The following is a 225,150-nucleotide window of genomic DNA, read 5'->3' on the forward strand; positions in this document are numbered from 1 at the left end:
GAATAAACCCATTAATGAAGGACAAAACAACACTATTACCAGATAAGGAATTATCCTGGCAAAGTAGCTACCACCTCTGAGTTTTCTGTGCTGATCCTCAAGGGAAGATGCGTGGAATGTCTTCCCAAAGGCAAATCTGTGAGTTGAATCCTTAATTCTGAACTTTAAAAAATACATGCTAGGCAGAAATTTGCTTTATGCTTCGTCCTGCTTTTTTCTCACACATCAAAACTTATTTGCCTTGCTCTTTCCTCTTAGGGCACAGGAAGTAAGAAAATTATATTCTTTCTCATCTGTCTCATTTCTTATCTGTTCCCCAGCTACCAACAGTGTGTTGTTGCAAGTGTTGTGATTATCTAGTTACAATTGGGGGAATCACTGCAAGCTGAGAATTGCTTCTGAAGTTTGCTCCTCCCGTTTCAGGCCTGAAGAAAGCCATAAGCACCCAAAAAGGTTTATCTGCTTCTTCCAGTGCATTAGTCTTAAATACTGATTTGAAAACTATGACTTGGGCCTTTGTATATTCTTGTATTGGTAAAGAAGATAAGCCAGCTGTAGTTTATCATATAACAATTAAGATTTGTAGTAGCAGGGGTTGGTTAGTCTTCATAAGATTGAAAGAAACTTTATTTAAAAGAACAACTAAGTGATTAAATCAATAGTGAAATTCTTCATACAGATATTTAGAAGAATAAACAAAATGCTAATCAACTTGCAAAATGAGAGTATTTGACATTTCAAGTAACTTGCTTCAGGCAAACAGTCTCTGAAGAATCTAAATCACCCACATATGTAAGAATACTTGATGTCAACTTATGGCCAACAAATTGCATTTATTAAGGAGTTGTAATCACCATACATAATGCACGTAACAAGATGAAGTGCATGAGGACTGTAATAAAAACTTAAGCAGTGCTTCTTAGATGACTTTGTGCCAGTAGTTCATGGAAGATGCCTGTATTTCTGAGTAGAAAATATGACTGTTACTCATGTTAATTTAAGGGTATTTCATTTTCACTGGGCTGAACTCAGGTCAGCAGGGCCCCAGTCACATACAGACTTGCAAAAGAAGAACTGAAGAAGCTGAATCAGTGGGTATGGAATATATACTTCTTAGTAGGAAGTGCAGAAGTTACTAGGACCTTCCTCAGGGCTTTCAAGAAGCCTATAAATGTGCATACTTCTGAACTTGAACTGTAAGGGGGGGGGGGGGGAAAGGAGCTGTTTAAAAAAAGCAAACCTTGTGTAGAGAGTTGATGTTGTAGCTTTGTTATCTAATTAAATGACATAAAGTTTGGTGGGACAGGTAATAATTGTGATTACTTGATGGCTTAGTAGAAGCTCAAAACTATGTACTGCTTAGTCAATTACAGACCATTGCCTACCACGGCAAACCCTGCCTTGTTCATGTAAATTACTTATGCTAGCCCCTTATTTGTGTTGGAGATCATCTGATTTTACCTGTCTTCCCTCCTAAGATAACTTTAATTGCTGAAGGAGCTATTAAATACTAACTATGAGCAGAATGTGCATGCTAACTGCAGAACAGAGCAGCGGAAGATGGGGTTACTACCCTTAAGAACACAAAAGTGGCACACGAGCAGCTGGAAGGCCCCCTATTCTCTCACTTGTCAGAAAGCAAAACAAGTTATTTTTAGACTTCAGGAAATACATAACTTCCTTTGCCGAGTTTTGTTAGTATCTCTGCTTTATTTGATGCATGCCATGGGCTTGAGACATTTGGACAGTCGTTGCAATTTTGCATCTTGCTGCCTCTTTCTTTCAAATGCTGTTACCTCTTAGGAGATCACGAGTCTGAAGGCTCGGGTGGTTTTGTTGTTTTGTTTTGTTTTTTTCTGGTGGGGTGAGCAATAGCTGTGTGTGGGAGCATCGCTGCCAAGCCCTGGGACAGCCCGAGGGCTCTTCCCCTGACGCCACGAACCGCTGCGGGGGCCGCTTGGGTGCGGAGCAGCATCCAGCCAGGCGTCCTCCCTTCCCTGCTCGGAAAACTTGGCTTCGGCCCCCGTCTTCACCTCACCCGGCTGCGAAAGGGGGTCGGGGCTGGAGAAGCGAGGGGTGCGGGGCGGAATCCCCTGCGCCCACCTGCCGGGGCGTGTCCCGACCCCCGCTGCCCCGGCACCGGGAAACCCCCCGCGGCGGCTCCGCGCCCTCGACCGGGCAGCGAGCGAGGGCGGGCGGGCAGGGAGGGCGGCAGGGAGGCCCCGCCCGGGCCCCGGCAGCCCCGCCGTCCCGTCCCGCCCCGTCCCGGCCCCCAGCCCCGCTGCCGGGCCGGGCGGCGGCAGAGGGAGCGCGGCAGGGAGCCATGTCTCACGGCGCCCGAGTGATCCGCACCGGCGTGAGCAGCGCGGGGCCCGCGGCCCCTCCGGCCGCCTCCTCCTCCGCGCCCTCCGAGGAGGAGCTGATGGACGGCGCCTATTTCCGCTCCTGCGCCGGCATGCTGAAGGTGGCCCAGATGGTAAGGGGCGAGCGGGGCGGGGGAGACCCTCGGGACCCTCCCCCCCGGCTGGGTGTTGCTTCTGGGGACGGGTCCGGAGGCGGCCGTCGGGGGGTGCGGGGGTCGCGGCTCCTCGCCGCTCGGGTCGCTGCGGTTTTACTCCTCAGCTCTCGCAGATCGCGGGAAGAAGCACAAGTCCCGGTTCCTCTGGCGAAGCGGAGCGTTGGGGTCTGTCAGAAGCTGCCTTTTCCTGCGGCAGGGATGCGCGCTTCTCGTCAGACGCTTCGCGTGCGAGCCCGGGGTGACACCTCTCGCTCGAAGTGCTGCCCGGTGTTAATGTGATGACCAAATGATCAGTATTAGCAGCTTATTTCCGTTAATAACGCTGGTGGCATCGTGAAGGAAAGGCACACCAGGCCCCAGTGGGACACCTCGTTCCTTGGCACGGGTCAGTTGTCGGGAGAGAGCAAGGCCGAGGGGCAGCACCAGCAGCGGGCTGCTAAGGGTGGGCACCAGGGCTGAGGCTGCTGCTCCAGCTGGCTCCGTGCCCCGGCTGACAGACCTCCAGGCACTGCCCCAGTGTCCCAGGGAGGGATCTGGGAGGCGTGTGGCTGAAAAGCAGAAGCTGAAAAGAAGTGGATAGCAGAGAGCTGCCAGGGGCAGAACTGGTGCCTTCACTTGGCTCAGAGCAAGAAATGTTGCTCCATCCAGACACAGAGAGGAAAAACAGATGGATAAACTATTTTTTATTTCTGTGGCACATAATTACTCTTAGTTCATGGAGTGATTTGTCAGCTTAATTCCAGTAATGGCAGTGAATAGTGACAGATGGCTCAGAAAGAGCATGGAAGACAGTATGTAGCAATACCTCTTCACATATAGCTTCATCCTGCAAAAAAATTTACTTTGACAACAGTTTATGGTGGAGTTGTTGCCTTCATTTTTGGTAATTCCCAATGACTTTCCCCCTCTCCCCTGCATTTATTTGTCTAGTAATTTTTTTTAAGCTCTGTAAGTTTCTAGCCTCTATGGAGTCCTAAATTGATACTAGAAATTAGGAATAGTTTTGTTCTTCGTTACAGTGGAGTAATATCAGATCCTAAAATTTCTATTTAAAAGACACTCAGTTTCCTCCAGTTCATTAATAGCCATCAGCTGCCTTTAGAACTGAGCATCAGTACTAAGAGACTTAATTGAATGTGACTGGGCATGGCTACCCATGCCTGCTGAGTGCCTGTACCGCACTTGTGAGACCTTAAGGTTGCCCCCTTAGTAAGAATTTTGTTCAGTAGGAATACAAACAGTTGTCTGCTGCCTCCTCTCTTGGCTTGGGTTGTTCCCAAACCATCACATGGGTCGGGAGTATCTTCTCAATAGACAAATGACACTGTTTTGAGCATTTGCCTACATTGCAAGTTAACCTGTAGTCCTAAAACAATATAGGCTTGTGCTTTGCTGATTAGCTAGAAGTCTGTTTATCCATTTGCTTCCACTGCTGTGGCAAGAACAGTTCCTTTTATGGAATAGAAATACCCAGTCCTCTCACTCTCCACCTGGCTGTGGTGTCACCACAGTTATGATGTGTGACTCTTACAGCTAGCACAGGTGTGCGTGCTTCTTTGTGCTGAAATTTCAGTTTTGGTGCACATGTAAAGTGTGTGTGTGTGATTTACGTATTTTTATGTAATGTATGTAAACCTATGTACTTTTATGTAGTATTTTATCTACTTAAGTATTTCATCAATGCTGCTCAATATCAAGTTCATCAGAATTTAAGCTAGTGATTTTCTGCAGTGACTTTAACAGAAGTTAAATGTAAATTAAGCTCTTTCAGCTTCACCTTCTTATATTTTTCTTCTTTCTGACTTGACTGTAAATAACATCAGTAAAAGTTACCTCAGGTATCCAAGGAACTTTGGGCAAAAGAACTTCTTTTAGTATGGTATCACAATAGTGTCTTCTTCTCAAGTAATTCCCTAAAAAACTCAAACGTTTGTGCTGCAGTGTGTAGAAATAACCAGGATAGGTTAGTAGGTTAGTTCTGGGTTAACTCCTGCACCAAATAAAATACAGAGAGCTAAATATTTTCATGGTCATCCTTGATCTCTTCTTGGACAGTATTTCCGTTTTATCTATGGATCCATTTGCATTCAGTTCTTCTAGTAAGAAGTGTTTGCGGTGTCCTTCTTTGGAAAGAATTCTTGATGCTAAATCTGTGAACATTCCTGCATTAGTGTTAATATGTCTGGTGGGATTAAGAAGGAGAAGCAGAGGACAAAGGTCTTTGGGGTTAGACATATATCACACTGAATTTTGTACTGTGCCTCTGAATCGTGGTTATGAAGAGGGAACATTACTGTTTCTGTTTTCTCTTCCTTCCTCAATCCCTTTTACCAAGAAGTAAATGGTATGAGAGAACGGAAAGGAAACTTTTCATGATTTGCTGCAAAGTTAAGGGCTGTTTGCAGTAGTTGCAAGCTAAAAAAATCCCAACTGATTGTACGTATATGTGTATGAGATAATTCTAGTAAATCACATCGGTAAACTATGGAAATTATACAAAGGAACTAGAATATAGTATTAGAGCTGTTATTCTGTGAGAAAGATTGTGACACAAGGACTAAAACTTTTCAGTCATGGACAAGATGAAGAGATTGTGCAGCAACCTGATGATTACTGAATTGTTGCTACTGTCTACATGTTACCAGTGCTTTCTCTTCAAATTCTAGGTGCTGTGGTATGCAGCACAGAATGAAATTAGAAAGTAAAAAACATGTTTCTCACCTGTAAACCTACATAAATTCCTTTGCTTTTTTTACTAGAGAATTTCTTTAACCTTACAGAGTGATTATAGCTTTGAAAGGGTAATGCATTTTGTGCATTGACTTCCCAACTTTCTAATACTTAGGGAACGGTTTGTAAATATTTTGAAAATAAAATGAAGAAAACATAGTTCTGTGACTTCTGTGTTTTACATGACAATAAGACAGTCCGAAAGCTGTTTTTCATGCATGAACATTACTAATGCTAGTGGGGGGGCTCCATTTTCAAAATCCAGTCTGAATCAATGCAGTCATTAACAGGAAGTTATGAAGTATCTACAACATCTGACTGACTTCAACTGGTTCAACTCAATAGTGATTAACACATCTTCTGCCTTTCCTTTTCCTTTCCTTTTCCTTTCCTTTTCCTTTCCTTTTCCTTTCCTTTTCCTTTCCTCTCCTCTCCTCTCCTCTCCTCTCCTCTCCTCTCCTCTCCTCTCCTCTCCTCTCCTCTCCTCTCCTCTCCTCTCCTCTCCTCTCCTCTCCTCTCCTCTCCTCTCCTCTCCTCTCCTCTCCTCTCCTCTCCTCTCCTCTCCTCTCCTTGTACTGGCAATATTCATGGGATACATGCAGGACCCCACATTGTGGCTACCTAGGTTCTGCAGTAGCAGTGTACTAAGTGTGTGAGTGTGTGTGCATCAGTGTGTACAACATACTTATACCAGAGAAGCTAATTAACTGGATTTTAGCCAGCTTGGCAAAATCATCACTTGTGGCAGGCTTCAATACACCACAGTAACTGTACTGATTTGTTCAAAACACATTTGCTCTGTGTCCATGCTACTGCTGGCTTGTTTTATTCTAAGACTGTCTAGGAACCTATGTAACTTAGCTTGGAGCGTTCTCAGCAGATGGACTCTTGGAAGAGTTTGAGGCATCCTGTGCCATTAGAGACAGTGGTATGAATTTACATCTGTATTGATTGTCACCAAGGTGGCTCAGGAGGCAGTGTTCATAGATTGAAATTCTGATTCAGCTGAATTTCTTCTGGAGCCTTAATGAGCCTTTTGTATTTTTACAGCTGAAATCTGGAGGATGCCATAAACACTGTATTGAACCAGGTCTTGCTTTCAGCACAGCCCATGCTTGACGGTGGAGCCTATTTAGGTATCACACCATCTTAGGCAGTTGACTGGTGGGAATGGCTGTGATTCTATCACCTGTGCAAAGTGTCTGATGCAGAGATTTGCAAAAATGTGACCAGGACCAACTGAAGAGAGAAGGAAGAGTTAAGATCTCATGTGCAGAAGAGACCCATCATGGCGCAGCACATACTTGTGTAGGTCTCTCAGGTTTCTCAACCTGTTCTCAAACTGTTCCTTGCTTCTGGACTCTGAGAGGTGCAGAGGTAGCCTTTCTTTCATCTCTTTCAGATTTAAGGACAGTTCAGATTGAAGGCGATTGTTCCCACAATAATGCTGTTGTTACTGATCAGACAACAGTTCTGGCACTCTAAGCACAGCCGTGGTATACAGGATGCTTTAAGCTAAAAACAGTGCTGATTCTTTCAGCTGAATCTGAAAGAACAGTTTCATCAGACAGAAAAGAAGAAAACCAACATTGTCTTCTCAAGGCTGAGGAGAGAATCTGTCAACAGTTGCAAGGTGGAAAGGATAAACTAAATAAAAGGTGACTTAACACCAGCATTTTAATCTGTTAAAAATGGCAAGGTGATAGTTAAAGCTTTTCTGTGTGTCTTGACAAAATTTCCAAAGTGTGTCTTGAGAAAAGCAGTTATGTCCCTGACATGTGAATGGGAAACAAGACAATCTGTAATTCTGAGTAACTTCAAAATGTAGTGAAACCTCTCTGGGTTATTTATATACCACCATACAGTTCAGTAATAGCATTCAAGAGAATATGAATATGTCTAATGCTGGAAGCTAGAATACATTTGGTAGTTAGGTTGCTGGAGTCAAGATCAACTTCTGAATGTGTTGGGTAGTATCGGACAAATTTACTGGGGAGCTAAATTCAGAAGTTAAAATATTAAAAGAAAGTAAAATCTATTACTGGAAGAAAGCAATTCCTAATCAAATGCATTGATACAGGAACAGGAAAATCACAGAAGCAAATTATGCTTGAAATTATTTGAGAGCCACTCAATCTTCTAACTTGATCGTGAGCCTCATGGAAGTGATTGAATTAAAATATCTAATTCTTTGCAGCATTGTCAGTGATGTATGATTTTGCCTGTATGGTAATAGAGCTGCTCAGGCAGGCGAGAGGGATTCTGGTAATATGCAGAGGCATTGTGAGCCTGTTTCTGGGTCCTGTGAAGACTGTACATTAAACTTTTCCCTACTGTCACTCTGTCTGTAGTTCTTCCAAAGGAAGATAATGGCCAGAACTAACAAGCTTGGTGAAAATTGTTGGATGCTAACCTATAAAGCTGAGATTCAAACTGTTCTGTCTTCTGCTTGACTTTTCATCTGTCTCGTAAGAGCAAACATGACAAATACTGTAATAGCTATCAGTGATGTCAGGGCATATTATACAAAAAGTCTTATTTTGATGCATGCAAGAGGCATTTTGTATGTACAAATAAATTAATTGAGGAAAATTAAGCCCAAGAATGTGCAGGTTTCTTCAGTCTGCAACTATGTGATAAACTACTAGTAAAGCAACAAGAAATGGGACGTGTTTTTAGCAGCAAAGTTTTTCTTTTCAGGCCAAGGTCAGAGCTATGTGTTGTTGCTGCTAATTATTTTTGTTGTACTGCTAGAAGCTGCAGCAAAAGGGCCTTCCTTGGCATGCTGGGCAAAGAGAGGAAAAAAACTATCTAAGTCTTAGGTGGCTCCAAAGTAAGCAGGAGCACTTGAGTGAGGAATGTCCAAGCCTAGTAATTAAAACCAATAGGTCTAGGATGTCTTGTTATTTCCACTCTGAGATCACTGAGTCAGGCTGGCTTGGCCAGTTGTATTTTTTCCATGCCTCTGCTCTGGGTGGCCATTTTATAATTTCTGCCCAGGTATTTGTGTAAGAGCTGGGAGCAAACAGTGTGTTCTCTGTATATTAACCAAGGAATGCTTGGTGGTGTGGTTGGCTGACAGAGTTTTATTTGTTGAGACAAAACTTCCCAAGCAACACAGGTTTAAGGAATTTTCCCTATCTGTCTCACCTCCATGCAGCCATTCTCAGCTGCAGTGATGCAGCTGTACACAAGGTTACACAGTAAACTGAGCCAGGGAACTAATGTAGCTTTACTTCAGCTCTCTTTTGGTTTTCTTTTTTCTGTAGGGCTTTTTAGAGAACAGTGCAGCTGTAGAGACTACTGTCAGCAAGAGCAAGTGTCTGGCATATAAGGACAGGAACTGCATAAGCCTGAAGTTGTTCCATGCGGTTCAGACCACATGCTGAGAATGTTGAACTTTTTCTTTCTGTCTTGGGCAGAGGAAGGTTTTATACCATCTGTTTTCATTTCTATCTTTTTCAGCAAGAAAGCAACTAGTAATTTTTCTGTTGTTGGAACTGCTCTAGAAGGCTAAAAAAATGAACTCCAGTATGTTTTGTAAAAAAGGCAATTATAGTCATTGTTAAATACTAGGGAATCTCCATTCTGAATGTGTCAGTGAATGTTTTATTTCTGTCCTAAAAGAAGCTTCCTAAAAACACGAAGTTGGAGCTACTTTTCATTAGTCATTTGACCTGTTCAGTAGGATTTGTTGCAATACATTAATTAGCAACCTGAATGCATGTAGTGCTCTTTGTATAGAGGCGGCTGAAGGAGGGTTAGCAAAGACATTTTCTGAAACAAAAAAAAAAAAGTAAATGAAGCCTAGAAACTTACCACATCACCTGAAACATGTTTAGTATGCTTGAAAGAGCAGAGTGAAGTATTGGCAGTGGTTTCCTGGCACATTTGTTTTACAGGAAATTAGATTTGGAAATGTCATTTAAAATCTTAATCAAGTGTACATGGTGTCCATGGATAATAAGATGTGGTGAAAAACATGGATTCCTACTGCTCTGTGACTTTCCTTTAAGATGTGCAAGTGCAGTGTATTCCCTCTCTTCACTTCCTTTGCACATGGTGCTCCCTTGAACATCACCCTGTCCTGCCACAGAGGAACAGGAAACAGGGGCTCAGTTCTTTCCAACTGAGATCTCCATCAGCTCGGAGCCTATAAATGGTAAAGAACATCTTGCCAAGCATCCTTCACTGGGTTCCAGGGCTGTGGATGCTGGAACAATTCATTGTGGCTCGTTGTGATCCAGTAAAGCTGCGGCCATACTGCTGTGAGGGCTGTACACCTGACTGTGAGGCTCTGTTGGGTACCTGCTCTGCATTACTGGGGTGATGAAGTATTGTCCCTCAAAACCAGACAGTGTTTGCTTACTATGAGTAAGTGTTTCCTCCACTCCCCTCCCTGGGGAGTCCTTGGGAGGTATTCGCTCAGTGCTGCGGCCAAGTTGTCTCTGCCTTGTTCTGTTGTCACACCGTGTGTGCTGTGGCCTTGTCCTCCTGTTTTGTGGTGAGGTGTAAAGTATACAGCAGCCAGAAATGGCTACATTGTGTGCAGGTAGACCAAACTCTTAAGATGGCTGTGATTTCCTCTTGCCCACCCGTTGGCTTCCTCTTTTTTGCATAACTCGGATTCTTCAGGGAGCATCATGGCTGGAACAACTCCCTGCACTGCGATGCTCAGAATTTAATGAGTGTAATGGTGAGTACAGATGTGTCTGACCAGTCAAAGCCAGGTGACTGCCACCTTCAAAGCCAGAGCAATTTTGGCTGCTGTTCTTGCAACAGTAGCAGCAGCTGCCACACCAAGGGCTTCCTCTCCTGCTCCCAGCTTCCCTCAAGGAAAATGGAAACGTGATAATGACAAGACTGAGAAGCTGCTTCAAGGGGGAATGTTATTAAAATATTTTTGGTGGTTTGTTTGTTCATGTTTGTTTGGTTGTATTTTTTTTTTAAATGCCATAGTGTTGCGGGATTTTTTTAAAATGCCATAGTGGGTTCAAGAAACAAGTACTGCCTGTTGGGGGAGAAGTATGTTGTTAACCTGAGGTGAGCAGCAGCAGCTGCAGAGCTACAGGAAGACTTACCATACTTCCCTGCAAGTCTGTAATCGCACTCTGGGAAAGCCACTTAATAGCTCTCTCATCTGGTTGGGAAAAACACGGTCTCCGTTTTACTGCTTGTCACCTGCTGGCTAACTGGGCCTGTTGTAGATTGCTGGAGTGAAGCTTCCTAGTGGAGACACAGGAGTGCTGTACCAGCGTGTTTGAGGGGCCTGCCAGTCTCCGGGCAGTCACCGAAGGCTGTCAGCTGCCACTGGGGATTCTCATCTCTTCTCATTTCCTCCCCACACACACTCTTTCATCGCCCTTCACTTCTCTGGCACCTTGCCAAGCATCAAGTGTTTGCACTTAGAAAAGGTTGTTCTTTTGTGCACTAAGGCCTGGTCTGATCCAGCAGCCAGGTTGTGATGATGCCAGCTGGTCCAGAAAATGTCATGATGTTAGCATTTTCAGGAACTCTCACCTGTTTTTTTTCCTGATACAAATTCTGATATGCCAGCACAGCCAACAACGTGGACTTTGGTGATGTCAACAAGTCCCCCTCTTATTCAAGGGACCTTGCTCAAGGATGCGTTGCCCTGGCTAATGAAGCCTTTGCTGGAGATGACAGATATGAACTTTTCAGCTGCTGTCTGTGAGACTGCCAGGTGTCAGTGTGGTGTTCTCTGGGGCAGGCAGAGATATGACAGGTGTTAACTGAATATTTGAATCAGTCAAGCAATAAATGCCTCAGACAACGAGAATGGGTTGTGCTGTAAGCAGCATCTGTAAGGGCAAGTGATGAACAGATTGCTGGCTGAGGCTTAGCAGGCAGAGGCATTGAGACTTCACTGAGCAGTTTGCAACATATTCCTTATCTCAGTTACTGCTTTCAGGAAGATGAGACTGCATATGCTTTTTATTTTTCACTAATCTAGTTTGATAGCTTACTAGGTTGTTGCCATGAGGTACTGGCTTTGCTTTTTATGTTTCTATTTTAGTTTAAAGTAGCTGTATGCTGTTAGGTATGTATTGGATATCCCGGTCAAGGGGGAAACTTTGCAGCCTGCTGTGTAGAGTTTGTGGGTGTTTGTTAATAATAAACACTGTGTACCCTGGGCTTCAAACAGCCAGCCTGTCTGAGCCAGGCTTGGCTGGTCAGCCAACATGGGCTCCTACTTTGTAGGTGGTATTGCCATGCATGGTTGGTATATCCATTTTTAGACAACCATGAACTTTATGTACAAGAGCTCTATAGCTCACAAGTAAGGATTAAGCACTTTCTGTATTGTATATTACTGACAATATGGGACTTATTATCAAAGGGCAAACAATACAAACAACCCAAACAATATATGCTGAGAACGGTTGAGAGTTGTGGTATCAGAGGTGCCAGGGAGATGATCTTCCCAGCCAACTAAAAGTTGTATGTAAACCAAGTATGGCAGGTGAAGTGGGCAATCTCCTGCCCCCAAGGAGGGCTCCCTCTCTGGACCCAGGTTTGGTGAACTCTGTTGCTGGTTTTGCACCAACAGCCTCAAAGGACAAAGTTCTCCAGCAATGTTTACATACCTTAGGTGCCTTTATACCTCCACAAGCATGTATATTCTTGTACATCATTGTTGGATTGGTTTTCTGCCATCAAGAACCACTTTTCTGCCACTCTGTCTGAAGACAGCTCAAACCTCTTAATTTTTAGGTTCTACCAAACCCACTTTTGCTGGCTTACCATTCTCTTTTCCTTCCAGTCCCTTTCTTTTTCTTGCCTTGGATGCGCCTTGTGTGTAGTGCCTTTAGTCATTGCAGGTGTCTAAGAAGACATGAGCACCTCTTTGAGAGTTAGAGGGAAAGTAGCTGTGTCTCCTAGAGTTAAAATCCTGCTAGGGGATTTGCTGAATTTAAAATTCTGTTCCTGTCCTTTGCAGACAAGATAAAAATCAGCTGTACCATTAATATTATTTTGCAATGAGTTTTCTATGTTTTGGGAATTGTTTGTGACTTGAATATGGCACTTGTGTATTCTTACTCAATCATCACTTACATTGCTGCACTATTTGGAGTGTTGTGTGGGCATCTTTTATGTAGTTTGGGAGAACTTACTGATAATGCTTTTACAGTTGAAATGTTTAAAATTTTACTTGAATTTTAAAACAAATCTCTAAATTGGAGAGAAAAGAAGTAAAATTATGAGATTGCTGTTGGTAAGAAACTTGTGGTGTTTGGGTTTGTTTGTTTTTTTAATTTAGTGCTCTGCCCGATGAGAATATAGTATATGCTTTGCCATATAACTGTGAAGCCCTCAGCTTTAAGTTAATAACATACAGGATTGTATGATGTCTTTCAGGGTGGTGCAGTGGTGATGCAGGCAGCTGTGGAGTTTGAGGCAGGGAGCCATTTACACGGGCAGTGGTGGGATTGAAGGATTGCATGCACTGTGATCAGTGGTAGGCAGGACTTAATTGTAGCTAGTCATTACAAAGAATTGCCCTTTGAATGATCATGGCTAACAACCTTTAGCAAGGGTCTTGAATAACGTCATTCACATGCTGATTCTGTGATTACCCCAGATTCCTTTCTACCACTGAGGCCTGTGCCTGAGCAGATAGATAACTTCTCACTAATAGATAAAGATACCACTTGCTTGTCCTTAGAATTGTCCTTTTACTGAGTCACAGAAGGTCCGAATAAGATTATTTCACCTTTTCTCACACTGCCACTGTTTTTATCTTTGAGAAACAGCCTGTGGATGGTGGTGCACAAGATAGGCCAGGCAACCTCCTTATTTTAGCAAAGCAGCCAGACAAGAAGGAAATCTACCCAGACACAGGGGCTGAGAGATTATTGTGCAACCAAAGATTGACTGCTTCACAGCACCATGCACTTGAAGACAGCTGATTTCAGCTGTCATTAGTGAAGTTTTAAATGGACTGGTTTTTTTGTCTTCTTTTTCTAGTAGGGGTTTGGCTGTTACAGCTCACATTTCCAGCACAGCCCGGGAAGAAGGAAGTCTCGATTACAGCAACAGTCAACTTTGTTGCTTAAATTAGCTGAACCAGTCTTGCATCAACTACAGTTGTAACCTTGGCCTGCGTTTTGCTCATCTTTCTGTTTCGGGAAGCTGTTAAAAAAAATTGTTTTATTCTGTCCAGAAATACATACTTAATAATATATGGGTGTTGCTTCACTGTGTTGAGGGCAAACATTTGGAAATGTACAGCTGTGGTCAGTGATATTTCTCCAGGGCATGGCTATCCTGATTGGCTTGCTTAGAGATGGAAAATTCCACTTACTATCTTGGCTGGTGTCACAAGCTGGAAACTTTGACATTTTTATTCAAATACAAAAGACATTTAGCTCTTATTAGATTTTTTAATTATTTTTTTTCTTTTAAAAGGCTGTCATTAAACTGAGTATGGCTCAGTGCTGTCCCTTGCTCCAAATCTGTAGATGGACAGTTTCTGTACTTTTGCTTACACTAGAACTTGGGTAAGTTTTAAGAGAGTGGAGATCAACCAGTTTTTATCAGTTTAATTTATAGTTCTCAGGCTCATCCTCTTTTCAGATTCAGAAGCAGGGATGTTAAAGCAGTACAAGGATTCATCAGTGCTCCAGGAACCACAATGGAGAAGCTCTCCTCTCGGTGCTGTTTTACAGCATCCAAGGGGGAGGTGAGGGGGATCCTGTTTTGGTCTTCTAGAGGGTTCAATTGTCAGAGAAAAATGGAAAGGAAAAGCACTTTCAGGTGTTGCCAACTATGAAATGGAGACAAATAAACCAGAGCTGCTGCCTGCAGTCTTTGTTCAACTAGAAAACTATGCTGAGTCCTGTCCCCTGACCTTTTTCCCCAAATGGTGCTAATTTTTAGGTAGTTAATTGCAATGCCTGTCCTAACACAAGGGAATGGGGAAGATAGATAGGAGACATTAAAAGAGGGAATTGTGGTGCATTCACATCTATGGAGGGAAATTTGGATGGGAGAGAATTAGAGATATAAAGGACAAGAAAGATCAAGTATAATGTAGGGGAAGAAGAGGAAAAGGGGAATGAAGAGCAGAAAAAAAAAGGAAAGGAAACACTGAGACAAAAAGTCATAGCACAACTTCCTATGGGAGAGTGTAGCAGAGGGGAGTACAGTCAAGAAAGATAAGAAAATATTCTGAGAAAAGCAAGAATGTGGTTGTACATGGCATGGCAAAACAATTAAGTGAAAAGGTAATGCAGTGCTGGGTAGAATGTACTTGACAATGATGTGTCACAGTATCATGGTAGAACTTTGAGATAAGAGATATAGTGTTTCTCTAGAACTGGGCTTGAGGCAATTTTTCTTCTTATTGACATTATCTTTCTTCCCTGCAGTTTAACTGGCACTTCGCTTCTTATTTCTGTATAGAAAAAAACAATATTCTCTGTAGTGAAAAGTTACGCAGTAAGACAGCAGTTTCAGTTTGTCAGTTCAGGATATCATCTTGGGATTTGCAAAAACCCCATTCAGTTCCTTTCTGCAGTGAAGATTTTTCATATCCTTCTTTGTACTATGGTAGCAGCCAGAAATCCCAGGGAAGGAGTAGGTGATCTACAGCAGGTTAACCCCAGCCAGCAGCCAGACACCCACCAACCTCTCACTCAGTTCCCTCTCCTGCAGGATAGGGACAAAACAGAAGGAAGGCCAGAAGACACCTGGATGAAGTTAAGGAAAGCAAAAGCTGTACACAAAAGCAAAGCAAAAAGAGGAATTAATTCACTACTCCCCATGGGCAGGCAGGTGCTTGGCCACTTCCTGGAAAGCAGGACCTCAGCATGTGCAGTGGTTGCTTGGGAAGACAAATGCCATAGCCTTTAATGTTTCCCCTTATACCTTTGTTTTGTGAGGTTTTATCACTGAACATGACATCAGATGGTCTGGAATAACCCTTTGGTCATTTGGAGCCAGCTGTCCTGGCTGTGTCCCTTCCCATTGTCTCGCCCACCTGCAAGCCTGCTTGCTTTGGGGTGGGGAGAGGGAGAAGAGAGAAAGCAAGCCTTGCTGCGGTGCAAGCACTGCTCAGCAGCAGCCAAAAGATCGGTGGGTTATCAACAGTGTTCTAACCACAAATGCAAAGCGCAGCACCCTAGGAGGCAGCCCCATCCACCCCAGCCACATGCCGCTCGTCACCGCTGCACGGGGTGCTGCACAGGCACCCTGGGGATGGGTAACCCTTGCTCCACAGTCATTAATGGCATTGGGAAAGAACAGCTGGATACAGGTGAGTGATAATGCGTGGTACAGAACAGTCAGGAATGGGAATAGTCAGGAATGGATGAATAGTCATGTAGCCTCAGCATTCAAGATTGCTCTTCCAGTTAGGAAATGGTTTATTTGCTATGTCTTGTGCATGATGGGGTTTTTTTTGGTGACACATGATAACAAAGTGTATTGTAAGTAAGTAAATGACAGTCAGGAAATAAATAATAATTCCCATTTCACAGTGAGCTAGAACTCACATTTTTATTCATCTTGCTCAATGGCAACAAACCAACCAGAAAGCAACTCCTCAAAGACCATCTGTTTCCTACTGTTTTACGTATTCTGTGGCTCCCTCCTTGGATGTTTTTGGGTAATTCTCACACATATTTTCACCCATGCTTGTCTGTCTGTTACATCTGTAACCTGTTGATTGTTGATTTGGTTTTGTTGTGAGTTTTTTCTGAAGGGGAGGGGCAGAGGGTGTTGTGGTTTTGTTGTTGGGCATCTATTCTCATTTACACTATAAAGGAAAACAGTCACCTTGATCTCGTTAGCAATGCTCAACTTTTTTTGTCTTATTTTATGTCTCTAAAGAGTTATGAAGGTGAAAACCTTTGGCACAATGCATGTGAACTCTGTATTAGCCCTCATTGGCAAATGGGGCAGCTGAAGCAGCAAAATACATGATTCACTGAGGTTCAGACAGTGAGATGGTTACAAAACTGGGGTCAGAATTCAAGAGCCAGTGACATTCTCTTCCTTCCTTGTGTCAGTGTTTGTGGAAATATGTCTCTAATGCTCAGAACCTTAGGCTTTCCTAGGTTCTTGTCAGTATTGGAGATCATGCTGAATTTACGTTTGTGCAGGTAGCTGTGTCTAAAGAAAATTTAGTTCTCTCCAAATTTTAGAAAATAATTAAGTATTGGTAATAAAGCCAGAGCTTTATTTATTACATCCATTAAAGAAGGACTGCAGAAAAAGATGATACAAAGCACTTACACAGATTGATTCCCAGGTAATAAAATTGTTCTGTGGTCAGACGAACTACAGTCTTCTACAAACATTATCACAAAATCCTTAGTGGTGCCAGCTAGCCTGTGGGTACATGGAGGTCAAAACAAGTCTTTTCTTAGGTGATGGTTCCTTTGTTACCCTCAGGGTACTAGTGAGGAAGATTGCATCTGTAATCTCTTCTGCCTGCCCCTTCCTGGGAGCTGGTGATTCTCTATTAAGTTGCTTTGAACTTGGCTTGTTCCAGGTTCTTCCGTCTTTGCTGACACATTCCAGCATGATTGTGTTATTCAAGGTGAGTCCAGCTTATTAGTCCTCAGGTGTGGGCAGCTCTTGGGCAGTTTCATGGTGGCAAATGTGCCTGGTGACAGGACTGGGAACCACAGGAGGGTCTATTTACCAGGAGGCTGAGGAATGTGGTGCTGATTTGTTCTCGGTCCCGGCATCATATCCAGTCCACTCCTCTGAAGTTAGGATGTTTAGAGCTGATCTTCCTCTGTAATCTAACTGCATCTAGGGTGCTACAGCAAGCCAAGAGTAAGTGCAGGGAGTTAGGTGGAATTCAAACCATCTGAGGTTGGTAGTACAATGGCTTCTGGGCTTAGTGCCATGGACCTTTTCTCCAGTGTGCATTTGCCTTAGGAGTAACTGGAAGTTGGATCCTCCTCCTCTCTATACACTCTTCATAATACAAAGGAATGATTCCTCTCCTTAAGAAGCAGTGGAAGATTGACTTCATTGTAATCTTGATATACATTTTCCTTTTTTTTTTACTGAGTGTAATCAATGACCATTGGATTCAAGGTGCTTGTTCCTTGACAGGAAAAAGAAGAAACAGGGAGGAAAGCAGTAGAATTTTAAAAAGGAACAATAAAAGCCTTAACTGCTTTCTGTAATGAGGTGAGTAGCTTGGGGGACAAGGGCAGAGTGGTGGATGTAGTTTTCTGTGATCTTGGTGGACAATAAGCTGACCATGAAGCAGCAATGCACTCTTGTGGAAAAGAAGGCCAACAGCATACTGGGCTGCATTAGTAAGAGTGTTGCCAGCAGGTCAAGATCCTTCCATCTGCTTGGCAGAAGTGAGGCCTCATCTGTAGTGTTGTGTGCAGTTCTTGGCTTCCCAGTGACAGCGAGACATGAACTTACTGGAGTGAGTCCAGCACAGATCAACAGTAAAAATGATGGTTCTCAAACATTTTTCACATGAGAAGAGGCTGAGGGAGCTGGGACTGTTCATACTGGAAGAAGGTTCAGGGAAGCACACCAACAGGTGTAAGTACCTGACAGGAGGGACCAAAGAACAGGGAGCCCGGGGTCTCCTCAGTGGTGGCCAGTGACAGAAGAGGCAATGGGCACATGAAAGTCAATCTGAACATTAGAAAATGCTTTTTTCACTGTAAGGGTGGTCAAACACTGGCAGAGTTTGCCTAGAGAGGTTGTGGAGTCTCCATCCCTGTCTGGGACACAGTCCTGGGCAAGCAAGGCTTAGTGTCCCTGCTTGAGTAGGGAGGGAGGCTGGCCAAGATTATCACCAGAGGCCCTTTCCAACCTCAACCGTTCTCTGATTTGGTGATCCTTGCTGTGAGCACTAAGCACATAACTAGATCATACCCTACTGTTCCTGCATGGCTGGGACATGCACTGTGCTGCTGCAGCTTCTCTCTCTCCCCCCAGACCTGAATGGGGCTGGTTAGTCTGGCACATGGCTGGCACATTGAGCAAATTGTGTCATAGCACAGGAGAAAAAGGGTCCTGAGCCTTGCTTTCATCACATAGAGGCAGCAGCAGCTTAGCAGCTGGCCCATCTTTGATGAGAAGATCAGGTCTTCCTGCCCATGTCCCACCTCGCATTAACATCCTTGAAAGATCTGAGCTTTTTCACCCTTTTTCAGTAGCCATGGGTTGGCTTTTGAAGGGAGACCATATCAGGAAAGAGCAAATTATGTTTCATTTTTGGTAGAACTGTGCTCACTTCAAATCAGAATGGAGTTTAGGCTTGGGAGCTTATGTCAGTGCTATTCAAGAGCTAACATTTTCCACAGCCATGTTGCAAAGGGCGTGGTTGCCTCATCTCTAGCTCAAAATGGAGAAGAGAATGCAGACTCTTACCATCTCTCTTTTATGATATCTGTTTTGTTTGGTAGGGTGTTGAGTGCCTCCTGGCACTTGCTGACTGCCTTTGGCTCTGGTTGTCTTCACTGTGAGATAGTCCTTGATATATACCAGTGTTCCTAAACACACTTCACGACTCGCTTCAAATATCTGGTCCAATGGGAGTTCAAGAGGTGGATTAGTTTAAGCTGATCAACTTCTATGAAGCAGAGTAAATACAGAACTTTATTTAAATCCAAAAATCCCTCCTTGGAATCGATTGATGCATATGTTCTTTGCTTTGCTTTTCAAAAACCAGAAGGGACTTACACAGTAGTGTCCTGCAGTGTGTCCCCCACCCCTTTTCTGTAACAGCTCTGAAGCCTGGATATATTTGGTGGAGCACATTGTAATCTTCAAATGAGTCTGATCACCATTTGACCTGTTTGTCTGGTCTGACTGGCTTGCTGGCTATGTGCTGCTTCTCTGCTACTCTCAAAATCTGCAAAATACTATATTGAAATGGAAATGGCAGTGCCCTAATTCTTTTTGTGCCTTTAGTTTTTATTTTCAAGATGTATTAACCTGCTCCCCTGAGCACAGATGCAAAAAGAACACTTGTACATTTGATTTCTACAATTGACTTGTACAATTCCTTTGCCATTCATTTATCTCTTGGTGCCAGAAACTGACTTCTAAGATATACATTGAACTGTATCCCAGACAGTTACATATCAATCATTTTATTACTCAATTTCAAGTTTGCTGGCAACAGGAATTCCAGAGGGGAAAAAAAATGCAGTCATCACCCAGTATATCATGATAAACCAATATTTGGTGAAGGAACTTTGGTATTTGTCACTTTTAAAGGACAAGTAATATTATGTGGCTCCATTTCCTACATTTGTTAGTACTCTTGTTCAACAGGTGAGTTTTAAACTCTGACTGTACCTGCTAGCCATGCAGGCAGTATAGTGTGGCAGACACGGCATAGCTTTGTATAACGTTGTTGATATGGTCCCCTTTGCACCTGTCCTGTGAGACAGGGCCTCCCATCGGAGAACCCTCTTTAGAAACTGCATGTAAATCCCATGTTGTGAGATCACTTGCCTCACAGTGATTTCTTCCTGCTTTTGTGCTGAGGCACATCTAAAATCAAAGAAGGGAGAATCTTTCTTATTTTTTTTTAAATTGTTTTAATTTTGAAGTGCACCTGAAATGAAAGCATGTTTCTTCAAATCCACAATTTTACTTGTTCTTAGGAGTTGAGCAGTTTCTTCATTGCATGTTTGGTACCTTATATCTTTTTATTTCTAAGGAATAGAACATCTCAGATTAATTTCCTGATCCTGTCCTTGGATGGCTCACATTCTTCTTTATCCTGCTTCTCAAATTGTTTTATCTTCTACACTGAGAAAAAAAAGAAAATACTGTTACGCTTCCATGAAGTTGAAAGAACTAGTTCTGATTTGAACTAAGGTTTATTTACCAGTGCGTCTTATTCTTTGGATGGTGGTTATACTTCAAGGATCCAGTCCTTCTTATCCTTCTTACACTGTTAAAAAGTAGGAAAAGGCAATGGTTCAAGCATGAAATGAGTCAATAGGCAGGTTTAATATTTCTGTGAATTAGCCCTTCCTTCTTGATTTGTACAGTGTACTTGAAACTGAGAGCTGATTGTGAAGGCACTTGAATAAAGGAGACCCCTTTTAGCCTTTGGTGGTTAAAGAAGTGTTGTCCTCATCCCACCTTTACCCAAGAGCAAGATTCAATGCTTGTTGTGACTTCTTGAGTCTTCCTATAGAATGAAATCTAATTAAATTTAGTTTTTTATTTTCTCATGAAAACAATAGTTGTGTGTCTTGAATCACTTCAAGAGGGTAAATGTCCTGCTGATCTCCTTCTGACTGTTCAAGTAATTCAATAGCTAAATCAGACAACTCTTCACTTAACTGACGTTAAGATTCAAGGAGCTGAGATGGATGTTCTGCAGCAGTCTGAGCTAGCATGGTTACTGACTGCTGCCATCCTGCCTGCTCAGGCCTTCCAGTCCTTTCCCTTGGAGTCCTAGCTTCTCCCTCACACTCCCTTGCTCACCTCACCCTGCCTCGTGTGAAAGGCAGAGGCAGAGGAAAGCTATTTGCTTTTTTTAGTAATTCACTTTTCTGCTAGCTTCATGCACTGAGATGGCTCAGCACAATGTGGAGTGGAGGAGCCAGTGAGTGACAGGGAGTGAAATCAGGGTGGGAAGGAGAAGTTGACAAAGGCCATGGCCCCTCATGAATCCACAGCTTAGTGTGGACATGGTGTATGTAGACATAGACTGGACAAAGCTTTATTAAAATTATCTCAGAATTGAAGAACTGGGCCAGAAATACATAAATGCTGAATTGTGGAGAGCATTGCTTTATTGTCTTCTAAGAGGTGTAGCATCTCAGAAAGCTCTGCCATGCACGAGATGCAAGCCTTTGTGCATTTGGGTTCCTCCAGAGGCGAAGCTGTGAGACCCAGAGAGCAGGCATGGTACAGACAGAAGTGCTAAATATGCAGGGTGCTGCCACAGCATTACTCTCCTAAACCAGAGGGCAGGAATGTATCTGGGGAGAAAGCAATTAGGCAATACCATCATCTTCAAACACATATTCAACCTCCATTTTTGAGAAGCACTGAGCATGATCTAGCCCTGCACCTCAAAGTCCTGTCTTCTCTACCCCATGTCTGTTTCAAAGGTAGGAGGAGATGCAGTCTTACTCTAGCATAGGAGCTTGGCTTGGACTAAGCAACCTTTGCAATGCTAATATCAACTACTTGGACTACCACAGTAAAAATAATGGAGCTGGACCAGATCTAACAAAATTCCAGCCACTTGTGTGGGAAAGGATCCCAGAGCACTGACTTTTCTCTTTGGAGAGACGCCTTTTTGAGGTGGCTCACTGTTGCAACATTGATGTGGTCGTCTGGATGGAGTTGGGCCAAGGTGGCAAGTTTTTGTGAAGTGCTTGTGAAGTTCTTATGTGTGTATAGAGCTTTTGATTACACTTGAGGATGTTTAGCTTGTCTGTTTAGAATTGAATAGGTGAAGCTCAGTTAAAACGACAGCAAGAAAGAATCTAAGGTATGTTGTTTGGGTGTTGTTTGCTTGTTTTCACCTTGTAATCTGAAAGAAATTATTCCAGCAAAGGATGCAGTTGGTTAGGAGCTTGGAAGAGGAGTGTGCAGTCTCAAAGTGCTGGCTTCCTCAGTTTTTTTGATGTTTTGGAGAAACATTTAAAGTGTGAATCATTACTGCTTCTGGCTGATTTGGGATGAACCAAAAATTATAGTGGCTGAAAGCATGCATTGACAAAGTCTGTAATAAGAAAGCATTGGAGTATATCCTATGTAGATTTTTATCACCTAGACTAGCCAGGCTGGTAGAGACAGTGAGATTAATATAATAAACAAGTAGGTTTAGATTTAAAAAAAACCAATATAGCTTTTGTCCTTTGCAAGCCTGCAACTGAAAGTTGTACAATAATACTTTATAGTTTTATGTGACAACGTCAACTTATTAAAGCTTTATAACTATTGTATTTGGGATGTGGTGGATTAATCCATTCCTCCAAATGTTCATATGATTTGCTATGATACTACCTTATAGTCTGCTAATGCTCCTCCTCTGTAGATGGTAAAAAAGGAAGGATAAAACTCAAATGCTGCTCAGGTGCAGCCAGATCCTCCGATTTTGCATGTGAGAACTCTTGCTAAATGGATGTAAAGGTGGATGTGTTCATGGGCACCTTCATTTTTACAGCTCTCAGTGATTTCCTTCTGAAAGTCTGTGGGGTTTAGATGCTTCAGTTGCTGGTGCCACTCCAGGCATTCAATGCCTTTTCTCTATTTGACATCTCTTGTATTGTACATAGAGACTTCTTCAGGTTGGATTCTTGAGACTGGAGCTGCTGCTTTCCTTCTAGCAGCTGGCTCTTCCCCTACTCTTACTAGTTGTTTTAGCTTATTTAACAGAAAATTTTAAAACCTTATTGCCATGCTCATCACTTCGTCCTCCATTTTATTGGGGCCATCCAATTTACAGTAGATATTTGTCTTCTAAGTGCCATTTTGTTGTGTTTAAAATAATCTCCACAATCCTCTGAGCACCATCGTAAACATCTTTAATGTGCCTTTTGTCTTTCAGATCTCATTGCTGGTTGGATTCATCAGTGTAAATAATTCTCCATGGACAGATTACAGTGCATACAGCTACTTTCAGATTGTCACCATGTGCGACTTGGTTATGATTTTGTTCTTCTACATTATCCACATTTTCAGATTCTACAGGAAGCTCACTTGTGTTAGCTGGCCACTTGCGGTAAGTCTGGGCTCCTTGCCTCTCTTGTAGGTTGGTGTCTCAATTACTTAGTCCATTTTCTTGTGCTTGCACATAATGATAGGCTGTCCTTCATGTAATTATTTTTTGCCTTGTATACATTTTGTTGCTTTCATTATTAGCATTCCGTTCAGCAGATGCTGCAATTTTAAGTTTTTTAGCTGATTTGGATCTGATCCTGTCCTTCTTTATACAGCTAGAAACCCAGATTTTCTCCAGGGAAGGCAATAGTGTTATTCTGAGACAATTCAAAATAAGCTTCTGATTATCAAGCCTTCAGCAGATGGGTCCTAGCTCAGGTCATTTATAGCAGCTAAGGGCTTGCTAGAGTACCACATCATAGCATTAGAAGTCATATACTACATCCTGTCCCAAAATAAAGTCTGTGAGTGCTATTTAAGCCACTGTGTCTCTTTTTGGTATGGTTCTGGGTAACTTAAACAATAGCAAAAAATAGGAGCTTCAGCCTGATTGCCATAGCCTGACCATTCCATGGATATCCTGCAGGATGTTTCTGCCTCATTCCCACATTTCCCCTGCACATCCATCTCTCATGTCCTAGCAGAGAACTAACAAGCAACACAGAAACTGTGAGACCTGAACTTCCTCATAGTGTTGGGTCAGGTCAGCTAACAGAAGAATCCTGTGTCCCTGTGTAGGAAGACGATTTTAACAACCTCATAGAACATGTCTCCCTTATTCATGTTAGTTCCACAGAGGAAGGACCAAAAGGGACAGGGAAAGCCAACAGGATAAATACAGGGATTTTAAAATCTGAGAAGTGGTTGGATGGCATTTAATGGAAGCTGTGTAAGCAGTTTACGGATCTAAGTAAAGTTTGTCCATCCATCCACTTCTAACCAGAGAGAAAAATTTAATTTTCTTTTTCTTTTTAGCTTAAAAATATGGTTAGAATTGTACCTTTTTTTTTTCTTCCTTTTTTTCTTTTTTTTCTTTTTATTTTTTTTTTTTTTATGTGTACCATCACTATCAGTCTCTAGAAAGTACTCTGTCTAGAGATAATTCAGATGCTGGGGTTGAAATAAGCTAATAAATGAGAGTGTTGCAAAGCAGCATTTAGTGTGTGCATTGCTGTAGCAGGACTGTGCCTTTCTGACCCTTGCATAGGCTGCTTTTATTCTTATTTTCTGTTTAATCATCCCTAAATGTTCCAGAGACACTAGTGAGTTTAAGGCACTGCTGGTTGTGGTTGCTCAGCTTTATGGGAGGTGATGCTTAACCACTGCTGCTCTTTTACAACCAACCTCCTTTTCAGTCACATATTTAAGTATCTTTAGAACAGAATAGGAAGGCCTGAAAGAGACTTTGGAAACCACAGCTAGTGTTTGGCTGAGTTTCTTGGCATGAACTCTACATTGCAATCACGGTGTGATTTGCAGTCAGTAAAGTTGCAGTGGTTCAAGGGGTTGTTCAGTGCTGACACCTTTTAAAGCTGGGAAATATTTATCCAGAAGAGCCCTGCCAGGGGCTGGTTGTGCACCTAATTTAGCCTTTGAGAATTATTTTGCACTTTTTCCATCCCGTAGATTCCTCTAAAGTAGTGGCATGTGTACACTGCTTTATTTGGCTAATTTGCCTGCTGCATTATGAACTAGCCAGAGAAGCCTCTTTACAGAAATCACTATAGCAAAAGCAGGGGTTGAGATGTTCATTACCTGAAACAAGGTTCTGAATGACAAAAGAAAACTGCAGTCTCAGAGCCTACTTTATGGCAAAGATCCTCCTCAGCTGATACAAACACTTGAGCAGAGGGAAACAGTGGTACAGTATGACAGACTATTCTATCTTCTGGGATTTCCTTAAACAATTTCCTTTTGGGACTATATTCTTTCTTCTTTGGTTTGAGATGGAATCTCTCCTCTCCCTTATACATGGCATTTGCTTGGCTCATGCTGATTGTGCACTGCACATAAAGTAAGCAGAGACTCACCTGTCTACCACACCGTGCAAAAGAAACAACCCATGTTCAGCTTGCAAACACCCGTGTTGGTCGCCATAAGCTTTGTGAGGATTCAAAATCTAAATCCACAGATAACCCCTTGCTTACAACAAGGTAAAATTGACTCCTGGACTGATACTCATCACACTAGAGAAGAGCTCAAATGTGGTAACTCAATGTTCTGTCAGAAAAAAACCCATGGCTTCATGTATTACTGCAGGGTAGCTGCAGTAAAACCCTCACAGAATTAGGAGCCTGGATGTTGGTGACAAGTGTCTGTATAGCTGTGCTTCTTGTGGCATCCCTCCTGCTTCCAGTCTTGGCTGATGTCAATTGTTAGTTAATCCAGGAGTAGATCCACTGCCTAATTTCTGAGCCTAACAAAAGTAGGAGGGTTTGGTTTTCCACTTAGGTTATCTACTGCCATTTATTGTCATTTGATATAGGCCAGTGAAATATGCCCTTAAGGCTTCTTGCTGACTCCAGAACTGTCTCTTTAAATTGCACACTTGATGCAATAAAGATACACATTTCACCCTCAGTAACATATGGTGTTGATTTGAAAGGATTGTGTAAGTAGGTCTTCTACCCAGTACGTAGATCTTATTCCAGTGACAGTTGTAGACTTGAAGACTGCTCCTCTCTCCCAGTTGGAAAAGAAAGCCTGGTATGGTGCAAAACCCATTCACAAGGTGGGGTTTTTTTCTTTTCTTTTAGGTTTTTGGTGTACAGGTTTTTTGAGTGGTGTTTTGATCTCTGGCTTTGAGTAACCTCTGCCAACATGTTTTCATTCTGAAGCATATTGAAATGCTTTCCTGGTATGATTCCCTTCTGATGCAGGCAGTGCTTGTCTTTACAGGAGTTCCTTCATTATTTAATCGGTACGATTCTGCTTCTCATTGCATCGATTGTGGCAGCATCCAAGAGTTACAATTTGGTTGGACTTGTGGCTGGAGCGGTAAGACTGTGTTTATTCATCCTGCCACTTTTAAAATTGCAATATATATTAAGTAGGGCATTGGAAATCTGTTACTTGTAATTTTATTTTATTACAGACTTGCCTTGCTTGTGTCTTGGTTGGGTGAACTACCTTCTAGCTCATGTCAGGAAATGTTCTGTACCACAATGCTAAGGAAAATATTTTGTTGTGAGACTCCAGACTCACCACTAAAGTGGGTGTGTGTCCTGTCAGAGACCTGAAATCAAAGGCTTCTGCTTTAACTCACAGGAACTGATGTGTTTAGGAGAAGAATTAAGATAATTCAGTTTTGACAAATGACTGTCATAGTGGCTAGAAGCTACCTGAAAGATTTCACCCCTATTTTCAGCTTTTGATGACTCCTGCTTCTGAACAGAGCCCTCTTCAAGATAATTTATCCTGAGGTAAAACCCGCTGGGGTCCCAGGCTGACTTACTGAAAGATACTCTCTGCCTCTGCTGGCTGGAAGGCTTTAAAGAGAGAAACATTAATTCTAAGTGTGGGCTACAGCATTTTCACAGCAGCAGGTCCTGAAATACAACTCCTCCAGAATAAATAATTGCTTTCAGAAAATTAGTCCTGATTATGCAAACAGACTTGTTTATTTGGCAGATGGCAGGGAAAGACTTGTTTAAATGGGGCAGTAAAAGAGCAGTAATCAGAGGTGATGGAAAAGTCTGTTCTTTGTTGCAGAATCCTAGAAAGAAGTCTAGAAGGTGAGACTGTGCTGCTGTCCAGCTTTTTCTCTCTCCTTGTATACAACTCTCAACTGCTTTGACAAGACATAAGATGCTATTAGGCTATGGAAACTTTGTTTTTAGTATATTGGCAGAATGGAGTAAAGAATAACTTTTTTAGGTTTGTTAATGTCATGAAACATGTAACTGGATATACAAGAGCGTCCATATATTCATGGAATATGTGTCATCTAATGGTCTGTAAGTATCTATGGTGTGTCTGTTTTCTCATCCAGACTTTCGGGTTCCTAGCTACCATCCTTTGTGTTTTAAGCATGTGGTCATCCTACAAGGTTTCGTGCATCACGCAGTCCACAAGTAAGTATCATGCTTAGTGACTGCCAGAATGCTTCCCAAAATGAATATTTATATTTTCTGCCACAGGGCAGTGTCTGCTTGGTAGGCTATATTAACCTCCTGTTCCTTGTTACTCAAAACTACTTGCAAAGCAGTAATTCCTGATTTTCTGTCAACACAACTTTTGATGGCTGTTAACAACTACTAGAGCAAAATAATTTGCTTCTAGCAAGCAATGAATGTATCAGTGCTTTCTCTTCTCTCTCCCCCCCACCCTCTACCACAACAAGGTTTCCTGTGTGTTCCTTAATCAAGTATACAAATTTGTTTGTGGCAACACAAGTGACAATTGTCTTCCTTTTCAAAGATGCATCTGTATGACTCCTTCACCTCCACAAGATGTCTGCCTTACAAAACAGGATACCAAAGAGGAGTATTCACTACCGAGGAGAGAGCATGGGTATTTTGTTACTAGCCTGGACAACCAGTAGCTTTTGAAGATCTACTTGAATGCCTATGCAAAACCATGTTGTGAACCAAAGTTTTATTCTCCCCACACCTCCCCCTCCCTCAAAGAAGTTTATAATGGAGAACCTGCTTTTTTGAGCTTTACAGAGAAAGACAACTTCTGACTCAAAGGCTGGGCTGTGGTTATTTCCAGCTATTTGCAGTAAGTGCATTTAAAACTCATCTGGAGAGTCACTTGGTTCTCCTTTCAGTGGGATGGAAAAATTGCTTCTGATTTCCTCCATCTGTTTGCAGAAGGGAAATCCTGCAAATTCCTACCTGATTCTTAACTTCCAAGGATGATTTGTTTAACAGAGGAACTCTTACAAACTGATTTGTGCCTGGATAAGCTGACTCAAGTATTTGTTACCTCTTCCTATGAGAACTGTGGACTTTTTCTAACATCAGCTCAGCCAGCGTCAAAAATTATGAACTGCAGCTTGAATACATCACTGCAAACAGACCTTCCTAGTCCCAACAATACATAATGAAGTGGTTTTCTCTCCATGAATTTTTACAAGTTATTAAAAACCAAAGATTATTCTTTAAAAACTTCCCTCTGCCAAATATAGGAAAATACATACCCAAGCATATGTGATTAAAGTTTTGTGGGATCTTTTTTTTCCTTATCACTGCTACTTATTTGTAAATTGGGTGTTTGTGGGACTTGTTCTGTAGAAAAATTCTGTTACTTATACATTATTCTCTCTGGAGCCTAACAGTGTTTATGGAAATCCCATCGTGGGTGGGAGCAATGTGCTTCTTTCTCTCTCACACATGTGGTTTGTCCCTTCCTCTGCCTCTGCTGGGGTCCCTGCTTTCAGAGACTCTGCACAGAGTCTGGATAGGCAGAACAGTTCAGTTTTGTCCAGCCTCATCATCAAGTTCTGTGCAACTTCAAGGCTCAGACAATGCCTTCTTGGCACTTCTGTCTTTCTGTCCTTTTGCAGTCCATCTCTGGTGAGCTGGAAATCCTTTGCAGGAAAAAGGGAAGTGCAGGCCCCTCTTCCTTGGTGCTGTCCCCTTTCATGTCTGGCTGTGAAGTAGAACTTGTACTTAGAAGCTGGTCTCTTCTGTCAGGACAACTGCATGATGGTGCAGCACATTTCTGCAAAAAGTAAGATTTATGCAGCTTACCAGACCCACTCTGGAGGAAAAAAAAAAAAACAAACAAAACCAAAACATTTTCTGGCCTGCTGTGCATTTTTCTGTTTGTCTGAAATTCTACATCAATACTGCTAAGTAATTTAGTGGTCTTCTCAGAAATTCCTCTTTGTGCCTAATTGCAGGTCATCATACATCACCATTTGTTGCCACTTTATTTTTTTTCTCTCATCCTAATATATGTGCCTTTGATTTATATTGCTTTTATTCTTTGACAAGAAAATGGCCAGATGCTAAGGTGTCAAAAAAATTGAGTAAGTAAATGAAAATAACTGGACAGATAACCTGGAAGGGTAGAAATCCCCCTCCTCACGGTGCATGGATTCTTCTTGCTTTTCCTTTTCATTAAGTGCCCCATTTATAGCAACACAGAGCTGGAAACAATGTAGCAGTACAGAAGTCTGCTGTTTGTGGTAGAAGATATGCATGTTCTTTCCAAGATAAACTGCTTTGACATTAATATAGAAGATTATTCAAATACAACAAATAATAGACAGTTAAATTGTCATTAATTTCATAGTGACTATTTGTTATTTATTTATAATATCCAACTTTGGCCTGCTTTTCTGCCCCACACCTTTAGATGATACATTTTGTGTTTGGTCAGAAATTGATCACTTTTTTCTTGTTAACAGCCTGAATTGAGCATGCCTCAAATGTTTTCTGGCTTAAAAGACCAGACAACCTTCTCAGCTAGAAATCCTCTGTCAGCTGGGTCAGGGATGATTCAAGCTTCTTAGCCCTGCCAGCACAGGACCTGTCCAAAGCATGTACACCACATGGGACTTAATTCTGGGTACCTTGAGTGAAAATACCTGCAGAGGAAGGTGCACACACACATATCTATATATGCATTTTTTTGCAACAAGGGTGCTTGATCATTAGTGCTGCCAAGACTGACTTAACCTCAGTTGTTGGAAACCAGCACCCTGACTTTAATTTGGACTGACATGGTAGATATTTAAGGATATAGCCTCTTCTGTTTCTCTGGAGGAAAGAAAAGTGCTCAATTTCTGTTGGTGTCTCCTTCGTCTCCTGAGGTATCACTTCAGATACATTCTTTAACTCCTCTTGGCAATCCTGTGGGAAACCCACGATGTCCTGCTGCACAGAGCATGAGTGCAGCTGAGCCCTCAGTGCTGTGGTGGCCATGGGGAGAAGCACCTGCCGAGGACTGGGGCTGGAGCCTGAGCTAGCTCTGAAGAAAAGGCTGTTTCCACTCTCCGCTGGAATTGTACCCCCTCTCCTGGCACTATACTAGCATCTTTTTTTCAGCCTCCCACGTCACTCTGTCACTTGCCACCATGTGGAGACAAAAAAAAAACCCAACTCAAAACACCTTAGGGAGAATTTAACTCAGTCTGACAATCAAAGACTTTCTGAGCTGTGCTCTGTGATCATCCAAAGAACATGTTTTGATGCAAGTGCGCTTGTCTATACTGGACCAAGAGAAGTAAATTACAAGTTCCCTTTTGTTTTTTGTGCCTGTTGACAGGTTTAAGGTATGACTGCAGCTTTTGCTGTTCTGACTGTGCTGGGTACATAGACTCACCAGATGCTCCAAGTGCAGGATCCTTTCAGGCTGGAAAACTTACATGTCTGCTGCCAAAGCTTCTTCATTTCCCCCAAATCCTCCTTGTCAAACATGTCTACCAAGAAAAGCACAGGTTTTGCTCATGTCGCCAGCTCTGCTGGGGCTGTTTGAATGACAGCTCTGTCTGGCAGGCACTTTGGCACCTCACCACTGTAACTCTGCCAGAAAAAGTGTTTTAAGTTTCCTTCAGTGTCAACCTGGTTTTGAAAGCTCCATCTGTCTGCAACTTTGTCAAATATGGGATCCAGCTGTTTTAAAAATAAACTAGGCTCGCTGTTTGGATGATGTAACAGCTTTGAGAATCAGATTGTTGTTTTGCTCATTTTTTTTCCTTCCTCTATTAAAACTGTGACTTTCTCTCTGGGGAGTGTCAGAATACATCCTGTAGCTGGAGGAACAAGAGGTAGGAGCCACAGAAAAAAAAAAAAAAAAAAAGTTCCCCTGTCTTTGTGTGTGGGTGTTCTGGTTTCTGACAATCCCACCCAAAACTTGTACATCTTCTTAAAATATAAATGTTGGGAGAAGAAAATAGGTAGTACAACCTGTTTCATACTGCCAAAAAGACACCTTGGGGAGTCTGAAATAAGTTAGAGAGTGAGTAGTGCTTTTGTCAGGTAGAAACTGGGAAGATGAGAAAGGGAAATGAAACTTTTTTTAAAAAGAGGAAAGGTGGCTTTGAAAAGCTTGAGGACCACAGCGCTGGATGAAGGTACTGCAGGTTATGTGATGGCTTGCACACTTTTTCTGTTGCTCTGAAATGGTTGTGTTTTGTGTTGTATGAACTGTGAAGGGATGGGTTTTTTGCTCCTAAAAAGCTCTGGGGACAAATCACCATGTAGAGTATGGAGGGGATGGCAGGACACTAGGATAAGGATAACTTAGTTATCATTAACTAAGAGGGGATGGCGGGGGAGGGGTAGGGCTGGGGCACTGAGTAATGCTGCAGGGAAGAGAAACAGGAGCTTATTAGGACACGAAGGAACAGGGCACAAGGAAGAGCAGGTGCAAATGCTAGTAGAAAGCTTATGAGGGGAGGAACTAATATGAGTATATTGTGCACTCATAGGAATGCTGGCAGATATCAACAGTTTCTGGTGGTGTCAGTACTTAATGGGCAAATGTGCCTGGAGTGATAGAAAAATCTCTCTTTTCTGCTTGGCTGCTATGTACACTTCAAACCCTGCATCTAGGATTTTCATGTTCCTATAAAGCTGCAGGAAGATGCACTAAACCTGACCCAGAGCCTGCAGAACACAGCATCAAGTTGCCACATGTTATGCCCTGTTTAACTTAAAATTGCTTGGGGCTCCACTGTTCTTAGAGACAGCATGGAGCAAAATGCTGCTGCTGAGCATGAGAGGCTGTGTGCTGGCCAGGGGCCTTGGCCATCCCTCTGGCTAGGAGCAAAAGCATAGATCTGCTTTTAGACTGAGTGTCAGCAGGAAGCCAAGGAAAGCCAGAGCTATGTGTTGCTGGGCCTGACAGGTGAGCACTGGGCAGGCATCTGGGAGGTGCTGCTGGTTGTGTGAGCTGGGGAGAAGCAGGTACCAGAGAAAAGGTCTTTGGGAGGCCTGTGTCCTGTTCCTTCTGCCTGCAGGGATTTACACCCAGGTGGCAGGAGAGAGCCCTCACCACAAAGCTCTGGGGTGTTGTTAAGCACCCGGCCTGTTGAGGCCCTTTCAATTTTCAGACTGGAGCACAGGTGCAGGCAGGGGGCCCTTGGCTTAGCTTTTGCTCCTCTGCAGATGCACAGGGCTGCACACTTGCAAGGCCATCCCACTGGGAACAGGTAGCTCTTGATTTCTGTCCCTGGTCCCAGGGCTTGTTTAACCCTGCTACATGGAAACAAGCTGGGAAGTTGCACTGGTGCTTGTCATCTTCCTCTCCTGGAGAAGGATAAACTTTTTTCCAGCACAACAGCAGCTGGAAAATAGGAACAGCAGTAAGTGCTGTAGGCTACTGGTCCCTATGCCTGTCCCTTCCAGAGGTCATGGATTACCCACAGCTGGCTACTCCAGAGTTTGTTTCCGTACTGCCTGTCCCAGAGCCCAGAGAGTTCATCAAACTCAGCTAGTTCCCTGGATCAGCACTCTGGTTTTACATAGCCAGTATGGTATGTACACTCTGTTGTTTATTACTAGGGACTGACCAGCATACAGTGGGTTCCCACCTTCCAGGAGCTTGCATTAATGTCTTGCCTATTTATTAAATATCAAACCAGCTCTCATCACCTGCCCGGACCAGCCCCTCTGCCCTGGGGCAGTTGGCAAAAAAAATAAATAAATCTGTCTGCTTTTTGCCTTCTACCAAACTTCTGTCTGAGCTGCTCTGACAGTGAAATTGAAGCTTTCTGGCCATGCCCAGCAGCAGCACTTCACACAGGTAGAAAGCTTGAAAGTTAAAATAAAAAATTGAAAGAAAAAAGGAAAAAAACTGTTGCAGCACCACAGGAGTTTCCTGCCTCAAGGCTGAGGTGGCTGCCAGAATAAGCTTTCAGTTTTGCAGAGGCAGAATTTAGATATCAAAATCTTTGGCATTGTTCTGGCTTAGTGCTGTGGAAGCTTGGCTGTAAGAAGACAGTGTTGAGCAGCCAAAGGCACGATATTGTGGCTGCTTAGTATGTGCCGGGGAGACAGTAGTATCATAGGACAGGTTCAGAGCAAGGAGGCTGAGAGGTACCTTGCTTTTGGGCCAGGAAGGGCAAGAAGAAGGGCAGAGGCAGAAAATGCAGATGAAGAAGCTAAAACCAAGGGGCCACTGCAGAGGGGGGGCACAAGGTGACATTTCCTGAGCGAGCAGCTCAGAACAGTGCTGTTGCTCAGGTTTATGTTTTTGTATCGCTTCCTGAACACGATATGACACCCAGCATCACCTTTTTTTTGCATATTGCTGGATTACAGCTGTACAGAAAGGCACACAAAATACATATTTTCAAAAACAGTTTTGTCACTGGGTAAGTGCTAACCGGCCCTCAGGTGAGACTTGTATTTGAGCTGAGTATGTCCTTCAGAGCACCAGCCAGCCATGAAGGCCAGAGCTTTTGAAGCAGAAGATAGGATTAGGAGGTAGATAAAATTACTTCAATTAAAAAAGCATTTTTGTGGATCCTGGGTTGAACCGAGTTAAATTCAAAATGCCCAGTGTGGTGTAGATTTCATATATTGCTCTTCAGATGCTTACAGACCCAGAATAACAGCAGTGCACAAAGCAACCATTTGGAAGGAATAAACTGCAACCTCTAAAGCAGAAGAGCAGCAGTCCTGCCCTCCTCACTGTGACAGCAATTCAGCCAGCACTGGGAAGTAACACAAGAAGGTACAGGTGTCCTGGTGCCAACGTTTGGTGCTACAAAGCCCCCAGGTTACCCTGACTGGCCCTAAAATAATTTCAGGCCCATCCTGGTGCACAGAGGCACTGCCACATATGTCACCTTCAGAGACTGTCTCACCTGTGACTCCAGAGAGGTGTGCCCACAGGCTGGGACCAGGCAAAGGTAGACAGGCAGCTGTGCAGCAAACCAAGCCCCTGAGGGAAAGAGGGGATAGCACAGAAGAAAAGGAACAGACTGAGTGCCCAGCCATGTCTTAGTTCCATCACTTGCATCTCAGCACTTAACAGAGCTAAGGCAATAGTTGGGTGGGTGGGAAGAGCCCTGGCTAGGAGGTGTGTATCACCTCAAAGCCTGTAGCTAGCCAAAAGCATCCATTTGCAGCTTCCTTTTCATTACATCTGCTAGCCAGCTATGATGGTAGTGTACAATTTCCCCCCCAGTAGAGCCCTGCCAGCACACACAATTACATGAACACAGCTTTCTTTTATTGAGATTATTGGGGGCTGTAGGAGGTGGACCAGTGCTGGTGGCTTTGTACCATAAGTAGGAATCACAGCCCTGCTGGTATAATAGCTCCTTTTAAATCAGAAGTGCTTTGTCCATCTAGCATGGTCTACTGTTATTTCTATATCTGTAAATCACTCTTAACATAAAACTTAATGATCCACATCCCCCTTTTTCATGAACCCCAGCCAAACAAGTGCACAATGCTGCAGCTGGAGCTATTAAGCTATAGTGGCAGCAAAGCACTCCATTAGTACCTCATGCTCAGCAGTTTGTGATGCATGAGAGCTGAATAATTATGCCCTTGTTACCCTTAAATGAGAGGCACAATTGCCAGAAACAAGCGTTTAGAATTAAAAAAAATGTATCAAGTCAAGGACACCATTTGTTCATTCATAAAACAAGCCTTTCTGAGCAAGAGGACTATGAAGCAGAGAACAGACAGGCTTACGTTAACAAGACAGTTGTTTCTAGAGTTCTACTGTACCCCCTCAGATAAATATCCATGGCCACTTCATCCCAGCTGTTTTGAGAAACCAGCAGGCAGAGCTTTAGCAAAAGCTTTTGTAGCTATGAATTGCATTGCCAGGGAGGTTTCGTTTGGACTTGAGGGACAGGAGCAGGAAGCAGGGCTTGAGCAATGTGAGTACCAATAACTGGTGATCTGCAGCCTTTGAAACAGAGCAGGCAGCCATAGGAGACTGAAAACGGGTGTTAATAATAAAAATAGAGTGGTGAGAGTCTGTCCTCCCTTCTAAGGTGCCTTGTTATGCTCTCCGTGAATACAAGTGAGGACCAAAAAGAGGGTTCTGAAGAACACCCCAAACTCAGCACTGCAGAATACTACATGCTTTCATGCAGCACCTCTAGCGACAGATACCAGACTGGATATTTGCTGTCCTCTTCTGGCTGCACATCAGTTATACAACAGAAGAATGTGCTTATGCTGTCACCTCCTTGTGAAGCTCTGACTCTCACCTCAGGACTTGCCAACTTCAAAGCAGCCAAGACTGTTTTATTTTCCCGTTCCTCTTCTAGTATTTAGCCAAGAGATAATAGGTCATAAGAAACAAACTCAATGAGTGATTAGGACATGAGGGCTGGTCAAAGCAAGTTTCACTGAAGTGCCTGGAGAGGACCAAAATGGCAGGAAGCCCCACCTGGCATGTATTACAGCTGTATTTGCCAACACTTCTGTTGGTGGCTGCTGAATTTTTTCCAGCATGCATGATTTGCATTTTTCTGATGATGAGGTTCTCTCATTAAGCTTCCCGAGAGCCTAGGAAATGCTCAGGTACTCCCCATTCCTTTCTTCTCATTCACGTTCCTGTCATTGAAAACCACAGCGTCGCACAGACTACAAGAATCTTCCAAGCTGCAGCACAGTGTTTGAGGTGCAGGCGTAGTCACACAGCTGAAGCTTGACTTTGTGATAAAAATAAATTTTAAAGAGCATTTCTTGAAAGGTTACAAGACAAAAGGAAAACTCTTTCAAACTGCTTAGGTAAGGTAGCTCCTTGAGACAGTATTGATCTGATTATCCTATCAAAAAAACCCTCAGGCTGCATTGTGAGAAATAAGCAAATGATTTGAAGCAGTATCACTAAAATGCACAGCTCAGCTGATAGCCACACTGAGAAAAGAGGGCAGGGGGCCTTCAACTGCAGTGAAAAATACAGGTGGGAGGATGGCGAACTCCTCCAGATCAAGTAATTTCAATCACAGGACCATCTTTGCCCTCTTGTGGGCAAACTTCTCTCCTGCAGCTTCTCAGCGGGTTTCTGTGCAAACAACTGCACTGTGCAGGCGGCACAACCAGAATCTAAAACACATCCCTAGCCCTCCTTGCACTTCCATTAGCAGGCAGAGAATAGCTATTCTGAATTCAAAGAGAAGTCAAACCCAAACCCCAGCCAAGTAGTTAACTTTGCTTGCTTGGTTCGTGCTAGGCAGCACAAAGGAGGCTGTGTGATAAAGCAGGTGGGTGCTCGTGCAGGAGCTGTGAGGAAAAGGCCCACCCAAAAGCATGTCTTGAACAAGGGATGCAAAGGCAGCAGCGACCGGATGGTGCCTGTGTGCTCACAAAGGAAAGCTGTGGAGTAGCAGCCTGGACTCTGACCTGCTGCTAGTACTGTTCTGAGAATTCACAGCTAACTAACCTGGATTATGCTCCTGAGAAAGGAGCTGTCATGACTCTAGAAACAACAGGGCTTAAACTGTGTGGTCATGCTTCAAAATACTAATTTTTTCTTAGGACTTCTGAGTTATTTTCCCATGCTGTGTAAATCCACCCCTGACGGGCCCTTTTAATATAATATTTTGCCTCAATTGTTTGCTTGCATCTAGCTTTCAAATTTAATTAAAAACATTAGAGACCTTTTCCCTTATGAATCCTTACAGTTACACTCACCTCTGGCAACTTTGTCAGTCAAAACGTCACCTTCAACGTTACGATTGAGGAAAAATATACCATGGAATTCCAGTTTCAGTGCTGAGGATGAAGAAAGTGCTGTTCTCCTCCTGTATCACGAAACAGAAAAGCTACCCTGACAAAAAGCATGCAGGTAGATTTCCATGCCCCTGTCACTGACAATCAGACAAAAAAATTTAAAGGATGCAGCAGCTCCCCCTCAACCAAGTAATTCAGTCACCTGCATTTTTCTAGACCAGAAGAATTATTTGTTCTTCACACTTTTTGCTAGTTTGTGCTTCTTCCTTTAACAAGTCTGCCACTCTATAATTTTTTTTGGCTCCAAGTAATCAAGACAAGAGGAAAGCAGCACTTTAAATATGCTTGTCACAGTAAGCTATACACCATGGTAGGTGTCACATCTATTGCCAGCTACTTCAGTTGGACCCCTGGGGTGTGAGACAATACTGACCTTATAGGACCTTTCCTCCTGGAAACTGTCAGTGAGAATATCCAGCTTTGCAAGTTGGACCCTCTTCCCCAGTAACAGGCAAACACAATGCAAGCTCTTTCCTCCAAACCAGGAACAATAAATGATGTTATTTCCTACGGGTGGCTCTGGGAGAACTACACAGCGACGCCAAATCACAGCAGCAGAAATGAGAAACACTTGAGTTATTTACTAATATTTTATTTTTTTAATTATTACAAAATATTTTAGAAAGTTCTTAAGACCAAAAAAGCATAATACATTAAAAAAGACCACAGGTTTAAAATGGAAAAAAAATAATAATATTTAAGCATTTCAGAATTATTTAAATGAAAATTCAAGGCAACACTGGTAACAAAACTGTATACAATTTTAATCTTACATGTATATATAAAATGGCTGTATTATTATCCTGATTTAATAATCAATAAAAGTCATTTAAATTATCAAAGGTATTAAAAGTGACAGATAGTTCTTAACAGCATAAAATTTAATATCTAGAGAACTACTTACTTTTACAGCAATAGACGAAAACAAAGATGAATTTCCATCTTAAAGGCACTACCAGCATCTTGATTTGTTACAATCTTATCTAATCTCCCAAAAATTTCACAAAGTATTTCCTTTCAGAGTAGAAAGCTTGGTATTTTTACTGCACCAGTTTGAATGAGGATCACCATGATGGCCATTATGCAAAAACATTTTGTACAGAGTGCTGAGCGTTGGCTGAGATCGGTCACTGCTTTTCAAGTTGGAGGGTGCAAAGGTAGAACTCAGTTGTAACAGAGCACAACCCTTCCCTGTTATTTTTAGGCGAAGAGTGCAAGTAGTAAGGCATCATTCTTTCACATATTTGGAACCCAAAGGGCACTGGTAGCTTTGTGATTTTAATGCGGGCTGAACACCAAACACAAAAATTAACATTCACAATCCACACAATGTACATGCACATTTTCAGAGCAGAAACTCAGTCTGGCCACTTAACAAGCCCCCACTTGTCCTGGAGAATCATCTGCACTGTTCTCAAGGCGCTGTAAACAAAGCCTGAAGTGGATACAGAACCTTTAAATATTTTTTGGATGGGCTCAGGTGAAACGACAAAAGGTTTTACGTGTCTGAGCAGGTGTACAACACTACTGCCACCCCCTGTGGTGAAGAAGGGAGAAGACAATCCCCAGGTAGATTTACTGGGCCAGTTGCTTCTTTCCACAAGTTTTACTACAAGTTAAGATTGTACAGAGATGGTTACTTTGCCATAACAGAAAAAACTTAAGACAGCTGCTTGTTACAGCAGTTCTACCAGAGCTCCCACCACTTCCCTGAACAATCCTTAATCCACTTCACTCAGAATCAGTCACCTTAATGTAAGTAATGTAAACAGCTGATTCAAGTAAAGCAGGCTGATTTCATCAGGCAGGAAAACAAGCAGACCACTTTGCTGACAGAGCACGGGAGAGGTAAGAGACATCCAGCCACATGCACAGAGCTCCTGCAGAAACAGATGTTTAATCCAGCTCCAACACCATTCTGTGGAATCAGTCTAATTAAAGGACAGACACTCAAAGCCTGGATCTGGCACCAGAAGCATACAAGGGGGGATGTCAAGACTACGGGAGACCAGTCTGCTCACCCATTCCAGCAAGGAAGTCTCTCCCCTACCTAGTCTGTGAGGGCAGAAGAGCTAGGAGATAGCATTATCTTCAGAAGCTGATAAAGCAGTTAAGGGAAGGAATGACCTTGCAGAGGCAGAGAACAGCATGCACACTAGCAAACCTGCTTATCAACTATTTTAAAACAGAACAAAAGGAACACCTCATACTTACAAGCCTAGGGTGAATAGTACTGCCATGTAGAAACTGCTTTCTTAGCCAACAAAGGGTTGAGAAGCAACAATTTAGCAGTTGCCTTGAACCCATAACCAATATGTGTCTCATCTGCTGTGACAGACTAATGCCAGCTGTACAGTATCTGGGATGGAGCACTACATTGTGAAGAATAGCAGGACTCTATTAGTAAACTCCTGAGACATACGGGAAAACAACTAACTAACTAGTTTCCCAAAGACTACTGTTAGTAGCTTTCATTTGCTGATGGCAAATGCTTGCATCTCTTTCAGTCAGAGATGCAGTCTGATCCTCAGATCTCTGCATGGATCAGTCAGTTGGTGAGAGAACCAGTATAAACAACCTACTTGTAACAGCTAAAATTAAAACAAAACCCATGCCAGAACCGCCTCACTATGCCAACCCAAAACACTCTGGGGATGCCAGCATGGACGTAGTAGGAGAATCCATCAAACCAGTCTGCAAAGGATAACAGACCTCCCATGAGCAGACTGTTGGCCTTTTGTTTCAAAAGGCCTAATGGTCAGCTCATGGGATTCAGGAGACCTTGGTGAGAGCCACCTTCTTCTGACATCAACTCCTTGTGGCACCTTCTCATAACAATAACTTGCTCTGTATTTCAGTTTCTCTCTGTAGTAGGCATCATAAATAGGGAGGCCAAAGCAGAGAGATGACTTTACAGATCCCTTTCAGTACCTGTATCTCCATTTCAGAACTTTACACCAGTAACAACGCACTTGGAGGAAGGGAAGGGGAGAATTCTATAGAAAAAGCAACCAAAACCCAGAACTACATTCACCTATTTTCAATCTAAGAAAAATTACAGGCAAAATTACCTCAAGATAAATGGTGCTGCACTGCTTAATAAATAGCAGCAGCACAGTGTTACCCTCACACTATATTTACTGCTTTTAATTAGAGATCGAGATTTTGAGACTACAGACATTTTTATGTGAAAATAAACTCAGTAGAAAACTGGGCAGTAAAAAATAAAACCCCTTAGAATATTAATCACAGATATGGACACAATCCCCAAAGCAAGACACTGCAAATCATAGCAGAGACAGTTCTCATTGTGGGACGTTTCGTATCACCAGTAACACTGCTTGTAAACAAAACATCTCTGATCTACCCAGTTTTCAGATACAGTTACAACAAGCTCTGTACAACTAGACTGAGATTAAGCTCTAGTGCAAATGGACACTAATAAATACGGGGTAGGGGTGGGGAAAGCTAGTCCCAAGAGAATTTCTTCTTCACAAAGCAGGGAATTTTTTGAGGGACAGTATGTCTTTTTTGCATGACTCTAAAACCAAACTATACAGCTTAAACTTGGTGCTTCACACCACCTGTCAAAATTTTACATTCTCCAAGCAAAGTGTAGTGTTAGGCTTGAGTCTGAGACCTCAGAGAAAGAGCATCACAGAAAATGGCAACACTGGAAAAACTTTGACCTTCTTTCATAGTCCTTTATCTTACAACAGCTTCCTCACCCGTTTCCAAATACAGCTTGCTCAGCCAATTTCTGGAGGGCTCGGTCTCACTGCTGCCGCAACAGGTTACAGGACTATAAATCTGTCAGACTAAGGTATTGATGAAATGGAGTTAATGCCTGGAGGACACGGAAAATGTCACGAGCACTCCCAACAAGAAACGTTTTTGCATAATCAGCTTTTTCTCATTTGCTTTGGTATTTCGGAACATCTCCTGGCTTACAGCAATTTGCCCTAGTTTTGAAGGCTTTCCTCTGAAGTGAGGTCTAGCAGTCTTTTTTCTACCTCAGACATCTGAAAAATGCCTTTTCACCACTTGATTTCTTCTACAGACATCAACAGCTCCTCTGGTATGTCCATCACTCATCTGATAAATGTTGCATCAGTAGTGTTTCTTGCACTCCTACAGCCTGTCACATTTAATTCACATCAAAGGTACAGGTGCTTATTTACCTGTTTAGCAACTGACTTAGTCAGCAGCAAGAAGTCTCAAGCTGGTGACATTTTAAAAAACAAATAAAATGGTGGGGTTTGTAACCATTCTGGCAAAACTCACCATTTACTATGCATAAACAAGCTGCATATGGTATTAACCTTCCAAGTAATATTCACCAGGATAGTACCAACATGCTGTAACATTTTTCCCATTTATGTTTTCAGATTGCCACTCTTCGGGCTACTCCACAAAAATACTTATGCTTCCATCTTTTCCCTCTCACAGCTGGGTTTTCAAGTTTCTTCCTGCAACTTTTACAGCTTTCAAACCAATCTGAAAGAAGATTCTGGCATAAAAGTCCAAACTTTGAGTATCATGGGGTGCAAAACTGTCTCCTTAACACACCTTTACATTACCCTTTCCATAAAACCCTTACACTCACTATCCCATTAAAATGATTTCCACAGACTGAACTGAGACATATGAATAGTCAAAACAAAAGTCCTTACATAAGGGTAGGCATTCTGGAAGGGTCTGATTCTATGTCCCTTTTACACTCACAGTTTGACCAGTAAGTACAAGAATGAATTCTGCTGTACTAATTTTAACTTGTAACAGAAGTATCTGGTCCATTTATACAGAAAATATCTTTAGCTTTTAGGTCAGAATTTATGCATTGCACATTAACCATTATTAGTCATCTTTGCCAAATTCAAATCAGCAGGCTGTTGACCTTCAGTTATTCCAATTAGACATGAGGTTTTTTAGTGTATGGTACCTGGACAGGTGGCAGGACCAGTTATTAAGCAGGACCAGTTACCTTATAACATGATGCTCAAGATGCCATTACCGGACCTAAAGATCTACAAAAATTTGCAATGAGCAATGCATACAAAATTCATTAGAAAGAAGAGACATAAGTTGTTACCTACAGTGCACTGAAAGTTCATTTTAGTTTGCTCCATTTAAAAAAAAAAAAAAAAAAAAAGGAAATCATTCCAGAAAGTTAACTTTGTTTATTCAGTGGCTGATTTTCTGTGGCACTCTGAGGGTTACCAGGATTTTCAGTGCGTTCGTCAATGTTTTGTTTCCGACCGTGAAAATACTCTATAATAATTTCAGCTAAAAATGCAACACTTGCAAAAAATCCAAGCACCTGTGAAAGTGAAAGGAACATATTATTTTAAAATGTACAAACTTTAACAGTATTCTAACATTGTTTGGAGAGATTTGCTGGACTGTTTGCATATGTTAATAATGCTCATATATTAAGATCACAGTTCCTCCTTAAATCATTGGTTCCATTTAAATTAGAAGCAAATCAGAAATAATAATTCTAGCACATTTAAGGCAAAACTTTTTACAGTTCTCATTCTCTTAATCAAGCCTGAACCATCCAATATGTTCTAAACAGCCCTTAATAGTAAAAATATATTAATTTTACTAGAAAGACAGGCTGAGAGAGCTGGGTTTGTTCAACCTGGAGAAGAGAAGGCTCTTCTGAGACCTTATAGTGGCCTTCCAGTACCTGAAGGGTCTACAGGAAAGCTGGGGAGGGGCTTATTTCACCAGAGAGGGCAGTGATAGGATGAGGGGTAATGGTTTTAAACTGAAAGAGGTTAGACATCAGGGAGAAATTCTTCACCATGAGGGTAGTAAGGCACTGGAGTACATTGCCTAGTGAGGTTGTTGATGCCCTCTCTCTAGAGCTGTTCAAGGACAGGCTGGATGAGGCTTGTGCAGCCTGGTCTAGGGTGAGGTGTCCCTGCCCATAGCAGGGAGGTTGGAACCTGATGATCCTTAAGCTCCCTTCCTACCTTAACCATTCTATGATTCTATGAAAAAGCAGTTATTAAAGAAGCATGGCAATGGTGGTATAGCAAAGTATTTATCCAAGAGATGCCTGCTGTTCAAGGGACTAAGGGAAGAAGAGTAACACATGGAAGATGAAGGAAGATAAGATCTGCAGAGCCTAAGCAAGTCCTTACCGGGTCAGCAAGGGTGGGATGAAATTACAGTTACTGACATTTCGTTATTAGTCATGGCAAGATAGCAATAAGGAGAAGGTTGGTTTTAGCAGTTTCTTTCAAACAAAGCAACACATGCACTATTCTAACTTCTACCTAAATTTTACACAACTGGTTTGCCCCAAAGCAATTTGACAATAGTAAGTCTTAAATCAAAATAATTTTTGTTTTTCCAGCACCAGAAAAAAAGAACCTGAAAAACTTTCTACTCAAACCATTATGTTTGAATGTATCAACGTCACAGAAGACAACTACACAAAAGCATGTCTCTCTAACAGCTTGTGCTGCCTTTGGTACAGAATTGTTTTGCTTTCTTTTCTAACTTATTTTTTGCCATTCAATAATAAAATCAAAATTTCATCTTTTAAACACACATATTCACAATTTCAAGGTTATTCTAAAGAAGTGCCAAACGAGTGAGGAATTATGACATCCACAGCATCCCAAACTCTCTTCAGTGCCTTGCTTGGAGCCTTTTTATTGTTCCCTGAGAGATGCATGCCCTGTTCCTCTTCTAAGTATTTCTGTCACTGAGGAAACTGCTGCTCTTATTGCAGCCTTTGCCAGTCAGCATTCTCCATATATGCTTTATAATGCCTGGCAAAAGACGTGGTTTCTTGCTGACTTTGTGAGGGGGAGGCATTATGAAAGGACAATTGAGGAAAAAAGTAGGCATTTCAGAGACAGGGTATCAGAGAACGGGGGAAGCTGTGAGAGGAGTCAAAGTCAAAACAGTGACAGATGACAGGGAATAAATAATATGGAGCCTAGGCAGTGAAGTCTGAGGGACCCAGAAGCAAGCCACAACTGCTGGAGAGCTTCAAATGCACACAGAGATTTCCAATCCTGAGGAATGCCTGCTCTTTGGATTTCTTGAATTCCTCAAGGCCTGAAATAGCTAATTCCTCCTGAAACATCTCAATGCACTTAATCCTGTTCCCTGCCCAACCTCATCCCTGCAAATTGAGTGAGGTTTAGAGGTTAGAGAAATTAACGTGCACAATAAATACAAAGTAAAATATGCAATTTTAAGACTTACATAGGCAGCATTTTCAGCAGCAGACCCAGAACTGGTCACAGCAAGCACTATTGACGCTATCAGAAAAAAGAAACTTATGGCTAGCATGGCCCAAAAATTCTGCAAATATAAAAAATTAAAAAAGAAAGTTATAGAATTGTAGATCTACTATCTGAAAAAGAACAAGCATCATAACAGCAGCTGAGTTAGTCTGCCAGTGAATTTATGCTTTGAAACTTTGATGCTAATGGGAGCTTCAGCAAATATATTTTACAGCTATATTCCAAAAACATTCAACATTATCAGCTATTTAAAAGACTCTGCATTGTGCATTTCCCTGTTTTTGTCTTCTTTAAGTATTTAATTCTTTTTTGTCTAACTTCTTTCACAATCAAATTCAGGCTCAGGTGAACCATGCTAGCATGTAAGACATTTAGGAAGCCAGAAACCTGTAAGGAAACGTGCTCATTCAAATCTCTTGCTACACTCCCTTATCTGTACCTTCACATAAAAAAACCCTCTTGTTTGTTCTGAAGGCAATAGGAAGGGTCACTCATAAGCCACAATAATACTCTTACTGACTTTACAGAGCAACTTTGTGCCACTCCTTTATCTTCTGAAATATAAAAGCACAACTGTAACAAGTGAGATTATTACAAAAAATTACATAGGCTACACCCAGTAGGAAAACACACTAGGTAAACAGGCAATTCACAAGTTATCACACTGGCAGTAAACTGTGTTCCATATACATACATACATTCACATACATAATACATACATTCAATGACTGTGCAGCAGTGCTAGTCTGCATGAAAGACTTTCACCAAGTCCTAAAAACCTGCAGGCAACCAACATGACAATTTTGGAAAAGCTGTCAATATAAAAGGCACTCCCAAAGCTGAGTCATTTTTAAACTATAAACTACTTTAATCTAGCCTTTAAATAGAAAAGGAAATTTCATCCTGTGTAGCCTTTTTCTCCACAGTAGTCTTTAAGCACTTACAAGAAATTATTTGTTTAAAATAAAAAAGAATTTCCTCACCACTCTCTGTATTTTCTCTTCCCCAAATGTTTCATATACATCAGTGCAATACACAAACAGGATCAGGAGGCTCAAAAGAAAGGCACTGCAGCTTGTGAATTCAAAGAAGTAAAGTCCACTACAGTTGATACAATGTGCCACAATTTCTTCACAAATAACAGCCAGAAGAGAGAGAATCTGCAAACAAATAACATGCTTGAGTTGGATCAAGTCTCTAATCTTCAGCAAATAGACATCTCTGACATGAACATTAATAAACACAGCTGTAAGGAAAACCCTCAGTCTCCAATGGATCCAGTAAAATTCTGCATCACTTTTTAACAGACAGACATAATCACACAGTGACACCTAGTAGCTGGTCCATAAACTACACTCAGGTAAGCTGAGCACACACTGCTGAATGCAGGCTTCTGGAGGAAGATTCTCCCTTCGCGGTGCTGCGCGGTGGCCGGTTGGAAGCAGATGGGGCAGCGTCCCGAGCACACTGTGCGAGTGAAAACCCTGTTGCTTACAACTGCACTTCATGTTAAACGCCTTCGGGTTCAGGTCGGAGGGGGCAATGGGATGTCACCGACACAGCCAGCCACCTCCCTGAAAATTCACAGCCAACATTACCTCCCTTGATAAACTTCAGGAGACAGTGCACGCAGCTAATAACTCATAGGCTTACGACCCAGTAATGACAGAAGCCCAGCTGTACTTGTGTTCTGGTTCTTTATCTCTCTCTCCTGGCTGGCTCGCAATTAAATGTTGTGGTCTGGGCCGAACACAACAACAAAGAGCAGCCCCATGGCTGCTGGCTCAACTGTCCCCCCCACACACACACTGGGATGAGGAGCACAAAGCTCATGGGTCGAGACAAAGGACAAGGAGGGTTCTTCACCGATTTAGATCCTGGGCAAAACAGACTCAGTTTGGGGAAAAAAATAATAGTTTAATTTCACACTAATCACACCCAGGACACAGACAAGACAAAGAGCAGGGCTTACATATGTTACCCCACCCCTCCCTTCTTCCCAGGCCCAAATCCCTTTGTTCCCGGTTTCTCTCCCTCCTTCCCCCCAACGGCACAGGGGGACAGGGGATGGGGTTTAGAGTCAGTTCACAGGCTGGTGGTTCCTGCTGCTCCTTCCTCCTCAGGAAGAAGGATTCCTTACAGTCCTCCCCTGCTTCCCCACGGGGTCCCTCCCATGGGAGAGTCCTCCATGAACCTCTCCTTCATGAGTCCTTCCCAGGAGGTCCGGAGCTGCTCCAGCCTGGGCTTCCCACAGAGTCACGGGCTCCTTCAGGAACAGCCAACAACCCTGGCACTGGGGTCTTCCAAAGCTGCATGATCAGAATCCACTGGCATCAAATCCACTGGCTACAAAATCCAAGTCCACTGGCCAAGTTCACCCCTCCTGGCACATTCAGGGCATGTTCCACCACATTCCTCCACGAGGGGGGGTCAGCTCCTCCAGGGGGACAGCTGCCATCTCACCATGGGTTGCAGGGAGACTTCTGCTTGGGCACCTTCTTCCCCTTCTTCCTCACCAACCACCAGCACCACTCTCCTTCCCCAGCACAGCTCTTCTCCTTTAAGCGCTTCTCTGCTCAGATGTTATAGCTGTTCTTTTGTATGTTAATCGCTGAGACGCATCTATTGTCCCTCTAATGACTCCTTGGCTGAGTTCGGAGCAGGGGGAGCTTCTCAGCATCTTACCAGAACCACTCCTGGGGCCCTTCCCCTGCTACCAAAAAAACCACCAAACCAAACCAGAACAACTTGTAGTTCACCTTCCTGCCACAGTATGCATTGAGGAAAACACGAGTTAAATCCTGTACAGTAAACACAGATCTTCTGTGCATTTTCTGCTATTTTATTGTACAAGAAAAAAATATTGCTTTATTTAAATGCTCTGTCATTGTGGCCACTTCTTGCTAGTTTCCTTCACCCCATAAAGTTGACACAGATCCTTGCAGCAAGGAGTTCACCACACTGAAACAAAACCATTAGTAGGAATCAGACTTGGTCATAAAATGGAGACCGATATAAGGATGAAGACCCTGTTTTTCATGACAGCATTTGGGCACTAATGAGGTTGACATGTTCTCTAAAAAAAAGTAAAAAAAAAATAATCTAAAATTCAGAGCTGTTATTTTCTCAGTTATTAGAAACTGCAGATGTTTCATCAACACCTTATTGTTTGGTTTCAGTTTTCTGACAGTAAACATAAGAACAGCAATTTAGCACGTGGGAAAACTTCCCCTGCTATGCCAGATCTCAGAAAGGCATTTCAAAGCATCGTGTTTTGAAAATCCTGCAATCATATAAAGTAAACAGGATCTCAGAAAGGGAAAGAACTCAAGCTGGGAAACTGCAGTATTACTATCAGGCTTCCACATAACTTCCCTTCTCTCCCCCAGCAGCTGGCAAGGCAAACTTCTCAGCAGCCCCCGCACCTAAAACAGTGACTACAGTGGCTGTCTGAGGAATGTTTTGAACTCTGAGTTTCCAGTTTTGAAGGTTTGGTATTGGGTTTTGTTTGGGATTTTTTGCATTTCAAAATATGGGCTTACAGTTGCGTCCAATGACTTTCAATGTCACATTTTTGGAAGAAAAACGCCATGCACCAGTACAGGTTGGGGGCTGACCTGCTGGAGAGCAGTGTAGGTGAAAGGGACCTGGGGGTCATGGTAGACAGGAGGATGACCATGAGTCAGCAGTGTGCCCTTGTGGCTAAGAAGGCCAATGGCATCCTGGGGTGTATTAGAAAGGGTGTGGTTAGTAGGTCAAGAGAGGTTCTCCTCCCCCTCTATTCTGCATTGGTGAGGCCACATCTGGAATATTGTGTCCAGTTCTGGGCCCCTCAGTTCAACAAGGACAGGGAAGTGCTTGAAAGAGTCCAGCGCAGAGCCACAAGGATGATTAAGGGAGTGGAACATCTCCCTTATGAGGAAAGGCTGAGGGAGCTGGGTCTCTTTAGTTTGGAGAAAAGGAGACTGAGGGGGGACCTCATCAATGTTTACAAATATGTAAAGGGTGAGTGTCAAGACGATGGAGTTAAGCTTTTTTCAGTGAAGACCAGTGATAGGACAAGGGGTAATGGATACAAGTTGGAGCATAGGAGGTTTAAGATGAATATCAGGAAAAATTTTTTTACTGTAAGAGTGACAGAGCACTGGAACAGGCTGCCCAGAGAGGTTGTGGAGTCTCCTTCGCTGGAGACATTCAAAACCCGCCTGGATGCCTTCCTGTGTGATGTACTCTAGGTGACCCTGCTCTGGCAGGGGGGTTGGACTAGATGATCTTTCGAGGTCCCTTCCAACCCCTAGGATTCTATGATTCTATGATTCTATGATTTTTCACAAGGTCAGCTAAAGCGCGAGATACGTTTTCATGTGTAGTTCTAGCTCTTTTTATCAGTGCTGAAGACTGAATGCCATCGCATCGCCGGGGATGAAACTGAAGAGAAAGGAAATAAACCTACCCTTAAAAGAATTTATAAGCCCAAATAACCACAGTGATTTAAATAACTGAAGAAATCCTCTCCACTGCAGGTACAAACAAGGAGGAAAAAAAAATCCCACTCAAAGAGTAGCTATAAAGGGTTCAGTGTCAATTGAATGAGATTTACCAAGGGGAGACCTATGTGACACTCGTCCAAGTCAATATTCAGTTCTTTATTAATAAGCTGAATAACAAAGTCAAGTACACAATTAAAAAAAGTGTTGGCTTGAACGATGTTAATTAGTGTATCTGCAGCACATTTATAAGCTGCCACGGAGATCTGCTTGGGTTTCTTAACTTGTTTCTTGGTATCACTATAAGAAACAAAAGGGATTGCTCTGTCGTAGTACTACAAAAAAAAAAAAAAAAGAATAGTTTTCAATACCACTAAAAGAGTAGTTCCTAACTTCAGTTAATATAGTTACAGCTATATAATACAGCAAGAACTTCTTTCTACTATTTTCCAGAAGATTATAATATTTCTAATTCACTTGCACTTCAGTAACTTCCCACTATTAGGTACAGTATAAATCCATGAACTATTTTAAACAAGCCAGGAGATCCCACATTTTGTTCAGTTTTCCAAGAACTGTTTTGCTGGAGATCCACCTTCATCCATCAGTGTTAGTCCTGGGATGACTACAGACCTCTACAGACTTACATGAAGCAGCCAAAGCTCCTTCTGTTTTGTTTTTACATCTGCCTCCTCCACACCAACCCCATAGAGAATCCCTAGCAGCCCATGCCCAGAATATCACTACTGCTTTTTTTTGAACCATCAACAGCAATTGGAGGGGGGCAGCTCTGTAGTTCCTCGTTTTCTTGAGAGCTAAACCTTCCAGGCAGGTTATCTCTTCACCCAAAGCCCAGGATAACACCTGAAGACAAAAGCAGGCAGCCACCACCACCTTCCTTCCCTCTCACCCAGAGCCCTACACCACTGGAGATGCGGTGCCAGCGCTGGTGGGGAGGCAGAGGTCACCCAGCAGGTAGGTCAAGGAATGGTTGAGACCATGCACGGGCTGCAGAGAGGTGCACGGGGACACAAATAGGTTGGCACCAGGCTCACTGGTTCCTGCAGGAAAATCCACGCCTTGCTATATGCATGCACTGCTAGCTTTCGTGCACCTTATAAAGGGAAAAGTGTCACTGGAGATGCAATTTCCAACTTAAAAAAAAAAATTAAAATATTAGTCCTATCTGTCTGTATGCACAATAGAAATTAAACTTCTTCATCTGTCCCTGTTGTGGGTTAACCCCAGCAACCAAATAAGCACAACAAAGCTATCTGCTCACCCTGGTGGGATGGAGGAGAGAATCAAAAGAGTAAAAGTGAGAAAAGTCCTGGGTTGAGATAAAGACAGTTTTATAGGTAAGGCAAAAGCTATGTGCACAAACAAAGCAAAACAAAGAACTAAATCACTCTTTCCCATCGGCAGGCAGGTGTTCAGCCAAGCTGGGCTCCATCACGCGTAACGGTTACTTGGAAAGACAAACACCATCACTCCAAACATCCCCCCTTCCTCCTTTTCCCCCCAGATTTACATGGCTGAGCATGACATCCTATGGTATGGAATATCCCTTGGGTCAGCTGGGATCAGCTGTCCCAGCTGTGTCCCCTCCCAACCCCTTGTGCACCCCCAGCTTACTTGCTGGTGGGTAGTGTGAGGAGCAGAAAAGGGTTTGGGCTCTGTGTGAGCACTGCTCAGCAGTAATTAAAGCATCTCTGCATTATCAACACTTTTCAGCACAAATCCAAAACACGGCCTTCCCCCATGCTAGCTACTATGGAAAAAATAACTGTCCCCATCAAATCCAGCACATTCTCTTACCAGCAAGAAGTTACTCATTGATACCGACATTACTGTTACAAGTTCCTACAGAAGTGTCACATTTCTAAAGTAGATTTAATAAGTGAAAGGCTACAAAAGAATGCCATGAAAACAGAGCAGATCAATGAACTTTCTAACAGGCCTGTAAAGATGCTGAGCAGTGGTATTCCCAGTACAAAATCTTCTAAAACAGATGGATGCACATATTAGCTCTGTAAGTCTCCACAATCAGAGCTACTACAGGAAGTGAACAGCTCAGAAAATGAGCAGAGGTTTAAGACTGAATTACAACTTTCCTTTCCAGTTGGAGCATTCGGGTTGAAGTCAAGCAATAGTTGATGACAAGTATTTCTGCTTGAGAATTCATTTCTACCTCAGTCTTGGCACAACATGTGGTATGCCATTTACCTTTGTGCAGAATTTCAACAACAAAAACATTCCATCTACGTATTAAATATATATACATATAAACACGTGCAATAAGCATGCCCCCCAGCATCCTTTTAGCAGTTACATTTTCATTATTTGCCTAAAAAACTTTAAGAAATAGACTAAGATCAGAGTGTATGCCATTATTCCGCAGACAAAAAGCATTTCTAAGGTCTGCAAATCAGTTTTCTGAATGTGACTTCACAGTATGTTGTCAAATACTTGATCACTTCTGTAATGAAGACGGCTGATTTCTGAGCACAATACCCTGTTCAGCAGCTCACATGTTTATAGATGGGTAATCTCAGTAACAACCACTATTGTAACACATGGATAATAGATGTTAATGATCATCACCATCACTGACATTGCCAAAAATCAATGCTTCCCAAATCAGGGACAATTTTCTTACTGCAGATACTGAGGCTTCCACCTTCAGGAGTTTCTAGGACTTGTTTAAAACATTTTGACCAATAACTCAAAGATCTGTGCATTTTGATAAAGGGATACAAAAAGGGAGGGCATAAATCTTGGAAACTAAGAGAGTAAATGACTAACTCTTGCTGAAGGAAAGGTACAGGCCATAAACTACTAATTCTTTAGAAGAGTATCAAGCGGCTATCCATCCTGTTCAAGATAATAATAGTTTTCCTTTTTACACCTAGAAAGCCTTTAAATGAAAGCTTCTGTTCAGATACACAGTGTAAGACTTTGATACACTGGTAAATTTGCATATGTACTAGTTTATTTGAGTTGGTGAACTGACTTATATAAATGATCTGCTTGTCTGGGAGCAAGAGCCAGTGGATCTAGATTTATTGATCTCCAGTAGATGAAGTAGAAATTGGTGTCCTATCACATTTATTTATTTAAAGCATTCTTGGGTGTGACTTTTTAAAACACTCTTAGAAAACATTACTTTTGGCAGCTTTGCCTTTACCAGCACTCAAGGATCTTATGTTTCTTGTTGAGGGTTTTAACTGCGTGGGACAAAGTTTAAAAACCAATGTTCTCTTTCTGAAAGGGTGAAGTAATGAGAAAGGGCTGGAAATCACCTACGATTCCTGTAAGCATGAGATATCTGCCAAAAAGGCCACTCTGCTGGCTGCAAAAAGTACCCTGACACACATTTACAGTCAGCTGCCCTTTCCCACTGTCGGTTTCACTACTTCCCTGCCAGTACTTCAGAATGATGCTCCTCATGTCCTTATCAGCCCAGTCACACTGGCACAGTTTGGAAGAGCCCACAGCTGCACGCAGAACAAACTGGAGTCTGAAACGGGTGCCCAACAACTGAAAGCATTCAGGAATGACATTACGTGTCACAAAAAGCAAGCAGAAGATAAGCCTTTTATTTCCTGGTGAGCACAGGACTGCTCAACACAGAGTGTTGGCGATACCTCACGTACTAGGTCACCACCAACACCGCACTTTTCTGATGCAATTTTCTACCACAAGTCACGGGAGAAATGAGTCCCTCATTATAGCACTGGCAGTGCAGCGCGATCAGCTTAGAAATGGGCTGCAGGGGCGGCAGGAGAGGGAGCTCCAGATCTGATGCCCCAGCAAACCCTTCTCAGTTCTACTGCCCTACCCTGAGGTTCAACCAAAGGCTTTTACTCTCCTGCTTTCATCCAACACGGCCCTCAATACTAAGTTTCCTGTGAGGTTTCCCTCTGGTATTAAACAGTAAGGACAGCAGGCAGCTGAAGCGCAGCGGCCAGAGCCCCGAGCCTCGTTCCGCGCCGCGCACACAACCCTCAGGTCTCGGCACCGCTCCTGTAGCTAGAACCAGAAAACAGAACAAGGCTGTTACCTCCCCACCACAAAGATGACCCACATCTGCGGAGACGACGGCATTGTTAGACACCTTTCCAGCTGAGGTACAACTCTGGGCTGCTTTAGTCACCTACAGCAAAGCCGGGCGTTGCTACGCCTGAGGCCGGGCTCCCTGACCGGCAGCAGGAACTCCCCCGAAAGCCCCTGTGCCACCACCTCCCCCAGCCCGCGCTTTGCCAGAGCGGAGAGTTCCATCTCCAAGCGGCGGAGGGAGGGTTGCCCACCCTAGAGCCCGAGGTCCCCGGAACAGGCTGACGCCTGTACCGGAGCTGCCCTCCTGGAAGCCAGGAGCCCGGCGCAGCAGCTGCGGACACGTCGGGCAGGGTCCGGCCGGAGCCGCCGCCCCCCCGGGGCTCTGTCCCGGGCACCCGGGCGCGGCCACCGCGGGGAAACTTCCAGCTTCTCCTCGCCTCCCCAGGCAGCCGTCCTGCCCGCGGGTGCTCGCTCCGGACCGCGGCCCCGGCGGCGGCAGGGACAGGGCCCTGGCTGGGGCTGAGGGCGGGCGGGAGGTCGGACAGACAGACAGACAGACAGACAGACGGACGGACGGACGGGAGGGACTCACGGCCTGCAGCGCCTTGGCCGGCAGCCGCCAGCCGCGCAGGTGCCGCAGGGAGCAGCCCCAGGGGCGGCGGGGCGGCTTGGCCTGCGGCTCGGTGGTCGGGTTGTAGACGGCGCCGTTCTCCATGGCCGCGCCGGCTGCCGGCTGGGGGAAAGCGAAAGCAAAAGGGGCGGAGGAGGCGAGGCAGGCGGGGAAGGCGAAGGGGAAGGCGAAGGCATCGGAACGCCCGGCCCAGGCGGGACAAAGGCCCCTCCTGCAGGGAGAGTTGTCACCCCAAAGCCCCTGCCGGCTGCCGAGAGGGGTGGGGAGGGGCTGGGGCAGCGAGGGGCTGGGGCAGCGAGGGGCTGGGGCGGCGAGGGGCTGGGGCGGCGAGGGGCTGCGCCGGGGTGGCCTCAGGCATGAGTCTGTGCTCAGTTTTGTGAGGGGTGCCCCCATTACGAAGAGTTTACGAGGTTATTTACTTTCCCGTTGTCACACCAGATGATGATATCGGAATTATTTTTTAAGCCGAAGGTTTCCCTGCTTACATTTCTTGTTACTGAGAGGAAACGCTCCTGTCCCCCAGTCTCTACTAATACCTTTGCCCAGATCGACTTTTAAAAGAAGGTACAGCTTTGGGTGCCTGTCTAAGAGTAGATCGAGCCCCTTGTATGTAAGCAAAGGTGTGTCACATTCACTTTTATATTAGTAGTGAGTTGTCCACAGAACTGTTATGGCCCTTCATAGTCAAGTTCACACATACTTCACCTATTTAAACTCAGATACAATCTACTGGTAGAAAAGACGGCAATTTGCTTCCTTAACCTTAGCTCTCCATGCTGCAGGACTAGCAGCAGGCCATAAGCATCACCTCTCCCAGCAAGAAAACATAAGCCAGGGTCCCCAGACAGGATGGTACAGACTTGCCTGTGCCATAAAGAATGTTCAGCGGCAGGAAGGCAAATGAGTAGGGCAAGCCCCGCAATTCCCAAGGCATGGGAGTTCCCGCTAAAGTAAGGTATCTGGGTGCGCCCCAGCTTCTGCCTGGGGCTGGGATGAGACTGACAGGGACGGCTCTGCTGGCAGCATCCCAGACTGCAGGACTGAGCAGGTAGGTGCAGCCAGTAACATTTACTGTTGCCACTTGTGAGTGCATTTGTAACTTTTTTTTTTTTTTTTTTTTGCATGAATACATTATAAATAAGATTGCATTACAGAGGCTGGCATCTCTCTTCTGAAGGTAATTCCCTTTTTGTTTACTTTTCTTCCTTGGTAGTATCTCAAAACTGGCTGAATTACTCCAAAGCCACTAAGTGTGTGACTAGGGTTGGAGTGAGACAGGACTTAGCAGAGAGAGAACCAAGTCAGTTCTCCTTTTAAGGTGTTCAGTAGCACCTAAGGCTATTTTGTAGTTGTTCCCTTTTGAATCTTCACCCATGACTTAATGCAGTATTGCTGGATTATAAACACAGGTGTTAGTATTGAAGACAACAGTCTTGAAGAGAGACTGCTTTTCAAGGAGTCACAGAAACACAAAACAAGACTACAAAAGATAAAACATACTGCAACGTTTTTCTAGTTACTGCTGTCCCTAAGAGTTGTTTTTCCTGTTCTGGCCTTCTAGAAATACATGGCAATGATGCATGAATTATAAAGGCTAACTTCCAATTAAAGCTTAACTTATTTAGGCCACTTTATTTCTTTATTTATAAGTGCATGAAAAGCAAAACAACAGCCAAGCCACAGGAAATGTAAGATTATGTGACACAGAAGGAATGAAAACTGGACAACAGCATAGGACCTGATAGCTTAAAAATACTTCAGGCATTACGTTAAAACATACATATGCTGTTATTCACACAAACTGCAGCTGTTCTTTACCTTTTCATCAGAAGTGTCTTTCAAGTACAGTATCTTACCTTTAAAGAGAGAATGCAAATCAAAACAACAGTTATAGTAAATAACAAGCCTGTTTAATGCAAATAACTGTAATTAGTTGGCTGTGATGTAATGGAAATCTGATCCCAGACGTACATCTTTTTCTTTCCTTCTGTTTATGTGCTACACCTGACAGTTTTCCAAAAAAGAGAAGTCTTTTATTACCCACCCATGCAGCCTCTGCTGGAATGGCAGGACCAGAGCTAAAGGCAAAGAATCGTAAAATGCCAGGTTTGAAGGGACCTCAAGGATTATTACCTTTCTAGGCAATAATATAGCTTAAACGAGATGGCCCAGCACCCCGTGTCAAGCTGAGTCTTAAAACTGTCCAATGTAGGGAAGCAGCAGCCCTGCAGTTGGATGCTGAGCTACGGTAACATCTCCAGTCAGCCAGGCAGAGAGTGGGAGATGGGTGGCAGCAGATTAGTGATGAGTGACCTAGTTTTCTCCCTCATTACATCTTCTCCAAAGATACCCACCATAGTGACCAGAAGGCAATACCAATTGAGAAAGCCACCTCATTAGGGGAGATTACAGTGTACACAGTATAGCTGTATGGCACAGTTACCACTCCTTGCCACTGATGTTGAAATAATTTACAAAGAAGTGTGACTGGAGCTCCTTCAAGCAGTTGAGTAAATGCCAGCCACTGGAATAAGGTGGATACAGGCCAGGGCTGCATCAGGGTTTTCATACAGTGATGTCCTGGTGACTCCTTGGCACTAGGTTTGTGCTGCGCTACAGTGTGATGCTAAAGCCTAAATCCCTCATGCTCAGAGTCAGCAGCTAGGTGCTACTGAGCTGACTTGTCCCTCATGAATATCCTCCCTTTCCCATGGTCATAAATGCAGTTGTCGAGTTTTTTGCTTTTCTTCTCGGAGGGTGAAGGAGAAGGAAGTAGAATAATTGGAAAGCAGCTTTAAAAGCCCAAACCACTGAAGGCGTTTGACTTGGTTTCATTTGAAGGGTGGTGAGGTTTATTGCTACTACACTTTGGGGAGCTCCACTGAAATCTGCCAGTCCAAGGCACAGCTCACTCTCTGTGTTCTGGTGTTCCCACATGGGCATCTCCACAGCTTTTGTTCATTACTCTAGCCCTGTGTATTAAATGAAAAATACAGGACGACTAGCCACCAAATGGAATATATACCAAGTACTGCAACAAAGACCTCAGAAAATACTTGAATGTGTTGCCTCTTCAGCTCTTGAGGCTCTATTTTTGGGTGCAGTATTTCAACTGAACTTCACAAACCCCAACCACCATACTAATGTGCTAGAAGGTGTGATTTTTGAACAGCTGAAAAAGAAGAATTAGCATTTTTTAACAGCTATTTCTGAGTATCCCTTATGGCACAAGAAAAAAAAACAAACCCTCAATCCTCCACATTTCCCAAATGTGGGGTCAGGCCAGCTCTTGTCAGTGGTTCTCTGCATGCCTCTGCATGGCACAGAGGAGCAGAGCTATGAGGTATTCGATGGGCAACAGTTCTGCAGCTGCAGGTATCCTACTGCAAATAAAGTTTGCTCCCCAAGAAAAATCTGCAGCCCAACAGGGTGGTACTTGCACTTCAGATGTATCACTAGAAATTTGTTAGTTACAGTAGCTATAACTTAAGACCACATAACCTAAGTCACATTCACATTTCCAAGACTGCCATTTTCCACTGAAAAATATGAACTGTCTGGAAATAACGTGGCCACTTACTCAAAAATTTCAAGCTTAAATTCTGCAGAACAGCTTTATTACAACCAGTATACTCAAAAGAACTGACATAAGAACATGGTAGAGAGGAGGAAGAGGTTTGTAAAATTCCCCCCAAACAATTTAGTTTGAAGCTAATGAGTTCCTTGTCTACACAGAACTAACCCTGGAAGTCCAAACAAATTTATTTTGTTTACTTATTTTGTAGTGGTTTTGCAGTATTCATACTGAAAAGCATTTCACAAGTATTGTTTTTTATAAAAAATCATCACCTGTAGCTCTTGCTTCACCTCTTTGCTTTCTGCATCTTGTGTGCTAGATAAACTTAGTACCAAATGACAGTAAGGTATTAAAAGCACATGAGACTTATTAGAAGCAAAATTACAAGTTAATAATGCTGTTATTCTTTTAAAAATTGGAGTAATTACAAATCTCTACAGTTTAAGGCATTATGCAGAAGTATTCTTGCCAAATTAGCTTAATTGTTTTACCCAACTGATTTCTTATTTATTTTTAGGACCTGATTTGATGGCGAAGGAAGGAGAACAGGGAGAAGGTTTTACTGGCACTACATTTTGTGAAAAGGGCCTTCTGTCACAGAAACTCATTTTGCATGATAGTTCTGGTAAATCCCTCCTTAATAGTGTACTCTCACCAAAGTCTCACCAATAGTCTACTCTCAGGGGAATTGCAATTCAAGAGGGCAAAGCAACTAGCCCAGTAGTCATGGTTTCAGAGGGGAAGAAGCAGCCAAACCTATCAGGTTACACAGAAACACATTCTCAGATGTGCTGCTTTTGTGGTAAAGGTACCTTAAAGTCTTAATTTTCCCAAAAACATATGAGCAGGCTGTAGATAGGTAATGGCAGCAATGTTAAGAGGATTTGAATTTTAAGGAGGGAAGCAAGCTATGTTAGTCTTATGGGATGAAAAGGCATAGTAGAGAGAGACACCAAGTTCTTCCTTAGCATTTTTGTAAATAATAATTTGCAAGTAAAACATAAAAAACAACAACTCCAAACCCAGTCATCAGGGCTTAGGGAAGAAATACATTTAGAAGCTTTAAACATGCTGAAGCGATGTTTTGCCAACTTAGTTTTAAGAAGTGAAATTACAATAAGGGTTTCCCCTGTCCCAGCCTCCACAAGAAAAGGGCACCAAGTGCAGTAACTCTTAATATATGTCTAGTTTTCCAGTTTTGGAAAGGATATTATGCTTTGACAGATGGTCAGGTGAACTAAATTAAAGATTCAAGGAGGGAATTTTTTGTTTCAAACTAATTGCTAATGTCCAGGTTTTTGAGATGTTGCCCTAAACCCCAGAGTTTCACCCTATCAACACACAGCACTGCAATTGTACAAGGAAATGTCCTGGTGATGGTACAATCAGGACCCATTCCCTCAAGCACATTTCACATTCTGTTTCAGGAAGTTTACATAGAACTGTTCTGATACTGATGCATGCCATGCATCCGTGAGTGGAAGCTTTGTTATTTTGGTTTTTTTTCTTAAAGACATTATTTCTTCTCTACAGTTGTTCATGAGCAGGTCATGCATTTCTCCATGTGCCACTTTTACTGAATCACTGCCATAAGGAAAAATTTAAGAACTCCAGTTTGAGCAACTGATCCATAGTTAAGAATCTCTACTGAAACTCATCAGTCCACAATTCAATATTCTGAGTCAATTTTAACGAGTATGTTAACTTGAGGGATTCAACATGCATCAACATACATGTTGTTCTTAAGTAAGTTTAGTTATTTTGAAAATACAAAGGCAATTCACGAGAACCACTAAAGAATTCAGGAACTGGAACAGAGAATACCATCATGCTCAACATAAAATGGAGTTACCACCTCTTCCTCAGTGTTTTGGGAGTTTTGTGAACAGTCAGAGAAATTAGCATAATCCTTGCTGATTTAAAAAAAAAAAATCATTAAGTCAGTCTCTTGGCAATCATTTGATTAGGATATACTTTTTGCAATGACCATTCTGTGGCTATCAGCAGAAAGTGACCACGAACTTAGAACACTAAAGTGATGCTCAACTTAAGTCCTAACCTTGGTCAACTACCTCTTAGACATTAATACTGGAGTAATCAGCAGAATCCTTACACATTACAGCAGCAACCTCCCATGTCAGATGAGCTAGTTTTACTCCTGGCAACAAACACTGCAGATTTATCCACTTCCTTCCAGAAATGATGTTTTAAGGAAGTTTAAATATCTAGCAGTGATACCATTCGCAGAGCAGTAAAATATAGAAGCGCGTTTAAAGACGTTTTACAACACATCCTTAGATTGTACTGTAAACAAACAAGAAAACCATGGCTTCAATGAAAGTTCCTTAAATTTGAATGCAGAGAATACTTTATTAACTGATTACAGTTTTGATGACCAATTTTAAACCGTAACTGATGTGGAAAACATAGTGGGGGACATTAAGGCTGAGCCATATATATATAGACAAATCTGGATACTGATAACCTGTACATTTAACCTCTGCTTTTTCTTTATACATCTTTTATTCAGTGTCTGAAATTAATCAAAGAGAAAAAAAACTGGCCACTAATTTAGTCTTATATCTGGAATTCATTTTTGCATGGGTTTCTGAATGCAGTGTAAATCTCAGAGGAGATGAAAGAAATTTTCTTTAACCTTATCCAAATGTTCAAGAGTAACTGGAGTGTGTTGTTGTTATAGTTTTGTGCAATTAATCTTCTGTTCCAAAAAAAGCTGTTCTCTCCTGTAGAGCTTGATCTATTTAAAGTGGTATTAAAACCTAACTAACAGGTTGGGAAATCAATATAAATTAAGTGCCTGTGGTGTGTATCAGTTTTCCTGCTCTAAGCAATCCCTACCACTTCAGTGGACACACTTGCAATTTTACAGAATTACACTGACTTTTCAGCAAAACCCAGAAAAAAACCCAACACCTTAATTTACTATTCTTGCACTGTGAACAGTACTCCTACATGATGTGATAATCGTTTTCCACCTGTACAGCTCCCTTTTGTAAAACTGGGCAACTCATATGAAAGAAAGACAGACATCAACTGTTTGTGTTCTGAAAGATATTTCAGTTCTTTAGTTCCAGTCACTGAAGGAAGAGGCAGAGGCAAGTTTGAATTATCCCAGAAAACTGAACAATTGGTTTTATTTGGTGTCTTCAAGATGCTTCACCTTCTGCTGGAGATGTAGGTGTTGTAGGAGAGACCATTTCAGGTTTTCGTGAAATTCTGTCCAATTCTGCCTGCACATCTGTTAAAACTGCCTTCTGACCTACAAAAAAAGTGTATACAATTCAGTCATGTTTACAAAACAGTTTTGGGAAAGCCTACAGTATCTTTAATTTTCAAGAATATAAAAAAGCAAAAACTGGAAAACCATACATTTTGCGTAGGACAAATCCTAAAAATTCTTACTGCATGCTTGGAGTGCAGAGTAAAGGCATAAGGCCAAAACCCAAAAGCAACTGAAAGGTATGAGTACAGAGAAAGTCACAAATAATTTATCATTATTTATTCTCAAATAAACTTCCATAATTATATATTAATTGTCAACATAGAATCATAGAATCACTTTGGTTGGAAAAGACCTTTAAGATCATCAAGTCCAACCATTAAATCATTTCCCTTCTTTACACATGATGGTTTTTAAACTTTTAGCCCTTTTGATTTTCCTCTTCCTTCTGGATTCTCACTAATTTTCACACATTTTTATTAACATGTGTCCCTCAAGGCTTAAAGAGTTAATGTAAAATACAAAATAAAAAATGCCTATTTAAGGATAGCAGTTATAGAATCATAGACTCACAGAATGGTTTGGGTTGGAAGGGACCTTAAAGATCATGGATACTTCTACACAGTTTTCTTAATCACATCTATTTGGAATAATTCTGAATGTAAATCAGGGGTTTTACCACAGACCAGTGGAGTCAGCTCTACACACCTGGTCAGCATAAAGCTGACACCACTGCTTATGGGTGCATGCAGACCTGCGCATGGCAAATCCCTTTCTCTCCTTACCCACTTGCCTCCTCCCTAGCTTGGAATAGCACAAACATTTGTGCAGTCACACCTGATACAAGCTTAAACCACAGCTTTTTGCCCATCGTTTTACTCCTCTTACTCCTTTGTCTAGGCTTCCATCATGCCATGTTCTGTCATAAGAATGGAGAAGAAAATATAGGAAAAGGCACTGCAGAACTTTGAAGTCTAGGCCATGACAAGTGTGCATAGTATCTCAGGCTGTGAAGGAAAATTCCAACACACGTGTAGTTTTAGCTACATGCCAGCGTCCTTTCTGAAGACACAAATTAACAGGAACTATCCACAAAGCTAGTTTTGCCAGATGTAATGTCCTGCTCTTCAAATCATTTAAAGCAAGCTGGTCTGGTATCCAAATCAAAGCAACTAACATTGCAACTAATAAGCAGAAGAATTTTCCATAGCTGCCATGGGGAAAAGTAATTCTCAAATCCCAAGCTAACGTCTTAAGAGCCAATTTTCAGATTTGAAAAGTAAGCATTATAGATAACACTAAACAGAAGACAGGAAATACTGAGGAAGGTGAAGAGGACACTTCTAAGCCAAACATTTTTATTCATGGTAATTCCTTGAAAACCTAGTCCTTCACCACATTAAACTGGCTACACCCTAACCCTTCATTTGTTGCATAGCAGGAAGTTTCTGAGAACATTTTTTCTCCTTAGTAGCTTTATTCTGTTCCTGAAGCTTCTGCCAGGGCCTCAGACACAGTCTGCCTGGCATCACCCAAACCCGCTGGCGACCTCTCCCCACAGGATTTTTAAGTGGGTGCTCTGTGCAACTCACACTGTGTCAGCTGTATTTGCTTGAACAACCTCCATAAACTGCTCAAACTCTGCAGCAGATTAGGAAGTACTCGTAAACTTTGCTCAGTCAACTGAGCTTTGCATTTAAAACAGGGAAGTGCACACATGTAAAAATAAATGTCAGGGTCAGTCTACACAAAATGTTAGCGGGAAGTGAGTGTTTCGTTGTTGGGGTTTTTTTACCTCTTACTACATAGTGTCTTACTACTAGTGTCAAGTACCAATGAAACATCAGCATTCTCACTTAAGCTCAGCATTACTCACCTCTGAAGAAGTGGGGAGGGAAGATGACTGTGTAGGGATGTTCTTAAGTAGAATCACAGAATGGTTTGGGTTGGAAATGACCTAAAGATGATTTACTTCCAACCCCCCTGCCATGGGCAGGGGCACCTCCCACTAATACAGAATACCAGTGATTACCTCCCAGTAATACTGAAACATTTTAATCTGGAATAGCAAGAAGCACCAGAGTAGTCTTGCATCTAGATTTAGAGCAGTCACTATTAGACATTTTTATATGAATAATAATGATTAATCACATCAGATGAAAAAGGCCATCAACAGAAAATACATAAGTAATTTTATAGACTGTTACCAAACTCAATGAAGCCAAACCTTTATCACATCAGAGCTAGATCATTAGCAAAAGAAAATGTAAAGTTTATTTTAACACTGACAGTATTTTTTTTTTTTTAAAGAACAACCTGAAATTAAGTCTAAATGTATCTGAATAATATTAAAAATGGCTTATAGCATCAGCCATTTACTGGGATGGAGGGGAACAAAGGAAAAATTAAGAACTCGTGTGGACACAACTCATGCTTAGACAGCCACATGAGAAATTTTTCTTTGATCCTCTGAGAGCCATTAAAAAGTAACACTAGACTGCTGTGAAAACAAAAGCAAAAACCATATCCCATAAAACATTCAGTTAAATATAGGGGTGTTCATACTTCTGATAAGCTACACTAACAGGAATGATCCACTACTCACAATTTAGACTGAGTTTATCATTAACCATACCTGACTTTTTTGCTGATGGTGGTAAGTTGCTGCCAGCACCTCCAGTGCCACCTCCTCCTGGACTGCCACCAACACCACCAGGGCCACCAGGAGAACCTGTTTTCTTGCTCAGAAGACTATTGAAGAAGTTAGCCAGGACTCCTTCACTAGTAGCTCCAGCTACAAGGGGAGGGAGGAAAAAAACCAAACACAATAGCACAAAATGAAAACCAAAACATTTTCTAAGTAAATACTGATTTTGTGTGTTAGTCAATCAAAATAAGCATACTAAAGAAAGCAGGCAAAGCAGTTATTTTACATCCCTAACTGTATTTGTGCTCTTGTAAGAAAAGGTACCTTTCATATTTGGATCGATTTTTTTTGAACCAGTAGGGATAGGTGAAACACTGGCAACGTTTGATGTTACAGATCTATTTGGTGTCCTAGGAGATCCTCCAGGAACTCTTGGAGAGGCATCCTATGCAACAAAATAATAAAAAAAAAATCTGAACCTGGACTAGTCAACCTTCTACAGAATTAAATAATGCAGTGTAAAAGTACATGAAACAAAGCATTTTGTTCTTGCAGCTCCTAATTTTGTTTAGGGTTTTGGTTTTTTGGTTTGGTTTGTTTTTTTTCAATAATGGAGTATCACATACAACTGAAATGACAAAATTAGATTTTGATTATTGTGTACAAGTTTTTTTTACACTTGTGTAACATTCTTACAAACATTATGTTTAGTGCAACTATAGCAGCAGTGAAGCTTTCCATTTTATGTCAATAAGAAACTTGAAAATCCTCTTGTTCCTTAGTAATACCTCTGACCATAATGAAAATGGCACTGATTAGATCACAGAGGAACTACACAATTTCTTGGAAAGACACAAGATGCCACCAATACTGTGGAAAGGACTAGATGTAGTCCAAGAGAAAAAGCATCATTCATTACTTAAAGGATAAATCATATTTCTGCAGAATTGTCATCCAAAGAGGTAAAACTACCTTTATAAGATCACAGGCTCCCCATTAAACTTGCTACCTTTTATTTTATTTATTTTTAAATGCAGGTGATGTCATAGTTTTAATTTGACCTTAACTTTATGCCAGAGTTCTTATTATTCCTAGAGATACACTGCTAAATGTAGGATATAAAACTCATGAAGTTTCAGCCAACATAGTTTGCTCCCTGCCATGCTCTTGAAACAGAAAGGGGGGTCAACTAACTGCTTAAATGCATTCTAACATATGAAAAGTAAACTCATGACATTTAGCCCTCGCTGTCAATACAAGTTATCATGACTAGTTGTGAAGAAGTGTCATCATTTTAGAGCAGTACACACTGTAGATTTTAAACACTATCTAGTTTAAAAACATTAGATAAAAGAATATTTGATAGTGCAAACAAAGCAAACAACCCTCTCAATATATTAAAATGAATCATTTGATATTTAAAATGTTTCTTACTAACCACTGGCCTTCCTGCAGCAGTAGGTGGTTGTTTCGCCAACTGTGACTGCAAAAAACAAACAAACCCATGTAGTGTTTTATAATACAGTAAGCAAGAATACAAACCCAAACCCATATTGAGAATGTTGTTAAATAGAACACTGGCTGCTTTAGAGACAGAAAATTACCTGCTGCTTCATAAGAAACACTTGGTCATCTTCTGCTACAATTTCTTTTTCATGAACAAACTGCAATACAAGAACATAAAATTATTTTGGCTATAAGAAATATATTTCCTTTTATACTTCCCTGTTGAATGACCAAGGCATTCAACAATGAAGTAAATGGGTAAAGTACATTGTACAGAAGTACTACGTTTATTTCAGACCCCATTTTCTATTTGAAGACTGCTACCTCGTTATTCCATTTAAGCTAAATGAATTGGAAGTTAAATCTATCTCCAGATCTGTAAGAAATGTTCACAGATGTACACACTCTGCAGCACACTCATGTCTCTTAACTTATTGAGGCCCAACCTTGGTATTATTTTAAAGATAACTACAGTAAAAGTGACTCTGAAGCTGTGTTGCATCAGACTTGTGAACACAGACACCTTAGATCCCACATCTATGCATGAAATCACAAACACCTCCCTCCGAATAAGCTCACCACAAATCTTTGGTAAAACAAGCATGGCAAACACCAATATCAAAGTTTATAAATTGAGACCTGAAGTTTACAAACATTAAAAAAAAAAAAAATCAGTTACAGTTTCCTTGGACTCTTAATGATTTATTATACTATTACATATGTCTTAAGTCTTTCAGGAAAGACTGCAGGAAGGACAGAGGATTAGTTTTCTCAGCTAAAGTAATTCACACTTGGAGGTAAGAACAGTCCCAAACTCTTAGCCTTGTTAGAAAAAGCCATAGAAACATTTGCCTTCAATAACCTCTGTATGCATGGGGCCCACTGCTGCTGCTGACACTTTGTTCAATAGTTCCAAATGTATTTTTAGGTAGTTCTGTCAAAGCCTTTTGTTAAATGGTATGAGAGAGGAAATATACTGAATATATGCAGAACCTGTGTTCACATGTTTGTTCATGACTCTATACTGTCTCAAGCTTTCTTAGTTTAAACACCCCAACAGAAACAGAAAGCACTATGAAGTCATGAGCAACTTGGTGCAAAATGGAGTGCTTTTAAAAATACTAACTCAACCTGACCAACAGGAATATGAAGCAGACTTTTCAGTACCAAATATGTATTAAAAGCAAAATAATTATTTTTGAACAATACAGCAGCAGCAGAAAAAAAACCCAATAGTGTAAGCTGGAGAAGAACAAAATAAAAAGACAAAATAAGAAAAAAAAACACTGTTTATCACACTCTTATGATGAACTGGAAGCAAAGTCTCAAAGAAAGAGAAACAATCAAAGAAATTACAGGTGTATAAATAGATAAGAAGTTGAACGACAAAACATCTAATTTACCTTTCTGACTGGTGGTTTTGTTATGGTATCTTCAAAACTGTCTTCTGCTTTTAGTGTCTGAAAGTTCTCGTGCAATATTCCTATCTTCTTGTCATTATCCCAACCTGCAGGACTAGAAAAAGGATTATTTGGCTTTAAATTCTATTGCTACTTCAAGTTATATTCTTGTATGCAATCAAACTGCTCAGAACTGAAAGCCAGGAAAGTCACCATAGCTCACATTGTCCTGTGCAAGCTAGTTATTGACTAGTACAACTATTTAAAAGATTGGTTCACCATAACAGAGAAGAGCAAAATCTCTGGGTTTCATGTTTCTCTTTGAAGAAGAAAGTATTTGTAATCTCAATCCGCTGGTGCTCACAAACTCCAACTCATTATAATGTAAAATGGAACTTTAAAAAGCATTTTAAAAGGCTCTAAATGCTGTTAAGGGTCTTGCACAAATACATTTTATAGTCACATATACATAATGCAGATAACTTACATAAATACTGCATCTTTTTCCACAACAACAGCTGGAACATTGAAAGGAAATCCATACAACTTCTGGACTATATATTTATATACTAAATCAATGTTTTTGTTCTCCTTTACTGAAGTGTAAATAAGTGCTGCCCCATCTGAATCAACTTGTTAAAGAAAATTCAGTTTAATGGTTAGTGACAGATACCACAGCAACCCTTTTTTGTTAAATTTTATCTGTTTTGTAGAACTTAGAGGGGGAATACAAAAATCAAACAGGTCAAACAACTTCCAAAACTTGATTTTTAATTAAGCTATTTAGTAATTTAAATCTTTCTATCTGCATTTGTTTTAGGCTAACACAGCTACTGCTTTTAGAGTAAAGTACAGGCTCTTCTCACTTTCAAAGCCCACAACACCAACGGTTTCACTACGATGCATTCAAAACTGTCTTCTGCTTTTAGTGAACAAAAATTGTTCATGCTATATCCTTATGTCTTGACTTTATCCCATCCTGCAACACAGACACCACAGCATTAACACTAGTAGCCTCAAAAGTACCAAAGATCTTCCACTTCCCCAGCAGGGTTTTTAAATTAGGGGAGCAAATTCTTGCATTGTACAGTGATCTGCTTTTGAAGGAAATAAAGGCAAACGAGTGGTGCTGTGTATCAGTTACTAAGAGACAAAAGAGAGTGCTTAGTATTTCAGAATGGTTCAGTATAAAATCAACACAGCTTATGCAGAGAATTTATAAAAACAGCCAAGAAAGTTTTGAGTAATTTTTACTTTGGGATTATAAAAGTGCCAAACTCTCTAATTTATTTCTATATGCATGCAATTCAAATTCCAGAAGAAAATTATATAACAGGAACTGATTCCCATTCAATGATGTTCAGGCTAGAATTCCAAGTTGTACATGGCATATACAATCACAGAAGTTAATTTCTACTAATTCTCCCTCCATCCACAAGACTTATTACAATTATCTGTAGTTCTGTTTTGAAAAATTACATCTTGGAAGCCCTTTGAAGCAAGTACCACCTTGGTCCTCAACTGAGGTCTTGGTTTTTTAAATTAATTTTTCCACCTGTTAACTGTTGTCTCTCCAATAGCATTTAAACTTCCCTTTACCACAGCAAAAATGATGACGACACAACGTAGGCATGTTAGTAGCCTCTAAAATATAGATCTCAGCATGTCTAGTGGACTACACAACACGAAACAGTATTTTATATATTATTAAACCGATGAAGTTTAAAAATAATAGCACAGCAACAGTTCATGTGCACTGTCTCTGTTCCAACACAAGAGAAGAGGGTGGATCTTTCCTACAGCAATTCATACTTCTTTCCTTCCCTCATCACCTCATCCTGTGGAATTACTGAACACTGAAGAGACTGCGTATCTGGGTCAAAAAAGAACATGTCTTGTGACCATCTAAACAAGATCATACTGAAATGAATTATCTTCTTGTTATTATTTTAAAGACCTTGTCAGCTAAGATGTGTTGATTTGCAAAATGACTCCTGAATATGGAAGTGAAGGCAAGTAAATAAATTCATGGTAAGGGGACATGCTAGACTCCTGCAGCTCTGGAATAAAAGAAAAAAGGACAAAAAAAGTTTTATTCAACAGTGCCTGCAGGGGGAGCTGAAGCAGACTGTCAGCTACTGTAAAGGAGCTGTATCCTACTTTGATACAGATGCAAATATTCTTGTATATTTGTGTTCTTTTATATTTATATTACAAGATTTAATTGAGTTATTATAACCTTTATGATATTTTAAAGGATACATTGTAAGCAAAACCGTCTGATATGTGACTGAATGAAGTCGAAGTGTTCATCTCTGTAGTCATGCTCTTTTTCCAGAACACTGATAGCATCACACTGTCAAAAAAACCACAGAATTAATAAACCACTTCCAGTTATCTGTTGAAATAGCAGTGCTGCTACACATGCAGTTCACAACTGGGCTAGGGGGATAGAGTGGGGTGGGTGGTGCAGAGAAAACCAAACACCTTCTAAGATAGTTTAGAAGCATAATTGAACCGTTATTAATTTTTAATAATATATAACTTGATGTGCATGTCCTGTGGTCAACACTAACGTGGGAGTTGAAGTGACTGACATTTTTCTTTCACTCCCCCTCCCCACCCCCAATGCAGTAGCTCCAAGTCTCTGCTGAAGACTGACCCACTGAGGGTCACCACCATTTTTTGCCTAGTGTATTTTTACACACTGTAGTATTACAGCACAGTCTTTTTTATCCAGTTTATCCAAACTAGCCCTTTGCAAAGGGAGGTAAAAGCAAGAAATGTGGAAGCAGGAAAAAACCCTAACATGGTAGGGGGTGGGAGGGGAGAGAGGAATAATAGCCAGCAAGTGAGGAAAGAAGAGCTTTTCAATCAAGATCAGCCCTCCAGTGAAGGAACAGCATATGCATCAAAAGGTTTATTCTTTTTCCCTGTGGGCCAGCAGAAGCTGCAGATGCAGTATGCTCAATGCCAATGAGAACTGCAGAGGCAGGGTAAAAGAAAAAAAAAAACAACACAACAACAAACCAAAACAAAAAACAAGCCACAAGAGAAGCACACTATTTTTTTTCTTTAGACTAAGAATATGGTTACATATCCAACAGAAACCAAAACATATCACAGAAACATCCTAAGAAACTGGGAAAGTTAACAGGGCAGCACTTTACTAACTAGAACCCTCGACTATATTTATCTTTATAAAAAGAGCAGAAAAATTGAAAAAACTACTACTAAAACACTATTTGAGGAATAAGGAGGACTGTGGACATTGAAGGGAATTCCAATTGCTTACTTTACTAGCTTACTTCTGTGAGCAAAATCAGATCTGAGGTATTCCTCAATTCCTTGAAAACTGGTAGAACTAAAGGAAAAACTAATCCCAAAACAATATGCAATAAGGGCTTCCAGAAGATAACCAACCTTCAACATTAAACATTTTAAAAGAATTATTATGCACAGTATTCAGAATGACTTAAGAAACATGTGCTTCCCACCCCAAATGCACAATTGACAGTTGCTTGAATAAAATATGCAAAAAACCTAAAATGTGAAACAAACCTTTGTACAAACTACTACTACTGGAATGCCTAAGTTACATGTTAGTGTATCTGCACCCAGGGGTAAAATCACACTGTCATCTTTGTCTTCCTGTAATGAAGTATTTCTTCTCTGTGGAGAAGCTGGAAAATCCTCGCCTGGTTCTACATATTCCTGGAAGTCTCTTACCACTGAAAGTAAAAAAAAATACATTAAAAGATCAGCTACTTAGTTATTTCAACAATGATTTCCACTGCCATTGATCTCTAGCACTGTTGATTATCTAGTACTTCTGCTTCTTTATGTTGAAAAAATTCAGCATGCACCAAATGCTGACTATTTGCTTGCTCTGTGCAGCACAAGAGAGAACTAGTACATTTGAGATCTGGTTTATCAGCAGCCAGAACATGAGCAGATGAAACTGTCCATAAGGACAGGATTAACCCATTTTATTTTATCATTGTGGACCCATTAGGCAGTTGCTATTAACTATTATTGCTTAATATGTTTCCTAAAGGATTAATATTTCCCTGTGTTCTTCTTGGCAAAATTAATGGAACAGTTTGTTAGAATAAGTAGAATTACACCTTACAGATACTGCTTAGCTGCTACTGTATACCATGTTTTATCTAAAACCCCTTTCTCCACCTTTTTCTCTCTATATACAGTGACTCTGCAGTAGTAATAAGCAAAAATAATAGATTAGTTATTAACCAGTTTGAAAATTAATTAAATAACATTTAATATTTGGTATGCTTTTACAATAGATCAGATACTACTATAAAATGTATCAAGGAGGGTAAGTCAGAATATAACAAAGGTTGCCAGGTTCTGATGCATATACCTAAACTTCTAATTATATAGTCACTTACTATTCCTACAGTCAGGGATACAATTTGGGACAAAACATCTCTACCTTTCACATCAGGTTCTGTTTCACAGAGAAGAAACAGTATTCCACCAAACCCCACCACTGATTACTTCTCCATGAGTAACACATCCTGATGCAGCCAAAAAAATCAGGCAGCAAGACAATTTAGCTGAATCATGCACACTTGCAGCTAACTATTCCAGTATATTCTCACTGCTTTGTCCTGATTTATGTTAATCCACCCCTACTTTCACTAAACTGACTGAAGCCCTCTGAGTTTACACCTAGAAAAGCACTAGTTGAATTAACAGAGCAAGACTTATTTCAACATCCCTGAGAAAACAATGCATTAGGCCAAGATGATTCAATTTTTCTGCAGATCTTGGAGGTCACAACAAAAAGCACATGCACAGACTCTACTTGAACAGTCAACTCAGGCTCTTACTCAGGGAATGCTACTACTTCAGTCTGATCTGAGAGCTTTCAAGAGCGTTCCAAATTGACTGTGTTTTAAACTGTCTTCTCACCTAGATATGCCAGACAGTCAAGGGAGTCTTTCCTACACAATATCTTCTTTGTTCTGGGATAAATGCATGCTAAAATAAAAGTTGCATTACTCCAGTGGATTTCTAAAATTCCCACTGTAGATCAAAACATACTAATTTTTATAGAAGAACAGAAAACAGTAAAAAGGAGGATTGGTGTAGTGTATCACAGCTCAAAGACTGTGGAATACAATTCTAGTGTCTTCCTTTAAGAAACAATTGAAATGATCAGACCACAAGGCTTCATTACCAGCTGAACACAGTAACAGGAGGAGTTATTCTAACCCTTCACAAACAGCTGCTCTGTATCTCCTAATTGCCTTCTCATACTAGTTTTTGTCTGCACAGGGTCTGTCTTTGAGTGGAGGTAAGTTGCTAGAACTGGAAGACAAACTCAGCAGCACACCTCCAGAAAATTACACACAAAAACCCTCAGTAGATTTCAGTACTGTTAGCAAGTTAAATCAGCCTGCAGGAGCCTCTCAGGAGCACTGAGTAAGACACAGAGCACCGACCCAAGAATAAAGCAGGACCATGTAGCCAAAAGTTAGGCAAGCAAGACTCCTCCCTCCTCCTTTTGGCAGTCTGAAGCTGCTGCCTGCCTAGCAATGCATGAAGCCACACCACAAGAGGTTCAAAACAAGAACAGCTTCCAGTAATATCTGGATTGTATCCAGAGCTTCTAATATACTCAACACAGAGACCATCAATATAAAAAAGAATTGGACCAGATAATAAAAGAACAAGAGAGCAGACAAAACTTCTAATGACTAGCTGCTTTTCTTGAGTCACTTCATCACTTAAATTTTCTGGATTTTGTAGAGTTTCATTATCTCTTCACTCAGTAAAGAAGCAAAACTATCAGCCTACACATTTGTAGTAACAGAGATATTTTGTCCTTACTTTCATCTTGTAAAATCCTATCTGAAACTGTTGGAGGGGGGGATGTTTCATACACACACACACACACCCCTACCTCGGAAATCAAAACCAAAACAACCACACCCAAAAAAGCTCAGCTCCTCCCTCCTAAACAAGTTCTTGTAGAAGTTACCATTCTCAAGGATACTTCCTTACAAGAATCACTCTTCAAAGAAAAAAATGAAACAACCAACACCCTCCACCCCCATCCCATTCTAGAGTATCTACAACTGTCACGTTATTGGCTACTTCATTGCAACACGGCTACAACCTGCATTTCTGAGGAAAAAGCTCTTCAGCAATCTGGCAGTCTGTCACTTAAGAAAATACCAGTTCCGGAGAGCAACTTCAGACTTACATACAAATTTTAATCATGCTATTTGATCTTAACACACAGCTTTCTCAAATGCTCCTTCCTGTAGTAATTAACTTAGAGATGAATGGGAAAGACTATTGTTTTAGTACCCAAAGGGAAATACAATGGCTAGCTACCCAAAAGTAATACAGAGGTATGATGTTAGTGAATTCAGTCAGATAATTTAAGGAATCCTGAAAAATATTTCTGTTCTCCACATTTAAAACTAAAGAGACAAGACACTGACAGAGCTATATCATATCCATGCCAAAACAAACATATAGGTGCATTAATGTCAGTAATAATTGTAAAACTCGTCAAGTAGAAAGGGCCCAGACATTAATAGGCTGCCATGAATCCTTTCAACATTTATACTTTTGGTAGGTAGGGAACAGGTCCCAAATTTGCTAGACAGATTAATTACAGGAACAGTTAAGAAGTCAATGCTCTGATTTGCCTTTACGATAAAAAAAATAAATAGAGAGCTAAGAAGTTTTTTTCTCCTAGAGAATCTTACCTTGAAAAATCTGTAAGAATCAAGATTGTAAATTCAACCCAGCTGTTCTCATTCTGAAACCCTTTCCCCACTAAGTTAAGATACTTCTAACGGAAAGCAATACCAGTATTGTTCATATAGCTACTTTGAGACTTATGTGAAGCTCGACTTGCTTGATAACTCCTAATTTTAAGTAACATTTCCAAGAATGAAAAAGACTGCAACAGAGAGATTAAATGGTGCAGAAAGTATTAAGCATATTTGATTTAAATTGATTCCTACATATTTGCAGAATACTCACACTTTTGCTCCATTTCTTTCATTTCTTCAGGAGGAATTTTTAACTTGTCAATATGTTCTCTTACAACACTTGCCCATTTTTGTAAAGAATCCAGTGCAGTCCAAGGTCTAGACATGTCTACTACCAACATAATTAGAGTGTCCTTTAGAGAGCTTGCCTCCATCGCAAATTTAAGAAGACCTTTGTGATACAGGTCACCATCCAAAATCCATACATTACATCTTGTTTGGTCTACAAAGAAAGGAAAAACACTGAGACTTACATGAAACAGTCCACTATGTAATGACAATTAAATCTTCTTTAGATATGTAAAATACAATGAAGAAAGCACATTACATGTTTTATCAGTTAATTGAACATACATAACAACACACGACCCTCTCTCTCCCTCTTCCAAACTATGATATTTAGCAGCTGGTAACTGAAGATCTTAATTACATCATCTGAAAGTGAGAATCCAGAGATGGCATTCAACAATTCCAAAACTAATGCTGACCATTTTAGAAAAGGTTTGCTTCAAGACACAACTCAGAAGAGGGGAACTGGGTGAATTCAGCAATCCCTTCTCAGTCCTTGGTCTGCTTAGCTCTCAAGGACTGCCATCTCCCTTTCAAAACTCCAATGTGATATGCCTATATAACTCTTAAAATACAGAATGTACCTTGGCCCTTCAGAAAAATGGAGCTGAACTGCAAGTTTTCAAATGTTTTAGATGGACTTAGCAAGCAAGCAAGTTATTATTCAGCTTTGCAAAAGAGCAATCACCATACGAACAGACCATCCCACTTCTTTTTTCCCCCAAAAAAATACCATACTTGAATATTCAGAGACACTTCTGAAGAGCTGGAGATTCAAAATTAGATAGCTAAATATAATTACATTTTGCCTTCAGGGAAGTTTCTATTACTTGTTACAGAAGTTCTAAGGAAGACATGTAGATCCAATTCACAATCTTCTTAACTCTGGTCAAGTCACTTTTGAGACCAACAGCCAGACACGAAAGTCAGGAAAGCAGGTGTTTTGTTTTTTTTTTTAATAAAAAGGAACAAAAAAAACCCAAGAAATGTAGAGGGGTCAACTTCTTCTGGTTTTCTACTATATTTGTTCTTATAGTATGGACAAGAGTTCCCATTTTTCCCCAGAGCTCCCAGTATGTCCTTATTCACACATCACTCCCCTCTAAGTATTGCCTCTAGAGAATTCATTTGACCTCTACAGTGCCCAGTCATATTCCTTCTCCTGTTCCCCCACATATAAGCATCAGTTATCCATTCTATAAATGCAGGTGCTTGGGGTCTGGATCTCAAACATCTTTTTTACCTTCTGGCCAGAAGCCAAATCAAGCCAGTTGAAACACAGTTCTCCTTCCTCCAAATTTTTGGGTTGGTGGTTTGGGTTTTCTGTTGGTGTTTGTGCATTTAAAATTCAGCATTGTGGATGTTTTCATACCCATCAAATACATCATATGCAGTCTTACAGATTCTGATACCACCAAGACAAAGGTTTATCTGCTATGTCCAAGCAAATACTTGCTACAATAACTGACATGCAAGGTAAGAGCCTAGGCACCTTCTCCTCTAGGCCTGAGGAACCCACTTATGCCTCCCATACATTCAGAATGTTGCAGTTAAGACTGCTTTCCCTGGTCTTTTCGGCCTTTTCTTTTGATTGGTTCCACTCCTCCCCTACCACTTAAGTGGTCATTCATAGTACCTACTAAAGGAATTACACTGAGAAAGTTCCTCATTAAGCAAACTGCTCATGGTTTAAGCTGGACTCCTGCAAATTATCAGGAAAGAAAAACATTCCATTGTCATTCCAAATATCACACTACTGAGCCATAGCTTTCAGAGTAGTTTAAGATAGTATTAGAAATACAAACTTACCGTCTCGATCTTCATCATGCACATTTAAATACAAATACTCCATTCCTCTTCCTTTTTTGTATTCCTCTATTCCTTGAATTTTTCCTATTAAGCTAGTTTTACCTGCTCCATCTTCACCTGAAGAGACACAAGTTGGATACTTCTCAATCTTTAATCACAGTTACGTATTTAAAACCACTTGGGGCAAGAAGGAAACTCAATAGTAACAGGGTGACTGAACTCAGTAAAGTTTTGAAATATAGTGGGCTTTGTCCAACTCATCCATCCATTCACAGTAAATACCTCAGCTTCAAATCGTACTTCTAATTATTGAGAAATGCAATTATGCCACTAACTATGCAATCTGAAATAGGCTCGTACACCTCTCTCTAAAAAGTTACCTTAAGGAACAGTTATCAATACCTCAAAGAATTTCAGTCTTGCAATTGGTACCAAAGTGGTAATAAAGTCTTTCTAAAGTAGAGTTCAAGTCACAGTAAGCTCATCTTACTATCAGAAGAATATGATTTAGAACTCTCTCGCATCAAGCAGCACGCATCACCAGGCTCAGTAAGGCAAATCTGTTTCCTTAAGCTTTTAGTTTTTGGTTTCTTTGAATCTTCTCAGTTACAGGTCTAAAGAAACCTTGAAAAGAGGTGACAAAGAATAAGCCCACTGCTGTACAATGCATGTGTATTTGGGTACACTGGCAGTGACAAGCCTGCAAGCCAGATCCATTCATTCCTACTCTCTCCCCTCCAAAGGGAGCTCAGGAAACCAGTGAATCTTACAACTCAAGCACAGTGTGAACACCTCAACTATTGCCAAGGACTCTTACTCAAAACCTTCTATTTCTAACCATATAGTGTCAAAGCTAGACAATTCCACGTGCAGTTTTTTCAGTTTGAAAGAGTAACCAAGCTGAATCTGGACACGAAGAAGGGTTTAGTCACTCCAACATCAGAAAATTCTCAGAACTCACTCATAGGTTATAAAATTAGTATCAAAATCAGGTTCCTAAAAAGTACCTTATAGGTTTTGTGGTGAACGTAACATCTTTCCAAGCCTCTCCTAATATAGTGAGAGTATAAACACTTTTAACTACATAACAAAGAGTTCAACGACAGTAATTTTCACTGCTAAACACAATTAAGTTTTCCCTTTAATAGGAACTGACAAGATTTTGGCTACATTAAAAAGGCTACAGATATAACCACAGAAAAGAAGAGAAAAGTCATACTTTGATAGACTAACTTTTAATTTACTCAATTTATCATTCCTAAGGTTACTGCAGGAAGACTTCCGTTTGGAGTTCAGCTTTATTTTCAGATTTCTGTAATACTCAAGAAGCTACCAGAAAGCATAAGACTTGCTTACTCTAAATATCTCAGGTAATTTTACTCAACAAAATTAAAAGGTATTAAAAAAAGATCAGAAATTAAGATCTGGTTAAGTACAGAGGAGTTAAAATGAACTTGTATCAGTTTAACATTTTCAACATTTATTTTGCTAGGTCCTTAACTATTTTGAATCAAGACTCGCTTAAGAAAACAATTGCAGCTAAGTTTACATAAATTATGGGAAGTACAGCTATTTTCTATTCTTACATCAAGCTTTTCCTCTTTTTGTGAGAACAGTCTTTTAAATAAAAATTATGTCCAAGAAGTGCAATCTTTGTCACCGGGATTAATTACAATTCCACCTTTGCCCTCACTCAAGTACTCATCCAAGCTTCTTAAATTTGCCATCTGTAAATAACTGGGAAGACTTCATTAAGAGCTGCTGTACTGACATGTTAGGCTGCTGAAGTTCCTATTACTTTTGCCAACAATTTCGGTATGATTCATTCTGTTATTTCACCTATTTGAACATGCAGTTTCAATTAATTTGTCACCAGAAGGCTCAAAGGTAAGAGAAAACAAAATTTGTTATTCCTTTTAAGAGGGGTGGCACTTAACAGCTTTTTTTAAATCTCAGAACAGCTGAGAAATTCCAGCTAAGTTCTCCTGCATACTAGTTTGTTTCACATAGTGGCAATAAAGATTACAATTTGCTTGCACTGAGGAAGTTTTAGCATCTTCTGCAAAGTACCTCTGCCAGTTCTTAACAAAAGCAGCTGCCACTTAAGTCTAAGAAACATCTGTGGTTACAAAAAGCTCTAAACATGACAAAAGATACACTTAAACAGTTTAAACTAAAACATATCAACAGCAGCATCTATGCAACTTTGTTTGAAAATGCTCATGCTAAATAATATAGGCAAACTTGAAATAGAAGTTCCACAAAACCCTTACTTACAGCTGTGTGCTGTGTCATTTCCTCCCCACTCCTTGTATTTCCAAGTGCCTGAAGTAAACTTAAGTTCAGTAGTGTTAATATCTTATGTCAAAATAAGAGCTGTGATTCTACTTTTCCCCTCCAGTTTTCCAGTACCTATCTTCAGACCATACACAGGAAGAAATTTTATAAGTATAGCATAAGGCAGATTGATTTGATATAAAATTAGTACCTTTGGACAGATACACACGCACAGTAGTCATTTCAGCTTTCTATCTTAGAATTACTTAACCTGTTCTGTGAAGAAGATTCTCTATTCCCTTCTCCTTAGCAAATATCCACCCATTTCAAAAGAACAAGATCAGGTAGATGGATCACGGACATACATAACTGTATAATACAAGTTACTGCATGCAGAGAGCAGTGTTCATCATTCACTGGAAGGCCAGAATGATGCATCAGTGAAGTTTGAAGGGACTGGTACTACTTTAATTAATTACTCAGGTAAATGAAGAGAACAGTACAGTCTGCAGATCATATAAGAGAAACCAAGGTATCTGTGAGAAAAGGATGAGAAGCAACACTGACCAGTGGTCCAAAATAAGTTAGCAATGCAGAAGCCAACTAATCTACAAATAGAACAATTTGCTTGCAAGAGTGCAAGATAGCAGCCTAGCCAGATGTGCCCTGTTCCACAGTAGATCCAGAGTCCTCAACAGACTTAAGCCAAATTAGAGTCAACACTATGAAAAAAGCTGTAAGAGAGTACAATCAGGATGACCATATATGACATAAGGATTTCCTCCTTTTTGCTCACACAGTTCATCATAAAAAGTTAGGAAAAGGCGACTGCCTTGACCCAGAAAACATGCTAAGACTTGAGGCTTCATCTGCCTCTACTTTCTATTTTTAGTATGCTGCATATACCTTTTAAAATTGTGACAGCTGCAAATGTGTTTGTATACTTGTTATTCATTTAATTTTTCCAAACAAAAGTCTTCAATGTACCACACCTGAAAAGTCAACACATTGAATTTATTGAGTTACACTGGGAAAGAGCAACTTTTGCTTTGTAGTTACTCTTTAGCAAGAGTATCAAAATACAAATAAATCTTAAACCAGTGCTTATCCAAATCTCCCAAAGTTATTACAAATCTCATTAGCAAATTAATTCTAAGTGCATGCCTTTAAAAACTTCTCAAAACTCAAACACTTTATTATAATGCCTTTAGTAGGTATAGAAGCTTCTCTCCATCAGAGGAAGGAATAAATATTTGTGAGGAACTCGGAGTCTATTAGCTATTTTAGGTTTGATGGATAAAGCTAATTACATTACTATGCTGCGTTATGTATTACCAGGGACTCAAAAAAAGTATACATGCTTTACAAAATAATTTCTTAATAAGAATACATACACACATACACACAATTTGGCATTTGAATTACAAATCCTAAGACAGTTAAGCACATTTTTCTTTTTTGTTGTCTCTGGACATCTCCAAAGTATAAGAAAAAGTGATGCTGCTTAGTTTCAGACAAAAGGAAAATTTCATATTCCTCAGACTTAAACACGATTGCATATCTATATTATGAAACAGATATTTTTAAGTGCTACTGAAGCAATATCTAAAACAGAGCCTCATGCACCTTCAAAAAGAGTCATCATCATACTATTCACTCCAAAATTTTTAAAGAAAAAATCCTTCTTTATTTCTAACTGTATGATAAGTTAACAACTGACTTCTGTATGTAAACTCGGAGAGCAAAACATTTCTGACACACAATTCTCAATATAGAATTGCAAGGTAGACTAAAAATAGATTGCTGCAAACATAAGGTTTAGCATCATTTTTTTTGCAAGTAACATTAAAGGTCCTCCTTTTCCAGAGTAAATCCTAAAGAACTAAAATTCTCCATTACACCAAACTACACTTACACATTCACACGACAGTGAGGAAACAGAAGTGATGCCTCCAGCAAGAAGTGCCATACACCAAAGCTGAACACAAGCAAAAGAGGGACAACAGATTTAATTTTGCAGAAGAGTCAGGCTAGGACACAGTTGAAACAAAGCCAAACCAATCTGCTTACACACAGTATTTCTGCATCTTGTTAACAAAATGAAAAGTCTTATACTCAACAAAACAAAAGCTGTTTCGTTTTTATCCCTACATTGCTACATTCCACCCTTCTGATGAGCTCCTCAAGTTGGGGGTTGTGCTCGTCAAAGCTGCCCTGTCCAAGGTGCTATTCCAAGGTCTATGAAAGGAGTTTGAAGACATCCTTCTTTCTGCTCTCAAAGATATAGAAAGCCACAATACAAAACCCTAGCCAGCCTCTGCCATTCTCACTACTCCAGGCAAAAAGTATGTTTACTCAGCAGAAAATGCAGTATCAATAAGTGTTCTGCTACAAGACAGAATTTAGTAGAATGATGACCCATGGATGGGAAGGATTGACAATGAGGTGACTGAATCACCTTCTGTGAATGCAGGCAAGCAGGCACTTATCTACAAATAGCTACTTAAATGTTCAACCATAAACTATCACATTAGAGACAACTTTGACTCTCTATTGCAGAGCTTCTCTAAACTTTCAGTTAAATATATTAAAATTAAGAATATTTACTACTTATGAAATTTCTGCATTTCTTTCAGTTTAGAACAAGAACACAGAAGTAGATTTTCACTCATCTTAAAACATGACATTTCTTACATCTCACTGAAATTTGTACATGGAAGAACAATGAATGCATTATTTCCAGGACAAACATGAGTCTTGACTTTTTATTTAAATTGTTTCTCTACTGTGAAGTGTCAAGTGTGTTTAAAATATGGTGAAGCAAAGCAGCAAGAGCATGTTTCTTTTGTGTCATCAGTATTGTTGGCCTTCCCCCCTTCCATCTGGGGCTCACATTTCTTTTTCCAACAGCTCTTTGAAAAGCCCTGGAGGGACTTAATTGTGTGTAATCAATAATCCTACTGGTTCCTTGATGGAGCTTTTTTGTTTGCTTTTAAAAAACATCAGTTAAAATTCAGCTTGGTATGGGAATTATAAAACTAATCTCTAAAAAAATATGATAAAGCAATGCCAAGAAAAACTTGAAATAATGTTCCCTTCTGCCTCCCCCAAAAGGCATATTTTTGTGAACTAGGTTTTACACTTTTTACAAAACAAAGATGGCTTCTGGGTAGAACAATTCACAACATTTATTTCTAACATAAATATATTGAATATGCATATTAATAGAAAAAAACCCAACTCACTTAAATATGATAGAACAAAGTAATGAAACCCAAACCTAAATTATGAAACAGGGCAAAGATGCCTTCCCAGAATCACAGTGCAATCTCTATTCCACACCTCGTGGAATGTCTGAATCCTAATACAGAGGAGACATAACAGTCTTCTTTCTACTAGAATCGAGCACATGTGTTCTATTTTCAAGATAAAATACTTCTCACAAGCCAATAACTGCCTTTTCCACAACCACCTATTAGTGAAACAGACTTGTTTACTAACTGAAGCATGCCTGAAGACCAAAATAATCAGAGTAAACCAAATTTAGGTTGCTTTCAGAGAACTGAAGAACAAAATTAATCATGCTGATGAGATCCTTCTCTAAAATCCCTCAAAATAACATGAAAGTTCACAATAAGTAGGTTAAATTAAGTCTTCAAATAACTTGCCACTAAATTACGATTTACTTATTGGACAAAAAACTTCTCCTCTAAATTTGTTTTACTCCACCAGGTAAGTCTTTCCCCTCACATATGATTCATTTGGTATCTTTACGGCAGTGACAAATAAAGTAACTTTCCTGAGAAGCACCTTAATTGCACTTTTGTGCTACAACATGATAGAAAGCAGACTGTATAAAACTGTTACAAGACGCCTTTTGTCAAGTCCAGCACCACAAGAATAAGAGGTCTACTGTGGAAACAAGAGCAGTAACAATGTTTACTTATGTTTGGAGAAATCCACAGTCAGAGAAAAGCTGAATATTGCAGAGTATTCTATAGTAAATAGGAATAGCACACATCTTTAACGCAACCCTTCTCCTTTAACACAGCAGTAAGCTATCTAGTGTATTTCAAGCAGGTTCACTACCAAAACAGTATAATCCTATGTTACTACCAAAGGGATATCATTATTGGTACTCCCTGCCACTGACCTGCCTGGAGAACACAGAAGCACAATTCCTTTTATTGCTCCTCACCTTTGGAGCTATTTCAGAGATAGATCCGATAACCAGCGGCACCTTGGCAAACCAGAGACAAATTAAAATAAATGCCATTCAAGAATTTCAGAACTTCCCATGCTGTTTTAAGTAAGCTTTACTACACAGCATCCATGTAATTCTGTTTTTTTTTAAAAAAGTATAGTGTCCTTCCTACTAGAATAAGTACTACTTAGTTCTAACAAGTGATTAGAATTTTATCTAGGTCAATGTCCCATCAAAACAATTGACACTTTAGAAGCGTAACTTTGCTAATCAAAACAAAACTTGGCTACATTTGGAAGGCTTTCATCACCTGTAGAAGGTGAAGGAGTTGCAAGAAGAGAAGGAAAATAAAGCATCTGACTTAACTTCTGCAGTACTAGAGAAATAAAAGCATTTGAGATGAACAATAAGGATGGTATCAACAAGCAGTACTTCATCAGCTGTAATGACAAAATGATCACAGCAAAACCTTCAGCTATTCAAATAGGAAAAAATAAAGTGGAAAAGTAATTTTTATAGTGTTGAGTACAAGTAAGCAGATTTTATATTGAATTTTTAATACTCTCGTGACAATTTGAGGTATCAGACATTAATTTTGAAGTTCACTATATTTCATGGGTCCACTAAAATAAAGTAGTAAGATAAAACTGCTCTTCAGGATGTACCATTTTCTACAATAACAGCCATTGCCAATACATGTACACACAGAGAAGTGTACCTGTAAATTAACTGTAGACAGGGGAAACTTCTCAAGCATCCTGACAGTCACTGGACAGGAGCAGAGGTCAAAGATTCAAACAAACAGGCCTGGCCCTGAAAAGTGAGATATCTGGGGTAAAGAGAAAATGTGGACACAAGGCAGTTGAACACTTGCTGCCCACTAAACTCAAAGCCTTTATCATCAAGTGGGGAAAAAAAATGCATAAAGAAAACGAAAACTCTAGTGATTCAGCGGAAGTGTCAGTATGCAATACGGACACTTGGAGTCAGGCATACGTGTGTTGCCGGATGGTTTGACATCACCAGAATAGCAGGCAGAGAACCTACTGTGCTTCAGAAACAAGGGAATGTATGAAACACAAAGGTAGAAAGCAGCTATTCAGTTCACTTGCAAGGTGGGAGCCTGTCTTCTTGTACATCCTCAGATGACTTTGAACATCACTGCTTGAACACATCCTGCAGTTTATTGGATAAATTATTACTCTGAGCCCCTGAATTCAAGCGTTCACACATTCTATAGCACTACGGCTTCCATCCTTAACCGGCAATGGGGACTTCTTAACTGCTCCCCTATTCCACTCGCTGGTTAGGATATGATTATATCAGGAAGGAAACGAACAAGAGAGCTCATAGAAGAGAGTCCAGGAGGAAAAAAAAACCAACACAACAAAACACAAAACCAACAAATCCAGAAACAACAAAAAGCTGCTCCTTTGGCTATCTGCAACATGTAACTAGAAATGTCACTGAGAGCACCCAACTTCCATAAGGAAGCAGGGACACCTTACATTTTCTACTGATGAAGTTTGCTAAATGAGGTAGCTATGATCACTATGACAGAACTGCTGAGGAATCAGAACACACTTGCCTCACAGAAACTTTTAAGAAAGCTTGAATTCTTATTATTTATTAATACAAGAACAGATAAATGCTTTCATGCTACATGTGGTGCCAATCAGAGTTTCAAGTCTACACAGAAAAATAGTTACTGAAAAAAAATCTGTAAGTGAAACAATTTTGAAGAAGAAAAACCATAAGTTAATAAAACTTTTTACTGATTTTGAGCAGAGAGTTACCAGTATTATACGTTTACCTTCACTTCACAAAACCATGTCCCATATCTAGAGATTAGCATATGGCACTCCAGTTTCCTTTAGTTAATTCTGTGATGTCTTGAACTGCTTTCCAGGTTCTTAAGAATGAGTTGTTAACATAGCTAAAAATAAATACTGAAATAGCAGAATTAGCATGCCAGACATAGCCAGGTTCCCAGAAAACCAAAGTGTTTGAAAAATATAAATGCTGCAGGCAAATTAGAAAACTTGCCCTAGCAAACTAAAGAACACAAAGTAGTGTTTTTTTCTGGTTTCTTTGGGTGTTTTTTTGGTGTGGTTTGGAGACTAAGAGGATTATTTTATCTTTTTTTAATGCAGTTTGTATGGAAAATAAGCATTCATTTGTCACGACATACCAAGTTTTGACCAAGATACTGTCTATATGGCAAATATTCACCTATCACAAAATGAGCGAAAATCATCAAGACCCTCGTCAGCTTTAAAACTCTTGCTTAAAAGTATTTGAAGAGTGATGAAATGAAAATAGTCATGGTAAGAAGTGATCAGTATTAACAACAACAGCTAGTAAAAAACTATTTAAAGGAGCAAAGCTTAAAAATAGAAGAAATGTCAGTAAACAGGGAAATTGCAAACACACAGCTTGAGAACCAGGACAGAACTTCACATACTGAATCTGTCCAATATAGGATACATAAAACTTCTCCTTTTCCTGTGCCAGTGTGCTTCAGGAGCAGCATCATGACTTGCAAGTGAACAGCAAAGTGTAATACATGCATTAGGTATTATCACAAAGACGACAGCCACGGTCCTCACTGGCCAGTCCTCAGATCTGACGCCCTTTTCCTAAATACATGCCAAACCTTTTCTTCCTTGGACAATGGCCTTCTAGAAAACACAATTCCTAAGAAAGAACTAGAATGTCTTCTACAAATCTGCACATCTTTTAAAAAAATGCATCAGTCCAAAAAAGGAAAAAATATTATTTAATTAAGTCATTCTGTAAGAACTACTTAACAGGTAAAAAGAAAATTTCTATACAACAGATTAAATATGACAAACTAAAGGAGCATTTGGAAACATTTTAAGGTACCCTCTCTAGTTCTGAAGGAAGGATAGTCTCCAGCTATTGAGTACTAAGGGTTGCCTGACTACAAAGAGAGAAGAAAAACAAGAGTGTAATCCTCTTGACAAGGATCACAGGTTGAAGAAGAATCTTCCAACTTTAACACGGACAAGTCACCCAATTCAGTTTCAAAATACCACATCAAAAAACTAATATCAATAGAATTTCCAATTTTAATATCCTACTTAATTCCATAACATACAAAGCAACACATTAAAGATCTTGTAACAGGTTCAGTAGACTATCCCACCATCCTTGCACATCCTTCTCCTTCATAGTCTGTTTTAAGTCACCACTCAGCTACCAAAACAGGAAGAAAAGAGTGACAGTGATTGCTTTGGGATTATGGAGGGGAAAAAAACTAACTTGAAAAAGCTCAAGAGTACAAACCACAAGACTACATAGAATCATAGAGTGCATAGAACCCACACGAATATCTGTACTGGGTTTTAACCATGTTTCCAGATACTAACACACAATTCTTTCTGGGGACAGGGAGGTTAGCAAAGAAGAGAAGAAGCAGCTAGTTAACAAATCCATCCACTAGGCATCATTACATTGTCTACTAGCAATGGTATTTAATAGTCTCTCAGTAAAAAACCCCGAACAAACCCAACGCTAATAACAATACAAACACACACATTTGAGAGCATCCATTTCTCCCCCCTCCCCCATGAAGTTTTTAATTTTGCTCGACATAATTTTTCCTCTCTCCTTCAACACCGAGTAGCAGCCACGTCTCCCATTATCGCCCTACCAAAGTCCCATCCTGCAACTCCTACCCCTTGCCAAACGCAAGGCTGGACTAATGCACTGGGTGGAGATAGCAGAACACAATGAAAGCCAGCAGCAGTAAACGATGCCACTGCTGCTGCAACAACTTGCTGATGATATTGCTGCTGACAAGCTCGGTGCATGTGGGCAGGAGGAGGGAGCCAACACGCCCAGACAGCCTACCCCGCCCTCCGGCCAACACGGAGCCGCCGTCATTGATACCGTCCGGGCCACGGAAGCAATTTCTCTGCTGGGATGACACACCATAAGGACCAGCAACCAGCCCTGGCTGCACCAATGAGGCAGACAAGGCTGCAGGACCCGCACGCGCCCCTAAGTCAACATTCATCGGGGGGGGAAAAGCCATCTCTGCCTAAGGAACTCGGGTGGGGGAAGGACAGTAAGGGTATTATGGCGAGGCACCCGAGATGAGTGGGCTATTTGAAGCATCTCTGGATATTGGCTATCCAGAACGAAGCAAAAGCATGCAAGGGAAGAAGCGAGAGGGCTAAGCCAGCACCTTGCCATCATCACCCCGCCACACACACACTCCCTTCGGGCACTCGGCACGGGGAGCTCCCTCCAGACGCCCGGGAGAGGCTTAAGGAGCAAGCCCGGCATGCGGCAGGGACAGGGAAAGGGGCCAGAAGGCTTTTCTCACCCAGCAGGAGGACGTTCTTCCCCGAAGGTAGCTTAGAGCGGGAGCGTGTGGACACCTCACTGAGGATGCAGGACCTGGCGTGGAGAAACGACAGCGCCTGAAGAGAGGGATCCCGCTTCCTCCCGGCCCCCAGCCTCGCCACCTCCCGTGCGTGCGCGGGGGGAGGCAGGAACGGGGGTAGGGCAGGAGCTGCCACCGCCCGAGGGAGGAGCCCCCCCCGCGCCCCCAGCCCTCCGACCGAGGCAGAGCGCCAGGGTGGGGGGATGAGCCGGCCCTCCCCACCACCCGCCTCCCCCGCGGGGCACGGAGCCGCCGCGAGGGCGGTAACGGCCGCCCCGGTGCCGGGCGGCGGGGTGGGGCGGGCGGTTACCAGAGGTTCTGCCCATCGTCCTCATCGCCGCCTGCCCGCAGCTCGACGTTGTTGTTGTTGTTGTTGGCCGGGGCCGTGGCGGCAGCCGAAGGAGAGGGAAAACCGGCCGCCGAAGCGAGGCCGGACGAAGAGGCGCCGAAAGCGCCGGCTCTCCCCGCCGCCGCCGCCATCTTCGCCGCCTCCTCCCTGCCCCGCCGCCTCCCTGGGACGCGGAGCGGGCGGCGGCGCCGCGGCGGCTGCCAGGAACCCGGATGTTGGGCGGGGGGCGGGGCCCGGGGCGGCCCCGGGGGCTCCGTGCGCGGCTGCTCCCGGGGGAGCGCCCGCCCCTCGCTTCCCGGGGCCGGGGGGCTCCCGCCGCCCCCCCGGGGCTGCGCCGGCCGCCCTGGGAGGGGAGAGGGAGGCGGGCACCGCGCGTGGCCGCGGGGAGGGAGCGGAGAGCGAGGGCCTTTGGCTGCGGCCGCCTGCGGTGCGGGTCGGGCCCCGGTGAGGCGGGGCAGGCGGCCTCGGTGCCGGTTGTTGCGGCGCGGTGTTGCCGGGAGCTGCTGCTGCTGCTGCTGCTGCTGCTGTGTGCCCAGTGCTGTGTGCCCCCTCCGGGCAGCCGCAGCCCTGGAGGAAGCGCCTCGCACCCGAGACAAGTGAGTGCGGTTGGGGGTGAGACCCGTCTTTTTTGGGGGTTGTTTTTGGTGTTATTTTTTTTTTTTGTGGGGGGGGAGCTTGGTGGTCTTATGTTCGCTGACAGGCCTAGTCGGTACTTGTTCTTCTCTCGAAAGCATCGCTGTAGGTTTGGAAAAAACAAATACGTGGATCGAATCATCATCGTTTTCACAACTGGGCACTTGCTGGGGGTCCCAGAAGGAGCAGGCGTGGCAGCTCTGTTCCCTCAGCTGACAGAGGGAACGCGTTTGCTAGGGCAGCACATAACTGGCTTTACATTCTATAAAAACCACAATGGGTGAGTTTTGTCCCTACAATTCAGGGAAAACCCAATACAGGATAGTTTTGCTTGTGTGTCCTTGTCAAACAAAGGGTGCACGTTCCCAGATTCCCTCGACGTACAGAAAGGCAGTGACAGTATTAGCAGCTTATGTGTGGCAGCAGTTTGTACTGAAGTTTCTTCCTGTTGTGTTCATTTTTTTTTTTTCCTCCAGGAGAGACTGCTTTTTTAAGTAGCATTTTAAAACTGGGGGGGTGGGGGGAGAGTGTGTGGTAAATTTTTTTAATCCCTATGTTTCTTTCCATTACTTTCTGTTGCTTTGCAGCACAGACTGTGGACATTCCTTTCACATGTTGCTTTAGTAGAGATCAGGTGTTGGAACTGGTAGGTCACCATTCATGACAGTAAATTTTAATAGGGTCCTTTAGGTATAAAATAGTTGAAACAATGGTAGCCATATACTGAATTACAGGTACTTGCCATAACAGATGCACAGTTATTGGCCATAAGTATTTTGTTGTGGACAGAATGCAGAAAACTGGCAAATTTTTGGTGGAGATGTGTCATCTAGTAAACAGTGACCACTAAATACAGGAATGCTGCTGAAAAGCCACCAAGAAAAAACACTTGCTGCATGACCCCAAGTTTTCCCAAGACAGTAGAGCAAATTAGCTTCCTGCAATTGAAAGAGGGAGTTTCTGCTCCCTTCACTTCCCCTCTCTCCATGTGGTCTTCTATGAATTCCCTTCTTCTGTTGTCTCTGGTTTTCATCACTGTTGGATCAACCAGTTTAAACCACTAGAATAGCAGGAAATTGATTACTAGAATGGCAGAACTCTTCCAATGTAGTGACTTGAATCAGCCTGTGGAAAGGGTTTGATGAGTGGCAGAGGCTGAACAAAGGCTGGAGAACAAAATTGACCAGAGAGTAAAGAGAGGAGGAGCAGAAGGAAGACGGAGTTCCAATTTGGAAAGTGATGGGACAGGAATGCCCTTTCACTGACAGTGAATGGTTAGGTCAGATCAACTGCAAGTCAAGTTGCAGTCCTAAGAGAATGGAAAAAAACCCCATCGGGTTCTACAATGCATTTCCTAACTGAAACAACTTCCAAGAGTCCAAACTTTTAACAATCTGCTTCAGTCCAAAGGGATAACATTGGTTTTAACGCAATTTGACAAATAAGTTTGCTGTTTATCCTGGTATGTGGTCTTGAGAGTTTTGTGAAGCTGTTAGTGAAAAGTATGAAATCTCTAAAATTCACTGAAGTAGTTTTTAGGGCCTCACAAAGGCACTGAAATTCATGAGTGTTAAACTACTTCATGTTGCTCATTACTTCACATGGTATTCCATCTCATACTGTTCACATGTGAACTATGTTAAATTGGTGTGTGTAAATGATATTCCTCTAGGACTTCTTTGAAACTAGAATGTGTATGACAGGAAGTAATATTTAAATATGTGAAAGGAGTAGAAAATAAAAGGCTACGCTGAAGAATGATAATAAAAGCACACTGCTTTGTGCTGAATAAGGAACATACTGCTGTCAAGAAAAGACAGTGCAGTTTTCCTGCTCCTCTGCTTTTACAGAGTTTAATGTTGCTAGCTGGAAAAAGAAAGATATCTGGTGATTGTAAATCTACCAAAGATTATTCATGGTGAAAGAGCAAGCACCTCTTTTCTTTCTCCTCTCCTGCTTCCTCTGACATCCTTTCACTCTGGAGTCTTTTTAAGGTGGCTTTCACTGTCTCATCCCCTTGTAATGGAGGGTTTTGCTCTTTGAAAGAGGTGTGTACAATCAATATTCTCTGAGGATTCGCATACCAGATTGTTACACCTGACATCTCTGATGAGGGTTGTGTGGTGTATTTGCTACCTTTACCAGAAGCAATCCCTTCCTCCTGCCTCCTCTCCATTTTATTTCTCTCTCAGGAGCTGCAGAGGAAAAGGTGAAAGAGGAAATGCTTGGTCATCATGCTCTCAGGTTAGGGTAAAAAAAATCAAGATGGAAATTAAAATGTTGGGATAATGAAGTCTTCGTTAACTGTGCAGTATGCTGGTACAGTATCTTAATTAAATTATTCATAGAGTTAGCTATACAGCATGATAGGAAGAGGAAATTTAGGAAAAGCCTGTAATGAAGGTGAAGCAAACATAGAAAAGGGCGGGGGGGGGGGGGGGGGGGGGGGCGGAATCAGTAAGGCAATATTTCCTTTTCTCTCCTGTAAAATAAGTTTTGCTCTGGCAAAATGATCTTGTGAATGTATAGGAACAACTGTTCATGCAGCCTTTTCAAAGAGGTAACTGTGAACAGGAGCTGATTGTTAATGATGCCAGCAAACATAAAAGTCTTATTTTCTCCTACCCCAACCTTTAGCTATTTATCCAGGTGCATTAATCTAAGGCCTTCTGCAACTATCAAATTGTAAGTTTTAAATTACAAGTTTAAAGTAAGTTTTCTTTAAATCACCATTCTGATTTGATAGTATCTTATACCCCGTCACCGTTACACCTGCAGAGGTAGGTACGACTATATAAGACAAACAAAGGTAATGAAGAATCTGGTTCAATGACTATTATGAGAAATAACATTGTTTCAGGTGTTCTTGTTAGCAACAGTTTTAACTTGAAATACATTGCCAATGGCATAAGGACATGCGTATGTAAGGAAAACTACGACAACTTTTCATTGGCAAAATAATGTCATTTCCTAGCACAGGCAAGATCTGCATCCCTCTGTGAACTGCCCTTGGGTGATGCCCAAGTGTAGACCCTGAGAGGGAGTCAGTTGTGTAGCTGTGAGCTATGCCATGCTGACCCAGGAGGGACCAACAGGAGAAGACCCCCCCTGTGCACAGCTGGTTAGCAATTGCAGCAACTGGAGTGTCAGTTTCTCTCAAGTTCTGTGCCTTTTCACTTCCTGATATGCTTTGATTATTCTGTACCCCTCTGCTTGTTCTTAACATAGGTCTCCTTGGCTGTCTCCATGGAAAAAAACTTTTGACTGAGTTAGTGTTATATGAAATCCAAAAAGTAATGGGCCATCTTCTCTGTCTGCATGTATTGTCAGTGGCCAAATACTATAAAATTGGTTGTGAATTTAGAGGGCATTTTTTTCATAAGCCTATGGAAATGAATTTTTATAGTTCAATTACATTTAAAAGATCCATTTTAGGTTGTTAGAGAGATTTTGCCTTTAGCTTTGACCTTGTTGTTGAAAGCAAAATCATAAAGGTCACAGTGCTCAATACATACTAGTAGTTCACTGTGCAGAAAGCGTCTCTTTGAAAAGGCAACAATGAAAAAGCAGAATACATAGAATTTCCAACAAGATGTCTTGTTGCCTTTGGCTGTAGTTTATTAAAAAGTACAAAAGTAAGCCTTAAAAAGAGACAAGTATGATTTTCCATTATTTGTTGATCTGAGTTTGTGTGCAATTAATATTCAGAAAGCATTTATGAAGATGGTAATGATTTTTGAAACTATCTTTTTAATAGTATTAACAGCTAGTCAGCTGAAACTTAATCTTGGAAGTGAACTACTGATTATTTTCTTGTTTACCATGCTCAAGTTATTCTGTCAGAAAATGAAAAAATATTGTGTGACTTAGTTCAATAGTTGACAATACACAAATTGCAAATAGTTAATGTCGACACAGAATTAGTATTTCAATCAGTATGCTAAAATTTGTTAATATAAACTGTATGGATAATACTTCGGAATAACAAACAAGTCTCGGGGAAAATTAATGGGATGAACCCAGAAGAAATATTAGACTATGACCAGTTTTGTGTATCACATTTTTGTTTTTAATTTGGACAAGTGTAAGAAGTCTTGTTACTCATCCAATGAAGTCTTTTTCTGGTTGGTAATATATGCTCTGCAGACCATACAGCAATGTATCACTTCTAAATTTATTTTCTACATACTGCACTGTAAATTGTTAAGGATGTGCAGAGCTAACTAATTTTATGGAGCAGAGTATGATGGCCTGCTGAAAAGGAGATGAGGACTTTTATTTCACAGATAAAATGTTTTATTCCTTTCAATTTATTAACCTTGTGCAGCAGAGCAATTTAGACATACGTTTAACTAGACCTTTAGATTTGCTTGGAATCAACAGGATTTAAAATGTGCTTTATGTCTTGCTGGTGATTAAAAATATGTGTTTGCTATGCATTTATAGAAGACAACTATGCAGGATCTGGTCAGCCAAGAACTGAATGCCCTTACTTTTCATTAGGATACCAGGTATAGTCTCTCTCAAGGCACATTCAGCTCTTGAAGGGCCACACAGCAGAATTATGATTGTTCCTTTGTTCTGAGCAGGATAATTTCTTCGAAGAGAGAAATGCCTTAGTTAATTAATTTTTTTTTAATGTGTTACTGTTTATTCAGGCAGAAATACATACAGATTAATAATTTCTCCATGTACTGTAGAGACAGTCAGCAGCAGGCACTTACTCGTACATTCTTTACAATTCTGCTCCTTTAGTCAATTCTCTACCTCAGGGAGCTGAGTAACTGCTTACCAAGTAGCTGCTTTGCTGTGTATTGGTTTCTTGGTTGTCAGGTGCCATGGCTAGTTGGATAGCTTACCTAAAACAAGGAAGGATCTGTGTTTGTGGTGTGGTAGCTACTTCATGCACGTTACTTCAAGTTATCTGTCAAGAAATTTGTGTTTGTCTTTAGTGAGAATAAGGTAAGATACCTTCCACTTACTGTAAAGTGAGAATGTTCGTAGAGACAACTACTGCAGAGTTGCAAAAAAAGTGTAAACCTGTACTCAGGTTAGCTTGCAGTAATTTATGTAAACATGCTCTTCTAAGCAGAGGTTACTGAGTAATGAGTGGAGAAAACCAGATCTCAGCACCGGCAATTTGTAGCTGTCCTTGAGATAAAGAGTAATGGGACAGGCCCTTGCCTGACAAACCAAAAATAAACACTGTACACAATTCATATGCATCTCTCTCTTTAATGTGTGGGAAGAAAATGCACACAGGAACAGATGCTCTGCTATTGCCCCTTTCAAAGCACCCTCCCAGGTTGCTATCCCTGCCCCTCACTCAGTGAAGCTGCACTCATGTGAGAGCTCTCTTTAATTCTTAATCCATCTGTGATGGAAGCTGGTCTATGGATGTAGCTGAAGATGAACTGATTCTTTAAAAGAATGTTAATTTTATCTATGTTTTAAAGTATGTGACTCAGACTTTTATACAAATAAAGCCCGGAATATTTTGTAGATTTATTTACTCACAATAAAGGAATAAATCTTGCACCTTATGGCTAATAAAAACACTTTCTTATTACAATCTTGCTGCTGTAAATAAAAAGGATAAAATCTTAATTTCCAGGAAGTACCATGGTATGAAACTGTTTTACAGCAACAATACCTGAGAGAGTAGAAGTACCAAAGAAGATAAAGAAAAAATATTCTGGTTTTATTTAACATAGCTTATTTTATAAAAAATTTGGGGGAGAGGGAGCTTGGTCAAAAGATTGTGTATTTATAGTTGTCCAGCATTCTGTTTCTCACTAGGATTTGCTGAGTTTTTTTTATTTTTATATTTTTTTCCCTCCAAATTCTTTGTAAGCTGCCAGTTTAGCATCTCTCTTTAAAATTATGATCTATAGTAGAAGCTTGCTGAGCCTTGACTGTAGGAATACAGAGAAGTATTTTAGCTAGATACTCTGAAGGTTTTGAATTGAGTACTGATGTTTATTAATGAAACATTCCGTATTTTGGAAGGGATTAATAGTGGCACTTCAGGTGAAAAAATTATCTGGTTCACATCACATCACATTCAGATTGCACCTGAAATCTTTCATTGCTTTGGTTTGCCTTTGGACAGATATTAAAAATGTTCTTTGGGAACATTAAGGCTTGTTGCATAGGTACAGGGGTTCTGTGGTGGTGAGGCACATTGTGGGGTTGTTTCTCTCCTTGACTTGAACTAAATCCAGTGAAACCTCTCTTAAGCAACACAAAACGAGTGTGGAAGGATAGTCAAGCACAGAAACTTTGTGCAGGCTGTTTCCTTTTACTCATTCGTGTCTTCAAAATGTGAGGAACACAGAAGCCAGGTACACTGCCAGTAGGAGGTGGATCATGATGGCAAAAAGGGAATGCGGAAGAACCACTTCCCTGCTTCCTCTGCTAAGCTAGTACAGTTATCTCTCTAATTACACAGTCTGATTTCAGGTGTGTTATAGATTTCTAAAATACATGTTAAAGGCTGCAAGTTGTAACCATTATAAATTACTTGAAAGTAAATATTTTGTGGTTTTGAATTGTAGTAAATACATATAGTCTGTATGTTCAACTTTCCTAAGTTTGCCTTGCTTTCAGTAGAATAGATATGCAATACAGCTATTATTATGTGACTATATTAAATAACTAAATTTAAATTTGTGCAGAAGACTACTAATTTTTTTTTAAGTCTCCCTTTAAAATGTTTTTCTATATATCCTTTCTTTTAATCCACTGTGTCTTTTTCCTCTCACCATTTCTGATTAATCTATAAAACATGAATGGTTCTCATCCTCTTGTCCACAAGTCACTCTGTGCCATCAGGGTCCTGGAACTTCTCATATTTTTGCTTGTGATAAAGCTTTTCCTACATCCCTGTGCTTCGGAGCCCTTTTCTGCCCTCAAATCCTTTTTTTAAGATTTATGTTGAACTTTGCATTTGTCTTCACTTCATGCTTGTGTCAGGATAGAGTACCCTGTCCAAGCAATTGCTCTCATTCCCACTCCTAGATCCCTACCCTTCCTCATTTCAAATGGAAGTGCTAACTCATATGACAGTGTTCAGTCAGATAAGTGATAGACTTCCTGAAACTGTGTTCTCTGTGTAGTGCCTCTTGATCAGAGTGACTTGCAGTAACAAATCTGCAGTGTGGAGCAGAGCCAGAGGAGCTATGAAGAATGAAGGATGTCCAGGCTAGGTAAGGAAATTGGATTGTGTAGGGGAAGAACTGAAACGTGTGAGGAATTAAGATATATTGTTCTTAAAAAGAAAAAATAAATATGGAGCCATTGTCAAGTGTCCTGTCCATCTTAATTTACTGCTGTTTCTAGGAGCTCTGTGATGATGATATCAGTCATCTGCCACTACTATATTAAGGAGATGTTTGTTTCAAGATGATAGGAAGTGTTGTCATTCTCAGGGTCATCACTAAGCTTCAGAGTCATTGTGCTGAATCCTAGGGCTAAGCATTCCAGCAAAAATATTGGTACGAACTCTGGAATTCTTTATCAGTTTCCATGTCAAAGATTATCATAGACTTAGATGTGTATGAAAAAAAATTAGAGTATGTTCAATGGAAATTCTGCATTCCAGAAAGGCAAATTGTACAGTCAGTGAATAGAAGGACAGTATAGTGATCCATGGGATTAGAAGTGCACAGTGTGAGACTGGGAGCATTATTACACTACACAATGAAGTATGGTATAGAAATAATTTATTTAACCACCACTGAACTATTTCCAGAAGTGAATTAGTACAGCTACATTAGTTTGGCATTAAATACACATTGAGGAAGACTGGCTGTCTTGGTGACAGGGCACATTGGCTTGAAGGGAATGTGCTAACATATCTATACAGCCCTTGGAACACGAGGCATGAAGGTATAGGGTGTCTGCAGTGACTGATGTGGTGTACCAGTTGGCTTGAACCTCTTCACATTGCATACTACGTCGTTAGAGAGAGGCGCTGTGGGAGAGCTTGACTTGATTAGCCAGGTATAATGAGTATAAACAGAAGATATGGTTTCTTTCTCTGAATGTACCTTCAGAGAGGTAAAAGCACTGTTTAAACTGAGGGACAGGATTAGCAGAAGAGTGTAAGTCATTGGCTAGCTAGGCATACACTGAGTCTAAAAACTAAAAAGAATTTTCTGCTGGGGCACAGATGCTTTGGGACTGCCATCTGATCGAGTAGTTATAAATGGGGATTGGGTTGGTTTCTGAAAGGAATTAATTGATATGGCTGCAAGCATCAGCATGGATCATTTGCAGTAAATCAGGAGTTCCCTTCTAGTCCTGTGTTCCTTTATGTCTCACAGTTCTGTTCAAGGTCAGAGTCAACAGTAATTCCACTATTGAATAATCTGAATTGCTAATGACAACATTATGGAGTAATAATCTGATCTTTGTACATATATTTAAACTATTCTTCATATAAATATTTTAGTTAACAGGGTTGAGGAGTGAAAGCAGTGAGTTCTCTGGTACCCAGAGTATGTAATCTTGAAAATGTGTAGCTGTACAGTTAATGAAACAATGTTAAATAACAGTGGGAGAACCAGGGAGATCCTGGTCAAATTTCCTGTAAAAATATGGCAAAAATTATACATGGTGATTTCAGTAATTTTTCTCATGAGGACTTTGAGAACTGCCAAATTCAGCCATATGAAAAGTCCACCTAACCTAGTATCCTATCTCAGTAAGTAAATATTTATGGAAAAACTGCATGGAGGCACTCATGCTTATAGTGATTTTTTCATGGTGCCCTTCTAGCCTTCAGTGGCTAGAAGACTCTTGTTTAATAGTTAGTGCTGATCTACTGTACAGAACTGCTGAATTCATGAAGTTGTGATTATTTGTTTTTTATCCATGTACAGTCTGGGACTCAAAGTATTGAATGAAAATTAGTTAATTACCAAAAAAAGTGCTTGCATTTTGAAATTTATATTGTGAAAACTAGTGAATAACTGTTTCCAGTTCACTTTTTCCATAAAATTAATTACTTAACATGTCTCTATCTTATCCTTGTCCAGATATTTTTTCAAATTCTTATGGAACCTTTTTGACAATGGAATGACTTGAAGTGCATATAGTATTTGTAATGTGTCTATGGCCTGCATGTACACAGGGCAGACTTTTTGTGTAGTTTCTGTTTGCTTCTTTAAGTACCAGATGTTTTCAGATGTCTCTCCTGGTGATAATGAGTAGCAACCCATGTAGATGTGTATTTTCTTCCTCTCTTGATGAGCATTATGCTTACTGCCACTGAATAGCCTCTGGCATTTTATCATCCATTCAGTATTGAACCATCCTCTGAACCTTTTCATAGCCAGCTTTCGATTTCTTCAGACTAATAGTTTTGTGTCATCTGAGTTTTTTATTTGTCTTATTATGTATGTACTTTTCCACATAATTTTTTAATATATTGAGGGACCCAGATGTCACAGTCATGCCTATGTCAGTGAATCCTGAATCCTGTGCATATTTCTTTAAGAATAAAAGAATACAAGCAATACAAAACCTGACCTATAAAAAAAAAAATCCATCATCCTTTTTTTCTTCTTTCTAAAATTTTTACTCATTTAGTTTCATTGTATATTTATTGCATAAGTAGGTGCATTTTTAATTGATTTTCAGGATGCAGTTCTGCTTTTCAAAGGATTTGTAGGATAATGGGAAAACAAGGCAACCATTGGATGAAATAGTTATCACACATGTAGAGTTTAATGGGTCTACTCAATATTTTTATTTCTTTGGTGTATGGATTCTAGCACATACTGTGTGTTACTGTCAGAAAAAAGTATATAATAGAAACTGTTATTTTTATTTTATATGCTAGCATGTAAAGGTTCTTGTTGTCTACAGTCCTCTATTGGCTTAATCCACTATGCTTACTTATTAAGCTATGAATACCTGCAAATCCTTTAAAGGATTAAGTGTATCTGCCTGTTAAGCTTTCCAAGACAGTTAAAAATAACTGCAGGCTGTTTCTACTGACACACTAAAAATTGGACCTACTCTACATTTTAGGTTGCATTTGCTTCTGCTTTGACAGATGGAATACAGGCTGGAGGTACTTAAACCTTTTATGAAGATTCAGGTTGACCAAGTGCTCGAGAAACCCCCATTATAACTAGCAGCTGTTTTCCCTTACAGACCATGAAGAATCAGAATTTGCTTTTTCTTGTGAAAAATGCCAGTGACCAAGGGCATGTAAGGGGAAAAAGAATTTCAGCTTAAACCAATGCATGAAATAAAGGTATCCTTCCCTTTAGAAAAGGCCTCAACTTCCACAAGATGGTCTGACCAGTTCCTGCAGCGTAGTCCTTTATGTGTGATACGGTTTTTGCTTGCTGCAGTCATTGACTTCAGAAAATGTGGATCTTTTCCACATTTACAGAGTTATTGCTATATTCTAATACAGAATGAGCATGTATGCTGTTAGGTATTACTAGCAAGGGAGTGAAATAGATGAGATTCACTATAGTGGAAACCTTACAAGGAATGCACAATTCCTCTTGGTGCTCCAGAGAGTGCATGACACAGCAGTCAATTAAAATGTGTACTGACTGCCTCTATGCTCTGTTATTCCTTCTGGCTGTCAGGGAAGAAGAGTTGACCTTCACCTTCTTCCTTAGTCATAGAAGTTAAATTGCTCTCTACAACTACCTGAAAGGAGGTTGTAGGAAGGTGGGAGCTGGCCTCTTCTCTCAAGTGAATAATGAGAGAAAATGGCCTGAAGCTGCACCAGGGGAGGCTGGATATTAGGAAGAATTTCTTTACCAAAAGAGTGGTTGGACAGTGGAACAGGCTGCCCAGGGAGGTGGTGGAGTCACCATCCCTGAAATTGTTTAAAAGAAGTGTAGATATAGTGCTTAGTGACATGATTTAAGCACTGAACAGGTAGATCAGGTTATGGTAGGTGGGTTTAGGTTACAGTTGGACTTGATGATCTTCAAGGTCCCTTCCAACCAGGATTATTTTCCTGGTATTTTCTCTCTGTCTTGTACTGGTACAACAGAAATTTGGGGTTGCAAAAGGGTATTGTACATATATGGTATGTTTTTGTTGGCAAGGGACAAAATACCTGATGTGGATCCTTCTTTGCTACAGTGATTCCTACCTTCCTTAAAAGATTCTTTAAGTTCCTGAAAAAAGCAGAAGTCAGAGTGTACATAACAGTTGAAACTGGTTCTAGCCATTTTAAGAGCTGAAGGAACACAACATGGCATAAAGCTTCTTTGCTCCCAAGTTAAAGGCCTCAGGCTAAATAATACTTACATGAGTGCATGAATCCTGCATTCATTCTGAAGTGATGGAGGAATATTGTAAACCAAATGCAGTGAGATGCAGGTGCTCACGGGGGCAACTCTGTCATCATTCCTTATCATGAGCTCCTGACCGCAAAGCAGTGGGTACTTGTGTCATGGCTTGACACCCACTTGGTCATGGGTTCAGCCTTCAGTCCTAAAATAATAGTTTACAAAGAAAGGCTGTGGAACTTCTTTAGAGTTTATCTAATCCAAGATCTAAGTAGTTGTTACTTAATTATTATGCTGTTTGGCAATGGAAGGACAGCTGGTTTTCCTGATTTTCTGAGTATGCAAGCAAACTTACACAGTCCAAGCTGAAGGATCTAGCTCAGATACAATAAGCAACATAACTCCATTAACATTAATATATGCTACTTCATGTCTAAAATACTTTTGGAGGTGTATTAAAGTTTGTGCTGAGATAACTTCATACTGATCTAAATCAGGAGATCACATACTTTTTACTAATTCTATCTAGGAGAAGTCAACAAAAGTCTGGGAGAATTATAAACATTTTCAACCATTTTTATAGTCAGTGTCTGCCTGTGCATGGCCCTGGCCTACCTGAGGAAATGCTACAGTTAAGCAGATACATGTGATATTTCAGCAATGTCTCTTAGAACTAGTTGCAGAATTTATACAATGCATTGTATTGCATTATGCAGGTAATAGATTGCATGGACTTACCAGGTAGATTATATGGTTCTACTTATTTCAGTGCTTTTTTTTTTTTTCTTTTTTTTTTTGCTAGTTAGGCTTATGTGTTTTTATCTGAACTTGATGAAAAACTGTCAGGGTAAATTTTACTTGGCGTATATTTTAGAGTGAGAAAATGAACTTTTTCAAAATGCACTTCCTAATATAAATTATTTAGTAATTTTGTATGAATACAAACTGGCATTTTTATGTTTTAAATAAGAAATCTTGTGGAATCCAAGCTTGTCAGATTTTTGCCAGGAACTTGCTGATTCCCTGTCAGCTCATCTTCCCATCCACTTGGCAGATTGCCCAGCCTTCCAAAAGCTGCAGCTGCCTCTGCGTCAAGGATGGCAGCACTTCCAGGGCTGCAGGCTCCAGAGCCGGTGGCCAGATGGACTTCCTCTCGGGTTCCTCCTAGAGGGTGGCCAGATGGACTTCCTCTCGGGTTCCTCCTAGAGGGTGGCCAGATGGACTTCCTCTCGGGTTCTTCCTAGAGGGTGGCCAGATGGACTTCCTCTTGGGTTCCACCTAAAGGGTCCCCATTGTCGTGAGGTGATGTGTTGTACGGACGGTCTCCTGGCAGAGTTGTAGGTTAAGGAGCCTTCAAGTCTGGACATTTTATCTTGTGGCAGCTTTTATTAGTTTTCTAATAAATTGTTTTATAAGTGGACTTCCTATTCCTGTCACTGAGGAAGACCTTGTATCTAAAAAAAAAAAGGGGGGGCATGGATGCATTTTACACATCACTTTATTACAGTGCTGCTTCCAAGGTTCATGTAGAAAGGACACAAAATGTCAACAGCATGGCTAGAGGGATGTTCTGGTTTGAGTTGAAATTTGGCTTCTGAGTAGTAGGTTTTGTTTCGGGATTTGGGTTTTCATCTTAACAGACTTTCTCATTTCTCATGCAAATCTCTAGTCATATTTTAGATTCAACCAGACCTCAGCCATATCTTGTGAACTAACGTGCAGTTTTTAATCAGGTAGATGTTAATGGTAGTTGATACATCCTTTGTATTAATAACATATTATAGAAGGACTATAATAATAAATAAAAGCTAATAAGCTTTATGATTATGTGTAAATGGTCGTTAACTGGAATGGTTTTTCTCCTATCATTTTAGTGCTGAGAACAGTATAATTTTAATAGCACAGAGCAATGCTAGTGAAGTTTTGGGGATTGTAACTCCACATGTTTGCATAAAAGTAAGTGCTAACCATTATTTGAACAGGTTAATAAATAATAAAATCACAAAAAGAAATTTTGCTTTCTTTTTCTGATTATTCTCTAATAGTTCCCTGTATTTTATGTAGCTTGTTATAAAACTTATCAATTGTATTGTGAAATCAATTTCACAGTAGTAGACATGGTTGGAGAAGAACTATTTTTTCTGCTCCACCTGTTGCTTGTAGGTTGCTAGTAGATATAAATAAACAGATGTATACTGAAACTAAATAATGATATTAAAAAGAACATGTAACAAAGCAGTTGTGATACACCAAATATTTTATAAACTATTGCCTGGAGTTGCTACTTTTTTTTTTTTTCATTACCCTGAAGGACATTTAATGAAGAATTTTTAATTAATACACTAGAGCGTAAGATAATGCTTCTTTAATTTGTCAAATATAAACAATTATATTATTTAAAAAGTGACATTCTGGTAGATTTTCTCCAGCTTAATAACTTCTTCAGCAACTTTAGTTAGTAACTTTACTTCACACCTTATCCCACTAAAGTTAATAAGTCCATTACTGAAGTTCCTAGTCAGGTAGAATAATAGTTTCAGAATCTAGATAGATAATCTCATTATTTATACAGTGTTATTGAGCAGTATAAGAACTGAAGAACCAAATGTTGCCTTCTTTGATTGGAACAATGACTCATCAAAATCAATATGAAGGATGGAAGCACTATAATTACGAAACAACCAAAACATATTTTTCCCCTGTTTCTTAACTAATACACTGTTTTGAGGTGGAGGTGCTTGACATTGAGCATTTAGCAATGAGCAATCCAAAATGAAACCAAGCTCAATTAATTTGCCACTGCACTACTCCAGCTCTGTGTGTATTGAAATAATTGGAGCTATGCTAATAATAAAATTGGAAGGAAACAGAGATACATCATGCACACTGTTTCTTGCTGAAATGACAATTAGTTTCTTTGATTTTATTCTTCTTTTGCACCAGTCAATATAAAAACTTTGCTAACATGTTTGTCACAACATTTACAGATTGAAAGTAGTTGCTTAACTCCATTTCTGCTTACAAACTTTGAAACAACACGCTTATATAAAATAGACTATGGTGGTCATACCTTCAGCTACATGCTGGCATAGCTTCAACTGCGTAGCTGTTGGCTTCGTGAGGATTTAGATACAAACTTAAAGTTAAGCCGATGATTAACTGCTTTCTCAATCTGTCTCTCTCTGCCTCTCTCGTTGCTCTTAATATCTTAGAAAATCAATTAAATTTAGCTCATGCTTAATGAGCTAGATGAATATTCAGATATTTCAATATGTTCTTTGTACCCCAAAAGTGTGGTTGATAGACTCTTGTTCCAAGCCTGAAGAAAAGGCTGGTATAATGACTTACTGTATCCACTGTGACTTCCAAAGTTGTATGCTCTGGGTGTGAGTGTGTTTGTGTATCTAACCTCAAAGTTGATATATGGGCCTCTTGTCCAGTCACAACTTCTGTAATCAGATAGACTGCGTTTCAGAATAAATCCTTTCTGATGAAACTGCTCCCATACTCATGCTTTTTGCAGCAGATATAAATGAAGTCCTCTTCATTTGTGGCTTTTGATTTAAATCACTTAATGTTTATCATAGTTACTGATACCTGGTTTTCATTGTATTTTTAAATGTTTACAGCAAAATATTACATTAGTAATAGTACCAAAGATTTAGAAAGTGGATTGCATAAGAGCTGTTATATAGTCTGAGACTGTTATCTCATACAAAAGATAAAAGTTATTACACAAAGGAAAGTGAAATGAAATTATGGCTGTAGGCAGTGGCTTTAATAATCAGTATAGGTTTTTCTAATACTTAATAAACTAAGATATTTTATTGGAAGTGTAACCTCATATTTATGTGATTTATGTGCATTCTTCCCTAAAATAGCATTCATCTACAGTAAGATTTAGTTGGGCATTTATGCTTGACCTAACTAATGAGTGTGATATTGGACTGTTTGGAGAGCTGTGGGTATATTTAAATTAAAATAATTTAAAGTGCACTCATTATCTTGACACAACAGGACCTAAGTGACGATATTGGCATAAATTAGAATAAAAACATGTATTTTAAACACATATTTCCTTACATTTCAGTTCCTAAAATGTTGACAGCATGTCCATGTATCTCTTAATATATTTTTAGTATTTGCTTAGATGTACTGTAGTTTTCCTTGGCATGTGTGTCCTGTAAGGCAAGGGACAACAGAATCAAGAAATAAACATCTGACCATGTCATAAATCCAGTTAACTTCGACAAGGCTAGTAACGGCAAGTGAATAACAAAGCAATGCTGTCTGGAAGCAGCTTTGTATTTTAGGTTATACTGCAGATGGTAGGACACCAGCCAGACAAAGCAAAAATACTCTGGGCAGCTGAATTTTCTGCATCCACTAAGACTATCCTGTACTCTGATGAGGTCACAGCACTATAGCATTTTCAAGTGTCAGATCTCATCTCTTCACAGTTTCTTAGCAGCAGAGGAGGAGGGAAGTGTTCCCCTCACAGAATGTAAAATATGTGCTAATGTCATTACAAGGTAATGCAGTGAAGCAGAAACTGCAGTTAACATCACATAGCCTCTCCTCAACCACCACCAGGTTTGGTTATGATAATAACCCTCAACTGATAACAGTGCAACAATCCTCGGCAGAAATTTGGTGATTGTCTAATCCCAGGACCTATGCATGTTAAAAGTAGCTTTTCTCTTTCTAGCTCTTGACACATGTAGTTATCCTGTGTCCCATTTACTGAAACTCAAATGATTGCTTCACTGTTCTGCTGCATTCATTCATACTTGAGACTCAAAAATGTGGGTGAATTTTCCATCTTAAGTATAGCAGTGTCAATCTAGTGACACTTTTAGCAAAGTTATTTTGCATTTATCTTGAGAGAAGCTTCCATCCCTTCACCTTCTGACTAGGAATTTAAATTCGTCACCATGTGTTTCTGCATAGAAAGGAAGTACATACTCCATTTAAGTTATCTATGAGACTCAGACAACACTGTATTACACTTGGAAGTTCTACAGCTTTGTCTCTTTTCTGACTCAAACCTATTTCACAATCATGCAGTACCCTCAAGTAAAATGCTCACGTTTCATTAACACTTGACTAATGGAAGACATTTTAGACCCATCAAGTATTACACAACATTCACTATTATTAGTTGTTGATATTATTTCTGGCTCACGATAACCTACTTTTCTAGTTGCCAGAGTAGTCAAACATATAGTTTAGCAGCTCCAATATGGCACTTAGAACTGTAACAAACATCTATTCTCAACTTTGGGATGGAGGAAGGAATGTTTCTTGGGAAACATGAGAGTTTGAGTTAGCTTGTATCTCACAGCTAGTTTGCAGCTGATTAGTGTTGGAAATTTCTCTTGTATTTCTATTTGATTGAAACTAAAGTTGTATTAACTTCAGCAAAATTTTCCAAAGGGAGATTTCGCAGATTTAGAATGGGATTTCTGGTCTAGAAACCAGAAAAAAATATATACAATAACTCAGTGGTTAGGTTGTTAAATTGTTAGATCTGGAGGAGGGAGTTGAAACTTTCCACTCTCTGAATCCCACATTTGCATGCACCGCACCTTTTGAATCTTATCTTTTCCTCCTGCAACTTGAAGAGATTGGAGTTTTATTCTCGCATAGAGGCCAAAAATAGTCCAAACTTCAGAAAGTCTGTAGTGCCTGTTTTGTAGTTAATCTTGGTGTTGGTCCCATCTTCCCTGACAGAACTTAATATAAGATAGGATGGGCAAATCTATTTTAATTGTTAGGATGGTCTCAGAGGTCAGGGAAAGAGGAAGGAACAAATAACGTGCCAGATTGCTTCTGCAGAGAATTCAAAATGAAACATATCACCATGCTTTTACATTTTTCTAACTGCATTGGAACTTGATCTTTTTGCTACAACTTTGGACACAAATAGAATTTAGCAAATGGATCCATGCAGCACGGGCATACGCTGACATGCAATTACCATATGTCAGTCCACAGAGATTCTCTAGCTCCTGAGACATGTTTTGTTCTTTAAATAGCTTTCCATTTTCCATCTTTTTAACATTTTGGAACATGTAACTATTTTCATTATGATTTTTTTCCTCTTTCCTTTGAAGCCACGTTGATTTACAACTGACTTAGATTAGGTAGAAGGGACTGATAAAAAGAAGCTAAAATAGCTTTCAGAGATTACTACTACAGCCAAATATATTAGAAACCAGAAGAGTCAACATGAAATATTGAAACAAAGTAAAACCTACATTGATCTTTTTAAGTAAGAAAAACATTGTATGGATTGGAATTTTTGTCCTGGATTCATCTAGGATGATATATAATGTCTTATTCCTGGTAGGTAACATAGCAAATTAAAGTTTAATAGGAAAAGATAAAAACTTCATATTTAATCCTGTATCATTAAACACTGAGGTTTCGACTTGGAACTTGAGACTGCCTGAGTCAGGACCTTACAGTCTCACACAGAGAACATTGGTGGCTCCCAATTTGGTAATTCCTGTTGGTTTTCACAACAAAGTAAAATTTGATATCTTCATATGGTCTGCAGATGTGCGCTATGAAGGCATTTAGATGCAAGTTTTACAGAAGCTTACTATTTTAGGAAAATAAAATATTAAAAAAACTCCTGTCTCTTAAGAAAGTAACTTCATCAGAGTAATCTTAACATCTTTCAGCAAATTCTATGACACAAAAAATACACTCAATCTCATGTTCTTAAGTTCCTAAAAGTTTTGGAGAAAAAAATACTTTACAGTGACTTAAATGCCTGAAAGAACTTTTTAAAAAAGGAAGCATAATGAGAACATACACAAAAATTTTACTGCTCTGTGTGAACGTAGAAAAGCTGTGCTGAACACATTCATTCAGCTTTGCAATATCTCATATAGACTTTATCAGCAAAATACTGAATTTGTATCTTTAGTGGAAAAAAGAGTGGGTTTAAACTTCTCAAAAGAGAAACCATCTCCTTTGGAGTGTCTGGAGAAACTGAGAATAAACAAGCCATTAGTAAGAATGTAGGTAAATTTCCATTTCTGATTTATAGACTATTCCTGCTTGAAAACAATTTTTCAGTAAACTCCAGCTTCCTGACTGTTGCAATACCAAGGTCATCAAGCATTAGACTTCCCTACAACATGTAGGTATCAGCTTAGGCTGGCACAGGAAGACCAGATTGCAAGAACTAGTGTTTACTCAAAGCCACTGATTTGACACAGGTATATTCACTTTCTATTTCTCCATCTCAGAAAGGGTCGAAGTGCTCTGCAGTGTACAAGGTCATGAAGTCGTGCTTGAGGGGTTGGACAGAAATACATATGTCATGCAGACATCCTACTGTTACAGATAGATCAGTTCCTGCTTGTGCTAAAAGGCACTGATGTAATCACAAAGTGGTTTAGAGACCTGATGCTTTTGCCCTTAACTGTGCAACATTGGAAATTTTACCCCTCTGAAAACTAAGGATTGGGTCTTCGTAGACTTCTGTTGAAATAAAGTTTTTTCTGACAATTTGAGCATTTAAGTGGAAACCAATATTCCAAAAGATTTAGGTGAGCCTTTTCGACAGGAAAGCGAACAACCCAAAATGTATGGTGATGTGTGTATAGTTTTCCTTTCACAACTACCTTGGTTTACAGTGTAACTGTGGCTGTGTGCACAGATTTCTTCTGGATGACACCAGAAGGGAAAAATTACAAAGATGATGTAAAATAATTATTTTGTTCCTTATCCTAAGAAAGCCATAAAACAGAGCACAATTTGGGTGATCCCTGGACTTAAACCCCATTAACAGAAAAAGATAATGGAGGCAACATGAGAGCCAAATGGAGAGAAAATACATAACAATACCATATAAAAGCAAAATCAGAGCAGATATAGAATGAGGAAAGGGGGAGGCATGTGATGTCGTGAGGGAGTTATTTATCAGGTAGTAGGATGTCAGGAAAAGACAAGCACCTCCTTTCAAAAGGGGAATCAGAAATTTTTTGAGGATATCGTGGTATCATTCCTCCAACTCAATTATGCTCCGTTGTTCTCTCTGTTTCTCAGTGGCACCCTCTGTACCCAGAAGTTTTGCACCAGTTTCTTCTCTTTCCACATCCCAGTGATGATGAAGTCCTGCCTGTCTGCTTGTCTCCCAGGCTCAGCATCTGGGTTTGACTGTGAGCAAAGCCATCACAGCGTCACAGCATTGCCAGAAAGATTTTCTGCCTCGCTTTTTTTGTCTGAGAAGGGCTCACTCAAGGTATTGCCCTGGCACTGCTACTGTGGCTGCAGGGTGAAGGCTAATGTTCCTCCCTTCCACCACCAAGCAATGCATGTTCCAGAATCTCAGTGGAAAACAAGATCAGAAACAAGTAAAACATTGACACTCAGAAACTGTAGGAGTGAGAAAAATTAGAGGGTTCCTTCTGCCTGTGAAGTTTTTATGTAGCCAGTGGAGGCAGGTGTGGAACGTCTCTCTGTGAGACAGGTGAAAGGGGAAGATGCTGCTTCCTAGGAGTCCTGTGGTTGATGAAGTTTTGAAAGAGCACTTTACTTCAGGGAGTTTCAGAATGTGTAATGGAGATGTGTGATACTGGGGTACCACAGGTGGTATAACCTGATGCAAAATAACCTCTGTGTGAGAATACACTGGAGATGTTGAGGAACATTAGCACCAGCCGTTTACAGCTGTAAACTGCTGCTGCTCCAAGTGAATTGCTAAAGTAAACACAGCCTATGTTGGTTTATTCTCTGTTCACAGAGGGAACAAAAACTGTAATAGTTTGTGATGCACCATAATTTTCCAGGAAAATATATTGCATAGCACTCGGAAAGCAAAAATACTGTATTTAAATGAGATTCACAGCAGTAATTCTTACTGACTTAGAGAGACAGATTCAGAAAAAGGATTGCCAAGCTGAGACTAATAGCTGCATTCAACATATTCAAATTTACACTAGTTTACATTTTAAATAAGAACTGCAGCTGTAGGGGGGAAATAGTATTTAAACACACCTTACTTTATTAGATAGTGCCACCTACGGGTTAAAAGCTTTTGAACTTTACAGTGACAGAGGACAGGAAGCCCTATTAGTAACAGATAAAGTATTTCTTGCGTTAAACCATTTGTATTTTGGAATTTGCAAGGTAAACGGAATGTTGCTGAGATTTCCATACTGTTATACCTGGCAAAAGAATGGTGACTTCCACAGTTCCCTTCGGAGGTGGCCATACTCTGCTCTCTCTTCTATAGTCTGGCACTGATTGGCAAAGTCACAAATCCTGATTTTCTTCTCTACTAAACAGGTCTTGCTTGGTATGATCAGTGGAAAGGTTATCTACATCTACTCCTGCAGGGCCGGGTAGGAGGTTGCTATCTTGCTGTGTTTGAGTCTGCAGGAACTTAAAACAGAGCCTTGAGAAGTTTGCCTTTTTAGCCCAAAATCAGAGACGAGAAACCCTGGCCTACTTCTTATGAATATAGTCTGCTCAAGGACGTATTGTACAAGGGAGGAATGAGATGCGGGGACTGCTCCCTGTCTGTGGGCAGATATGCTTTATTCCTCCTGAAACTCACCTCTCCTCCGCCCCCCCCTTGCACATTCCACCTTATAGTTGAGTCCTGTTGCGTCCTTTTGATGTAGCCTAGAAACAGGCAAAGAAGCCTGGAAAAATCTGCCCATCTCTGTACCATGTTTGTTGTTTTGAACTGCATTTTGGGCTAAAAGCCTGAGTTATGCTCATTTCTCTCCTGAAAAACCAAAACTCCAGGAGAGGTAATATTTTAGGAGAAGTGTTTTATTCATACACTTTTAAAGTTCTCTCCAATGGTATCTGACTTTGTTCTGTGTCTTCCACAGCAGATGGCGTACCTGCCTGACTGAGACCAGAGACTCTTCCTGTGATCTGCTCACTTGGCAAGAACTACTGTATCTCAGGCAGAATGCAAATTATGCACACATGTAGTCAAGAAACTGCCTCCTCTGCCTTTAGATGTAGTGATGCTATCACAATATTTTTCAAGGAGAAGTGTCAATAACATTTTTGATTGCATGACTGTATGCTTGAATTGTAGTGCTAATGAAGGGCATGTGTCTTTTCCCTTCCTTAATTACTCTCTACACACTCAAGCAACAGAAGATGTTATTATTAATTAGAGGGGGAATAGAGGGGGAAGACCTAATTTTATTTGTGTTAAGTTCCTTTTTTAAATCATCCATACTGAAAAAAGAAAAAAGCCGGATGACAAAAATAGCTCTGTGCCTGAGAAACGGGGAAAAAAAATATTTATTTTGGAATTCAAGCCACAAATATGGCAAAATGGTGCTGGAAAATATACCAGAGTTTGCTGTAAGTACCCCTCAGGTAGACAAGCCCTGTGGTAAAATCAGAGCATGAGGGATCAAGCAAACTCTTACGACTGTCTTCTAGATGTCGTGAGGTAGAAGAGATGAGAAGCTGGATACCAGGACTGCCATGCTTGAAGCTGAATGAGGTTTGACAAGGTTGTCAAAGAAAAGCTGCAGTAGGGGAACAGTAAATTCCTTCTGGTGCCCATCCTGATGTGTCATGCTCTGCAGCAAACAGACTGCTGCTTTGATTCTGGCAATAAACACTGGACCAAACCTGGGGGAGATGAACATTCTGATCAGGTCCACCTTAGGCAGTCTTGCTCTGTCACTCTGGGTGGATTTTTAGTGACTTTCTTGTTTTGATGAAAGGCAGTGAGAATATGCAGTTACACAAGTAGTAGAGTGTTTTTGCCTTTATAGGTTCTATTGTTTATGTGTATATAAATATGCATAGAACTAAAGAATAAGTAAAATGTCACCATAAATAGTGACATTAGTAAATATGTACATATTAAGAGTGCTTGGTATTATGGCCTTATTGGCAGATACTCTCTAACAAAAATACAGCCTAATAGTCTGGGCCAGCATCTGTTTCTTGTAAAAGAAGATACAACAAATTCAGAGACTTGGGATAAGATACTTAGAAATAAGGACTTCAGGATTCTTTCATGTACATGTATGTCTAAAACAAAGTCTGAAGATGAGTGTTTAGTGAAGAGGAATTGGAGAAGTGGTGATGAATAAAATTCATTAAGCATAATTTGGAATACTCAGAATTTCAGTTGCAAAGTGAAAAAATCCTTGTGCTCTTGAAACTCCTGAAATAATGTTTTCAAAATCTTTCATTTTCCAGGGCCTGTTTCAATAGAAGCTGTGATGGTTTAAAGGTGTTCAGAGCTGGTGTGTCTAGATGCCTGTTTCTTTCTTTCCAAATGTATCCCCCTGTTAAACCAAGTATCACCTTTCCACGCAAACCTGACTTCCCTGAGGTACCTGACAGTAGAGTCAGGGAAAACATTGTAGCTGGAGGCCTACTGCCAGAAGACTGGGGAGGAGAAATCCTCCTGCCGCTAAATCACTTTTGCCATCGGCTTCCCCGAGGACAAATTTCATCCTCAAATCAGGTCTTTCTTGACAGATATTGTCCCCCTGGCAACAAGGTCAAAATCACGCAATGAAGACGCTGTTAATCAGGATCGGGTCTGTCCACACTTCGTGTCACTAGGAGGAAAACAAGTCGATGTTTAACAGGAAAGAATAAGGAAAGGGGGGTGAAGTCTTGGAGAACCATGTCTGGAGAGGTATTGGAAGAAGGTGTTCCCGTAGGAACAGATGACAACATTATGGAAGCTGCGCCTTGGGGGGGCCCCGCTGTGGCTCGGGGGAAGGGCAGGGAGAGCACGGGGGCGGAAACTGGCATTCACGGAACGGCAGTGAAGGGCGCCTCGCCCTGGGGTTTTGATTCCGAGGGACCGGAATCTCGGGGAGCCTTGTAGCCCCTGCCATCGCAGGGGGCTCAAACACCTATTCAGAAAGGCATTTAGGAGACAAGGCCGCCTTAGCTGCCCTCATTGCTGTGACGACAGACACCTTAACAGCACGTAAAATAAAAACCCGTTCCGGGCGGCGGCCGACGCCTGCCCGTCAGCCCGGGACGCACCCGCGGAGGAAAGGCCCGGCCCCCCAGCCCCGCCCGCCCGCCCGCCCGCCGCGGGAAGATGGCGGCGGGGGCGGGAGGTGCCGCGCACGCGCATCCGGGGCGGCGCCGCGGCGTCCTGACGTCACGCGCGCCGGTGCCCGGCAACGGGCGGACGTCGGGGGGGCGGCGGGGAACCCGGAAGCGGCGCGCGAGTCGGGGCGGGCGCGGCGCGCGGGGGGCGGCCGCGGCGGTAAAGTAGTCCCGGAGGGCAGCGGCCGGTGGGTGGGGGGGTGGTGCGGTCGGTGCCCGGCGCAGCAGCGCGGGGAGTCTCGGCCCTCTCGGCGTGCTCGGACTGCGAGGCCGCACGGCGCTGCGGGGGAGATGGCAGCGGACAAGGCTGCGGGTGAGTGCGGGGGCGGCCGCCGGGGCCGCCTCGGGCCTGCGCCGCCGGTGCGGAGCGATACCCTGCCGCGCGGGGGGCGGGGAGTGCCGCCGCGGTTCGGGCGGAAGGAGAAGGGTCCGCGGCGGCGGTTTCTTCTTCCGCCGAGGAAGTAGTGCCCCCGTGGGGCTGAGGGGCCGGCCGGGGGCATCCCCTGGCCGAGCTGCCGCTGGGCCTGGGCCCGGGGACATCCCCTGGCCGAGCCCCGCGCAACGGGAGGGCGGCGGAGCTGTTGGCAGCCTCTTGGCCTGGGCGGGCTCGGTGGGGGTGGGCTGCAGAAGTTGAGCTTCTGGGTTAATTTGTTAAAACTGGCGTGTTCGGGTGGCGCTGGGGAGGTTTGAGCCGCTTCGTGTTGCCTCCTGATCCCCGGAGCTCAGCCTGGTTCCCTCTGAACTGCCGCTTTGGTTCTAGCGGTAAGCGGGTCTGCCCCAAAGCTCAGGCCTGAACAGACCCTGTAGAGAGAAGTCACCGAGATTAATAAATAAATCATCTTCTGGTAAACACTCGGAATGAGTCTCAAGTGCAGCCGCTGGGTAGCTCCTTAGCGTTGGCAAGCTACTGCTCGTCCGTCTCGGTGAAGACCACCCTTCATGCTACAAGTCTTGGTTGTGGAGAAAGCCCCTTCCCTCGGATGGCAGCTCAGTGGGGACGGGGAAGAGGGCGATGTGGAGAAAAGCTAAAGGGATCTACTTTGTTTTTTCGGTTGGTTTTATGTGGTGGGACCCTTATTTTAAAAAGCCTCAAGCATGCTTTTCTCTGCGTGCTAAATACGAAACTCCTCACCGTCTGAAAAAGACTGTGGGGAAAAATGAGTACACTGTACTGAATTATGTGCAGCAAACTATCCAAAGTCTTGAAGGTCCTTTTTCCTTGTACTTGCTTAAAAGGAAAGTACATGCCCAAATTAATCAAAGACGTGAGCTGTGGCAAGGTGTTCTACATACTGCATTGCTCAGAGCAGTGAGTTACAAATGACTTCCCGCTGAGAAGTGTGTGGGTTTGAAGTGGTCTATTACATTTATACTAGTAGTGCAGTGCTTCATAAAAAAATGTAATACTGGCACCCAAACTTGTTATTTTCTTAAAAAGGCTGAACGTTCTGGCTGGTCTTCATGCCCTTCAAATACTTTCAGAGCAGGAGTCATGTGACAGATTCCTTCACTTACGAGGAACGGATTATTATCCCCCTGCCTGTAGAGTTTGGAAATTAAAAAAAATAATAATTCCAGAGATGCTCTGCTATTCAACAGCACAGTTCACGCAGGATGTAATTTAGAGGGCTGAGGAGCAAGAGGGCTCAGGAGCCACAGGCCTTGGAGGTATGGATAAGGGGTGTGAGAAGGTTTGCAGTTTGCAGTGATTGCAGTCACTCTCCAGGTGTCTGGGTATGTGTATGTGGGAGGTGTGGCTTCTCATTGCTTTTATGTTGTTGTGGCAGAAGCTGATAAGGTGAGCAATCTCCCTTTTCAGGTGGCAGTCTAATGCTTTTGCTTGTTCTTCTGTCCTGAAGACAGTTTTCCCAAAGGTCTGCTGTCCACCCTGATGTAACTTTCTGGTAGGAGCAACTGCCTGCTTGTGTAAAGCAAACAAGCCTCTGTGACACAATGTTTCTGCTTCTCAGCCCCAGGCTTGCTAACTGGGAAGAGAATTCCCTGACTTCCTTGTTTAACTTAAAACTCAGCGTAGCAGCTTTCCTCAGATCAAAATCCGAGCAGCTGAATTTTTCATCTATTTTCAGGTTGCGTATTTTACCCCTATCACAAGCCTGACGTGTATTAGTTTTAGGGTTGTTTTGTACTGGTGAAAGTTAGAGAAAATGAAAAGTTAAACAAGTCCACGTGTAAATACAATTTGCGGAGATAGATCGAGTCCTGTAATTTGTAAAGCAGAGAATCTGTGCTGTTTCAGATATTTCAACTGATAATCGCAGCTACTGTGTGGATAGGACCTGCCGTGCTGTGTGTCACCCAGAGCATATGCTTCAACAAGAGTGCCAAGGATCAGTAGATGATCACAGTGGCATGCTGCATGTTTTGCCAGGGTACAGTGCACCTACCTGTTTCATTTTCCAGTGCCTCAAGAAATATGGAAATAATAGTTTTATTTGCAAGCTCTTAATAGCCATTTGCAGCCAAGAGAGCAAGGGTACTTTTTTTTTCCTCCCCCTGTTTAAGTGGAGATGCAGGGGGTTTTTGGTATCTTGGGCCAGCTAGCTTTTGGGTGACTCCTGCCTATGAGGTCTTTTGATAATAATGATTAACTGAAGCAGCAGATCCTGGTCTAAATAAGAGTGGCACAATTACAGTAGCTTAGAATGGCCTTTAGGTCTTTAACAGGTTTCAAGTGTATTTGGGCAAAAAGGGTAGAGAGTAGCCAAAGTATTGTTTGGTGGTTGTGTTGTTTTTTCCAAAGGAAAGAGCTGTGCTGAAAGCTACATCAGCTGGACTTCAGTTCTGTTCTTTCTCCATAAGCTTTCAGTTCAGGTTTTGCAAACTTGCTTTGTTTACTGAGTCATAATAGGTGCAGTTAATCAGATTTCAGCCATAAAACTGACTATAGGAGAGGGGACAGCTCTGGTTTTGCTTGAAGCAGTCCCTAGGTGTGGTGTTTTTGTTTTGGTTTGGTTTTTTACCTACCAGCAGACCTAGAGACAGTAAAATCTGCAGACCTGCCCTGATTTTTCCCTAGGAAATACACAAAACAGCTATATGAGTGGTATTTTTATGATACAACTTAGACAATGATCTCATTGGTTTATTTTTCACTTAACTGAAGACGTTTTACTGTAGGATTCAGACTTCCATAAGCCCAGCTTCAGCTGAGATGCTTGTTTTACAAACTCGAATACAGTGGCACTAATCGGTAATGCCCTCTGCAGTTGATGGCACTCTGCTAGCCTCTTGATCAGACTGAGTGTTATGAGCTTCAAAAGTTTGAGAGTCTTTGCACTGGGGTTACTTTTACTAGCAGAATCTGAAAGACATGCTGAGCAAGTGAAGCAGGTAATGCTAACAGTTAGCATGAAAGGATGAGGGGATCCATAGAGAGTGATAGCTTTCTGTTCAGTTGTATAACCACAAGATTTAGAGCAGAAATCAGATCTATATTTAGCTTGAAGGACAGATACTTCTTGTTCCTTTCCTCATTTGCTGCAGAAAACCTGGGCACATCTGAGCTTTTTTTTATGTTTTAACTTTGTCTCCTGCCTTTCCCTTTCAAGGAAAAGGTAGTGCAAGCATGTTGATCAATGCCTTACACACAGTCAGATTTTATAGCAGGTGCATGCAGTTCTGTATCCCCTGAGAATCCATCCCAACAGAGTACTGAAATTGCTGAATCCTTAATTTTGTCACAGTGGGTTACTTTGTAATTTGTGGGTGTGAGATTGTTGATATTTTAAAATCCTAACTTCATTAGCATCTTGATGATCCAAATTTGTTGGTGGTGATGGGGAATGGATTTTGCAGTGAAGCTCACAGGTAAGTGTTTTCATTTGTTCAAAGTGAAAACAAAATTAGCTGAGTTTTCATTACATCTGCAAATTCTGGGAAAGAGAAAGAAGACATTGAATTTACAAAGCCTACCTAATATATTAAGATAGCAAAAGGTAGGTTAGAGCAAAGCTTCCTCTGTGAAATTCAAGAAATAATTTTCTGCAAAAATGTAAACCATTGCTGGTTTATGAAATCTCTGTTTTAAAAAACATTTAATTATTTCTGTATGTTCCAGCACACAACTGAGTGCTTCTAGAAATAAGCTGTCTGGTGTGGTGCTTTTGGCTGTTGTGGTTTTTTTAATTTCTGGTAGTTTGTGTTCAGTACAAGGAAGGGTTTGGTGGGGTTTTTTTCAGCTTCTTGGACATGGAATGTCTGTATTGTGGTTTTTAATGCAACTTCACTAAATTCTTAATTATATAATTATAAATGGGTTCAGTAGACTCCTTTCTGGAAAATGTGCTCAGCAGTGACTGAAAGGTAAAATGTTAGGAATAGTATGTAAAATAAAGTGAAGACTATTAAAACCTGGTTATATTGCTTTATGAATGCTCAAAGGGGTCACCCTCATAATTGCTACGTGCTGTTCTTGTTGTCTTCATCTGGAAAAGGATATAATAGAACTGGAGAAGATTCTGGGACAAAGCATGTGAGGAAGATGCAGAAAAAAACTGTGCTGCTTACCTCTGAAGAGAGAAGATTGAAAGATTTGTCAGACTGGGAGTGAGGCTGAAGAAGTGAATAGGTAGCATTTGCTCAGGTCTTGCAGTATAATCACTAGACAGCATTTGATATGGTATATTGAAGAGTATAAAAGTGTAAAGAGTTTTTAAAAAATAAATCATGTCTGTCAGTGGTTCTTAACAATGATGGTTTATCTGCAGCCTCTTCTTTATAGGGAGACTTGGTCTTCCAAAGCAGGGAGCTGTGTGGAAGTTTCGGTGTTTGCTGGTTTTTATGCTGTTCCCTAAATCTTTCCTTGCTTGTTTAGGCTGCAGCATAGAGGATGTATGGGTTTTTCATCTAACCCAACTTTATGTTGTGTGGCCTTTGCTGATAATTTTTGTGCAAATAAAGGTAATCTTAGTGTGTGGTTGCAGCTTCAAAGAGAAATCTAAAATGTGTGCATTCTCAGTTAACTTGCAGGACTTGGGTTATTGATTGAGAAGAGAAATTTAGCTAGGATTATTATGTTTACATTTTTTGCAGAGGAGTTCCCTAGGAGTTTAGGATAACTTCAGTTGTTTTAGTGTGGCAGGGAAGCAATATTACTTTTACTGGCAGGAGGATCCTGAGAACTGGAAGGAGCAAAATGTTTAAACTGAACAGCTGTCCTGATGTTTGCAAACTTTCTTGTAATCTTCTGTCCACTTTACAGATCAAGGTACTGAGAAACATGAAGGAGCGAGTACTTCTGGGATTACTGATCAGGAAAAGGAATTGTCGAGCAGCGCGTTACAAGCTTTTCTGGTAAGACAAAGCCAAACTCGGAGACTTCTGATTTACCACGTAACTGCTACATGGTCTTATATAATTATCTTTCCTGTTTTCTCAGCACTGTTGCAAATGTATTAACGGGATATTGTGTCAAAAGTAGCACTAGTTGTGTTATAAAGGCAGCACGTACATTTTCTGTCTGCTCTGATGGAGAAAACTGATGGGGATACTTGAATGAAGTGTGCAAGAGCACATTTAATCTTGATTCTCAAAACTTAGTAGTCTTAAAAGCTGTTTAATGAATTACTTAGAAGAAGCAGGCTGCTGTTCTCTATCAGTGTTGGAGATGCATGATCTCTCTGAAAATTCAATCACTTTAAGCTAAAAATGTTGTGTTAAAGGGTTTAAAAGAACCTTTTTCTTTTTAGCATCTGGCACAGTTTGACTCAAGTTCAGACAACAATGCTCTCAATCCCCTCCCACCCAGGTAGGGAAGGGGAGAGAGACTCTCTGGATTGAAAAATAAACTAGACAGCTTTAATTAAACACTAATGATAAAAGGAAATATGTACAATTATATACAAATGTGTTCAGGAATGTGCAAAACTCCTATTACCTCCTCCCACCCCCAGCAACTCCCACAGCATCTCCTGAGCTGTGAGCAGTCCCGAAAAGTCCCGGAGCTGCTGCTGGAGAAAGTGGAGAGTGATGAGGGTCAGGAGAGCTCAAGCCTGGGGGTTGATGGTGATGGATGGACAGAGTCCTCCCCGGACACCAGCCATGGATGGAAGAGAAGGGAAGAAGAAGCAGGAAGGAAGTTGTCTTCTGTGATCTCTGACCTTCCTCTGAGCTTACATAGATACATGGAATGGAATATCTCTGGCCAATTTTGTTTTCTGTCTAATTCAGCCTCCTACAGGGGGGTCATAAATCTGGTAGTGCCTGAGCTGGCAGGGCAAAGATGTGACCTTGGAGTCCCAGCAGTAACATAAACATTCCAGTGTTATCAGACCTAGCTGAAACACTTACTGCTAGTTAAGAGAGCTTACTGAAGGAAAAAAAAAATCAGTAAAAGGAAAAGCGGCTTCATCCTGGCTCAAACCAGGACAGCATCTTGCTGTATTCTTTTACAGAAAGCACTGTTTTGTCACTTTACACTAAGATACATTCTTCAACACACAACACCAATGAGCAGTGTTTACTACCTGTTTTGTGTTTCTTGGAATATTTGGGTTTGCATGTGTTAAAAATCAGGTACCAGGTGTTTTGGTTTACTCCTTTATTTGTATAGTCTCCTAATTTTATTTCATATAGCAAGTGACAGGAATTATGACTGCTTTTCCTTTCAATTGCTATATCTGTATCTCCACAATGTTTTGCATAATTCAGTTCTGGATGTGTTAAATAGATAGGGGGGGAATCAAAATACTGTCTTTTTAGATTGCTGCTTGTATGTTTCACTCATTACTTTTAGTTTGTCTGGAATGTTGTTACATCAAGTACATGGAGTTGGTCCTTAAACTGACTACAGCTGATGTTCACTGAGGTCTTCTTGAATGCTTTCTAGCTCAGTTACTCTTTTCCAAGAACGTTTTGCTCATTGTCATTTGGTTCTGAGGGTGGAAAGCACAGGAAAGAATTGTCTTTTTTTCACCTTGTCCACAGATCTACATGCCCAAAATACTTTCAATCTGCTGAGGACTTAATCTTTAGTTTTACACTGGTCCAGCATATCTTGTTTATCTCGTTATTTTTTTCTTTAAGAACTCATTAAGTTCATGAAGTTGTGAGGTGATGACAGATATCAGAGTTAGTCTGGTGCCTTGTTTGCCAATTTTGCTTGCTATTGAGTTGCTGTAAATAGCTTTGTGGGATGCCATGAATACTGCTTTATCATATTTCACTTCTAATTTCAGTCTTGATAGAATTACTAGAATAGTGTATTATGTTCTAGATCCTGTCTAGTGAAGTAAAGGACCATTGGCTGAGGAAAAACATCACAAAATGTCCTTGTTTGAGCTAAGACAGAAACATTTTTCATAATTTTATTTTTCAGTAAGTTGAGAATTTAAGGGTTCAAGGTTTTTAGTCCACCTCTGGTGAGAAGTCTTGTGCTGTGATCTGAAAGCTGTTCCTGTTGAAGAGAAGCTCTGAGTGTGAATACATAAAGAAAATAATTGGGAGATGAACTGTCTCAATTAAAGAGCATGCCAGCCGTTGAGTTTCAAGTCCCTGTGTTTATGCACATGATCACTAGGCAACCCATGCTGTAAATACTCAGGGTTGTGGAAATACTGAGTGTCATTCCATGTCCTGCTACACCTCCCTGTAAATTGTGTAACTTTCACAGGAGACTTGCAGGAACTGGGATGGCTCTGTTGAGAGTAGTGACAGAAAGACAGCTTTTCTGGGGAAAAGCAGAAGGACCACAGGGCCCTTCTCTGTTGTAATTTTTCACGTAACAGAGGTAATTAGGCATGAGCCCAGGAGAAGTTCTGTGGAACAACACTTTACAGAGTAGGAGGAAGTACAGAGTGGTTGTGGTACTCAAGAGCATAGTTTTTGATTGTGAAGCACTGAGAGAGATTGAAACAAATCTGCATATCTGATTGACCAGATTGGAAGTAATCCTGATAGGAAAGATGTGTCGTTGATTATCATGTACAGGAATTAAACAGTGGAGTGTGAAGGATCATTTAGGCTTAATAATGTTGAAAGAGCCTAGAGTTGTTTCATTCCCCAATGCTGCTAAAATCCTCCTGCACAAATACAGAACAGACTAAAACAGAAAGCAGAAAGAGGTGAGCCATCTGAAGTCCTTGCCTATTCCTGAGGTCAAAGAGGGATTTCTTGATTAATTCACACCTTGGAGGAGCATCATGCTTGGGTCCTAGTTTCTGTTTAGACATGCCTAGGTGATCAAATACTTCATTCAACAGCTAATACTTGTAAAAATATTATTTAAACCTGTACTGGGAAAGTAACACCCTCTTTTTCCAACCTGTCTAAAGCTGACTTCCACAGACTAAGTCATAATTCACAGGCTCTGCAGATGAACAATGGACATAAAATGATGGGCTGGGACTTACATAAGCAACTGCAGCTGCTTGATGTACGTGTTATTGGGAAAGATTATGAAAACTGAGGAAATAATCTTGAAATTCAAAATAATATGATGAAGAGAAATCAGAAAAACACTTTTTGTGGAAACATCTCTTTATATTAATTGACTACTCCATTTGTCCTCCCTCCACAAAATTATTCTTGAAGTTTGGATGTCACTTCAATTTTAAGGCTTACTTCTTATGCATATTAATCTGTATAAATGATGAAGTATGTGTGTAGACATTAGTTTGCTTCACTTGCCTTGATGAGGAAAATACTATGTTGCTCTCTAAACTTACAAAGGATACTTTCATTAAAACTTATACTAGTGCGTTAGTTTAAACTTTGTATCTTCTAATGCATGTTTCTGACATATATGCTCTTTCCAGGCTGGAAACTATGATGCCTGTTTACAACACCTAAATACCCTTCAAGACATCAACAAAGATGACTACAAAATAACTTTGAATACTGCTGTTGCAGAGTTCTGTAGAAGCAACCAGACTACAACAGACAATTTAAGACAAACCCTTAACCAGCTGAAGAACCAGGTAATGCAAACATATTGACAAAGTACTTGATTTTGAATACTGTTATTTATGCTTACATCCTCCAGTGAAATAGGAAAAAAAAAACTTCTGCCCCTTGTCTCCTATATTTGATAAAGGAGTAAGAAAGTAACATTTACTTTTAAACTTCTGAATCTGTTTGTCATTTAGGACTCTGCTTTTATAGATACGTTTCTAGTTGTTATTGAAATTGATCCTAAGGTTAAACTTTCCAGGGATTATAATTGTAGAAAGACCTGCTACGTTGTTTCAATAGAAAGTTCCTTAACCGGAAATAGTTTGAAGTAATTTAATATAAAATGCAAAGTGAAAAAGATACTTTACTGGTCAACTGACAGCTTCTATTTAATTGTTGATTTTTTTTTTTTACTGGCTCGATGTTGATCAACAATAAGGTTTATTGCCTTTTTATTTTTACTGACCTATTTTTAGATGGCTTAATTTTGTAAAATATTTGATGCTTTTTAAGATCATAGGTATTGAAAGTGGTGACACGAGGTGGGTTTGGTGGGGTTTTTTTTCAGGTTCACTCTGCTGTTGAAGAGATGGATGGTTTAGATGATGTTGAAAATAGTATGCTGTACTACAATCAAGCTGTTATTTTGTATCATCTGCGTCAATATACTGAAGCAATATCAGTTGGGGAGAAGCTGTACCAGTTTATAGAACCTTTTGGTATGTAAATGGAAAGACTAATTTCATTCAATAACTAAAGATCATTCAGGCTTTCTCACTATCAGACAAGTGCTTTCTGAATTGCCCAATAGGGTTGTAAAAAATTAGACAGGTTTTGGAATGAAGAATATGTTTTACTTATATAATGGCCAACAATTGAATTTTGAGGGAAGGTACTTCAGACACATGCAGCAGATATATCTATTTAATGAAACTGAAATATTTTTTTTACAACTTTAAAAGGTATTTATGCAAATAATATGTACAAGCTAATTACATTATTTAAAATCTATTATTTTGAGTAATCATACAACTTCACAGGTGGGTCTGTATTTGTCAGGGTACTTACAAACTTAAAAATCTGCCTTCCATAACTGTATCTGCTCCAGCTTTTATAAGCTGTGGAATTGCCATAAGTGTACCAAGTAACATAATAATCCTTGTTGAATTTTAGAGGTGACAAGGCTGAAGGGGTGTGTGTGTCTCAATAAATTAAGTAAACACTACTGTGTTTCTCCTTCAATTCCTCCCCACTTTCAATATGCCTATTTGGGAATTACTCTGTGAAGCCAGCCAAGCAGAGATCTGTTTGTATGGAATCCTTTCAAGTTCTATGGGATTCTATGTATGCACACGGCTCTATCTGTCTATTTAGACACTGGATCTTTGGTGCTGATCTGCTTAGACCAATTCTCAAAATCAATAAACATGAAATATGTGTTAAGCTGTCTTTAGTCTGTGGTTTTATGCTGATGCCATTTAAATTAATTTTTTTTTTCCACTGTATGTGTTTGTCTACATTGTGTAGATGTCTGCATTTTTTTTCTTATTTATTTTTCTCATAATGTTGCATAGATGCACTTTATAGTAATTTTTTTTAATTCAGTCATGTTTTGAGGGATTGTTTTTAGAGCTGTAAAATCATTTTTACTTCTTTGCTTTCTGCAGAGGAGAAATTTGCCCAGGCTGTGTGCTTCTTACTTGTAGACTTATACCTGCTAACTTACCAAGCTGAGAAGGCCTTACATCTACTTGCTGTTCTGGAAAAAATGATTTCACAGGGCAACAATAACAGCAAGAATGGAAAAAATGAGGTAACTTTAAAATTGTATTAATGCCATTGTCTTTCCTAGAAGTATGCAATAACTCAATCCAATATTACTTTTTAAAATACTTTGAAATTATAAAACTGTTAGATCACCTGTAACTTCAGACAGCAATTTATATGTGTTAGTAACTGAGTTAACTGTATGCAACAGCTGTTTATTCCTGCTCTTCCACCCTTCTCTCTTATGCCCTAGGAGCTGAGAATTGGTTTTTATGTCAGAAACTGGTATTGGAAAGACAGTTGTCTTCAGGGTCAAATATACATATTTTTGCTTGTTTGTCTTGGATTATGACCATATGAGAGCCTAAGTTTGAAAGAGAAGTCAGTATCAGAGAGGAATTGCAATTCTGTAGAGTATGGGAGATCAAGCAGCTTTTTTACTTAGTATATCTAAAAGTGTGAGGCATACTTTCAAATGAAATCTTTTGTCTGTGTCTTTTGGGAGAAAATCATTAGAATAAGTAGTGGCTTGGAATGAAAAAGAGGACAGTTTTGTCTTCTTCTGTTGATGGAACGTCCCACTTAAGAAAACATTTTATCTTAAAGTACACAGTAATTTTATTTAATAAAATATTAAATAGAGGCTCCAGAATGTGCATATCATCCTTCTGGCTAAAAGAATTCTTAAAATATCTCAACAGCAGAGCAATATAGCATAACACTAATGTTACTGTAGAATTCTGCTCTTCATAGGCTGGTGGGGTTTTTCTGGATTTTCATTTTTAAGCTCCAAGTTACGGTATTTACTGGCATGTGTATTTCTGGCTATTAAATGCTTATTTTACTTCATGTGAGATTGATAAAAATAGCTTATGAAATAATCTGTAAATTGAATTTAAAACATTACTATTAGTAACACTTCCCTTTTTTTGTTTTGTTTGACCCTCAGTCAGGTAATAATGCAAATAAAGACTCCTCGAATCAAAAAGCTGAAAGTGGAGCTTTAATAGAAGTTGCTAAATCTAAGATACATCAGGTAAGTATCTGCTTATGATTAATACAAGAACATAAGTTTGAGTTTTTCTTAAAACTGAGTGCCAGCTGCTTCAAATCTGGTTCAGCATGAATTGTGATACTCTCTCTCTCTTTGAATTTGATGCTGTAAAACAAAAGAATTAATTGACTTAACTCAGCCTTTTTGTAAGATCCATGTACAGGAAAAACTGACCTAAGACAAAAAAATCCCTAATTTCAATCCTTGCAGTTTATTATATTATTTTTTTTAAACTGCAGTTAGCTGCACTGACTTTGTATTTGTTAGATGTCCATCAGTCTAAATCAGCTAAGGTTTTATTTCACTGTATGGTTCTGTGGGGAAAAAAAAAAGTGAAGAAGCAAAATGTTTCTCTTTCAGCTTTTACTTATTGGTGTTTTCAGTTTAGTAGGTAAATATCTGGATTAAGAGGTTACGTTAGTTTAATTAGTTTGTCGTCGTAAGTGCTAGTATCTGATTTGGAATATAGAATAACTGTTCAGCACTGAACAAAATGTGCATCTGCTTACTGTAAATATGAAGCCTATGAATTTGTTGTTGCAAGTTTGAATAGAATTTCATTTTCAGGAAGGCTTTTTGAACAGCTTTTTATTGCCTATTTTTAAGATGTATATAAAATATTCTGTAATAAATTTATACATATGTTTCATCTTGCAAACCCTGCACAAGTTACTAGTTTTTATTTAACACATTTTTTTAACAGTATAAGGTGAGAGCCTATATCCAGATGAAGTCACTGAAAGCATGCAAGAGGGAGATCAAATCTGTTATGAATACAGCTGGGAATGTAAGTATTAAGTCTATTGTTTTTCTAATTTTGATCTGAACTGAAGTTGCTAACTGTCTTTACAAAGAATGGTCTTACTGAGGATGGATGTCTGAAATAATGCTTTATGTAGGCAGCTGGGTTTGTTAGCTCTTTTCAGCAAGTGTAATTAGTGTAGAATTCTCTTATTTGCACTGTTTAGAGTTGTTAAGAAAAATGCACTTTATTAATGATGTCAAAATAACAACCAAACACTATATACAAAACCAGTTCAGTTTGGTTTATAAATTAAGCAGTGCAAAACATGTTTCAGTTTACTATAAATGTTAAGAGTATTACAAACTGATGTAATTGGTGGTTTAAACCAGTTCATGAAAGATTAATCTTGGGTTATGCAGTTTTTTGGGTTTTTCTTTTTGTTGACAATTTTTGGAGGCTTACCTCTTGCTAGAAAGCAGTTTCTTCTTTTATATAGGAGGTCTCAACTCAGAATTGCGTCCACCATCCCAGATAAATTCTACATTAACTGAGGAGCAGGGAATGGGAGGAGAGCACTTCCCTTTTGTTGCCAGTCTCAACAGCTGCTAGTTTGACAGAAATCCTTCTGGATCATGAGGTCTCTGTTGGCAGACCAGGAAGATCACAGCCCAGGAGGAAGTTGTTGAACTCCGCAGGGAGGGAAGCATGGGGAGGAGTGTACTAGAAGGCAGGTTGGATAAAGATCCTCTTAAACAAAAAGATCCTCTGCATTTAGCCATTGCCGTGACAGAATTCTCTAGAATAATGTTGGGGTGTAGAGCAGTAACAAAAGGTATGCATAGTTTTGTAGTTTGGAGGAGGTGAGGGTTAATTACATGCTCAACAAAGAAATGCCACTTCATGAAGTGTCAAGGCCTAAGCCCATGTATTTTATAAATGGCAGCAGGGGTAAGCTGTTTGTGGAGTGATTTAACACTAGCAGTAGAAATCATAAAACAAGAGTTTAATTAACTGTTGTTTTCTCCTTCACAGTCAGCTCCTTCTCTCTTTCTTAAAAGTAATTTTGAATATTTGAGGGGCAATTATCGTAAAGCAGTGAAACTTCTAAACAGTGCAAACATTGCTGAACATCCAGGCTTCATGAAAACAGGTAAAATAGAAAGCCTTTATCCTGCAAGTATGTACATCTGTAGTGTGATTGGACTACTAATTGATGTTAATTTTAAGCATATTAATAATTACTTAAGGGCCTGGAATGTCACAGGTTTCTATGCTAGATGTGTTTTTCATCTTTCACCTAACATTGTTGTGTTTTTCATGTAACATCTTTCTGGAAAATGCAGTGGATGTCTAAGAGAATGTATTTGTGAAGGTGCAAATGTAGTATTTGCAAGGCTTGTATTTGGGTCTCTAAATCAAGACATGAAAAAAAAAGGCAACATACTAGATCTAGAAATGAGGTTTCATTTTGTACTTGAGAGGAGGTGATAGCAGTTGTATTGATTATCTGGGGAAAAACAAATGTTTTATGGAGTGTTAAGGTTTGACTTCTATTGTAGATCATTTGAAGTTACTTTTATATCTAGAAGGTATGTGTGTATACACATGCACAGAGATAAAACAGTACATGAATGTGTATACTTTTTTAGATATGAAAGTTAGCTATATACTCTAAATACATACGCTGTGCATATATGCACTCACTGTATGTGATATTATTTAAATATATTTGAGGTTTTAGTTGACTGTTTAAACATCAATTGAAAAATCCAGAGATAAAGCTGGCATCTGTCAGCAGAGAATTTGTATTTCAAAAAAGACTTGCATCTTGCATACTGCATTTCTCTACTGCTTTGTTCAGCGATGTTCTTGTGATAGTGATCTTAATTTCTAGTGCTTTAAAATCTTCTATCTAGTAGATATTGCTGCATAGATTTCAATTAGACCATAGAAGTCCCAGAGTTGACCCTGGGAATTACAAGACTGAGTGTATTTCGTAAACTTCTGTATTTACGAATATATTTAATGGTAAACAGTAAAAATATTTGCCAAAATGCCTATTCTGGCTTATTTTGATGCTTCTTTTAGAATTTACTGTAACTTATATTTTTGACAGATTTTATGTTTTTATGTTTGAAGTTCTTTTTATAACTTAAGATTTTCTGAAATTCTCATACAAGTTCAACATTTTCATATAACTTTTTCACTAGCTTTTTTTGCACAATACCATGTTCACTTAATAGTCTTCCTAGGTTATGATCAAAATAATGTCTGGTCAACATGTTAATGGTCTGCTTCTTTGGAATTTTAGGGTGTGTTGTGGTTTGTTTTTTGGTTTTTTTTTTCTTGTTCTTTTTTTATCATGGTAACCCTGTAAAACTTCAATTACTGGCAGATACATCAAAAGTTTAATTTTCTGTCCTTTATTGTTTAGAAGAAGCTTCTTACAGTGTTACCTGAACATGATGTATTTAGGAAGGAAGGTGCATTTCCTGCTTGTATGGTTAGGTTGATATATTTGTTTATTTTATAAAACTTCAACATATAATTTCAGAACTTCCACTTTTACCAGAGCCATTTGTTGAAAAAGTGACATGCTTGCATGCTAAATGCTATTAAAATGTCCAGGAGAATTGATGTCAACTTGCAGGCTGACAATTTGGCCTGGTACCTGGCTCTTCTGGAGTATCATGCATAAGATCTGGAAATCTATGGCTGCTTATATATAGTTCATTTCAGGTTAACTGTCTAAGAGAACTAGAGTGGTATACAGATGTACAGGTTATGAAAATGCTTGTGAGTCAGGGATGTAACTACATAATCCATTAATGTCTTGCTGAAGAACATTTTTAATACATTACCGTAATATGCTAACCCATGAGAGAGTGGTGGGAACATTTTGTGGGCTCAATGACACTTTTCACTTTAAGAAAATGGTCTTTTGTTTTTCTCTCAGGTGAATGCTTAAGGTGTATGTTCTGGAACAATCTTGGCTGTATCCACTTTGCAATGGGAAAGCACAATTTAGGAATTTTTTACTTTAAAAAAGCTTTGCAAGAAAATGATAATGTGTGTGCACAGCTAGGAACAGGTAGCTCAGATCCAGGTGAGTATTATTACTTCAATAGTATTATATTACGTTTACCCTAAGTGACAATGAACATATCTGTTTAGCATTTAATGTACTTCAACCTTTATTAAGAATACATTTAATTTGTCTTTGTTACCAGCTTTGATGTGGAAGGAATGTAGTTCCAGAGGGAGGCTAGTGAATTTCTGTGATGAAAGGCAGTTTTTGGGTGTTTCCCACAGCTTCCCTCCTTTTCCTTGAGTTTTGTTTTCAGCTCTCCTGACCTGTCCATCCAATAAATATTGTGTTATCCTTTTTTTGCAGGTAAAAAATTTTCAGGGAGACCCATGTGCACGCTACTGACTAACAAACGGTATGAGTTACTCTACAATTGTGGCATTCAGCTCTTGCATATTGGGAGACCCTTAGCTGCCTTTGAATGCCTCATTGAGGCAGTCCAGGTTTATCACTCAAACCCTCGTCTTTGGCTGAGAATAGCAGAATGCTGCATTGCTGCAAATAAGGGGGTAAGTAGACTTGCAAATTCCTTCTTTTGATCGTAGTCATGGAATACATTTGATATCAGAAAGGAAGAAGTAATATCTTGGGTTAAACAATGCATTTTAAAGGCCTGACACTGCAACACCTCTCTAAGTCCAGATTAATTCTACATATATGTGTTGCTGTTTAATCTGAAGCTGCAACAGGTGGAGGAAAACTACTGTAGAAGCAGTGTCTTGAGACCCAATCTTTAACTGACTTTTCTAAAACCAGAAGAATTTGAGTAAGCTTTTCAAAAGATTGACATGAGAAAGCAGTCAAGTGGCTGTTATAGCTCTACTATAAGTTACAAGTTTTTGTTGGAAGTGCTGTTTAAATGTGATTTTGTTTTGGCAATTTACCATCACATCCATTTGGAATCCCAACTCATAATCTGAATGGGTATTCCAGAATTCATTTGGAGTACTTTAGCTTTTGCGAAGACATCTGATAGTTTACCTTACTTTGTCTTGAAATAGTTTTAGAAATAAACATTAAAATATTATTTGGAAAGAAATCAGTATCTAATGAGGTATCACTTACCCAAGAAAAATGTTCCTTTTGTAGTGAATGCTTTCTATTTAAAATGTACTAACATTAACAGTTTTACCTGCTATTTATGGATATTTCATGATGCCTCAGCTTTCCACACTTATTGGCAGAAAAATATTTTGAGTTGATTTATTATATATATGGATATACATATGTGGTATATATTAAAGCCAAACAAACAAAAAAACTCCACAGGTAATTCTGTCTCTCTTGTGTGAACAGAGGAATTAAACTTGCGCAAGGTCTTTTCTATGTACTGTGTTCTGTACTTCTAAGGTTTTCCATTCCTGGATTTCAGAAATGGCAATTAAGAAAGGAGTTGGTGACCCATTATAGTATCTAAGGAATGAAAATTTTAATGGCTGCTCTTTGGTACTTAACGTTAGCATTGAGGCTTGATGCACAGAAACAAGTGTGATAGCTTTTGTTGCTGATGGTTTGAGGAGGAAGGTGGTGTTTTTCTTTTTGGGGGGATGATTTTTAACTGAAAATTCTTGGATTTTTATGTTTAGACTCTAGGAGTTGCATTGCAGCCACTGAAATGATGAGACTATATCTTAAGTTTTAGCTGGAGTAGTAGGAGAAAACACAACTATCCAGTAGACATCCTTTGTCTCTCCTTTAAGGCTAGATACTGGTGTGTAAAAGATATGACTGAAAATGTGTCATTACTGTTTTAGCAGACAGTAAGGTTAGGTTTTTTGTTTTCACAAATATGGTGATTGGATCAGACTGACTAATAATCTTGTTAGAAGCAAAATATAGCACTATGTCCTAGAACTTTATTGGAAGATGCAAAGGCTCTTGTAGAGGACTACTGAAAGTATTTGGTTAAAGAGAATCTTACTTCTTGGGATGTTCTTAATTGATTATTAATAGTTTTCTTGATGTAGAAGTAATATAAACTCCTTAAGCACTTCTTTTTTAATTCTGTCTGCTGCAAATCCACTATCCTAATTCAGAGTGGTCTTAATTTAAAGGACTACGGTGGATGTAGGTAACAACAAAATGTGCCCTGGTTGCTACCGAAGTCTTGGCATGTGTTCTTCCTTCTTTTCAGCCACCCAAAACCCGAGACGCTGGGACAGGTTGCCCAGGGAAGTTGAGGGTGTTCTGGCCTGGAGATGTTCAAACCCAGGATGGATGGGGGCTTTGAGCAACCTGGTCTAGTGGGAGGTGGCCCTGCCCATGTGGGGAGGTTGGAACTAGATGATCTTTAAGGTCCCCTCCAACCCAAACCATTCTATGAGTCTGTAGTCACTCTACGTTTCCTTGCTCTGAATTCTGATTTCCCTCCCTGGGCGGCCTCTGCACCATTATAAACTATGCACTATCCAAATCCTTCCAAATACAAAATTTGTAACTCTTCTGCTGTCTCTATTTCAGCATATTTCAGAAAGATATTAACAGCTTTACAGCTTCACAGGGGGGAGGTTTGCTTAAATCCCCACTTTACAGGCACAGCATTGAAGCTTCAGGAGTGTTGGGTCAAAAATGGCACTGGCTTTGACTGTGTATGTGCTAGCTGTTGTCAGATAGTTCTGCGTACTTAGTTTTATAAAGCATGACAAGTGCAGGAAGAACAGCTTTCTTCATTCTAATTTTGCTACTTTCTGTGTCTATCCTGCTGGTTACAAGTCAAACGCAGATAAAGAAGACACAGCTGATCACCTCTAGAGGAAAGCTGGATATGGGAGACTGGATTAGCATAGGTTTTGTGGCAAAAGACAAAGCTGGGATTCTGTTTACGAGAACAGCGTTTAACAGTCTGGATGAGGGAAATACAGACCCTTGTGGGACACGTCTTTATTTACGGCAGACTGGCTGAAGCAGTAGATCATGCCAGACTCCTGAAGCCTAACTTTCTCCCTCCTACAGTTGTGATGTTGTGTGGTATAGCAGAGAGCTTGAGTTTGTGACACAAAAAAACCCAACTTGCTGCTTCCTAAATTTGTAATCCTTACAAGAAAAATATGTAATTTGAATGATCTTAATATTAAAGGGGAAGTGTCTTTAAATTCTGAGATAATTTGCAACATGATAAGTGAGGCCCTAAAATCAATAGTGTATTTAATTTGACCTTGTAACTCAATTTGCAATACTATTCCTTGATATCTAACTATGGGTACATATTTATGCTCAGAACACCAGAAAAGTGTAGCTAACTTTCACTTGCTGTAGTATTTTAGTTTATAAAATATAGATGGAAGATCATTCCCTTCTGCACTTTTTAAAATGCATTTTTTAAAATGTGTTCTTCATACCCAAACTAACCATCTGTGTTTGTTTGTTTCTGTTTGACAGTAAATGCCACTATAATGTCAGTATATCACAGATTCGGATAAATTTTCTGAAAAGTGATAGATTTTTCAAATACAGGTCTAGGACAAATCTTTCCTTACAACTCTCCACCACTTATTCTACTTACCAACAAAGTTGTTGAGATGGCTCATAGTAAAACAAAGAAACAAACCCTAGTAAATATGGTGTAAAGAGAATTTTCGGGACTGACAATTAGGTTGCTTTAAGTTTGTTTGACCCCCAGAATGTCTGCATACTCAAAAATCTGTTTAACATATTAATTTAATCTAACTTTGCATATTTTGTAATTCAGCATCATGCTCCCCATGGAACAGTTTGAGAGCAGCTTTTTTCAGAGTGTGTTCTGAGTGCTGTGGAAGCAGGGAGAGGAGGTGGCAAGCATTACAGTGCCAATTCTGAATATCATTTAGCTGATCATATGATTTCTTTTTAGATTTCCTAGCAGCTCTTTTAACACTACTTGGTTCATTGTTCTTTTGTTTTCAAAGCACAGGGGAAACTAGGTCAGTGGGCTATCAGACAAGCTGTCGTAACTAATCTGTGGTTGCAGTGTGTGCAGTAAAATCTTTGTGCAACACAAAGACAATAGAAGGTCCCTGATCCTTCATGGTACTTATGATTTAAAACTGTGTCCATATAAACTACTAATTCTTACATTTTAGCAGGGCTCGAAGTCATCTTCCAGCTTTCACATATTTTGTTAAGCTCTCATTCAACATCTGTTACATTTTAGTCCTCCTTTTATTTTTCTTGTTTTCCTTTCAGACATCAGAACAAGAAACTAAAGGTCTTCCCAGCAAAAAGGGAATTGTGCAATCTATAGTAGGTCAAGGCTACCACCGTAAGATAGTCCTGGCATCCCAGTCAATACAGAACGTTGTTTATAAGTAAGTATGTTTTCCATGGGCTCTTTATTTTGGTTTCATAGCGTTGTAAATATCTGTTTATCAGGATTTTAAACAGCTATTCTGTGACAGTTTTTAAATTGTGGAATTATTAATTCCACAATTAATTCCACAATTAATTCCACAAAGAAGAGAGAGTGGCATGCTAAAATGCTTGATGAGTCCTGAAGATAATTTGGCTGTCTTATCTATGATGGCCAGCAGAGGGCTTAACTGTGTATTCATTGTAACTGAAAAGGCCATTGAAGCTTAAAATCGATTTATCTGAAATTTGTATTTTGTTAGCTACATCTGTCCTCTTTTTTTCTCACTTAAAATATATTTTTTTCAGTAATCCATTTTTCTAAAGTGCAGGAAGAATCTATGCTCTATCATAAAACTTCAGGAAGTCAAGAAAAACAAGAAAACTTCTTAATGTGATTGCAGCTGCTCACTCTATTTGGGCATTGTGCTGTACTTTCCACATATAAGAATAGCAAGATACATACTTTTCATAAATTAATGTGTTATATTAAAACATGATTTAACTTTTTTAGGGTAAAGTTTTCTCTGCACTCGGATCTTTCTGGAGCTCTGCTTTTATATTTTAATTTAGTAGGATTGCTACTCACTAGCTAACTTCTGTGTCTCTTTAAGTGATGGGCAGTCCTCAGCAATACCTGTAGCAAGTATGGAATTTGCAGCCATTTGTCTACGAAATGCCTTGCTGCTACTGCCAGAAGATCAGCAGGAGCCAAAGCAGGAAAATGGATCTAAAACTAGTAATCAGCTGGGGGGAAATACAGAAAACAGTGAAAGCAGCGAAGCATGCAGGTAAACAGAATTGCATAAAAACCTTGCTTTTAGTCCAGAGTAACTCGGGGCTGACAGTCTGTCTCTGCTACCTATCTTATTTGGCCAGCAGAAAAAATAATTTGTTGGTAAATTCTCTTAGCACTGTTTGGATATCCAAGGAAATTGTTTAGCTGCTCCTTCTTTTGACTGCTGGTATGCTTAAAAATAAAATACCGAGCTGATTTCTTCCATTCCTAACAACTTTAATAAGTTAAACAGTGACATTCTTTTTTTCATTGGCCATCTTATTTTCTGTGCTGCAAATGTTATGTTTTCCCACACCCTCCTGCAGTGCATATTCATATATCTCTTAATTGTAAGTGAAGTTTCACACGTTACAGTGATTTTTTTATTTGTGTGAGTGCACGTGCACCAAGTACTTGATTCAATATAGAAATGTCTAGTAGCTTAGTTGTAAACATTTCCCCATGATCAGATTTAACATTCATCAGCCCTGATACTCTTTGTTGTGTTTGTTTTAGACTAGAAATGGGAAACTAGATTTAGAAGATATGTAGAAAAGCCACATATGAAGCTATTGCTTCATTAAAAAAAAATATATATATATATAAGGGAAATCTGAGGGAAGTCTTTTATATATTCCAGTGGTCACTGCCAATTTCAAAATATCCAGCAACAAAGCAGGCTGTTCTTGAATTTGTGCCTCGTATTCTGAAAGGTTCTCCAACGATTTTTTTCTTCTGACAAAGGACCCTCTGCAAGAGAACAGTAAAAGAGATAAAGCATTTTAAGAAAATCACACTAATTGAACAGGATGGTTTTGAAGCAAATCCCACTAATTGATTGGGCTGAGACTGATTCATATTCTTCTGTTATTTGCCAGAAAACAGAGAATACTTTCAGTGGTTAAGGATATTTCTTTAATTTAATTTTTGGTAAAAGCATACACTAAACAGAGTTGAGTACAGGTTTTCTTGGAGTCGGTTGCTATCTGTTTTGAAGGTCTAAGTTAGAGTTAACTTACTTCTTTGTAATAAATAGTTGTGAAGCTACATCCACAAAGAGTTCTTGTTAAGTAGATAGACTCAGTTTTAATTCCAGTTTTTAATCTGTAGTTTCTAAACCTTAGTGTGTGTCTTTGCCAAGGTGTAGCTGTTAACCCTCTCTTCGATTCTTATTCCAGAAGGAGATTGTCTTTCAGCTTATTGGAGAACAAAATTGCATGCTTTTTAAATAGAGCAAAAAAAGCCAAACGTCACTGATAAAGTGGAATTTTATTTCTTTTTTTAGAGAAATTTAAAAATAATAATAATAAAGATAAAAGGCAGCTAGAAGTCTAAAGGAAGCTGTAGCACTTTGTGGTTTGTTTTTCTAGAATATTTATGTAATTAGCTTTTAAGATTCCTAGGGAAAGGACTATTTTAATTATTTTCTTACAGGCTAAATAAGAGAGGCTACAATTGCAGCAAGTACTGCATCTCTCCAATTTAAAGTTCTTGTCCTACACTGAACCTCAAAATTATCTCCAGGCTTTGGAGAATGGTCTGGGTTGTTTGGTCTGTCAGTCAAATCCTTCTCAGCAAATGTCCCGCTTCTTACTTCCCAAATACAACAGTTAGGATAAAAGCATGTGCCTTGATTTTTGCATAACTTCATTTCCCTCTTTTTAGCTATAGAATTTTGCTGTCCTTTTAAACAAAGTGAATAAATTTCAATGCTTATTACACTGGGATTTTAAAAAATGTCTTATTTATAGTCACTCCCTATAATTAATACATTGTTTTTATTTTAGCAGTAAAAGTCATGAAGGGGATAAATTCATTGCAGCTCCACCTTCTTCACCTTTGAAGAAACAGGAATTAGAAAATTTAAGGCAAGTAAATATTATCAAATATTCACTGCTAAATGAGCCCCCTGTGATTCTGGGGTCATTATTAGCTTTTTTTTTTTTTAGACGTTTACAACATTTGATAGTAACTGTTAATCTAATCTTTCTTCAAATGCATGTGCTTCCTTTTCTCTGTGCTTTGAGTCTGAACAAATAGAAACCCTTCCAGAATTTCAGTTCAGAAGGTAGAGTGCTCTGTTTGATCTCACTGTTACAGGCTTGTCATTATATATTGAGCAAAGCATAAATGGCAAAGCTAAAAAACTTACAGTGATTATTGTGATGGGTGGAAGGGGTGGAAATTGCTGTATGGTGCCTTTTCCCTTTAAGGCCTTGATAAGGCTAGTTGGGAACTTGGGCCCCACAACATTATGTGCTTGTTGGCTGGAAAAAAAATAGGAAAGTGATAAAAGTAGCTATGCTGCATTCAAATGGGAACTAGGCTCCTTTCAGCAGGAGTAAACCCATAATTTACATAAAATAGGATGAAAAATGGCCTCTGTCCAGGCAATTGATTTCCTCACTGTGAAAGAACATAGGTAAAAATTGACTGTAGACTTCTTTTGTGTTTGCAAAGATCCTTAAACTACTTGCTCAGCAGTCTGAGTGTGCTCCAAACAGAATGACTTCCATGTGTCTAAGTAAGTTTCATGTTATCTGAAGCCCCTTTATTTTTCCCCCAACAAGATTATAATTTGCTGGCAATGTTAATTATTTCAGGTGGCTGCCAGCCCCTTGAAAATCTCTCTTACTATGAAGCTTGCACCTGCTAAGATAAAATAAATCTGTTTTAAGTTTCCATTACAGACAAAGCATACAGTAATTTCCCACTTAAACTCTTGGGTAAACACTCTGTTCCAACCTAACCCCAGGTAACCTGTGTTTTATAATGACCAGCTTAACTTTTACTTTGCTCCACTATGTGTAGCAAATCTACTTGTATTCATTTAAAAGCATTTAGCAGGAATCTGTGAGGAGACATTACTGAGACCTTGATTATTTAATCTGAAGTGGTACCAAAGTGTGCTACTGGAAATAGAAAGCAGTGGATTAAAACAGTTATATGGGTTGGTTGTGGTTGTTTTGGGATTTTTGCCTTCAGATTGTTGAAAATGTGGTTGCCACATGTCAAAATTACATTGTGATTTTTTTTTTTTTAAAGACATAGTCTTTTCTTTCACAAACAGGTGTTATCTACTGATGAAACCTGACAACATGTCAGGAAAAACTTGTCAGTTTAGCAAGAATGACACTGCTTCTGGTAAAGAACATCATATTAGTAAAGGAAAATAATTAATTTTTATTTTTTTTTGCAGTGCTTGCTTTGGTGGTTAAATCCAGAGGATGAGACAGCACTAGACTGATTCTGTTAAAACTGTCTCTAGGTTTCTGCAGATAGCTGTGCCAGGCAAAATACATTGCACTCAAATGTTAGTATATTCCTGTAGTCTTGCTCACTAACTTAAGTGAGAGAATTAAAATTCTTGTCTAATCAGGGAAAAGTAAGAGAATACTGAATGTTGGCAAGGATTATCCTGAGGAATAGGTATCAAGTTTAGGTTTTCCCTGTTAAGTAACTGGACTAAAAAGCCTTTATTGCTTCTAGAACTGAAATGGGGAACTTAATGGTTTTTTATATGCTACTTTGTACAGTTGCATGCCCAAATAAGATTTTTAAATGACTGGTTGACTTTACCACTAAATAGTTTGTAAAAATTTAAAATTCCATCTAGAAAAGGCTTATGTGCAGTATGTATTGTTTGGTACTTTTGTAAAAATCAGGTGAACGGACTATTCTCGTAATAAGGAGTAACTCAATTGCAAGGTTTTAAAAGCAACAGGCAGAGGGGTCTGAGGATACCAAACATTGTGAAGGATTTGTGCATAGGAGGTAGGGACTCTAGATTTTTTCTTCCGAGTTTCTTCTAAACAATTCTACTTGCTTCTTCTCATCCTCTGAGAAGCCAATTCCCCTGCTCTGCTCTCTACCTGTGGTATGTTTCACTGCATCAGAACAACCCAACACTGCTATGGTACATGAAGAGTAAAGGAGTTCTGGTAGACCACAGTGCTGCATTTGGAAAATGTTGTGGATTTTACTGTAAAAGCTGAGATGGATAGCACCAGGCCTTGTTGTAGCCTTCTTCTCCCTAGATAGAACAACATTGTGTGAAAATGTTAATCTTCCCCTTCAAAGCAGCATCAGATAAAGGAACAGTTTGATGAACTGCTTTGTCCTGAATAGATTTGGAGTGCTAGAAGACATGTGATCCATTTTTGCCATATTTTCTTTCTTTTGACTTTCCATTGGCCCCATCTGGTCCATCATGCTTTATTTTATTTACTTAAATATTTTTGAAGTGTTTGTATGGTAGTATTTCCAAGAGCATCACTGACACTGCTAATAAATTCACAGGTAATACTTTAAGGACCACTACTGCCCACCAATATACCTTGTCTCTTTTCCATACCTACCTAGTATTGCCTCATTTGCACATTTAAATATTGCAGTGGTCTGTTTGACCCTGTCACAATACTGCAAACTTAAAATTATTGTCACTTGTCACTGTTCCACTCTTCTTCCTCACTGTCAGTCAGTGCATTGTCCTCCTGTATCTCCCCTTTGCTGCTGCTGAATTTTCCCACTGAGGGAGCACAATCTGCAGTCTGTTTTTCTTAATATTTGAGATTGTTTTGTCTGCATTGGAACATAAAAGGTAGACAGCTTATACTCACTATTGTGCTTAGTTAGCTATTTTAAATTATTTCAGATTGGTTCTCTAAATGGTTTAGAAGTGCTGGTTTTGGTGCCTTGATAGTAAGTTTTGAACAACTGGATTTGCACTGGCTCACCCTTTGCCTGAGGAATAAGCCAAGTCAGATGTGGAGTTTGTGATCTGTAAACTTGCAGTCAGTGTGGGCTGACAAATCCTGTTGCCTAGACCTACACAACAGGCTGTTTGACATAATCTGGCAGTTAAAAAAAACATTTTTCTTTTTCCTAGTGCAAAGGCAGTTTTATTTAGGGCGTGCAGAGGCTCAGTGATGCTGGAAGTCTGCGGTGCTCAAAGGCGACCTGTGGAGTTTTGTCAGAATCCTGACCGGGGTGAAAAACTAGTTTGTCTTTTCCCTTGTGGTGCAATTCTTCTGCTCCGATTAGCTGTCAGGTCCCCTGAGTGTTTGGTTTAGCTGGCTCAACAATGGATCTGAGTGCGCAAGAACAGTCCTGCCAGGGAGAAAGTATTTTCCTCTGCTCTAGATGGCTCTTGCTGAAGAATCTTGCCAGCTCTTATGTGACTCAGCAGTGACTAGACCTTAGGGCAGAGGAGTTAAGTTTCAGTTCTGCTGGACTTACCTTTTGCATCATTTGAGTGTGCATTATGTTTGAATTTACACTTTGTGAAATAAAAATAAGCTTTGAAAAGTGGGAGAAATAGAAGACGCAGTGATGAAAAGGGCAGTACCAACCAACTCTGCAGCCTTGACTTGTGTCTTAGGGTATTTAGCTGGCCACGTGTAGCATCTCTGCTGGTTTTAAAAGCTGTGCTTCCTTGAGGCAGAGACAAAAAGAGGCTAGTTAGAAGCAGGCTGTTATTACAAAGACTTTCTTCCCCATTCCCTCCCCTTCCCCAGTTGCAACCTTTCAGAAATATTTTAGGTTTGGGACTTGAGCTGGGGAAGCTGTCCTCTCCCTCTCTCAGGCTTTTGTATGTGTTCAGATTTGATGTGACATCTGGGCACAGTGCAGAGGAAGTGGGGGGCAGGGAGAAACACTGGAGAAGTTGCTTATCCTCCTTGTGCATAATTAAGGAGCATGCCTCCTGGGAAAGGGGAATAAAGGCACCCCAGGTCCTGCCACGAATTACATGACTTAGCGCTGGACCAAAAGTGGGCTTGACAGTTGCCAGAAGGTTGGCGTGGTAATAGCCCACCAGCCAGCAGGAGAGCCAAGGGCTCTTCTCCCATCACTCCTAACATGAGACCCTGCTAAGAGGATCCATTCTTCCTCCTTGGAGAAGGACTGAGTCCATGCTTACAGCAAGGCATTACAGCCTGTGGTGGGCAGAGGCTTGAGGACAAGGCAGCCTGTGCTGAATGATGTCTTACGAAGTGGGAAATATCCCAAAGTGCTGTGTTTGGGGAGATGGAGGTTGGAGTTATTACAAAGTGTGAAGCTTGGCCTAATGATGGCATCCTGACGTGAGGTTATTGTTTGAAGGTGGAAAATTCAAGTAGTTCAGATTGCGTTGCAGGAGCTGTCACAGATTCTGTGGGTTTGGAAGGATAAGGAAGTCAGTGACGGCAACAAAATGCCACGTATCAGTCAGAGTCCTGGCAGCAGGTTACAGCTCTCAGTTGAACGCAAAGCTGGAAACACCAAATTCTCCAGTGTTTACTGTCACCCTGTGTGCAAACATTGTACAATACAAGTATGAAATATGTTACAACCTAATTGATCGCTACAATGTGTCAGTAGATTGTGCATCTTAAAGCTGCATTTGGAGTCACAGAATTTTTCATTTAACATGCTGGTTTTGTCCCTCTCCCCCCCACCCCCCCTTTTTTTTTTTTAATATTTTTTTTCTTTTTCCTTCCAGGTGCTCAATACTTGCATGTAGTGCTTATGTGGCTCTGGCTTTGGGTGATAACCTCATGGCATTGAATCACGCAGATAAACTTCTTCAGCAACCAAAGCTGTCAGGGTCTCTTAAGTAAGTCTGATACGGCCATTTCTTTCTCAGCCCTGCTTTTTGCTGAGGAGTTGTGAGTTGAAGCTTCCAGTGTCTGTAGCTGCTTGCCAATTCTGTACCAAATAATTGCTTGGCCTGCTCCTATTCTTGTTGAAGCACTAACTAAATGTTCATTGACACACAGGAACGTGAGTCCCTTCCTTTGTGTATGAATCCCATCTAATTTGGAATCTATCTCTGCTCTTGTTGGTATTTGTTAATCTCCAGCCATGGGTGTCGTGCAGTGACAGGACTGTCAGGTCTCTGTCCTGTTTTGCTGTGGGGCTGCACGTGCTGGTGTTGGCACAGCACAGGTGGCAGGAATGCACAGCTGGGCCTAAGCCAGCATGCTGCTGAAACTGTAGCCTCTGAGGGGAAGGTTTGCTCAGTCAGTAGGGTACCAGATCTTGGCTGTGCAGGACTGTCACTTCACCTGCTGCTATTGTTTATATCGGTTCCATTCCTCAGTTTCTCTTTTTCAGTTCTCATTTGGCATTGTATTTTTTGGGAAAATGTTCAAAGCTCATTCTGTTTCTATGTACCAGTTCTCATTCATCACTGCAAATTCAAAAAAGGCAGCTTTCGCCTCATCCTTCTGACCTTGTTTGTGCCTTTAATTCTTATGGTATAAACAGGATAAAACACAGCAGAGCTCTTTATGGTAGTAGTAGTATTTTCAAGATTGGTAAGGTAGTTGTGGAAAGCAAGCTAACTTGTGCTTTTTATATGCTGGCAGCATACGCTAAAATGGTCCATGTCAATTAAAATTCTTTGGTTCCCATGCTTCAGAGTACTGCAGAAGCTCATCTTTTTGCACGGTCATTGTATATGCAAGAATTTAGAGGAGTTTGTAAGGTAACACATAATTTTGTAGAAGGCAGTGTGACTATTATGTAGTGCAAGAAATGTTAGATCAGTTTTTTTCAAAGACAAAGAACATGTATCTTGGTCCCAGGAAACGAGAATTTTGTGCAGATTGGGAATATTGAACTGCTCTGTTTTCTTAAGAAAGTTCCTTAAGAAAATAAATTGCATGTAGAAAGTTATGTTTACTGTATCAGATCTAAATGACATAAATTATTTTGGATGATTGATATTTTACCTGATGTTCTGTAATTCGTTACAACCAACTATACAGTCAGTCTGAAGTGTACTGTATACAGCTGCATGGAACAAGCATGAACTTTTTTTGCTCAGTTTCTGTTTGATTAAGTATTTGCAAACCAACCACTCTCTTGTTCGACACAATTCTTTCTATTCCGAAGTTGAAAAGGAAAGCTTCTGATTGCCTCAGCTGAACTACAAGTGTGAAACATCAGATTTGCTTAATCCTTTTGCAAAACCTGCAGTTGGAAAGGTGTTTGTACCCTATGGACAGGCCTGTATAGTTGATATTCTGAAAAATGCAGCTATCTTACATAATTACTTTGATTTTTATTGAATGTAAAGTCACTCAACACCTCAAATTATACATCTGTGGATGGATAATGTGGGGCTTGTTACACTGACATTTGTGCCTAACCCTTTGCTGTTGTAGATTTCTTGGGCATTTGTATGCAGCAGAAGCTCTCATCTCTCTAGACAGAATATCTGATGCCATCACTCACTTGAACCCTGAGAACGTCACTGATGTTTCCCTTGGGATCTCTTCAAATGAGCAGGATCAAGGTTAATTAATCCACACTTCTTTAGAACTCGTTATGCTTTCAGCTGCCTTCCTGCTGTAACTTTCTATATACAAATATAATGATGATTAAGACATCTTGTTTTAAGACCATAGGTCATTTGGGTTTTTTTGTTTGTGCTTTTGTTGTTGTGCTTTTGTTTTCCTGGCTTTGGTTCCTACTTTGTGTTTGGTTTGTCTTTTGCATGTTTGTCATTCCTTTGAAATGGCTAATTCTGTAGCAGAAACACATCTGCATATTATAACATTCTGGCTTGTCTGAAGGCAACTTTTGAAAGCTGCTTTTGTTAAAGGTGTAATTATGGTTAAGTTTGGGCTTCATACCTTCCCTTCCAGCTTTTTAGTCTCTAAACCAGGGTTTGGAGTACCAGTGTAGTCTATTTATTGCATTTAGTGAGAGAGGAGTAGGGAGAACTTAATCTGCATCTTAGGCTTCTTGCAGTGCTTCCACTTGGAAGTGTGTGTTCTGTACACATCTGCAGATGTAGAAGCAAAACACTAAAGACAGGAAATCTTAAATGGCATAATCTCTGGAGCAAACTATATGTTTTCCTTCTTTAATGTCAGACCATGAAGAAAGAAGCAAATTTGTATCTTTGTTATTTTTGTAATAAGCTTTAAAAAAGCTCATGGAACATGAACATTTTTGTGGGGTTTTCTTCTTTGCAGGGTCTGACAAAGGAGAGAATGAAGCGATGGAATCTTGTAAGTACCAACCACTGTATTCAGTAGAGTGCAGGAACTTCCTTGGCCAGTTCAGAACAAAAGTGTAAGGGAAAAAAGAACGTTTGTATTTTTTTCTTTATTGCAGCTGGCAAGCAGACCCCACAGTGTTACCCCAGTTCGGTCACATCTGCGCGAACAATGATGTTATTTAACCTTGGAAGTGCTTACTGTCTGAGGAGTGAATATGACAAAGCTCGCAAGTGTCTTCATCAGGTATGAGAAACAAATCTTAAGACAGCTTTAGGGTCAAACGTCCTGCCTTCCAAGCACCTTTCAGATCACAGCAAATCCTGGTGATTTCATAGCCTGGGTTTGCTTGCAGACTTTGCTGAGATGAGGCTCTCTTCTGTCTTTATGAACCAATCTATATTAGTAACATAAAGGGTTACGAAGTTCTTACTTGTGTAAAATAGTTCAGTACCACTATGGGAAACTTTTTTTTCCTCAATTTTGTCAAAACAGTGGAATATTACTAGGAAGCCTTTTCACTCTTTCTAGGTTTTGGGCTTTATTTTTAATGGTCCAATAGTAGTTTTTAAATCTGAGGAGAAAGTTCTTGGAGGCCTTGAGTTTACTTAGAATCATAGAATGACAGAATATTAGGGGTTGGAAGGGACCTCTGGAGATCATCTAGTCCAACCTCCCTGCCAGAGCAGGTTTACCTATGGAAGGCCACACAGGAACACATTCAGATGGATTTTGAAAGTCTCTAGAGAAGGAGACTCTACAACCTCTCTGGGCAGCCTGTTCCAGTGCTCCATCACCCTCACAGTAAAGAAGTTTCTCCTCATGTTGAGGTGGAACTTCCTATGTTCTAGCTTATATCCACTGTTCTTGTCCTGTTACTGGGCACCACAAAAAGGAGACTGGCCCCTGTCTGTCAGGAAGACTACTCAAATGCATTGTTGAGCTGGAGACTGAAACAGCAGTCTTCCAAATTTCTACTTAGTAGTTGTGCAGGTGAACAGGTTCAAATGTTGTGAATTTTTCAACAGCTTAAGGCAGTTGTCTTGTTCTTTTTCCTCCCAAGGCTTCCTAGGTTTTGGTAGGAGTCTGTGCTTGAGCTCTGTAGCACATGTATAAAGCCCAAAGGAGTGTAAGGCCATCTGTGGATATGAAGTATAGAAGGTCTGTGTGTTTGCAATAAATTAATTGACTTCATAGCTGAAAAATATTTGTATATGGAAAGCTCATGAACAATCCTTGTTAACTTTGTGTTCTGAACTTTGGAGCAGTGGATGTTACCTTCTTCACCTGTCACCTCACCGTGAAATCACAGTAGATTGGCCCAAGAATTACAGACACTTATGTTAAGTATACAGCAGATGGTGCTGCTAATTAGTGTGACACAATCTTGCAAGGCAGATAGTCTTTGTCTCTCCTTGCATGCATAAACCTGAGTGTATTAATTTGAAAAATCTAATCTTAGCTTGCAAATTGTTTTTTGGTTTTGTTAGCTAAGATTATGGTACCAGTCTTGTCAAGGGATGCTTGCTTTGAGCTGGACACTTCATCTTTCCAATCCCCTCTTCTTTTTCAATAAGGCTGCTTCACTGATCCACCCCAAAGAGATCCCTCCAGAGGCTATTCTGCTGGCTGTATATCTTGAATTACAGAATGGTAAGGAATTGACTTTTGTTGCCAACAGTAAACCCCTTAATTTTACATGTAAGCTGCAATGTTGACTCTTTTTGACACTTTTTTTTCCTTGACATTTACAGCTAACCCCCATAGGCAAATAATAGAACAAGTTCTTAAGTTTGTAAATGTCTTGTCCACCTAGATTTGGGATACAAGGGGAGAAGAAGGGTGGTGGTCATCATTCCTAGGCTTTATATTGTGCCACTATTTGGAATGACAACCTCTAGGCTCTGTCTCCATTCTACATTGCTATGGATTTATGTATTCACACCTTAATTTCCATTGTTTATTGCCATCCTGTTCTTACATACACCTGACTTCCTAAACATTCATCTTCCTAGCTGAAGACTTATACTTTGTCCAAAAATCAGCAGTCTTGGATAGACTCAGTGAAACTCTCAATGAGGTTTATAGTATAAAGAGAGCTTGAAAGGCTTTTCATTAAAAGACAACTGCAATTCAGGTTTCCCATAGCTGCCCTGTCAAGGCTTATGTAGCAAATACTGTAACAAAGCTTGTGATATTGATAACTCTCTCTTCCAAAGTCCTTAATTTTGAAGGTTCACTGTGTTTGCACAGGCAAAGAAAACCTCCACCTAAAGGGAAACTGGTAAGATTGCACTTGAATTCTGCAGTGTGAGCAGAATGGTGCAGCTGCTCCACTGAGGCTGTTGTGGTGTCAGACCTGTGCCCCTTTCAGCCTCAATACCCCAGCGTGTGCAGTCTGGTGTGCTGCTTCTCCTTCAGTTGTCTTGCACTGCAGGCAGGCAGAGGCTTGAGAATTTGTAGACAAATTGAGACTTCTACAAAGCTTTTCTGAGGAAGATGTTTCAAAGTTAGAATTCTGAAAACCCTTCTTTCTGCAACAAAATAGTAGGGAGCAGAAGAGAGCAGAAAGTGGGATTTATGTTTCTCACCTCCTTCTAAGTATATAACCAAAAGGAGCTACAAACAGTTTTCAGCTGGCAACAAAATGGAACTTTTCTTCTGGCACTAAAACTTTAGTGAAAGTATTTGGTAAGAAGGAGAAATGTTCTATTCAGATCTTAGCAGGTTTTCTCCTACAATTTTATAGGTTTAATTTCTAACAAAGAATAATTTTCCTGTTTACAGTGGTATTTTTGATGGGCCAGGCCTACAGGTGAAAATGACTTCTTGTTTTAAATATACACTTTATATATAAAGGCTTGACACTTGCATTGCTGTCTGTAATGTCACATTTTCAGGCCATTTTGTGTGAGAGCTAGAGTCTCACTGCAGAGGGGAGAGAGAAGAGGTGCTCTTCTGGTATTCTGGCATTATGGAGGTTCAAGCTTGATGTCTTCAGCTAAGAATAGATAGAATCAAACCATACTGGAGTTTCAAATTTACTTACATCTAATACTCTTCACATCCACATCAGCATTTTACTGAATGGGAAGACCACTAGTGTATGTGGCCTGGGGCTAGGGCTGGCTTGTTAGCTCTGTTCTGAGAACAGCAACTCCCAAGTCATACAAAAGTGGTTTTTTTTAAATTCCAAAATGGTCTTGTAGGTAACACACAGCTGGCACTGCAGATCATCAAGAGAAACCAGCTTCTCCCTTCTGTGAAGACACTCTCCGACATGCGGAAGAAGCCAGTGTTCCAGCCAGTCCACTCAATCCAGCCCATCCAGATGCCAGCTTTCACCACTGTTCAAAGGAAGTGAGGTCATGCTTTGCCTGGCTGCTGCCCTGCCCTTGGGGGCTTGGGATTTTGTATATTTTTTTTAACCTAGGACACCTGCATACCCCAATTGCTGGAGTGTGTTCATTTATGTAAATTTTTAATAAAACATGTAAACAAAAAGATGTACTTGGAGGTGTTTGTGAGGGTAATTTCATAAAGGAAAAGAGATTGGTATCTGTTTTCAATGTGTATAAGTATAGGCATATACAGGTACATGGCCTTAGTTAGAAGGGAAAGAGCTTTATGCCTGCAGGTCCTAGCCAAAGGTGAAATATTCCCCTGCCTCACCTGAGCTTCCTCTGGTTAGCAGTGTCTTCCAAATCTTTCTCTCCTGCTGCTGACCTGAAAGGATCTAAAAGGTTGTGATGTAAGGACATTGCTCTGCAGCACCTTGCTATGCAGCAGTGACAATTAATTGTCATTAATTCATATATATGAATTAATACAATTCACCCTTGCACAAAAGCCAGTCTCTGCCCCTTTTGATTTTGTGTTGGCAAGAAGGCAGAGTCTGAGTGAGAAAGGGAGTGAGCTGGGGCTGTTGCTCACAACCAGCGAGCATCTGTTGTCTTGTAATAGGCTACACCAGAGTGGGGATGGCGGAAGTTGGGAAGTGGCCCTTGCTCCTGGTTGTAGGCTGCAGTGCTGCTCCACCATAAACTCAAGGGGCTCTGCCTGTTTCTCCTGCCTCAAGAGTTCAATGCAAAAACAACCCACACCAAAAAAACAAACACTGATTATTTTTTTGTGAGCACAGGAGATGATCCATCCCCCTCTCCTCAGATCTCCTTCCTATCTGTTTCATGCCCTTTCAGCTGTTTAGATACCCTCTAGTCTCAGCTCCTGTCCTTGTGTCCCTGGCACTGTACTTTGCCTCCAGCCACGAGGAAGGTCACACTTCTAAGTGGCCATCTGGGATGCAGACCCTACAGGTTCTGCTCTCAGTAACTTGAGCATTGCAGAGAGGAGGCAGCCAACAGGACAGGCCTGGGTTTGCACTCAGGAACATGAACAAACAAGCCACGACTAATAGAAGAGCTTATTAGCCCATGTGCAAGGTGTAGAATGAGTCTGTGTCCCCTCAGTTAGCCATCATGAAACAGGACAACAGAAAGCTTGAGACCTGCTTCTAAGTCTCATATGTTAGGTAGCTGGTTTCTCTGCTTTTTAAAGCTTTCAGCATAATGAGCAAGCAGATGACTTTTTCAGTATTTTCTCTAGTGCTACAGGAGGCAGCTTCAGCTCTGTCTTCAGGTAGGGGCAAAGAGTTTAGGAATTAAAAATAAAAAAACCCACCGGAAAAAATGCATGGAGATCACCTTTCTGAACAAAGAGAGAAAGGGAGTTGATATATCAATCAAGTCAAAGTAGATTGACTGATTAAATACAAAAAGGTTAAGGATGCTTGCTGTGTGGTCCTGGGCTCTGAATAGAGAAGATTCTTCTCTGCCCTTCCCCACCCCCCCAGGAATGTGGGGCATTCACATGCAAAAGATGCAAACAGGCCGGGCCCAGCTCCCCCCAGCGCTCCCCTCGAGGCTCCATGAAGGATGCAGTTGTTATTCCCAGATACAGCACATCTTATCGCAGCTCCATTTGCATGTGCTTAGGAGCTTTCAGCTCTGCCCTCACACTGGCTGCTCTCCTGCCTTCAGGCACCCACAGCGACCATGGCAGCTCGGGTTGTTTTTTTTTTGCTCTGCCTGTGTCCCTGCTACTTGAAGAGAGGGATGGTGGTGATAACTTTCAGCTCCTGGGTTGCATAGTTAACAGAGAGGGAAAATAAGTATCAAAACACCTCTAGCAAGAGGGCAGTCAAGGACCTATCTCTACCTGTGGCAGTGCCCCCAAGTCCACTGTAAAACGAAGCAGTGAAGGTCAAGGACAACTGCAAGCTGTCCTGTTGTAAAAGCAGTAGGAGCAGGAGCCAGTAAACTCAAGAATAATTGTTATGTTGGGTTTGGGTCACTTCTGAAGGAAAGGCTACCTGTCCCTCTCCTGCTCGCCTCCACAATCCCAGCCAGCCTAGATTTCACCCCCACTACAGGTATGCACTGGCTACTATCTCCACAAGTGGAGAAAGGGGGCTGCAGTTGCACTTCCCTTGCCCCCAAGCACAGGTGCAGGTAACCCCTGTTGGTATCCCAGCCTCCCTGCCAACATGCTGGCATAGATTCAGAGCTAAAGGTTTTGGCAACAAAGAAGATGACAGAGAGAGAAGGATGTGCCATGGTACAAGAACCATGCAACACTTGCTCAGCAGCATCCAGAGCCATCTCATGGTGCTCAATGAACTTCCAGGGGCTAGTCTTCCTCAGGGAGAGAGCACAGGGAAGCCAAGATAATACTGATGAATACCACACAAATCTGGCCAAGTTAGTCTTCAAACTCAAAACCTGAGCAGCCTTCCCCCCTCCTTCATAGCATCATCTTTTTAACTGAAACTGATCTCTGTGCTGACATATTGCCAGCTGCTCCAGCAGCAAGAAAGAATCATGGTCTGGTCAAAGATTTTCATGGATAGAGCACAGTAGTGCTGGGCAGTCAGTTTTACACAGCTGAGGCTTTGGAGTTCCAGCACAATTAGCACTTTTGGAAACGAGAAGCCACCTCCATTTCTTCTCATGCTGGGAATTCAGTCACCAGCCTTAATTCTCAAAATGTACTTGAGGAGCATCTTCCCCTGCTCACCATTTATTTTCAAACCTTTTCCAAAGCAGTAAGGGAAAAGAACACCTCTTCTGCTTACCTCACTTACACTGCCGGTGTTTTGGTGGCTTTGCTTCACCACTCAGAAAAAGCGTTACTTTCACAGTTGCAAAGGTGAAGAAACAGAAACCTAGAAATGGACCTAGTAAGGTTAAAACCAGGAACTTCCTGGTAAAATACTTGAAAATTGCATGGAGTACAGGTGGTGAGTCCAGTATCAAAGCTTTTTTCCTCCAGTCATGACAGTGAGGCTGTTTTTTAACGGAGCAGCCAGGGAGGAGTGCAACGCTGCATCAAAACCACTCCTTAAAAAGAAACAAATGCAACACACCAAAAAAACCACAAAAACACTTCTCTCTGTAGCACCCCAACATTTCTTCTCTACCCTTTCAAAGCAGGTGCCCCTGGTTAAAGGTTTCAGTAGCCATCATCAGAGGCAGCCAGGTTCAAACTCAGGCAAATGCTTTCTTTTTTTGGATCCTGACAGAAGAGAAACCTTTGGCTGGGCAATACAGACACATACACAGATTTGCCATGAAAAAACCTCACATTTATTTGATTAAACAAAAATAAAATAAACTGCATAGGAACATTTTTAAAGTCCAGAGAGACACTGACTTTGTTTTAAGGCTGCCAGTAGCTGATACATCATCTCCTTGCTACATCCTTCAGCCTTCCCTATGGACCACAAAGATACATTCAGAAGCCTCCATTAAACACAAGGGTTCAAACATTTTGCTCACTTCTTCTACGTTAAAGTTTGCACATAACCTGTCATGCTTTCTTCTCTGCACTACTCAATATCTGACATCTAAAAGCATCATCTTTTTTTTGGTCAAGTAGAAATGTGATGCCCTTTTTGAAGCATGAAAATTCTTGTCACAGCCTGTTTCATTAATAATTAGATACAAAAGCTCTGAGCAGCTCATTAAAAGCAGAGCACTGTCTGTCCTGCTGAGACATTTTTATTATTATGAGGAGAGCAACATGATTAATCACCAAAGTAGAAAAGAAACAACTGCATTAGACAATAAACCCTACAAAACCCAAATTACTCAAGATGTCTCATGTCCAAGGACTGACAAAATCTTTCTGAATCCTGATGCAAACCTGCACCGAGGCAACACTACTTAAGCTTAATTAACAGCATGTGAGGCAGGCCCATACCTCTACAGTCAACTACATTAGAAAAATGCACATTTGTGACATTGGTTTCATGTGGATGACCTCCATTTTGTTCAAGGCTTCCAATTTCTACTTGCCTTAAATTGCAGGCATGTGTTCCAACACCCTCACTACTCCAATGAATCGTGCACAAACCAAGCAGCGCATGACAGGTAATGCACAGTACAAACAAGAGTCACATACAGTAAGAAACCCCCACCAACTCAGGTGACTAAGCACACCTTACAAACTAGTTAAAACCTTTTTAATCATTTTAGAAAAGAAACTAAAAACAAAACCCAGAAAGACCTCTCTCCCTCTGAAGGAAAAACTACGTTGTCTGAAAAGTACTCTACAAACCTATAAAAGGACTTTTTTTTTAAACTAGTCTGGTAGTTCAAAAGGAAGTTACTTAACTACAGCACTACACAGACACTTAACATTCAGTCAGTAAGGCTCTATGAAAAGAGCTTTAAAAATTATCTACCTGAGTTTGTAAGTTGATACAATCATTAATAGAAGGTCTAAGACCATGCAGGTACACAAAGATTTTTAGAACCATTATTGGTTAAACAATGATGGAAAAAGATGCCAGTCTGGCTCACTAACCCGTAAGATCACTTGAGACATCAATGTACATTTTCCACCATAACATTTACCAAAACCAACGCAGCCTATGGTTACTAGGGGTCGCCTGTACCCACTTCTATCACCCCCTAATATGAGCAGGGGAGGAAAAAAGATTTTGCAAATATAGTATCTGAAAATGTGCTTCTGCAACTTTACTCCACAGTTAAAACAAGGGGCATGTTGCATGTCACGATCAAAGTTGCATAAAACTCCAACATACTGGTTTTAAACTGCCTCTTCTGAGAATGAAACTAAACTGCCCTCCAGGAATAGGAACTTGGTCGCTTTGTCATGGTGGAAAAAATTCCATTGAGTCATGAAAGCTACTAGTACAATCACCAAGTCAAAAAATATCAGGATCTTATTCCCTTCAAGCATTTGGTATAGCATTGTGTTTACAGCAATCATAACATCAGTCTTTCCAAACAGGACATATCTGTAGGCATGCATAAAAGTTTCTCTTGTAGAGAGAAGACCTAAAGGTCTTATGGACATAAGAACACTGCAAATGAACATTAAGGATGTCATGTCAACTAGTAGTGTCATAATACTGAAAAAAGGTTACATTTCCATACTCATAGTGAAAACAGAACAAACTCAAGTGTTTCAGGTATCTCCCTCCAGTTTGCCCAAGCATATGAACATTTGGTTTCATTTACAGGTTCTCTAGCAAGGGCAACTTAGTATCTCCACGGGCAGGCAGCAAAAAAAAAAAGGCAAGCAAAAGCAAGAAGTCACCACATTGTACACACTTAGTATCTCTGTTTAAATTAAAATGCTTGTCCAACAGGCAGGATTAATCCTTCTCCCAGGCAGATTCCCAATTATTTCTCAAACCTGTTTGATGCTAAATTGAGGTAGATGATTTACTTCTGCAAAGTGAGGTAGAGCTTCAGGAAAAAAATAGTGGCATCTCTAGTTGTGCATTTTGTACCACAGCAAACTGGGTTTCAAACTCCCAAGGACTCAAAGACCAAAGGTACAATATTTGTCTAAGTACCAGTGTTCATTTTTTATACAGCTCCAAACTGTTTGTCTAAATATCTCTATCTTTAAATACCCTATTACCTTTTGGCACCATTTGGCTTACACTCCTTAAAAAAAACCCCCACAACAAACCCAAAACAAAAATAAGAAAAAACCCAACAAAACCAAAACACTTTGGCACTTTTTTTTTAATACCAGAACTGAACAAAGAAATCATATGATCAAAGGTATGGCAAGACAAGCCTATAAACCTGCTCTCTTTAGAATTTAATTTTCGTTTAACTGCATCATAGCAAACTGAGCCCATTCTCTTGCAATTCCAAGGGAATGTTGCATCCAAATGCCCTGTTCTTCTTTCTCCCAACTCGGTTACATCCATCCCAAATATATGCATTGATTTTTCAGGTGTTGTCCTTCATCCCTTGCTTTCTTTACAAGTTTTAAGGTTTATGAGCTTCCTTAAAAAAGTCATACTTATACTAACTAAATAAAAAGGAGTGAATTATCTCAAGGACATGCATTATCAAGTCTGCTTCAGTTTGCTATTAAAGCTCCTGCTTAAACAATTCTGAAAAAGGACAAGATGGCTTCATAGGCTGAATCCTTCACTGCCATAGTGACTGCTGATCACATTTTGTCAAGCAAAAAAGTTTACTGAGAGCCACTGGTTTAACCTGGCATAGTGAAATTCCTTTGGGAGTTCTAGTAGACAGGTCTGTCACCCATATCTGTTGTTCCCCAACATCAGAGCTAAGAGAAAGAGGCACAAGCTCACCTTGCCCTTCTCTACGCCATTTCCACTAACTAGTTCAGAAGATTACCCTGAATTCTTGCGCAGTTTACAATCCAGCTTCAAAGCCTTGTTTTTCTCTTTGCACACTTTCACTACATATATGATTCTGGGGCATTAACCTGAGAACATGCACAGCCTGAGAACACATATGGAAAAACAGAGCTAGGTTTGAATCTCTGAAGTGTTACTTTTTCAAAGCCCCTATGGGGCATCTGATGTTGGCATTGTATATTATCACTACTTACTTTTGTTGCATATAAACCACTCCATTTTATAAGCTACACTACCACTTTTCAATGAGACCAAGTGTGCTTAGCACTATCTATGACAAAGATAAGGAATTATTTTGGGTAGCTAAATTGTAGTGTTTTTAAAACGAAAAAGCTCCCCAACATATGAGGTCAAACATTTGAGGTTTGGTTTGTAAGCAAATCCCACTGAATTAAATAGACAGCAACTTAGAAAGAGTTAATGTCATTCCTCTTCCTTGACAGAGCTGGGCTAGGGTTTTGTGCAATGGCTCCATACAAAATAGCAAAGAGCAACTTCAGTGTCCCTCACCTACTACAAGGTGCAGCCTGGAGGGGGGGGCAAAAAGCTTTCTGCAGTTCCAACACAATCCTGAATGCACACTTTTTTATAATGCCTGGAAAATAACTCCTCTCTAGCCCCAGAGAAGAGCAGAACCCAACAGGCATTAAAGCATGAGAGCTTTTCTAGCATAGTCCAACACTGTCAGCCACTCCAGTCAAGGTATTAACAGACCTGGCATTTTTATTATAGCATGATAGGAGAAATGCAAGGACACTGCAAACTAAACATTAAAGCTTTTAAAACCAGTTTTCTTTGGTATCTAGATCTTGCAGGCTATTAGTTTTCACAGCCCAAGTTGCAAATAATTCTTGGACTGAGTAGTACAAGACAAGCACAGACATCTGTCACAACTACAGGCCACCCCTAAGAAGGGAGGCATAAACACAAGCAAAACTTGAAGAAGTTGAAGGTAAACTAGCTTTCTCTCATACCCACATTTTGAGTAGCGACACAAATTTAATGACAGACATCTATATAAAAGATTATCCTTTAAAGACTATTTTTAAACCATGCTATCCTAAGGTTAAGCCTAACTGAAACATACTTCTTTGAAGAGTTTGCTTCCTTGAGGCTTTAGCTGAAAGGCAGCACAGTTATTTTATCTTATTTAGTTTAGGTATTTTTCTTCACTCTTCTTTCAAGAGGTTTTGCCACCTCACAGATCAGTCCTTCTGGCCCTTTAGTTTAAGCCTCCTCTTATGTGGCAGCTATCTGCACACAACATCATTATTTCTAGAAAACCCAGAAAGTTAACACTCCTTGGAGGGGAAAAGCAGCAAGAAGGAAAGTGCACCTTGTAATTTCTCACTAACTTTTAAAGACCCTTTCAATCTCATGTCACTTTTGTGCATGGTGGCTGGCAAAGAGATGAACCCTTTCCTTGGAGGATGGTTAAGGCTCTTCAGACTTTTTGGTAACAACCTTATGTTTCAGAGATCTTCTCTTGCAAACAGTAAGGTAAATCCCATGGCATTTACGGATAAATACTTTCCATTGCAGAGAGACAGAAGTAGTCCTCTGTTCCCTACAATAACCACTCTTTTTGCCACCAAAGGCCTTCTCCAGAGGGTAGAACAGCTCCACAGAGGTGGTATCTGCATTAACAGCTAAACTGGAATGCAAGAAATTGAAGTATAAAACCTAGTATTTCCAGGGACTCATGAGTCACATTGTGCTCAAGAGATCTCCTGTTCTCCTAATATGTTTCTGCTCTCCGTAAAGCTGTTTTTATATCCCCAAAAGGTCTAACTTTCCCCAGCCTCCAAGCTTTTAAGAATCATATATCTATTTATCTGTTTTACACAGAATTCTTTGGTACTGCCCTGAAAAGAAGCAGCAAAGTTTCATCTTGATGCAGTTTTCCTTATGCTGGTACTGGTAACTCGTCACTTAGATCTAGACCAAGAGATACATGAAACTACAGGCCCACCCCACCCTAAAAGCTACAGCAGACCTTCCTGAATTTTTCAGTCCAGCTCTTTGGGGAATCCAGAAAGTGAAAAAAAAAATTGTCTGAAAGTTATTGCAATCCTCTTTAAACACAAAAAAACCTGTTGGCTTATCCAAAATGCACCCTGAATCTCCAAAGCTGTGCTTATTTCTTACTTTTGGAAAGAGGTACCATTTCTGCTCTAACAAATCAAAATGTTATTCCCTTGAAGTCTCTCTATGGGGAGGGGCAAAAAAAAGCTAGTAACTTCACAAGAAAGTAAAACAAAAGGGTTTGGTTTTTCCCTGTCTCAATGTTCCTTGTAGCCTCTTCTGTTATCCAAGTCAGGTGCACTGATAAAAGTAACAGCAACTTTTATAAAACTAATTAGGTTTCAGGTGAAAAGGTAAAAAGAAATACTCAATGACAGGATACATTAAAGGAAGCCTTGCTTTTTATCTAAACTTTACAACGACTGCACTAAGCCACTTAAATGAACAATTTGGTTTAAACTTAAAGAATTTGTGCATTTTCATCAGCTTCGCTTTGTGCTGTTGGATTACTGTGTTTCAGAAAAAAAACACACAGAAATGCCAAAAAGATGCAAACTTAACTCTTCCCAGCGAGTGAATCCCACTCACTTTCACAAAAGGTTCAGAGTTGTCTGGGAACAAGACGCTGTGCTCACCAGTAAATCAAACACACTGAGGTATAAAAAGGAGAACAGGAAAAAGTTCTCTGCTGCAGCAGCAATTCAAAAAAAACAAAAGTCCCCCCTCCCATAGTCCCAACCCACAGAACTGCAGTATGGTCAAGAACACAAACTCTCTACTAACACCTACTACCCATTTTCTCCATTAAAAAAGTTACATAGAGCCTTTCTTGGCTTAGTCTACAGAATGCACCACACAAACCACTTAATGTGCAGCACAGCAACACTTGTTTGTGCATGAAACCCCATGGTGGGGGGGGAGAGGTAAAACGTTCTGAACTGTAAGTGTGTGGGGATGGGAAGGGGGAGATAAACCAGGGAGGGAAGGGAGGACAATGAGGTAGATAGAATTTAACTTTACAGGCTCACTCCCTGCACAAAAGATAAGTACATTCATCTGTAAAAAAATTAAAGATGAGGTAGGTTTGAATCAACGTTGTATTTTTTTTTTTTCATTTTCTCTTAGAAGAATTTCCCTGAGACAGTTTCTTCCTAATTCAAACACAGATTAGAAGACGAGAATTCGATTGTTTCCGAAGTCGACCACAACAATCATGCCATCAGGGGTGACGGCTATCCCTGAAGGACGGTCCATCTGACCAAAGCCGCTTCCCTGAGTGCCGAACTTGCATAAGAAGCTCCCGTTTGACTCGAAGATCTGCACTCGGTGGTTCCTGGAATCGGCCACGATGATGCGCCCCTCCTGATCCACCGCCACGCCCTGCGGGCGCAGGAACTGCCCGTTCCCCGTGCCCTCCGAGCCCAGAAAGCGCGCTGACTGGCAGTCTGGATGGATGACCAGCAGGCGATGGTTGTTGAAGTCTGTCACGACCAAGTGGCCCTCGTGATTGAAAGTCACACCTCTGGGGGAATCAAAGTGCTTCCAGAGCGCCCCTTCAAAGCCGTACTTGTTAAGAAACACTCCGTCGGGCCCGAACAGCTGAACGCGATGGTTCCTCGTGTCAGAGACCAGGATCTTGCCCTCTGCGTTGACGGCCACGTCCCATGGGTAATTGAATTGCCCGTTCTTTGTTCCTTTCTCCCCGAACTTCAGGATGAACTGCCCCTCAAACGTGAAGATCTGGATGCGATGATTGTCCTTGTCGGCCACAACGATCCTGCGCGAGACGTCACAGGCCACGCCGGCAGGCCGGTCAAACTGGCCTGGCCGCGAGCCCAGCGTGCCAAACTTGTGATGGAAGGTCCCGCATGGCTTGAACACCTGGATGCGGTTGTTACTGCGGTCAGCAACGATGATGTAGCCTTCTTTGTCTACGCTAACCCCCCAGGGGCGGCAGAGCTTGCCGTCGCTGTCTCCCTCGCTGCCGAAGGAGAGCCCCGGCAGCCCGATGCCGATGTAGCTGCGCCCGGACTTCACCACAACCTTGAAGGGGCTGTTCTCAATGTGCTGGTTGCACATCATCACAGATATCAGGTGTTCTCCCTCCAGCTGTGGGCGGTAACTGACCAGGTAGGTCCCGTTCTGCTGATCACTGACGTCTGCCCCAAAAAGGTTTCCATCCGGGCCCATCACCACGGCGGAGATCATGTCGCCTCCTGACAGGCGAGGCTCACCGTCGTGGTCATACCCTATCACTGTGAAAGAGGCCACTTTGCCCTGCAGTGCACGCTTAAGGCCTTCCCCAGTGGCTTTAGTCAGCGGAGCAAAAGCCCCACTGCTGACAAAACCCATTGATTTAATGGCCATGTACAACGCCTGGTCGGGGGGAGTGAACATGATCCTGTCATCTTCCTGCGGCTGGAGAAGGCCTCTCACGTTCTTCAGCTCCTGCACCTGAGCCAGCATGCGGTCCCGAGCCAGAAGAATGTCCATGGTGCGACCCTCCTCCAGGACCTGCTGAACAGCACTAATTGTGTTGTCCAGCTTATTTAGGTTCTGACGTAACTTTTCAACTTGCAAGTAGAGTGACTTAGCCTTGACTTGACGAATCTTTTCCACCTTGGAGGGGGGAACAGGGAGGAGAGAAAAGCAGGTTTACATCAGGAAAAAGACAACCCAATACACACACTTCATAATGTCACTCTTCGAAACACAGAATCATTTAGGTTGGAAAAGACCTTTAAGATCATCAAGTCTAACCATTAATCTAGCTCTACCATGTCCACCGCGACACCACATCCCTAGTTGTGCCACTGTTGCCAGCACATTGTCATGGAACTGCAGAACAAGCCTCAAAAAAAACATGTAAAGAAACAAATGAGGAAAAGTAACTACTTATCCAAACTCAGGATTTTTTTTTCTCTCCCACCCTCCAGCCAAAATCATACATTCTTACTCTGCAGAGCTGCTACTTCAGAGTACTATTTGAAAAGAAGAGTCACTTGCTTACTAATAACTTGCTTCCTCAAATGCTATTCTGTTTTTTCTCTAGTTGCAAGGTACTTGACAGATCATCCAAAGGGACTCTGCCTTATTGAGATGCCAGGGAGGACAAATGTTACTACAAGCTCTCAAAAAAGAGCAGAGGTTGAGGCTTCTCTAACCAGAACTTTGACCAACTTCAGAAGTTAGGCTGTTACCACACATAGCTGATGCTAGGAGTCAGCATCAGCTAAATAAAGCACATGGGCTCCTGTCATTCCCCTGCCTGCCAGAACTGTTTTCAACTGGCTGGGTAATACTAGATATCTAATCTCCAGGAATTTTTAGGGTCCAATTATTTTAATATTTTCTTGCAAATGCTGGCAGTCATGCTGAGCTAGTGTTTTACAACAGGATGCTTTATAATGTAACTTCAAATGACACAGAAGGCACTGCTGCCAGTCCCTTCATGCCAGGTTGAAGCCCAAGCAAAAATGGTAACTATTTTATGTAAGTGTGTGTTTATCTTTACTCATGAACAACCACTTTAGACCATCTGGCAAAGACACCTGCCTTGTAAAACTAATGAAACATGTAACTGCTTTATTGTTGCAAGAAATACATTTCCTTATGTCTGAATAACCTGCTTGGCTGTAGAACAATACCAGTAATGTATTTTAATGAGGGACAACTCTGCCTGATGACTCCTTACTTCTACACTGATTAAGTAACAGATGTACTAACATGCTATTTAAAGTTACAACATGCAGGTTTTACCAGACTTAAAAAAAAAAAAAGAACTTGGGAGATACTTCCTCCAAATTTCCAAAAGAAATGAGCAATCGTAGGTCTCCACTTAATGCCTGACCCTCAGCTTTGGTGCCCAAAATTATTTACTAACATTCTTCATGTGAGGACTTGATACTCTTCAGCTTTTTCTGCTGTAATTATTTACAACCACCACCTTTTTAAGATGTTTTATAACCTGAAGAGACCTTGCACTTAAGTCCAGACATTCAGACAAAATGCATTTACAAATAACTTAGGGGCAGCGCTTACTTCTCCTGTACTAGGTATGCCTCAAAAACAGAAGGCTGCAAAGCTCCTTGGGGAAATCTAACAGTGGAAAGTGAACTCATCTCCCTTAATCCAAATACCTCAGAAAAAGCAACATTAGAAGTACAGTAACTGTATCAAGTACATTCTTAATCTTACCACTGACACTTCTAGAAGAACTACAGAAAACCAAACTTGTCTTTGGGGGATTACTCTTACTGTAGCTTAAGTAGTTCCCTACAATAAAGTTTTACCAGAGTGGTCATTTTGCTGGCAATAGATATTAAACCAGAAAATTATTGTTCCAGTCACTGTAGATGAGGAGGAGGAAGAGCATAAGTACTTCAGCACGACAGCACTGCTCCTTGGCAGCATATGCCTGGCCAACCATGTGTACAGACCATTCTGCCCAGCTCTGATAGTACAGGCAGCAGCCACAGCAGCAGGTTTCCTGCCATGCTTTATCTGGTGTGACTGCAGATCATAGGAGCATTTCCAATCTGCTCCTGAACTTTTCCCATCTTGACCATGTATTTTTGCCCCCCTATACCAGTACTAGCAACCACATGGTCATAGTCAGTTTGACTCGCTGATCTAAAAGACCTAATCCAACAGCAGACCGAGTCTGTTTGATTCTACAAGCAAGTCTCAAAGGTCCAATCCAAACTAATCTGCATTAAACAAGCAGAGAAGAGAGCCATGACCACCAAGTCACCTCTCTGCAATAAGAAATGCTGCTGCTACTTCCCTTCCTCTACTCAAAACATCACACATGCACTGTGGCTGACTTGAATGCAGGAGCTTGAGATTGTGGAGATACTCTTCCTGGAGAGTATGCCTTTACTTCCAACAGTAGTAACAAAAAATCAGAGGGATACTACCTTGATTGAGAGTAAAGTTTAGGTGTGGGGATAAAGTTAATCTTGCAGAATTCCTCCTAGTCTTTCTAGAGTAAGATACAGCATATAAAGATTTACCTCTTTTTTTTTTAGTGAAAAGTGGATCATACCCTATTCTAAAGCGACATATGAAAGAGGCTTTAGAGACAATTGTTCAACACTGTGTTTCAAGGAGAAACATGAGGCACAGCTGCAGAGCTGGCAAAGGGGAGCACCCACCCTACCTGTGGGGCTAAGCTCATGTGTAGGTACTCTGGTCCCTGCAAAAACCCAACCAGTTCCTCAAATTATGGTAGAATGGTTTGGGTTGGAAGGGGCCTTAAAAAGCTCATCTAGTTCCAACTGCTCTGCATGGGCAGGGACACCTTCCATTAGACCAAGCTGCTCAAAGCCCCGGTCCAACCTGGCCTTGAACACTTCCAGGCAAGGAGACTAAGAGGTACCTTCAGCACAAAACCAACCTGGGCCAGAATCCAGCATCCTGCCACCAACAAAAAAAGTGAGTTCACAGTAAACTGTAGTGTTTCAATTCTGTTTTCCTTGGCAATATACAAAAAACTGGCCACATACTAGTTAAAAAGTGTATTTTCACTTTGAAGAGGCACTTGCCAGCAGTTCAAACCACATATCTAAGGGGCATACCTTCCAGAGCAGCTCACACTCCCGCTCTTCCAAGGCCTTCTTATGTCTAGTAGTCACTGCTTTGACTTCAGACTGTACCACCTTTGCTTTCATCTCAACCTGCTCCGCCACAGCCTGGGCTTGTTCAATGCTCAGCTGGGGAATAAAAAAAAAAAGAGACAACACACTTAGGACTCAACCAAACCAATTAGAAATGCATCAGAAGATCACTGCCTATATTTCACAACGCCTTCAAGTGAAGGCATGAAGTCATAACTCTTGCTTTTTTCACCAAGCCTTCAGCCATTTCATACATCAGGGCTGAAAACTGACTTTTTCTTAACATCTATTACATGGAACGTATGGCTTCACTGTACCATCCACCAACACCACAGGATTAAATTCCCTGTGCAATTCCAGCAAGTAGCTAGTATGAACTCAAACTAGAGATTCATACAAATTCACACTCTTGTTTTCCAACATGTAGAGAAGCTAAAGCTTGTCTTGTCCTTGAATATGGTTCAGACTGTTGTTGTGTGATGCTTCTGTATGCATCTGAGCTGCACAGCAATACCCCTAGCAGAATGGGAAGTGAATAAATTTTAAAAGAAAAAACCAAATATTAGATGATTATAATTAAAAAGCATTCATCTAGTTATTGACACAGTGGATAGAGACCAAATTCCTTCCAATATAATCCTGCAATGCTAGTATTTTTAAAAACATTCTGCAGTAGTATTCTGCAAATACAAAGAATGCATCTGGAAGGAACATGTAAAACATCTAAACCTCTTTTCTCCCCTCAAAAAACTTAAGTTTCCTTCAAAAATCCTTCCCAAACTGCTTAGTTACACAAAATATTACACAAAAAGGCACAAAACCAAACAAGATGAAGAGCAAGCAAATCTGATCACAGCTCAATTGAAAAGGTTCAACCACAGTTATATGAATTTTTTCAACACCTTTGTCATACACAGTGAACCAGCATCAACATGCAGATAAGTTTGTGAACCTGTACGTGGTTCAAAATCATAGTATGTGAAAGTATTTAGCTTAGAAAAGAAGGGGAACTTAGCAATGCAAATAAATACCTGAATGGAGAGCACAGAGAGCAAGAGCCAGGCACTTTCCAGCAGTGTCCCTGACAGCAGCAGAGGCAATAGGCACCAACACAGGAGGCTGCCTCTGTATATCAGGAAAACACTTTTCACTGACAGTCCACAGAGGCTGTGGAGTCTCCATCTTTGAGGGTATTCAAAAGCTGCCCAGACATGGTCCTGGGGAACTGGCTCTAATTGGTCCTGCTTAAGCTTGGGGGTTGAACAAGATGTCCAGAGGCACCCTTCCAATCTCAGCCATCCTGTGATTCTGTGACTGTACCATCAAGCATATTTTTTTCTCTTTTCATAAACTTTGCAATCAATTATTTCTAGAATATTAATACTAAGCAACACACTCAAGCCATCTAACCTGCTACCAACACACTACACATCACTGTAGCAGCTGACAAGCAAAAATATAAGTTGTTTACAGCTAAGAATGTAACTGAAACTCACTTTGATTTTCCACATTACAAACTAAAAGCCATGGAAATAGCCATGAGTTTTTGTTTTTAAATACTCATTTAAATTTTTAATTTATTAAAAAAAATTATTTAAGGCTTTACTGTACATTCAGAGCCTTATGAAAAATATCTTCAGTTTAATTCTGTGTATGAGGATGTACCAATCTAAGAACAAACTGATGCAACAATCTTCAAACTACTCAGTGTGATCCAGCTTTGCCTAGAAAGTCAGGGTGGGCTTTTTTGTTATCTTTTATGGAATTAGTTGCTAGTATTTTGCAAGTCTGATCTAGCAAGTCCAATGGCATCTAGTTTATGCCAACAACAGCAATGCTAAAGCAAAGCCAGAAGCATACTGTTAATTGGACATATCATTCCAGGCAGTTACTTTAAGACATCTAGTTTGAGTTAGATTTATTCTTCCAGTCACATAGGAGTAGAAAACTGAAAGGAAAAGGAACATTAACTTGGTCAGGTTCTTAGTCTCCAGAGACAAGATGAAGACAACCTTGAGAAAGTAAGACAAGGCAGTATTTCTGATCTTGCATCTCAAGAAGTCTCTTGCAAACAGACAGAGAAAAATAGGAGTGCTACTTGACAGCCCCTCTTGCAGGACAGGGCTCAGCAAGAAGAGCATGCCTTCCAGCTGTTCCTCCTCTTCGTGTAACTCTTGGGTCACAGTCACCTTTCATTTTTAACAGGAAATGTCTTCAGATTCATGAACAGCCTCAATATCCCAGTCCCTCTGGAGGAAGACCTGACCTGCCTTCACATGTTCTGGCAGACAAATTTGACTCAACACTTCCCAAGTTGAGAGAAAATGAAAAGCCCATTACAACAATTTGCAAAGCAGACATGAAGTCACAACTGGTCACAGATTCAGGCTTCATAAAAGCCCGTAACTCTTAGTTCTAGCTAGTAGAGTCCACACTAAATTTTGTGCCTTTATCATTTTTACTTTGCCATTCAATTACAGAAGCAGCTTCCAGTGCACAGAAAAGAGACCTGGATTCTTGTCAAATACAGTAAAACAGCCTCCCTCTCTTGTAATGAGAAACAGAAATGTCCTTGGAAATGCTAGGGAAGACATGCTATCCACTCATATTCCAATTCTAGCAAGCATGCCTGTGAGAGCAGGACAATCTTGGTTACTTGTTTGAGCTTTTTTTTGTACAGCAGTGTTCACTGAGACCATGATCCATGTGTATTCTTTTCTCCCACCTTATGGCTAAGAGCCATCTCAAATTCCTTCACAATTCTTCAGTAAAACCACAATCTGCCTTTCAAGAACTCCATCATAGCAGGAGAGGTATAAATTCCTTGTGGATGCTACGACCTTTCATCTGCAGGAGTCAGTTACGGTAGGGCAAACCACTACGCTCAACAGCACAGTGTCCAATGAGTCATGTCATAATCTAGATTTATTTTCACTTGTCCGAGTCCAAGCAGCTCAGATTAGTGAAGGATGCCCAAAACACTAAGGCTCTTATTCTGCAGGATATTGACAAAGTTTTAGTAAAATTCACATGATCTTGCACACTGCCAAAACAGGCTAGAACAGTCTAAGAAGGCTGACCAGCATCAAACACACAGCAGCAGGCAGCAGCATGGCAGGGGGGAACACCAGTAGGCCAGCTATTTATCTGAAGCAAAAGCCAAAAGCTTTCAGTACAACTTATGAGAGCCTTCTTTTACATGGAAATCCCTTGTTCTCTTTGATTACTATACGATATCACAGCTCTGCCATGATAACTCTCTCCAGCTGCTCTGCAGGCATTTCCTGTGCAGAACTTGTCTCAGAGAGGTCAGCTTTTTAGGAAACACACTGAGCAACAGCATTTCTTGCTCTGGTCAGACACCACACAATCTTTTGAACAACAAATCCTTTTGAAGGAAAGCAGCTTTTATGATGCACTCTCTTCATGGCATGCCATACTTATTCCAGTGCTAGTGAAAGAGATGGTCAGCCAGCTCACATGCTTAGGAAACAGAAGAAAATGCCCATGTTTATAGCAAAGAAGCATGTTGGATCATTGAATTTCAACAGGAGAACAGCTATTTTGCTTCCTGCTGCTGGTCAATACAGTATGTTACCTATTTATAGCTGTGCCTATTCACTTGAGACCTCTCAGGGAACCAAAGATGGTCAGTAACATTCCCCATTCTATTGGAGGTGTCACCAGTGCCCTGTGTGGAAAAAATAAACCCAAGGACTTTGCAATCTATCTTGTAAACTTTAGGGCTGAAACTGGTACTTCCAATTCTTCAGAGTAATACTTAATAACAGTGTTTGTGCAGGTGCTATGTTCCAGAGGGCCACAACAAAAGGAAACCTTGCACATTGAGCTTCCAGTGGGGCAGATAAGCATGAAGGAAAGCAATGCAGTAGCTATTGCTACCAGCACATTTCAGAATTTCTTGCTCTTCTCGAGAAACCCACCCAAATAGCAACAAACAACATTCAAAATACACATTTTAGCAGAAGAGGACAACAGCGTGCAGTATCACATGCACTTCAAACATTTCAAATAATTTAATTATTAAATGTACAGGTCCCAATTTTTATTCTCCGGATATTTTCTACAAACAGAAATGGCTACTTTGTTAACACCTTAGGGTAGTTAACACCTCCTACAATTCACACAGCATTTTACATCTCACAGCTTGGCATTGACATGTCCCTATGTAAAGTGCTACAGTACCTAACTACAACACGCAAAACCATACATGCCCTTCCAGGACAAGGCAGCAGACCCAGGCATGCCTAGCCAGTTCCTACATGCTCCAGCCAGTTTTGAGTAAAAGGTGAAGAGCAAAGTTGTATTGGATCCCAAGTGTCCTTTGCAAGCCCCCCTTTAGGTGGGCACCTCACCACTATGAGCTCCTCTTTTAACCACTTAGGAGGGGAAAAATACTAATGAGCTTGTTACACTGGCTCTGACATGGCAACTGCCTCTACAACACAAAGCTATGACAAAAAACAATGGAAAGGGTAAGAAGTAGCCAAGTAATACCATAGAACTTGGCTGCACTTCTGGGTATCTGGGCTGACTGACTACAGGGGTGGCCCAAATCAGGATTTGCCATTTTGTGGACTGGCAGCTTTCAGCCATTTTTAACACTTCCCGTCTTCTGTTGGACATTAGGAGCTGCAGCCTCAACAAACAAAAAGCTTTCTACATCTTTAGTTAAGTATTCCTATAGAATACTTAAATGTAGTGTTCTAGAAATATCACAAGTGATTTTTCATTGGTGCTGCTTTTTTAAATGAAAAATTATGAAGCATACAACACTCCAGGAAAAAAAAAAAAATCACAAAGTACATGCTCTGACAGAAACAAGAAATTCAGAGCTAATTTCTAAGTTTTTCAATGAAGGTGCAAACCTCTGGACAGAAAGTTTAAAGCTGAAAGCAAACTGTTCTCTTCTTCAGAGGAATCGTCCAGCATCAAGAACTGGCTATAAACTCCCTAATGTACTATTGGTGCAGGCATAGCACAAATCACAGTAATTGGACCAATTTGAAGGTTTCAGCCTAGAAAGTGTAAAGCACTAGAAGCAGCCTCACTTGAAAGAAAAATTTTCAGAGTTTTAAAAGAGGCATTTATGGAAGAGCTAGAGGCCAAGTTAACTCATGCCAGAAACTGAAGAACTATCACTTTGGCTTGTAATGAAAGAACAGACTTAGTCTAGAAGTTTTAGGCAGAACAGTAGTAGTTTGGACTGTGACACGTCACAGCCCTCTTCCCTGATAACCATCTGCTCATATATAACACTAAGGAACTCAGGAAAACAACACAAAACAATAACTAGAAGCACAAAGACATTTGGCATCTATCGATTTACATCCTAGACTTAGAGAAGCACAATTGACTCCATTTTGTTTACAAAGCTTCACTTCAGATTCTTAAACCTGCAAGCCTGACTTCAAAGCCACACACAAGGGTGCCTGAGCTAACTTGATGTGACAACCTCAGAACGATCCCTTGCAGCACAGCAGTGCCATCCTTCTCAGGTATCGACCTCCCGGCAGCACAGATCCATATGGCAACCCACAGGGAAGCTTCCACTGAAGGGCAGAGGCTCAAGGCAACAGATCACCTTCCTCCTCTGAGCTGGCCGAGTTCCTTATGGCACCTCCTTCCCCCTTTCCCTAGAGTAAAAGTGCTAATCTGCTTCATACCACCTCCTCCACAAGTTGAGAGAGAAGAGGCATTCATTGCCTTAATGGCTGACCTGCCTTAGCACCAACTCCTAAACTTTTCATGCTGATAAAGAGGGGGTCACTGTGTTACCCGTCTCACTGCATTAAGTTAAATGTTGAAGCCTGCACTGTCAAACATCCCAGCAAAAACAACTACAGGTTCAGCTAGGTAAGAATCTGTTTTCCTAAACCACTGCATTTTAGACAACTGACACAAACAGATCAAGTTGTATTTTACCAAGTTCACCTGGAAATTGACTCTAAATGGGAATAAGCACTCAAGGCTTTACTGTTACGCAAGTGCATTAGATTACACGCACACATACATACATATATACAGTTACACATGTATAGATGTATTTTAAGAACATGACATTTTGAAGAAGTCATTTATCTTTCATCGTAACAGATTTACGTCCAGTTTGTAGCCCAGTCCTTGGAAAAAATTCTGAAAGAAGACAGCTAAGTGTGCACTTTCGTGAGGTAAAACAAGGCAGCAGGGCAAGCTCCCCCATATAGAATAGCAACAGGCCCACCCCTCCCCACCCCATTAATCCAATGTCAGCTTTGACTTCCCTATCATCTGTGAATCAGTTTGAGTCTCCGAATAGGGTAGAAAAGTATCCCAGCAAGCAGGATAGCTTTCCACTGAGACAAGAAATGGGTCCTACGGGCAACAGCATTGGGTGTTTCCACTCCATTCCCTGGTACCATCAACAGTCCTTGTAGCACCACAGTGACCCAGCCAAAAAGTAATCCTATAGAAAGGTAACCCTTTCAGAGGCATCAGCTCACCACTCAGACACACTCACAAGTTCTTGTGTTAGGAACAGGCCTAGAAACCCATGATCCAGGCCAGGACTAGCACAGCACAGCGAAGCAGGAGAAGCTTTCCATTGCTGCAGAACCTAGGAAAAACGCGAGCCTCCCGCTGCTAGGCTTACTGTTTCTGACAGAGGACTGCAACTTCTTTGAAAAGTGAGGTTTGGACTTGTCATGAGTGACAGACTAGATCAGGCTTCCGTGGATCAAGAGACTGAAATGTATCCCAACTCACAGCATATTTTTTTCAGGGTCTGAAAAACAATCTTTTCTCCAAAGCTGCAGGAAGAGTTTAAATAAACATTTCTTCCTAAAAGCCTTCAACTTTGGTTAACCAGATACTCTCCAGCCAGTTGACTCAATGCTTGATTTCCTCTCTCTCCTGCAATGACCTTCAAATTCCACTTCTTCCCCTTTCAGCTACCCCTCCTCAACAGGTCATGTCAGAAAGCTATCATTTTCAGAGCCTATTAAGAATTACCAGTAGAGCAGTATGAACCAGTCCTACTGAGGTGTGTTACTACACAGTACTACTTTTCAAGCCTTAGAGCTCCAGTATATGTTAATGATATTGCAGCTCATACTGACATTTAATTCTATTCTCTATTCCAAAACTTTAAGAAAAGCACTCAAGCCTATTTATTTTATATCAGAGTCTAGTCACTTAAAAGTTTGTTTTAAATGCATGCTGACATGCTTCCTTCTCCCTAGGATAAATATCTAACTTTGCAGCCCTGTTGTTCAAGAGCAACAAAAGCTCTGCTCCATGAAAGCTCTCTCATGCAGCAGGCTCAACCTTTGAGTCAGGCACCTGTCCTGGTTTGAGCCAAGATGAAGCCAATTTTCTTTTTACTGCTTTTTTTTTTCTTCAGTGAACTCTTAAAAGCAGCACACTTGCTGCTTATAAGCAGCAGCGAGTGTTCCAGCCAGGGGACTGATAATGCTGAAATGTTCACAGTTACTGCCAAGACATCAAGGATACTTTGCTCTGTTTGTTGTATTTACTGCTTCAGACACTAAAGAAGCAGAAGGATCATATCTGCAACCCTCCCATAGGGAAGTGTGGACTAGACAGACAGCAAAATTTGCCAGAGATATTCCATATATATATTTATGTGGCTCTCAGTATAAATTCAGGGGTCACAGAAGTCAACTCCTTTCTTATTTTCCTTTTATTCCTTCCATTCATGGCCAGTGTCCAGGGAGGACTCCGTCCATCCATTCCAAGGCCCGAGCATTCCTGACCCTCATAACTCTCCCGTCAGCTCCTGGCTGCTCTGCTGCTCTCTCCTGCAGTGCTCCAGGACATTTCATAAATGCTCACAGCTCCGGAGATGCTGTGGGAGTTGCTGGGGGTGGGGAGAGGTGACAGAAGCTTTGCACATTCCTGCACATATTTGCATATATTTGTACATTTTTTTAAATCCTTAGTATTTAATTAAAGCTGTCTAGTTTAGTTTTCAATCTGGAAAGCCTCATTTTCTCTCTCCTTTCCTTACCTGAGTGGGAAGGAGAGGGGATCGAGAGCATTATTGTCACTTGTTTAATTGTCAATTTTGAGTTAAACCTTGACAGCACCTCTGCTTTTAAGTGCATCACACGCTCTTCTAGTTGTTGCTGTGGCTCAGGTAGCAGTCACCTTCAGTTAGTCTTCCCACTCCTGCATGTGCACACACACATTGCCACCTCCTGAACTTCATCACTCATCTGCTCCCTCTGCCGTTCTTTTTGTACGGCAGCCCAGATTAAAAAGCCCACTAAAGTAATAAAACAACTCAGTTCTTGAAAGGCATGGTTCATTTTACAGAATCTTTACACAAGCTGACCACCTAACACTTCCAAGATAGCCTCTTAACCTGAATGGACTGTAGCTAGACCAGGGCACAAGTGCATAAAGTTCAGTTGAGATGCTTGTTCACATGTGCACAGCCAGTACCACCCACCCTTCCCCATATCATCATAAAGTAGTCAGCCCACTACAACAGCAGGAGCCTTAAACATATAAGCTAGAAGAAAGCAGAGTGGAATGAACCAAGCAAACCCAATAGGAAGCAAGCAGGCACAAAAGCATTTATGCAATAGTAGCAGAGTGGTACTCAGTGATACTCTGCTAGTTCCGACTCCCAGAGACAATCCCTTCTTAGATTATTTGTCCACACCAGTTAGATGATTAAGATGTCAAAAACAGTAATTTAATTACTAGCAGACAGGCCCTTGCCTAGGACAGCCTGGAGAAATTCAGAACACTGCACCAGTGAGGTTCTTCAAATTAGCATAATCCCTTCCTTCTTGCTCATTTTGGAGACATGCAAAATGTTTCAATGTGGATACTGCTGAAGAGCCTTATGATTCAATTTTAAACAAATCTTGGAAGAAGCTACAGTTTGCAGGAAGCTGTCTTAAGAGTTCTGGAACAGCCATCCAGCTGATAAAAAACCTGTTTGCTGTTCTGTTGTTACAAGTTAACATCACAAGCTAAAGGGAGACATCAACAACAGTTGTGTGTTTATACCACTGTACTATTTATTCTTTCTTCCACAGGTGCAAGGACTTTGAGAGAAAAGTTAGCTGCTCTTGTCGCACTGAACATTAGCTTCAAAAGAACGAAAGACACACAAGCCCTACATCTAACTAAGTTGCCCAGAGTACACAGTAATTCTGTAGCACTGCAGCAAAGTAAGACAGAAGAGACTGAGGGAGTGTTCACTGCCAACAGCAATATAAGAAGAGATGTAACAGATTTAATTTAGTAAGAAAATTTAACAAACCCACTCAAACCCTCATCTCTTAGAAACAAGCAGTGATGGGTGGACAACAGATTTGGGGGATTTTTTGCGTTTGTGTTGGTTTTTTAAAATTTATCCTTGTTTGCAATATGCACATGCTAAGAAAGCACATCCAATTCAGAAAGTAAATTTAACTTTCTATACATGCCATTCTACCAACATTTTTTCAAAAAAAATCTTATTCTTTAAATCATGCAGAAGTGTTGAATATCAGAATATCCAGCTCAAATCTAGAGCATTTTAGACTAACAAAACTAGAAGGTAGTAATATGGGGTGTAGCTTCCCACTATGCTTTCCCCATACAAAGTCTCTTAACCCAGACAGAAAGTACTGCTAATATAATGTAATAGTTACTACTAGATGTTATCCAGCAAAAGTAGCTATCTACATCTTTGTAGGTTAACTCCCTATGTAAATTCTTTTTGCATTTTGAAGCACTGTACTACCTTCCTTCCACTCCTTGCCCAGTGTTTATGTTCGCATTACAAAACATAGCTGAGGTAGGATGCAGTAACAGGCAGTTACAGAATATCTGTGTATGCAGTTGAATCCTGGTATGGAGATAGCTCCAGATTCTCTGCACAGGCTGGTCAGAAGTTTCACACTAATCCAACAGCTGATTAGTCTTTTATATTTGGTGGCAACACTAAAGACATAACTAGAATCATAGGTAGTTACAGAGCTAGATACTGTACTGGCATGAAAGACAGCTGAAAGTAAGTCTCAGTTGTAAAAACAAAGCCAGGCTTAGCACTGCTGTACAAGATCAGAACTTCCTTCAAAATGCTTCATGCTCAAGTGTGTTTGTAAAGAGCTTCATATATATTGTGATTTACATGCCAGAATTATGCTGCAAGAATGCAAAATTCACCTAACAGCACTTTGTTTTCAGTTCCACAGCCACTTCTGTCAAAGATCTGAGAACAGAAGGGGTGAGAAGACTGACAGCAGAAGCAGAGAGCTTTATGCCTTGACACCTTGCCCTGTAACAGACAAGCTGTGTGGGGGAAGAAGGAGGGGGAAATAAAGTACTCAAGCTGGGAGTATCTTACTTGAATAGCCTGTCGTCCTTGCTGAGCATCTGCCAGGAGCTGAATGGTAAGAGTCCTGGAATCCTGGAGGGCATCTTGGAGGTAGATAAAGCTGTGACCCACATGTCGTCCCATGGTACATTCCCGACATATGGGGACAGAACAGGTATCACAGTAGAAATGCAGTACCTAGAAGGAAAATAAAAAAGTCTGTATCACTATCTAGTGAAGAATTAATGTGAAAACAGTTCCAGGGTGAAAAGAAAAAATAATCCAACAGCTCAACTACAAAGGAGGTAGTTAGAAGCAGTAGCAATAGGCAAAGACTTCACAATAGTTTCTCCACAGAGGAAGAGCTATCCCTCCCAGTAAGCTCCAAATCATACTCTAACAGTTAGATGGAAGTGTCAGTGTTTTCTTTGCAATACAATACTAGGAAGAGTGTCCACATCAGCTCCCCACAAGAGCGGAAGCCATCTGCCAACACTTGCAGATTGGAGATGTCATCTGTGGCAAGTTTCAGGTAGAGACTTTTCCTGCATATACAAACACCACATTCTGTTAGGTGGGTCATTTAATAACCACTGCACTGGAGAACTGCAGCACCACCACACTCACCTCCCAGTATGCATGTCAAGAACTACCTGCTATTTTTTCTTCTTCAAAATATGTGAATACCTTATGCTTAAGGGTAGTGAAAACACTAGGCAAGACTCCCTCTTAGCAAACAGCAGAGCAAAACACCTTTGCTGTGACATGTTTCCATGCTAGTGATACTAGCCGATACTGATGCTTCAGTTGGAGCAGTACAAAACTGGGACATCAGCATGCCTATCAGAGCATTGGAATGCTGCAGTGAACTGTGGGTAACCACTAACACCTCATTCTACTCACAAGGCACTTAAAAACTTGTATTCAAATAACAAATTCAATTCCTAGGCTGGACAAGATACCAGCCTAGGAATCGGGATCCGTCCATCAGTTCCCATTTTACCCAGTAGAGGGAAGCAGCACATAGAAATAGCGTCTTCTATAGAAGCCTGTTTTCTTAACAGGCAGGCAGAAATCAGCTGTTTTGTTTTCAAAGATGCAAGTGAAGGAGTAGACTAACAGAAAAAAGTTCTATATTCAAGGTCTTGCTCTAGATCCACTATTTTTGTGAAGAGTGTAATGTTAGAAAATTCTAGATTACTATGGAAGTCAAAAATCCACTGTACAATAGCAAACAAGGTTCTATACTACAAGCAATTTTCCCATCACCAGCTATTTGAAATTTACCTCAGAAATGAGCAAGAGCAGAAGAAAGATCAGACAAGTGTTTGATATGCCCATCTTCTCACAGCTGTCACCCAGCCACTCCCAATTCCAGCTAACAGTCTGTGGTATGGTTCATAACATCCCCCTTTCCCTTCTTCCTCTAAAGAAGGGGGGAGGACAGGACAGGTGATTCCCTCAGATTGCCTGTGCTGAAGTGACATTTTAAGCTCCTATAAGCACAACAGCTGAAGTTTTACATGGATTAATTTCTCAAAGGGGTATGTGTGTTTGCGCACACATGTCAGATTTTACTAAAAACCTCAGTGTTTGGTTTTCGTGTGGGTTTTGTTGGGGACATTTTAAGTTGATTTTTGCTGTAGGGAAACTGGAACAGACTTATGTTTTGCTTCTGATCAAATACCAGACCCTGAAGCAGTATCTCCGATCCTCCAACTTTTGTATAGATGTAAAAAGCTGCCATGGCTCTGAAACACGTCATTCAAACGTATCATCTTCCTCAACTAGAGGGTTCCTTGTCTTTATGCGGTGGTTGTCTAAATCTGTATACAGTGTTCACTTGCTCTTGCAGTTCTGTAATTTTGCTGTTGAGATTACAGGGAATGTTTATTACATGTTGCTGAATGACTCCACTTAACTGAGAAGTTGAGAGAGAAAGAAAACCAAGACAGGGTATCAAGTTAAGTCATATGAATCTGATATACTTTAAGAACATACAGCAGGGATTTGGGGCCTCAATCAAAAGGAGCAGCTGAAAGGAAAATGGTGACCATATGAACACAAGTCCAGAAGCAAGTTCAATCTGTTATTAGTCCTCCAAAATAGTGAACACCAGAAGCGAAAGCTTGGTAAAATGCCACATATTAGTCCTGTTATGCAGGCAATCCTGCTGCAAGGTTAATCCAGCAGTAGAGAATATTCTAGCCATTCAAACCAAAGAAACTCAATTTAAGCAGTTCAGTTGCGTTCAGTCACCCACCAAAATGTGGTGGAAAACATCACTCCAGAATTTAGAATTAATAGAGACAAGAGGCATAATCTCACTTCAGAAATATGCACAGGATATGGCAGGAGATGTCTTCTGGGTAAACACAACAAAGCCATTGATAAAACCTTTTGTTTCTTAGTAAACAAAATTGTGAAAGCAACCTAGATTTAAAATCTGATAGTTAACAGGCTTGGCTGAAGTGGAGGATGTAGACAATGATGGAATAATCTCAATCATTACACTGTTATTTAATAAAACAGTGACATTAAAACACACACAGGAGAAAGCACAAATGCATAATCCCAACTTCTCTCAGTGTGAAAGAGAGCTAGTGATCAGAAGTTAACTAGAGAGTCAGCCAGCTTAAAGATGAACTAGGAACCCTCCAGAAACTCCTTTGTGGACACAAGGACTACAGCAGAAACCCCAACTTGGCAGAGGTACAAGAACAGGAATTCTCATCCCATGGTCAACCTGACATGCTCACTAGCAGGAGCACCCAACAGGCTGAACATCAGGTCCACCAAGCAGCATGACTGCACTCCCAGGTAATTAAATAGGAAAGTACCCAGGGTGGGTGCAACAACCAGGGGGGCTGTCTGTGCCAGCCAGGCTCAGGGAGCTTGGAGCAGAGCATACAGCTTGCCTGTGCTTGCAACCACAACCAGGCATTTATTGTTCCACTCAGGCCTGCTCTCATCCCAGTCCCCAGGTCACGGTCACAAAGGTCACGTACTGCTAGATTAAGTTTCTGTGCCTGTTTCTAACTAGAAGGGGGAGAAAATAAGCAAAAAAACCCCATAACATCTCCAAAACAAGCAATCCCCTGCAGAAATCTCATACCAACAACTGAAACAGGACAATAGGAGAGTGTTTTCTTAATTCAGATTTGATGCACTTGTAGCCTACCTAAAAGCTTGTCAGAGCCTCCCCCTTCCAGTCTCAGCAATGTGAAAAAGCCACCCAAACTTCAGTTGCACTGAAATATATATATATGTAGCAACATACTGCTCCTTCTACACCCATTATATGGCAAATAACAAGACTGGTCTTGAAATATGGATAGGCAGAAGTAGTGGGAAGAAAGGGATATTAAATCTTCTATAATCGAGATCAGCTTCTGATGCTTAGCCTAAAAAACCCACAAAAAAACAAACAAACAAAAAACACACTACCAAAACAAAGTACTTAAGAGGGTAGTCCTAAAACTTGCCTGTTCCCACCTTATATGAAGAGGCAGAGATTATACAGTCAAAAGATCCATCAAGCTGTAAATTAAGCATTGTTCTGTTAATTTTACTGCTTCACCAAATGTATGAAGAAGTTTTGTAAGCTAAAACTTTCAAACATGCTGCTTTCCAAATCACACATTTTTGAAAGGCAGCAAGAAATAAAGAAGAAATGGATTTCTCCTTTCAAATAAATTCAGAACTGTATAAATTCCATGTGATGAACTGTTTCTTTCTGTAATTATTTAGTAATTGAGTAAAATTACAACTGTTTGACTAAAACTACAATTGTTTCAAGATAAAAACCACTGCCTTTCCATCACCCTTTTTGGTAACTATCTAGAAAAGGTAAAAAGATTGGTAAGCCAGTTTAGGTTTTGTTTAAAAAAAAACCTTCTTCACTACACTAATTAGTACTTTAGAATTTCCACAAAAATTAAACAAAGTCAGAAACAAGAGAGGAATAGTTTCAGAGATAGTTAGAAGTGATTTATTTTAAAATAAATCAGCTATGGGTTGATTATTTCCCAAACAGGAAATATTTCCTGAATTGGTGGCACACAATTTTAGACACAAAACAATAAAGGGAGCCTACTTCAATTTAAACAGAATCAGTGAACCATATTACAGGGCTATTCATCTTTTACAGCCACAGCAGCCCAAGAAATACAACAGCAAGGCCATAAATGTGATTGCTTCAGGAAAGGCTGTACAGTGCACCGTAAAAACATTTTACAACAGCAGGAATTCCTGGGTGTCGCTCTCCCCATTTTTTGGTCCATCTGCTTTCAAAGGGGGCAGGGGGATGGGAGGAGATGTTGTTAAACGTCCCCTGGGACTGCACAGCAATCAATCATCATCTGATGAATGGCCACTAAAGTTAAACCCTGACCCCACTCCACAATTCCCACACCAGCGCTCCTCTCCTTACTGCTGACCAGCTTCCAGCATGCACCCCACCCTCCCCACCCCCCACCTCCAGCCCTCACCAAAATTTCCCAAATACCAAGCCCAGACAAAAGCAATGGAATGTAGTAGGCACCATGACAGAGGAAAATTCAGCAAACGGCAGTTGGGGAGGCTTATCCTAAATTTGTTTAAATAGATGTTCCTTCAGCTATGTTCACAGTACCGTTCTCCTCCCAGCTTGCAAACACTTGATTTCTTATTTCAGAGTATCCAAAAAGCATGTGGAATCTAACCATGTTTAAGCATTTGTTCCGTCTTGACGTTTCAATGTCTTGCAATGATTATTATTAAAGCTTGCAGTAGGAAGAATTTGTACAAGGAAGCAACACCTGAGGTCACATTATTTGAAAATACAAACCTGATCCTCTAAAAGCTGCCTTGTAATCTTAACCAACAATTCAAAAAACTAGACAAAACAGTAGCCTCTTGGTTTCTGCTTTTGGAAAAGTTTCAGTATGTCATTTGTAAGGTAACTTAGTTTGAGTTTATGACCAAAAATATCATAATTACCATAGTCAGTCTAAAGTTTTCCATTACTAAAGGTGTTTTATTATCTAGTTCCCTTGACAATAACTCAAACACCGGTGGCTTTGTTGGGCAGTGTGTAAGGCTTACAAGACTACGAATTTAGTATAAGCTATTCATTTTGCAACGAATTTTGGTCCTACTCCCTCAGCACCATGTTTTACTTGGGGGGGTTCAGTTGGGTCAGGTTCCTTCCCCCCACCACCACTCCCCTACTGAAGAAAAAGCTGCTTCCCTGACTCATGCCTGCAGCAATTATTTAAACAAGCAGCAAACAAACCAGCATATAAACACACCAGTCAGGGTGACTGGTTTAGAATTTGGTGCAGGTAATTTTTGCTAGTTAAAGTGGAAAGAGGTAATATTTTTGCTCTGTAGAAAGCTGGCCCTTAATTTTCATTTTTTATAGCAATTAATGAGAATTAACTTACTTTACAGCACAATCAGAGAAGCATTTTAGGAACCTTAATTTCTGCACTCCTGACATTTAAATACTAACTATAAAGACTGAAGATATAAGCCAGCCATGTGATACACATGAAAACTACAGGTTGTTTTTCCCAGTATTATTTTCCAGAGATACTTAAAAACTTTGTTTCTATTTAACAGTTAATGATCAAATTACTCTTAGTATCTGGATTTTGACTTCATGCTCTGGTGTAGAAGAGACTGGACTTAACACCAAATTTTCCTTCCTGCATCTGTGGTAATGGGAAATGGTATCCCAACTCCAGAAGGTCTCCACAGCAGAAAACAACCACTTAATTCCCTAATTCAGGTCAGCATTCTAATAACATTTTTACAGGAATATGGGCACCCTGAAGCATTATAGCCCTACACTACACAGGACATGCAGTATGCAAATAAAATTATAATATTACCTTTTGCCACTTGGATGAACAGAGATGGGTTTGGGTCTCTTTATAAGTTCATCACATGCAAGAGGCTCATGCATCCCTTTTGTTAAAATTCAGCTTGATTTCTTCACCCTACTTGGAGTAATAAAACCCCAGCTAACAGACAGCTTTACACCTTGTGCAAGTCTGTTTCAATGAAATAAAGCTGTAATTCCACAAGCATTTTTTCCAGCACTGGTGTTAATACCCTTCCTTCCCAAGACATTCCAGTAGGTACTCTTCCATGATCCAGTTTTTCAGCCACACAGGTATCTCTTGGCCTAGCACAGGAGAGGGAAGGAAGCTTACCAATAAAAACCCCAATCTAACCAGCAATGCTGCCAATGTGAAACCACATGCAGCTCTAGGCTCCCATTTCTCTCTGCCATGAAGCTGACAGCCAGCTTTATGTGGAAGCCCTACACCTCCTGCCTTCTTCCTTTCCTTTTCCTGCCCTCCTCCCTCACAGCTCCTCCAATCCCAGTGAAGAGATTTAGGGATCTTTACAAACAGCAGAAAATAATTGTAAAGAGTTTATTCAAGCAACTGACCCAAAAGAATAGCAGTAGGGACAGCACAGGGGGGGAGATAGAACCCAGCAGTAAGGACATGGAGACATCTGATAACAACAATCTATTAAGTATCAGCTGAGCTACAGTACTAAGCTACATGGCTTAGCTCTGGTACTTAACCAGCATCACAGGTGGAAACCTTCAAATCGATAGTGCTAATCTGAAGTACTAACTAGAGGAACAGCATCTAACCCAGTTGAGTCTCATAAGCTGAACAGGCTGTTAAACCAAACAGAATAGCATACTCTTAAAATTACTAATGATTATCTTTTTCAATTCTGCTGTGATGTCTTGAAGCCAGTAAAAACAACTGTGTATTTTAAAGAGCAGTGACATGGCAACATTGGGTCAAATCATCTACATTATAAGCAGTTTTTTTGGGAGGTGCATAGTTCCATTAATCAAGTTTAGAAAGCCCCGTGGCTATTAACAGTCAGCTGAGAGCAGAACAAAGACCAACAGCACTTGCAGATTCAACAGAACTTGGTTCCTTCCACTTCCCTCTTAAGGCCAAATCATCACTGTAATGATGTGACAAGCTGAAAATGGGCTAGAAGACAGGAATTCACACATTTGATAAAGTTGGTTTAAGTTATGCTGGCTTCAGCATACCATAAAATTACATGCTGTGTGTTTTAAGATCTTTTATAAACCTTCATGCTATGACTGTAGCTCCTGGTTATAGCCACACACCTGAAGCCCTGGAACTGCAGCATCTCAAGCATTTCTCACAGCAGCACTTCTGCCAGCTGCAGTAACCCCCCTTGTTCATTCCCTCAAAATATGCAGGGAACACTGCATATATTCCAGTCACCTGGAATTTGTCCAGCATTCCAAGATTAATGTCTCATCAGCTAGCTTTCTAAAAGCTCTTGGGTGCGAGGTAACTTGGCAAATTGATCTATATATTACCTCAAGAGATTTCAGTTATTGATGGAATAGAAAGAACATCTCCCACTCATCACTCCAATTCTTCCTAAATAGGGATATGGAAGGCTTAATATTCTTCTCATGTTAATACGGAGGCAGCACAGACAATCTCACCATGAGATACCATTTAGTTATTGCATACAAGTAAGTCTACATTCCTAAATCTTAAAGAAACTGTGGTAGTAAAATCTGTATTTCTTCTGTTTTAAAAGTCACAGCATCTGCTTCATCACTAAAACCAGCAAAGGAGCCAAGTCTCTGGAAAGATGCAATAGTATCAGTGGCTAGTAGACTACTCAGCCAGTGATAAATCAGCTCTTTTACAGATTTCAATAGGGGAGACCAGTCTGTGCTTCAACATGTAACTCATTAGCTGTTTAAATGCAGCTTCTGTGCCAAATCTACATGACACGAGTAGCAGCAGGGTGGTCTTGGCACAGGGGACAGTGGGTGGATCTAAATATTCAACAGTTCAAGCAAGCAAGCAAATAGCCTGCTGTGGAAGCAGACATTAAGAGTTGGTCAGGACTCAGTTCTACTTTCAAGCCCATCTGTCCAAGTCTCTGCTGTAAGTCCCTGCAAATCCTTCACTGAGCCTCCCTAACTCTCCAGGCTCTCTGAAAAGCTGGAGTGTCTTACAGTTCTCAGCCAAAGCTTGGCCATTATTTCAGTGATGCTGTAAATTGCTTTGCTACTACACATGGCATTTTGTGGGGTTTTTTTGAGAAAAGCAACAAACTTCAGCATCTCTCCAAACCTCCTTACACATAAGCCATTTTTTCTTTTCCTGCACAGCTCAACACTAGAGCTTGTGAATTTTCTCTTTCTATGCACACAAAGGGTTAGAATAAGAGTCAGGGTACACTCAAAACCTCTGGATCCTGCTGTGACCAACATCAGTATAGGCTTTGCCTCTCAAACTCTCTGTTCCTCAACTCTGTGCTGTCCCTTCACCACTGCAGAGAACAACTACCTCCATTCAGGACCTTGGCAACTGCTGAACCTTCACATGAAAAGCTGATGGCAAGGATGCTGTTACATGCCATGCAAACAGATAGCTAGAAAAAGTTTTTGTCTCTTTAACGCACTGGAAACAAACCTTATTCCTTTTGATTTGGTGGGGGAAGGGAGTGGGAAGAGAAACAGACATTCCTGAAGTTTCCAGATTTTATTCAAGGGTCAGCTAGACCTCACACCAAAGACAAGCCAGTTGTGAAACAACACCTTAAGCTGATGGGCTGCATGCAGTTTGCCACAGCAGTTTCCTGAGCCCAGCACAAACAAGTCTTTTGTAGAATTCCCTTGTAGAGCTAGTCTGCAAGTCAAACCACCACTACCCTAAGAAAATTTACTTTGGTGCAACAGATTCCCATTAATATTTTTAGAGGGCTTCTCTGGGGGGTCAGAAAGCCTATCAGGCTAGACATCTTAAATTTGTAATGCTCAGTTGTTAGGGGAAAAATTAGTCTGAAAAGAAAGAACACATTTATCCAGAGAAACTGGGGCTTTACCTGTTTTAACACTATGATAGGTTATACCTCAGGTTTTTTGTTTTGAGTGGGGCTTTTGGGTTGGTGGGATTTTTATGGCATTTTTTTCTTTTTCTGTTTTAAGCAGTACTAGAAATCTGTGTTCATAAAAATATTCTTCACAACATGAGTTTGCACTTACTCTTTCACATAGTGTAATGTTTCAATTTTGTTATAAGAAAAAAAAGATTGAAAGTGCACATTTGAAAACTCCCAATTTGACTACCAAGTGAATTTAACCCACAATTTGAACTGAAGTAGCTACAGAATACTAGAAAACTTAAGCAATTCTGAATTCTGAGCCCACTTTGCAGTCCTATTGCCTAGTTGTTCCCCCTTGTGTGGCCAGCAGCAGAAGAGCACAAGAACCCAGAATTCAAACAACTAGTAGAGAACACTGCTCAAAAGTAGTAAGTTTCAGATAAAGTAATTTTTATACAAAAGTACCATAATATAAAACCAGAAGCATGAAGTAGCTCAACATCTTTAACTTCTATCTGTAAGTTCATACTCTATTTAGGGGAGGTTTGTCTCTGTACTGACTGTTTAAAATCATTTACAACATTGCATAATCTCTACAGAATTAAAAGCCTCTATACCTTTTTTAAAAGGATGAAGGGAGAAATGTATTGACTTTTAGACTAACAAACCTTAAAGCCTTTTTAACAAGGAGGATTATTAAAGTACATATAGCAAAATGAAGCAATTCAGATATTCAACACCACTATTACTGGACTCTGGTAATTCCACTTTAGAGTAATTGCCTGATAGGCAACATCAGTCCACATACTTGTACAAGACACTGTCCCTCACTCCATTTTTGGTATCACCTCTTCAACAGAGGTTTGCCTGTTACTAGAGAGAACAGCTACTAAAGGGATTAGGACTCCTTGTGGTAAGGCTTAGACTTTTACACATACAAAAAAATTAAATACCTTTTTCAGGTTAAATTTAGAAACAGAACCAGTGATCCTGCAGCAGTTACTATGTGGAGTAAAATCAAAGAACAGTAACAGAAACTTATCCATTAAGGAATAAGCTGATCACCTGAGATATAACAGGAAGGAATTCCTCCTGTATTATCTCAGGGAGAAACTGCCCAGTTGGCCAAACATGTGACATGGATCATCTCAGCACTGGACATTGGCTACTACAACAGTAGCCTGGGTGTCTGAAGGGAATAGCATAGCTCTGCTGCTCCTCCCACTCCTGCCTTGCACCTCTTCTGTCTTCAGAGGAAAGCTGTAACAAGAGCAACCATGGCACTGAACCCTCACAGCAGCAGCTGTGAATTTTTTTTCTTCTTTAATTGTGAAACAATCCATGCCTATTAAAGAAGTCCAGTTGCCACCATTGCCATATGCACATCAAACCCAGGTCAAAGTGAGTATGACCAAATACAGCCTTTCATTAGGAAAAACAAGCAAGACACTTGTCTGGGAAAACTGACATATAAACCCATTCCAAGTGTTTTATACTGCAATGTTTTTAGTTATTACTTATGTGGAACAGGTTTTGTAGGGAGCATAAAGGCAGCACTGAACCAGCCCACTTTGTTCTTTGCTTCCCCTGCTCTTCGTGTCTTGCTGCCTCAAATACTGTTTTTACAACAGCTATACCCACCATACCACATCCTTACAGAATAAGGCCTTTGAAAGAACATGTCTTCACTGAAACCCAAAAGTGGCCACCATGAACATTTCCAAGGTACCTTTCACAAAAAGCAGTTAAGCATGCCCTCTGTACCATCATCTTCTCAAATGCTGCTCACACACTAGAAATATGCCAGTGTAAAGTTTTTTACTAGCCTAAGTACACACGTTCAGAGGAGGAAGAATAATTACAACATGTTCCTCATTTATGAAGAATCTTAACTAAGCAAAAACAAATCTGGATTACACTAAAAAAAACCCTGTTTGTTCCAGACCCAGGCAGTAGTTTCTAAAAATGTGCGTATATATACATATACACAAGCATATATATGTGTGTGTATATACACAGTGTATCAGAGTTTCTCAGTTACCACCACCAACTTGTTCCATCCATGTCAAAAATATTAATTATCTGTTCCCAGCATAGGACTTGGCACATACACTGGAGTATCTTATTCACAGAAACAATGTTGTTCGTGAGGATTCAAAGCTTTGCTGCTTGTAGTAGAATGCCAGACTAAATTTGTCAGATTAATACACTTGTTACAGTTCCTTTTAATGTTGAGGATTATACAACCACATTTTATTAAACGCTCCTCATGAATGTGTTATCCTATGGGTGCTAGTGCACTATTACTTCCAAATGAATACTAGTATTTAATGTTTGTTTTGGAAGACCTGGCTGTCTTAACAGCCACAGGGCATTTCAATAATCATAACAAACACTACTGCAGGTTACTCTTTAATCCCTTGCGAGTGAATGAGTAAATTCTTGTCCATCTATCATATAATGTGGCAGCTCTGCAGTTACTGCCAAAAAAGTACTGTAAATCATAAAGGAAAAACATCTAATAAGATCATCTGTTCCAGGAAGTCAGAAGTGTTTACTCCAAATAATTTTTCCTAATCACTCTTGCACAGTAAGAACAACAGATATACCTTTACAAGCCATCAACACAGAATTAGACATTTTTATTTCTATCTGAAGATTTAAGATAAGTCCCAATAGACAATTTAAGTATGCTTTCGTATGTCACTAGCTGTTTGGCTCTCCAGCAACAGAGCTGAAGTAAGACCTCAGAAGTTGCAGAACTGTAAATTAATCACTTACCTGACCTCCACACATTTTCAAATTGGTGAAATATAGGTACAAGCACATTTGAAGCCTATACTGCCCCCAAATCAAAGGAGTGGGATGAATATTCAATTAATTGAAAACTGAATGAGAACATAATTACCACTCCTCCCAACTGCATGATAGGAACAACACTAATAATTGCACTTTGCAATTGTGCCACAGACACGGTTACTGAATACAAGGTTCAGTTTTGGCAGAGTGAGGACAATCTTCCATCCCAGCCAAGATTTAAGTTACAACTGATACACACTATTTTTAACCCATTCCATGTGGGTCCCACAAGTCACGTACATGGTGTATGTATTCACACTGCCACCAAATAAATTCTGTTGTAGAGCACTATACTTTTGGTTCAGTGCCACCCTGTCGTGGTTTGTCAATATATACCAAGGACTTCTGAAGAACCTGAAAGCATTTGGGGTTTGGGTTTGTTGGTTTTTTTTGTTATTTTTTTAAATGCCTAAATACTTTGAATCCTTGAGTGAAAGCACCAGTCTTTTCAATAGCAGCATCAACCATTGCATATAACTCTCGCTTTAGATTGCTTCTGTATTGTGTAGGCAAGTTAGCCTTATCCTAAACTATAGACTTGTTTGAGCTTTAAATCAGGATAAATGTAAGAATATAAGGTTTGTTAATCATCACTGAACAGCTAGCTATACAGATTTAACTGGAGGGGAAGAGTCAAACGTGACTCACTTCACCAAAGGAAGAAGGGATGCCTCTCAAGGTTAAATCCTTGCCCAGTTCTTGAAGCAAAGAATATGCATTGGTCTTACCACCAAAAAAAAAGGCTCTTTTATGATAAAATTTGCACTGTCTTGTTATAGATAATTCTAGGGAAGAGACCACTTTTACAGTGAAAACACGCCATGAGCATTATAAGAATGTTATTTCTGACAAGCACTAGCAGAAGCTTGACTGTACTTTAGATGCACCAATTTACCAAAAGGCCTGGTGGGTTTACACAAGGTACAGTTTGTTCCATCCCTCTCTGCGGGAGGAAGCAGGCAGGCAAGGCAGAAGAAATTTTATTATCTCTACACAATCAGCAGAAAGCTTTTACCAACACTCTTGTGTACACACACATCTTGCACATTAAGCAATGATCTCTACTTTTTTATGCATTGCCAAACTAGTTTGGGAAGGTCATAGATTAGATCTGCTCTATCTAAAAAGAACAATACTTTCTGCAGTCCGTGCAAAAGAACAGAACAATTAATTCTAAGACAGAAAAGGCTTATTGGGATGGTCTGAGTGTGCACAATCAAGGGTGCAAGAAAGAATTAAAACTCCCTAAGTTAACAAGAGTTTCAGAAAAGTTTCGTCTTTACCTTGTCCTCTACCAAAAGGTTTAACTTGCTGCAGCCCACATACCACCTTTGCTATTAAAGACAGAGCAGCTTTAAGAGCCACACGCAGGCAAGTACCTCTAGTAGCTTACTAGCAAGACAGACCTACTGCATCAGGAACGTTGCTTCCTGTAACTCTGCTTTTAAGTAATAACCAGACCCACTGATTCACTTAAGATTTAATGAGATTACAGCTTGAGGTGATTTGACTGGAGATCATAAAAGTTTTAGGAGCCCATCTGCTGTGCAAAACTAACCTCTCACACAAGCCCGGGGAAGAGCTGACCTCTAAGAGCTGCAGCCTGTAGCTCAGGCAGGAATCCAATCGGTACTTGGCATGGGCAGACAGATCCAACAAAACAAGAGTTTTGCACTTTCAGGCAAAGAGAGTTTACATATGCATCAGTACTCAAGAGGGATCTTTCCAAACAATCGGCAGCCTTTTGGTTAAGAAAAGGCTAACCACCTTAGGGTGGTTTCCCCACCATTATCACACCATTAATAGCAAATTCAAACTGTATACCAGCAGTGGCTGGGAAGTTACCGGTACCCCAAGCAGCTTAATGCAATATTCACTTTGTACATACACCAAAAAACCTATAACAAAGTACTCTGGATCACATGTCACAGTGCTTTAAAAAAAAAAGTCACTTCCTAATTACACTAAAAGCACAAGTCACCACTGTTTTCCATCTCACTTTACACTTCTCCTCCCCCAATAGCAAAGCACATGCATTTTCAAGAAACAACTGGTTATTTTTCTGATGTTTCCCAGTATCAGATCAAATATTAGCTTTTCTTCCAACAAAAAAAGAAATTCGGATTTGGAGAGATTGAGGCAGGAGGAGAAAAAAGCTACTTTTTTTACTCTGTTACTTTTTACAGACCTATAAAAGTGCATTTTCAGCAAGACTGCCGTTAAAATACTGAAGTCTAGTTGTAAACACTGGACATATTCAAATTGTTATTCTAAACCTGACCTTGTTAGCTGCAGAAGAGTCTCTCACTGGACAGCTGGATTTTGCAGCATAACAAAAATTAGGCGGTTATTTTTCCTTCCCCTTGTAGGCTGAGATGTTTTGTTGTTTTGTTCTCACTTCAGTAAGAGGCCTCAATACACAAGTTACATCTGGAAACAGACAAAAGCCAACTGCCCAGCAGTATTGGAAAATTAAAACATTGGGTCAGACTCAAACGGACTAGGAAGCCAAAGGTCAAAGCAGCATTAAATCATTAGTTTCCCAGCTGCCACCAAGGCATGGAGTTGACCTTTGATTTTATAAGAAGTGGTCCAAGCAATTTTCTGGTGGCAATATGGGCAATCTGGCACAGTGGAATACTATCCTTGAAAGGGGTGGGTGGGAGGGAAGGAAGAGTTTATGGTCTTGCAGGCAAAAATTAAACTAAGTCTTTAATCTCTCCAGACCGCACTGTGAAGCTGTAAGCGCAAATAATTAATATGAAATTATCAAACTTTAAAGCAAAAGACACTCAAACATCTTAGTAATTAAAGTAGCTTTTAGTCATCTAGCCAGGAGAGCAAGTAGAATTTAAGAACATAATCAATGTACTTCGGAGAATACCATTGTATTTCTTTCCTGGAATGATTTAAGTTTTCAGAAATTACAGTTGAAAGCAGTTTACTTAGTTGCATATCTTTACAACACATCTGAGATAGACATCATGCTGCTTCAGACTGAGAAGGACCAGAACATTGCATTTAGTCTATTTGTATGCCCAGTATGTCTCTTTTACATAGCTGAGGCAGCAAAGACAGGCAAATTAAGAAACCGGCCTTTGCTTTCTTTCTCTCACCTCCTGACTTTACATTTCATCTGCTGCTGCCTGCTGGTAATAGTTCCTGACTGGTCCTTACGAACTGCCCTGCTCTGCTGAATGTGTGTTGTACCTGCCAAGTTCTGGCCTGGCCGCTCCCAAGTTCCTAGAAAGGGGTTGGTTTTACTGCTGCTTGGCAAAGAGCAGCACAGGTATCAAAGGGCTTCCCAACACAACACAAGGTACATCAGAAGTGCACGTTTGATCCTCCACGAGCAGCTGAGCACATGAACGCACCTGGCAAAAGCAGTGTGCACACCATCACCTGCTAAGAGATCTCCATATGTATTTAAGACGTTTCTATGCACATTTTTAAAGCGTTTTCAAGAGATTTCCTTAGTCTAGGAGGGTCCCCCAGGCCACACTATTGTAAGGGTGATAAAAAAATAATTTAAAGCTACTGCTTTCCGTTGTGTCTTGGGGAGCAGCAAGTAGCCCAAACAGAAGCTGAAGAGCCCCTCCCCACCCTATGCCCCAGTATTTCACTGCCAGCTCTTCACGAAACTTAAAAGGAGTCACAGCAGCAACTTCAGGCATGGACTGAGTCACATATCTACAACCCCTAATGAGGAGGGATAGTATTTTCTGAAAACTGTAGTAAGGCATTAATGACAAGTAAAATTACATCCTTGTGCTGCTAGCCACCTGGAAGTGTTGGGTTTTGTTGCTGCTGTGTTTATAAATACGAACAGTATTTTCTGGCAAGGTGAAAAGCACACCACCCTTAACAAATACTTTACAGAATAACGATGGGCAGAACAACCACTCCTCCCACACCCTCTTTCTAGGAAAAGTTCAGAGATCACACAGCCAATATAAACATGAACACGTTCTGACACACAGACTGTCTCAGACCTAACCACATGAAGCAAGACACTTCTCCAGAAAACCTAATGTTATAATATTCCAACCAGGGAAAGAATATTTAAGCCTGCTTTAATAACAAATACTACCTAAACAGCAGACTACAAGTCCACACTGGTAACTTCTTCAGAAGCAACTTCAAAGTCCATCTGGAGATGAACACTGAGATACAGATGAGCATTTGATTTTAATCCTTTCTGCAGGTACTCATTCAAGGAGCAAAACAAGTAATCAGAAGCCCTCTATTAGAGACTTGGAAGACACATACTTCCTTCATCAAGACCCTTCAGAGAAAAAAAATATACCTGTTTTTGATGGGTTTTTTTGCATGGTTAGCATTCTGGTTTACTCACATTAGCACAAGCTCCAATTCACTGATGAGACACCTTGAAAATGTTACCCTCACTTCACATAGCCGGCACATGTTTGCCTTTTTCCTAGATAGAGGATAGGTTCTACCACTGCAAATATCCCTTCAAGAGAGAAAGACCCAAGCTTGCACCAGGGCTGCAAGCTACAGCTTGAGTTAACTCCTACAGTTCTTGTGCTACCTTCCATGGTCCTGAGAGGGGTGTGAGATGTAAAAAGCTAGAAAGAGGCTTTACTAAAAGTAGTTATTCCTCGCATTTCTAGTTTAAAAACATACTTCTCACAAACAGGCCAGTCACCAAATGACACTGGTTTTGGACTGTATAATAAGGCTATTTCTGGAAAGGTTATTCTGGAATTGGATACTACACTGACACAGCTTCTGCCACAAAAAAATATGGAATCCAGCTACTTGGGATACCTTTCCTGAAAAGACTGAGCTGTTTACTGGTTGAGCTATGAACAAGACAAGACTATGCCCTAGAGCTCTTCAGGGGTTCAAGTATACACTCTCTTGACCGTAACTAGCAGCCAAACGTTAAACCAACACTACAGGCAGTCATACATCCTTCAACAGAACATGGCATGGGAGTGGAACAAGATGGGAACATTTGAGTTACTGACTGTCCCTCATCTTGCCTCAGCACTATTCTGGTTGCAATGCAAAACTGAAAGATACCCTTACTGCTTACATTAGAAAAAATATTTTCCATTAGATCTCCATTCTCATCTCTGCAAATGGACTAGAGCCAGGACTTCATGTTTTCCTTTTGTAAGCATCCTAAAACTTGAAGCCATTCACAAGAAACTCTTAGACTCAGTATAAATTATTTTTGTTAACAATCCTGTGTATATCCACACAGCTGAAGTTTTATTAATAAGTTAATAGGCCACTTTTTTGTTTGAACAGAATAACTGACAATACAGTCCATCAAGATACACAAGACAAGGGTAGAGTATTATGCAACTATCCTCCTCCACACCCCAACTGAAGGGGCCATTTGGTATCACCTAGTAACATTAAGGGTACTTTCATAGCATTGTGCAATGAAGGTTAGGGAAAAGGAAGACAGACCTTTGGGAGTTGAAGCAGGGGTGACAAAGAGGCCCCTTTCTACCACGGCATATGCCTCTTCCTCATCTTCACTACTGTGCCTCTTATCACTTCAGCCAGATGCTAGGGGAACCAGTGGAGAGCACAACAGCCAGCAGCAGGAGCAAGGGACAACTGCCTGGTGTGGCAGCCAACAGAAGCTAAAAACAACTACGTAATTGCAAAGTCCTAGGCACAGCTAAAAAAGCACCCCCACCCTATATTTCACTCAGAGAAGCCAGAAAGATGTCAGATTCCTCTCATCGAGGCCCAGACCTCCTATGCACAGCGCCAGAACTCTCAGCCTGAACCCTCCATCAGTGCAGGTGGCTTGGTTTTTACTTTGTCCATTACCAAGCAGGGAACAGGCCCACTTCCATCTCCACAGGGGTATTCTTGTAGAAGGCCTTCTTGCCTCCTAATCCTTTGTGATGCACATAAAGTAACAAAAAGGTGGTTTTTTTTTTGTAATGTGGTCTTTCTGTTTCATCTTAACATGCTGCTCTGGGAAGTGAGAAGACATTAGTAGCCATCAGTTTTCTTACTGGGAGGATGATCCCATAACCCCACCTCAGGGCAGGAAACAAAATGGAATTTGAAAACTCCTCTAAAACCAGTAGTTAAAGAAAGCTAATAACCCCCACAGTTTCAAGAACAAAGGGCTATTGTGTCTCAATCTCAGACTCCATTGGCTTAAGTGGATGGGTGTTCTATTCAGCCCTCCCACTCCATGTGACTATGAGTTTCACTAGGCAGAGCTTCCAATCAGTTTGCTTTTTCATAGATCCACATCCAGTTTAACTTTCCAGCTCACAGTCTAATTCTAAGCTTTGTCAATTTCTGCTATTCAGAAGTGTGTCTTCAGGCCTCTGCTTTGTCACATGGTGTGATCTCCTTTGGAGTAATTTGGAGCCTAAACTAGGGTGCAAAGATGAATCCCCAGGTAGCCCAGAGTAGCACAAGGTGCTTCTGGGAACAGGCACAGCCATCTAGCATTCCTCTGACCTAAGCAAGGCCATGAACCTAGAACAACTTATCAGTCAGCACTAAAGGCAGGTTAAGTGATTTATTCCCAGGAGATAAGTCCTACCACTAGTCTCTTTCCTGCTTTGAGAAAAGCAAGGGCCAAGAGTAGAAGACTACCCCTGACATGCAGCCTCTTGGAAAGAGGAAACAGACCTTTGCTTTTATCCCATTGGCCTTCTTCAGCTTCACTCTCTTGGAGCTGCCATTAACACCTTAGAAAGGCAAGCACAAGCTGCAGCAGTCTTCTCAAAACCAGATCACACCTGGACACCGTGGGTCAGAACACAACTATCTCAGAACCGAAATGTGAAGTCAGGAGAGGTCTGCTCCTGGGAAGCATGGCTCAGCTGCCAACCACAGGGTGCAGAATAGAAGGACCTGTGGACGACAGATGCTTTGAGCAGAGCAAGTATTCCTTTCTGCTACTGATATAATCTGGGACTGGCTGGCAGCAGACCCTTGTACCTTAAGAGTCAACAGCTCCCTTAAAGGCACAGCAAAGATGTTGTCAGTAAAGACAAACATGGAGTTCTCTCTGTTAGGAGGTACCCTGTAGCATCTCATAAATGCCTCCCCTCTGCCAACATAAAAAAGGAGGGAAATTAAGAGTCACATGCAGTATTCTTGACTGTCTTACATATGATGGAAATGCTGCAGATTGAAAAGATTAATAGTGTTCTAATCTGGTAGATCAGTAGCTGAAAGTCTCAGCTAGGTAAAGCTTTAAATGTGACCTTTATAAGCAAAGCTGATCTTGCAGGAAGTTGCATGCTCAAAAAAGTCATTCCAGTGAAAGAGGCACTCAAGATGCTTGAGATCTGGAGCTAATACATACCAGGAAGGGATTTCTTTTCTTGGAAGAAGGGAGGAGTCAAGAAGGAAAAAAGCTTACTAAGAATGTTAACAACAGACATTATATCTAATTTCTTTGCATTCCTTCCCCCCTCCTTTTCCTCCCATTTTTAAAAAACAGGAGCAAACTTGTGAGTTAAGGATTCTGATCAATGCAACATGTTAGGAAAAGAGAGCAGGAGGTCAAGAGGAAATGATTAATCCTGTGCAGAAGACTGGCAGGATGGGTCCTGGAATGGCTTACCAGAACAATGTCCCCACTAATAAGCAGGTCAAAAGACCCTTACAGTGAACAGAAGCCACAGTTACACTGTACATTAATATTCTTCCCTTAACCGAAAGTTACATTTGTTCTTCAAAGCCAGATTCAAACAATAAGTGTTGAATTAGAAGACAGGTGAAAAGTTGTGGTGCCAGACACAAGCAGCAAATCTGAAAGCTAAAGCAATTCAAATTAACAACTCTGAAAGTGTTAAAAGCTCCATTCCAAGACAGTAGGAACAAGGGAAGAACCCACTATTACAGATTTCTACTATAATACTATATTCAGCTCATGCAGTGGACCAATGCCTTCCTTTTGATAAGGACAGTTCTCCTGTTAGTGGCATAGTTTAAAGTGCTGAAGAAAAAAAGAACAATAATTCACTGCAGGCAATACTTTGGACTTGAAGGCATATGTGGTTCAAAGTTTACTGTAAAAGATAGCTGCCTGGTACTGTGATTTCACAGTGTGAAACAGAAGCTATAATCCTGAGAGATTCTCCATTTCAGTTAATTGCCCCAATCCCATGTCATTTCTCCCTTCTGCTTTAGTCAGTAGTCCCCAGGGCTGCACTGTGGAAGCAGTCAGGGAAGACAGGTCTACTTCCAAAGAGATGACCAACTTATGTCAAGCATTTATCTATTATACCATGATGCAGGATGACCTTACAGGTTTGTGTTTGCAAATATGCAGGAGGGGCTTCAAACTGCTTCAAGGCTGACCCAAGCAAACCTTGCTATTAAACAGACACCACCCCATCAGCATCCCCCCAGTTAAGCCAACTCCCTCATGCAAGCATCAGCCCCTTGTCATGCCCTCAGAGAGCTACTGATCTGGCTGAAGACCACCCTGAATCTCAAGTTGCTCACAAGTCCACTCAATCCCCCTGATGCAGCTTGTTGTCCCAACATTGGGAAGTGACAGGCATACTACTACAGGTGTAAAGGCCAGTGCCATGTTAAAAGCAAGTGGTGGGAACGTCCAGACAGAGTAAGCGGGGCAGGCTGCCCCATGTCCCTGCAGCAGCTGGCTGGGGCCACCGCAGAACCACAGCCTGGAGGAGCCCAGCAGTGGGGGGGCAGGGAACACCCTTAGCAGCACTGCTGACTGCCTCTGTATCAGCAAACAGCCTCCATTTCGAGAAGCAGGAGGCCTTCAGGGTAGACTGGAGAGGCCAAATATCAGCTTCCAACGACTAGAGAATAAGAACAATTGGTTCATGTTAGTGGCTTTCCAGGACCATCTATCGTTAATGCCAGCAGCAACCCCCCAAGGCATGTGCTACTTCTGAGCATAGTGAACATTCACCCTTCAGATCCACCTCCCCAGTAGCCGGGCATTGAGCCCCCTCCCACTCCATGCCAGAGGAAGAAGGCTGCACATGAGCTGTGTGCCAAGGGCAGGATTTTTGCAGCCAGACCAGTCAAGTCTTCACTCACAGCATGATCCTGGGAAGTCAAACTCAAGATCTCTCAACTTCTGCTACAATGAAAACGAAAGGAAAGAGCTTATTTCAATGTATTGATCTGCATTACACTTCCCCACCCCTCAGTTTTCCAGAGAGGAAAGGCACAGACTGTAGCAAGAGTACACAGGGTTCAAAATAATGCAGGTTTTGGGATTAGCAGGTCATTTCAACCAGGGAAATTCACACGTCTCAAGAGCAGTCTTAACACAAAGCTACACTTTATCTACAAGTACGTTTTGCCTCCATGGGCTCCACAGCTCTTTTTGGTTAGAAAAAAATACAGGCACTGTACATGTCTGCTTATGCAAGCACTTAAATCCCACCAGTACAGGGACAGTTCAGCAGGCTCAGCCTATCCCAGTTTGTGACCTCTTTCAGGTCTACTGAGAATCAACATAAGTTATACCACTAATTTTTATTTTGTCAGTGAATGAAATTGAAAATTACCCCTTTAAGGCCAGAGGAAACAGAGTCAGAGGTATTAAACTCACTTTTTGTGAAGTCCTTACTTAATCCACATTTTCACAGAAGCACCTTCCAAAAAATATTCCTTCAGGTTTAGACACAAGCTATCCATTCTACAAGCTCTGCAACACATTAAGAGACAGCCTTGAGGTAGAGCCCGTCCCTAGCACACCCTGGGCATATGCTTCAGAATCTTTGTTCCCCAGCACAAGCCAGAGCAGCCTCTGAGCTGGGTTAGGTTATGCATCTCTGCACAGAACCACAAGCCAAATTTTCAGCAACACATGGTTAATGAAACGCTAAAGCTCTCACGAGCTGACCAGGTTACTTTCTGCACCTCATGAGCTAATACACAAGACAACCATGTGTGGCTGGTTCAACATGCCAAACACAAGGATGTTAAAGAAAGCCATGCAACTGTTATCTGGAGCTCAGTGCACGTGCTGAGTTCAGTGCAAACATCCATTTTGCTCTGCCTCCCCACACAAAAGCCGGGAAAGTGGATTCCAAAGTTCAAGCACTGTTACTACAGAGGAAACACCAAAATGAAATCCAGAATCTCACTCTAGCAATGTTTCCACAAAATTTAACGGACCAAGTTCTTTGGCTGCTGTCACACCAGTAACATGCAATTAAGTCTACATACTTATTCTGTCCTTACTCTGTGACTCTGTAAAACATCAAAATGAACAAAAAAAACCACAACCAAAAACAAACCAGCTCATACACCTATATCCATTCACTGCAGAATAAACCTATTAAAAATTAAATGGCTAATAAGTTCTTGAAGCAATAAAAGTAGTTATAACCATTATTAAAACAAGGAGTAACAAGAGTTCTGACAAAAGCTATTTCTTCTGCCGTTTGTTTCTCCTCGGTTCCCTGCTGTTTATTATTATACAGATTTCCCAGGGTGGGGGGTGGTAAAGGGACAGCTAACCAACAGATAGCACCTCCGAACAGCCAGACACACAGGTTGTGATGTAAATGCATGAGAACAGCTGACAGTTTTAAGACAGTCTCCTCCTATTTTGTGCATGACAAGATACTGAGGCAAGGGCAAATCCACTTCAACTACAGCTGAATTTTCTGAACAGGATCAAGTCGCATTGCCCTCCCTCCCCCAAGCAGATTAACCTTTAAAAAAATAGAACCACGGTCTGACAAGACTAACATGATTCTTGACTGGCACAGATTGTCAATTGTCCCAGCTGTTATCCCACACCTAGAAATTTATATAAAATTTCCCCAGAATAGGAACTACTGTCGTTTATCTGCCCCACACAATTTTGCCTTGAGAGTCACCATCTTTTACACCACAAGCCCCACAAAACATCAAGAACTGCTCAGACACAAATCAGTTTTCCCTTTTAATGCAAGTACAAAAGCCCAGTCTGCTGTCAGTACAAGAATTTTTTTGGAGTTGCAAACCTCCAAATTCCACCCAGAGCAACACTATGATCTTTGAAACTTTTCCCAACGGCTGTCTCAAAGCAAGAGCCCATAAAAGAAGAGTTTATTTCATCAAACTGGAAGTTGTACAGTCTTGTGAATGCCACCATATTTAACTCGTTAGACTTTTCAAATGTTTTGAGTTTCCCCATTTCAGGGAGGGAGGGAGGGAAGAGAAGGCATTTACCAGCCCTAGCCATGATTGATTTAGAAACAGTTTAGGCAAACAGGCAGAAGCAAGTGCAGGGCTTCCTTTCAAATTTGAAAAGAAACATATCTTCTTGTTGGCCCTCCGGTCACATTCTGTGCTGTTTTTCCTTAGGACCATCTAAACAAGACAGATGTAGCCAGTATCCAGGCAGCAGCTGAAGCCTGAGCACTAGAGAAAGGCACTCTGGGGTGGGGGATGGAAGGGAAAAGAGGGAGAAGAGGAAGCCATTTGGCTATAAAAAGGATCTTTCTTTCCTGTTGAAATGCAATGGTAACGAGTGTCAAAATGGCTTAAGGGTGGGGAGGTCAAACATGTTTTGAGATGTTAAAAACTCTTAAGCTTTGTCAAAAAGGCTGAAAAAAATCTTAAGGTAGGTTTTTGTTCTTCCATTCAAAATGCTTAATCATCATAGCCACAAGCTATTCTGAAATTTCCATAATCTCTTCACTTTTCTCTCAAATTAGCCAGGAATATTCACAATTAACATTTTAGCCTAATGACTCTGACAATACAAAAACTTCTGAAAATTACCATTTTTCAGTAATTTTAAGATTCACTTCATTTGCCAATCCTTCCTCCCTCCACCAAGCCTCCATTTGAAATAAATCAGTCACTACTGCTTATTTATTATGACTGACTCTGCAATAAAGATGCTGGAAAACAGACACTAAATAGCAGCTTTATTAATCATAGCATCATCAGTCTCCACAATACACTTTGGATCTGTATGCATCAAAACTAAACATGATGTAGGCTTTTGTTGCTGCTAAACAAAATTTTAAGAAACCTCTGGGAATGTTGCATTACTTGCCATTTAAATCAAAGGAAGAAATGTCAGCTCTTCTGAGCCTTACGACTCACAAAGCTAGGCAACTAATGGCACTTACAAAAAGTCAAGGTGTGCCAGAAGGCTTAGTAAAGCTTGTATAGCATATTTCACCCTTTATTTCCTCACTCCAAAAATCTATGGCTGTAGCTTGCACAGTGAAACCTTGTTTGCTACGGCTACAGTGTGTCTTCAAGCACAACTTCAGCTTTATTTTCCAGTTTATACTGCAGTAATACAAAAGCACAAAGCCTTTTTCTTCACTCAGGATAGAGCATTTAGTGATACAAAGTAAGAGCCACTTGGGGCACAGACTGGCACCCAAAATCTGATCTCCCCCTGCCCTCCCCAGTACTGATGAGGAAGCCTGGCTCATCTTTGCACTCTCTCTCTCAAGCTAGTCACTCGGGTTCTGCTCTGTGAAGTGGAACAGCTCCCGTAAGAGACTCCAAACCACAACCCCAGAAGTTAAAGACTTGAAAGCTCATTCGCAGAAAACTGGAATTATACCTGCCTCATCTTTGAGAAGTACATACAACAGGGATACAACAGAGCAAAGCTATTTATCCACCATGGCCACCCACCCTCACACTTGAAGGGGCCGAGGCAGGGGGTGTTAACGAGACTACCTTTGGAAAAAGGTTTTGAGCTAAAACTTCTGAACAGATGCTGGAAAGCCAGATCCCCTATCCCCACCATGGAGCTTAAGTTACACATCAAGAAATTAATTCCATTTGCCAATATAGAAGTCAGGATGTTAGCATCCTGACAATCCCACTCAACCACTGAAGTCCTCTCATGTTCTATAAGCACCTTGCCTCTGTCTCAAGTTTCTGCGTTCCACCAAAACTTGCTGCCTGGGGTGGGGACTGCAGTAACTGGTATTACAGCCAGGGAATACAGGCATGACTGCTTTGCAACAGAGCTGTCCTGTGGGAAAAGATCCTTGAGAAGCATCAAGGCAGACTTGTCTCTCACTGGGGCAGGTTTTAAGAAGCATCCCGTTGGATTGGCTTCTTAAAGAGTAAGAATCAGCATCAGGGGTGTTCTTCAAGGCTGGTTTCATACTTAGCAGGTTGACTTGGGCTGAAGGAGTCTCCATTGATATGTTCTCAGGAACAAGGTTCGCTGTGCAATCAAATACTTGTCTAGACTAACACTGGGTGTTTAACAGGGAAAGACAGGGCTGCTTACAGCAAGAAAAGACATTTAGGTAACTTCCTTCTTAATTGGGAAGTCTTCTGGGGTTATGGTTTACTTAGTATAACTCCACATAAATATATGCAATACTGAAGCTGCAGTATTTTAAACACCTCAAGCCAGCTTCACTAAAAAACTGCTGTCAGAGAAACAGCCAGAACCTTGCATGATCCTCTTTCTCCAACTCTACAAAATTCTGAATTCAGTATTTGATCAGCATCACTTTTGACCAAAATCAAACAAACAAGCTCAGTGGGAAATACTTTGTCACTTTTTCTGCAGCATAAAGGCTGAATCCCCTTGTTCCAGACATTACTTTCCAATGCCAGCACTGTTGCCAAGTTGTCTGGTCAGCTAATCTAGCAAGGATAGAAGCCCATCTTAGCCTAGTATATTTTTAAGGGAGGTATACAGAGACAGGTCAGAAAGAGTTCAGAGTCACTAGAACTTTGCAGTACTCCCTGTTCCTTTTATTCCAGGGTAGGATCAGTAGATGATTGAGATTTCAAGTCTACAGCATGTGATATTGAGACTTATTTTCAACCACCTTAGTATTCAGAAGCACAGCATCATAAAATACTGCAAGGAACTAGAAAAAAATTTTTAAAAGGTCAGGACAATGAATAGCCAAGAGATGGCAGTGTTTCTATCTGGTAAACAAGAAAAATACTAATTATTTGTAGCATTTTGGCAGGGAAGGAAGTCCAGCAGCATCAAAAAGCGATACATTGCAAGACACGCAGATTTTCAACTGCTCCTCTCTCCCTTTCAGCTGCAACCCAGTTAAAATGAATAGCCTCTTCAGGCACTACACATCCAGTTCTTGGTTAAAGCAATTGCTTTAAGTAACAGTATACAACTACAAACATCCAAATTAATAGCAATTCAATGCTTCTAGACAAGAAGGTAACAATACTTTAGTGGTTTAATAGGCTTAAATAATTGAAAGCATTTTAAGGTATTGTCTAGGTAGTAGCTTAGTTTTTCTTCTAAACCTGACAAAGAATTCTCAGCTTCAGAATAAAAATTTTAGTCAACTTAGATTCACAAAAAAGGCAAAGTAACTGTATAAATCAGTACTTAAATTTCCCTTGGCACTTGAGCTAGCCTAAGGAAATCCCAAGACTGCCTCACCTCTGAATTTTTCACATGGTTATTGAACACTGGAAGATGAAGTTTCAGTTCACATGTTCAGTGCAAAGGTCACAAGCTCTGCAAGACCACGATCAGAAACATTCCAGGGCAGTGTTGCTTAATTCACGGCAACAGCTTTATTTAACAAAAGCACTCAAGGAATGGTTTCCCTCCGTAACTCCATATGGGATCAAACATGAAACAAGTCAGCTTACTCCAAGAAGTGGCTTCTTTGACCACATGAGAGCTGGGTGTTTTGAGCATTTGTTTGGCTGCTTTTGTTTCTTTTTGTTTAAACTTCAATTTATAAAGATCTTTCATTCTGAAAGCACTTCTACCTACTTGTAGCAGAAAGAGCCATGACATACATATTTGGCAGGAATGCCACCCCTGCTTGGAGAAAAACAGATACATGAAACAGGGAAAAACAACCCACACACCACGATGCTCTGACTCTCCCTGATGTTGGAGTATCTTTCAACAATAGCCTTTTGCTCCTAGTGCAATGATGGCAGCAGTTTGCCTCGGTCAGACAGGGGTCTCTGAAGAGGAGTTTCCTTTCTTAGATCACTAGTATATCTTTTCACATCATGCTGTGCAAAAACATGTGCTACTTCATTAAAATATGTGCATTCAAAGCAGATCTACAACTCTGGAAGTCACCTTGGATTATTATTTCCCCCTACTTCCCTCCTTAGGGCAAGGTACTATATAGCTGTCTAAGTACCTCTGCCACAGAAGCCAAATGGAAAATTATCAATCTGTTTCCAAAATGAGAATCCACTAATACAAGTGGCAACCATTACTTTTACACACACAAATTCATACCAGCAATCTTTGTAGTAAAACCATAAGGCACAACACAGAATGACAGAGCTGTTCTCAAAGCAAAGAATAAACTAAATTGCATCAGTTCCAAGAACAGAGCTATGATGAGAATATACAGTATCATAAGTTGTTTGACAGATTTCCATCCCAAGGTAAGCCATACATAAATGCAGCTGAATTCTGCAAGAAGGTAACACTGTTCTCTTACATACCGAGGAATACCTGGAAGAGTAAACAGGAATTCCAAGACTTGCATACCATTTCAATGAGTCTCTCACCTGTTAGACAGCATATTCAGATAGCACAGTTACCTCAGCTGGAAGGTATCACTATTTTATTCTTTTATTTTGGTGTTTGTTCTAACATACTACACTTCTTTCTAATCTATTGCCTAGCATATGATAAGTGTTTCCTGTATGTTTCCTCTTTGGACAGCATTAAAACTAAACTTTAAAGACATTGATGAAAACACTGTCTTCTCTTCCACCCAAGATAATACTAAATTACATGCCTTATATAGAATTTTAAGTTGAAACAGTATTTTTTCTGTTGCTCATACTAGAAAATTAATGTTAGAATGTAAGACAGGACATCTTAAAGGCTTCCCCATGATAATTTTAGATAATTTTAAATTAAGACAGAAGGACACTTTGTGGACCAGTTACTCTAGAAGTATATACTATATAGCTTCCTATATTTTTTCTAAAACAGCTGTATTGAACATTGGTGAAGACAAAACAACAGTTCTGACAGGATACTTGTTCAATACATTATTCCTAAATTGATTAGCTGTCAAGATGTATTTTTCATTTAGGAAAAACTAAATCAGTCTTACACTATGCTAGCCAAGCCCTCATAAATACTACATAAAAATAATGCTTATATAGGTATACTGACAGTATGTAATGAAGACAAATGAACAGCAACAGAAAAAGCTTATTACTAAACAGCTGAGAGGAATGAACACATGCTCCATGTTTAAACAGTGACTTGGACAAGCACAAAAAGACAACTTTAATTAAAAGTGAGATTTTAGTCACAATAATGCTTTATAATGAAAAGCGCAACTATGGCATTAACCAAAAATTCATTCAAAACATCCAAGTTATTTAATTCCCTTTCAAAGTTTGAGTTGATAGATTGAAGACAGAGCTGGTGAAGAAGAGATTAACAGGTCTGGACGACAGAAAGAGAACTTCAATACTTTTTCCTCCTTCTCTCCTGTAGAATCTTCAGCTGCAGGGTTTTGCTACCTCCATTGTCTAACCACTTCAGCCAGCCTGGCACTGGCTTGCTTCCTCTTAGATTTGAGCCAGTTCACTCTGCTACTTGCTGCTAATCAACCTGTGAAGGGATCAGAATACAGAACCCAGACTGCCTGAAGGGGGATGAAGTGGAAAGAAAATACTAATTTTGATAACAATGCTAACTTCCATGTAAATTCACTTTCAGGTTAATTGAGAAAGGCATTACTTCTCTGTCAGAACCTGGTTGCCACACCAACTGAGCCAGCTGAGTAAGACCTCCATGTAAAGCTTCTGTGGCTAGAAGAGTCAGACTGAAACTGACAAAAACAAAGCTAATGAGTAGTTTAACACCCTGCATGACTTCTACAAAAACTATATAAATTATGATTCTTTATGTAGATAAATACAATTCAGTAGCTGTGCAGCACCTAAGGGCTGAGATATGAAAATGAAGCTATTAACCAAAAGAATGATTCAGAGCTGTTTTTTTCTTCCAGTTTGTGGAAATAGGTTTAATTTAACATCTGCACTTCTGAAATAAGGTTCTCCTATTTCTAGTCTCCATGCTGCCACGAGACCAAGATAGGAACACTAATATATACTATCAGCAAGCATGTAATACTTGAATTCACTGACTCAGGGAGAGGCATTGGAAAAGTAATGAAAGAACCAACACTTAAGCATCCAGGTGAAAGAAGAGACTTTGGATCTAATCCAAGCCCAAGTGTATAGTGTGCCACCACAAGCTTAAGCAGCCGGCCTGAGAACCCCACTACTCAAGTCACTGCAGGGACATGCTGACCATACCTGTACCCAGTCAGTGCCAAAGACCCATGCAAGGGGAAAACGAGCATACACATTGTTAATTTTAACTGCAGTGCTTCAGAACTTGAAGCAGAACCTCTGATAGCTCTGCCTTCCTAGATCATAAAGAAATTAATTGTAACTAGCAGAATCACACCCAAAGCCTACAATTGGGTCCCTGAAAGTATTTCAAGAATAAGCCACTCTGAATAGAAGCCCTCCCTCCCACCCCTTCAGGAACTCATTAACATCGCCTGAAAGGTTTTCCACTTGTGTTTGCTACTGTTTGGAGAGTAAGAGTACTTTACTGAACTACTTTTGAACAAGATGCAAAGATGGGATCACATCACCTTTACCAGGAAGGCAATAACATGAAGATAAAATCATGCTTGTTTTGACAAGTCACGTATGTCTAAAACTTACCCCATCAAGAATATAAAAACTATATGTGTTTCTAGGCAGCCTGTCATTGGGAAGTGCACCTCTTTTTAAGAGTGACCCAAGGTCTGCAGTAGAGGAGACAGCCCTCTAGCAGCATACCAGCTACACAAAGGAAATCAGCTCAAGACCCTCCAGGCTCACTTCCACTCACACCAGCCTGCTAAAGAGTGCCCACTGACCTCCATGCCAACCATCCCACCAACAGCCACACAGGACAACTGAAGTAAGGGAGCCATGCTTCAGCAGCAGAAAACTCAAAAGGTCATGTTATTTACCCTGCTCTAGTAAGAAGCTCAGTCTTTCAGGAAATAGGTAATGCTAAAAGAGAGCAAGAGCTACCATGAAACAGGACTGTTAATTAAAATACATGTTGTCTAGAAGGGAGAAAACAGGTGACACCTTCAGTCTAAGAAAGGGAATGCTGTTACCTTTGAGAACACTGTCACCAGTCATAATTTATAAGCCTAATCCAATTCCTATTTCTCATTTTATCAATGATTCTATGATGGACAGGGATTATTATCTATACTTAATACATTTGAAGAGTATTGTAACTTCCCCCTGTTACCATTTTATTAAGTACAGACTGGGATGTCAGTGGAGCAATTATTTTGTACTTCATCCCTTCTAATTCTCTATTCTTTGTAGTTGTTTGTTTGGCTGTTCTTTCTTTCAGGGTGAAGTCTGCTCCAGACCACTGTCTGACATTTCCAGCTCCTTTTTTTAGTTCATTTTTATTTCTCCATAAACCGTCCCTCCTCTCTTCACAAAGTATTTGCCCATCTACTTAAAAGCCTTTAACAGAAGCTGACACCAATGTATTGTGTTGGGACACCATTGTGACATCACAGTAACTAGAGTGGGGGGAAGCTGCATTTGCCATTTGTTCTGTCAATTCAGTATGATTCAATAGAGAACTTAGTTATCTGCAAAACAGCTTCTGCAACTTGCAAGCCCATTGGTGGGAGAACCACGAATTTCATTTTCCTCTACAAATAGCCATTGTTCTCTGAAAGGAGAAGGTTCTCACAACAACTTTGGCCGGCTTATCAGACATCAATTAAAGAAAAACTGGTTTCCAATTTGTCCATCTAGCCCCAAAAACTGTTTCGGACACACTCAGCCGGCTCGTTTGGCAACCAGTTTCTTACAGAGAAGTCATGCCTTTCTCAAGTAACATCCTTGTATGGATCAAGTATTCTTGAAATTTGAGTGACTTTGTCTAGCAGCCTGCAGACCCCCTTCACGCTCCAACTTCAATGTATTAAATCTCCAGTGCCTTTGGGCACACCATATATAGCAGTGGGGGCGGGGTGTGCTGCAGGGGGGTGAAATTTAACTCTTTCCCAGCATTGCTTTTAGAGGAGTGAAAAGGCAGCTTAGAGGCAGGATGATCCTTCTCATTCCCCAACAAAGTTTGTCCTCAAAAAGGAACAGACTCCCTCTACCTGACATATAAATGCACTTAAAGCATTTTAGCACTATATAGTTGCCTTCCAAACCACAGAAAGACACAAAACAGCAATCCCCCTCAATCACCCGACAGCATTATTTAAGGAAAAGATCAGGAATGGTAATCTTGTCAGGAGACAGGGACCAGTTCAAACATTTCTCTGGCAATTCTAATCCCAGCCCATGCTACCAACCCTCAAAGGAGGGCAGCATTCTCTTGTCCCTCAGCACTAAGTTGGATTACAAAACTTCCAAGATATCCCTAATGCTTTCAGGCTTGGCTTGCACCAAGAATTCCACGCTAGGGATTTTTATATTGTACACTTTAATTGTTTGACAGCATGAATGGTGCAAGTAGTAAGAACTGCTGAAGCAAAGAAGGTGGGAAAGGGGAGGAGGATTTGAAGTTTGGGATCTTAAATTTTCCCCTATTAGTTTGCCTTGTTACCAAGAGCAGCTGAACAAAAGGCTGTATAAAATTAGTTTTCTAGCATATGCCTGCCACTCCAGACAGAGAGTGCCTAAATATGCAAACAGAACCCACAAAGCCCAAGACAACATAAGATAATAGGAAGATAGAGCAACAAGTCTTAACATTGCCATCCATGAATCCCACTGAAATTTGATTTCTGAATCTCAGGTCCCTGCCAGCCTTTTTGTCCAGCCAGCGTTTGGTAGTTTCATACATCTACAATATCTTAACTAGAAAAAGGAAATATTTATAGGAGATGGTAGTTTATAAGAACACTGGCTATCGCAAATTGTACAGGATGAGTATCCAATACAAATAACTAGAAAAGGTAAGGTTTAGCAAACCTGACAAAATATCTTTAAATATTTTAATTATGCATGGAGGCCAAATGTAAAGGGAAAATTATGCAGAACAAGTTTAGTCATTATCTTTATCTCACTGAAGGACCATTTTCCCACCAAAGCATTGAGATCCAAGAGCAGGCAGACATGGACAGTCCTGGAAAATATTGGCACCAAGGGTAGCCTTGGTGATTACTTGTGTGATCTTAGTGAAGATCATACCACCGTAACCAACAGGAATAAGCCAACCACTGAAGAAAAAACAGGAAGACAGCAGTCTTTGATTGGATGAATCTGTTCATTTCAGAAACAAATGAAAGACACTCCATATTTCTTTGCTCAGCAGATACCATGTGCACTACAGCATTGAACACACACCTCAGTGTCCCCACAATTTAAAATATTCCACTCTGAAAAGTTACTTTCACCCACTGCTAGTGAGACAAGTTCAAAGATTGCCTCAAGTTGCCCATCTGCTGGTGGAAAGCAAGTCATTTTCTCCAAATCAGCACCATGCAGAGGCATAACACAGTATACAAGAATTATAAAAACAATAAGCTTCTCATTTAAAAGTTTCCATTTCAAGTTTTAAGTCACTCCAAAAATATTTCACCTACATATGTAGGAAAACTGCTGACCAAAACTCCTATCCAACAAGCTCACCATCTGAGGTTTTGCAAATGCACATTACACATGTAAGTGAAATACCAGGACTGGAGCTGAACAGTCACAGATGAATGTGTAACTATGCATTAATTCATGTTGAATATTTGTGCAATGCTGACATTTTTAAGAGGCAGCAAAGTAGGACAACACAGAACATATTTGTGAGCTTACTCCTTTTCACACCAAACAGCTGGAGCATACAAAGCTGATCAGCATTTTTAGTTCCTAAATAAGATTGTAAGCTACAGACTCCATAGTTGCAAATTATTTTGCTGAGGGCTGATAAATAAGAGGAAGAAAGTAGCTTAGAGTCAAAAGAACTTTAGGAAAGAAGTACTACTCCTGTATTAGCCACACATTGTTTCTCTCCAGACTGGAGGGGGAAGGGAAAAAGGAAGAGATAAAGTTGTCAAAAAGTGATACTGCATAGTAAAGAAGCTTTTGAACTCAAGTTAGAAAACTGTTAGCAGACAGTATTGCTCCAATTCTTCAACATATTTTTGTTATATTCCTTTGCCTCTCAAAATTGATTTGGATGCACAAACATAATTTGTTAGATAAGAGGACCAAACCCATCCCACCCACATAGACCTTCAATACACACAGCCAGGAAAAGTAGAAAACAGTCTGTGGAAGGAGCTGCAGCTGAGCCCGTGACAAGAACAGCTAAAACAAGGACACATGCCGAATAATTTTAGGATCAGGACATCCATTTGTTACATTAACCAATACTTGCATTGCCAAGCAGTAATCCCATTTCCATTCCATATTTCTACACTTCAAATAAGACTGAAAATGATAGTGTAAAAGCATTACTCAAAATTATGTATTACATAATTATGATCCAATGTTATATTTGTAACTGCTCTACTGAAAGTAGATTACAGCTAAAGACAATAAACCACTTCTGTGAAATCTTATCTGTGGTAACACAAGTCTTGCATTTGCTGCATTGTTCGTACAGCTTAAGATCCCTGGCTCTCAACACATGGGGATTCTTTGTCTGATGGAAAGACACGAACAACTTTGCAGGAAGGAAGGGAGCATGGGAGTAGAACTAGGAAGAGACAGGGTCAAGACTGTATTGAAAGAATGGTACCTTAACTTTAAAACTGAGGAACCAGATAATTTTCCTTTAAGGAAGCATGGTCTAGCAAGCATGTTTACATGCTCTAAAGATTTAACTGAAAGGAGAAACTCCTACATTATGCAAAATTTCTTCAATAAATCAAAGTCAGTCAAACCCTCTCTCCAAGTTACAAGATACACTTCAAGACATTTATTTCAGCAAAACTGAAGTTAAAGAAAACCAAGTTCTCAGTATACAGTAGCCTAGTTTTATGTCTACTTATTGTATGCAAGTGTTCTCCAGTCCTATTTTCTCAATAGTTGTATAGAATTCTATGCTGTAGCCTAAAAGTTTCTACTGTATTGATACTGTTACATTTTTCAAAGATGTTCTTGAACTAAAAACAGTTTGTGAAAGTTGCCTAGACAGGTAAGGCATTTATGTTTCTTTACTCACTAGAAATTACCTGAAGTCATGTTTAATTGGACCAGTAGTGTAATGATACCAGATTATCACCAACAAAAAAACAACTTTGTTGTATTTACCCTAAAATGCTGAGAGTATTTGAACACTAGTCACACTAAAGCAGGGGAAAGACGGAAGGCTTTGGATCTGTCTAGTGTGGAAATAAAGCTGTTTCAAGCCAAATATTTTAATTCTCTTACAAAATAGAGGCATATAAATGTTTATATACACAGAAGAACCAGGAGCTAAAGGAATACTGGGGAAGGGGCAGGTGAAAGGAAAAGTAAGGCAGAGAAAGATATCTAAGAGGTAACCTGTTTAGCACCAGACACCTAAACACTATTTGCAAGGTTAAAAAGTATGAAATTAGATATTAACAAAATTCTTCAGCATTGTAAAGATGTTAAATCCAGATTACATAAACCACAGATGTGCAAGATAACTCACTGCTCTGCTTTATTCACAAAAAAAATTAAAAAGGAAAACACAACTGCCAACAACTGACTCCAAAGTATTGTCTTCAGGTTGGACACTTGCATTTGGTATCAGAAAAGACAGTAAATACAAAAAATGAAGGGTACATTATAAAAAAAGTGTATGCACAGCTTCTTAGATATGCTGGAAGTCTGTATTTCTCTAGCTCATGTGCACATACTACTTTAAAGCTGAAGCTACAGCAGCCACAACAGCTGCAACACAATAAAGTATCATGTATTTAAGACCAGTGGCTCAAAGTTCAAATAATTTTGTTAGGAGGTAAAAAGACCTAATCATTAGAAAAAAGGAAAAGCAAGAGTCTGCATCACATTTGTATCACATACTGCAGTTTCATATAGACAGCCTTTAAGCAAGAGACATACAAGTGGGGAACAGAGGCATATTCCCTTTGTGTTAGCCAACTGTTATGGTGAGGCATGTGGGTGGACAGCATGAAAAGCACTATGGAGTAAAGCTCAGCATTTGGCAGTGATGGCAAGCCATTACACAAAAGCAATTATATATAACCTAGTCTTCCTTCCTAGCCACACTACTCCTTTTCCCTCATGCCCATTCCACTTGTGCCAGATTCCTCTGCAATTCAAGTAAATTTCCAGCAAAGCTATAAGGCAGAAGTTGTAAAAAAAGTATTCTGTTAGAGTCAGATTGGTTCACAGAATCATCCTGAGTGCACAAAACAAAAACTGGTAAGAGGAGGAAGCAGAATCCCCTTCCCTGAACAGCCATAAAACCTAAGACAGTTTGCTCCCTGTTGTGAAACTAGAGTTTAACCCTACATCAGAGCAGCTCTGGTATAAAATCAATCAGAAAATCTGGTCAATGTACCAGATAAGCAGCTTTCAGTTCAGTTGATAAAGTGTTTGAATGCCCTCCACTATACATACACAAGCTTCCGAAGTTGCATCTTTCACAGTCTGTAAGACAATAAGGAGAAGTTAATTTTTTTGTAGTCTAAAAATACAATAAATTCAGGAGTATAACTAATCATAGACTTATAGAATAATTTCAATTGGAAGAGACCTTTAGGTCCAACTGTTAATCCAGCCCTGCCAAGTCCATCACTGAACTATGTGCCTAAGCACCACATCTATACACATCTTTAAAATAGCTTCAGGGATGGTGACTCCACCACTTCCCTGAGCAGCCTGTTCCTGTGTATGACACCTTCAGTGAAGACACTTTTCCTAATAGCCTATCTAAACCTCCCCTGGCACAAGCTGAGGCCATTTCCTCTTTTTGTGTTGTATCTTACTTGGGAGAAGAGACCAATACCCACCTCCCTACAACCTCTTTCAGGTATCTGTAGAAAGTGGAAAGATCTCCCCTGAGAGATTATAACTCAGTACAGCAATCTAATTTTAGCTAGTCTTGTCCATATGCAGTGGTACTCTTATGAGCCATTTCAAGTCACTGATCTGGCAAGAAACTTTTGAGCTTGTGAATAAATTTAATTAGTGAAAGATCTGACCAAAGCTAGAACTGATGCAAGCAAAAAGGAAAGAACAGTGTGGCTAGAGGCAAGGAAGGGAAGAACGAACTTTAAAATCCTTTATTGCAGTGCAGGTTAGCCCTGGTTCTTCTACAGGGTTCTTCTGCTTTGTAGTCTGCAGACCACTTCCAAAATGGAATCTGTAAAGCAGTACAAGAACTAGGGGGTCACAGGCCATTAAGCTGACTGAATTTGGCAATTCTGCACTTTCCCTTGAAAGTGTTAGAAGGCCACTATTGAAGTGTTTTGACCATCCACCACTGTTATCTCCAAGTGATATTAAAAGCATGTAGCAGCTGAAAGCTGGCATAAAGGAAACCCCATATTATTTCATTTGAGTCTTGTGGCCTTATCTGCTTTCTGCAACAGCAAAATAATTTGAATCCAGGTAGTTTATCTATACAAGTCAAGTAATCCCATAGCTCTCACATAATTTTCTAAGCACGTTGTTTGGTTTGCAGCCTATTATTGAGAATTGTATTAAAAGAAAATTGAGGTGCTCTTTCAGTCTGAAATGAGACAATCAAGCACATTTTGACATTAGTTAGCATATTTGGGTTTAAATATGGCTAATACAAAGGTAAAGCCTTTTTCCAATGTAAAATCCTATTCTAGTGGCTTTTATGACAGCAACATCTATTTACTACTGCAACATCGCTAATTCTATCCATATAACAAAAAAAGAATCACATAGAAGGAAGCTTTCAGCACTGCAATGCAAATATTGCCACGTTCATAGAACGCATTGAAGCATCTGACTGATATTAAGCATTTCTCTTGCTGTCCTGATAGCATTTTGACTCAGACAGTGAGGTTTCAAATGGTAAGCAACCAGATTTGGTTTCAACAGCAGCTCTGCAGCAATGAAAGATTGGCTTTTGCTTTTTCTTTTACACCAATAGTTTACTTTCTTTCCTTTCATACATCATTGCAGTATTTGCAGGCACTATCCCCCCTGAAAGCAACACCCAGAGTTCCACTCTTTAATGTTTGCCACTACAGGGACAGTCAATATTCCCTGTTAAGTTGTTGGTGACTATAGGCACTCATAGCACAGCACAGGTCACTGCTGTTTCACAGGAGTCAACAGCTCAAAGGAGAACAGAACCAAAAAGACTGCTCCAGATATCCTGGAAACGTGCATTTCTCTGCACTGAAAGGATGAGCAGGAACACTGATCTTGTCCTGGCAAATGCCTATCTGTAGCCTTGTTTGAGACTTGGAACACCCAGTAAGCAACCACCCAGAGTGCTACTTCCCACCCCACTTGAGAGAGTCTCAAAATGGAGGTGGGAGGAGGGAAAATTATGGGGAATGGACAGTGCTCCCCAGGAGAGGTGTAAAGACCAGAAAGGAACAGAACCAGAAGTAACAAGGGAAGAAGTGATGTTGGAAGGACAGGGGTATCATGCCCTAGGTGAGGAGGCAGAAAATAAGGGAGTCAGCTGCTTTGGCCCAGAATGCATCAGGAACAGGGTCAGAGTCCAACGCGTTACAACTCATCTCAAGCAGGGCGAGGGTAGATCCTGGAGGAGAACTCCACACCCGAGAGGAACTGTAATTCCAGCAGCTTACAGATGAGTTCTGTGTTCAAACTTACCTGCTTGATATTAGTCTGAGGGAATACCATGCTTTGTCACCAGCTTTTCCCCAGTTACACACTGAACAGAACTAGAATTTATAACTACTAACATTAAGGTTTTAAGCTGCTGTTCCAGCCTCACATTTTAGGTTTGTTTTTACACTATTTAGACAGCTAAACAAAGTTACTTAGCGCATCACTTAAGTACTCTCTTGGAAGGCTGCCTTTCTATTACCATTCCTTTTATGAGGTTGTAAATAGCATTCTTAGAATTAAACAAGCAATAACCCTCACCGTTTTCCAGCCACCCTTTCTCAAAAAAATTGTAATGCTTGCCCACATTTTTAGTGAAAGTGAGAAAGACTTGCAGCATAAACTGTTCCCAACAGTCATAGTCCTTCCTAAACAATTCCCCTTGAGTGAATAATAAATACTTGCAAATACTGATCAGGCACACCCACATTAAGGAACCACCAGAACTCAGTAATCAAGAACAGCAGTAGATCGTTAATTTGCAGAATAAAAGCCTTTCTCAACAGGAGCTGAAGGCTTGAAAATGCTCACTTGTTTTAAAACAATTTCTAGGTCTACAGGACACAAGGACACCCAAAACCAATTCTAAGAGACATGTACCTTTTTCAAAGCACACTCTTGAAAATATTAGTTACACAAAATAAAACAAGCTTTTTTTTACGAGTTACTTCTAGGTGTGTCCAAGCAAGGCTAGAGTATCTTCCCTTTGCAATGTAAGCTTTTAAGTCTAAAAAAAATACCTTGGGAGTTTCCCTCAACTACCCTTCACCAAGCGGTGAAGAGTATATCTGCTTTAGAAGCTAGATATTCTATTTTATGGCCACCAGCCCTCCCTTGTGTCATTTTACACACTTCAACAAGAAGCTTCACGATACTGAGAACACAACTAGAAGCTTTTTAGCCTGTACCACAAGCCCAAAGTTATACTCCAAAGTGAAGGCAGAAACAGCCTTTTTAAGCGTTTTAAGAACAATATGCTTCGTTTCATTTTGGCATTAAATATTACATACATTCTTTAGGAAGCCCACCAGCAAGAAGATACTTAGGTACCAGAAGAAGCTGAAAGCAGCCCAAGAGCCAGCAGGTCTTTTAGTTTTCAACCCTCCTTGCCCCTCAAGCACATCCCACTGCCCCCCCAATGTCATATTAAGGTTTTACTTTTTCTACAAAATTCACACTTACTGTTTTCAGAAACTAGCGACTTAAAGAAACAAGAAAGTCCCTTCCGGGGCTTATTTCAGAGGTACGACATAAGACGAGATAGGAAAACGTCCTTAGAAAATTAAAGACAAAGGCATCACCACACTTCACTAGGCTAAACGCCTTCATGTGTCTGTTAAGCAAGCATCCCACAGAAAACTCCTGCACTACCCCGTCCCCAGGCAGGCTTTTTCCCCTGAAGCGGCTTGCTGTGCTGTCCGATTTCATACTGGGAGTAAACTACCTCCAACACTGAAGTTACTGGAAAATTCCAGCAAAATCCCCCGCGTTGACCCCCCAGAGCAGAAGGGGGGCACAGCAGACCGCCATTTTCCAGTTTCAGATGAAAGTCGAGTTTCGAACGATCACAGCAAGAAACTATGTCCCCATGAAACTTAAGACGCTTCCAGTACATTTTGAAGAAGCCGCAGCCTCTTTTAGATCTGTGAAACAATACTTGGTATCATCAGGAAGAAAACTTGCGAGGAAAGCGGTTTTTAAAATTAAGACCATGTTAAGCAAGTTCCCGTTTTTGTATCAGTAAAGTTCTCATTTGCATCACAGAGACTGCCAAAATGTTAGCGAGGAGCAAGAGATGTAGCTCTTGCAGGCAAGGGTGAACATCTTTGCTAACTTTCCAACTACCTTCAGTCAAATATTAGTCCTTTCCTAATTACAGTCATCTTCCCTCCCTACTTACTCGTTTTCCTCTTCCTCAGCGGGGCACACGCCGCACATGGTACAAAGCAGACCCCACGAAGTAACCGAACTTCTCATTAGAAACATGAGGGGTGTGGGGAACTCCACTTCCCTCGCTCGCACCTCCAGGGTCTCGCCACCCCGCGGTACCCGCTCCCGCAGCGAGGCATCGCGGGGCTCCGACGGCCGCCTCCCAGGACGGCGGCTCCCGCACCCCGCAGCGCATCCCCCCGCTCCCCGCCCGGGGCCGCCGCCGCGCCACACGCCCTCCCCCCGCCCCGTTACCGGCTCCCGCCCCGCGCTCCCCCATCCCCCGGCCCTGCCCCCACCCCCCAGCCCGGCGGAGCGGCAAGCCCCAAGCGAGCCCCGGCGGTCCGAGGAGGCGCGGCGGCCGCCCCGGTCCCCGCCGCCGGTGGGGGTGCGAGGCGGGCGGGGGCCCTCTGGCGCCGGCCAGGGGCGGGAGAAGCGCGACCACCCCCCCCTCACTCGCTCACCTCGTCGTCGTGGTGCTGGCAGTAGCTGGCCCGGTCGGGGAAGACGGAGAGGATGTTGTAGGGCGATCCGGGGTAGGGCGGGCTGAGGGCGAGCGGCGCGGCGGTGCAAGCGGCGGCGGCGGCGGGGGCAGCAGCAAAGCGCTCGATGAAATGGTCCTTGGTGAGGCGGACACGCTGGTGCGCCCGCACGCAGTTGTCGCACAGGTGCTCCTGGCAGTCGAGGCAGCGGGAGCTGGCGGCGTTGCCCTCGTCGCAGGAGCTGCAGCGGGGCTCGCCTTGCCGGCTGTGGGGCCGCCGCAGCAGGAGCCCCGCCGAGCCGCCGCCGCCCGAGGAGGAGGAGGACGACGACGTCGAGGAAGGCGCGGCCGAGGCGGCGGCGGGCGAGGAGCCGGCGGTGCGGTGAGGCGGCGGCGGGCGGCCGTGGTGGCGGTTGTTGCTGCCGCCGCCCCCTCCCGCTCCGGAGCCTGCGGCGGGGCCGGCCCCGGTGGCGCGGCCGTTCTTCTGCTCGTCGGCGGCGGCAGCGGCCACGACGACGACGTCCAGCAGGTTGCTGAGGAGGAAGTTGGAGGAGGGCAGCGCGTCCATGCCCGAGGGCTCCGAGATCACCACCTTCTGGTCGCAGATGGGGCAGCGCAGCTTGAGCGCGTCCCCCCCGCCGGGGTGCCGCTGCGCCTCCAGGCACTGGCGGCAGAAGGCGTGCAGGCAGGGCAGGACGTGGAGCCGCCGCGGCGGGCCCCCGCCGCAGGAGGAGCCGCCGCCGCCCCCCCCGGAGGAGCTGGAGGTCTGCGAGGAGGACGAGGAGGTGGAGGAGTTGGAGGAGAGGGGAGCCGGCGAGCCGCACATCTCCTTGCACAGTGGGCAGATCTGGAAGTCGGACTCGGGAAACGAAGCCATTTGCGATGGGCCCGACTCCCCGATTGGGAGGGGTTGGGGGTGGTGGCGAGAGAGTAAAAAATTGATCTCCCCTCCCTCACAAAAAAAGTGTGAGGAACAAAAAGCACAGGAGGCGGGGGCCTTTGGAGCGGCGTGGGGAGAAGGTAGTTCTGCAAGAGGCTTACGAGCAAGCTGGCATCGATCAGTCGTTTTGCCAAGTGGGATCGATTGGCCGGTTTTGCAAATACGGTGTCATCGATCCGGCGGTCTGCAGGGAGCTGGATCCTCGCCTCGTACCTCGCTGCTGCCGCTGCTGGGCTTGCTGCTGCGGGGGGCGGGTATGTTTGGTATCAAGGTGTAGCTGTCCCGTTCACTCTCGGCAAATGGACCCTCTCTTCCCTCACATGTACTTAACCCCCGATCCCCCGTTGCATTAGACAAATCGTATCGATTCCCAGATCGGTCAATACCTCACACAGTCTTTTCATTTCCCCCTCGGGTCAGCAGTTTGACAACGTGGTTTGGTTACTCGTCTTCTTCCTAAACAGAAAGTGCATGGGCGCCAAACGCCCGATCCCCACCGCACCCAGCAGGGACCGGACCTCTATCTGCCGGGGTTCGGCTCCGGTTCCCACGGCCGCAGGACGGGGTCGGGGCGGCAGTGCAAGTTCCTCTTGGCCGGGCGGGGGGCAGGAAGGATTTAACTCAAGTTTCGCTCTTTCTTCTTGGGGCGTTGGGTTTTTTCCTCTTTTCCTTTAAACCTGTGCTTGTCGGGGGGGAAGGGGAAATTTCGTTTGAGTTCCCCCCTCCACTTTTGCAATCCAGAGCAGCTCTAGGAGAGAGAGAGGCACTGAAACACAGTGGCCAAGCAGACTTCTCCGGCTCCAGTCCTCCCCCGCCGACGCCTGCTCCCCCACCGCATGACTGGGGGGTGGGGATGGAGGGCGGCGTTGATGCCCACCCCACCGGCAGAGACTCCCGCTGGCGGGACACAGAGGAGGAGATGGAAAGGGAAGAAGAAAAGGGGGCTGCGGAGACGGATAAAGACCAAGTCCTCTCTCGCCACTCACAGCCCCGGACGCCCCCCCCCCCCCTTTAAGAGGGGCTCCCCGCGGAGGGCAGCGCCGAGCCCAGCCACACGCGGTGCCCGGGGGCTGGCGGGGGGCTGGCTCTCCCGGCCGGCGGCGGGGCCGGTCAGCGCCGCGGGCTCGGCACGGCTCGCACACGCTGCGGCGGCCAGGCAGAGGAGCAGCGGCAGGTCCCCGCCGGCCGCCCTGAATTATTCATGGGGGGTGTATTATATTCTCTCGCACAAATTGGAGCCGCTGTGCAATGCTATCCGAGAGCGCTACGCTCGCCCCCTCCTCCTCCTCCTCCTCTCCGGTTCTCGCTCGCTCTGAGCCCCTGCAGCGCCTAGGATCACATTTCCTTTGTCATCTCGCCTCTTCGCGTGGTGTTTTATTGAGAAAACAAAAATAATATAAAACCCGTAGAGGAAGAAAGAGGAGGAGGGAAAAAAAAAAAGCAACAAAAAAAAAATCCCCAAAAAACAGCAAAACCTAACACGCCCGAGCCCACCGGCCCCGGGAGGTGCGTGTGTGTAGAGGAGGGGGGCGGGGATGAATTAGCAGAAATTACTCACTGATGCGGTAGCACCGTCCCGGGCAGCGTGGGATCCAGGGAGAGCCATCGCGCCGGGCGCCTTCCCCCTGCTAGGCGGGGGGTGCGGAGGGGCAGAGCCGGGCGGCCCGGCCCTCGGGGAGGCGGGGAAGGCTCAGGGCGCGGGGCAGCGCATGGCCCGGCGTGGCGTGGCCCGCAGGGCTGGCGGCGGCAGCCTCAGCTCCGGCCCCGCTGCGGCCGCCGACACTGGGGCTGCGCGGCGTGCGGGAGCCTTTTAAGCTCCGACGGCGCGGGCTGACTTCCGCCCGGCTGCGGGGGGCGGCCGGGGGGCGGTGGCGGCGGGCAGGAAACATTCGCCCTTCGCCTGCCCGACCTGCCCCCATCCGCCCGCATCCAGTCCCGCCGAGACCCCTCCCGCCATTTGGGCATATGGCTGGTTTCGGCACCGAGGGCACCCCCTTTACCCCCCCCCCCCACACACACCCATCGCCTTGGGTTTGACGCGCTTCGGCCGGGGCTCAGGCGGTTGCCAGCTCCTCCTCCCTCGCCCTTTTTGGGTTTGAGATGCGGGGCTGTGGGGCCGTTCTTTGAAAGCGCTGGGGAGGTAACGCAGCTTTAAACATGAAGTCGCTCGACGAATTGTTTTCTTGCGCCCAGCCGAGGGGTGATCTCCGTCTGTCTCCGCCGTTGCGGTAGCTGCCGGCAATGCCCTGCCCGGGAGGGCGAGCCCGAGGTTTGCTGCTAGCCCGGGGCAGGCGTTTCCTCTCCTTTAAACTGACACGATGAAGTTGGCAAAAAAATTGGCGGCGATGCCATCCACGCTGCTGCTGCTGCTGCGAGACCGAACTTCAATGAAAACGCAACAATTACTTTGTTTTAACGAATCGCCTCGCAACCAGCAACTGCTAAAAGGAAAGTTGTAGCTGCAGCACGGCTGAGTGGCCACCTTCTTGTTTTAATCAGGCTTGTAGTAGCCAGGGAGGACAACATGGCATTTTACCCTTAACAGGGAAACTGGAAATGCTGAAAAAAAAATTGTAAAAGTGAAACTGACTCAAAGATTACAAAGCCAAAAACATGGGGAAATTCATAAAAGCAGGAAAGGATACAAATTTATGAGTGAAAATATTTGTCAATAAGCAAAATAAACTCAAAACAAATTAGTGTTAAATAATGATAAGAAGTTAAAGAAACCCCAACACAGAGAAGGAAACTGGCTATTAAAATATTTTGAATGCTATTGCTCCGCTGTTTAGGCCTTAGATGTACAAATAAAGATCATGTTTTAGGCCTTAGCACACAAATAACACTAACGTAAATTTTCTACTTAAATAATGTCTTTTGCCTTTTGCTGACATGAACCAAACACAGCAATGAGCCATGCCTGTGAGGATCTCTTGCCAAAAGCCCTTCGGAGAACAGAGAAACTCAGGAGCACTGTCATCCTTATATGAGACCAAGCAATGGGAATCACTGATGAGGTCCATGGGGTAACTAACATTAAGTTGTAAACAAGCATGAATATTTATTATGCCCCTCAGTAGTATATTCAGCTGGGAATTTGCCTTATGTATCACTAAAGGATTTGGCTCAGGGGCTGTATTCTTTATATTACATATCCATATGTTCACATTTGAGCATGCAGGTGAAACCCACCACAGCTTTGACTAGCAGAGGTTAAAAAAATCATTGAGCCTTGCCTCAGCCCTGTTTGTTTGTCTTGTGGTTGCTGCAGAGCGTTATGATGCTGTAGAGCCTGTTCTTTTCCTGATGAAGCCAGTTAGTTGTGAAGAACAGTAATTCCCCGAACAACAAACGCACGGTTGATCTGTTTGGGTTTCCCAGATAATGCTTCCCACTAGTTCCCTTGGTAGAAACTGTCATCTTTTGCGTTCAGAAATATTTTAATTGAGCAGAAATTCCCAGATGCATGTCTCTAGGCATATCTGACACTCCAGCCTTCCTCAGTGACAGCTGTTTGCTTTCCAGCTAACTGGAAAGAAGAGGGAGATTCTGCATGTCTGTGCTTCAAATGGCTCTAATGGTTTCACGAGGGTACCTATATGCTGTGGAAGGTCCTTTTCACTGACAGGATCCACTGTATTTGTGCCAAAGCTCCCAAACCTCGTTTACAGCTTACACCCTCCCTGAGCTTGTAAAAGGCTATAAGCAATTCACTGTCCCTGAACAGTGGGTCCTTATTCCCCAGCTGCTGTCCTCATTTTTGAGCACCTCTGTCTTTCTAAATCAAGGTCCTCTTTTCTTTCTCCCTCCACCACTGCCGAAGAAATGCAACATTTTGATGCTTCTGATGCTTCTGATTATCGATGGCTTTCCATCTTCGTCATGAATAATGTTGAAATAAAGCTCAAAGGAACACACCAATATTATACTCTGTTCCAAGACATTAGCTGCTGGAGCACTCGTGTCCTCAACTACACAGCAGACAGACAGCACCGTGCATTTTTCTGCTTAGTGCATTGACTCGATGGTTTTCGATCCAATTAACTTGTTCTGCTATTAAAAGAACCCTTAGCTCTCCTCAGACAGAGCAAGCTCTCAATATATTTAATTTGTTTTCTAAGCTGACAAACGTGGGTGAATAACAGCATGAGGGTGATGGGTGAAGTACAAGAGGTTTCTCGTTCCTTGGTAGACAGCAGGATGAGAACTTATTTTTATGATTTTTCCCTGGGAAGCTAGTGCTTCGCATTTACCCTTTTTGTTTCTTAAAAACAAAAGAACAATAGCTATCCTGGTTAGTGGGGCTATTGTCCCTCTGTGCCAAATAAATGAAATCTTACTGCTTACGTGAGCGTCTGAGGCATTTCTCTGCATTCTGCTCATTCTCCTTTGTGTCGCTCTGCTGAGGTTTCTCGCATTTATTCCCTTCTCTACAGTGTTTTTCACGCTCGTTTCTCTCATCTTTCTTTTGTCTTCCATTCCTATGCTGTTACTGGTCTGAATTTGAAACGCTGTCACTTGTACTAGAGGCAAGCCCCTCATTTAAACTGTGTTGAAATCATAACTGTGTGGAGATCGCATCAGAACCCAGTTAAAACATTAACCGTTAAAACATTCTAACAATGCTAAAAGCTGGGCACGGCTGGCCAGGTATTCAGAGACACCTCACGAGCATCAAAATAGCTCTGAATATATGGGCCAACTTTCACCTGGTTGGAAAATCTCTGGCAACATTTGTCTGTCCTTGACTAACTGCCCAGCCACTGCGGCTAAACTATGCATTGAAAAATACATTTATTTCTTTATTTTCCTTTCCCCCCTTTTATTTAAGTGGAAAAGAGGACACTGGGGCAGAAGACTGCACCTGAGTCATTCTCTAGCATCTGCTTCCAATGCTGGGATGCACTTTCCACTGTCCGTACTTGGAAGCTTTGTTTGCTTGAAGGCAAGCATCTGCTTTCTGCCAGCAGCACTACAGGACAAACAGAATGGTGTTCCTGCCAAAAGCAATACAGCTGGAAAAGCCAGGGGTCTGGAGGTTAAAAGCTTTGTTAAATAGGACCAGGTACAGTAATTGTGGGTTTGGGATATTTTACTGTAATTTTAGAGGCAAACATTCACATAAGGAGCTCTCCCCTCTACCACCTTCATGAAATGATCCAGCAGCCAGATACTGTTTGTCCTGCTACGCTGGGTGCTAAGGCAGTGTGCAAGCTCAAAGCTCAGCAGGGCTTGTGAACAAAAGTAGCCGAGCAGCTGGTGCAAGTCCCTGAACATGCACAGGTGATAATAAACATATAGGACTGAACTTCTGTTGTCATTGTTGCCATTTTGCACCTAAAGACTGCGAAAAGATTTCCATCTCCAATATTGCTATTTCAAAGAAGTCCACCAACATAAAAAGCCAAGACAGTGGTTCACCACTTCCAGTTCTGCATAATATTTTCTAGGAATTATAAAAACCTAAAACTCTCATTGTCCTAGTGAACTTGAGAATCCCCTTCCTTCTTTTTTGTTAACAAAAAGACAAGAGACACAGCATTGCATCCTGTTTGGATCGTTGCCTCCCACACTCAAGAATTCAACTAGTAAATCAATGTACAAAGGGAGCACTTCCAAAAAGTCTGTCCACAGAGAAAGGTTTCTGCAGGACTTTGGTGCTGGCATAGTCTTTGAGGGTATCATATTTGTCAAATAGTTCCAGATAAATGAAAGAGGAAGGTTTTGCTGTTGTTTTTAAGCTCACTGTTAGCAACTTATTCATTACACTCAGAGGAATATCCATCTTTTTTTTGGCTTTCACCACGGCTTCACTCCATGGACAACTGTACCACTTTAGTGCTGATTTGTGCTTTTTTTTTTTTTTCCTCCTTTCCTCATTTTCCTCTTGCAAGCACAAACTTCTAAATTTGCCTCAGATTCCAAATTTGCCATGCCTGCTCTTGCATACTGACTTTCGCTCAACCGTATATCTGTCATTGGATCCATTAGTAAGTACAGTAGTAAGTTCAACTTTCTGCATAAGTTGCTGAGCTTCCTGTATGGTATGCTGGATCTTGAGCAGGGTGGAGGGTTAGGGAGCAAAGAAGCAGTAAGTGTTGTCCCCATGGTATAAATCATTGGAAACTGGCTTGCTCAGCATATTAATTCAAGTTCTCAACACCCCCTCCTCCACCCATCCATCTCCCCTACAGCAGGGTCACCTTGAGTTTAAAGATGTGCTCATTAGGATGTGATGGGATCCAGAGGGGAATGGAGATCATCTCCCCTATACACATGTGCAAGTGAAATCTATAGATCTTGTTGGTGTGCAACTTCACATCTCTACTCCCTTCAAGGGCTGGCTTTGGGAAGCAGAAATCTTGCACTCAAACAGCTGACATTACTTTTTTAACCCCAGAAACATGACCCAGTTTAGGACTTGATCCTCTGTTCTCCAGTCCCACAGAGAAGTAAACCCCAACTGCCTTGCCTTACAGCACAGAGCTCTGCAAGCAACTGATGCTAAAATGTCTTTTTTTAATGTGCTAAATAAAAGGGTTTTTTTCACTTATATTGATAGACTGTCCCAGAGCACCTTTTATGCTTAAGCCTCACTTTAGCTCTCCTACTACTTGGTATGCATCTGAGAGGAAACTAAGTTATCTTTCTTTTTCTTTTTTTCTTTCTCTGTGCAACCTGATTTATTCCTTCTACCTTTCAGAAATTCTGGCTGAAAATCATCTGTTTCTAACAATTTAGTGGAACTTAGCATCACAAGAAATGTTAGCACCTTTTCTTCCTTGTGGCTGCATCTGTAAAACTAGTTTCCTCTTCCAGACTTCTCAAATGTCTCGCTATTCTCTATCTGTTCAATCAGATTTCTTGTTAATCTAAGTACCTGTGTTAGCTTTAATCTCTGATAGTGGAAGTGAGACTACTGCCCTTCAGGATGGGCTCGAGGCCAGAAGATGTAAACGTCTGTTCTTCTCCCCCTGACTCTACCCTTACCCTGTCACAGCTTTCAAACTTGATGCCTACAGTTAAGAAAGATCTAAATCCAGGGTTTGGCTCACACTAAATTACTTCACTGCCTGGGTGCTGGACTTCGTAAAACACATGTCAAAACTGATGCTGGAGTAGCATTAAAGGCTCTCAAACTCGCCTTCAGCAAGATGTCCCATCAGATCACTTTTCCCTCCAGGAAAAGCTTGGCAGAATAGCCTCATCATATGAACATACTCCGCAGGTTCAAGAAACACAAACTCTGAGCAGCTGGAGGTAGAAAGCAGATGCCAACATTATGGGCTAATAATTGGAAATGTTTTGTTGTTACCCTCCCATTTCCTGACACTGCTGCTGCTCCAATCCCTCACTTCACATTTATCCTCTCCGCACAGTTAACTTGTCTGTAACTCAAAAGTCCACCCTACGTTCATTCTTGTTCACATCCACAAGATCCTTTTACTCAGCTGGGGGAGTGCTTTTAACTGCCAGAGGTAGTATATGCTAACGCTTAAGGGAGAGTGGCTTGTCAGCTGCTAATGCTTCCCCACAGCTGTGTAAACTCCGGGCGCGGGCAGCTGTTCCCCTCCAGATCTGGCTGTGGGAGCTGGGAAGCCTGGCACCCTCAGCTATTCATTACCAGCCCCCAGTTCAGCCCTGAAACAGGGACGTGTGAGTGTCCCCTAACACGCCGCAGCAGCGCGATGGCTGACCTTGTGGTGGGAAGGGTGACGTGCTTCTGTGGGCTGCTCACAGGGACACTAGTGTCTTCTGTCCCTTTGGCGGGCAAAAAGACATCATCTGCATCCTAAGGCTACCTGCGTCCACGTGCTGCCTGTCCCCCTCTCCCTCCTTGTCATTCATTCCCTGGTGGATCTGGACAGACTGCTTCTCCTTCAGGGCCATCCAAGGTAATTCCCTGAGCATTGGCAAACCATGACCCTTGGGAAGTGGCGTGTGCCCTCAGGTGATTTTGTGTTACACGAAGCTAATCCTGACCCACATTCAGGTGCTGCTCTCTTCCACAGCTGCTCTGATCAAGGCAGGTCAGTTCCAGAGGTATAAGCTGAATGCTGAGAAAGAAAAGCGGAGACATTTCTGCATGGTCCTTAGCTGGAAACAGCCTTTGAGCTAATCTGGACCTGGAATGTTTAGGGTTTCATATATTGTAAACCCAACACTGGTCAGGGACAGTACATGCTAAGGAAATATGCTCCTTTACAGGAGTGAATGAACAAGCAGGCAGCTATGCAGGGTGATAATCCAAGTTTTTGGTTCATGTGAGTATTTATTGTGGTTGTAATTGTGTTTCCTGTAGAGAAAGCTGTAAGATAGACTCGGAGGGAGCTGTAGCTACCTTGCATTGTGCAGTTCCTCCAGACTCAGGTTGTGTGATGAGACTAGTACACGCTTGTAGGTTGTGCAAGAGGTTGGAGTCTTAGATTCCAGCTTCTCAGCAAAGTCTCTGGTAAGACTTGACCAGTGAAGAGGCCTTTCCCCTCCTCACTGCTCCATGGGGGAGCCTGTTCCTTTGTGCAGGAAGCCTGGGCAAGCTCTTGCCTGGGCAGCTCTCCCTGGCAGGGGGAGCAGGTGGCTGTCTCCTCTTCTGCATGGCACCACGATGGCATCCCTATGGTCCTTCATAAAAGTGGACTTACAAAAGCAGCCTATCACTCACGTCACAGCCCAAAGCCCCTCTCACATGCCACTGGGAAAACAGGCAGCTGAAACCCTTTGGGTGAGAGCCTCCTCCCAGAAAAAGAGCCCTGAGGAGCTGCCTGTTTCTTGGAGGCTGTGAAATGTCCCTTTGTGGCGTCTCTCCTCGCAGTGTGCAGAAGGGTCCTGCGCCTGCTGGTGTAAATCCTCCCCAGTCTACCTCTGCCACAGGAGCTATAAATAGGCTGGGGGTTAAGACAAAGGAAAGCTTTCTTAAAATGGAGGATGCCACGGGTACTGTTTGCAGGAGTGGCAACTTTAAAGGGAAGGCAGGGATTCAGGGAAGTTTTAAAACTCTAGATACAGGTGATGCTGTAGGTCTTGGAGAGGGGAACCCCATCACCCTGAGGATCTTTTCCCTTTTTTGCTTTTCTGAAGCAGGGTGTTGCCTCTCCTTTCCAATAAAACCCATGTACACTTAAGATGATGGATGGCTGCTGGGAGGAGAAGTTTGTATATCGTCTGTTTGCTAGCCACAGAGCAGTGGAGTAGCGTTGAGCCTGACAACCCCCTTTGTGAACCACTGCCTGGCAGTACAGATGCTCATTTGTTTAAACAAAAGCAGCCAAGGGGCTTGTGTGGTCTCTGCTGTGCAGATCCTACCCTTCCTCGCTGTTTCACAGCCACTGGCCTTTGGATGCTACTGCAAGCCTGAGAAGTAAAAATAAGGAAGGAGGGAGCAAGCCTCAGGAAGCCAAATCAAATGGCGGTAGCAGCACCTCAGGAAGCTCGCCCAAGGTGGTGGGGTGCAGGGCAGGTGAAGAAGATCAGAGGCGTAGGAAATCAGGGAAACAGATGTGGCCATGCCAGGCTTCGGGGAGGGAGATCCTGAGATGCGGGGCCGGCATTCCCATGCGTTCCCATCTGGTGGTGAAGGAAATTATGTAAAGTGGAGAGGCCAGGGGCCCCCTTTCTTTTTTTTTTTTTTTTTTTTTTTCCCTTCCAATTCTTTTCTCCCCTCACTTCCCATGATGCAATTAAACAGCCATTGCTGACATCATCATGTATGCACGCTGAATGCAGCCATTGTGTCTCGGCTGCAATGCTGTACTATATATAGATTAGTTGCCAATCTCTGCTATGTATCAGCAGGGAAGACACCCAAGGACTTATGTGAGCAGTTGCACTGTGGGACTCCTGGCTTTTGTCCCGTGGCCTCAAGACATGATGGACTGTACAGTGGAACTACAAATAATCAAAGATAAGAGATTTAGAGACCAAGTGAGCAGACTTGGGAAGAATTGATTTGCAGCAGTGATAGGAAAGCAGCCTTCTAGGTTGTGATGCATGAAGCAGAAAGAAGATTTGACCCATGCATGTCACTAGCTTCTTTTATATAAAAATAAGTGGCTAATTACTAATCTTCCCTTGCCAGTCTCTATGCAAGGCAACATTAAATGGCTGCAGTTCCTACTTTCGTGGCTTTAGGTAGATGGAGGAAAAACATCCACCTGGGGGTTTTGTTTTTGGGCACTTGAGGGGACAGAGTCAGTGAACTCTTCCCTGCAGATGGTAAATGCACCCCTCCATCTGCTGTGCAGCGACCAGGCAGGGCAGCCACAGCCCGTCTTGCTGTTGCTGGTGGCACGAGAGGGTGAGCATGCAGTGAAGAGTGCTGCTGCATCTGCAGCCACCATATACCAGGGAATCTTTTCCATGCTGAGCCTGCTTAAGTGATCTTGCCAGCACTATGCTAGGGAAATTTGCTCTTGTGCATTTCCAGTGGCAGGATTTTCTTTTGCAGCAGGACAGCTTGGTTAGCCCCTTCTCCCTCACTCCCTACCAGCCCTTCGGCAGGAGGTGACAGGAGGTGGCTGAGCCAATCTAACAGCTCAACACTTCAGACAGGGGCAAGTCCTGCTCCTTCCCTCTAGCTCCTGCTCTTTGCTGCTCATCTCTGGACACTCTGGGCAGCTGACAGCAGGAACTGATGAGTTCTCGAGCTGAGAAGGTGGTGGGACCAGGAAGCTGCATGAGCAGGAGAGGGCTGGGGACCTTGGAAATAAGCAAACCCTCCCTGTTCAGCAGCAAGCTGCTAGATTGACTCAGACAACAGAAAATTTGAGGGTGTAAATTGACCCTGAAAGGAAAGCTTTGATGTTAGAGCCTATTTTTTTTTCTTGTTGACTTCACTCCAGGCCAAATTCCAACTAAACTGTGGCCAGTTGCAGCTTTCTCAATGGTTTAATGAAGTCCCATACCAAGGTGACAAGGCCAAGTGTTGCTGCAGCCCCAGGCACTTACCTTCCTGCCCTTATGCTGCCCTTGGGGCAGTCACAGTCTGTTCCTAAGATGCATTCAGGTCTTCGCTCAGTAAATGGTACTTTTTGTTCCTCTGACTCCTGCTAGTTATTTAGAATAATCGAAGTAAAAACATTTATTTCTTGTAATCCCTGCAAGAGTGGCTCTTGCATTGGTAGGAGAAGGTAGCAGAGAAAATTCCACAAGGGTGGTTTTGGCAGTCTGCAGGGATGGACATTCCTCAGCCTCTCTTGTGCCCCTGCTCCTGTGTCTCACCCACCTCTCACAACAAAGGTTTTCCTTATGTCCGGGTAGGATTTCCCTTCCTGCAGTTTATCACTGCTGCCTCTTGTCCTTTCAGTCTTCTCAGGCTAAATAAACCCAGTTCCCTTAGCTTTTCTTCACACATCATGCTCCAGTCCTCTAAATATCTCGGTGACCCTCTGCTCTACTTGCTTCAGAATATTCATATCTTTCTTGCACTGGGAACTCCAAACTGGACACAATAGCACAGGTACAGTCTCTCTACTGCTGAACACAGGGGAAGGATTGCTTTCTCAACCTGCTGCTGATCCACTTTCCAATCCAACCCGATCTGGATTTAGCCTTCATCCCTGCAGGAGCACACTTCTGACTCACGTTCAACGTGTTGCTCACTGGGATCCCCATATCCTTTTCTGCAGAGCTCCTGCTCAGGCAGTTGGTCTCTTCTGTTGCAGGGCCCTATCCAGGCAAGGTGCAGGACTTTGGATTTGTCATTGTTGAACTTCATGAGGTCCCCATTGCCCCATTTCTCCAGCTGTCCAGGTCCCTCTGAGTGGCAATCCTGCCCTTAAGGGTCGCGACGTCCTCATGGTTTGACAGAGTTATCTCCCATTGTGCAGGTTGTGGGTGATACTGGTGTATACCAGCTCTGGCCCCAGTATTGATCCCAAAGCTCATAAATGGCTGCCTGATGGACTCTGAATCTGTGACCACTCCCTCTGAAGCCTGAGCACAGAGACAGTTTTTCACCCACTTTCTAAGTCCATCCAAGCATCCCATACTGCTTTAGTTTGAGTACAAGGTTGTAATGGGATGACATTATGCTGTGAACGCTTTTCTAAAGCCAAGGAGAGTAATATCCACTGTCCTCCTCACCCCTGCAGTGTAGGCCCCTTATTTCACCATGAGGACAGGCAGGCTGGTCAGGCACACCTTGCCCTTGGAGAACCCATGATGGCTATTCCCTGTTACTCTCCTCTCCTTCATGACGTGGACACAAAGTCCCCGCGAACTTGCTTTATAATTTTCCCAGGCACTGGGTTGACTCTGACCAGCTAGTCTTTTCCCAGCTTCTTCTTATTGCTCTTTTGGTTTTTTTTGGAGTCAGACATCTTTCTCCTGTCATCAGGAGCCTCTCCTGGGCGCTATGACCTCTCAGAGAAGAGTGAATACGGCCTCACAGAGACACCGTCCATCACCCACAGCACCCTCAGGAGCATCCCCTCTGGTTCCATGGACTTGTGTGCATGCAGCCTTACCTCTGTGGTCCCTGGCTTAACCCTCCTGTAGTGTGGGGAAACCTAGTCTGTGGAACCAGGCTGACACCTTGCCAATAAAAGTGAGGCAAAGGCAGCACTGAGTGAGGCTTGTCCAAGTCCATTGTCTGGTGTCAGATAGGTAGGATGTGGTGTGCCAGGGCACACGGCAGCTTGGTGGGGTTGGTACCTACCCCATATGCATGCCAGGAAATTAGATGTGGTGTAAAATATAGAGCAGTTAATTAGAATTCTTGCCTGACCAGCTGAACTCTGCACCAGGTAGTTCCTTATGTGAGTCTCCCCTGACATGCAGACCCCTCTTACTGTCTGCACCTGATGGTAATGAAGAGCAGATTTGTCCCCAGCATGATTCCAAGCTATTGAGAATGTTTCTAAGTCTGGATTTGGGGTATATTAATGCCATTTACCAGCAGTGACATGTGTGCAGGTGTATTGCATTTTCCAGCACAGTCAAGTGTGTTTTGCACTTACCCAAGCAGAAAGCAGAAACAATATTGTGTTTTATGTCTCACCACCTGAATCCAAACAGGATAGTACATGAGCCAACACTAATAGCAGACCTCAAATTGGGCATTGATCAGTAGATCAAACAAAGCAGCCCTCCAGTAAGATAAAAGGGGCAAGTCAAGTTCCCTGTGTGGTGTGATAGCTACAACTGCAGAAGTCACCACTCATGGCATCACAACCTGGAAAACGCAGCCCAGCAAAGCCCCAAATACTGCTGGTGAGGGACAACACAGGACAGTGAGTGTCAATGACTGCAATTAGAATTGCAGAACTTTTGCAGTTTGACCAATGATCAATCCATGGTGCTACAGTCTTATCTTTTCAAACTATTGAAACAATCACTGTATTTGATTTACAGATGTTCCTCAAGTGGAAGAAGACAACACATTATCCTACACCATTTCTACAGTTAGTAGCCTTGTGGGTTTTCATTTCTGCTTGTACTTGTTAGTCATTTTAATTGCATGTATATTGTAGAGTGAATGAGAGGCACAATTTGGGATATGAGGATTTCTTCCAGTTTAAGACCTTCTGATGTGGCTGTCTTCACTGGTAAAAACAAAGGCAACATCAGAGCAGACAGAAAATACCATGGTATTTCTGGAGGTAGGAGGCCATGCTTTGCGTTTCCTGCATGCAAACAGTATTTCTACTTGGTAATAGCTCTGCTGGAACCAACTGTCTTTCAGTCATTGTCTTTTTAAATCCCAGATACAGAAAACCTACGGGTTTAAAATTTATTTTGTATCTTTTTGTGATCTAGCTTGATACAGCACCCTAGAATCTTCCACCTAACTGGGTAATTATATATTGTTTTAAGGCAAAAATGTTTTAAACTTCCTGTAATGTTGAACACCTCCCAAAGATACTTTGAATATTGGCCAAAAGCATGGCCTGGGAATAATTGACTACATGACTGTCAAAACAAAACTCCCAGGGCACTGAGCACCCCTGGGAAACCAGGCATCTCAGGAAGATGGAAACACCCAACTGCAGGAGTTGAGAGCTGAGGCAGTCTGCCCTGCCTTGGCTGGCCTTAGTCACCTTGCCATGTTGCCCCAGGCATGTAGCCACTCCAAACTGAACTAATGTGTTTGTCTTTTAAGATGAAGTTTTGTTAGACTTTTGCTCTCTGACTGCACAGATCCAAAAGTTAGGAGAAAAAAATGGTAAAAATCGTAGTTCCTTAATGGTGAAACAGAAAAGTGCTGCCTCTTTGCAAAGCTTGTTCTCTCCTGACATGGTAGACCAAGGGTGTCTCCAAAAACCCATAAATAGCTATCTGATCCCAGCAGCAGTGATCTGCAAAGTTATGAAGCCATCTCTGCTTTTCAGGTTTCTGATGCAAGTGCCTTGTGTAATACCTCAGGCTTTTAGGTACAGGAACTGTAGCCAGCCCATAAGGCTGGATGCATATCTTATCCACCTTGAGGCCAAAATAGCCTGACCTTTAGATGATCTTCGGAAGATGATGAATAATGTATTGCATCTCCCAGAAGGCTGATTTCTGCCTGTACAGTAACTGACAGTCTTCTTGACATCAACCAACAGTGTCAGCTTGTGTCTTTTCAAAAAGGGTTCTGGGGTTATTGAGGAGAAAAACCTGTAAGAGGGAGGAAGGACCGCTTCAAAAAGAAGTGAAAAACTATTGCAGCCATCAAATGGAAGTGAGCCTTGGGACAGCCCTTCCGTCACGCAGTGCCTGCAATGTTGGGATTCTCCTGAGCACAATAAAATCCATCAAAGAAGGAACATTGGCAAGGCTGGAGAGAGACAGCAGGAACTGAGGGCTAGGAGGGTACTTCCGAGGAGTTAATGAGCATTGCCTTGTAGTTTGTGAGTGAGCAGACCTGTGAGCAAGGGCATGTATTTAGGAGATCAGTAGGAACTCCCAGAGCAGCTATCTTGATTGCCATATGACAGCACCAGGCCAGCACTGACACACACATGCTAGCTTCTATGAGTTATAATTTAGATGTCACTCATTATGAAAAAGGCATTACAGGATAAAGCCCAAGTCCTTTGGTTCAAAGAAATCCTCAGGACCACTTCAGCATAGCTGCCTGCCATCTCTGGCCATTTCCCACTGGGCTGGGGCTGTCTTCAGAAGCCCAGGAGTCCCTGGGATCAGCCAGGTCTCAGCAAAATCATCTCCTTGTGAGGGGACTGCCTGCAGGTTGTGGACCAGCACCCTCCCATGCAAGGAAAGTCTTCTCTCCCTCTGCTCTTCCTTCTCCCAGGGTTGCCATTGAAGAGTTCCAGAAACAGCAGCTTCCTGTCATGAGTCACTGAAGAGACTTCTAAGCTCAGAGGGAATTCAAAGTGATTTAGTGCATAGAAGCTTACACCTGTTTGGGGATGGGCAAGGCTCCTAAGCCCTGCTTTGGTGCTTCTGAAAATGCTGTGCCGTGCCAGTTAGCTGCAGATGTGTTTGCAGGGCAAGAATGACACTGCTTGAGTTTCCCCTGCTTTTCTGGGCTAGACCACCTGCTGGGAGCAAGCCCTGCAGAATGCCCAAGCTCTTGCCTTCAAAGCACAGTGCAGATGCCAAGGTGGCAGGAACGGGCCATGGTGGTGTGGTTTTTGGGCAGTCTGGCTCTTGGATGCTCTTTTAGTAGAGGAGCCGCCACTATTAAATGAAGATACACCTCTTAAATGAAAATACATATTTAGGTATGGCAAATGCCTTAGCTAAAGGGCCCTTAGGGGAACAGGTAAGTTGCAGGGAACACTTTCTGCCAGCAGGATTGGAACTACCTGGAAATAAGAGCACACAATTTTATTTTAAAACATAATGAAAAGTGTGCTTCTCTGTGACTCATTACGCATTCCTTATGCCTAAGCTGACAGCACTTGTACTCTTTACGTGATTTGCTCAGTTACATTCTTGAGCATTTGTAAGATTATAAGCACCTGGAGAGCTTGGCTGCCTTCATGGGATGCTGTTTGTGTTGAATGTGGTGCCAGGGTTATGCTGCAGACATGCTACCAGAGTCTAACCAGGTGAGACTACTGTTTTTGATTCAAGTGTGTTTGGTCTCTGATTTCTCTTGGGTTTTTACCTTCTGGGGCAGTTCTCTAAACTAAGCATTGCTCCAAGGTCTTCTCCATGCTTTTGGAAGATAACATCCATCTTGTTGGGACTTGCTGCTTAAACCATGTGGGAATGAAGGGCCCTTTACTTCCCAGCCTGCCTTAGGCCTGCTGTGATCCTTCAGCAGTGCAGGTGACAAAGCAGGAGCTGTGAATTTCAGGGTTTGTGCTGCTCTGCAGGAAAAAAGAAGGGACAAATGAGACAGGAATTTGGCTTCTCATCACTGATATCAGTGGGTAGGAGAACTAGGGCTCCAGAAATGTGTCTCTGAACATACCCAACATTTACAGAAGACTGCTGAACAAGGCTTCCCCTGTTCTTCTGACCGCTGGGTCTGTGCTTACACCCCTCGAGGCTGAGGTGGGCTCCTGTTGGTCCCCTGCAGAGGCTGCATCCAGAGGCTAAGCTCTGACTGGGGCAAAGTCAGCTCCTGGGGAGGGGTGAGGTGGACACAAAACCACTCCCTGCTGCTCTTCAGCCAGCATCTTCTATCACAAGGAAAGATGACAAATTGTTTGTTAAATTATTTAAGGTATTACTGACTGGTTATAAATTATTAAAGTGTTTATTACTTACCATTTGGATGGCAACTTAGAGCAGAAAATCACAAGCCTTGCAAGAAACCTGAGGCTGGCCCTTGCTTGCCAGACAATGCTGGGGACTCCGGGGTGAGCCGAGGTGGTGGGTGCAGCAGCATCTGGTGTGAGAAAAGGCACGGCTGGAGCCTGGAGCATGTTGCAGCCTGTGCTGCTGCAGATGGCTTTGCCACTGGTGCTGTGGTCTCACAACCTCCTGCCACTCCTCCCGGTGCTGTTTTTCTTTAATATTTGCATGATGGCAGTGCTAGGATCCCTTTGTACCATGTGCCATATGAACAAACCACAGAGACAATCCTTGTCCAGCGGTTTGCTCTTTGTCTCTGTGATTTTCGTATTAATTAAACTGCCTTTAGGTAGAAGAGGACACCACTAAAGCAAGAATGTGCTAATTCTCAACAGCCAATGCATATGTTTGTTTAATGGTTTTGCTTTGTTGACAATATTTGAATTTGTTTTATACTGGCTCTTTTTCCTTCTTTTCCAGCCTCCCTCGTATTTGGGTTTTTTGCTTTCTGTTTTAATCTTGCCATTCCTTGAAACTGTAATCATGTGCTGATCATTAGAACTTCTGTTCAATGCATACTTATCCTTTGTGGTCACCATTCAAGAGTCGGAGATTAGCGATCAAAGAAAGAGTGTACCTTATCTTCCAATGTTATTTTGAGAAAGACAAAGCAAGGAGATAAAAGTAGCTCATTTGGACATGCAGCTCTGCTTAACAATACCTC

At 41.4% G+C, this 225,150-nt stretch overlaps 5 protein-coding genes and 1 long non-coding RNA gene across 9 annotated transcripts; 3 read left to right on the plus strand and 3 right to left on the minus strand.

Annotated features, from left to right (window-relative positions):
• The first annotated feature begins 2,248 nt into the window (after nucleotides 1-2,248).
• On the plus strand, nucleotides 2,249-28,088 carry CMTM7 (CKLF like MARVEL transmembrane domain containing 7). Its single transcript, XM_051612919.1, has 5 exons — nucleotides 2,249-2,476; nucleotides 22,788-22,961; nucleotides 25,799-25,897; nucleotides 26,892-26,973; nucleotides 27,320-28,088. The coding sequence occupies exons 1-5, from the start codon at nucleotides 2,324-2,326 to the stop codon at nucleotides 27,331-27,333; spliced, it is 522 nt and encodes a 173-aa protein (XP_051468879.1). The 5' UTR covers nucleotides 2,249-2,323; the 3' UTR covers nucleotides 27,334-28,088.
• A 13,638-nt stretch (nucleotides 28,089-41,726) lies between these two features.
• CMTM6 (CKLF like MARVEL transmembrane domain containing 6) lies at nucleotides 41,727-53,112 on the minus strand. Its single transcript, XM_051612915.1, has 4 exons — nucleotides 52,971-53,112; nucleotides 44,816-44,992; nucleotides 43,792-43,890; nucleotides 41,727-41,881 (listed from the first exon to the last, which is right to left on the minus strand). Exons 1-4 carry the CDS (start codon nucleotides 53,091-53,093, stop codon nucleotides 41,732-41,734), a joined length of 549 nt encoding a protein of 182 aa, XP_051468875.1. The 5' UTR covers nucleotides 53,094-53,112; the 3' UTR covers nucleotides 41,727-41,731.
• A 5,809-nt stretch (nucleotides 53,113-58,921) lies between these two features.
• DYNC1LI1 (dynein cytoplasmic 1 light intermediate chain 1) lies at nucleotides 58,922-85,745 on the minus strand. The gene is made up of 13 exons (XM_051612902.1): nucleotides 85,501-85,745; nucleotides 85,131-85,204; nucleotides 74,296-74,412; nucleotides 72,410-72,640; nucleotides 68,942-69,111; nucleotides 67,643-67,736; nucleotides 65,868-66,003; nucleotides 65,384-65,495; nucleotides 64,079-64,138; nucleotides 63,913-63,957; nucleotides 62,799-62,919; nucleotides 62,463-62,621; nucleotides 58,922-59,866 (listed from the first exon to the last, which is right to left on the minus strand). The coding sequence occupies exons 1-13, from the start codon at nucleotides 85,668-85,670 to the stop codon at nucleotides 59,754-59,756; spliced, it is 1,602 nt and encodes a 533-aa protein (XP_051468862.1). The 5' UTR covers nucleotides 85,671-85,745; the 3' UTR covers nucleotides 58,922-59,753.
• A 44-nt stretch (nucleotides 85,746-85,789) lies between these two features.
• On the plus strand, nucleotides 85,790-108,690 carry LOC127381922 (uncharacterized). 2 transcript variants are annotated; one of them, XR_007888825.1, is made up of 3 exons: nucleotides 85,790-86,135; nucleotides 105,507-105,702; nucleotides 107,303-108,690. It is a non-coding gene; the product is annotated as an uncharacterized LOC127381922 (long non-coding RNA). The 2 variants fall into 2 exon arrangements; XR_007888826.1 differs by having other exon boundaries at nucleotides 105,507-108,690.
• Nucleotides 108,691-109,731: 1,041 nt separating this feature from the next.
• Nucleotides 109,732-142,688, plus strand: CNOT10 (CCR4-NOT transcription complex subunit 10). 3 transcript variants are annotated; one of them, XM_051612898.1, is made up of 20 exons: nucleotides 112,445-113,351; nucleotides 113,978-114,111; nucleotides 114,745-114,836; nucleotides 118,298-118,459; nucleotides 119,002-119,152; nucleotides 120,101-120,246; nucleotides 121,150-121,236; nucleotides 121,958-122,041; nucleotides 123,032-123,149; nucleotides 124,956-125,105; nucleotides 125,394-125,596; nucleotides 129,249-129,370; nucleotides 130,025-130,201; nucleotides 131,976-132,056; nucleotides 136,670-136,783; nucleotides 138,339-138,469; nucleotides 139,155-139,190; nucleotides 139,297-139,424; nucleotides 140,756-140,831; nucleotides 142,388-142,688. In XM_051612898.1, the coding sequence occupies exons 5-20, from the start codon at nucleotides 119,023-119,025 to the stop codon at nucleotides 142,540-142,542; spliced, it is 1,938 nt and encodes a 645-aa protein (XP_051468858.1). In that variant the 5' UTR covers nucleotides 112,445-113,351; nucleotides 113,978-114,111; nucleotides 114,745-114,836; nucleotides 118,298-118,459; nucleotides 119,002-119,022; the 3' UTR covers nucleotides 142,543-142,688. The 3 variants fall into 3 exon arrangements, with proteins under 3 accessions (XP_051468856.1, XP_051468857.1, XP_051468858.1); XM_051612896.1 differs by lacking the exons at nucleotides 112,445-113,351; nucleotides 113,978-114,111 and adding an exon at nucleotides 109,732-109,836; XM_051612897.1 differs by lacking the exons at nucleotides 112,445-113,351; nucleotides 113,978-114,111 and adding an exon at nucleotides 109,732-109,836 and having other exon boundaries at nucleotides 131,979-132,056.
• Nucleotides 142,689-152,088: 9,400 nt separating this feature from the next.
• On the minus strand, nucleotides 152,089-207,678 carry TRIM71 (tripartite motif containing 71). Its single transcript, XM_051611308.1, has 4 exons — nucleotides 206,781-207,678; nucleotides 166,909-167,076; nucleotides 156,501-156,635; nucleotides 152,089-153,540 (listed from the first exon to the last, which is right to left on the minus strand). The coding sequence occupies exons 1-4, from the start codon at nucleotides 207,672-207,674 to the stop codon at nucleotides 152,089-152,091; spliced, it is 2,649 nt and encodes an 882-aa protein (XP_051467268.1). The 5' UTR covers nucleotides 207,675-207,678.
• Between the last annotated feature and the right edge of the window lie 17,472 nt (nucleotides 207,679-225,150).

Source organism: Apus apus, chromosome 2 (assembly GCF_020740795.1).
Source record: "Apus apus isolate bApuApu2 chromosome 2, bApuApu2.pri.cur, whole genome shotgun sequence".
NCBI lineage: Eukaryota > Metazoa > Chordata > Aves > Apodiformes > Apodidae > Apus > Apus apus.

Bases quoted from the DNA above. Each gene is read 5' to 3' on its own strand.
- CMTM7 (XM_051612919.1), top strand. From the start codon at position 2,324: ATGTCTCACGGCGCCCGAGTGATCCGCACCGGCGTGAGCAGCGCGGGG. The intron at 2,477-22,787 runs GTAAGGGGCGAG...TTTGTCTTTCAG, and splicing joins TGCTGAAGGTGGCCCAGATG to ATCTCATTGCTGGTTGGATT. The intron at 22,962-25,798 runs GTAAGTCTGGGC...TTGTCTTTACAG, and splicing joins GTGTTAGCTGGCCACTTGCG to GAGTTCCTTCATTATTTAAT.
- CMTM6 (XM_051612915.1), bottom strand. From the start codon at position 53,093: ATGGAGAACGGCGCCGTCTACAACCCGACCACCGAGCCGCAGGCCAAG. The intron at 44,993-52,970 runs GTGAGTCCCTCC...ATTTGTTTGCAG, and splicing joins CGGCCAAGGCGCTGCAGGCC to ATTCTCTCTCTTCTGGCTGT. The intron at 41,882-43,791 runs GTAAGTCTTAAA...TCACTTTCACAG, and splicing joins CTGCTGAAAATGCTGCCTAT to GTGCTTGGATTTTTTGCAAG.
- DYNC1LI1 (XM_051612902.1), bottom strand. From the start codon at position 85,670: ATGGCGGCGGCGGCGGGGAGAGCCGGCGCTTTCGGCGCCTCTTCGTCC. The intron at 72,641-74,295 runs GTAAGTTTGTAT...CTTTCTTTGTAG, and splicing joins GCATGATGAAGATCGAGACG to ACCAAACAAGATGTAATGTA. The intron at 64,139-65,383 runs GTAAATTAGATG...CTTGTATTGCAG, and splicing joins CAAAACCACCAGTCAGAAAG to TTTGTTCATGAAAAAGAAAT.
- CNOT10 (XM_051612896.1), top strand. From the start codon at position 109,815: ATGGCAGCGGACAAGGCTGCGG. The intron at 114,837-118,297 runs GTAAGACAAAGC...TGCTCTTTCCAG, and splicing joins GCGCGTTACAAGCTTTTCTG to GCTGGAAACTATGATGCCTG. The intron at 125,597-129,248 runs GTAAGTAGACTT...TTTTCCTTTCAG, and splicing joins GCATTGCTGCAAATAAGGGG to ACATCAGAACAAGAAACTAA.
- TRIM71 (XM_051611308.1), bottom strand. From the start codon at position 207,674: ATGGCTTCGTTTCCCGAGTCCGACTTCCAGATCTGCCCACTGTGCAAG. The intron at 167,077-206,780 runs GTGAGCGAGTGA...TTTTCCTTCTAG, and splicing joins GCCAGCACCACGACGACGAG to GTACTGCATTTCTACTGTGA. The intron at 156,636-166,908 runs GTAAGATACTCC...TTTATTCCCCAG, and splicing joins AAGGACGACAGGCTATTCAA to CTGAGCATTGAACAAGCCCA.